The sequence below is a fragment of the Serpula lacrymans genome (genome assembly GCF_000218685.1).
Source record: "Serpula lacrymans var. lacrymans S7.9 unplaced genomic scaffold SERLAscaffold_6, whole genome shotgun sequence".
NCBI classification, from domain to species: domain Eukaryota; kingdom Fungi; phylum Basidiomycota; class Agaricomycetes; order Boletales; family Serpulaceae; genus Serpula; species Serpula lacrymans.
The window spans coordinates 2,562,309-2,794,633 of NW_006763295.1; the positions used below are offsets into that span (position 1 = coordinate 2,562,309).

Below are 232,325 nucleotides of genomic sequence, written 5' to 3' on the forward strand. Positions count from 1 at the left end.
TTTCAATCAATTGCTGACACTCCTCAACTGGTATCTTCTCCTACTCCACTTAAGTCCTTTCCCACAATTTATGAATCACATTGGGGGGTTTTCATACCCTGCATGTTACGATACACAATTTTTGGACCTCCAACCCCCATTCTCCTCTTTAACTTTCTTCTGTAGTTTTCACACAGAGTGCCATGCGGCACTTTCCATTTTGTTTCAACTCCACCTTCTCGCACTGCGCTGCCTTTTTCTATTTTAGCTACCAAGTCTCTCACGCAGTGGGGCTGATCACATGGGCTGTGCCCTATGATATCATCAGCCACTGCCTTCATCTACTATATAGTACATATGTACAAATAATCTGTAGTTGTTGTATAAATACCCCAATAAATCAAGGAGACTCCTCAGCGAGTCCTCCTGTTGTTTACCCATAACAAACTCGGTTCTACCCTAAGGGAGATTACCCTTTCTTTCAATCACCCTTCTTTGCCTGTCTTCACTGTGTGCCAGAGTATACAAACTTTGGTTGTTACAGCGAGTAGGTTCTTGTAAAGACCCTAGCTGTTATGCCGGTAACCTGAGCAGCGTAGGACTTGAATCACACAACAAGTGTTTGACAAGCAAGTATAAGAGTAAATCTACAACTGGGGTATGTACATGGATATTGTGCTAGTTATATAGAAGAAGGCATGAGGCTACGGTGAGGTATGACGTAGCGTATTGGTAAGTAACATGTGTAATGCGTGAGGCTGATTGGTAATGAGTATTACTAATGTGTCACGTGATTACTAGATAAGATAAGATCAAAGAGAGATTAGATTAGGTGAGATAATAGTCTCTATCTCGCGATTAGATAAAAAAGATGAGTCACATGGATACGATCGTGACATTACCCCCTCCTTAGGACTTTCGTCCCGAAAGTGAGAGTCTAGCTTTCCGGTTTCCCAGTTATATAAGGATTTTCGAATACGAGTTGGAATGGTGAGGTTTTCGAAAGGTTGGTAATTTAAAGTAAATTCTATCCTTCGGGGTGCACTGGGGTTTTTATCATGAAACTGTTTTACGAGTTTTGGTGAGTGTGTCAGGTTAGATTCGAGTTCCCATGTGCGATCCTCTTTTGGAAAGTCTTTCCAATGTACCAAATATTCTAGTTTCTCACGTTTCAATCGTGAGTCTAGAACCTCTTCTACTTTATATTCTTTGATTCCTTCCACTATCACCGGTGGTGCGGTTTTTGGTTTCTTTTGAGTTGCGAACTCTGGTTCTTTGAAGGGTGTGAGTAACTTTTCGTTAAAGACCGGGTGTATGTTCTTCCATCGTCCAGGAAGTTTTAATTTATAGGCTCCTTCGCCTATTTTCTTTTCAATGGGGAAAGGTCCGTGTCTTTTATCGTCAAGTTTCTTTGCGGGTCTATCGGTGGTTATATGTTCCGCTTCAACATATACTTTGTCTCCTTCTTTGTATGCAATAGCCTCTCTCTTTCCTTTGTCATATTGTTTTTTCATATTTTCTGCTGCTTTTACCAGCGATTTTTCTGCCTCCTTCCTTGTTTCCTCCATCCTCTTTACAAACTCCTCCGCACTCTCTGTCTTTACCGTACTTCTAATTCCTTTTGCGACTTTCGGATGTTGTCCTGAATTTAAAAAGAAAGGGCTATAGCCAGTTGCAGAGTGTGACTTATTGTAACAACCAAGAGTTAGTTACTCTGGCGCACACAAGAACACACTATAAGGAAGATGTTAAGGGAGTGGTTACCCCTTGAGCTGCAGAGAGTTTGTTGGTATACAACAGGAGGACTCGCTGAGGAGTCTCCTGGATCTATTGGGGTATATATACTACTACAGGTTGTTTGTACATGTGTACTATACAGTTGATGAAGGCAGTGGCTGATGATGTCATAGGGTCTAGCCCGTATGGCCAGCTCCACTGCGTGAGAGAGTTAAGTCTAAAAGTAAAAGAAAGGCAACGCGGCGCGAGAAAGGGAAATGCCGCGTGGCACTTAAAGTATAAAGTTAAAGCGGAGAATAAAAGGGACAGGAGATGTCCGGAAATTGTGTTATCGTAACACTACCCCCCTTCTAAGGCTCGACTTCCAGGCTCGACCAAATTCCGGAGGTAGTGGTAAAATTTTCGGGCATAGGTTGAAAGAGGGAATTAAAAAGGTTTGAATCCATGCCTCTAAGCTTCCTGGGAGCTGAGGGATTCCTAGAATAAAACTCGCGAACAGCGTCGCGGGAGTTTTCCAGATGGGATTCTGGTTCCCACGTTCTGTCCTCGTCTCCATAGCCCTTCCATAGGACCAGGAACTCTAATTTTCCACGCTTCAAGCGTGCATCTACCACCCGTTCGACTTCGAACTCTTCTTCACCTTCCTGGGTGACTACTACCGGACCGGGCCGGTCTACGCGCTGTCCCGGCAGCGGTCCTTTGTAGGGTTTCACACGGCTGATGTTAACCGTGGGTACCACCCTCATTCGTTTTGGGAGTTCCAGCTCCACCGCATTAGGTTTGACTTCCTTAATCCGGTAAGGGCCAATCCACTTTTCGGTCAGTTTTCTAGACTGCCGGTCTTTTAATTTCAAGTGGTCGGTGTCTAACCAGACCAGGTCGCCGACCTTGTAATCAGGGGCCTTAGAGCGTCTACGCTCTGCCCTGTCTTTCATCTGCTCCGCAGTTTTAAATAGCGCTTTGCGCGTTTCATCCAAGACAGACTTCATGTCTTTTGCCATGTTCCCAGCAGCCTCGTTTTTGCTTTTGCCAGGTTCTACACCCATTCTGGGGAGGTACGATCTAGTAACCTCGAATGGTGCCTTTCCTGTAGCCGACGACTGTTTAATATTATAAGAGAACTGGGCTATCTTTAGCCACTTGGCCCAATCTGTCTGTCTGTCGTTAATAAATATCTGGAGATACTGTTTCAACTCCTGGTTGAGTCTCTCCGTTTGTCCATCGGTTTGCGGATGGAACACCGTGGATAATTTAGGTTTGATGCCCAGCATCCGGCATAATTCTTTCGTAAATTCGCTAGCGAATTGCGGTCCTCTATCGGAGATTACCATTTCTGGTAACCCATGGATTGACCATACGAAATCCTTAAATAGGTCTGCCGTACCGGCGGCGGTGATGGTTTTGTTGGTGGGTATGAATACCACTTCTTTGGAGAAGCGGTCTACTACCACCATTACTGAATCGTACCCGTTTGACTCGGGCAGATCCGTCGTGAAGTCCACCGATATATCCCGCCAGGGGCCAGCTGGTATCGGGTTCGGCATGAGTTTACCCGCCGGCGGTTGATGGGAATTCTTGGCCATGGCGCATCTCAGACAGGATTTTACGTATTCCTGTATGTCTTTGACCATGCCCGGCCACATGTAGTTTCTGGAGATCAACTCCATTGTTCGTTGCCATCCAGGGTGCCCAGCCACTGGAGTGTCATGATGTCTATCCATTGCCTTGATCCTTGCGGACTCAGGCACATAGATTTTGTTTTTGAAATGAAAGAGCCCGTCTTTCCATGAATAATTTTCATTGCCGTCAAGGCGCGCCTTTTCCTCTGGGGAGATGTCTTTCCTGAAGACTTCCAGGAGAGCGGAATCTTGCCCGATTCTAACATTGGCAACCCTTGATTGATCTAACAGGGTGACACCTTTGTTGTCATCTTCAATGCCGTTGGCATGATCCTCTCTTCTAGATAAAGCATCCGCTTTCCCCATTGAGCTTCCTGGCTTATGAATTAATTTATAATTGAACCTTGACAAGTACACCGCGTAGCGGGCTTGTCTCCGGTTCAGGTCTCGGGCCGTCATGAAGTACTCTAGGTTTTTATGATCGGTCCAAATTTCGAATTGGTGCCTAGCACCTTCTAAGTAGTGCCGCCAGTGCTCTAAAGCTCTAATGATGGCCAGCATCTCTTTGTCGTATATTTGATAGTTGCGCTCTGTAGGCGACAAACTATGTGATAAATAGGCACAAGGCCTCCAAAGATCATCAGGGCTTTTGATTGATAGAACAGCCCCAGTGGCGAAGTCAGAAGAGTCGGTTTCTAGCCGGAACTCTTTGTCTAATTCAGGGAATGCCAATATGGGCGCTGTTGTAAATGCCTGTTTAAGCTTATCAAAAGCTTCCTGTTCTTTGGCGCCCCACTGCCAAACAAGGTCCTTTTTGGTGAGATCGTTCAACGGTCTCGTGATTTTTGCAAAGTTTTCAATAAACCTTCGGTAGAAATTACCTAAGCCTAGGAAAGCCCTAACTCCTTTGACGCGAGTAGGTTCTGGCCATTCCAAAATAGCTTGAACTTTCTCAGGGTTCATCCTGATTCCGTTCTGGCCTATGATCATACCGAGGAAGTCTACTTCCTTCACTTTAAAATTACATTTTTCGGGTTTAACGAATAGGTCCCGTTCCTGTAAGCGTCGAAGGACTTCTTGCACGATCCTGTCATGCTCAGCCTCATTGTCCCACTTCGTAAATATCAACAAATTGTCAATGTAAATGACAACACAGTTTCCCATATCCGCAAAGATCTCATTCATCATGCTCTGGAAGGTTGCCGGTGAATTGGTCAACCCAAAGAACATAACAAGGGGTTCAAAGGATCCTCGGTGGCACGTGAACACAGCCTTCCAAGCATCTTTTTCTTTGATTTGCACATTATTGTACCCCCATCTGAGATCCATCTTTGTCAAGATTTTGGCACCAGCCAACTTGTCTACTAGCTGACTGATCAAAGGCAGCAGATATGCATTTTTAACCGTCTACTCATTCAAGTAATGATAGCCCATAATCTTACACTTTTTACCATCCTTTTTAGGAATGAAGAACACCAGGGATGTCATAGGGCTTTTAGAAGGTCTGATGTAACCCTTTCTAAGCTGTTCATCTATGAAACTTGATAACTCATCTCTTTCTGGAGCAGAGAGTGGTATCATGTGTCCTTTTCTCGGTTTGAAGGTGTCCTTCAAATCTATAGCATGGTCCCAAGGCTTAGCCTCTGGGAAGCGCTCTGATTTGTGTTTCGAAAAGACTTTCCAGAAGTCGTGGTACTCGGGAGGTACCAGCCTCTTAATCTCTTCCTCAGGTTTTACCTCATCATCGTCATCGTCGATCTTTTCTAAAGATCTGAGCTCGTAAACGTGACTAGCGTTTAACTTTTCGAGACGCTCATTGTGACGGACATGATTTGGTTTACCCAAGTTTACACATTCCTGGGGACAACGTGACAATGTGACAACCCCTGTCTGCCAGTTGATCTCAGGATTGTGTTTGAATAGCCAGGTCCAGCCTAAGATTAAATTAATCTTCCCTAGTTGGGTAGCCTCGGCAGTGACTCGTTCTCTGTGTCCTTGGTATTCGACCACAAAAGAACATTTGTGTGTAATACAGCCACCTGCGTTAAGCGTACCGTCAACGTTATAGACGGGAATAGATGTTTCTAATTTTACAAGGGGGAGTCCAATTTGCTCCGCCCAGACCTGATCTATGAAGATCCCGTTAGCGCCTGAATCAAGCAGTGCGCTCGTTGAGTGTACATTGCCCCTGGCAAGGTTTTCCACGCCAACGTCTAAACGGATCTCCTTTTGGAATAAATACGTGCGCATCAACACACGCCTTGGGATTTCAGGAAAGGGTGGCTCCGAAGAAGAAGAAGAAGAAGAAGAAATTTTGAATGACACATGTTTTTCTATTTTTGTTTTACCAGAATCAAGCACCCTAGTGTTCGTCTCGCCGGGGCCACGCTCCAAGGGAGACGCTGGTGCAGCGGTAGTATCATAAATATTACAGTTACATTTCTTCATACAAGTACATACTTCTGATAACAAATTTAAAAATTTATTTACAAATTGGGGAGCCATCCCCGTCATTCCGTTATTGCTCGTGCAACACCCCGGAGCAGGGGCCACTTTGTTGTGGTTTACTTCATTTTTACCAGGAGCTAAGGCACCCAAGTGACCTAAGCCCCGAATTCTTTTCCCTGAGCCTTCATTTCGTTGACCTGTTGGTCATAGAAGAAGGCCCGGATTTCGTCGTAAGAACGACCGGCCAAAGAGTTGAGCCGATCGTCCGGCTTTTCGATTTCTAGTTGGCGCGCCTGGCGCCCTTGATTATTTTTTTGTTGGGCAGCCTGGGCCCCGTTTCTACAGTCTCGGGACATGTGTCCCTCTTGGCTGCAGTTGTAACAGTTGCCCTTGAATCTGCGCATTTGTCCGCCTTGGACCGCGCCGATATCCATAGGAGCACCCTGTCCTGGCTGCAGCCCGAACGGCTTGAACCCGTGAGAGTGATTATGATGTTGGTTTGATGACCCAGGGCGCCTCTGGGGTATGTTGTTTTGTTTGGTGGACCCGCCACCTTGGTGCATGGTGTAGAGCTCTATGGCTCTACCGACTCGTCGTACTTCCTCAGCCGCCAGGGCCAAGTTGTCACTTCGTGTATCCTGCAGATAGATCTGTTCTGCAATGCGAGGGTTCACATTGCGTTCTAGCAGTTCCACTGCGTGTTCATTGCCAAGACCCCCTTGGATTGAGAGGGCCAGGAACCGGGTTACGAAATCATCCGTCCTCATGTTTCCTTGTTTGAAGGAACGGATTTGCTGACGCGCCCAGTCACGCTCAGCTTGCGGTTTGAAATATTTTTCGATCTCTGTTTTGAGATCGTCCCAGGTGGGCCACACACCCGCGGTGTAGCATTCCTGGAGTCTTACTTGGGCGTATCGACCCGCCACAGGTCCTTTTAGGCGAGATAGCACCGCAGTGGCTACCTCAAAATCGTCGGCGAAAGTGTCCCAGTTCGCCTTGACCCAAATCTGGAGCTTGATCCACCATTCAGCAAATCGCGCTCTGTCTCCTTCGAAGGCGCCAGGGTCAGCGACGACTTCGACTTTTTTATTAAACTTTTTCTCTACCGAGGGGGTTGCTACAGGGGGGTTGGCCTGTATCTCGGCGAGCTGCGAGGTTAATTCAGCTATCTGCACACGCATTGCGTGCAGTAGCGCATTCATATCTTGGGGTTGCGACGATATGTCGACTTGTTCTCTTTGGGTAACGTAAAAATAGGTAACTGGGGGTCCCCGCTTGCTATCTGCGGATCAACCTCTTCCCAGCTGAGTATCGGATCTCAATCTCCGACTACCCACACTATAGTATTTGAAAATGTATATAAAATGTAAACGTAATAAACCCTGGTCCGAACGGTTGTCAGGGGGTGGTCCGCTTGTTAAGCTGTCAACCCTTCTCCAGACTGGCGGAGGCAAGTGCCCGGCCTGGTCAGAGGTATTCGAAAGTGAAAGTTTGTATTCTAAATCTAATCAACAGTGGTTCCACACCGACTGCTGAGCTAAGGTACTCCCCTTAACGCTGGGGGCCGCGTATCGAAGGTTTGCGTTCTTCTCCCGAAGCACTACAAGGCCGTCGCTAGGAGCGCACCTATCTGCTATGTGGGATATTCCTAACCGCTAACCAATCTCCTTCACCCTGGAGTCCGGGTGCCCAGTGGGACTTTTTGCACAAACGTGCGAGAGAGTAGAAAGAGCGAGTCCTAATGTAACAACCAAGAGTTAGTTACTCTGGCGCACACAAGAACACACTATAAGGAAGATGTTAAGGGAGTGGTTACCCCTTGAGCTGCAGAGAGTTTGTTGGTATACAACAGGAGGACTCGCTGAGGAGTCTCCTGGATCTATTGGGGTATATATACTACTACAGGTTGTTTGTACATGTGTACTATACAGTTGATGAAGGCAGTGGCTGATGATGTCATAGGGTCTAGCCCGTATGGCCAGCTCCACTGCGTGAGAGAGTTAAGTCTAAAAGTAAAAGAAAGGCAACGCGGCGCGAGAAAGGGAAATGCCGCGTGGCACTTAAAGTATAAAGTTAAAGCGGAGAATAAAAGGGACAGGAGATGTCCGGAAATTGTGTTATCGTAACACTTATTGTTATAAGAAAATTCCGCTAGTGGTAACCATTCGGCCCAGTCTGTTTGTTTGTGATTGACGAATATTCTGAGATACTGTTCTATCTCTTGGTTTATTCGTTCTGTCTGTCCGTCTGTCTGAGGATGATAAGCGGTCGAGGGATTTCCTTTTATCCCGAGGAGCTTATAGAGATCTTTCATGAAGTTAGAGACGTATTGCGGTCCTCTATCTGAAATGATCTTTTCTGGTATGCCGTGATTTCTAAAGATGTTGTCTCTAAATAATCTGGCTACTCCTTCTGACGTCACTTTATCATAAGTTGGCATGACTTTGATCATCTTCGAGAATCGATCTACTACCACGAGTATCATATTGTAACCGAGAGATTCCGGTAATGGTCCGATCAGGTCTGTGGTAATGATTTCCCATGGTCTGGTTGGGATTTCATTCGGGTGTAACGGTGCCGCTTTCTTTTGATGATTTATCTTTGTGCGTTGACACGTTTCACAGCCTTCTACGTACTTTCGGATGTCTCTGTCCATGTACGGCCACCAATACCATCTAGTTACCAATTCCTTGGTTTTATACTGTCCGGGGTGTCCTGCTACAGTGGAGTCATGGTTTTCTTTTATGATGTGTTCTCGTAATTTCCCGTCTTTGGGAATATAGATCCTTCCTTTGAATATCAACATCTCATCTTCCATCCATATGCCTTTTTCTCTGTCTTCCCCTTTCTCTATCATCTTTCGCGCTACTTCGTCTACGTTCATCATTCTTTTACAGATCCATTTGTATAATTCCACTGCATCGGCTGATTGCTCTGCCATGCGTTGTCTTTCTGTGTGTGAAATCATCATTCTGAAGTGTTCTGCTTTTAGAACGATTACGTCTTCATTGTCATCCACCCCCCTTTCATGATCTGCTCGTCTCGAGAGAAGGTCTGCTTTGATGTGTTTGGTACCTGGAATATGATGGAGCGTAAAGTGGTAATTGCTCAATTCCATGACCCATCTAGCTTGTCTTCTGTTGAGCTTTTGAGGTTGTTTGTAGTAGAGAAGATTCTGGTGGTCTGTCCAGATCTCAAACACCTCTTTAGCATCAACGAGATAATGCCTCCATTCTTCTAACGCAGTCATTATAGCGAGAAGTTCTTTATCGTAAATCTCATAATTGCGTTCTGTAGGGTTTAACGCTTTTGAGAGATATGCAATCGGTTTCCATTTCCCGTCTTGCATTTGTGAAAGAACTGCCCCCATAGCATAATCGCTGCTATCAGCTTCTATCTTAAATTGGCCGTCATCAGTTGGTAAGGCGAGTATGGGAGTTGATCCGACACGGGTTTTTAATCCGTTAAAAGCGTCGATCTGTTCCTGTCCCCACACAAACTCTACTTTCCTGGTCAATTTCGTTAATGGCTTGGCGATCAACCCAAAGCCTTCTATGAATCTTCTGTAGAAGTTCACGAAACCCAAGAATGCTTGTACTTCCTTTTTTGATTTGCATTCTGGCCATTCCATGATTCCTTTTACTTTTACCGGATCCATGCGGATTTCATTTTCTGAAATGATAAGACCTAAGTACTCTGTTGAGGTCTCTTCGAAATCACATTTTTCTGGTTTTAAGTAAAGATTGTTCTTCCTTAGAATATCTAACACTCTGCGCGTCATTGCGTGGTGTTCTTCAATTGTTTTTGTGAAAATCATGATGTCGTCGAGGTAAATTACGACTTTTCCGTCATCAATCAAATCTTTGAATAGCGCATTCATCATGGTTTGAAATGTGGCTGGTGAGTTCGTGAGTCCAAAGAACATCACTAATGGTTCAAAGAGCCCCCTATTCGTTCTGAAGGCTGCTTTGTGTTCGTCTCCGTCTTTGATTCGGATATTGTTGTATCCCCATCTGATATCTAACTTCGTAAAGTATTTCGCGCCCCTGAGCTTGTCTACAAGTTCATTTATCAAGGGTAGCGGATATCTATTTTTGATGGTGATATTGTTTAATCTCCGATAGTCTTGGACGGGTCTAAGTTTTCCATCTTTCTTTTTTATGAAGAAGAACGGGGATGCAAATTGAGATTTGGAAGGTCTGATTCTTCCTGATTCGAGATTTTCGTTTATGAATGCATCTAATTGTTCTTGTTCTCCTAAAGCCAGTGGATAACATTTGCAGTCCAGAGTATGGTCGCCTGGGATGAGTTCTATGGCGTGATCCCATTGGCGTCTCTCTGGCAGTGCATCAAATGACTCCTTATCGAATACGTCTTTGTAATCGTGGAGGTGTTTTGGAACTATCTTCTCGAATCCTCCTTCTTTCTGATCTTTACCAGCGGCTTCAGCAAGTTTCTGAGCTGTTGTGCCTTGTGCCCTAATATGGTAGTAGTGATCATCAATAGAAGTATCTTCGTAGTTCATTAGATTCACTTGGATCAGCTGATCCCCATCTGAGCGATCTACTTCCGAAAAGTATGTGTCAGGGTCTTCTTCCGGATCAAGGAAGTCAACCTGTCGTTTGCATTCTTTCGGGCATCTATCAAAGTTTAACTCCGACTTCTTCCAATCTATAGTGGGATTGTGCTTTGTTAACCACTCATGTCCAAGGAACATGCGACCACTCCCTAAGCTTGTTACGGCAAAGTGAATGTTCTCTTCGTGGTCTTCTATGCTCAATCGTAGTTCTATAAATTCTTTGATAGCACCATCTTTGTTAAGTGTGCCATCAGCGTTATAAACTGGAATGGGTCTCGGTATTTTCTTTGTCTCGTAACCTTGTTCTTTTACGAACGTTGAATCTATACAGCTCCCTGTGCATCCACTATCTAAGAGAGCTTCGATCGTCGTTGATCGGTTTGTGTCAAGAGTTGTGAGTTTGCAAGTAATGTTCATCTGATTTCCTTGCGTTCCCCTAATATATTTCTTTGGGGTGTGTAACTCTAATAGAGCGAGTTCAGCATCGTGTAGCGTCAATGCATTTAACTCTTGTATCGTCTCTATTGTGACTTCTTTGCTTCTCTTTTGGTGCGTCCAGATATTGAGAATACCAATGGATCTGTCTTCCTTTTGGTCTCGTAATCTTTCAGCAACCCATAGTGGCGTCCATGCCGCTGTCAGTTTCTTTCTTTCTTTGTGGTCTAGGTTTTTATTAGAGGTGTTCCTGACCTCTTTGGAACTGGTCGAACCATCAGTTACATCAGTGCTTCCCAATTGAGTCACTGCTTTCTGTGGTTCTGTTGTTTCCAATGAAGTGCTGCCCGATTGAGTCACTTCCTTCACAAATTCTTTTTTAGTTACTGCGCTTTTCTCTTTTGAGTGCGCCGTAATCTCTTTATCTGGGATCTTTCTAACCCGTTCCCTATTCAGGTTCACATCTTTTTTAGTTTCTTTTTCTTTTGATCTTAGATCTGCTGTGTCTTTGGCTAATGCAATTTCATTTTCATGATCGGTATCACATATAATAGACGGCAAACAGGAATCTTCGATCGACAAAGTAGAGAAACTATTATGGAAACTTTTGTCCTTAGGCGCAGCCGGTTGATGTGTTACCGCTGGCCTCTTCAAAAACCCTGAAGGATCTTTGCTCTTTCTTCTGCACTCATGTTTTGCAAGAACTCCCTAACATTGAATTGGGGTTTTGCGTGTGCCTCTTTTTTGCATTCGAAGGATCGGTGTCCTTTTTCTCCGCACCGGTAGCAGAGCCCTTTCTGTCGGTACTCCGCTTTATCGACCTTCATCGGGTCACCGGCTTGGGTATAAAGGTACCCGCTACCGTCCTTCTTTCTTTCAACCTTTGGTTCGGTCTTTCCTCCTCCGTCTTGCTTCTTTTTCTCCGTGCTTCTGAAGCTCTCCTTCTCTGCCTCTCTGTGGCGCCACAAGTAGTCAATGCGGATCAACTCCTTTTTCCACTCTTCGTAGTTGGCTGGCTCCCGGCCGCCGTATATCACCTGATTGACCAGGGGTTCATTCATGTTTCTACGTAAGAGCGAAATGAGGAAGTCCTCATTGGCTGCTTGGAGGTAGTTAGCCTCTCTTCTCAGTTCTTCGAAATGTTCGAAGTGCTTCTCTGCCGTGTTCTTCCCTTGGCGCAAGATCATAATGTCATTGCGGGCGGCGAGTTGCTCGTGAACATTCTTGAACCGAGTCTCCATTTTGTGGGCGAACCACTCAAAACTTTCGTAAGTGGATTTGAGGTTTTCTCCTCGCATCCTCTTTTCTATCTTCGTCTCCATCCACTCCGTTCTGAAGGCAGCTGCTGCTCCTCCTGTCATAAAAGAAAGCACATAGGCGATCTTTCTCTTGTCATCTGCGAAATACTCCTCATCATCCTCATAGTTTAGCATTAAGGCCTCGCGGAAAGCCTTGTACTTCTTTCGGTCTCCATCGAAGTTTTCAGGCTTCTGGAGTGCCGTTCTCGTTCTGTCTAAGCGTCTCGGCTGCGTGCTGGGTGGCGTTGGTGCGGATGCGGCGGGAGCGGACGTAGAAGAATTCGACGTAGCTAACCTCAGCTTGGCTAGCAATTCTTCTACTTCTTCTTTCGCCTCTTTCAGCTGTGTTTCGTAAAGGTCGTGGAGCCGTCTCTGCTCCTGTTCTATTCTGGTCTGAACGTACTGTTCCAGTCCAGCTTCCCTCGATGTTGGTGCTCGTGGTTCTACGGGTGGGAGTGCACCTGATAATTCTCCCATTCCTATCTCTGGTGTGTCCGGCTCTTCGCGCGGACCTCGCCACTCTCCGAATGCTTCTGTCGTCATGATCTGGGTAGGGGGTGTGGTATCGGGTTCGGATCGGTTCTATTTCTGGGAATGTGAAGTAAATTTCCCAAGCTATTCTGTTCTCGGAGTGAAAGTGTTCTTCTGCTAGCCACTCTTCGAATTTCCCAGGTTGCATACAAAAGAGTTTCCCGATGATAAGTCGGATCAACACTTTCTAATGTAAGATCAACCGGTCTATCTGTTTCCTTCTTTAGTCAAGCGGTTCCTCTTCTGTCCCGCACTGACTATGTACATAACTAATTCTACTCTGATATATCGGTGTTCTAAAGTATAGTAACTGAGGTCCAAACGGTTGTCTCAGTGATACCCAGCGAATAACCGCGTGCAGGTCTTTTCCAACTGGCGGACTCAAGTGAGCGGCCTGGTCAGAAGGGTAAAGAAGTTCTTCTAAACTAAGTAATACCTATCGGGCTCCACGCCGTCAAGGGTTCTAGCTAAAGGGTTGGAAGGGGGAGTGAGGGGGATATCGACAAACGACTCTGTGGGTGAGACGTTGGCAGGAAAAAATGAAACAATGGTAGATGGTCGGGTGATAGGTGTGATGATGGTTGGTTTGGTGATATAGACGTAGAGTTTGGCAATGCCAAAGAGTATGATTACAATGAGAGGGAATAGGGTGATGATTAGGATAGCTGTGCTTTTGCTCATCAACAGGTGTCGTTCCAAGTTGTAGATTATGTAAAGACCCTAGCTGTTATGCCGGTAACCCGAGCAGCGTAGGACTTGAATCACACAACAAGTGTTTGACAAGCAAGTATAAGAGTAAATCTACAACTGGGGTATGTACATGGATATTGTGCTAGTTATATAGAAGAAGGCATGAGGCTACGGTGAGGTATGACGTAGCGTATTGGTAAGTAACATGTGTAATGCGTGAGGCTGATTGGTAATGAGTATTACTAATGTGTCACGTGATTACTAGATAAGATAAGATCAAAGAGAGATTAGATTAGGTGAGATAATAGTCTCTATCTCGCGATTAGATAAAAAAGATGAGTCACATGGATACGATCGTGACAGTTCTGGCCAATCCAATATAGCTTGAACTTTCTCAGGGTCCATCCTGATTCCATTCTGGCCTATTATCATACCAAGGAAGTCTACTTCCTTCACTTTGAAATTACATTTTTCTGGTTTGACAAATAGGTCCCGTTCCTGTAAGTGTTGAAGGACTTCTTGCACGATCCTGTCATGCTCAGTCTCATTGTCCGACTTTGTAAATATTAATAAATTGTCAATGTAAATGATGACACAGTCCTCCATATCCACAAAGATCTCATTCATCATGCTTTGGAAGGTTGCCGGGGAATTGGTCAACCCAAAGAACATAATGAGGGGTTCAAAGAATCCTTGGTGGTATGTGAACATTGTTACAATTGACATACCAGCACCTACTTACACTTCACTTTTGTACTTCTACTTTTATTTTCCAAGTCACATGACCAGTCATGTGACATATCACCTGACCAGTGTCTAGACTCATCATGTGACCGGTCACATGCTAGACATCGGACTTTGAACTTTATTTACAACTGTACAGTACCTCATGTATTTTAGTATATATACAAGAGCAATACATGGGGAAGGACTCAGCGAGTCCTCCTGTTGTCTAGCACAACTAACTCACTGCAGCCTAAGGGGTAACCACTCCCCATTATCTTCCTTATAGTGTGTTCCTGTGTGCGCCAGAGTAAATAACTCTTGGTTGTTACAAATGCGGCTTTCCAAGCATCTTCTTCTTTGATTTGCACATTATTGTACCCCCATCTGAGATCCATCTTTGTCAAGATTTTGGCACCAGCCAACTTGTCTACTAGCTGACTGATCAAAGGCAGCGGATATGCATTTTTAACTGTCTACTCATTCAAGTAACGATAGTCCATAATCTTACACTTTTTACCATCCTTTTTAGGAATGAAGAACACCAGGGATGTCATAGGGCTTTTAGAAGGTCTGATGTAACCCTTCCTAAGCTGTTCATCTATGAAACTTGATACCTCATCTCTTTCTGTAGCAGAGAGTGGTATCATGTGTCCCTTTCTAGGTTTGAATGTGTCCTTCAAATCTATAGCATGGTCCCAAGGCTTAGCCTCTGGGAAGCGCTCTGATTTATGTTTAGAAAAGACTTTCCAGAAGTCATGGTACTCGGGAGGTACCAGCCTCTTAATGTCTTCCTCAGGTTTCACCTCGTCATCATCATTATCGATCTTTTCTAAAGATCTGAGCTCATAAACGTGACCATTGTTTATCTTTTCAAGACACTCGGTTTGACGGACGTGACTTGGTTTACCCAAGTTTTTACATTCCTGAGGACAACGTGACAATGTGACAACCCCTGTCTGCCAGTTGATCTCAGGATTGTGTTTAAATAGCCAGGTCCAGCCCAAGATTAAATTAATCTTCCCTAGTTGGGTAGCTTCGGTGGTGACTCATTCTCTGTGTCCTTGGTGCTCAACAACAAAAGAACATTTGTGCGTGATGCAGCCACCTGCATTATGTGTACCATCAACGTTATAGATGGGAATAGATACATCTAATTTTACAAGGGGGAGTCCAATTTGCTCCGCCCAGACCTGATCTATGAAGATTCCGTTAGTGCCTGAATCAAGCAGTGCGCTGGTTGGGTGTACTATGCCCCGGGCAAGGTTCTCCACACCAACATCTAAATGGATCTCCTTTTGGAATAAATATGTGCGCATCAACACATGCCTTGGGATTTCGGGGAAGGGTGGCTCCATAGAAGAAAAAGAATTATCAAAAGAAACATATTTCTCTACTTTAAGATTATCTATGTTTTTATTTTTATTTTTACCAGAATCAAGCACCCTAGTGTTTGTCTCGCTGGGGCCACACTCCGGGGGGGACGCTGGTGCGGCGGTGGTATTTTCAACAGCAGCTCCTTCATCATCATGTCCTCCTGAATCAGCGCTCAAAGCAGCTATATCGTCAGGAGGGTTTATGAATCCACAGTTACAGTTTTGCATATAAGTACATACTTCTGATAACAAATTTAAGAATCTATTTACAAATTGGGGAGCCATCCCCTTCTTTCCGTTATTGCTCATGCAACACCCTGGAGCAGGGGCCACCTTGTTGTGGTTTACTTCATTGTTCATAGGAGCGAAGGCACCCAAGTGACCTAAGCTCCGAACTCTTTTCCCTGGGTCTTCGTTTCAGCGACCTGCTGGTTATAAAAGAAGGCCCAGATCTTGTTGTACAAATGTCTGGCCAGAGTCCCCTGGGTCTTCATTTCAGCGACCTGCTGGTTGTAAAAGAAGGCCCGGATCTTGTCGTACGAATGTCCGGCCAGAGTCCGGAGCCAATCATCCGGTTTCTCAGTTTCTAGTTGGCGCGCCTGGTGCCCTTGGTTATTTTTTTGTTGAGCGGCCCACGCTCCATTTGTACAATCTTGGGCCATGTGCCCCTCTTGCCCACAGCTGAAGCAGGTGAATCTGCGCTTCTGTCCGCCCTGGACCACACCGATATCCATTGGAGCACCCCGTTCTGGTTGGAACCCGTGAGAATATTTTTGATGGTTTGATGACCCAGGGCTCCTCTGGGAAAAGTTGTTTTTGTTGGTGGACCCGCCACCTTGGTGCATTTTGTAGAGCTCTATGGCCCTACCAATTTTCTGAACCTCCTCCGCTGCTTGGGAGAGGTTGTTACTCCTCATATCCTGCAGATAGAGCTGTTCTGCAATGTGGGGGTTCACATTGCGTTCCAGCAGGTCCACTGCATGTTCATTTCCTAAGCCCCCTTGGATCAAGAGGGCCAGGAACTGGGTTACGGAATCATCCGTCCTCATGTTTCCTTGCTTGAAGGTACAGATCTGCTGACACGACCAGTCACGCTCAGCTTGGGGTTTGAAATATTTTTTGATCTCTATCTTGAGATTGTCCCAGGTGGGCCACACTCCCGCCGTGTAGCACTCCTGTAATCTAACTTGGGTGTATTGACCCGCCACAGGTCCTTTTAGCCGAGATAGCACCGCAGTGGCTACCTCAAAATTGTTGGCAAACACATCCCAGTTTGCCTTGACCCAAATCTGGAGCTTGATCCACCATTTGGCAAATCATGCTCTGTCTCCTTCAAAGGCGCTAGGGTCAGCGACAATTTCAACTCTCTTGTTGAATTTCTTCCCAACCGATGTCATGCACCAAAGTTGATTGGTAGCATGGACAGGTGTCAATAACGAAGTGAATATTCAAAAAGACTCGCCTTTGCGCCACACAGGCACAGTGCCACATGGAATAGTAATTAATATTGCCTTTTTCGAACTTGTGGCTGATCAGCATCACCTCTATTAGGCAATCCAGTTACGCTCACCTTTGCTTTTCCATTCGGTACTTTCCGCATTTCGGCATTTCGGCAAATTTTCACATCGCCACTGGCTACACATTGCATTGCGCCCTCGCTTTTGTCGTTTCCCTTACTCCCCTTCCTTTGCCTAGCCTCACCATGGGCCCCTTCATCTCTTTTTTATTCTCACCTGACGGTCGTTTCTGGATCCCCATTCTAATCCACTTTTTTGTCACCTCCACCCTCCTCCTCCTCATCTTATTTGCACCCCCACCATTTCTGATGTCACCACTTCCTATCCACTTCCGTCGCCAATCCGTTGACTACCACATGCCACTGCTGATATCAGCAAAGCCCCGGTGGCCGGTCCAAATAGGGCAACAGGTCCATCTTCATGACATTGATCTGCCATCATATACTATCAAAACATTGGTCGCTCGTCTTGCCTGGTTGGAGTGTGGGTGGGTAGTTTTTGAGCTGGAGAAGGTTCATCCCCTTGCGTTGCCCATGTTCATTGCTGTCCCATTCACTTGGGTACACTTATCTTTTGTCCATCGTCTTTGCTACAGCTACAGCTACCACACGCTGCCTGGGACTCACTTGTTCCAAATTGGGACTACTCCTCTCCCTCCCTCGTTTGACCAGGTGGTCCAACACAACCAGTCCATTGGTAAGGCCATGGAACTGTTGGATTTGGACTAGGTGGTGGACCGGTGGCTCCAGTTTCTTTTTCTTCAGCAGAACATTCATTTACAGTGCAATTATTTTTGATTTTTGAATCATTTTTATGGACACATATTTTTTAGAATGCCTGACTGACAATAAAGGAACTGTGTTGGTACTGATAGTGTTTTGCCTTGCCTTTTTTTTACTGCATCTTCCCATGACATTATGATTTTCCTGCTCTCTTTTTGCTATTGGACTTTACTTTATGGCTGCACAAACCTGTGACATTACTCACAGCATTGATTGTTCTATCCCTTTCTTTTCCTTTTTTTGACAATCTTATCCTGTACTACCTACGCAGGATTCATCAGCGTATATTCTTTCCTTCATGTTCTTTCTCATTCTTTTTGCACAGCTATACTGTGCATAGCCTACTTTTCTTTTACTATATAAACCCCTGTATTTTACCTTGTAAAAACAACAAGAACTCCAATCCAGACTTCTTCTCTAATCTCAAGTTCACTACTCTCTGCTACTTGTGATCCAGTGTGGTCACAACACTTCCCACTGCTACTACTGTTAACTGCTGTCATTGTCACTCGTCACTTCCAAAGTCATTATTATCCCTTTCGATTAGAGTCCTTCTGAGCACTACAGTCTGTGCGTCAGGAGCCTGCTATCACTGGGAACCTCGTCATCTTGTCATTCTCAAACCTACCTTGTGCTACAATTAGCAAGGTAGTGCTCATCTATACTCGCCACAAAGCCCCTATCTTTCTATATTCCAACTATTCCTCCTCCTCAAAACCCACACCCATACATCTCTGGGTTTTACTTTGAAGGATCCTCATACATACCACCCCACGAACAACCAGAGCACCCACTGTTCTAGGAGGCAAAGCCCATAAACAAGTTCCATGGAATCTGGGAGGATTGTGTGTTAGTTTGTTTTTGTGTGTGGTTTTCTAACAACAGTTCTCATCATCGACACCGAGGGGGCTGCTGCAGGGGGGTTTGCCTGGAGATTGGCGAGTTGCGTGATTAACATCACAATCTGTGCATGCATGCTGTGCAACAGAGTGTTGACGTCAGGAGTTTGCAATGACATGTTGACTTCTTCTCTTTGTAATGTAAAGTAAAAAAAAACGTAACTGAGGGTCCCCGCTTGCTATCTGCGGATCTACCTCTTCCCAGCTGAGTATCAGATCTCAATCTCCGACTACCCACACTATAGTATTTGAAAATGTATATAAAAAGTATTCGTAATAAACCCTGGTCCAAACGGTTGTCAGGGGGTGGCCTGCTTGTTAAGCTGTCAGCCCTTCTCCAGACTGGTGGAGGCAAATGCCCGGCCTGGTCAGAGGAAAGAGAAAGTGAAAATTGGTATGTAAATTCTAATCAACAATAGTTCCACACTATTGCTGAGCTAAAGTACTCCCCTTAACACTGGGGGCTGTGTATCAATAATTATTGTCTCTTCTCCCAAAGCACTACAAGGCCGTCGCTAGGAGCCGCACCTATCTGCTATGTGGGATATTCCCAAACAATAATTCTATCCCCTTAACCCTGGGGTCCAGGTTTGCACAACGTGCGAGAGAGTAAAAAGAGCAAGTCCTAATGTAACAACCAAGAGTTTGTTACTCTGGTGCACAACTCAGACAAGCTATAGAGAGGATGATAAGGGAGTGGTTACCCTTTAGGCTTCAACAAGTTAGTTGTGAGGATACAACAGGAGGACTCGCTGAGGAGTCTCCTTGATCTATTGGTCTATATATACTACTACAGGTTTGTTTGTACATGTGTACTGTACAGTTGATAGAGGCAGTGGCTGATAATGTCATGGGGCCTAGCCCATGTGACCAGCTCCACTGCGTGAGAGACTTGTAGCTAAAATAAGAAGAAGGGCAGCGCAGCACGAGAAAGAGGAGTTTGAACAAAAGGGAAAGTGCCGCATGGCACAATGTGAGAAAACTACAGTAAAAGGTTAAAGAGGAGAATGAAAGTTAAAGGTCCGAAAATGTGTTATTGTAACAATGACGCTAACCGTTTTGACCAGTTCAAAGTGGCGCTTAAATCCATGACGCTCTGAACCCTGACTTTGTTTTGCTGTAGCATGGTGTGAGTGCCAATATTTCCGATGTGACAGAGGGCTCTACACGGCCAGACCTGGCGACCAACCTAAGGTTGAAATTACCTTTTTATATTTTTGCGTCACACAAGAGGCAATAAGAGCTTAGTAGAAAAGAAAAGCGTAAAATATTTGTATAGATAACTGTCACCAATGAGAATAAACTTGATGGGAATTTACCTGTGTGACAACCAGGTTTGTAGTAGCGCTTAGCCACTGTTGAAGCCTCAGTTTGTCCTCAGGTTGTTTTCGGATACAACCTCAGTATAGTGTGGCTCTAGCCTTGAGCCTGTCCAGACCCCCCCACTTCCTGGGGTTGTTACATATTGCCACTGGTATGTATTAAGAAACCCCCCACATTGCTGATAACCATCATCCCATATTTACAGGTGAGGCGGACATAAAGCTTCAACTCATCAATCCTCCAGGTTTCATTGTTGTTCAACACCAGGATGACCAGCCAGCCGGTTTCTTTCCCATCTCCCCAAACTGCACAATGTAAGTACTTATATCTTACTCAAATTTTATCTAAGGACTTGATCTAAACTGGTGAGTTTTCTTAGTTCTAATTGATGTACTGACATATAAAATTTTCTAGGCATGTACAATTGATGTACTAATGCACCTACCTCGCTCTGTCTTCTCTCAGTGACAGTTAGATATCTTACTCTGGTTACTCAAAGTCAACAAAGTCCCTGATGTGCCATCTGTAAAAGTGATGAAGGATATGGACAAAAGACTGCAGACTATGTGCAGAATAAGGACAGTACCATATGATGGAGCGCTTGGTGATAAATACTATGTCAACCCAATGGCAGATATCATCGCACAGGTATGTTCTTATAACATATCTTTGGTGTGCGCTGACTTGTAACCTTAGGAAATGGCAAACCCTTGTGTAAGAGAACATCTTCGGTTTTACCCTGAAGATGCAGGAAAACAGGTCATTGAGTACTGGCAAGCTTCGGACTGGCATCGTGAAACAGAACCACTCAAGCTTATACCTATGGCAAATATAGGCAGCCAGCACTTCTTCATACACAAACCTTGCTTCCTGGCTGATGGACATGCCTGTGTGCCTTTTGGATGGTTCACTTGTGAACATAAGTTATTTGCTAGGGCCTGGCTGCTACAACCAGTTGTGGGTGAAGTGAGCAGCGGCTGGGTTGTTGAAGAATATAATGAGATTGATGTGTCAGAGGATATGTTTCTTGTATCATTTGGATTGTGGACATCAAGTTATTCCACACAAAGTTTACCAAATCCAACCAACATTCTTGGTACATTTCTTTTGTATGATTTTATGGTTGTTTTGTCTTAAAATATTCAGGTACACTATCTACTGTTGATGGTCCCATACAGCCATGGACACATACTGATGCACAACAGGGTAACCAGTGGAGGGCTCTTGCAAAAGGCCATCATGTATACTGCTTCCACATATGGTTTTATTGCAATGACACTTTGGGGAATACCTCAAAGAAGTGGAACAAGCACAATTCTCTCTTATTCACGCCAGCTGGCCTTCCACACACGCACGTCCACCAAGAACTCAATGTTCATTTTCTCTGCACTTTGAATCTGGCCCCACTATTGGAGATGTTAGATGGAATTGTTGATCAGCTAGAGTAGTCGCAATCATTGTCTGTTTATCATAATAACTAATGTTTTGTAGGGATTGTTGGAACACAGGAATATGGTCATGGGACTGCGTGCACAAAGAAGATGATTTGGTGATACAATCAGTTATTGCTTTACTTGAAGACAATCCAATGCAAAGCTAGCTGGCATGTCATATTGGCCTTGCAGGCAAATTTTTTTGTCGGGTGTGTCGTGTAAAAGGAACAGATAGTGCACCAACAAATGTAGCACTGTCGATGATGAGAACTGTTGTTAGAAAACCACACACAAAACAAACTAACACACAATCCTCCCAGATTCCACAGAACTTGTTTATGGGCTTTGCCTCCTAGAACAGTGGGTGCTCTGGTTGTTCATGGGGTGGTATGTATGAGGATCCTTCAAAGTAAAACCCAGAGATGTATGGGTGTGGGTTTTGAGAAGGAGGGATAGTTGAACTATAGAAGATAGGGGATTTTTGAGACGAATATAGGATGAGCACTACCTTGCTAATCTTAGCACAAGGTAGGTTTGAGAATGACAAGATAACGAGGTTCCCAGTGATGGCAGGCTCCTGACGCACAGACTGTAGTGCTCAGAAGGACTCTAATTGAAAGGGATGACAATCACTTTCAAAAGTGACGAGTCGTGATGACAGCAGTCAACAGTAGTAACAGTGGGAAGTGTTGTGACCACACTGGATCTGGATCACAAGTAGCAGAGTAGTGAACTTGAGATTTAGAGAAGAAGTCTGGATTGGATTTCTTGTTGTTGTTGTTTTTTACAAGGTAAAATACAGGGGTTTATATAGTAAAAGAAAGGGAGGCTATGCACAGTATAGCTGTGCAAAAGGAATGAGAAAGAACATGAAGGAAGGAATGTATGCTGACAAATCCTGTGTAGGTAGTACAGGACAAGATTGTCAAAAAAAGGAAAAGAAAGAGATAGAACAATAAATACTGTGTAAGTAATGTCACAGGTTTGTACAGCCATAAAATAAAGTCCAAAAAAAGAAAAAAAGCAAGAAAATCATAAAGTCATGGGAAAACGCAGTAAAAAGAGGATAAAGAAAAACAATATCAGTATCAGCACGGTAACTTTATTGTCAGTCAGGCATTCTAAAAAATATGTGTCCATAAAAATGATTCAAAAATCAAAAATAATTGCACTGTAAATGAATGTTCTGCTGAAGAAAAAGAAACTGGAGCCACCGGTCCACCACCTAGTCCAAATCCGGCAGTTCCATGGCCTTACCAATGGACTGGTTGTACTGGACCACCTGGTCAAACGAGGGAGGGAGGGGAGTAGTTCCAATTTGGAACAAGTGAGTCCCAGGCAGCGTGTGGTAGCTGTAGCTGTAGTGAAGACGATGGACAAAAGATAAGTGTACCCAAGTGAATGGGACAGCAATGAACATGGGCAACGCAAGGGGATGAACCTTCTCCAGCTCAAAAACTACCCACCCACACTCCAACCAGGCAAGATGAGCGACCGATGTTTTGATAGTATATGATGGTAGATCGACGTCATGAAGACGGACCTGTTGTCCTATATGGACCGGCCGCTGGGGCTTTGCTGATATCAGCAGCAGCACATGGTGGTTGACGGATTGGCGATGAAAACGGATAGAAAGTGGTGACATCAGATATGGTGGGGGAGCAAAGACGATGAGAAGGAGGAGGGTGGAGGTGACAAGGAGGTGAACCAGAATAGGGATCCAGAAGCAACCGTTGGGTGAGAATAAAAAAGAGAGTAAGGGTCCCATGGTGGGACTGAGTAAAGAAAAAAAGGTAAGGAAGGGCGACAAAAGCGAGGGCACAATGTGTAGCCAGTGGCGACGCAAAAATTTGCTGAAATGCTGAAATGCGGAAAGTACTGAAGGGAAAAGCAAAGGTGAACGCTACTGGATTGCCTAATAGAGGTGGTGCTGATCAGCCACAAATTTGAAAAAGGCAATATTAATTACTATTCCATGTGGCACTGTGCCTGTGTGGCACAAAGGCGAGTCTTTTTGAATATTCGCTTCGTTATTGACACCTGTCCATGCTACCAATCAACTTTGGTGCATGACAGCGATCTGCAGGTGATGGTCCTTTAGCTCTGGTAGAGCAGCCAAATATCATTACAGACTATCTTGGAATGAACACCATGAACACCTCGGGATATGGGACATGTACAACCAACAAAAACCCTCCACTGCTGTATTCTAATACACAAGCGGGCAAGATTTTTCCAAATGCGCTTAATGCGCAGTTGCAGACTTGTCCATTTAAAACAGCAAAATCTGTTATTTTGTGGAATGGAGATATGTGTACTGTTACAATTGACGTACCAGTACCTACTTACACTTCACTTTTTTGCACTTTTACTTTTACTTTACATTTTTGACTTTTCATAGTCACATGACCAAGTCATGTGACACATCACCTGACCAGTGTCTAGGCTCACCATGTGACTGGTCACATGCTAAACATCGGACTTTGAACTTTATTTACAACTGTTCAGTACCTCATGTATTTTAGTATATATACAGGAGCAATACATGGGGAAGGACTCAGCGAGTCCTCCTGTTGTCTACCAACAACTAACTTGTTAAATCCTAATGGGTAACCACTCCCACCTCTTCCTCTTCTTTTGAGTCTTGTTTTTATTGTGCTCCAGTGCCCCAAAACTGTGTCTTGTTGGTGTTGTCACATGTACCACCGGTAGCTGGGTTCTTATCTGAGGCCAACGCAATTCCCCACAGCTCGGTTGCATACAAGAAATCTTGCAGTGCGTTGCAAGCAATGAGGAACAGAATTCACGCCCTAGTGTGATCCTGTTACAGCATGGCACAATAAGTGATTTTGTAGAGCCATATCACATGCCAGGTGTTCTCATTGAGGATACATGGATGCTGGGAGGCAAGTATGTCCTTGTGGAGCACCTCGGAGTCCATAACAGAGATGGCTTGGAGTACTGGTTTGGCTAGGGACAAGGCCTGTAAGGACAAAACTAGTTGCTTGGTGGTGAAGACCAGTCAGAAGTTCTGTGGGTTGACCCTGGCGTAGTTGCTATCCCCCTTTTTGGGGTAGACGTCCCGTTGTCTAGTTAGGGCGTCTGGTTTAGTCCCAAGATGTCCTGGTTGGAAATGGATAATCATGTTGAACTGCAAGAGGAACTCCAACTAGCAGGCTTGTTGCTGGGTCAGGAGTTTTGTTGTTGAGAAGTATTCCAGGTTCTTGTGTCAGTAACAACACCGACCAGAGAAGCGGAACCTTTGAGGTAGTGTTGCCATGTTTTGAATGCTTCAAAAATTGCAAGCAGTTCCTTATTATGAGTGTCATAATTGAGCTCCGGGATGGTAAGGGTATGGGAGTGGAAAGCCACTGGATGGAGTTCTCCATCCAGAGTCAAGATTGAAACAATGGCAGCAATGGTGTAATCCAAAGCATTGGTCTCCACAATTAGTTGAGTGTCCAGAAACCAGTGCAGAGGACCAGAGTAGTTGTGAAGGCATTTTTCAGTGCTTCAAAGGATTTTTGACAATTGTTGGAAAAATTCAAGGGGTGTCTTTCCAAGTAAGGCGGGTGAGCAGAACAACAATACCAGAGTAGTTGTTGATGATACAACAGTAGAAGTTGGCAAACCCCAGAAAAGACTGCATGTACTTAATTTGGTGTGGTTTGGGCCAGTCCTGGATGGTTTAGACTTTGTGATCTGTTGGGGTATGCATATAATCTATTGGTGCAGAGCCATTAGAGCACCTCCTGGACATGTGCTACGTGCTGCCTGGGGTTGTTGGAGAATACCAGAACATTGTCAAGGTAGACAATGATGCAGACATCAAGAAGGTCAGCAAATATTGTATTGATAAACACTGGAAGGCTACAAGGGTGTTGGTGAGCCCAAAAGGCATCACCAGCCATTTCTAAGATCTGTAGCAGGTTTGGAAAGCGGTTTTCCACTCATCCCCATTAGCAATCCGGACTAGATGATAGGTGCATTGGAGGTTGAGCTTGGTATAGATTTTGGCACAACTCGGAGTATCTAGGAGGTCAGAGATATGGGGAAGTGGGTAGCAATTCTTCTTTGTGATCTTGTTCAGCCTTGGAAGTCTAGCAGAGCCTGAGGAAACCATCCTTTTTCCAAAAAAAGAGCACTGGGGCTCCATGTTTGGAGGAAAAGGGATGTATGATCCTGTTGGCCAGGTTTTCTTCCACAAAAGTTTGGAGAGTCTCCAGTTCTTTTTGTGATAAGGAGTAGATAGGAGAAAGCGGAGGAGAAGCTCCTTTGTCCAGGGCAATCTGAAGATTGAACAAATAATGAGGTGGAAGCTTGTCGGCTTTGGCCTTGCTGAAGGCGCTTTCAAAGTCATGAGATTTTGGAGGGGACAGAGGATAAGTCCACAGCTTCCAGAGTAGTGGAGGAGGCCCGGAGCTGGGACAATTGCATAGTGAACTGGGTGAATCCTCTGAGTTTTCAAGCCTGTTGAAAGGCAGCTGCATTTCAGAGGGACACAATTGGGGTCGGAGGGTCGGAGATTGGAGTTGACATTGGTTGGGCATTTAAGGTTTCCGGAGAACGGAATGAGATATTGTTCAGTACCCAGTCAATTGACAGATTGTAGCGGGTGAGCCAATTGTATCCCAGAACTGTGGAGCAGGATGACATAGAAGGTAGTGGGAGTGACTTTTCCACAAGGAAAATGGACAGGTAAGTCTACTGTCTTAGTGATAACGGAGTTTGATGTTCCGCCAAATAACTGGAGTTGGATTGGAGTAACAATATAGGGAGAAAGTTGACCAGTATTCACAAAGTTGGTGTTTACAAAACAATTTGACAATCCAGAGTCTACTAAAACTGTAAGGGAAGTGTTTGGAAAAGATTTAGAGGTAAGAGTTACGTAGAGAGAATTGGTATTGGAAAGAGCGGACACGTTAAGACATATCTCTGTTAGTGCACAGTCAGGATCAACATAGTCCTTAACCTGTGTGGAGTGCAGAGGACTGCTGAATATGTTTTTGCCTTGGCGGCATCTGGTTTGCTTTCTGAAACTGCTGCAGCAGCACGAGCTTTTGCAGCACTGGAGGACTTAGGACAGGACTTTGCATTATGCCCGGGTTGTCCACAGAACAGACAGAGATTGTTGTCACAACAATGCTTGCATCCTTCCAGAGTGAGTTTCCCATCCTTGCCCAGTTTATTGGTCAATTCCGGAGACTTTGGAGCATGTGAGTGGTGGGAGTGCGGATGGGAAGTAGAGTTTCCGCGGGTTGCAGACTTTGAGGTAGATGTAGAGGAGGACTGCTTGGAGGAAGATATGGTATTGGTGGTTGATGAGGATTTGGGCTGGGTAGTAGTCTCCCTGCTGATTTTGTTGTGTTGTTCCCAATAACAAGAGTCAATGGTCTGTGTCAGGCAACAAATATGAAGCTATATAACAAATAACAAATGTCTGGTCAAGTCCTTGAGGAAAGGCAGTGGATCATAGAATTGAGATCCGAAGAGTATCTGTATAGGCGTGAATCCAAACTGATATTAAACTATGGAATAATACATCAAATATCTACTCCTTATATAATGAATAGTAAGGGTCAGACCAAAAAGAGAGAGAATAAGGGAGTGGTCTGACCAAATGACCGGTCAATAGTAAAAAGGGAAAAAATGGTATGATCTACCATAATTACTAATAACGTGAGAAGGATCCTTAGTAAGAGATGTACAATTGGCTGGATCAGTGACCCCATGGGAGAGCGCTGAGTCACAGTCAATACTGCTGCTTAATATCTCACCAAAGTATTCCCGGACACAACTCTGGATCAGAGTTATGCCATTGGGATGTCTTCCTGGAAAGGAGAGAGGAGTCTCCTACATTGTAAGTATGATAGTATATGAGTGTGAAAGGGGAAAGGAAAATAAGAAGAAAAAAAATAAGGGTAAAAGAGTACCAGCCGTTACCTCTAATCTGATAGTGAGAAGAGTGACAGGGAAGAAGTTGGATAACCATGACATTATGGGAATGCAATGGGAAAATTTGATTCCTCACAGTCTAAGCAAGGGTCTGTAACTCCACGGGGGAGTCCAGTTTTCCAATGCAGGAGCTCTTATCTTTGATCCTTACAGGAAGTCCTTTGTAAAACTGATATCAGAGTGCACTTTTGCCCCAACCTTGGATTTGGTAGGCAAGATGATTGAATTTCACCATATACTTGTTCAGATGTTGATTCTTGTGCATCTGGAGGTGCTTGATCTGAGACTCCGCTTCTCCAGTGGGGTCAACAGGTACAAAATTTGAGTGGAGTTTGGAGAGAAATTTGAAGTAATTATCCATTCAAATGGGAATGGTGGCAAGATTGTCTGGGGTCAGGATATCCACTTCAAACTAATCTAGTGCCATTCCCTTAAGGAAAGAGATAGTATGTGACAACACCAACAAGACACAGTCTTGGGGCACTGGAGCGCAATAAAAACAACAACTCAATAGTAGGAAAGGAAGTGTACAACTCATCATCGAGAGGGAATATACTAAAATACCTGAGGTACTGTACAGTTGTAAATAAAGTTCAAAGTCCGGTGTCTTAGCATGTGACTGGACACATGATAAGTCTAGACACTGGTCAGATGATGTGTTATATGATTGGTCATGTGACTATGAAAAGTCCGAAGTGTAAAATAAAGTCAATGTCCACGTGATCAGTCATGTGACTTGGAAAATGAAAAGTAAAAGTATAAAGTGAAGTCTAAGTAGGTGCTGGTATGTCAATTGTAACATAGTGTAGTTGATTTTTGCTCGGTCAGTTCAGAATGTGCCTGGACGGTCATTGAAGTTCAGTTGGCACTGCACAATGAAGGAGCGGTGCTTCTTGGGATCAGAGCCATCAAAGGTGTCCGGCTCTCTAACCTTGGTGTGCGGAAGCGCTGTTGGGGTTACATCTGGACAATCTGGCAAGCAAGGTAATTGCCTGGGCCAGAGTGAGGTCTCTGGCATCTTCATTTTCTGGCTCCATTCAAGGTAGTTCCGCAAGAGTGGGGGTTAGTGTGCAAGGTGAGTTGGGAGGGATTGGGGAACCCCTGGGGGTAAAAGTAGAGGTTGGGCATTCTGGGGCCATGGAGATTGATCACGCCTCTAGGGGTTGACAAGCAGAAAAGCTGAGGAAATTGGTGTTGCCCTGAGAGATGTTACATACATGTTTGACCATGGAAGATATGGAGGGTCATCAGGAAAAACACTTTGGCTATATAGACTCTAATAGTACTATAGTTGCAAATATAGTTGTCATAGTGATCATAGCTGCAATAGAAACCCCAACATCTATTCAGGAACAATGTGCTCTTATAGTACTCTTATAGTTGGCTATAGCCTCTTATAGCACTTATAGCATATGGCTGACTATATGAGCTATGAGAGAGCTTGTGGCTGATTTAAAAAAATAATCACACAAAAGGTTTAAACTCTCAACCTGTTGGTCCACTTTTTGCTGACCAATCAATCTACAGCCACATACTACACATTTATCCACTACACCATAAAAGCTTACAAAATATACTATACATGTGTAATATATTGACCTTCCATGGACTTGTCATTTTTGTTACACATTGTCACAACTTATACTTGGATAAAGCATTGCTATAAATATGTACTATGGTCTTGACAGCTATATAGGCTATTATAGCTATAAGAGCCATTATAATGCCTTGGCTAGCTATATAATATTATACTGGTGCTATGTGTGCTCAAACTTACTGTATAGTACTATGAGAGCTATAATAGTATTGCCTCTGCTATATAGCCAAAGTGTTTTTTCTGATGCTATAGTATTATAAGAGCTATAGTAGCTTCTATAGTAATGCCTCTGCTGTATAGTACTATCAGAGCTATAATAGCATATATAGTATTGCCTCTGCTACATAGTACTATTAGAGCTATAATAGCATAAATAGTATTGCCTCTGCTATATAGCCATAGTGTTTTTCCTGATGGTCCGGGGCATGTCAGTTTAAATATACTGTCAGAACTGTGACCTTTTGGAGTGCAGAGATGGAGTGGAGGAGTAACGGAGTACGAGGTTGGGAATTGACTTAGCTTGTGCGCTAGGCCCTTCTGCGGACCTTGGTCCCTAACTCGTCGGAATGAACAGATGAGAGTAGAGGATGAAGAAAGGAGCAGAGTAAAGGCCCTTTGGAGAAGGACCAGAAAACTTAGAAAAGGACCTGTAAGAAAGGCAAGGGAAAAACATATGTGGGAGGAGTGTTCAATATGGTTTAAACTACAGAGTCCATAAGGAATATGAGAATGTGCAGAGGAAATGTATGGCGGACTAGAAGTCTGGTGCAAGAGTATTGGAGTGGATATCTGGAGTACCATGTGGGGGTGGGGTACAAGGCTATGCCAAGCAGCAGAGCATGAGGAGCGTAATTCCGAGAGTACCCCAGATTTGGGAGTTCAGGCTTGAGAGTCTCTGACTTTTCGGAAATCCGGAAACCATAGCCTATATGACAGTTATATATATGTATAAAGAGCCTCAGTAGTTGATGGAGTAAACAGCTTGGAATAACCAAACTTTAAGCCAGTTCTCTCAGGCTTAAACTGTTGGGGTGTTAGTGTCACACCAACATCACACTGAGTTGTACACATGCAAGAACACCCTTGGCAGCACTTTCAAGAGGCTCCCAGGTCTTACAGATGGGGTTTCTATGTTAGCGATAACCCATCTGAAAGACCACCCTCTCTGAAGAGGGTCCCCCTAACATCTCAATATATGTTTTGTCCTCAAATTGTTGTTTCAAGGGTTTACATAAATATATGTGGAGAGTATCTCCATAGTATTATGATCATTGCTATAATACACCAAAATGTTACCCTCTGTGGGAGCCTCCCCATCAATACATCAAAGGAATGTTCCAGAAGAATGTCCCAAATATGGATATAAATGATCCCTTTATGGTAAACTTCTGTGCTATCATAACCTCACTGTGAGCCTCTCCATCACTACATCAAAGAAGAGTCTCCCAAATAAGGATATGTACTGTCCTTTTATGGTCAGTTTCCACACTACCACCCAAAACATATCTGCTTTTGGATATGCTGATATAACCCCTATTCTAAAACAAATCTATTTACTGCCCTACTTGATATTTCTCAGGCTAATTTATGTAAAGCATGTGGAGCCAACAGACTAACTACTATTCTCATTGAATATAGGATCAATTCACATTGGGAATAGATTGTAAAATCCAATGTTATGTTTTTTTACAAATAAACATATGTTTGTTTTCCAATTTCTGGGGGAGAATAGCTCATGGAGGCTTGCTGTAGTGATGGAAATTGTTCCCAAGCATAAACAGGCTTGATTGGAAACCATGATCAGCAGGATATATCTGAGAGATCTCACAGTATGTTTGCAATTATGTATAAATTGACATCTGACCTAGAATTAGACATACAGATGCTCTGGGAGCCTTTGAAAGATATGCAGGCCTTCCCAGACAACACATAAGTGTGTCTGAACAATTATAACACCATAATTATGGGTAGGTATACCCTTATCATGTATCCTAAAACATATGAGGATATCACTGCAAAAATAACATAAAAAGTGAAATAATTCATGATATATGACACAACAGGAGCTTCTTACATGATGGAAATATGCAGGAGACTTATAAATTTGATTCTATAATGCTTGTAAAGTGTAGATTGCTGTATGTCAGCTCCAAGGTGAGCCAGGAGGGAATGGGCCCTAGTTATCAAGATTTCTCTGACTGATCGTCCTTTTAGGATCTGGTCAGGGATACACAAAACTAGTTGATCTTGTAGCTTGAGGTAGACAAGTCCATTATCTACCACAAAGTTATGAAATTCCTTGGGTGTGCTGATAATTTTGTTGTAGAAATTGTCGTTGTTGTACTTGTGCCAAATGGAGTTGACCAACCAGCTGATCTTCCACCTCCAGGCTGTGGGGAATCTGGATGTACAAGGGGTGGTCTGACAATCTCAATGATGGTGTAGTTGTTTCCGACTGCTTAATGTCTGCTTGGCTAACCCCCCTCTCCTTTTGTTCGTCTGTACTGAAGAGAATGAAACGACTTTTTACCTATTTAGCAAATTCAGCTGCTGTTTCTGGCCGCCCTGTTTCTGCTGGGGCAGGCCGACTATTAGCCCTGCAAGGGCGTCTGGGAGCAATATCTGAATCATGATGTTCAGGGGGGACATCCTGGGGTGCTAACACTTGATGCTGTGACCCTAATTGCTGGGAAGCTTCTGCATCTGCTCGGGCCCTTGTATGGGTCTGGGGTACAGCAGCAAGTGCCTCTAATCCCACCAGCACAGGGGCAATAATAGGTATACTCTGAACGTGAGCGCACAGTACCAGGGGCATCAAAGCTATACATCCGGGACAGTGCATCTGGCAATATGTTGTCCACCCCCCTGGGACATGACATACTTCAAAATTGAATTCACCCAGCTTGTCCATCCATCTAGCCTGTCCCCCGGATAGTCCTTTCTGACCTAGCAGATGCACCAGCCCTTTATGATCTGTTAGCCACACAAATTGTGCACCCTGCAGTATGTCCCTATACTGCAGCATGGTTTCAACTCCAGCTAACAAATTCTATTTCATGCACAGGATAATTCTGCTGTGCAGATGCGAGTTTTGCAGAGAAGAAAGCGGCTACACTGGAAGTCCGCCAGTCTGGTCCTTGTGCAACCACTCCAGAGATGCCTTTTAGGCATCCGTCTGTCATCAACCAGATGGTTGGTGCCTCCTTGCAATAGTCCAGGGGGATCCGGCAATGTTTCTGACATACTGCCACATATTGCTCAATAGTTTTGAACGCTCTTTGCTCAGTAAATGTCCACTTAAATGGTACAGTATCACCAGATATGGCTGACAACACACCCATAGGTATATGAACCTTGTATATGTCATCCGCCAAGTACGCCACTGATCCCAAGAAGCCCCTCAATAAGTCTCGGTTTGTTGGTACCTTCTAATTCAGTACACTGGTCACCTTGTCCGGATCCATACAGATTCCAACATCATCAACAATACGCCCTAGGATCTTCATTTCCTTGCGGAGGAAGTGGAGCTTGTGCCCGCTCAGGTAAAACTTCTGCTTATCAAGGATGGAAAATATCAGTTTGATGTGTTCTATGTGCTCATCAACAGTGTCTGAGTATATCACTACGTTGTCCAGGTATACATCCATAAAATGGCCTATGTAGGCCCCAAACAAGTGATTCATTAAGGCTTGGTAGGTAGCAGGTGCATTATAATTCCCAATTTGAATGACTTGGCTGACCATATTGCCATCCGGTGTAGTTACGGTTGAACGCTCGACATGCTCGGGGATAATACATATCTGCTCATATGTGTCCTGCCCATCAATCAGGGAATGGTATTTTTTCTGTGCTACCCGTCTTAGTATTCCCTCCATGCTGGGGAGGGGCGACAATAGTTTCTGAGTATTTTTATTCCGTTCCCAAAGGTCTATAACAGTTCTTAGCTTTCCTGTTCTGGGCTTTGAAATCAGGAGCATGGGAACAGTGTTCCCTGCACTTGTAACCTTCCATTGTCCTGAGGACAAGTATGCCTCCCATTTTTTGGTCCATTGCTCCCTTAATGCCTCAGGGCACCAAGATGGCCGCCAGGGATAGATCTTTGTCTCATCAATGAGTGGAATAGTATGGTTAATGTCTCATAGGGGAGGGAGACCAGTTTCACTTGCCTTCGCACAGAGGGGTTTGGCAAAGGATTTAAGGTTTTCTCTAACCTTTTCAAGGTGTTCATCAAGGACCTTTGTGGCCCTAGCTTCCAGCTGGGAGCACTCATCTCCGCGGTGTCGATGATGAGAACTGCTGTTAGAAAACCACACACAAAAACAAACTAACACACAATCCTCCCAGATTCCACGGAACTTGTTTATGGGCTTTGCTTCCTAGAACAGTGGAGTGGTCTGGTTGTTTGTGGGGTGGTACGTATAAAGATCCTTCAAAGTAAAACCCAGAGGTGTATGAGTGTGGGTTTTGAGGAGGAGGGATAGTTGAATTTATAGAAAGATAGGGGCTTTGTGGCGAGTATAGACGAGCACTACCTTGCTAATCGTAGCACAAGGTAAGTTTGAGAACAACGAGGATGATGAGGTGACGAGGTTCCCAGTGATAGCAGGCTCCTGACGCACAAACTGTAGTGCTCAGAAGGACTCTAATCGAAGGGGATGACAATCATTTTCAAAAAGTGACGAGTGACGATGACAGCAGTTAACAGTGGTAGAAGTGGGAAGTGTTGTGACCACACTGGATCACAAGTAGCAGAGTAGTGAACTTGAGAGTAGAGAAGAAGTCTGGATTGGATTTCTTGTTCCTTTTTTTACAAGGTAAAATACAGGGGTTTATATATGCTGACGGATCCTGCATAGGTAGTACAGGATAAGATTGTCAAAAAAAGGAAAAGAAAGGGATAGAACAATGAATGCTGTGAGTAATGTCACAGGTTTGTATAGCCATAAAGTAAAGTCCAATAGCAAAAAGAGAGCAGGAAAATCATGATGTCATGGGAAGATGCAGTAAAAAAAGGGCAAGGCAAAACACTATCAGTATCAACACAGTTCCTTTATTGTCAGTCAGGCATTCTAAAAAATATGTGTCCATAAAAATGATTCAAAAATCAAAAATAATTGCACTGTAAATGAATGTTCTGCTGAAGAAAAAGAAACTGGAGCCACCGGTCCACCACCTAGTCCAAATCCGGCAGTTCCATGGCCTTACCAATGGACTGGTTGTGTTGGACCACCTGATCAAACGAGGGAGGGAGAGGAGTAGTTCCAATTTGGAACAAGTGAGTCCCAGGCAGCGTGTGGTAGCTGTAGCTGTAGCAAAGACGATGGACAAAAGATAAGTGTACCCAAGTGAATGGGACAGCAATGAACATGGGCAACGCAAGGGGATGAACCTTCTCCAGCTCAAAAACTACCCACCCACACTCCAACCGGGCAAGACGAGCGACTGATATTTTGATAGTATATGATGGTAGATCGACGTCATAAAGATGGACCTGTTGCCCTATTTGAACCGGCCACCGGGGCTTTGCTGATATCAGCAGTGGCACGTGGTAGTCAACGGATCGGCAACGGAAGTGGATAGGAAGTGGTGACATCAGAAATGGTGGGGGTGCAAATAAGATGAGGAGGAGGAGGGTGGAGGTGACAAAAAAGTGGATTAGAATGGGGATCCAGAAACGACCGTCAGGTGAGAATAAAAAGGAGAGGAAGGGGCCCATAGTGGGGCTAGGCAAAGGAAGGGGAGTAAGGGAAACGACAAAAGCGAGGGCGCAATGCAATGTGTAGCCAGTGGCGATGTGAAAATTTGCCGAAATGCCGAAACGCAAAAAGTACCGGATGGAAAAGCAAAGGTGAGCGTGACTGGATTGCCTAATAGAGGTGATGCTGATCAGCCACAAGTTCGAAAAAGGCAATATTAATTACTATTCCACGTGGCACTGTGTCTGTGTGGCGCAAAGGCGAGTCTTTTTTGAATATTCGCTTCATTATTGACACCTGTCCATGCTACCAATCAACTTTGGTGCATGACAGCGGATGACAGTTGGGCTGTCACTATCTATAACTATCTTAGAGGAGTTAAAGCCTACCATCACCTGGTGCTGGTACAAGAACGGTGTCCCTAGAATCAGGTCATAATTCTGTAAGTTTATAATATCAAAGTATCGGTCTGCTTTTATCCCCTAATATTCGAATTTCACCCTAGTCCCAAATGTCACCTTGGACTGTGATCCTTGTACTGCCAGTTGAATAGGGAGGGGCTTAGCTAACTTGATTAGCGGGACATCAAACTGATCAGCCAGTGTCGAGGACATGAAATCTGCTAGGGATCCAGTGTCAATCAGTGCCCTTGCAGGGTGTGCATTAATCTGAATCATGACTACGATCGGACGAGGTAAGACCCGCTTGAGATCTCTAGTTACTGATGTGTGTCTCTCCAGTGCGGGGTACTTCCCTGGCGCAATCTGTTGTCTATTTAGCTCAATCAGGCAGAGCCACCCCTGGCAATCCTCAAATTATGTGGTAGGAATAAGAGTTGTGCCCTCCTTGTCAGTGTCTGCTATGGAGACGCCATGGCCACCCTCCTTGGGGTTGAATAGCAATCTCAGGTGGTTTATTTCCCACTCCATACTCTCTGGGCGAAGTCGAGAGTTGAGCTCCTGGAATGATTTTTCAAGTTGCCGTTCATACCAATGGATTAGGTTAAGTCTTTTATTACAAAAAAACTCTGCTGGAACATCCAGGTCAAACTGTAGTTCTTTGTCAATAACCTGGTAGTATTCCCGTCCTTCCATAACAGCGAGGTATGGTAAGCATACAAACTGTCCCTCAGTCTCTTCTGCCTCAAGGTTGGCATCACAGGAATATGGTTGTCCCATGTTCAAGATTTCCTCTACTCTGTCTCCTATGGCGTCCCCCATAGATAAGTATGAGTAGTATTCTTCACATTCATCTCGAGGGTATCCTGCCAACAATCCTTTCTGATCTGCATACCAGTCTGCTATGCAGAATTTGGTATCCATGAGGAAAGTGGTCAGGACTGTAATATCATCATCCAACCATCGGTAACTGTCGGTGATGACATGTTCACTTTCTGAAACTCGGTAAACCAAAATTCTTCCCAACTCATAGGCCTCACTATTGGTTAAGCTATCTCCTGGGAAAGGTGCCCCCTCTGTGAGTAGTCGCTTAGCCACTTCCCCCAGAGGGTCCCCCAATTGAAAGGTGTGGCGCAAGCTTGTAGGCTCCCCTTCCCAGCTATCCTCAGGCATTACTGGGACCAAGGACCCAAGGGTTACACTCTCAGTGGTTTCTGTCGCACCAGCCAGAGCATGGAGTTGTTCCACATCTACAACCTTGACCTTCTCCATCCCAACAGCATAACTAGGTATTCCTGTTACGATAACACAATTTTCGGACCTTTCCTTTAATTTTCATTCTCCACTTTAACCTTTTACTATAGTTCACACTCCGTGCCATACAGCACTTTCCTTTTTTGTTCTAACTCCACCTTCTCGCGCAGCGCAGCCTTTATTCTTCTTTTAGACTCAAACTCTCTCACGCAGCGGAGCTGGTCACACGGGCTGTGCCCTCTGACATCATCAGCCACTGCCTTTATCAACTGTACAGTACATAGGCACAAACACTCTGTATTAGTATAAATACCCCAATAGATCAAGGAGACTCCTCAGCGAGTCCTCCTGTTGTATACCAACAAACTCTCTGCAGCTTAAGGGGTAACCACTCCCTCATCACTACCTTTATAGTGTGTTCATGTGTGCGCCAGAGTAACTAACTCTTGGTTGTTACAATTCCTGGGGCTTGGTTGAGGTGAGCATATTCCGCTTTGGGCAGTTCCTACTGAAGTGTCCACTTTCATGGCAAATGAAACATCTCCCTTCGGCAATGTGCTTCTCCTTTTCTTCCAGGCTCAGTAAAGGAGGTTTCTTTTCTCTTTGATCTGATTTTGGCTCACTGGGCCACATTCGACTTGTGGGTCCCCGGTGGCCACCTGGGATAGGCCCCTTAGACTTATGGTATGCTTGTCTTTGAGCATCCTCATTGTAGTTTCGTCGTGGCAGGAAGGGTTGATTTGTGTGATCCACCTGCCGGGCTGGGTGTTTCTTACGTTCAGACAACCCACTAAATTTGGGCTGACTCGACTGTACTCATAGTGCTGCAGATTGGGCAATCTCTAGTAGTTCAGCCGCAGCTTGCACTTCCTCAAACCCAGAGACTTCTGGGTTGAGCTCCTTTATTCACAGCCCCTGTTGCAATTCAGCATTCAATCCAGTCCAGAATCAGATGACTCGTTGTCTCTCATCAACATCCCCAATAATGTTCCACAACTCGGTAAGTTCATATAAATATTCTTGCACAGATTTGCTGTCTTGAAAGCACCTATTTAGCTTGTCACACTGTTTCATTCAATAATCTACTGGGAAACAGTGATTAAATAATCCGATAAAGAAGTCCCTCAGTGTCCAACTAGAAGGATCAGGAGACACCTTGTACAAGAAAAAGTCATATGCAGTCCCTTTTTAAAAAGGTGAGAGATGATACACATGTCTTTTACGGGGTACTCTTCCTTCCTTCAGATAAGTCGTGGCTGCTACCATAAACTGATGGAATTCCTGAGAGTCAGGGCGGCCATCATATATCATGGGTTCTGTGGGCTTAATAATCTGTCTCCTTTTTGAGTGCTTTCGCTTTTTTTGTTGTGTGCCCCTTCTTTGCCCACAATGGTTCTGGAATTGTCTGGATCCTGATGATGATGTGTCAGAGTAGGGACTGGATGATGTACTGGAGCTGGAGCTTGAGTCGCTATCAGACCCATTGCTCAAGTCTGAAGGATCTGGGGGTTGTTTTCATCCACCAAATCGACCCAGAGTGTGGCCAATGTAGCTGGTCAGATCAACCTGGTTAGCTGGTGCCAGCACATGCTGGCCACGCTCCTGGGTATGATAGTCCCTCATAGGTTTCAAGGCTGTATCAACATGGGCTGTAATGGGGTCATCATACCCAGTCTTACGGGGGTCTTCTCCTGCACTAGGGTAGGTTTGTTTTTTATCTTGTCGAAGCTGATGCTTTCTTTCTCTTCAATATTTACTCTTAGATCTTTGACGAGATGTCCTCCAAGGGCTATTATCTTCGCCGGACAGTGGGTCTAGTTCACCTCTCTCAGGTTCACACTCTCTTCCCGCTCCTGAAGGTCCAGCCTGTGGTGGATAGTCCTGTTTAACCCAGTCCTGGGCTTCATTCCAGGCTAGGAGGGCTTCTCGTTGAGCGTCAGGCTCAAGATCTGCTTGTTCTAAGTCTAACCCGCCCCAATTCCGGGGGTCAGGCCCTTTGCCTTTTGCCGCAACCGGGGAGTTAAGGTTAGTCTCAGTTTCACTTGGTTGTGCAGAACATTCCAATTCACGCCTGCTGAGTATAGCTCTCAGTTGCTCGTCACTGAGTAATTTTTCAGTCTGCTGCACAAGGGCAGCTTGTTCATTATCAAGTAGGATTACTCCAGTTGGTTTCGGCATTCGCGGGTTCTCAGTTTGAGTCCTGGCATGGCAAGTCCTCGCACCGGTATGTACAGGTAAGCTATGGGTCCCTTTTACCATCTCACGAGCTTTTAGGTCGGAGAGGTTGGGTCCAGCTCTGACTATGTCACTGTAGGAGCGCGAAGCTCGTCAAAGGGACGTCCCTACCTGGCCACCAGGGCTCAGGTGAGGTGTGGGCTATAAAGGACTCTCAGGTAAGTTCAAGAGTGATGACTCACTATTAGCCCGTCTGTTACAATTTGACATACCAGCACCTACTTATGCTTCACTTCTGTGCTTCTACTTTTATTTTCCAAGTCACATGACCAGTCATGTGACCATTTACTTTACTTTACATTTTCGGACCTTTCCTTTAAATTTCATTCTCCGCTTTAACCTTGTACTGTAGTTTTCACACTGTGCCATGTGGCACTTCCCCTTTTAGTTCAAACTCCACCTTTCTCGCGCGGCGCTGCCTTTATTCTTATTTTAGATACAAAGTATCTCACACAGTGGGGCTGGTCACACAGGCTAGGCCCCATGACATCAGCAGCCACTGCCTCTAGCAACTGAACAGTACATATGTACAAGCAAACATGTATTCAGTATATATACAAGAGCAATACATGGGGAAGGACTCAGCGAGTCCTCCTGTTGTCTAGCACAACTAACTCACTGCATCTTAAGGGGTAATCACTCCCTCTTTATCTTCTCTATAGTGTGTTCCTGTGTGCGCCGGAGTAAATAACTCTTGGTTGTTACACTGTCTAAGTTTTCCTGATGTCTTAGTCCGAGTGCGCAGATTATAGTGAGGTGGTGAGAGCTGGTTTTGGGTAGCCATAGTGCCGGTCCAATTGTGGCCGGGTGATCAAATCCGGAGTTGTGGAGGGGAAGAATGTTTAGAGTAGAGTTAAGTGTATAGACTGTTGCAAGTTCAAAATATGTGATGTTTGCGTGGCGCTAACGCCCCACGGTTGAGTTGAACCTTGTCAAAGAACTAATGTAAGTCGTAAGGATACCTATCGCTATCGAGTACAGTGGTTTCTTATACTACTGCGGCGAACAGGTTCAGGCAAACAAACAACGGCTACGAAGTGACCATAAGGAACGAGGAGTTAAACGAAAGGCAAGGGTAGGTGTCCGCATGGTAAGGACAGTGCATGGACAGCGAGTGTCCAGTTGGGAGCAAACGGGTATCTGAATCGGGATAAGTCGGCACGTTACACACCACTAGGCGAGACACGTGGCATTCTGTACACGGACCAGAATGGTATATAAACCTCGCGTCCTGCATTGTTGATTCCTTAGAACATACTCAGCTAGGATCTATTTTATAGAAACTAACTCGAGTCTCGCATGTTTACACATGCCGCATCCCTCAAATCCAGTCGATGATACGAGCGCTCTCCCGTTCAACAGAGAACATGACCTTTTTTTTTAGAGGGTCTCGATGAAGTTTGGTTTTTCTTCGTTTGCAACTGTTTCAGTTGCTCGCGAGTCAAGCCAGCGGGTCGAACGTCTGTCTGATGGATCCCTTAGCCCTAAGAGTTCTTGGATGTTGGTTTTGGCTATGGGTAGATTTGTTCTTGTATGTCATGGGTAATAAAACAATATGAAGTGTTGAACTTATTCTACTGTGATAAGTGAATTATCGTCACTAGAATGGATGCGACAGTCCATTTGAGTAAGTAATGTTTGTCATGGAATTCCAATTAAATCTTCTTTGACAACAGTTGTGACAGATGTAGCTATCGATAAAAGTGGAATGTGTGTGTATGTGCAGGTGTAGTTCATTTTGTCGCTCATGCGAATCATGATGTTATCGTAATATTTTGGGGAGGTGTGTTCCTCTGCCGTTCCACCCTTGGCCCTAACCATTATGCCCCCTCCTTCCCCACCTTGGCTACGACTTTCTGAGAGCCCTGTCCAAGGTTTTGTACTCGGCTTAATCCTAGGGGCCTCTGTGACCGCCGCCGCCACCTCATTATGCGAGTACTTTGATAACCGAAAGCCACAACATGAGTTTCATCGTCGGAAGAGACGAAGTACTTGATAGTGTCACTAGCTCAATAGGCGCGTCAGTTTGCTTAGTGGCCACCGGCAAAGGCTCCGTCGCTGAAAGATAAGGTATGCATATAGGAAATACGCCCCTAGTAAGAATCAATTCCTTAAGTAATGCCTTGGGAGTTGAAATTCTCGGGAAAGCAGAGGTCAGTTGTGATAGCTTCTTAAGTCCAAATAACCATGCACGGCCTACGATGCTGCGTTTTTAGTACTTGAACCCTGGTGGAAGCGCGAAAGATCGCGTTGCTTTGCGAAGTGCGAGTCCTCGTTTCTGCTTTCGCTTTATGCCCCTCTCATTTCCTTCTCTATATGCTCAGCGATCCAAGATGCTGAAAAGCAGGGTTTACTCTATCCAAACACTGGTTCACGTATATTCGAGGGCACCGTAGGTTCAACGGGCATCTCAATAGCGACCATAGCAAAAGCAAGGTGAGCGCTCCAAGTTCCTGAGCGAGTCCAGGCTTCCGGGTTGCTCAAACACGATATATATACCATCAGAGGTTACAACACAAGTACGGTATCTCTTTATCTCAGGCAGGAGCACCTAGCTCAGTTATACGCCCGACTTCATTAGCTATCATCATGCCCGATGATGTTGCAGAAGAAAAGGTGAAAGCACTTCAGGCTCTCGGTGCCGACGTACAGCGCGTAGGTCCAGCTAGCATCGTCGACAGGAAACAGGTTCGTATCCGCAAATCTCGTCTTTTTACCTTGATTTCACTTGCTGATCTTGCAAAACTCGCCGGTCTTTTGGGCGAAATGCTAGTTTGTGGTGCGTGCCTCTCAACGGAACTTTCAATAGGAGCATTCAAGAAAACGGTACTTTTTGTGTATAGAACATGGCCCGTCAAGCAGCTCTCAGATTCCGTTCTTGTCCCAATTTCTTCGTAGGCACCCAAGAAACAAATATCCTCAACTATATCGAAGCGGCATCCCCAGAATTCGTCACGATTACCTCAGATCGCGTACAAGGGGTGGATTGTGCTGCTCAGGCCAACGGACCGCGAGACGAAGACCCAGTGACGAAACCATCAGTGACGGCACCAAGGGGATTTTTTGTAGACCAGTTCGAGGTCAGTTGTAGCACAAACGGGTCGCTCTCGTGGCGGCTTTTCTTCATATACAGACGTTGGGGTGTTTACCGCATATTTTTGCAGAACAGAAGCAACTTTAATGCGCACTACGATGGTACAGGCCCTGAAATATGGCGTCAGATCAACGGTCACATCGACGCATTCGTTTCTGGTGCAGGTCAGCGTTGGATCAAGTGAATCACAGCTTTTGATGAAACGAGTCTTCTATCTCCCCGTGTCGACGTTTTATACTAGGTACTGGGGGAACTATCGCAGGTGTCGGACGTTTTCTTAAATCGAAAAAGGAGGATATCAAGGTAGTGTTGGCCGATCCTGAAGGAAGTTGGATATATAACAAGGTACAATGTCGTGTTTAAAGAGCTTGTTCCAATTCACTTGATGGGTTTACCCCCTGAGCAGACAGACTGCTGACTACTTTCTGCAGGTCAAATTCGAGGTGATGTACGATCACGAAGAAGCGGAAGGAACGAAGAGGCGAGATCAAGTTGATACAGTAGTCGAGGGAATGTATGTCCATCGTATTCATTCAAATGGCGCTGGGCTCATCGACATGATTATAGCGGTATCAACAGCCCGAGGCTGTCGAGAAACCTCCAGCTTGGGCTGCCTATCATAGATGATGCATTTCGGTATGTGACGGTTGGGTCTTATCTGACGATATGACCGTCTCTGACCTCGTTGTGTCTCTCTGTTGCGTTAACGCATCGACAGTATTACCGATGCAGAAGCAGTAGCCATGTCTCGCTATCTCGTGCATCATGACGGCCTGTTCCTTGGATCAAGCAGCGCTTGCAATCTGGTAGCGTGTGTAAAGCTAGTTCGCGAATTGGGCTGGAAGGATAAGCAGGCTGTTGTCACCATCCTGTGAGTTGATTGCCCTTCCAACTGACATCATGCATCGCATGCTGACATCGTTTGTTATAAGATGTGATTCTGGAAGTAAGCATCATTCCAAGGTGAGTAGGGCACTTGTGATGCCTTTTGAATGACTGGCCTTGACTGTTTCGAACGTGCTTGCGAACATGTTTAGTTTTGGTAAGTACCATTATTGTATTTCAAGTCCATATCTAATAATTGTCCTTCAATCATAGGAACGACGACTATTTGCACGACGCAAACATCCCCATTGATATGAACATCATCGGAAACCTTCTGACAGAATCAGTCTAAAAACTAAAACACGACACATAAAAAAAGTATGCAATTATTTAACGAGTAAACAAACATATAAAAAGCGATGTGTGGGTGGTAAAATTACAAATGCGGTAATAGTAGGAGTTGTCGAGCGATGGATAGATGTAGCAAGGAGCAGCACTAGTAGCAGAGGGGGGCATTGTGTCTGGTGTCAACTTGGAGGCCAGGGTGTTGCGGGGAGAGGTGGGGCGACGAATGATGGTATAGACTTTGGCATGAAGCCGTTTTGTGTGGGTGGCGCAGACATAGTATGTGGCAAACCTGGTCTAGCCGTAATTTGAGGTTGGCCATCCTTGACGGGTGATACGTTGAGTGATGCGTGAGATGATGCACGGCTCGCACTACAATTTCACGACAACGACAGTAAGAACCTTTTAAGAAAGGCGCATACATAGGGGTGAAGAACTCACGCAGGGTCCTGGATAGCAACTGGTTGTGGGTCCGGCGTGATCTTGAGAAAGCCGGCTTGTACGAGGAAATCCCATACTCGACTTGTCTTATTGACGTCGATTTTGACAAGATCCCTCGCTTCTCGCCGACGCAGTTTACCTCCACGTCGTGCATACTCTCGCACAAGAGTTTCTTTGATGACGAGATATGGTTTGGGTAAGATACGGAGCTGTGAACAGAGTGTCTGTTCGGCTGGAGTGAGAAGGTGGAGGGAAGGGCTGTTGGCGAGGTTGAGGGGGGCAGCTGGAAAGTTCTGAGTGTTCGGAACAAGTTGCGCAATATTACATATTGCATACCTGGCTTGCGATTTGCAGGACCGGATGCTGAAGTACTCGCATTCGCTGCACCAAGCTTCGGTGTTATTTCCCGTTCATGACTTTTTCTGCCTTCCGATTCTCCTGCATAGCGTTAGACCGAAAAACAAATGTCTCACAACGATGATACTCACGACCAGTACCTGCTGCACGAAGTTGTGACAAGCGCTCTGATGAGTAATAGTCGCGGGAAAGGTTTGCTTTGGCTTGGGCCTGTATTGATGGGGTTATTGGAGGGCTGACAAACGACAATGTAACATTCAGATATACCGACCCGTTTGATACAATCCACTTCATACTTTTCGATATCAGCAGCAGTCGTCAAGCCCATCCGACGATAATGTTGCAGCTCTTGGATTCTCTTTCGGAGTATTGCTTCGTCTGAATTCAAAGATGGGTCGACTTGCCTCTTCACAGCACAGTGATACAAAACACTTACAAAGTATGTCGGCAGTGAAAACTTCGTAATCCTCTGCTGTTTGAAGCCTCGCGAAGGGGCGAAGTCGCTGGACAATATCCTTCTCGTCTTTCGGCCTCTTTTTCTCGGCAGCCTGCATCTAGAACGAAATGGCTCAGTTTGCTTTTTACGTCACTAGAAAAGGTCGTGCAGACCTTCTTGTATTCCAACAGTCCCCTATCAAACATGATAGCCTTGGCCTCATGCCGCTTGTCTACTCGCTGGTTATACATCTCCAACAAGGTCAGCTTGAAGGCCAGCGATTCCTTCGTTTCGTATGGTGGTGGCTGCGTTACCTCCTCTGCATTGGCATCGTCATCGCCAGCCCCATTCTCCGTATTAGTATCTTCCGATTTAGTCCGAGATTCTCGCTTTGGCAGGTCATTAACAGGGATATGATGTCCGTTTGTCGTCCCGTTCGTACCATTGACCAGAGTCTGAGTGCTACTTGTCGATTTTTTACCCGACTTTCTTTCCTCCACCCAACGTGCTCTTGCACGAACATCGAGATCGTTCTCATCCTCTATGATTTCATCGCCATTCCATTCGTTGCATATTCCGAATTCGAGATCTTTTACCAGATCCTCTGCATCGTTATCCAACTCATGCTCGAACTCCAGTCGGCCAGGGAGGAATGTAGCCACTTCGTGTATACCTGGACCGGAGGTCGGAGCTGTTTTGGGCGGTGGCGGCGGGGCTGTGTTCATGTGCGACATTCGTCGCCGCTTTCTCTCCTGAAATTCGTTTGGATCTATATTAAATTGAACATTCATATTCTAGGGAAGTCATTAAAACAAACTCTGCAAAATCTGATTCGATAAGCTCACAGGTAATGGCCAATTCGGAGAATCGACGTAGACGGTGTTATAATGCTTTTCTACTTCTTCCTTTGTGCGCGTCCCGACATGTTCCGCTATTGCCTGCCAGTTACCCATACCTTGAAGGGATATCCCTTCTAGTAAGAGCAATTCTCTGTGACCGATTGTTAGAAGCAGGTCACGTTGGAAAGATATCGATCGGAAGAGATTGCGACTTACTCGTCTGCACCCCAATCTTCCGAAAAGATCGGGTATGAGTGAAGTTCCTTTGCAATGATAGCGATCAGTTCACGAGGCTTAAGGTGACATCACGAGTGACTTACCACCATGCGATATGCATGCCCTCGCTTGTGTTTTCCAAATTCCTTTCCCTGGCAGAAACAAGCGGGACAGATGTCCACACCGTCGCCTGGTTCACATACTGGGTCTGCGCATTTGATACGGATGGAGTGTGTCAGATCACACATGCACGAGTCGCATTGAATCTGCAGCCCTGGTTCGTTCACCGCTGTATAGGTTTCCGGCGGGAGTGACGTAAGAAGAAAACGTGAGAAATAGTCCAATTTTCAAGAGAAAAGAGAGGAGACTGGCATGGCAAACCAGAGACAGAATAGGATATCAACGTACTTTGTATTTCATCCGGCTGATGCTGTCGCTTGCGATGTGAGACGGTCATTTAAGGCGTCCTGGTAAGCGGAAGAGTAGGGGCACGGTCCCAGTCTGGATCAAAGTGGCGGATACGGAAGGAGGAGCAATGTCGTATAAACGTGTTACCTATAGCTAGGCGAGATATTCGAAACTCGGAATGCAACAAATCCGTGCTGCAAGGGGGCCAAACGTGTAAGAGAACTGCAGGAATGTCGTTCGAGACGACGTCGTGTTCACAGGCTTCAAAGTCGGCAGCGACGACTGCAACAGCGGTCGATATTCGCGCCTGCGCTGTGGTCTTTTTGGGGCGTCGATGTCGTCTGCGGATGGTTGACGATGAAAAGGCTCGTCGCCGTCGTCGAGGATGAGGATGGGCTGTCGTCGTGACGGCGAAGGAGCGGCACAGCACGGCGCGGCTCGGGAGTCGGTGTATGCACGTGACTCGTAGGCAGCGAAAGTCACTGGGTGAATCTTGTCCACAAGCATCCGTTGCACGTCGGCCACGTCTGGTCACTTCTGTATTTTGGAGACAAAACATCAATTTGTTTTTCTTCGCTTTTCTATTCTGGTCTAGATTGTTGCCCGGGTCAACTTTCTCGTCCGTTCCACCGAATACAAGGCATCCACAATGGAAGAAGCCTCGTATACTCCAGGACGGTCTATCGACATCGAGCTGGGTGGACAAGAAGTCATCACCATTGATTTGGATAACCTCGATACAAATCCCGATGATGTTATAGAGCTTCTGAAGGACGGACAATGCAAAGTCTGGGTTTGGACAAAGTTGGCTGGTGAATACTGGCGCAGAGGCTACCTGGAAGCTGCTGAGAAGATTGCGCAATCTGCTATTGACTGTGTGTGTCCTTTTGAAAGTAAAGTAAAGGTTCTGAATATTCTCCTGCTCTAGGTTTTCACGTAAATGGGGCTATTGCCTCTTCGCCGCCCATTTATTCTTTGCTTGCTAATATCCAAATAGCCCGTGCACGAAAGGCACCCAAACTCATAATACCTAGTGCTCGTAAGCCCCGAATCTTCTCAAAATACGAAGGGCTACTTACCTCCTTTTAGGCGAGGATAGACTGTCTAATGAACGCCCGAAGGAAGAGTATTACAAAGAAGCTGCTCAGTACCTCAATTCTGGAGAAAGAGCTGCTGCGGAATCTGGAGAGGGTGTGGGTGGCACGTTGGCCTTTCTGACTCGAGGTATGCTCGCATTTTATTCTCAGGGCCGCCACTCACAGCAAATCTATCGCTGTATGAAGGTATACAACAATTGGCGACACGTTCTATGGATGATGCATTACGCTCATTCGAGGGTGTTTTGGCGGAAAAACCCACAAACTTGATCGCCCTATTGGGCAAGGTAAGCCTGAATTGGCATATGTTTTTAGAGATGTTATAACTGTAATATGAAGGCGCGTATACTCTACGCCAGACGGGGCTATCCTCAGGCTTTGAAATTATTCCAACAAGTTCTTCAACTCAGTCCGCAATGTCAACCAGATCCTCGTATTGGGATTGGTTTATGTCTTTGGGCTATGGACCACAAAGCCAAGGCTAAAGCAGCTTGGCAGCGGAGCTTAGAAGTTGTAAGTGCCCTGGATTCATATTCAGCCTTTGCGACATTAAAAACTTCTCGCCACAGAATCCCAGTGAATGGTCAGCGTTACTCTTGCTTGGGTTGGAATCCATCAATGCGAGCAAAGCTGAGAATCAAAGTGAAGAGGAGAAAGCACACCTATTCCTCACCGGGACCAAGATGATTGAAAGGGCGTTCAATGCTAATCAGAAAAGTGCCGCAGCCGCTAATGCTTTGTGTGAACTGTTCTTGCGGAAAGGAAATTATAAGAGGGTTGGTATTCCCAGTGACCTTTTCCAGCCATTTGCTTGATTGAATTTTGTTCCCTGTAGGCTCTAAAATTAGCCGAACGAACAGTGCAATTTGCTGACACGCTCACTGTCCTCACCGAAGGGTATCTTCGGGCAGCTCGTGTATTACATGCTGAAGGCTCCATATCAGAAGCAACCAAGTATTACACCTCTGCTACAGAAGGGCAGCCGAAACACGTGTTAGGAGCGATTGGGCTCGCACAGATGCAGATACAAAATGGTATGTTTTCTTAAAATAATAATCAATATACTATAATCTTAATTTGAACGATCGGTAGATGAGGCAGCTGCTGCGATTCATACTCTTGACACTCTCCTCCAACCACCAAATCCCCAGCGTTCACCTGAAGCTACTGTTATGCTCGCTTCATTACGCAGTCACCCAAGGCCGGGTATATCAACTGACGATATGGTTCAGGAGAAAATCAAAGCTCGGGAACTCTACGATCGTGTCATAAAAAGTCTCGAGGATGATAACCGGATACACGACCGTGCCAAAGAGCCCTCACGAACGTCTCGTCGCATCCTCGATGACATGGATATGCATGCCGAAATTGCTAAACTGTGGCAGGAGGAAAACTTGGATCGCACAGGAAAGTCATTACGAGAGGCATTGCGGATAAGTGAGGCGACTGGACAAACCGACCCACGGTTGCTGAATAATCTGGGCGCACTGCAACATTTGGATGGGGACTTGGATCAAGCGAGGACGATGTACGAAAGTGCACTCACAACAGCCTCTGCACTTGGGTCAGAACTCGGTGAGGGCATGTCGACGTCGATCCTGTACAATCTAGCAAGAGTGTACGAAGAAAAGGGAGACGATACGATGGCCAGCGAAGCTTATGATAAGCTTTTGACCAGACACCCAGAATATGCTGATGGTAAAGTCGTCCAGATTTGCAGCTCTAGATGTCACTGATTTGAGCCCTTCGCAGCAAAAATCCGACAAGCCCAGATGCTTGCCAACCTTAATCATCCCAACGAAGCCCACGAGCTGCTCAAACAAGCACTTTCATCTCAGAATTCAAACCTTAATCTACGCGCCTTTTACACCTACTTCCTCATTCAAAGTAATCTTCCTAAACCAGCCAAAGATTTCGTTTTCGCCACACTCAAAGACCACGACAAATATGATGTGTATTCGCTGTGTGCTGCCGGATGGATCATGTACCACCAGAGTCGTGAGAGTCGTGATGCGAGCCCCAAAGGTCTGGAAGAGCGCAGGCGTGGGTTCCAGCGTTCTGCTGAATTCTACGAAAAGGCATTGCAGTACGATCCCAATTGTGCCGTAGCCGCTCAAGGTCTTGCTATCGTCACTGCCGAAGATTCACTCGGTTCCTTCAGCGCTCCTTCGTCCTCATCTACAGATGAAGCACAGAAGCGATTCAAGAATGCTCGCGATGCACTTGACGTCTTTGCTAAAGTCAGAGAGTCCTTGAACGATGGTAGCGTCTATGTCAACATGGGCCACTGTTATTATGCTCGCGATGAATTTGATCGTGCGGTTGAGAGTGTAAGTGTTCTCATTTACTCGTTTAACTATTGACATTTACCATTATGCACGTAGTATGAAACTGCGTCGTCACGGTTTTATAGTGGTCACAACGTGTCTGTATTATTGTGTCTTTGCCGCTCATGGTATGCAAAGGCAAATAAAGACCAATCCTTCACATCCATGAACAAAGCTTTGAAATTTGCTGAGATGGTGAGCTTCATTCCGGTCCAACTCTGTGTCTGTCAGCTAAAAATACTTTTCGAGGCTCTTCATATACAACCTAATGATAAGGCCATCGTGTATAACATCGCGATGATCCAGCAGAAAGCTGCTGAGTTACTCTTTGGTATTACCCCAGCCAAACGTTCTTTGAAAGATCTAGAGCGAGCTATTGCTCAAGCAGGTCATGCACAAAGGTATTGGCCCTTTCATAGGAGATTGGAGATTGATGTTGACACAGTACCCAAAGGTTGTTTGCATCTTTGGCAGCAGATCCGGCTCCGGTCGTACCATACAGTCGCGAAATGGCTGATCACAGAAGAAAATATGGTGAAAGTATGCTTCGAAGGGGAGATGAGCATCTATCAGCTCAAAAACACTTTGAAGCTGAAGCCCATGCCAAGCTTGAGGCTGCAAGGCAGAAGAGACTGGAAGAAAAGCGACGACAAGAAGCCACGGAGGTAAGCGTTGAATCCTGTTTCAGTTTTTTCATGTGGTCTCATCTGTTTACGCATAGCTGGCGCGTGTCGAGGAGCTCCGCCAACAAGCAGAGAAACTTGCGGAAGAGAGACGAATAGCGAGAGAAACAGCTCTTGAGTGGTCGAGAGAAGTTCAAGTCGAGAGCGACGAAGAGCGCGAAAGGAAGTCTAAGAAGGCAGCAAGAAGACCCAAAATCGAGAATGGGAGTGGGGACGAGGGTTTGGAGCCAAAGAAGAAACGTCGTGGAAAACTAAAGAAAGTCAGTGAGCACAACGAGCCAGCAGAAGAGAACGAGCAGCTCTTCAGCGACGAGGAGGGAGGGGATAATAAGCCCGCGAAGAAGGTATGATATTGTGCTGCCTTTCAGTCGCTGATGCTAATCCACATTAGCGTGGAATCAAGAAACGAGTCGTCCGGGACGACGACGAGCCAGAGAATATCGGGGGACCCCGCAAAAAACAATTGTTAGTTGCTTTGGTGTCTGAACGGAACTCGCACTAATATTTCCTTCTTTTTCAGTAAAAGTAAAGAATATTTATCCGACACAGATGACGAAGAAGAAATGTCATGACCTGGTGGATACATTTTTGTATGTTGTCATTGTCTGTCTATATTGCTGTCCTGTATCGATCCATGTAATGAGTTATCACAATATGACTGTGTTCTTTATCTTACCATCAATAGCCATGGAAAGTATTCAATATGATAGGTTGTACACAAAAAGTTTGCTCGATAATCAAAAATGATCATGCAACGGTCTCTACGAGAGCGAGCAAGCTGTGTGTGCCTCCTTTCTCCTTTATGCACTCCCTCACGACATCTACCACCTCTCTTCCCCCTCCTCTATCCACAGGGCCCATTCTGGCTCCATTCAGCTCCCACACTCGTCCATGCACATCCACAAAGCAAACATAATGAAAAGGGGGCTCCCATACCCAATCCTCTGACACTGCTGTCTGTCCTTGCAGCGCAATTGGGATGTAGGCATCGTCGAGAGCCTTGCTCGTTTCCAGAATCTTCTTACGCTCTTCTACAGATCTCGCATTCAAGACAGCATCAAGCACAGATCCAGGTGCGATATGACTTCTCGCGGAAGGAATATTACAGACTGCGTGTAAGAGGGCGTAGAAGCCGCAGGCGTTGTGGATTGTCTGCTTTACCCACATTACGCCTTCGCCTGTTATCTTATCGGCTTCGCTCATTGATGCAATGCGCTGCGACTCCTCAAGCTGCAAAGTATCATCGTGCCCCTCTTTAGAAGAAGATATGAGAACGAATGCGACTATATGTCCCTGAATGAGGGCCAAGAGATCGGGGTCATCAAGAGAGAGTACGTCTTCAAAGTGAAGTGCAGACGAGGCGCCTAGTTTTTGAAGAAGAAGAGTAAAGAGCTGTGGATCGGATTCGAGAGGAGGAAATACTTTTTCATGTTTTGCTTTCGACATGAGGGCTACTGCAATGCTAAAGGATGAACTGGAATATGCTGGATAATAGTCAGAGGCAAGTCCGTGAATAATAAATACATCATAGTACATGTCACGGTCTCTATTACACTCTTTTGAGCCTGCACTACTTCTGCCGGTGGGTGAAATCTAAATCAATACAAAACTACAATAGACTTCAGGTCACTTTTGCCTCGAGTGACAGAGTAGCTGTTAGACTGGTATATCCTGAATGTCATTGACATTCGCTGGCTGATCCTACAGGGAAAACGAATAAATCAGAATATCCCTTTCAACGACGCTAGGTCCTTTCTAACTCACCACTAAGCTCGAGATTAATCCACGCGATCTATTAGCGTGTAACGAATGGAATACATTGAATTGAAGTTGCTGTCCACCACTCGTAAGCTGAAGAGATAACATCTCCTTGGCCTTCTCTTTTGCCCGAATACTTGAACGTTCGTTCAATCTAACATCGGAAACGATGCTCATCAGTAGAACATTCGAGAGTGACGAGTGACTTTTCGATACGAACAAGAGTACTGCAAATAATCCGTTATCGTCGAACTTCTTCAATGGTGACACACGAACACTCACGCATGGTATTAGTATAGATATTAGGTATGTTCATGTGGAAAGGTAGCCTTGGATTATCATCGTAATTAGTATATATAGGCCGTGTAAAATGATCTTCCTGTCGGGATAGGTACGCACCAGTACCAATGGGTCTCTCCTACGAGCCATAGAACCAAAAATGTGATTTGAGCTGCTAAGAGGAGCAATCCACGATTAAGGACCAGAAGTCGGATCGACATGATAGTACCCCTTGTCCTGCGATGTATTGCCAGTAGGACATGAGAGAACAAGAAAATAAGAGAAATAAATATTACCCACTTTGTCACCCCTTTAGCATCAAGAAAGTACCACATTGCAGCTGTCGCGATGAAATCGCAAACCATTGACACAATGATGGTGACATTCCCCACAATCTATGTGAATCTCAGTTAAAATATAGTACAACCGACGAGTGAATCGTATGACATACAACAACAACTTTAGTACCAGCATACTCCAAGGATGAATGTTCATCTAAGAGTCTGGCAAGGGCTAAATTGGTACGAAGCCGTTTTACAGCCTGATATGCACATGCAACCATGAGTGCGACCTACCGATGCTGAAACCTGACAGAGAATTAAGCAGCCATGTTTTGTCCTTACACTACTCAATATCAATGCTCACCTAAACTGCAGAGTGCGAAGAATACCTATAATTGACGTAAGCACGCGTTCAACCACCATAATAGAAATACACTAGCTATAACTAAGGCCACTGCCCAACTTTTTCTATTGACTTCATGAGAATATAAAGCGATTCCTTCACACCGGAAACAGAAAACGGACAGACCTAGAAAAATCTGACGGGCAAAAGATAATTGCGCACTGCATGGCTATCAGCTACACGATAAATGATACAGTTGATGGGCAGTTTACAAGACTTCCACTATAGCCGAAGTTACAACACCGGCGCTGTACTCCCTGTGTTATCCTTTAGATTAGTGTCGTGCCTTTTGAGGTAGGGTTCGTACCATGGCAAAATGGTAAGAGCAGATGGATTGTCATAATTTTCAGCCTTATAAAGGGACAATTAGGGGGCGAAGCTGCAGGGGGGTGTTGAAGATTTACCAGGTAGAAGAAAAAGAGTTTAGCTAGAAATATCCAGTTCACAGTGTTGGCTGTACTATGGTAAAGTCTAAATGAGTAGAATCAATATTTCTTCCAAATGTTTTTTTTTACATTATGAGGGATACCTGGAGCACTGTGATGAGAACATGAAGAGATATAATGGAGTTGATGCTTACAAATATCTTTATGGGCCATCCATCGCGATATTTTTGAAAGTAAAAATAGCTTTGCATGAACGTGCATCCAAAACATCTAGGTGTATATCGGCATATTAAAGTGCAAAGACAATTTACTAATGAACGAACAGCGTTGCAATAAGAATGCCTATAACAGACAAGTTAGGTCATAAGTTAAGCAAGCGCATATATCAAGATAAATCCATACCCCAATAGCTAAATTCTAGATATCTGTTTTGTGATGGTAATAAAGATGTCATTCAGATACCAGCCAGGGAGAGAAACAGAGCACTTGTCGATGTCATCTGATGACTGTATTTAAATGAGAATATATTAATAGAGATACGTCAAATATAGGCCAACTTGAAGGCATCGCACCAAACTGAGCACAGGTTGAGCTGGGCTGATTGTGATTGACAGATGCTTCTAGGCAGGCTGAACGCTGAAACATGACACTGGCAATCTCCAACCATAAGATGATCAATGAACACAGGTACCTCAGCAAAGCAGTGTGACTATGGCCTCAGATCTTGTTGCAACCTGTAGCAAACAAAGTTGGCAGTGCTTGATAAAGTATACTCACAGAATCAACTCAATATTTTGCAGCAATGCCGACGCACATTAGAAACAAAAACGGAAGAGGGGGACTGTCGCTTAACTCGGCAACGCTCACGTGTTTCTCGCTTATGCTCGCGTGGTTTCCCGTGTGGGATCCCTGAGCTGAGTGCAAAACAGATGTGGAGTGGCTGCCAATGGCCAAAAGAGACAGGGGTGCTGCAGGCACTCTAGAGAGTGGTGTAGGAAGGGGAGGTACCAAAGATGCATGACACTGGAGGTGCCACAGGTATCCTAGAGAGTATACAAGGAATTACAAAGAGGGAAGGTGCTGTGGACTCCCAAGAGAGTAGTGCAGAGCGGGGGGAGGTTACAAAGATGCATGACCAATATGGATTGGGGGTGCCACAGGCATCCTAGAAATTATTACAATGAAATGTAAAGAGGGAGGGTGCCATAGGTGCTCTAAAGAGTGGTATAGTGAAATACAGGGAGGGAGGGTGCCTTTGGCACCTTAGAGAGTGGTTATGCGGAGGGGAAGTGTTACAACCAAAGTTTTTATACTCTGGCATACAAGTGAGAACAAGCAGAGAGGGGTGATTGAGATAGTGGATAAAATCCGTGTAACAACCAAAGTTTGTATACTCTGGCGCACAGTGAAGACAGGCAAAGAGGGATGAATGAAGGTGTCAGAACTGTGACCTTACAAAGTGTCAGAGTTACAGAATATGGGGATGGAGTATGTCAGGCAACAAATACAAAGCTATATAACAAAATTCAATGCCTGGTCAAGTTCTTGCTGAAAGGCGGTGAAGCAGGGTATGAGGGTTGAAGAGTATTGATATGGGCGCAAATCCAAACTAATATTGAACTAAAGAATAATACATTGAGTATGTACTTCCTTATATAGTGAACAACAATGGTCAGACCGAGAAAGGGAAGGGTTAAGAAAGTGGTCTGACCAATTAACTAACCAATAAGAAAAGAAAGAGAAAGTGGTCCAATCTATCGTATTTACTAATTGTATGAGAGAAAATATTGGTAAGAGATATACAATTGGCTGTATCAGTAAGCCCATGAGAAGGCGCTGACTCATAGCCTTCCTCGCTTATCAATATCCCCTCCAAATTATTCCCAGGCATAGCATTGGATTGTTGCTATGTCATTTGAATATCTTCTCAAGGGTCTACAACAGTTTTCCTTTGTTGTAAGTACAATAGGACGTGAGTATGAATGGAGAATAAGAAGAAAAAGGATAAAAGTAATAGAATGCCAGCTGTAATCTCTAGTCCAAGAGCGAGAGGAGTGACAGGGAATGAATCAGATAACCACGACATGATGGGAATGCAATAAGAAAAATCGATTCCTCACATTAGCTCCCCTTTTATAAAACTCGTGTCCTCATGAGTCCGGAAGCGGCACTCTGGAACTTGTTGGTAATCCAATCAAAAAGCATCGGAGATTTAGAAGTCGCGGTGTAGTTTTTGTAAGGACAGAAGTGAAGAGAAGCGGTGATGATGCAAGGGGCGGCAGGATGCGTTTTGTGGAAAGTGGCGAGCAAATCAGAGACGTGTGTAAGATTGGTGTCGGGTTCCCAAGTACGTTCTGAGACCGGATAACCATGCCAGTGGACCAAGTAGTCGAGTTTAATGCCTTTCAGTTTGGTTGGTCTGGATACACATCAGGAAAAAGCCTTTTGCTATATAGCAGAGGGGTTTGTACATATGTGCAAATAAAGCCTATTATAGCACCTATAGCACTTATAGCACTATAAAAGCAACTATAGTACGATCAAAGTCCCTATAGTACTTTAAGAGCAACTATAGTATGATCATAGTGACCATAGTGTTATACAAGCAATAAGAGCAACAGGAGCAACAAAAGCAATAATAGTATTATAGACACAAAATTTAAAATGCTATATATGACTACCATAATGTTTGATATGCATATTTGCTACTAAAGTTATTAAGATAAAATTTGTGACAAACATCCAGAACATTACTATGAGTCCAATGATGAGGACATGTATTGTGGAAACCACCAAAAGCAGGGATAAGTTGACAAACCTGTCTAATACTGGATAAAGATATGATTTGTCCTGGAGGAAAACCTTCAGTGTTTAGAGATATCTTGTTAACAGTGTACATTAAGTGGTCTTTTTCAGCTGTGGATTTGAGGTTGCTATACCACTCTACATATGCTAAATGATATTTTGGCTGATTATTGGAGGATGGGTGGAAACGGTATAGTGTTTCAGGTAGTTTAAATATTACTCTCAATCTCCCAATTCTTGTTCCTTGAATACAGTCATTAGTATTAGACATGCTTGTGGCCATAGGGTAAGAGAAATATTACCTTTTATTCCTGTAGCCTCACAATCAGGAGAATTCATCACAACCACTGTGTCAAACTGTGATAATGGATTGTTTTTTCCACTTGGCCTGGCTTTGACAGAATCTACCTGGTCATTCTCCAGGTCGACATCATTGCCTAGGCTATCTAAACAGAATTTGAAGCCATGGAAAATATCAAGGTTTTGAAATGGAAGAGGTAGTAATCTGGTTTCACCATGTGTATTTGGGTGAGTTAGTTTACTGTTAAGGAAGACCTTGAGTGCTGATTCAAATCCAGGACACTGTTGCTTCTCTATGACGTCCAAAATGCTTTGCTGACATTTATTAGGATACTTGGCGACAACATGTCTTTGGTCTTGTAATTTGGAGTGAGGGAATTCGTCTTCTTCATTATCCATGGTCATTTTGAGGTAGCTTTGGAAAGTGACCACCTTTTCACAACGCAGAAGCCATGTCACCATTTGTGGTGCTTCATTTCTTTTATTAGAAGCCCTCCAACCTTCTTTTGCAAAGTCAATATGGAAGCGCTCAAACATCTCCATGTTGTAATTGTTGGTGGTTCCAAACCATATGATGAACTGGCAGTAGTGGAGGAGAGAGTGGAATTTAGGGATGTTCAGGTGTTCTCTTATGTTGAGTTGTACCAATATATCTTTGTGTTTGTGGAAAGTGTCCAAAGCATCTGAAAGGTAGCCCAGAGTGGTGTTGTCATGAGTGGGATACTGTGCTATCTAGATGAAGTCCAAGAGGGATTGGTATGCAAGTATTGCACTCCTGGGGATTTTTCCAATCAAACATCCTAGAAATATGCGGGCCATATCCTTTCTCTCTTTTCCTCTAATCTGGCCTAATGCAGAGATTCCATTTTTGAAATAACGAACACCATAACAAGCAGGAAGGGAGGAAATGCGCTGGTCAAGCTCCTTGGGATCCATAAGGTCCTTGCACCAGTTCACCATATGCTTAAAGACGCCTTGGTATAGTTGATGGAGAATGTTGGGGGAAACAGATAAATGAATGTTGCAATGAGGGAAGTTAAGCCAGAATGGCTCGTAAACACCACCAGAGACCTCTTTTTCCTTGCACCTGTCCTGAAATTGAATGAAGGAGTTTGCATTGACTTTAGCATCATGAATGACTTCCTCAGTCCAGGTTTGTGTACATGGCTCTCCAGGAGTAGATTCTGAGAGCTCAGAAGCAGGTCTTTTGCATTTGGGACATATGCAGTACTTTGTACATGTCACAAGACATTGTTCTGGATAATCTGCAACGTAGCAAGCCAAGATAGGATGGACTCTCCTTATAGCACTATCCCCCCCAGTGACATTAATTCCTTCGATACCAGCTCTCTTCAAAGGCTCTAGTATAATCCGCATTGACTCATGAAAAAGGCGCTGAACCCTTGAAAACTTCTCCTTTGCAGTAAGCTAAGATCCTGTGGCTTTGTTGACGGACAGATATCCTATAAGTATGCAAGCATGTTGGCTTGGCTTACGATGTATAGCTCTGGGTATGTTGCCAAGTGTGAGATAGACAGGGTAGGCTGATTTAGAAGTAGAGAATTGCGTGAGCTGGGTTTTGTCCATTGCAATAATAACAGGAGCCAAGGCTGCCCCAGATGGTAGACGAGCCTATTCCGAAGATTCTGTAAGTCATTGTAAGTGGGAGATACATAACCATGCTCACCTGAATAGCATGCCACCATTTTTCCGTCCACATTTCATGATAAATCCTTGATTCTTTCCTCGCATTGGTGAAAACCTTTTTTGGGCGATAGACTATATGTTTGGCATGTGCAGGGTTCTCAAGGAGAGCCCTGATGGCTGAAAGTACATCTCTATACTGGATAAGGTGTGTATCATTCGGAGTATCAGGAAAAGATATCATAGTTAATTTCCATTCAGCCCTAGACGGTATGCTGTAGTCAACAATGTTGTGTAATCCACGTATATTATGGTAAGAAAGCCCCAGCTTCTCCCTGACCTGGCAATTGTATAAGCAAGATTCGTAAAAATCATGAAATCACTGACACCTGGGATACTGAATAGCCGATTGTTACAGTCATAAGTGCCCGAGTACGTGCCCTAGTTGTCCCCATAACATTTGATGAAGTTGATTTGGAAGGTTTGACTGATGCAGAATACCTGGGTATGCTCCCCCCACTACTCGTCCCTGAAATGTGCGTGACCACAAGCGGAGCATAGAATTTGAATCTATCATCACTTGAGCGCCAGAGATCCAAGTGCAGTATAAATCCCTCTGGCCTTGTTAATGGCTGTCTCAGGTGCGTCAATTTCTTCCTGCTAGTTTGTATAACGTTGAGAGCATCATGAAAGATCTGCAAAATGGAGTCGTGGGTGGTGGGCGTCAACACCAGGAAGGGGGCGGGGCCAAGTTTGATGAACCTCTCAGGGATGAACATCGCACAATCAAAAATTGTGCTATGCAACCGTTCAAAGTAGGGGATCATAAATTCAAAGTAGGTTGAAATACATCAGGAAAAATGGGGGTAGCTATATAGAGCTTTATAGCACTATAAGTACTCATAAAGCTGTTATAGTGGTCAAACCTGTTATAAAACCTCTGCCATCTATAAAGCCTCATATAGCTCTATAAATGCACTTATAGATGTTGTGTGGCTGATAAAAAAAAATTAACACAGACAGGATTTGAACTCTCAACCTCCTAGTCAGCTTTTGGGTGACTAAGCAATATAGCCAAACATCACATTTATCCACTACAAGCTTATAAAATATATTATACAGATGTTTATATTGACCTTTCATGGACTTAGATTATTTTTCTACTCATTGTCACCACTTATATATTTAGATAAATCATTATTTTTATTTTATAAATATCAAAAATACAAACTACTATTTCACTAATACAGGCTACATAATTAATTAATACTGTAGAATTTATTAGCCCTTTTAAGCACCTTGAACTATATTATAACTATGACCTTTATAGCTATAGGAGCTATGTAGGCTGCTATAGGCTATAAGAGCACTTAAAGTATCTTGCCTATATTAATATACTTGACTCCAAACACTTCTGGCCTCTTTCTATTATTGAACAAATTTATCAGATTAATGCAGAATTTGAGGGAATTATAGATACTTCTCCCCTTGGTTAAAATTTTGCCCATTACTTTGCTATAAGAGCTATAAGAGCTATGATTGCACTGATAGTACTATAGTTTCTATGAATGCATTTATATATATAAGTGGTGGCTATATAGCGCTATATAGCAAAAGGGTTTTTCCTGATGTATGTCCGTCAAGGAAACTATGGAGGTTATCAGCCTTGCCAAATGTTGTGAATTTGTGATGCGCTGCATCTGCATGGGTAAACTTGGTGTCAAATTCAGGATTGAGCCATTTCCTGATTACCTCCCGCTCCATAAACACCTTGTCCTTGAATTGGTAGGGCTGCTCCAGTAGAACGCACATAGCTAAAATAATGTAGTAGAAGGACTCAAGATCATGATGTGCTGCGTGCTGAATGGGCTCTCCAGGTTGTGTATTCTGTATTTCTACAGCCATGAAGGGCTCTGTACCCTGAGCAAATAAAGAGAATCAGTTAGTACAGGCAGTAGCTTCAAAAAAAGAAAACTTACTGTGCGTTCAAGGACATGGTTTCCGTTATCCACAGCCCACCCCTGGCCTGCCAAGAGCTCAAAGGTCTCATGAGCAGTACCTCCAGTGACCTCCATTTCCCACCCTGGAACATTATGGCCATGTATTGAAGTGTTGGCAAAGGAACCTTGGGCCTGCTGGATTACACTGTGTTGCTGTGCGACCCTTTTCAGCATGGCATCCAACATCTTGGCCTTGCAATCATGGTGGGCAGGATCCTCCTCTTCAGAGGAAGCTTCAGATGACCCCTCATCAAATACGGCATCTTCTTTATCAAACTGAGATAGATTCAACTGAGAAAATTCCTCCTTTATCTTTGGTATTGCAGCCGCAAACCCCCAATCTGCAAGCAATCCACAACAGATACACTCATGAGGAGGCATACAACCTGCTTTGACCTGCAAGGGAGGCCAATCTGAGTTTTTTTGGTCAACAATGAGTGAATTACTTGTAGAATCATCTCGGTACAAGGTCCTGACTGGAAATGTGTTGCCCACAGGGGAAGAATAGTTGATAGAGCTATATGCCATCTTGTGGCCTTGTTTGCCCATTAGCAACAAGGTATATTTAAAATATTCAAATTGTTGATGCACTTGTGATATGGTCAATTGTAACAACAAGAAGCTCCTCCAAACAGTTGAAGTCTGTTATAAGAGTGCCAGCTGGAGTTGTAGTAGAACGTATGTGTGCACGAAGCTGATACGGCTGACAGGGATCTGCAAGAGCCATGTTTCTCTCTTTGGCATTGATCTCAATGGTTTCAATAGAGTCTCGTATGTTGCTTGTACAATTGTACTGCGGAAGTGGGTGGCTATCTACTCCCTCTCCCTACTGCTTTGAAACTGGGACCTTCTCCTTGCCAATCAAACAAGGTACTCCTTTTACACCCTTGGCCTCAAGTAAATACAAGATTGCACCCTCTGTTAAAAGTCAACGGACATCATGCCAGGTATCTTTGACGATGATATTGACGCCTAGTAAGGCAGAAAACTGAGGGGAATCAAAGTCGGCAAAGGCAGGGACTTGGGCACAACGGACAACCGTACCACGTCCATGAATACTGTCCATAATAAAGAGAATGCAATGCACTTTGAGTTTACCGAGCACTGATGTCTTGATATGCGTGGGGCTAGCCATGGCATCATACCCCATGCAAATGTCTGTGCTGTGAGCAAAACACAAGACAACATGTAAGAATAACAGTGGCTGCTGATGGACGTCGATTTCAGATGTTACAATGGAACCACCTTGATCTATGTAAAAGAGAGTGAATGATGCTCCACATAAAGCAAAGCCTGAGATATGGAGCTGGCGATCTTGTGCAGCTCTGAGAAATAATGCACGTCCCATCAGCTGAAAAATCTGCTCGTGGAGGGGCACTGAGTTTTTCTCCCTGTCCTTGAGCTCAGCCAGTGCGTGGACACTTCTCCAATTTGCTGGTGGAAGAGCTTTGGGATTTGTGGGGTTGTCAGAGCTAGCACCCATCAAGACTAGGTCGGGACGCCGTCTTCCACCGCCGTCTTCTACTGAACGAACTGAGTTGGCAGTGGTCCACCATCTCAAGGAGGCAGTTGCCATGCTGGGTAATGCAGAGTAGACCTTCAGTACAATGTTGTTAAGGAATGCTGCACACTCATCCTCTGAACCTGGACTCCAAGGTTTTGTAAAGTCTGGACAGCCACTCATTGTTGTCCAGGATCTATCCTCGTTGCTGTAATAACCTGCATCACGTAACAAAACCAGCATGTTGTATAGCATGGCTTTTGTCCCATATTGACCTGTGAAAATGTGAGATAAAGGGAAAATTACTGGGAGGAAATCCTCCAGTGTGCAGTACACTTTAAGGGGTGCAGCCTCTTTCTTCAAAAGAGGGTCTATAAACCTATGAAAATATTGCATTGGGCCTTTGATAGCGAACCCACTGAACTAAATAGCAAAAAGGCAAAGGCTAGGGAGTCAGCGTGGGGCAGCAAAGTCAAGTGAAGTACACATTACCTTTGGATGTGTGAAAGGCGTGGTGCAGCGGAGCAGTGGCGGCTATTGGAGTAGTTCATAAGCTACCCAGGCGCAATGTGATCAAAAAAGAGACTTATTGAAGCATTTAGAGATGGGGTGATGACAGATGTTGATCCAGTAGTAGACATCTCAGGGATGAAGCTGTTTCAGAAGGGCGGGTGAAAGCTAGTAAAAAAGGAAGAAGACTCCTCTACTACCAGCATATTCACTATTCTGCCTTTTCCATCCCCAGAGGGAGTTCCGCATTGAGCTTAAATTAACCCGGACATTTCCCATGTCTGTGGGAGAACGATTGGCAGTGTATTCATAGAGCTTTGGCTTTGGCAGTACATCCTAGAAAGGGAAGTGCTCGAGTGCACGAGCACTTCCCATATGTAGTAGTGGAGAGTTTTTGGCAGTATGTCCCAGAAAGGAAATATTTTGATTAGATTAGATTCTGGGTGTTTCCGCTATACAAGCAAAGCAAAGTCGGGCGCAAAAGCAGCAGGAAAAAGGTCATAATGGTCAACCAAAGCCCAATCCTCCTCCTCAGTAAAAGGCTAGCGCTTCTTGCTATGTGTTTTCTCAAATATAGAGTGCCTATCTGGGAGGGTGGATCGAACTTTGCTGGAAAGGTGTGTCTTGGCATTAGGATGTGCTTCTTGTATGTGTCAGGGAAGTATGTTCACTTACATCCTATTTCTTGCCCATGTCCTGCAATTTCTTATCGTCTTCTTGCAATATGGGAATCATTCCGTGAAATTGAGCACCTTTACCAGCATATGCTGCTTGCAATTGGTGCTCGTGCAGTATATCCCAGAAAGGAAAGTGCTTGAGCACTCGAGCACTTTCCTTTCTGGGACATACTGTCAACTGCCAACTACCAAAGACATGAAATTGTCCGTATCCGATACTGAGGTATTGCTCCGTATCCTTGACATGCATACCCATGACTTGGAGCTTCTACTTCAACTGCTCAACAACAGCCCAAACCTACCACCAAACCTTGTGAATTTCTGCTCAAACTTATCTGTACTGGTCACTTATGGATCATCATTGTGTTCTGTGTTATCCATTGGTCAAGGTGAACACACCAACAATCCTATCCCTCAACAGGAACTTTCTTCCTGGGCGGCAAGCCAGAATACTACCTATTCCAGCAGTGTGGACAATTTAAATGTGACAAATCTATGGGATGAGCTCCTGCCCTGGCAGTCTTCACCACAGACATCGAACTGGAACCGCTCTCTTCCTGCTACAATCAATGCACCTATCAATGTCTCCCTTTCCACACCTCATTCTTCCATATCCTTGCTACCATCACCTCTCATTGCTACCTCTTCACAATGTCCCATTTCCGACTTCTCACTTCCACAGGTTGATATGGGATCACCGCCTTCCCAGTGCGTACCAAGGACTCAGATGGCTACTGGTCAACATGAAATAGATAAAGCAAATTTGAACGCTACAGCACCAGTATCAGCATCAGCAACGCGCCACCATCACTTGAAAAAAAAACAGAGTCACCGCTGCAAAACTGGGGGAGAATCTTATGATGCTGCCAAGTCCCAAGCTCAATTGGCATGTCCAAGGGGGGGTGTTGCATTTGCCCTATCACGGAGAGATGGCAGAAGTGTCTGGAGAAGACAAACAACTGCTTGGCTCAATTCTAGCGACAATATTAACGCAATTGTTGCAACTCTGGCATTTGCACACTGGGACTCAGGCTTTCATAACCCCAGTGTTTGGATTGACAGTGTGAAATTGGCAATGGAGGGGAATGGATATGTGGATGAGAGCTTGGGGTCAGTGGTGCAAAGATGCAGAGATATCAGCGGCAAGGATATCTGTGTCAATTTTCTGTTGATAATAAATTACATGCAATTGGTAACAAAGTGCCAGAGGTGAGGGCCCTTGTTATTCTTATTCCACTAACATCTGATTTACCATTTCTTCTCTAGCATCAAATTGTGTACCCAACAGTCTCTCAATGCTATCTACAATACAAAAGTTGCGCATCTCCCAGGAAAACCTAGCAAACGAACCTTTCAAGGTTGGCATTCAATTGGCAGTAAATTTGCTGCAATTGCTGGAGGGGGGTCAGTCTATATACTGATCCTGGTTGCGGGACTTGGACTTAGGGTATTCATCGGTGGAATGGAGGGCTCCTTGCTTTGGGACTTGGCTAACCTCCTACAATCTCCTATCCCGGGTAAGTATGATTTGTGACAATAAAAATTGGTTGAATAACTTGTCATTCAGGATCTGTGGAGGGCGATTTAATCATAAATCGTATTATACCAACTATCAGTTGCATGTGTCATCTATTCCCAATTAGTATGGCATCCATGTTCTCCCCATCAACACTTTCAGAGCACCAAGTTTCTGGCGAGTTTGATTGCACTGATATTGCATCTTCTGATAGATTTTTTGACTTGGTCGTCTTCAAGTGAGCATCACTCATTCATCACTATAATCCTTCATTTTTCTTACATGGCACAGCAATTTTACGTTACACAATTGCAATACTCAACACTGGGCATCATGTTACAATACTACCATTGACATTAACACTAATCCTCCTATCCCCCTCCATCAGCTTGGCTATAAGCTGCTTGCACCAATGTTGTCTTTCCTGCCCAGACCATATAGCCCTCCTCTATCAGACTCACAAGACTTTTTGGATGTTGAAGATGACCCAGACCCACCCCCCGCTACCCAACCGAAAGGTATAGGGATGGAGAAAACAATCATATGCACAACTTATGACCAATTTCTGCCTCAAAACAAGTGTTTTCGAGCTAAGTGTGATCGTCAAACTAATAATGTATGGACAGAGCGCGAACGTGAACGTGCAGAGAAGGGTGCCCGAGTTAGAAACATAAAAGATTTGCAATCACAGGTATGTAATCAGTGTTCTACACCATTGTCCCCTAATTGTTTATTTGCGTTGCCAGCTCAATGTGCACTACAAGGAAGGAATGAAGGTATCAGATGACACCTACATATGTATTCCTATGGATGCTATTCCCAAGTAAGTTTTCCGTAACTTTCTAATCACCGATTGCTCACTCACCTATCTGAAGTTCCTTGGTGGATATACAGAATTCTGATGAGACACTCATGGCATTCATATGTACCAATCTTCCAGCAAAAATTTGTAATTTTCTCACAAGTAACCTACTATCTGTGTTTGGGAAACCTGACCTATTGGCAGAGAGGAACACTCGAGTAGATGCTGACTCTACATTTGAAGCACTTCACTTGTCATGGTACAACCGTCACTGTACCAAGGTAAAGTAATTCCTTACCATATGTTCACTTAATGCTGATCCTTTACAGGGTCACAAAGCCCCATCTGATGTGCCACCATCTATGCTTGACAAAGTGGGCTACAAATGTACCAATCACAGCCAGATAATCCCCTATATATCCAAGGACATCAATAATAACCGGGAATTATTTCAGTCCTTCAAAGTTGTCTTTGAAGAACTGTTTAACTGAATACATTGTATTGTAAGTGGTACTCCCTTTTTATTCACAGCTATCTCATCATCATATCAGATGCAAACCCACCTGCCTGTAGAGTGTCAGATGCTCGAGCAAGTTGCATCTATCTTACCAGGAAACCATTGCTCCCCAGCCGCCCCCTTCCTGTCAATTGTCATCAACATCAACATGCAAACAAAGGCTCACCATGATAGCAAGGATCAGGAGCTTTGTCTTGTTCTCCCCATTGGAACATTTAAGGGGGCTGCTCTTGCCATGGTTGAGACAGGCCTTGTTATTGAGCTGAACCATGGGGACTTTGCAATTTTCAGGTCATCTGATATCACTCATCTCAACCTTCATTATGAAGGTAAATGTGCATCCATAGTGCTCCATACTGACCATGAATTTGTTTCTTGGGCTGCTGATAGAAATGGCTGGATGGAAAATGAAGCCATGAGGACCTTTGTATAAGTACATTGTTTGATATATTGTTTTACTGTACACGTTGTTTTTCAGCCAAATCTCAGTGGCACTTGTCAGGTATAATTGTAATTGGCCTAGAAGGCTTGCCCTAAACTCTGCAGAAAAATGGCCACTTCTCATTTGCGCTCCATTCTCTTTTCACTTATTTCTCACAGTCTAATTTTTTAATGGCAGGCAAAAGAAATTCCAAGGGTAAATCTAAAGCTCCTGGCTCCAAGGCTAAAAATGATACAGTTACTCTGAGTACTGAGGAGTATCAGCGTATTGTGGATGCTATGAATTCTGGTGTGCAATCTACCCAAGCAGCTCAAAAAGAGGCATTGGAAGCCAAACATCAAGGTAACATATATATTCTGGTTTGGTAAAAGTATATTGATCTCCCCTCTCAGAGACAAGAAAAAGGGCAGCTGTTGTAATGGAAGAAGAGGATATTTATGACTATGATGATGACCCAGTTACGCCACTAAACCCTGCTAGAAAAAGACAAGCCATGGACTCAGACCATGATTCCGATGAGGATAATTTTCAAGGGATCCTAACTCAGAAAGCACCTACAGGGGATAATGATGAGTATTATGAGGATGAGGAAGCTAGAGCTGAAAGTAAGCAATCATTATTTCTAAACAAAAATACTAATGTTAAATTGTTACTCAAGATTTTGATGACGGGGGAAAAGATGGACCAATTCTGGATGAGCAAGTACGTCTTTAAATTAGTATCTCTTACATCCATAGAGCTAACAGCTTATATTAGCCCAATTTCAGACCCATTGTTGGGCAGGAAAAGGATAAATCATTGGTGTACTCCTCTTCTTCTAGTTTTTCCAGAAAATCTTCCACGCCTTCATCCAGGATGTCTTCAACTTCTACTTCTATCTCAACACCTACGGTTGTCTCTTTACTGTCAAAATTGGCAAAAGACATAGAATCACCCTGGATATGTTTCCTAGTTCTCTTGTGGACCTTGCTACAGTTGGGCATGCTACAATGAGATTATATATTGCGACTCAAGAGGGTTTTCCTCCCCCACATCACGCTACAAGTTTACTTGGAACAGACTTATCAATGCCTCCCAAGGTTGCAGAGAATTACAAACCAAGCTTTTAGAGGTTCAAAGTAATGAAGAAATGAAAACCATATTGATTGACTATGTACGTATTTCCACCTCCAATAATGTTATACTGATCAAGTATCTTGTTGCTAGGTTTGGTCTGCTGTTGCCCATGTCCGAGGAGAAATTGTTGCCAAAGCACGCATCATAATCAATGGTGCTTATCAAATTCCTGGTGATATGGCCCCAGTTCAAATCAAGCGGGCTGTAACATGGCTTTTAGAAACTGGTGCATTTGCTGATGGTGATCTTGATATCAAAGTGAGCTATCATTCTCCCATATTTACGCTAAATTGAACTATATCTTTAAGGCCAGGACATTCAACAAGCAAAAGCCATTTTGTCGTCAGATTTTCAAGGACTTGATTCATAATCAATGGTATGGGCGTAAGGGTGAGGGAGTACGCTATCCTGAACATTCCAAAGGCATTCCTTTAGCTCTACTTGCAATTACCACAGCAGCTATATGTCCACAATCTGTGGTCTGTGTTATTTGTTTATTCCATTTTCTTTTCAGATTGAATGTTCCCTCAGGGGATATGTGAATGGTAATAAAGCTACCCAAGAATTCTCAGAGAGTGTTTTCAAAACCAGGTACAATATCATTTATTTATGTCAAACTTGGTTTTTATTTTATTTAAAGGTGGGAGTACTATTTCAAAAAGCTGTCAGTGCTTCAGAAGAAAAGCCCTGTGTGGATGAAGCAAATGAGAGATGGTCTGTACCAGGATATTCTGTAAATACCAGTATTTTGGCTGCTACCACCATCACTAATTTTACTATAACAGAAATCTGGCCAATCTCCATTATCTAGGGATTGATGAAGACCAGATGAAGGACGAGGATTTTGGTATTGATTTTGAAGCTCTAGAGGATACTATCATTGCACAAGCTGCTTGATAGTATTTGTAGTCACTCTCCTATTTACTGTTGCATATAGTACAATTGCTAGTACAAAATATGACTGCGCTGTTTTCATTTCATTATTTGGTAATTGAATGCAATATGTGCTATGAGTGCTATAGGTACTATGGATGTTCTCATTGAAATAAGTGCTATGGCTACTCCAAATTCCATTCTAGTATTAGCATTACTATGTGTGTGCTATAAGTGCTATAAGTGCTATAATTGCCATAGGTGCTATGGGCCCTATGTCTACTCCAAATGCCATCATAGTATAGACATTACTATAGGAGCTTCTTGGAACTATAGCCAACTATGAGATCACTATAAAAGCACATTGTGCCTAAATAGATGATAGGGTTTCTCTTACAGCTATAATCACTATGACAGCTATTTTTGCAATTATAGTACTATAAGAGCCTATATAGCCAAAGTGTTTTTCCTGATGCAATTATACTTTCTACTTCGTATTCGTCCACTCCTTCAACGATTTTGGGCGGTGGTTGTGAGGAATTTGGTTGGTTAGGGAATTTGGGAGCGTGGTACAGTGATAGAATGGCTTTTTTGAATACTGGATGAATGGACTTCCAGCTTTTCAGGATGTTGAGTTGGTAGGCGGAAGGCCCAACTTTTTGGGTGATTTTAAAAGGCCCAAAGTGTTTGTCGTCCAATTTCTTCATTGGTCTATCTGTTGTGATGTTGTGTCCTTTTAACCAGACCTTATTGCCAGTTTGATATTCTCGGGGTGGGGATCTCTTACAGTTGTAGTATCGTCTAAGATTGTTGTTTGCTAACAGAAGGGAAGATTTTGTGAGGTCATGGAGTTGTTTCATCTGTTCACCAAACTCGGCCGGCGATGCAGATCAAGGGGACAATGCAATGGTGGTATTCATTCGTGGGTGTAGTCCATAGTTCAAAAAGAAAAGTGTTTGATTTGTCGCAGTGTGGAGATGATTGTTGTATGTGAACTTGGCGATGGAAAGCCAATCTGCCCAATCATCTTGTCGGTGATTTACGAAAACACGGAGGTAGTGCTCGAGATCCTGGTTGATCTGTTTGGACTGTCCGTCCGTTTGAGGGTGATAACCTGTAGAAAGGCCCGGTGTTATCCCCATCAAATCGTAAAAGTCTTTAGTAAACCGAGACATAAATCGAGGACCTCAATCAGAGATGATCTTCTCAGGAATTCTGTGGAGTCGTATCACATTGTCTCTGAGCTGACGTGCGTAACCAGCAGAGTCAAGGGTGACAAAAGTGGGGACAAAATAGGTCATCTTGCTAAATTGGTCTACAAAGACCTGAACGGCGGTGTAGCCCTTAGACTCCGGTAGTGCGCCTATGAGGTCGGTGGTGATAACTTGCCAAGGTCAATCGGGTATCGGATTTGGATGTAGAGGGGCGTTAGGCTTTGTCTGGTGTGCCTTGGTTAATTGACAAGTCTCGCATCCTTGTACATATCGTCTGATATCTGTGCAAAGACTCGGCCACCAGAGTTCTCGATTTACTTGTTCAAACATTGTTCTCTCTCCTGGGTGTGCAGCAAGGGCTCCGTCATGATGATCCTTCAGTATTTGTGCACGTAGTTCATGGTTTTGAGGGACATAGATGCGGTCAGTTGATGGGATTGGGTAGGAACTCGTTGCGGACTCTCTTTTGATCCAGACGGACGATCCTATCTTTCACTTCCCAGGTCTCCGGCTTCTCTTTCAAGTTCCTTCTTACTACATTGTCTTGTCTCTGGAAGCCTCTGCGTATATCTGGTAGGTATCCTTTGTTGGTGTCAAGTACTTCAAAATGTACATCTGGGAGGAGTGTTTGGTTTGCATTATCACTCATGCCTCTAGGGTGGTCAGCTCGTCTGCTTAACAGGTCAGCTTTAGTGTTCTGATCTCCTTTGACGTGCTCCATTTTGAAGTTGTAGTCTGCAAGCTGAGAAGACCACCGCGCTTAACGTCGGTTGTACTTCTGAGGTTGGCAGAAATAAAGGAGATTCTGATGATCTGTGAAGATTGTGAAAGGGTATTTTGATCCTACGAGGTGATGTTGCCATTCATCTAGCGCAGTCATGACTGCAAGCATTTCTTTGTTGTAGATTTCATAATTTTGTCCGGCTGGGGTGAGAGCTTTCGAAAGGAATGCGATTGGTCTGAACTTGTCATTCTGTTTTTGGGACAGGACGGCTCCTACAGCAAAGTCAGAGGCGTCTGTTTCTAATTTAAATGGATCATTGTCATCGGGTATAGCAAGGGTGGGGGCAGTGGTGAGCATTCTTTTTAATGTTTCAAAAAATGTCTCTTGTTTGTTTTTCCAGGTCCAATCAACCTTTCCAGTGAGCGTAGTGAGTGGCTTCGCAATTTTTCCATAGTCTTTGATGAATCATCAATAGAAGTTGGAGAATCCTAGGAATGATTGGAGTTCTCTTTTGTTCTTTGGCGTTGGCCAGTCAGCGACTGCTGCGACTTTTACTTTGGGCGGATCCATACGGGTAGTGTCTTTGGAAATGATCAGGCCTAGATACTCTACTTCCTGTTTTTCAAATTCACATTTTTCTGGTTTGAGATATAGTTGATTTTGCTGTAGAATGAGAAGGACTCTGGTGACTATTTGACAATGTTCCTTGAGGGTTTCTGTGAAGATCATGATATTGTCCAGGTATATGATAACCTTTCCTTCTGTGATCAGTTCCCTAAGGAGGTGGTCCATCATTGTTTGGAAGGTTGCCGGTAAATTGGTAAGTCCGAAGAACATGACAAGGGGTTCAAACAGGCCGCAATTGGTCCTGAAGGCGGCTTTGTGTTTGTCTCCTTTTTTGATTCGGACATTGTTGTATCCCCATCATACGTCTAGCTTTGTGAAGTAGTTGGCATTCTTGAGTTTATCAATGAGTTTGGATATGAGAGGGAGGGTGTAGTGATTCTTTATGGTAAGCTCATTCAGCTTGCAATAGTCTTGGACAGGGCGTAGCGAACCATCTTTCTTTTTGATAAAGAAGAATGGGGATGCATAGGGTGATTTGGACACTCGGATTTGTCCACTTTTCAGGTTTTTGTCAAGGAATTCATCTAAATGGTGTTGTTTGTCCCGGCTAAGAGGGTATATTTGTCAATCAAGCTGTGGTCAATAACTGAGTTGGTGCAACCAGAGTCAATAAGGGTAGGTACAGTGAACATTTGTCTGTCGTCTGTGGTAGTAACTTGAGAAATAACATGGAGGCTGCGTTTTGGCATGGGTCTGTGTGGCGAGGTATAAGCATAGATGTGTTCCACAATATTCTCTTCATTGTGATTCTTCAGCATCTGTATCGCTTGCAGGGTGATATGCTTGTAGTGGTCTTTATGTGCCCAGTTTCATAGTAGAGCCCTTGCTCTTTCCGGTTTCTGGTCTTTGATTCGTTTGGCCAACCATTCCGGTGAATGTGGCTTTGTGTAGTTTTCAGTTACAGCATGTGTAACAACCAAGAGTTAGTTACTCTGGCGCACACTGGAACACACTATAGAGAATAGAGAAGAAGGGATCACCCCTCAGGTTTCAGTGAGTTAGTTGTGCTAGACAACAGGAGGACTCGCTGAGTCCTTCCCCATGTATTGCTCTTGTATATATACTAAAATACATGAGGTACTGTACAGTTGTAAATAAAGTTCAAAGTCCAATGTCTAGCATGTGACCGGTCACATGATGAGTCTAGACACTGGTCAGGTAATGTGTCACATGACTGGTCATGTGACTATGAAAAAGTCGAAAATGTAAAGTAAAGTAAATGGTCACATGACTGGTCATGTGACTTGGAAAATAAAAGTAGAAGTACAAAAGTGAAGCGTAAGTAGGTGCTGGTATGTCAATTGTAACAGCATGTAGATGTTGATCAACTCGTTTTATTGCAGTCATTGGTAGTGTACAAGAGTTAGATACAACATTACGGGTCAGAGAGTCTGTGCTTACTCCTGACCATTCTGAAAATCCTTCAGAGGTGCTTCAATTTCTTTTAATGATGACGTAGTGGGAGTGTCTTTGGTTTTCTCCGTTTCCATATAATGTATTGCCATCTTTCCATGTGGGCAATTTCTAGCAATGTGGCCTTGCTCACCACAATTGTAACAAATAATGTTCGGGTTGGGCCGACATTGTCTCTGTGTGTTTGAACTTCCAATCTCCATAGGTATGCCTGATCCTCCAAATGTTCCTGCTGTGTTTGGATGGATTGCATTCTGGGGCGGCGGCCTCTGTGGTGGAGTGGAGTATAATATGATCGTTGTTGGATATACTGTGGTCTTTGCATCTCTGTACACGGTACTATTTGTTGATGCTGTGGCGGTAGGTAGTTCCAATTCTGTTGATAATGCGGTTGATATTGTTGGTATCGAGGTGGCAGCAGTCTCTGTTGTGGGGGTCTATCTCTCCTCCTTTCCAGATTAAGTTCTTCATTTTGCTGCTCCCATTTCCTGGCTGCTACCTTCTGTAACAACCAAGATTTACTCTGGCGCACACAGGAACACACTATAAGGAAGATGATGAGGGAGTGGTTACCCCTTAGAATTCAGAGAGTTAGTTGGTATACAACAGGAGGACTTGCTAAGGAGTCTCCTGAATCTATTGGGGTATATATACTACTACAGGGTTATTTGTACATGTGTACTATACAGTTGATAGCGACAGTGGCTGATGATGTCATGGGGCCTAGCCCGCATGGCCAGCTCCACTGTGAGAGAGAGTTGAGTCTATAATAAGAAGAAAGGCAACGCGGCGCAAGAAGAGGAGTTTAGACAAAAGGGGAAGTGCCGCGTGGCACCATGTGTGAAAGCTAAAGTACAAGGTTTAAAGCGGAGAAATAAAAGTAAAAGGAAGGTCCAAAAATTGTGTTATTGTAACACCTTCCATTCTGAGTACATGGTGGGTAGGTTTTCCTGTTGCGAGATACAATCACGAAGGAATTGAGAGAGGTTGCAGCGAAGGATACTGTGAATGAAAGGATAACTTTTGTGTGTGTCTGGCGGTAATCCCGCCTCCATGAGTTTGGATTCAAGTCCTCCGGAGTATGCATCAACTGTCATCTCTTTCTGCTCATAGCTATGAAGTGCTATTTCCGCTTTCAACTTCAGGTGGGGGTCCAGGAATTTGTTATCCAATTCCTTGATAAACTCCAAGATAGTTCCCCAATTTCGCCGTGCAAATAAGTCTCCTAGCACTGCAGTTTTGTTGTTGAAATTTGCCTTCTAAGTGTGGCAGGCATCATTGGCTTTATCGGACGAGATTTGGGATAATGCAAAGAGGATTTTGGAGGAGTCAGTTTGGAAACTTTTGGGATAAGCGAAAAAGTAGTTTGCTAATGCGTTCTTCCAGTTAACGTACATTTCCTTTTTGCCAATGAATGAATTCAAATGGAGGAGAGGCAAGGACAGCCTTGCTGCTTTGACTGGGTTCATCGGTCATTCTTGCTGCTAGATCGGGTTCAAGGTCCAGAGACTCTTGATCAAACCAATTGTCAGGTTGGTTTTCAGGTTGTGGATTCCAAGGTGGGGGGCTTCAGCAGCAGCTCCTAGAGATTGTGGGGGGGGGGGTGTTTTGGGAGTGACAAGAGGATGAGGTTCTCGATAAGGCTCCAGCTTTAACAAGTTAGATAACAAGTCTTAGATAACAAGTCCTAGATAATGAGTCTTTTAATTAAAGTCCGGGTCAAACACAAAGTTACTAGGAAAATCTCCTCCTTCTGCTTCCTGAGGTCTCCAGTACTCTATGCCTTCAGTAGACTCTTTGCTTTCCGACTCAGTCCCTTTGTCTGATTCTCCTCCAACTATATCTACCAAAGAACTTCCTGTTTCTAATTTGATTCTTTCCGCGCAAGGTGCAAAGTTGCTCAACTGACGGAATGAGCAATGCTTCTCCTCTTCGACCTTGGTAGGTGTACGAGTATTGCGAGTAGATACGAGTTCGTGGGCTATGATTAACAATGGCCCAAAAGTCGCTTTGGATAACAGTTACAATGAAGTGTTCGGGGTAATCTGATTGCTGATTAACAACGAATGGTGTAAAAATTTCTAAGACCCAGTAATACTTCTCGACGTATTCTGAGATGTATACACAATTTCCGGGCCTTTAATTTTCATTCTCCTCTTTAACTTTCTACTGTAGTTTTCACACACTGTGCCATGTGGCACTTTCCATTTTTGTTCAAACTCCACCTTCTCACGCTGCGCTACCTTTCTTCTTATTTTAGCCACAAGTCTCTCACACAGTGGAGCTGGTCACATGGGCTGTGCCCTCTGACACCATCAGCCACTGCTTTCATCAACTGTACAGTACATAAGTACAAACACGCTGTATTAGTATATAAACCTCAATAGATCCATGAGACTCCTCAGCAAGTCCTCCTGTTGTATACCCACAGCTAACTCGGTCCTACCTAGAGGGGAAAATCCCTCCTTTTTATTACTCCTTTGCTTGTCTGAAGTTGTGCACCAGAGTAACTAACTCTTGGTTGTTACATTAGGACTTGCTCTTACTACTCTCTCGCACTTTGTGCAAACCCGGTCCCCAGGGTTAAGGGGTTATTGTTTGGGGATATCCCATATAGCAGAAGGGTGCGCTCCTAGCGGCAGCCCCGTAGTGCTCTGGGAGAAGAGACAATTATCTATACACGGCCCCCAGTGTCAAGGGGAGTACTTAGCTCAGCAGTTGGTGTGGAACCACTGTTGATTAGAATTTACATACAAAACTTCTTCTTCAAATACCTCTGACCAGGCCGGGCACTTGCCTCTGCCAGTCTGGAGAAGGGTTGGCAGCTTAACAAGCGGACCACCCCCTGACAACCGTTTGGACCAGGGTTTCTTATGTTTATCTTTTTATATACATCTTCAAATACTATAGTGTGGGTAGTCGGAGATTGAGATCCGATACTCAGCTGGGAAGAGGTAGATCTGCAGATAGCAAGCGGGGACCCCCAGTTACGTTTTTTTATTTACTTTACAAAGAGAACAAGTTGACATGTCGTTGCAAAACCAACCTGACATCAACACTCTGCTGCACAACATGCGTGCACAGATTTTGACATTGACTATGCAGCTTGCTGAGCTTCAGGCTACCCCAGCAGCTGCACCCTCGGTTGAGAAAAAATTCAACAAAAAAGTCGAAATTGTCGCTGACCCTGGTGCTTCCGAAGGAGACAGAGCGCGATTCGCCGAATGGTGGATCAAACTACAAATCTGGGTCAAGGCAAATTGGGACGTGTTTGCCAACAATTTTGAGGTAGCAACTGCTGTACTATCTTGACTAAAAGGACCTGTGGCGGGTCAATACGCCCAAGTTAGACTACAGGAGTGCTACACATCGGGAGTGTGGCCCACCTGGGACGATCTCAAGATAGAGATCAAAAAATATTTCAAATCCCAAGCTGAGCGTGACTGGGCGCGCCAGCAAATCTGTACCTTCAAGCAAGGAAACATGAGGACAGATGACTTTGTTACCCGGTTCCTGGCCCTCTCTATCCAAGGGGGTCTAGGTAATGAACATGCAGTAGAGCTGCTAGAACGCAATGTGAACCCCCACATTGCAGAACAGCTCTATATACAGGATATGAGGAGCAAGAACCTCTCTCAAGCAGCAGAGGGAGTTTGAAAAATAGGTAGGGCCATAGAGCTCTACAAAATGCAATTTGGTGGCGGGCCCACCACCAAAAATAACTTCCCCCAGAGGTGCCCTGGGTTATCAAACCAAAACCATAATCACTCTCACGGGTTCAAGCCATTCAGGCTGCAGCCAGGGCAGGGTGCCCCTATGGATATCGGTGTGGTCCAAGGCGGACAGATGCGCAGATAGAAGGGCAACTGCTACACCTGTGGCCAAGAGGGACACATGTCCCAAGACTGTCCAAATAGGGCGCAGGCCGCCCAACAAAAAAATCACCAAGGGCGCCAGGCGCATTAATTAAAAGCTGAAAAGCCGGACAATTGGCTCAACACTCTGGCCGGATGTTCGTACGACGAGATCCGGGCCTTCTTTTACGACCAACAGGTTGCTGAAATAAAGGCTCAGGGAAAAGAGTTCAGAGCTTAGGTCACTTGGGTACCTTCGCTCCTCTTAACAATGAAGTAAACCACAACAAGGTGGCCCCTGCTCCGGGGTGTTGCATGAGCAACAAAGGAAAGACAGGGTGGCTCCCCAGTTTGTAAATAGATTTTTAAATTTGTTATCTGAAGTATGTACTTGTATGAAGCATTGCAGATGTAATATTTATGATACTACCGCTGCACCAGCGTCTCCCTTGGAGTGTGGCCCTGGCAAGACAAACACTAGGGTGCTTGATTCTGGTGAAAATAAAAATAAAAATATAGAAAATCTTAAAGTAGAAAAATATGTATCTTTTGATATTTCTTCTTCTTCTTCTCCAGAGCCACTTTCCACAGAAATCCCAAGGTGCGTGTTGATGCGCACATATGTATTCCAAAAGGAGATGTTGGTGTGGAAAACCTTGCCCGGGGCATAGTACACCCAACCCGCGCACTGCTTGATTCAGGCGCTAATGGAATCTTCATAGACCAGGTCTGGGCAGAGCAAGTCGGACTCCCCCTTGTAAAATTAGATGTATCTATTCCGGTCTATAATGTTGATGGTACGCTTAATGTGGGTGGCTGCATTACGCACAAATGTTCTTTTGTTGTCAAGTACCAAGGACACAGAGAACGAGTCACAGCCAAAGCTACCCAACTAGGGAAGATTAATTTAATCTTAGGCTAGACCTGGCTATTTAAACACAATCCTGAGATTGACTGGCAGACAGGGGTGGTGTTACGATAACACAATTTTTGGACCTTTAAATTTCATTCTCCTCTTTAACTTTCTTCTATAGTTTTCACACACTGTGCCATGTGGCACTTTCCTTTGTTCAAACTCCCCTTTTCTCGTGCTGCGCTGCTTTTCCTTATTTATAGCTACAAATCTCTCACACAGTGGGGCTGGTCACACGGGCTGTGCCCCATGACATCATCAGCAACTGCTTCCATCAACTGTATAGTACACATGTACAAATAGCCTGTAGTAATATATATACCCAATAGATCCAGGAGACTCCTCAGTGAGTCCTCCTGTTGTTTACCCACAACAAACCCGGTCCTATCTAAAGGGTAACCACTCCCCTCACTTCTTTATAGCTTTGTCTGAGTTGTGCGCCAGAGTATGCAAACTCTTGGTTGTTACAGGTGGTCACACTGTCACATTGTCCTCAGGAGTGTAATGACTTAGGTAAACCAAGTCGTGTCCGTTGAACCGAGCGACTTGAGAAGATAAATGCTGGTCACGTTTATGCTCAGCTCAGATCCTTAGAAAAGATTGACGATGATGATGACAAAGTAAAACCTGAGGAAGAGATTAAGAGGCTGGTACCTCCCGAGTACTATGACTTCTGGAAAGTCTTTTCTAAACATAAATTGAAGCGCTTCCCAGAGGCTAAGCCTTGGGACCATGCTATAGATTTGAAGGACACCTTCAAACCGAGAAAAGGACACATGATACCACTCTCTGCTCCAGAAAGAGATGAGTTATCAAGTTTCATAGATGAACAGCTTAGAAAGGGTTACATCAGACCTTCTAAAAGCCCTATGACATCCCTGGTGTTCTTCATTCCTAAAAAGGATGGTAAAAAGTGTAAGATTATGGGCTATCATTACTTGAATGAGTAGACGGTTAAAAATGCATATCTGCTGCCTTTGATCAGTCAGCTAGTAGACAAGTTGGCTGGTGCCAAAATCTTGACAAAGATGGATCTCAGATGGGGGTACAATAATGTGCAAATCAAAGAAAAAGATGCTTGGAAGGCTGTGTTCACGTGCCACCGAGGATCCTTTGAACCCCTTGTTATGTTCTTTGGGTTGACCAATTCACCGGCAACCTTCCAGAGCATGATGAATGAGATCTTTGCGGATATGGGAAACTGTGTTGTCATTTACATTGACAATTTGTTGATATTTACGAAGTGGGACAATGAGGCTGAGCATGACAGGATCGTGCAAGAAGTCCTTCGCCGCTTACAGGAACGGGACCTATTCGTCAAACCCAAAAAATGTAATTTTATAGTGAAGGAAGTAGACTTCCTCAGTATGATCATAGGCCAGAACGGAATCAGGATGGATTCTGAGAAAGTTCAAGCCATATTGGACTGGCCAGAACCTACTCGCGTAAAAGGAGTTAGGGCCTTCCTTGGCTTAGGCAATTTCTACCGAAGATTTGTCAAAAACTTCACAAAGATAACAAGATTGTTGAATAATCTCACTAAAAAGGACATTGTTTGGCACTGGGGCGCCAAAGAACAAGAAGCTTTTGATAAGCTTAAACAGGTGTTTACAACAGCGCCCATATTAGCATTTCCAGAATTAGACAAAGAGTTCTGGCTAGAAACTGACTCTTCTGATTTTGTTACTGGGGCTGTTTTATTTTATCAATTAAATGCCCTGACAATCTTTGGAGGCCTTGTGCCTATTTATCGCATAGTTTGTTGCCTACAAAGCGCAACTATCAAATTTATGATAAGGAGATGCTGGCTATCATTAGAGCTTTAGAGCACTGGTGGCACTACTTAGAAGGTGTTAGGCACCAATTTGAAATTTGGACTGATCATAGAAATCTGGAGTATTTTATGACGGCTTGAGACTTGAACTGGAGACAGGCCTGCTATGCGGTGTACTTGTCTAGGTTTAATTACAAATTAATTTATAAGCCAGGAAGTTCTATGGGGAAAGTGGATGCTTTGTCCAGAAGAGAGGATCATGCCAACGGCATAGAAGATGACAACAAAGGTATCACCCTGATAGACCAATCAAGGGTTGCCAATATTAGAATTGGACAAGATTCCGATCTTCTGGAAGTCTTCAAGAAAGACATCTCCTCAGAAGAGAAGGCACACCTTGATGGCAACGAAAATTATTTATGGGAAGACGGGCTCTTCCATTTTAAAGACAAAATCTATGTGCCTAAGTCCGCAAGGATCAAAGCAATAGACAGACATCATGACACTCCAGTGGCTAGGCACCCTGGGTGGCAACGAACAATGGAGTTGATCTCCAGAAACTACATGTGGCCTGGCATGGTCAAAGACGTACAGGAATACGTAAAATCCTGTCTGAGATGTGCCATGGCAAAGAACTCACATCAACTGCCGGCCAGTAAACTTATGCCAAATCCGATACCAACTGGTCCTTGGCAGGATATATTGGTTGATTTCACAACAGATCTACCCGAACCGAATGGGTATGATTCAGTAATGGTGGTAGTAGATTGCTTCTCTAAAGAAGTGGTGTTCATTTCCACCAACAAAACTATTACTGCCGCTGGTACCGCAGATCTATTTAAAGACTTTGTATGGTCTACCCGTTACGCTTGGAATGTACAAGCCTGGTTATAAGAGGGGGTTCTGGCAATGAAGTGGTTTCTGATAAGCCCATAGGTAATGGGTTTGAGACGTATTCTGATGATGAGGATTTTACTGATGAATACCAAGTTGCACTGTTGAAGCGTACAATCATATTGGAGATGTTTACTACAATACAAGTGTCTATATATACTGTCCTACTTTAGGGTAGGTGTATGTGTTGAACAAACAATGACAGGTGAGAAACCGTAACAGGTAACTAGTGTGGGAATAAGAATGAGTAGCGGTACGTGGCTACTCAGAGAAGAAAATAAAGTCCATAAGAAACATAGTTTGTAACACTACCCATGGATTACCAGAAACAGTTATCTCCGATAGGGGACCGCAATTTGCTAGCAAATTTACAAAAGATTTATGCCGGATGCTGGGCATCAAACCTAAATTATCAATGGTGTTCCATCAGCAAACTGATGGACAAACGGAGAGGCTCAATCAGGAATTGAAGCAATATCTCCGAATATTTATTAATGACAGACAGACGGATTGGGCCAAGTGGCTAAAGATAGCCCAGTTCTCATACAATATCAAACAGTCGTCAGCTACAAGAATCAACCCATCCATCCCCTCAAAACACTTTAAAAAGATAGCCAGCACACTACCCCAAAAAAATGCATCCATACTATTCCAGCTTTGATCCAACCACACTATGCTCAACAAACACCTGCATCAAATCAAGGGTAAAGCTGATGAACTGTTGTTGCCACTATGTGCCAGCTGCAATGCATGCAAAGAAACAATACACCACCTCCTACTTGCCTGCCCCACCTACATTAGTCAACACAATACCCTCCTCTAAGCTATCCCCCGGAAAAAACACGATATCCTTGTGCTTCTGAACAACCCAAAGTGCCTGAAGGCTCTGTTTAAATATATTACAAGCACAAAACAGTTCAAACAAACATACAGAGACACTACATTGCCAATGACAAGATAACCACAATGCTCACAATAGACCGGCCTCCCTCATAACCCACGCACACCATACCTTACCTCTCACCCCCCCTCCCCTCCTCCAAGGACAATACAACAACCCACCCAGCTGTAAGGGATCAATTTTCTTATTGCATTCCCATCATGTTGTGGCCATCCAACCCATTCCCTGTTACTCCTCTCGCCATTGGATTAGAAATTACAGCTGGTAATCTATTACTGTTATCCTTCTTCTTCTTGTTTTCCCTTCACACTCACATCGAGACTCCTCTCCAATCCTTGAGAAGATGTCCCAATGACATAGCATTGATCAAAGGCTGTGTCTGGGGATAATTGGATGTCATATCCATACTGGAAGACAGAACTCTGGCATTTCCGAAGGAGTTATTCTCCAGGCCCCAAACCCCCAAACTATTGGTATACTCGGGATTACATTTCTCGTGGTCTGCCGGTTGGCATAACTCTACGCTCTATTCCCATATGGTACTCCGGTTGTCCGCTCTAATACTCCTGCACCAGACTTCTAAGTCTGCCATACATTTCTCATCACACATTCTAGTATTCCTCATGGACTCTGTAGTTAGACCTTATGATACACTCCTTGCATATATATTCTCCTCTTGCTAGATATTGTCCACATGGCACTCCATACCTACATTACGGGTTACTCCTTACAAGCTCCTGCTCCCCCAATAGTATATAAGCTGTAACTCCTGTACTCTATTCCTGTAGTTCGTATATCAACTAGATTCCCTTGCTTTCTTACCAGTCCTTTTCTAAAGACCTTTCTGATCCTTGTCTGAAAGATCTTTACTCTGCTCCCTGTCATCCTCTGCTTCTCCTCCATCCACTTCCAACAAGTTAGGGACCAAGGTCTGTGGAAGGGTCTAGCGCACGAGCTAAGCCAATTCCCCATCTCATCCCCCGTACTCTGCAACTCTGTTACTCCAAAGAGGCCACAGTTCTGACATTCAGCAAGATATTAATTAGCAATATGGGCTGTGACTCAGTACCTTCTCTTGGGTTTACTGATTCAGCCAATTGCACACCTCTTACTAAGGATTTCTCTCACACAATTAGTGTTTATGATAAATCATACCATTCTCTCCCTTTTTCTTATTGGCTCCTTGTTGGTCAGACTATTCTTGATTTTGTTATTCCTTTCAGACTTATTTTTGCAATTCATTATATAAGGAGTATGTACTCAATGTATCATTCCTTAGTTTAATATTAGTTTGGATTTGTGCCTATACCAATACTCTTCATCTCAATACTCTGGTTCACCGCCTTTTCTCAAGGACTTGGCCAGACATTTGCTTTGTTACATAGCTTTCACTGCAGGCTTTGGCTTATTTAAGCCCACAGTGTTTGTTTTCATTGCCTGACACCGGCTGGTGCGCCATCCCAGTACACCTGATGTTAGAACTACAACAATCATACCTAGTATTAGATTACAGTATCTCTTGTTATGAACTATGTTCTCTACAGACTTCATTTCCTTTCTAAAAGTAGCTATACACTGCTATTTACTTTTACCTTCCCACATATTGTTACCTATTATAGTTTCACCTGTCACTGTTTGTTGAACACAAACACTTACCCTAAAGTAGACAAGTCTATATATACACCTGTATTGTAGTTACCATCTCCAATACAATCATACACTTCAACAGTGTAACTTGGTATTCATCGGTTTGAACCTCATTATCAGAATACGTCTCAAACCCGTTTACAAACAGGCTTATCAGAAACTACTTTCACATCCAGAAACCTCTGTGTTACCAGGCTTGCACATTCCAAGTGTAACATCTCCAACCCCACGATTACTAATACCACAGCCACAGCTTTGCTACATTCATTGCATCACAGCTCTGACTACCTTAGCTTTCTGAGGCAGCCAAAACTGTGAGTATAGTTATTATGTTCAGATATCTCACTATATCTTACGTACTTAATACAGCTCTCTGAGGCAGTCAGAACTATATCTCACTATATCTTAGATTGCCAGCTCACAGGTTATGAGCCATGCAAACACTGCTGATCAAGTGTTCCCACCAGCATCCTCAGGTATCTATGCTGTCCCAAAATTATCCGAGGATGCATCAAACTGGATTTCATGGAAGTCCAGGACAGTCATGGCCCTGTCAGCCAAAGGCCTACTTTGGCAATTGCATGGATGTGTCAAAATCCCAAAGGCTTACCCCATGTTATCTGATGGCACTCACACACTCCTACACAACGGCACAACACAGGCATCTGATGCCGATATAGAGAAAAACGAAAACAAGATAGACGCATACCTTCAAAATGAAGCTATGATGCTACAACAATTGTATGCAACTGTCAGCAACAGTGTAAACTATTCAAAGTCTCCCCACTGCTGCAGCCACATGGGACAAAATCTGTTGAATCCATGAAGGAAAGAGTGAGATTGTCCAAATTGATACAAGGCAAAAACTCCAAGAGCTTTGCTGCAAAAATGACAAAAGTGATAAAACACATCTGTCAGAAATGATCAAACTGAAGAATGCCCTCTACTATCATCCATTACTGCAGCTGCACAAGTGCCAAACAACTCTCTATTGTCTCAGCAAATTATCTTTCACATTACCGAAGAAGCTGACTATTGATCTACCACAAAAAGATCAGTCAAATCAGCTCTTAATACCCAAAACAAAAACAAAAAGTTTTAACACACCAAAATGAAGAAATAATGCTCAAACTGTGACAGAGAAGGACACACAGACGAAGGGTGCTGGAATAAGGGTGGTGGAAATGAAGGACAAGGTCCAAATCAGCGAAAGAAGAAGGACCATGCAAACACAGCTTGTGAACTCACCACTGAAGAGAACTATGCATTCACCACCTTCAAAACGTCCAATACTGCATCACAATCTAGCCAACAACAAAATTCGGACATCATTGTAGACTCCGGTGCTACATCCCATTTCTGCCCAGACAAGACAAAATTCAAATCTTTCATGTTGATACAGCCTCATCCAATCAGCATAGCTGATGGAAGTGACCTACAAGCAATTGGAAAGGGCAATGTTGAGGTATATCTACCCAACAAAAATCAGCGCATCAAGATAATCTTGAAAGATACATTATATGTACCAAGAATGGCCATAACACTCATTGCAGCCAGCTGCATTGATAAAGCAGGAATGTCCATAATATTAGCCAACAAAACCTGCAAAATCATATCAGCCAATAAAAACACTGTAGCCACCATTTCACTAGTAAACGGACTGCATTGCATATCTGTCAAAGATCAAGCGTCAGTGGCAAACACAGGACCCAGGGTGGTATCAATGAACTACCTACACAAGTGCATGGGGCACATAGCCCCATCTGCCATAAGGACAATGCTGTCTAAAGAAACGGTCTAAGGAATCAAGCTGAACAAATTGTCTAACAACAATTTCTGTGAATCCTGCGTTAAAGCAAAGATGACAAGGCTGCCAGTACCAAAGGAATCAAATACTATGGAGAATGTATTCATACAAATGTATGGGGACCTGCCCAAGTCAAATCAATCAGAAACAAACAATACTACATATCATTTACCAATGATTTCTCTCGTGAAACCACCATATACTTCATGGAAAAGGCAAAGCCCTCACATCATTCCGTGACTTTGTGAAACAATTAAACACTCAAAACAATGGCACTAAAATCAAAAGAATGATATCAGATGGCAGCGGCAAATATACAAGCAAAGATTTCAAGTCCTACCTTTCAAAGCTCAGCATTCATCATGAACAAATGATTCATGACACACTCAAGCAGAATGGAGTCGCTGAACAACTAAAGTGCACGCTAGTTGAAAACGCGCGTGCCATGTTAATTGAGGCAAAAAAAAAAGCTAATTATTATGGTTCAAATTCAGATATTAGATATACTACTGAACTTAAAGGTCAATTTTTCTTAAATCCTTTATTAAATATAAGTTTAAGTATATGTCTTTTCTCTATGGCTGCCTAGGAATCTATGGACAGAAGCTGTAAATCATGCTGTATGGTTAAAGAATAGGACACCAACAAAAGCATTACCTGGAAAAACACCATACAAGATGCGGAACGACTCAAAACCAAACCTATCCAAAATACATGAGTTTGGATGTCCTGTCCTTGTGAAAAGAAAGCACTCACCCAAACTCAAGTCAAAGGCCGGAGAGGCAATATTTGTTGGATACAACAACAACAGCAAGGGATACTGCATCTATTGGCCAAGCAAAAACTGTGTGTCAGTCGAGCAAGAAATCTGCTTTAAGCCTGAAAACAAAAACTCTCCTAGTACTGTTGTGCTCAAAGGGGAGATGCCTAAAACCTACCGCAACAGTCCTACAAAAGAAATCAAAACAGAAACAAAAGAAGAAAATGACTCACCAGACGAAGCAGCTACATCCAATCTCATGAAACACATCCAACCACCAAACACTAATCAAGACCCTCCCGCTGAATGATCAAGTTGTCCTCAACCTCCTCCAGGATTCTACTCAGCCTTGAATTGCGGCGAAAGAGCAACATCAGCATGGACAAACAATGTTGATGGCGATCTGATGCAAAACGGCAACAACTACCAATCAGAGTTTGCTCTAATCATTCATCAAGTGCTTGTGTCACATGACGCGGACTCACCATCAGTAACCCAAGCCCTCACAGGTCCAAACACTGACAAATGGTGCAAGGCAATGGACAACGAGATAAACACGATAGAGAAACTACGCACCTGGGATATTGTGGTTCCGCCACCAAATGCCAACATAATCAAGTCGCATTTCGTCCTCAAAACCAAATGAGATGAAAATGGCCAAATATCCCGCTATAAGGCAAGGTTAGTCGCAAACAGATATGCACAACAACAAGGCATCAACAAAACAAAATGTTTGCCGCTGTTGCCAAATTACCATCTGTAAGCGCAGTACTAGCTAATGCAGTAAGCCAGAAATGGCACATCCACCAAGCTGACCTGACATAGTGTTTGCTACAAACATGGTAGCACAATTCAATCAAAATCCTGGTAAATGCTACTGGACGCAAAAGGATCATGCGCTACCTGAAGGGCACTCAAGAACTCTGTTTGATATCAAATTCAGATGGCAACACTATCCTATCATACACAGATTCTGACCATGCATCTCAGAGTCACCGACACTCCATATCTGGACATGCCTCATTCTATGCTGGCTTACTTGTTATCTGGGGTGCAAAGAAACAACCTATCATAGCCCTTTCAAGCACAGAATCTGAGTACATAGCCACTACCCATGCCATCAAGGAGATATTCTGGCTCCAGAACCTTGTTGGAAAATTAAGGTCACCCATAAATGGACCCACCACACTATATTGTGACATCCAAGGAGCTATAGTGTTAAACAAGAACAACATGTTCCACCCCAGAATAAAACATATAGATATCTGGTATCACTTCATCCGTGAGGCAGTCAAAAACGATCGGATCACACTATATTGTGACATCCAAGGAGCTATAGTGTTAAACAAGAACAACATGTTCCACCCCAGAATAAAACATATAGATATCTGGTATCACTTCATCCGTGAGGCAGTCAAAAACGATCGGATCACACTTTCCTACTGTCCCACCAATGATATGATTGCAGATATTTTGACCAAGTCTCTTCCAAAGATTAAACATACAGTATCTCCAACTTCGCAATTACTAATACCACAGCCACAGCTTTGCTACATTTGTCACATCACAGCTCTGACTACCTTAGCTCTCTGAGACAGTCAGGACTGTGAGTATAGTTATTATGTTCCTGCATCACCTACAATACTGATCCTTCTGTAGATATCTCACTATATCTTAGATTGCCAGCTCACACCCGGCACTCTCAATGGCTTCACATGCTCCAATCCTTACAGAAAGGAACCATTGCAAAGATGACACATGGTCAATTAACTACAATAACATAGGTACATACACTGTATGTATTGCCTAACATAGGGCAACACCCCAAAAGACATTAATCAAGGAGGGAAAAAAAAAAAAAACAATGACTCCTTGATAAAAATTCAGAGATTGGGTGACTTTCCATAAGGTTTTGGCAATAGAAATGATGTATAAACCAATAAAACTATGTGAAACTCAGCTGCTGCCCAAGAGGCTATAGAAACGACTGAGGTATTTCTATACTAAACCCCCTACTACTTATAGCCGGAGGTGCTACTTGCTATAGTATAATGACTCCTAGGAGAACAATGGTGACTCCATGGAGTGGTGGCTATGCTCCATGGAGAACAATGGCTGCTTCGGCAGAGACCGGGTTTATCCTGTTTTGTCATAAACATGATATCCGAACTAGCCAAAGTGCTGCCCATGATATTTTATTGACTTGAATAAACCACAAGAGCCTATCAGATAAATCTAATTAAAGTCAAATATCTGCAGTCTATGTTCGGATTAAGGACTGATTGAGCACTGAGATCAGGCTTACAAAGTCATCATGGACTTGAGTGAAGTACTACAAGCCAATTTGACAAAGAACAGTCTGACAATAAACTCGTTGAACCCACTTGAACAAGCACTGGCACTTCTGGCTGCTATATATCACATACATTGGAGCAAAAAAAGCACTTTTTCTTTGGGCTTTTATATCACAAAAACAGTACTAATGTAGTAGTGAGAAACTGTGCATTGAGAGCACAATTCATGCTGTTGTGCTTGATTGAATAGCAGCCTTGAGCAACTCTTGATGTGGGTTGACAGAGTCAGACCATTGACCACTCGGTGTCATGCACCAAAATTGATTGGTAGCATGGACAGGTGTCAAAAATGAAGCAAATATTCAAAAAGACTTGCCTTTGCACCACACAGGCACAGTTCCACGTGGAATAGTAATTAATATTGTCTTTTTCAAACTTGTGGCTGATCAGCACCACCTCTATTAGGCAATTCAGTCACGCTCACCTTTGCTTTTCCATTCAGTACTTTCTGTGTTTTGGCAGTTCAGCAAATTTTTGCATCGCCACTGGCTACACATTGCGTCCTCGCTTTTGTCGTTCTCCCTTACTTTTTTCTTTACTCAGCCTTACCATGGGACCCTTGCTCTCTTTTTTATTCTCACCTGATGGTTGCTTCTGGATCCCCATTTTAGTTCACCTCCTCGTCACCTCCACCCTCCTCCTCCTCCTCCTCATCTTCTTTGCTCCCCCACCATATCTGATGTCACCACTCTCTATCCACTTCCATTGCTGATCCGTCGACCATCACGTGCCACTGCTGATATCAGCAAAGCCCCTGCGGCCAGTCCAAGTTGGGCAACTGGTCCATCTTCATGATGTCAATCTTCCATTGTATGCCATCAAAACATTGGTCACTCGTCTCGCCTGGTTGGAGCATGGGTGGGTAATTTTTGAGCTGGAGAAGGTTCATCCCCTTGTGTTGCCTATGTACATTGCTGTCCCATTCACTTGCGTACACTTATCTTTCGTCCATTGTCTTTGCTACAGCTACACCTACCACACGCTGCCTGGGACTCACTTGTTCCAAATTGGAATGACTCCCCTCCCTCCCTTGTTTGACCAGGTGGTCCAATATAACCAGTCCATTGGTAAGGCCATGGTACCGTCGGATTTGGACTAGGTGGTGGACCAGTGGCTCCAGTTCCTTTTTTTTCAGCAGAACATTCATTTACAGTGCGATTATTTTTGATTTTTGAATCATTTTTATGGACACATATTTTTTAGAATGCCTGACTGACAATAAAGAAGCTGTGTTGATACTGATATTTTTTTGCTTTATCCTTTTTTTACTGCATCTTCTCATGACATCACAATTTTCTTGCTCTCTTTCTGTTATTGGACTTTATTTTATGGCTGTACAAACCTGTGACATTACTTACACAGCATTGATTGTTCTATCTCTTTCTTTTCCTTATTTTGACAATCTTATCCTGTACTACCTACGCAGGATTTGTCAGCATACATTCCTTCCTTCATGTTCTTTCTCATTCTTTTTGCACAGCTATACTGTGCATAGCCTACCTTTCTTTTACTATATAAACCCCTGTATTTTACCTTGTAAAAGAACAACAAGAAATCCAATCAAGACTTCTTCTCTAATCTCAAGTTCACTACTCTCTGCTACTTGTGATCCAGTGTGGTCACAACACTTCCCACTGCTACCACTGTTAACTGCTGTCATTGTCACTTATCACTTTTGAAAGTCATTATCATCCCTTTCAATTAGAGTCTTTCTGAGCACTACAGTTTGTGCGTCAGGAGCCTGCTATCACTGGGAACCTCATTGTTCTTAAACCTACCTTGTGCTATAATTAGCAAGGTAGTGCTTGTCTATACTCATCATAAAGCCCCTATCTTCTATATTTCATCTATCCCTCCTCCTCAAAACCCACACCCATACATCTCTGAGTTTTACTTTGAAGGATTGTCATACATACCACCCCACGAACAACCAGAGTGTTACGCACAAAGTGCTTAACAAAGTCTGAGGGTTCGTTGAGGTTTATAAAGAGACTTATCCGAAGACAAGTTTGAGAACGTAGTTGTGAGTGGAGGTCTTCCAACGAGAGTTGGTCTTCTTCTGAGTAGAAGTCTGATCTTAGGAGTCTAACTTTGTAAGCGTAAACTGCGTAGAATTGTATTGGAGAATACTACTGCTGTTACATGGTATTTATAATGGAGAGGAATTGGTGATAGGAGTTAGGTCCTATCTAGGGCAGGTCCATCTGTTGAGGACTAAGTACTATAATAGGTACTGTGAATGCGAGAGGAACGGAAGTGTATGTGAAGGAAATGAGTCATCGGTCCGATGGTATAACCGATGAGTAAAAAGAAATGAGTAGTCCTTAAATGTCCAATAGAGATCGTAACACAGAGCACCCACTGTTCTAGGGGGCAAAATCCATAAACAAGTTATGTGGAATCTGGGAGGATTGTGTGTTAGTTTGTTTTGTGTGGTTTTCTAACAACAGTTCTCATCATCAACAACGGCCGGGGCATATCTTGTTTGGTGAACTACTAACCATCTCTCCTCTCAATGCAGCAAACATCTTCAGCATATTTGGATCTGCATGGGCGTTTGTAAGGTGTGTGTGCAGAAAATTGCGCTCAATTGTCTTGTAAGTGTTTCTATAAACTTGGTCTAATATGGACTCTAATAATATCCAATTTACAGCGTAGTTTGAGCCTTCACCACTGTTTTGAACTTTTGTGAAGAGATTGTACAGTTCAACGCACCAGTCGGCTCCTCAAAATTTACCTGTGTTTCCTGTAGGATTGACAAGGATATTGTACTGAACAGCACATCTGTTTTGATTGAGTAAGTGTTACCCATCTTTTGTGTAGTTGTAGAACACTTACTTGAGGCCGGCAGGATAATTATAATGAACATTCAATAGGAAGTTCAATATATGAGAAGCATATTTATGCTTGCCAGTTGCTTTAAAGATTGGAATCCAGGACACAAGGCAGGCCTTAATGCGTCCAATGTCCCCAAAGTTTATGGTGTAGGAAATCTCTTCATAAAGTAAAGCATATTTGTTAAATAACAGTCCATTTTTGCGTTGCTGATCCCGAACTGACCCTGGACGCTGCCTCATATGTCTGACTTTGTAGCCTCCAACATAATTTTCTGCAAGCCTAACTGCCATTTTTTGCAGGGTTTTGAATGATGGTTCACTGACAGCAAACAACTCTAGAGTTGTTTGCTGGCTGTTTTGCTTCTCATCTTTGATTCACCAGCAATCCAGACATCAACAAATGCCAGCATGACCAAAATTTTCATGTGTCCAACGGAAACCAGGTTTTGAGCAAAAAATCCCAGTTTCCTTTGGGCAGAGCCTTGCCACATCACACATCAAGCTTGTCTCATCTTCCCTGGCAGCCACAGGCTGTATGAAAACTCGCCAAAGTTCATCTGCCGCCGCCATTTTGAGGTGGAACAACTTAGGCACAAAAATCACATGTTGAAACTGGTCCCAAGGTGTTTCCTCGATCGCTCGACGTTGTTGGACGGCCTGGAGACGTTCTCATGCCAAGATCCCCATGAAACAATACTACATAGTCCTCAAGATCATTCTCTTCAGGTTCGCTTTCATTGCCGACATCAAACCCATCCTGTGCCAGTAAGTCCACTACAGCATGTATATTTCCTGAAATAGTGGAGTTATTGATGTCCATGGCTCGAGCAGCGATTATAGGAGGTTTGACCACCAGTATCTGTTTAATAACTGGTGGTCCTTTGAGCTGAGACTTGAAACGAGAGAAATAGGACGGGCCATAGTGGCACAGGTCGTGTAAGAACTTCCAGGTGTTGTAGCTTTGGTGGATGTCTTCTTCACCATTGCGAGAGATGACAGCTAACAGATCTTTGTAAGTTTGTTTCTGCCTTGGATTCACTGCTGTGATAGTGGGGTTTAATGATGATTTAATCCATAGCTTTTGCGAGCATCTTAGACCCTGTGGAGTGATGTCGTGCTGGAGTGGAAAGAGCAAGCCTGAGGTCAGATGTTTTTAATGACTCGGCTGAATTCTCCACAGTAGGAATGCACAATTTAAGCTCTACATAAAAATTATCATAGGCATATGCTGCCAGAAGTGTTTGCCCTAGCTTACAAAGGGCATTTTCACTCTGGATAGATAGCGATCAATTGGCGGCATGTATTGTGGTCACTGAAATGGAGATGCCCATGTGTGCGAGAGTATTGATGACTTTTTCTGGAGTATGCACAGACTGAAGGAAAAATGCCTATGATACTCTGCAAGGATTTCGTATATTGCTTTGCATATTTATACTGACTATAACAACTTTTTTCTAGCCCCATACCGTATAAATGCAATATTGGAGAGGGAGGACAACACTTTACTTACTACTACAATAGCTGCTTTTTGACGCTCTCTTGTTTTGGAAGCACGAGACTCTTTGTCTTGGAACAAAACCTTGGCCATTCCCTCTAGATCCATCTCGTCTACTGTGCCCAATAAGCATCCTCTGCTTCAACTTTGTTGTTGTTGTGTTCACTCATAGTAGTGTCTGGGCCATCAATCGATCTGTCCAGGTCCCCATCAAGTAGAGTGTCCAGTATGTCCCACAGTACCGGTGCATCACTTTTATACTTTGCTGCCATTTCTTTCATGCAAAACTTTTCAAGTTGGTCGGTTGTAGCCTTTCTGGCATTAAAGTGCCAACCGGTATTTTTGCGGACCAGAACTCGTATCTCCTGGATGCACTGCTTCTCAAGAATATGTTTGGCCCATTTCAGAACGACTTCTTTCATTTGGATTGTGAGGGAGAGGTGGTTGAAAAAAACAGCGAGGATAGCTGGGAACAGTGTTAAGAGATCTTGAATGATTAGGTGGTGGTTGTAGTGAGGGTCTTGCAGGATCAAGAGGAGGAACTGGGAAGGCTGGGTGTTAGTTTGAGTAAAAAATTCAATGATGGATTCAAGATGGTTGTCGAACATGGTGATGGACTGATCGCTGATGTTCAGCCTCGTGTCCTCACATCAGCCTATTCTACCTCTATCTTTCTTACTAAGAATGGAAACAGGTCGTGTGGAATAGTTATTTTATTTTTGAAAAAATTGTAATTTTTTGGTGTTCAATTTTTGGTCTCAGGTGTCACAAGTCACTGTGGCGACCATTGTTTACTGATGTCAAACTCCAGCCGCTGTGGAGAGAGAGCGAGGACCGTTATGCTGACTTTGAATTTTTTATCTTATCATTATCTAATCATATCTTATCGCAAGTCATATTATTTTTGCTCCAGGATTAAGTCCTCCTCTCTCGCAACGGTGGATGGGGAGGAGCCTGCTGTATAAATCCTTATGGAAAGACATCCATTGATCAGAACGATTAATTAATTCTAGTACTTTGTACATCAGTGATCAGTGTTAACGCTGAATATAGTGATGGTGGTTTCAGTGATGCGGTCTGGGCTTAGATCAGTCAGTGGTGAACTAGCAGGCTTTCAGTGACCTTACTTCCCACAGTGTTATAGTACTTGTATCAAATACCTGCTCTGAGTGTTCAAACCATCTGAGTAAAGTTATCTTGGCCTGTTCCTCCTACCTGGTCTTCAGAATATTTCTGAAGATACCCAATCTGTGTTTGTTATTTTTTTTGTGTTGCCTGATGCGTCTAAAATTGTTTTTTTCCCTGTTCTGATCAGTTTCTATTCATGGACCTGTCAGACGATCAGATGGGACAAGAGATGATGAACTCAGGATTCCTTCAGAAGTTCGTCATTTCTGATCCATTTCTCCGACATATGCAAATTTCCGGCATTCACCTGTGAGATGTGCCTACTAGTAAGAAGACCACCTCCCTGATTTCCTAATGTCAGTGATGCAGTGGCTCTGACGATTAATTTGCTCCAGATAATTGTTGTGTTTCATTTGAATCCCCTAATCAGTACGTATCAATCTGACGATTAATTTACTTCCAGATAATCGTTGTGTTTCATTTGAATCCAGCTACTTATGTTACCTGTACGGTCCGAATGGAGTCAGACACGGCGAGCAAAGTGCTAGCCAGTTGAAGTAAGTAAGGCATTCATGCACTCCAGTGAGTTGTCCGATTAACGTCTCTCCTATCATGATAGTGATATGGTGCATAGAAAGATGGTCAGCCTCATCGTGCTCATCTGATATTCTGATGGGGGAAGATAAAATTTCGAATACAACACCACCAGAATTCAGCATGGGCTTAACTGAGCTAGCGTTCATAACATTTGATTTAGAGCCTTACCAATATAAACGCGTCCCCCTCATATCATCCTCAATAACTTCCCCATAATGACTGGCGCGTCCCTGCACTTGGAGACGTCTCATGGACTGCTGCATATTTTCGTGGCTTTCTGGAGAAAGGTTGCATATCATTTGAAAACCGCATTCTTGTTCACAAAGTCAGATGTTATGACTACTTTAATTCCGATCGTGAGCCGCTAGGTCTTACTATTGCTAAACATTGACAATAGCTATGAACATTTATAGACAATATTTGCAGCCGTTGCTGCTCCTTTGTGCTCTGTGTGGCGCATAGTTCATGTCATGTGTTGGATATGGGTCCATCTTTTGCAGTTTGATGTCTCGAACCAAACAGTCTTCCCAGAGGAAGACCGGAGAAACAAAGCTACTCGACCTTTGCCTGCTGGGCGCATTTTGATGCGAAACGCTGTGTATCTGCGGTGGTTTCTCGTGCCGGTGTGCTTCATGATCTCATCAGCATATGGTATATATGCCTTTTACGCTAGCATATTGCTGGTGGCATTGACCGTCTGCCACAATGAGTTGCAAGGGCATCGTCACTGGATGTCTAAAAGCTTGCTCACCGCAGCCGGTTTGGTATCATTTGAGCTGGGTGGCACCTTGGTGGCAGGTTTGTCATCACTATTGCAGCTACAAGCCACGAAGATGACGAAGTATCACAGGTTGTTGTCATTCAGAAGTCGATAACGTAGGGGTTCTGGCAATTATTCTTAGTGCTATGATTCTTGCCACGACTATCCATTCGCAGGATTTTAAAGACGAAGAAGGTGATCGTCTTATTGGAAGGCAGACTCTTGCCATTGCATCTCCAGTTGTGGGTCGATCAATTATCTTGGTGCTCTTACCTATATGGTCTATCTCTCTTTGCAAAATCTGGCATGTGGACTTCGCTTGCAGCTTGGCCTTCCTAGCACTTTCCCTGATAGTGGGTACAAGGTTTATGCTGGCTACCACAGTCCAAGCAGATAAGATGGCTTACTTGTTATATAATGTCAGTTAAGCCATCTTGCAGATCAAAATTTGACTAACAACTATATTACTTCAGATATGGCTATCAATTGCACATCTTCTTCCAGGTTATTGGAGGTATCTTCACGGTGTTTAATATATTGCAGACTCATAACGCAGAATTTCACGAGGGGAAAGACTATGTGTCTGTTTCTTGATGTGATTGGCAGGCCTAAGTCCCGTTGCTCGGTGCTTTGTATATTATAGCTGTTAGACTGGTACATTCTGAATGTCATTAACGTTCGCTGGCTGCTCCTGCAGGGAAAAAAGAATAAATCAGAATATCCCTTTCAACGACGCTAGGTCCTTTCTAACTCACCACTAAGCTCGAGATTAGTCCATGCGATCTAATAGCGTGTAACGAATGGAATACATTGAATTGAAGTTGCCGTCCACCACCCGTAAGCTGAAGCGATAACATCTCCTTGGCGTTCTCTTTTGCCCGAATACTTGCACGTTCGTTCAATCTAGCATTGAAAACGATGTTCATCAGTAAAAAAGTTGGGTTTGACGAGTGACGAGTGACGAGTGACGTTATGGTACGAACAAGAGTACTGCAAAATAACACATCATCATCAACTCCTTCACTAGTGGCACACGAGTACTCACACATGGTATTAGTATAGATGTTTGGTATATTCATGTGGAAAGGTAGCCTTGGATTATCACCATGGTTCGTGAATATATGTCGTGTAAGATGGTTGTCATATAGGTACGCACCAGTACCAATAGGTCTCTCCTATGAGCCATAGAACTAAATATGTGATTTGAGCTGCTATGAGGAGCATTCCACGATTGAGGACCAAAAGTCGGATTGACTTGATGGTACTTCTTGTCCTGTGAGGTATCGCCAGTAGAGCATGAGAGAAGTAAAGGATTAACAATGAGAATAAATATATAAATATTACCCACTTTGTCACCCCTATCGAATCAAGATAGTACCACATTGCAGCTGTCGCGATGAAATCGCACACAATCGGCACAACGATGCTGACGTTACCCACAATCTATGTGAATCTCAGTTAATAAATAGTACGATTGACGAGAATATCGTATGACATACAACAAAAACTTTACTATCAGCAGACTCCAAGGATGAATACTCACTCAAGAGCGTTGTAAGGGCTAAAATGATATGAAACTGCTTTATAGCTTAATATGCACGTGCAATCATGGATGCGACTTACCGATACCGAAAGCTGACAGAGAATTAAGCATTTCTTGTCCTCGCACTAATTTAAATCAAAACTCACCTAAACTGCAGAGTGCGAAGAATACCTATAATTGACATGAGCACGCGTTCAATCACCATAATAGAAATGTACTAGCTATAATCAAGGCCACTGCCCAGCTTTTTCTATTGACTGCGTGAGGAGTGTCAAGTGATTCCTTCACACTGGAAACAGAAAACGGACAGACCTAGGTAAATCTGACGGGAAAAAAATAGTTGTGCACTGCATGACTGTCAGCTACTAATGAACAATCAAGTGAACAGCTGATGGGCAACTTACAGGACTTGCACTATAGCAGATGCTAACACACTGGCACTGTACTCCCTATGCTATCCATTAGATAGCGTTGTGACTTTTGAAGTAGGCTTTCGTACCATGGCAGAAGGGTAAGAGCAGAGGGATTGTCATAATTCTCAGCCTTCAATAGGATGATTAGAAGGCGAAGTTGTAGGAAAAGCTCGCAGATTTACCAGGTAGAAGAAAAATAATTTAGCTAAAAATATCCAGTTCACGGTGTTGGCTATACTATGATAGAATTTGAGTGAGTAGAATAAAATAATTTCCGGAATTTATTTTCTACATTATGAAGGACACCTGGCGGACTGTAGTGGGAACATGAAAACGTGTAATAGAGTTAATACTTACAAATATCTTTGTGGGCCACCCATCGCGATATTTCTGAAAGTAGAAATAGCTTTGCATGAACGTGCATCCAAAACATCTAGGTGTATATTAGCATATTAAGATGTGAGGACAAGTAGCCAACAAACGAACAGTGTTGTAATCAGAATGCCTATGATAAATAAGTTGGGTTAGGTCAATGCGGAGTAGACACATGTATCGAGAATAAAGCCATACCCCAATAACTAAATTCCACATATCTGTTTTGTGATTGTGATAGAGACGACATTCAGATATCAGCCCGGGAAAGAAACAGACCACCCGTCGACGACGTCTGATGACTGTATTTAAATGGGATGCATGATGATGAATGTCAAATATGGACCAAGACATCCCACAAGGCTGAGCACAGGTTGAGCTGGGCTGATTGTGATTGATAGATGCTCCTAGTCATGCTGAACGCTGAGCGCTGAACGTTGAACCGTCACGATCACCGGTCCTAAGATGATCAATGAACAGGTGATATGAAATTACCACGAACCTACGAATCAAGGCGGGTTATGCTTCCGCGGAGTTTCTAACATTATCCTAATTAAGACATGACAATGTACGCCGCGGCGCATTCTTCAATTTCTCTTCTATTATGCCACCTCGTCGTGCACCTTGTCAGATCTGCAATAGCAACGAGTCAAAGTATACTTGCGCTTCCTGCAGCTTATTGTAGTGAGTATCATCTCATCTTACGATTGGTATGTATCGACTGGAAAGTCCTCAACTATCTCACCAAGTTGTTCTGTATCATGCTACAAGCAACACAAAGGTTCGTGCATAGAACTTTCCTTGAAGTAATATCATACTCATTTTCATTCAATATGCTTTTCCAGAGGTACTCTGTGGGAAGGATGAAGTAACACCAATATCGGACTTTAGGGAGAGTATTCCCGATGTCTCGAATGTATGTTAGTGCAGAATTTCTCCATAAAGATGAATGCAGTACTAAGGCTTTTCCGTAGCCCCTAGTTTGTCTACTAGTAGACCTGGTATACATCCAACGCAAAGAGCACTGGAAGACTCAAAGCCACTCCGACCCCTGAGCTCGTTAAATTGGCCATATGTCCCAGAACAATCTGCATATCCCGATCCTCTAAAGCGCGATGATCCGAAACCACTACAATTGCATCAATACGAGGCAATAGGTACACTATTCTTAGCTCTTTTGTTGTCAGATCACTAATGTAATTCCCAGCTACTTCGCCTGTGATTCGTAACATCCTGGCAAAGAACCCACGCTTGATCACGCTTCTCACATCTCTGGACAGCCTCCAAGGTGCTGGAAGGGAAGATGCACTGCAAGGAGCACTCGGAGTTCATAGATCCCAAACGGGGGCCCACCAACACCAAAAGGCGGCGGAATCAGATGAGGATGTGCTTGCTCTAAGAACATTGACCGAGGCCATTGAAGCAGCAGTGAGAGGGGAAAAAGAAGGAACTTTGGACCTTGATTGGGGAGAATAGGAATAGTTATGTTTTGGACTGGGGATATGATGCTGGAGGAGCGAACTGATGCGGTAGATCGAGTATCACATCACACTGGTAGGTAGACAGCATTACCGACTAAGAGAAGCTAAAGAAGTGGGATCACATATAGAATAAACAGAAACTCGTGTCCCAACCCTTATGACGAAACCCGTAGCGTTCGAACCAGCCTACTTGATCCCAAGGAACAATAGACCCCTCTTGGCTTTTTCCACCTCTTCTTCTAATTCTCTGCCATCGCTGCTAGTCCACCACAATTCCCTGTCTATGTCCTCCGCGGTCTTCCCACTTCTGATCGCACTCTCAAAAGCCGATTTTCTTGCATTGAGAGCTGCCATCTTTCTAGGGTCTGAATGTCCTGTGAAAAGTACTACGGCGGTGCGTGGAGGAAGCGAGGTGTACAGCGTGATCAGATGATTGTTGAGGTTAGCAAGGGCAGAGGAGAGAATTTCTGGAGATGGTTCTGCCAGGTTGGTTGTGGCTAACATCTGAGATAATGTATCCCCGGTTGCTTTTTGTGTGAGCCCTAGGGAGAATAAAATGATAAATGAAATAATGATCTATAGAGGATTTATTTCTCCAAAAGCTTAAAGTTAAGACTTACAGCCTAGGGCATCCGCGACGCCTGTAAATCTGCCAAAGGCAAACTCGTGACCAGGAACACTTTGCAATAACCCCTCCAGAACTTCAGCATCATTAGTGCATGGGATGACTGTGTTTGCTTTTGAACCATGCATCGCAGAAGGATTACCGTGGTCAACTACTGCACTACGAATCGTGCCTGGGCCGCCGCGTCCAACGGCTCGTGCCATCCGCTCGAAGATGGACTCGTAGTCTGTCCTAAACTCACCAAACCCAGCGCCTACAGAATACAGAAACACCACTCATCAGAATAACTTACTAATTGTACCAGGCGAGAAGTCTCACCATTCTGCACTTTAAGTTTGAGGAGGTCTAGACAAGCTCTGGCATCCTCCTCCGGGTCGTGACCGCCATCACCGCGAGTCTGTATCTCTCTTCCACACCATTTCTTAGTCAGCCACGCTAGTCCTGGTTTCAAAGGACGACCACGGGGGTGATGGTAGATTATTGCTGTATCGATACAGCGAGGGTGGCATATCTTGAGTGCTTTGAGGTCAGATTCCAGCGAGTGGCCTACAAGAATGGACGTTGGACCAGAAGAAGGGCCTAAGATGGTAAGAAGATGCTTTTGAACCTGAGTAAGAGTGGTTGTGACTGGAGCGAGAGCTTCTTCCGTGATACCAGACCACCTACAATACAAGAAATGTTGAATCTGGAAGACAATTGTGATAGATAGTGGATAAGGAAACATACCTTGTCAAATAGTCTGTAATAGGCTTTGCAGGTTTGACGAGCTGGTCGTATATAGTGATTCCCGAAGTATAGTCAATCAGACATACTCTAGTCAGCTCCTTACCATCCTCCGTCAAACACTGAAATTGTGTCCTGTCAGAAGTGTATGGGACTACAAAGATAACTAAAGGCAAACCATTTCGCAATCGATTGCGTAGACTCGTGATTGCTGTTGATCGGTAGGAAGCAAAAGTATTGACTCCATAGAAGGTTCTGTGGTTTCTAACCAACCGGGAGGTTTCTGGAATATATCGGCCATATAAGATGGTATGGGGTAGTCGTTCTCAACCATCTGTTCCAACGTCAGGAGGTACCTCACAGGGTCTTTATCAAGCGCACGCTCTACTGCACATGATAAAAGTAAGCCATTTCCATGAACTCAAAAACGAGATACAAGACCATACAGGCTACCCTCTGCAACAGTCTTTTTTTCTTCTCTTCTCCACTTACAGGCCCTTGAAAGAAGCTACTCAGGACCGAGTACATTCTAGTTTGATCGCCTGGAGCTCTGGTTGGGCAAGCAAAACTAAAAGTAGAAGCGATAAATGGTATTTCGGTGCTGGAGTCCGTTGGTAGGGGGATAGATAGAGGCAAGTTGGGATTAGCTGTAGCAGACGTTGGAAGAGGAGGAAGAGCTAGGAACGATGGCAATAGTCCAGGGATCAAGAGAGCGACCACTTTTCTTATTGAACGATGATTCTGTATAATTGGTAGTCAATTTGCTGCAACCGAATAGCTTAGAATTTTTGGAACCATACTTCAACTTTCAACCAGCCTGGGGGCGGCGCATCTGCTATTAAGTGCAAGATCATATCTCTTACATCCTTGTAAAAACTTTACTGGATGCTTTGGATCGCAAGAATGTCCAGTCACTCACATCTATCCCGACGGCTTCTCTCCTCTTCACGATTTCGCCATTGACATACATGAATCGAGGCACGGTCGCCTGTGATTAAATTTATGACTTCATTAAGGACATACCCATGTATATAGAGCTCTGACACACATCCTGCTTAGCTTCTTGTTTTTTTACTTTTTTCGCCTTACGCTTTTCGACCTTTGTCCAATCGCCTTCATGATCGTCTGCAGAATCCTCTTGGACTATACCTTGATTCTGGGTAACTTTAACTTTTTTGTGCTTTGGAGAGAATGATAGCTGTGGCGAAGATGGTGAGAATTCCTGAGAACGTTTCATGGTTCATGTCATGAGGACCTCCAGACCAAAATTACCCCAACACGCTCGAATATGGGATTGGAGAGCGAGTTTCAGTATGGGAAACGCGGTATGCTTAGTGCCCTGTATAAGGTTAGGGTTTATCGCGTGACTTGCGTGTGACTTGCACCTCTGGGGTAACTGCGCACAGTCATTATAAACGTGAACTTGTCAGGAAATTCTCATTCTTGCCGTCAAGTGCAAGTCCGCAAGCTGCAACGTTAGGGTATATAAAGACCCTACAGCTTTGCTTCCTAGAAAGATATGGTCTTCCTTTCTCTCGTGGTTGCCACTATCCTTGTGGATGTCGTACTCTCGGACCCGTTGCACATTCCGATCGTTAAACGTACGAAAGTCAAGACAGTAGAAAGCTATGCCAACGCCGCAGAAAAATTACGCTATAAATATGGATTCAAATCCAATTCCTCGAGAAAACGGGGAAATACATCCCCTGTTGCTATCACAGACGAGGTTTGTCAGCTTCGTGACTTTCTACACGGCGTAGTAACATGCTTTTGTAGCAAAATGATTCGAGTTATTCCGGTGTAGTTGGCATAGGCACACCGTAAGTTTTTGATCTCTAATGATAGTTCTCGTATGTTTATGATTCTCTTTCAGTGCTCAGATTTTCAGTGTCGTCCTTGATACCGGGTCTTCTGATCTTTGGGTTGGGTCGACATCCTGCCTAACATGTTCTGTAAATGCTCCTGCATTTGATCCATCACAGTCATCCACTCTCAAACTTGCCAGCGGCGGAAGTTCACAAGTGCATATCATATACGGCTCTGGTACTGTACAAGGTGGTCTTGCCACAGACACCGTTTCCTTGGGTGGCTTCAGTGTCGCACCACAAACTTTCCGTACGTCAAGAATATGTTTGAATAATCGTTCGAAATAACGCTCGATAATATTTCAATCACAGTCGTTGTTGATGAAACCTCAGCGAATTTATTTACTGACGGTGTTTCTGGCATAATGGGCCTCGGATTCGAGAGTCTTGCTGCAACTAAGGCACTACCTTTCTGGGAGTCTCTGGCCAACAATAACCAGTTCTCATCCCCTGAAATGTCATTTTACCTCGCCCGGCTTGTCGATCAAGCACAGACTGAGGAGGCTCCTGGTGGCGTATTGATCCTTGGTGGCACCAACTCTAGCCTGTACCAGGGCCAGATTGATTTCGTTAACATGCCCGATGGAGTATCGCCCAGCTATTGGTGGCAACAGGTCAACAGTACGAATAGATCTTCAACTTTCGCTGAACATGGTATTCATCGTAACTCTAGAGGTCACCGTCCAAGGTAATACTGTCGGCATCAGTACAGGAACCACCTCATATGCGGCAATCGATACCGGTACTACTCTAGTTGGTGGTCCTTCCACTGATGTGAAAAGCATCTGGGCTGAGATTACGGGCTCGCAAGCTCTGTCTCCGACAGGACAGTACGCGGGAATGTACAGTTACCGTTCGTGTCCTCGTTTTACTTGTTGTCGAGTCGGTCTGGCAGTCTTACAAATCCGTTCGTACTAGCTTGTTCGATCGATGTCCAAGTGACAATATCGTTCGGAAGCAACTCGTGGCCAATTAATACAGCTGACATGAACTTGGGCGAGCTCGGGAATGGGCAGTGCTTGGGTGGTATTTTTGACCTCACTGCTGGCTCCGACGCCGGTACAGGTCAAGGTAACCCTGGCTGGGTTGTTGGAGACACTTTTCTGGTATGTTAGACCAAGTACCCTACGTTGACATCGATTGACTCAGATTCCCTTTCGCGCAGAAAAATGTGTACTCTGTTTTCCGTTCGAACCCGCCTTCAGTAGGCTTCGCTCAGTTAGCAGATGGATTAAGCGCTTCTTCAGGTGAGCCTCGCCTCGCCTTTCTTTTCGACAGTATAATTATTGCCCTACCTTCATTGCTTACGTTCACCTGTATTCAAATACTGACGTCACCCCATTACAGGTACCTCTGGTTCGAATCCCGCGCAGATAACGCAAACTAGCGATCCTCTGCCCTCTGTCTGTGAGTTGCATCCTTGTACCTTCATAGTACTTCTGCTGAATGTTCCTTTCTTACACAGCTGGAAGTTCGGGGAGCAATGCCAGCTCGGCTCCTCCGACGGTGAACGCCATGAGCAGTTTATATCTTACCCTCTTTGCAACCCTCGTTTTGGCACTTTCATTGTTGCGCTAGTATGGAAAGAACACACTACACATCATTAACAACACCATAATGGAAGCTTTGACGTATGGACTGACGCACCCTTACTAATACATGGAGCATTGTGGATTTTCACTCTAAAGCTAGAGGAGGCATGTTGATCTGTAGGAATAAGTTCGTGCTTTGAGGAACTTCGATCGATATTTGTTGCCCCAGTGGCTATTTAGTTCTAGTATGGCACTGTTACCTTGTGTCATCTTTTGCATACATTGTCCTCGTAGCTTTTGTCTTCGCAGCTGGTGGGATTGACATATTATAATTTTGGAACATTCGAATCCGATCACCAAGGAAAGAAGATGCAATGTAGGTTGGCAATCTGGAAATCGAAGGAATGACCATACGAGACGCAGCTATGATCCCGGGAGGTCGGGATCTGCTCGGATGTTCGTATGCACCGACGTTCTTTACGACTTCATGGTTTCATGATGCGTGTGGGGGATGTTTGAGACGACTTGCCAGGGGGTGAATCGCACAGCGTCAGTTCTTTGAAGCCCGACGAACTGATAAGCGGCAATCACACGTCGAGTGAAATCAGCGTTGATCAAGGTACGGTACTGAGGAATGCCTGGAGTTGAGATATTCCTGGATTTGGGAGGATGCGTACCTGTGAACAAGGGCATGAACGAGTATTTACCTAGTAGCACATCGGGTGAGAGGTGAGAACATAGGCCGGGACCGAATGACCATGGCGGTGTTTTTGAATTGTAAAGTAGAAGTTGAGGAACTTCAACTGGTATCAGGGGGGCAACGACATATTTAACTTTGACATTTTGTTGACATGCGGAACCGCGACGGAACACTCGATCGTGGGTGCAAACACCGTGCAGATTAAGTCAATTCTGCGCTCGAGAAGAAATGTGCCTATGCGTAAAATAAACAACAGAAGCTTTATTCTCGTCAACTAGGAACCTGATTGCACTAATTCCTGTTCAACGAAGCCAATTACACACCAGGAGAACCACTTGGCAGGAGTTGCATGTGCAGGATTATAATCGGTGGACAGGATTTGGCAGATTTTGGACACAGCTGTACATACAATTAGCCGGTGTGAGTGCCCTAGAATGCCTAAGCTAGGAACAGCCTTTTTAGAAGAAAGGTGAATTTCTTTCATGGAAGGTCAAAGCACTGTTGCTGATGAAAATTGACACGAAGTGCACGTCGTTGTCGTGGTAGCAAAGAGCTTTGCTTCTAGTTGATGTGAGATTTGACAGATTTCGATGGGCGGCTCCGACCGAGCAAAAGATAGGGAGGCAGTGTACGGATAAAGACTTCGTAGAGGGCAATACTGGTAGGATCGTGACTCAGCGCGCATAGTAAAAAGAGGGATTGATAATACGAACAAATCACTTTGTCAGGATGACTTAGACCCTCTTAGACCATAACCCAGCTATTGATGACCGCTGTAAATCCAAGGCACTATACTAGGCAGAGAAGTTATTCGATCTATAGTCGACACAGTGAATGGAACATACGGTAATTAGGTTCACATGTACATGTGCTATTACTTCTCAGAAGACGACACCGTTGTCCGAGGACCAGAGTTAACTCAGGTCACCACAATAGAGTTCTCAAAGGCAGAAAGATCAACAACTCACGGGATCAATGTGGATTAAAGTCAATATTCCGGTCGGTAAGAATGAGCGTTGCACTAGTAGTATCACTTTATCAGTGCATGTGATGGACCTTGATGAACTATACTTTGAAATCAATGATCCTGCTGCCATTCAAAAAAAGGAAAGCGTAATAGGCGGTGTATTCCACGATCGAGCTCAATTCAAATTTGAATGATGGAGACTATCAACACTGCATGACGAAAGTTTTGGCTTTCCGTTTATTTTCTTGCAACTTGAATGTACTGCCATCAGAATTTTTTGTGGCCGGTGAATTAGCAAGACAACGGACCTGGTAGGACTCGTAATCAATTTCTTACTAAAGCACACGATGCGCTCGGCGCCCTTGTGAGATTGAACGCAGATAGGAAGAATACGATCGCGAGATAGAAACATATCATTGCAACGCACTGAAAGCACAGCAAATAATCATGAAGAGACTCTCCGGAGGTCTCCGTGTGTACGGTGCCGACTGGGAAGGTGTTTTCAAGCGAAGCGGAAGTCATGACGATTAAGCGATTCAAACACGAAAGACTCGATGCTGCCTCAGTAACGGATAATAGTGCCCGTGGCGAAGATACACAGAAGTCCGGGTGCATGAACGAAATTTGTTATCAAATATGAGACGCATGGTATCTGAAGTTTCTGAAGACCCATGGGGTGCACATTCATTAATGAACCGTTGAAGATGGAATGAACGAGAATGAACTCGTGATGCGTCAGTGGTACTAGAGGGCTCTGACGTGGTCTGAGTCAACGACAATGCCCCGCTCTAGCATCTTGACCGCTCTTTCAACCTCATCAACCTCGTGGTTCATTCGGTGCTGATGGAACACCGAGTCTACGTTAAGTCAGCTCAGCCACGGGAAAGTGCACCTTGTGGTCCATAGCGCTAGATGCAGCAGATGACGAAATCATTGTCGAAGAAGAGGCCCAAACGCTACAGACCGCTCGGCATGAGGTAAAAAGATCTGTTAATCGTATTGATAATATGAATTGGATCTTGTGACGGAAAGACACGAGCCGAAGCCTTCCGCCAGATTTTACCTACAGTGAAGTCATCCAAGGGCATCTTGGCCCGTGAAGAAACGCTATCAGACAGTTTGTTTCTTTACACAACGCATTACGAACCAGAGGAACTTTGATAAACGGACCGTCTAACGTTAACTTGCGGGGATGTGTGCATACATTAATCTCCTATACGCTTCTAAACGTAATAGCACGTACAGGAAACTTGATATCGCGCGGCGAGTAGTATTTCCTGAGGATTTGGCCGGTGGTGATGCGCCTGAGCACTCTGTTCTGTACGTCGTAGAGATCGATGCCAAGAGAATTATGAAGGAATCTCAGGTTTTGATGAATTAGTTTACTTGTTCTATTTGACTGATGGGGTAGAGATAGGGTAGCAAAATAACGGGAACCTGCTGAAGATGATGTGATGACAGGGAATTGATGCGCAAAGCCTGGGGGTCAGCCATTCAATCGGAACAGGCACAGAGGGTTAATATGAAAGGGTTTGACTCTTCTTGTTATGGTATATGGGAAACATATGCAGGCACAGAACTTACACTCCTTTTCTTCACTATCGATAGTGTTGGGTGGGATAATGCGTCTCGTCCGTTCTCTGACGGTGTACAGCCCACAGGGCCGATTGCACCTGGGGTACCCCAGAACAAAAATAACAAGTGTAGCATAGGAGGGTTTCAAAAGACTAATGTGAAGGTATCTGATGCACAGAGATTCCAAACTCCGCGAACACTCACCGAATCGGCAAATGTGTGGCGGACGTACTACTGGCACAGCAATAGAAGAACATCGCGAAACACTGTTGTGCTCATTTTTGGGTGGCTTTTGTACGAATATACGTATCGTTCGGATGATCCCTTGATGGCAATCTAGCAGCACTGCGTTACCGCCGGTGGTTATCTAAGTCGAAGAGAGATTGTATCATGTGAAAGGGCGGATGGTGGAGAGAGAACACTGCCCAGGCTACAGCTGGGCAGGATCAAGTCGTGCATCGAGTGCAGACTTGTAATGCAGCAGCACAGGACAACATTGTTACATTGACATTGTTGAGGACCATGTCCCGAGACAGTTGTGACTTGGGCGGTCCGGCGACCGGGACAGCAAAGAGCGGGGAATGTGAACGGCAAGACAAGGCCGCTGTGAGAGCTGATGGACAGGTGATGTGCGATCTTTTGTCGTCGACAAGACGATTCATATGAAACTTATGAAATCCGCCAATGGACTGGATTTGTGGCAGGCCAGTCGAGCAGCTGCAGGAACACATAGCGAGCGATATGCGACCAACGGATTTACGCTCCAGCCAATTGTGTGTTGTACGGGCGCTTGAGGGATTCCCGGTGACAGGAACCCAACCCAAATAGGAACTGCCGCGTGGTCCACGATCTCTAATTGATCTAACACATTAACCCGTGCTGTACGGCACAAGCACGGCTGGCAAAAGTATTTGAGCACACACGTCCATGTTCTCTATTTTTTTATTTCTCATATAGTGCGCTCGTCACTGCAGGTCTTGTCCGTGTTCCTCGTTCATCGGTCACTTTCATGCCTATCGGTGTCGTCGTCGTCGTCGTCGTTCACTGGTCTCTTTAGCCTTCACTCGGTACCAGCATTTCTCGTACGACCATCATTTCTCCCTATCTCTTACTCACGCAGTCTGATCTTTCGCCTTAGCTTCACTTTCCTTCGTGTATATTTAGTATCTGTTCCAATAATGGCCAATAAATCTCCTGCCGACACGCCCCCGCCTACATTGCAGCGAGGCAAGGCCTGCTTGCGTTGCAGGTATTTTCGTTCTCATCCTCATTCCTTTCTTTCCGTTCTGATCTATGCCAAAACACCCTCTTTCCAGGAAGCGTAAGATGGTGAGTTATCCATCGTTCTATCGCGGGATCATCGGATCTTTACTCTTTCCCCACAGCGGTGCGATGGTGTCAAGCCTGCGTGTCAACAATGTGTCCGTGCAAAGAAGCCAGAGTGCTGTCAGTACGATGACGGGCGAGGAAAAACAAGAACACAACTCCTACGTGAAAACATCGAACGCTTGGAGCAGCGCATACGGGAACTCGAGGATCCCGAATACACCTCGCCATCAGTCACATTGTACGATCCTCACTTGCATCAGCGCTCAGGAAGTTCTTCTTCGTCTATAGCGGGATCGCCTGGAAGCCCAGGGTTTTCCGCTGTCCACTCGCCCTTTCCTTCAGGTGATCATATTCTTCAATGTGTTAAACAACTCACTAAACTCCCATGAAGCTACCAATTCTCCCCACGGTTCTTGGATACAAGGTGTTCCCTCACCATCCCCGACGCCATTCAGTGACCCATGGCATGAAGAACAGCAACCAACTGTCGAACTTGCTCAGATGCTGTCAGTTGTTCCATTACAAATTCACATTGCTCTTTCTCACTCTACATGCTCTAGTGTGGACATTTTCTCGCCTCATCGACACCAGTGCCTCCTTGGCATACATGTGGGTCGATTGCGCGAGTCATTTTCCCGAACATCGCGGGAGCAGCGACATCCTGTTCTAGCCAACGCCATCTTCCTCTGGGCATGCTACATCTCCCGGCCAGGACCATTAAGCCAACACGAAGCCCATTATCTTGACCGCGCCCTAGAAGCACTCAACAATGCTATCCGCTCACCCAACAATCTGCTCGATGTAATACAGGCATCGTGCCTAATCTCAATGTATTTCCTCTCGAATGGGCGGGCCTTAGAAGGCAGCTATCACGCCAATGCAGCAGCTACTCTAGCTGTCCAGTGCGGCCTACATGGAGGTATAGTAGGCGGATCAGCGTTCGGAGCCTCCGGCGCAAATGCGTCCTTTAAACTGGACCCTCCCAAAGACGCCATCGAGCAAGGTGAACGCTTGTTGACGTTTTGGCAGGTTTTCAACCTGGATAGGTGTTGGTCTGTGGTATTACACAAACCTGTTGCCATCCAGGATGGACCAGATCCTTATACCTCTATCCTCGTGCCATGGCCGCAAGATATGAAAGAGTATGAATCTGTAAGTTTGGTCCTGCAAATTCTCGATTGCGTTTATTAATGTTTCAAAAGGGCCAAGTCAATGAGATTCATGATCAGACCATCCGTAGCTTCTTCAGTGGTCAGGTGTCTAATCTCGACGGGGGATTCTCAACTCTTGCATTGCGTGTAAAGGCCTCAGCCATCTTTGAACGTGCTCATCGACTAGCGGCGAATTGGGACAAGCGTGAGAAAACCACTTGTACATACTAACTGTGAAGTTTCGTTTCTCACAAGTTTTTTGTTTCCAGGATTGTCCCTTTCAAGTGCATTCACCGACGACTTCCAAACACTGGAACACACGATTACACGTTTTATTCCGAATTTGATCCCAGTACATCAACTGGATGCTACCATGCCTGACGACAAGCATGCTTTCCTTGTGATACATACCCTTGCTCACGCTGCAATGATCCACCTCTACTATTCTTTCGGCCACGATGATCCAGTTTCCTATGGTAAATGTCTTCAGGCTGCGCGGTCTTGCGTCTCCGTTATCAAGCACATTGCCGAACCGGATTATGAATTCCTGGATCCTATCATGGGCGTAAGTGGATTCCTTTTTCTGTAATTTGATAGTGACTCATATTTCTTCCTTTAGCCGTGCTGGACATGTGCTGTTGACACGCTGATCCGAGAAGCCAGCATTATGGAATCTTCGTGGCCTCCCGTCGACTGTACGGACATCCAGTGCGAAATAGGTACTCTTCTGTACGCCATGACTAAGCTCAGCGCAAGATTTCCGCTATTGAGTGAGTATCTACTTCTGATAGTTGAGCGCTTCATTGCTCATGCTTGCTTAATTAGGCTACTCAGTGGCTAAAACGCAGAAGAGACTATCAGGACTCAGATAGGTCTAGATGGCCTGCATTATACTAATGGAGGATGGATCCACTGCATCGAACGTTTGTATCCCATTGGACGGACTTTCTCGCCACCAAACTACACGGACTTGAACGTTTATGGACTTTTTGGACACTTTTGGACTTTGTACTATTGGACTTTGTGAACTTTATTCGGACAAACTTCTTGCATATATCGCCCTTCACGCTCATTACGACCTTACGCCTCCTAGGACACTAGCCTGGACATTTTTCCCGCTCGTTTTGGAGCCACTAGTACGGACTTCATTATACGAGACACTATGGACTGTATAGTTTTGGACACTTAGAACACTATGGACCTTCAGTGCCATACTCTAGTTTTATATATCTTACTCCAGTAATGTTACGATAGCCGATATATCTCTCCTACATATTTACAGGCCTACTTTTCTCCATCGTGACATCTTCCCCGTCGTTGCTTATGGACACTGACCTTGACCTGGACAGACTTTCTTCTCGGATTAGGATCGCTCTTTCGCTTCCTGGATTCGTACTCTATTGATCTATTCTGCAATATTCGTCTTTCGCTTTCATTTGCATGTTATTTTGCTGTACTCTTACTTACGTAGTGCTTGTAATCTGAAAGAGAAAGGAAATTGTGTTCTCGCCGCTCACTATCGTGGCCGTGTTGTGTCTGAGAGGCGAACTTCTTGACGACTCAGCTGGTTCCCAGACCATGGAATCCCAACTTGCCTGCAAAGTTACCTGAACACTGGCAGTCTCTTTCCCATTCCTACGGAAAGGTTCCGAATTCGCTTGCGTGTTCTTTTTTGGAGTGCGCGTCGCCGCATCGTAACAGTACAGCTCTTCTCAGGTTGCTTATGTTTGCGGACAACTCTTCTCAGGGTTGCTTATGTTTGCGGACAGCAACTCGCTCGTCCAAGGCTACTGGAGCAGAGTTTCAAATGCGGTACGGTATCAATGATCATATGCATCGTGGTGTGTTGATTTCCCATGAATCCTGTTACATGAGAATTTATCTCCTGTCAAATATACTGGCAGTGTGAAGCTGTGCCCTATATTACTGCCAGTGTTCATGTAACAAAACCCTGGCTCGTTACTCGATGGGCTGCATACAATCCACGAGAGAAAGCGATGAAGTTCGCCAAGCCCAAGCTCGTTAGTAGTGATTTACCGATGCTGTTTCGCCGACCACGACGACGAAGAAGTTAATTGACATGCTATCTACAGGACATGACAAGATCGAGAGCATGATCAAAAGCAACCGCCAGGCGATCAGAAACGAAATGAAGATACTTGTCCTTGACACTGAGGAGCCTCGTGGTGTCAGTTTTCGTTGGCTGTAAACACAGCAAATGCTGATAATTTGTCGTCCCAGTCTACACTGCACTGGCTGAAGAGCACAGAAGTCCTCTTTCGGGGTGGTTATAGCAATGCAGAAAGGAATTCGTTTAAGCAGATAGTCATTTCCAAAACTATTCGATGTATGCGGTATGTCTCATCATTTGGGTCATGTGGATATGTCAGTATGAAACCTCATTCCTGTCACAGTAACATTGTGGAGGCAATGCCTCAGCTTGACATCCCCCTGTCTCGTCGAAACGACCCTTTCCGTTCTGTAATTCTGAATCTTCCTCCTGGGCTCAGAGGCGATGAGTTCCCTCAAGGTGTCGTGCATGCACTGTTATCTCTCTGGCGTGATCCCGGCGTGAAAGAGGCAGCTCGGCGGTCAGAGGAGTTTCAGTTGAGCGATCACGCTGCCTACTTCTTAAATGCTATCGACCGCATTTCCGCCCCGGGGTATATGCCCACGGACCAGGATATCCTGAGGGCCGGATCCAAAGATACTGGCGTCGATGAGGTGGTCATGCAGGTTGGAGAGCTGGTTTATAAGTTCGTCCAGGTCAACGTACCAGCCGAAGACAGGAAGAAATGGATTAGTTGTTTCTCCGAAGTCAAAGTCTTGATTTATGTGGTCGATCTGAGCCAATACGATCGTATGTCACTTGCAGATGAAAATATGGTATCTTCATTCTTGTTGCCTATGTCGTACACTCCGACCTAAAAGTGCTGCAGACCTACATCCAACATACTCTGGAGACGTTTGAATCGATTTGCAATGCACAATGGTTTAGACAGACGCCGATTGTATGTTTATTTGCGTTGTGTTTTCCGCCCTTGATGAAGTATTGAAAGCCTGACCTTTAGGTCTTATTGATGGATAAAATCGATGTTTTTTCTGAGAAGCTGGAGCAACTACCACTGAACCAATACTTTCCGGGTTATACGGGATGCAATTATGATACTGCATGCGAATTCATGCTTCGACTCTTTGTGTCTCTCAACCGTAATCCATCCAGGCAGGTTTATTCACACTTTGTTTCAACCACCGACATGCAACAGATGAAATGTGGGAACTCTCCTTTGGTTGCTCCATGTTGTGTTGACATTTATTCTGTATATACAGTTATATTGAGCGCCATACAAGATATTTCCTTAAATGCAATTCACAGAAGGGGGTCCTACTAGTCCAAAAATGTACGAATTTCTAACTTTCCTAGTTTGTCTATCTTTCTCTTAGTAATGCACTCATCTGATAGGAGTTAGTGGGACTTCAAGAGGATACATTACTACTGAAATGTTGACGTGTGCACGTTGTACACCACTAGGCACACATCTTCACCTTCATCTCAAAGACGCTTCGATATCCGAAAACATCGCTATATCATTCAACTTGCAGCATTCGTCCGGTATGCTCCTTTCCAGTGGAATGTCATCGACTCGTCTCAGGGCAACCCATCTCTTTTTGATCGCACCTTGTTCCAGAATGTATATTGGAGAGAAAGGATCGATCAAATCGTGTCTTCGATTCAGCCCATATTCCAAATTTCACGGACCGGAAAGGCTGATTTTGGAAATGGAGGTTCACGTTCAGGAGTTACGAACTGTTGTATATTCCGCAACTGGCAATATCGTGTTACTTCTTCGAAACAATCATCTCAGTGATTGATTTGAATCGAATGGTCGGATTCAAAAGTCTAAGTATATGTGGGTCATTGTTGATGCAGTCCTGAATATGAGAGGCACAATGCTGTTTCAAGTTCCTTCAGTCGAAAAAGTCGAGTGAGATTCTAAGTGTTGCACTGTAAGTAACTGTAATATTGCTACTAGTCATGTAGTACGTAATAAAACACCATGAGGGGACATGGCATTCTATTTGGTTCCGTTACATACGCGTGATGGGCTGCCCATTGAGCGCTACAGCGGCGTCATGAATTCGACAACCCTGCGACCGTGATTGCGGTATTATTATTTGTCTTGCCATCCACCAGGTTAGTCCACGCACACACCATTCTTTGTACTCCTGGATGTACATACCTGATCTCTTTTATTTAGGTTTATCATGAGCAAATCTGCTAAACCATCATGCCACATACGCATTTCACCAACAAATGCGTCCAACACGGAAAATGGACCATCACTTAGTGATACGCCGTTTGTTGGTTCTCCTGAGCAGATAGTAGGTTCTAGCGACATGGCTCGATTACGGCCCATGCCTTCTTTTGACGGTCATTTTCCGAGTCCAACGATATCGATAATGCATCGGCCAACTCTTGAATACCGGAACCATACCAGTCCTGTGGAACAGAGAAGATTAAATCAGACCCGCTCGCAGCGCCTTTCAGGGATGACAGGTCCACTCACAAGTCAAACACCTCATGACCACGAGTGGTCCTTATTCGAACAGCTAATGGAGAATGAGGGGCAGCTACGGAGTCCCGGGACGCGAAAGCTCAGACGGAGACCTTCTGGAATCCTCACCACTCCTTCTGAGGCTTCGAGGCCTGGAGCGCAGGCATCTACTGGTGATGGTGATGAAGTGCAGTCTCCTCTGACTGAGCGTTTTGCGCCAAGCGTGCCGCCAAGTGTCCTCCAGTTTCCTCTCAGTAGTCATTCTGAAGCACCGACGGAATATGATTCTGACGCTGACTCTGATTCAGAAGATGCATCCAGCGTGCCCTCGAGAGACTCTCCAGCTATTACATCATCCCCATGGTCGTTGGTTTCGCATCTGCCTGTGTTTCCACCACTATACCGCAACGTCTTGAAGTGTTCTATAGCCTATTTTCTAGCCTCACTGTTCACGTTTTCACCATATCTTTCTTCATTCATCAGCGATATCACTTCCCAAGGTCCAGGACAGCGAGGTCCCTCTCCTTCTGGACATATGGTAGCAACCATGTAACTATATGCGCTCTCTCTTGTGGAAGTTAAGCTCATCCGCGCCTTTCCAGTGCTGTCTACTACAATCCCGCAAAAACAATGGGCGGCATGGCTGAAGCAGACATGTATTGTTTCATGGCTTTGCTATATTCTGCATTCGTTTGCCTAGGTAGCATGTCTATGTTTTGGTGGCTCGAAGTCAAACCTGGTTGGGAATGGTTAGCTGATGTTCTAGTCATACTTTGGGTAGGATTGAGCATGTCAGGTGTTGCATGGATGAAGGTTTGGATGGCAAAACCCACATTCAACACAGGTGAGCTATGGTCCGTGGTTATAAACGTATCTTCACGTTCTCACATTCATCCGCGTTATAGCATGTAGCATGACCGCCATTATCTTATTTATCGTGTGAGTCGACTTGGCTCTCAAACATGTGCTTTCAATTTGAGACTGAAATATGTGACTAGCATTATCAAAGAAGGTGGTTGGGAGACACTTCTGCAAGTAGCTTTTATCGTCTTTGTTGGTGCCGTCGTCTCCAATGTCGTGTGCCTCTTACTCTGGCCGCAAAGCGCTACCGATAATCTGCAAGCAAATATGACCAAAACCTTGGATTCTTTTTCGACACTCCTCGAAATGATCACAAGTAGTTTCCTCTTAGAGGAGCCTCTCCATCAGCCCAGTTATAAAAAGTTGCAAAGTGCAGTAGAGAACCACCAGTCGAGTTTTACGAGTTTGAAGAAGAACCTTGGGGAGGCTCACTCGGAGTGGTTCAATGGTTTGAGTGGGCGAGGGAGCAAAGATTCCAGAAGGGCTTACGAAGATGCCGTCGACAGCCTTAACAGACTGGCCCAGCATCTGAACGGGTTGCGGGGTGGGACAAGGCTACAGTACGAGCTCACGAAAGCCCAGGGTGTAGGTAAGGTGGTGTTGAAGAGCCCGAGAGCAGCCGGAAAGAAGCATCAGAGTATCAGTAGTAATGGCAAGATGACTGATGGGGTTAGACCTATTGGCGACGATTCTGATGAAGCACTCCTACAAGCCGCCGCCGCCATGTTCGGAGATCTTGTTGATGATTTGGGCCCTCCACTTAAAGCTCTCTCGGTAAAGTTTACCACATATCTTACTTATGATACACGTTTCTCACACATCAAACTTCTTTTTCTCTTTCTCTAGACAGCATGCACGTTGTCTCTGAAAAGGTTACGGGATGCCTTCGCAGATATCCAACATGCCAGACAGGAGCATGTCATACAGCCCAATGATTTTCACGAAATTATTGATGGGATTGAGCGGGCCCTCTTTACCTTCGAAAGCACATCGAACCATGCTGTTTTGCGCCTTTACAGGAGAAGTGACTTCTCTGCACCGACATCAAGAGCATCTGTGGCCTCGAATGCTGAAGATAATAGTGCACTTACTAACAGCGAAAATGAGAACGTCTTTTTGGTGTACTTGTAAGCCTTGCAGTCCGCTATTCAATGTCGGTAATACTGATGTACCGTAGCTTTATCTTTACGTTGCAAGAGTTTGCACGAGAACTGGCATCACTTGTGGATGCCATGCGGAGAATATATGGGACCGAGCAAGACAGAATGGTTCGCGGAACGTGGTGGCAGCGACATGTTGTACATAGTGCGAAGTTACTCCAATCATATTTCAAGTCGCTTAGACCTCCGGAAAAGTCCCATCGGCCTGGCTTGCAGCATCGCATCTGTAAGTTAAGTTGGAACCTGCAGCTTCCATACGTATGCTAATGTGGTAACTTAGCTGCTTACATCAATTCCTCTCATCGCCATAGGAAAGTCTGGTTTCCCAAGGTGCAACCACATGCCCCGAACACCATCCAAACCCCTCATCCTTCCAACTTGACCGTCATTGGTCGTGTGGAGCGTTCTTTGTGGGAACTCGGTGCTCGACTAAAAGAGCATGATCTCAAATACGCATTCAAAGCGGGAATGGCGACGGCGATGTTAGCCGCTCCGGCGTTTTTCGATTCTACTCGACCTGTGTTCATGGAGTACCGAGGAGAATGGGCATTAATATCCGTAAGTGCGGCCATATCCGATGTTCAAATTTTTTTAACTGTTATTTTTTTTTGATTTCAGTTCTTTGTAGTAATATCTCCAACAATTGGGGCGGTATGTTCTCGGACTCTGCCATGATCGACATCTTGAGATGACCTTTGATTCACCAGACTAATCACCTTAGTGTTCACCGTGTTCTGGGAACCCTGTGAGCGGCAATATATATCCGTTGTGATTATCATTCCTAAAAAAAATTAGGTTCGGTGCAGGAGTAGCTGCTGGTATCTACACCGCCTTCCCTGAGAATGCGATTGTGCTTTCCATCTTTGGGTTCTTCTTTTCTCTACCCTGTTTCTATTATATCGTCGCCAAACCACAGTATGCCACAACAGGGCGATTTGTGCTTTTGACATACAATTTGACCTGCCTTTACTCGTGAGTTTTCGCATCGGTCTTGAAAAGTGAAGCTGTACTGAATACTTGGGTAGCTATAATCTACGTCGAAAGGATGTACATCCGCTCGAAATTGCATTCCACCGTTCTGTTGCTGTGACCGCTGGCGTGATATGGGCTGCCTTTGTTTCCAGATTTTGGTGGCCTGCAGAGGCTAGACGGGAACTAAGCAAAGCCTTGGGCGAGTAAGTCAATTTCGTGTCGTCCATTCCTGCCCATTCATGTATTTCTTAGATTTTGTTTGAACATTGGATGGTTGTACACCCGCTTAGTTGCGTCGAATTCCGGTATGACAGATATACTAGACGAACCAGAAGATAATAGTGGTGGACGGTCACCACCGAATGAAGGGACCTCGCTCCTTTCAAAGCCTGCAAGGGCACGGCTCAGTGATTCTATCCTAGAATTTATGGCAATGTCTGTGATAATTCTTTTCTTACTGTTATATTCTAAAATATCTTCTATTTTCAGGGAGCTTCACCTTCAGATCAAACTAATTGAGCTCCAGGGACTACTGGCTCAGACACAGCATGAACCTCGTCTGAAGGGACCATTTCCCGTATTGCTCTACCGCTCCATTCTCACCAGCTTGCAAACCATACTTGACAAGCTGCATAGCATGCGATGCGTTACCACGCGCGAGGAATGGTGGGTGCGTCTCAATTTTTCGATATCATAACCTGACGCATCACTTGGATCATTGTTTAGGTTCACAGTGAGTCCCTTGAATGGCGGGAGACTAAAACACTTATTAACACGACGTTTAGTCTGTTCGCAGAGAGTTCATCTTGCCCGTGAACAAAGAACGGCATGAAATGGTTGGAAACATTATCTTGTTCTTTTCTACCCTCTCTGCAGCTTTCAGGCTGAAAGCACCACTGCCTCCATACCTCCCGCCTGCTGAGAAGTCACGACAGCGTTTGGTATGTAATTTTTAGGTCTTCTAATGACATTTTTCAATCTTATGTATTCCAGGTTGATGCCATAAGAAAGTTGGACGTTGTCAAGAATCGAGATGTAAAAGGATCAAGACAGCTACTTTTCTTTGCTTACGCCCTTACGATGGGAGGCGTCACTCAGGAGCTTGATTATTTGGGACGCACATTACAAACTGCATTTGGGGTAATTGGGCAAACACCAGAGGAGTTTGAAGCACTTTTCGCAGTGGTTGCCAACAGTAGGCCACAGGTCGAACAAAATGTCTGAGAAGGTTGATGGTTTTGCTAACAGTATCACTACAAAATTAGCATGATATTGGATGACACGATCTCTCTGGTGTGATGCTATTTGTACCTGCCAGAGTATGTTGAATATATTGTATTGTACTGCTCCAGACAAACCGCAACATATGCAAGTGTGCAAGATAAGACCTTCATAGGGTCTTTGTCCGGGAATGTTTCCTTTTTAGGTAAGGTCCAGCTCGGACCTCGGGGTGCACTTTTGTGTCTTGGTGCCCTTCGTCGTGCGATATCCCTGCAGTGGCGGCTTGTTCTTTCTTTCTCTGATTTTGACATTCGTCGATGCAAAAATGGCTCAGAGTCTAGCTGAGCAAGAAAAGGAGATCAAGGATATTGTCGGACGAGCAGAGAAGCATCCAGACAGAACCGGAACTACGGTGAGAGGACACTAGTGCATGGTGTTACAGGGTATTCATAATACACATATTCGACATAGCGGCGTGAAGCGTTTGAAAGATTGATAGACCTTACGCACTCATCCTATGCTCCTCTAAAAAGCTATGCTGCAGGGAATATCCGACTTTTTTTCAGGGACTTTCCTGATCTTGAAGAGGATGCCATCAACGCAGTTTATGATCTTTGTGAAGACCAGGATTCAAAAGTATGATGTTATGACATCCCCTTTTAGCTCAGGGTCTGACTCCAGACATAGGTTCGTGTAGATGGCTACGGTGCCATTGTGCAAGTCTCGAAAGAAGAAAAGAGATGGGTAAAAAGGAATGCCGACGTGCTTGTGCAGTTGCTTCAGAGTGGTAGGTCACATTTTCTCCTTAGGGTCGCATCATTTAGGGGAATTAATCTCCTCAACTCTTGTTATACTTCTTCAATGCTAATTCGCTCATGCTACCATGTCATTTCTTATCCATAGATGAAGCAGAAGAGGTCACTTTTGTCAAGAAGGCTCTTCTAGAGCACCTTGACATGGATCCTCGTATTACTCTGGGTGTTCTATGCGATCAGATTATGCCTTCACAAGAGCCACTGGACGAAGAGGAACAACGCATCAGGGAGCGTCTGCGATCACTTGTCATAACCTTTTTGGCTAGAGAAGCCAAAATGGCCATTGTCGAGAGATATACCAATCCTCCGGGGGGCGAGCCAGAGAATGTCCTCGTCGGAGGGCTTCTCTCAGTGAGTATACACCTCCACATACAAAATTTTGCCAGCTTACTGTTATCCCTGAGGCAATGACTAGACTGAACAATTCTGAAGTCGAGATGGCTGTAAAGGACCTTCTTCTATCTCTTCCATGTTATCAGTCTTACTCATCGCGCGGAGACGAGTTACTCGGGGTGTTCCTTGACAAAGCAAGATCATCTCTACGGGACCGATCAAGTGATCCAGCATCAATGGAAACTATTGACTTTTGCCTCTCACTAGCGGACTTGATTGTCTTTCAAAAACGCATATCTTCTCCTGCTCTCTTGTTACAATTTTTTTGTACCTCTCTAACGGGGAAGCTAGTGCTTCAGAGATTTTCTCGGGACCATCGGTTTATGGTAGTTGGTCGAATAGCGGATACATTTGATGCCTGCGAGTCGGAAAGTCGACACAATGCTCGTGGATGTAGCCCTGAGAAGCTATCACACCTTCGAAAACAAGTTGTTGATGCATCTCCTATCCTTTTGGAGGCATGTACAAAAGTATCACTTGCCGAAATTTGCTGACGCACTCAAGATTAGGTTCTTCTAGAAGATAAAACCCTCTCATCCAGAATGTGGCAAATACTAAAAGTATTGCTGAAAGCTTGTATCGTTGTACGTTCTTTCTCCACCTTCAGCGACAAACCTCACTGTTGCTCTTCAGCGAGCACAACGAGACAACTGGCCCATCCCTGCACATCTCCTCAATATGGCACACAAATTCCAAAGCCTGGTCGACAGTCAAGCTCAAGATAATGATTTAATACGAGATGTGCAAAACCTCATTAGGGTTCGCAGTGGGCCGCTTCTCGTTTCGTTCGTTGACAGCCGACCTTGCTCTTCTTCTTTTATTTGAGCAGTTACTGATCAAGCGTCGTGATACGACACCTCCTCAAGTACCCGCCACAAGTGCTACCAGTTCAAAGGTTCCGGTAAAGGTCGAGTCAAATGCATTTGACTCGTCTCGACGGTCTAGGAACAAAGTAGAGACTTCTGACCGCCCCAGTAATGGCCGCCCGAATGATCAACGTCTGGCCATTGCCTCGCATGATGGTAATATTACTGGAAATGAACTGCCTTCAACGTCGTTATCTACCACCGAAGATGCTCAAGCCAAGAAGACTGGGGCCATCTCAAAACCGAAACGTACCATTACGGGTGATGAAAATACACGATCAAAGAGAGCTAAAACTAGTATGAAAGGACAAGATGATCATTCGCGCTCGTTGCTAAGCCGTATGACATCGGCAAATACTGATGTTCTACCTGGTCCTGCCCCAAGGCGTACCAGCGCTCAAAATAAGAAACGAGCATCCAAATCAAAATCACCTGAATTTGATAAAGTTCCAACAGTCGGATATAGCATAAAGGGTGCTGCGAGTGCTCGGCGGAATGAGGGCAGTGGTGCAAGTGTTCCAACGAACCCCTCATTGTTGGACAGGTTGCACAGTCGTTGACGCGCTAATGGGTTGAGATCGACAGTCGAGATGCAGTGACGGCTGGTGTAGGAGATATTTTGGGCAAGGCTTCATAGAGTTTTATCCGCAGAACCGGAAGTGCTGATTACTTTGGTATGCAGTATAAATTTAAATACTATGACGTGGAAATCCAGAGTTTGGCTCTATGATCGAGATTTATACCCACTATTGGCTGGCACGAATCACTATCACAGTTCGTATCGAGACTCAGAGCTGAGAAGATTCATTTAAATCTTGCTAAATTTTCACCCTTGCGGCCGTACAAAGTCTTCATTGACCGTCGTGTTACTGTTATTCTCCAAAAATTTAATTCACACCCCTAATTCCACTGTCATATCGCTATCACCCTAAGCAATCTCAACGATTTAGCTTTTATATCCAGTATCTTGGTACTGCCATCTACTTGCATTGGTCTTGTGCTCAATAGGTATATATGTGTGCGTCCTTTGGGATTTCAGGTCATACAGCTGACTTCTCTGTCAATAGATGACCGCTAGATATTTCCCTGACGGAGCGACGCTCGCTGATAACATGGAATGCGGAGACGTCAGTATTTGCTCTATAATCTCATATGGCACTGTTCTTATTGTGAGTTCCATACAGACCATATGCATCTCCCCGGTTTCTTTTGCGTCATCGAACACAGGGCCACTAACCTCTCCACAAAAAATGCTCGTTGCCCATGGCATTCTGACCGTGTTGGGATACCTCCTTTTCATGCCTATTGGTATTTTGGTGGGAAGATATTTCAGAACTGTTAGCCCTGCTTGGCGTACAGGACATATAATCGTACAAGTCGCAATTGGTATGTACCCTTTCCTTGGCATTGAAAATTTCCTCACCGTTGTTGTTTCAGCCGGTCCTATGATTATCGCTGGAGTCGCGTTAGGTATTGCAGGTTCTGGAGAGGCTCACCTCAGAGACCTCCATAAAGTGAGTCTGTATACTCGTTTCTTTGAGTGAGCCAAATTAGAGTTGTGTGTCCATATCAGAAGTGGGGCGTAGCACTGTTCGTGCTGTACTTTGTGCAGTGTGCTCTCGGCGCCATCATTACCCTGTTCCACCCAAGAGGAAGAGCCAGGCGCCCGATTCAAAACTATTTCCATGTGTTGCTTGGACTATTCATCGTCGGCGCTTCCTTCTATCAAGTCAGGACTGGATTCAAGTATGAATGGCTCTACCACGCGCACCATGGAAGAATTTCCAACGCCGCACAGATCGTGTGGTACGTCTGGGTCGTGGTAAGTCCGAGGTGGCCTTGCGGTTTATCTGCGTACTGAAGATGGTGCTATGCTGTTGACAGCTGCTTCCAGTTCTGTACCTAGCGGGCCTCTCGCTCCTACCCAAACAGTTCTCGCAAGAGAGAGCCAAGAGGGAAAAAATGCTTCAGAAATCATGACGCAGTGAGCAGTACCGACGAAAGCAACCGTCGTGTCTCTGTATCCCATGAGGCTGTCATTATTCATTCTTATCTTGCCAAATGTCACCCCGGGTTGCTCATCATACACGGCAGTAGCTTGTTGTGGAATGGTTCAATAATCTCGCATTGCTATTTTCAATTGCCTTCACCGTCACTCCAGCGGTCGATCGATCGGAAAACGTTATTCAAAAAATTCATACGAAATATAAATGCCATACTTGAAAGACGTCACACACGTTAATGACGGGATCGCTAGAGCAGTGATGACGAGCCCTTTTTCCGATCTTGTGGGTCCCGCGGTTGCGTTAGGCTTTTTTATGTTCTACCCTATTGATCGAACTCGTTGCCGCCAATCTCATAAAATATAACTGATTAGAATGTGGGGCCTCCACATAAACGTCACCACTGTATAGTCCATTAATCTACGTTTGAATTGCAAAGTAGAATGTTATTTGTGTATCACGTAGAGCAATGCTTATAGATAATTGTTTCAAACGATAATGATATTCATTAATCTGTTTTTGAAATGTTCATTCTAAGATTCTGATCAGGTGACTTGACTGGAATATGGTTAAATGTCATTTCGAAATTCAAATTCTGTTGCAGCTTCCTGGTCTATGTTGAAACTTCATCATAATTTTGTCATACATAAAACAGTAAAGAGGTATAGCCTTTGCATTGCCTCCCATGTCGTTTGGTAGTCTATACAGTGACCAATCCGTGAATGTCTTGGATGGAGGATTGGTCAGTGATTCATTGTAACAACAGGGGGTCATCGATTGACCATGTGAGTAATCCACCTTTTTATTGCGACAGGGAACTACTCTAGAGGACATCTTTCACGAGGATATCGCACATACTCCCCTGTGGTCTGCTAAATCAATTGACGAAAATTCGGAGACTCTTATCCAAGTCCACCTCTCATTCCTTGGCGCTGGTGCCAGGACTATCCTCACATCGACGTAAGCCTGGCACGTACTTACATGGAGTGTTGTAGTGAGCTAAGCAATGTAAATACACAAAATGCGTTGGGTAGGTACCAATGTGCTTTCACAACGTTCGAACGAGCGGGCTACTCTCGTGAGGATGCTACGCGGATCATGCGTAAATCTGTCGAGGTGGCTCGGGAAGCAAAGAGGAGGTTCTGCGACCAGAATAGGAACGTTTTACCAGGAGACATACGCATTGCGCTGTCGTTAGGCCCATTTGGAGCAACCTTGTACCCAGCGCAGGAATTCGACGGGTTCTACCCTCCCCCATACGGACCAAAAGCATTCTCATCCTCAGGGCAGAACGAGAACGTTTTTGGAGACGATGTGGCGCAAAGAGAAAGTTCTATCGATGCTCTCGCTCATTTCCACAGTGAGAGATTGCAAGTATTCACAAGTGATCGAGAATGTTGGGATGCTGTCGACTGTATTGCTTTTGAAACTGTGCCTTTGGCGAGGGAGGTAAAGGCGATTAGGAGGGCGATGGGGATGTTGGGCGGTGCAGTGGCTGATAATGGGGAGTGGAAGCCGTGGTGGATCAGTACTGTTTTCCCAGGTGGGCACTACCCAGAGCGAAAGACTCCGGGAGGCGAGTATCTATCTGCTTCGGAAGTCTTGAATGCGGTCCTGGGGGAAGAAAACGATGGACGAATAGGTGAGGTCGTCAGACAGCCGTTGACACTCCCAAGTGGCATTGGGATAAACTGTACAGGAATCGAATTCCTGCCAGATTTGCTGTCAGATTTTGAGAGGGCGCTGAACAATGCTGAGGAGAAAGCGCGACTCGGAGGAAGGCCATGGCTCGTATTGTATCCGAATGGAGGGGACGTTTACGATCCTGTCTCGAGGACATGGAGAGGATCGAATGAGACGCAAAAGGGACGGGTATGGGGTGAACAACTAGGTCAGATCGTCGACTCGGCACGTGGAAATGGAACGTGGGGTGGCATCCTTGTGGGAGGGTGCTGCAGGACTGGGCCCGCAGAAATACGGGCGTTAGTGGATGCGCTGAGACTGCCTTCAGCGGGTGAGTACGCTGTACCAATCAAAGCGAGCGATATCATACTCACTGATTCTGGATGCTTCCGAAGAGCTGTGTCCATGAGCGAGAGCGATATTTTGAGAACTTGGTGCTGGGTCTTCTTGCGATATTTTTGAATAGAAACCTCTTTCGATCATGGCCAGCATCTTTCGATTCTAGAATCTTAGATATTCTAGGACTCGAATGAAAGTTCTTGCGTTAGTCCGAGAGACCGAAGGAATACATAGACTTGGCCACCGACTCGCCAACGTTACCATTGTGAGACAATTGTGAAATATTCATGTTCCCGAGTGGTATGGGTTGTTTGATTCCATGTTATGGTGGTGAATAATGTGGTGGGGGTTACAATGCCGCTGGTTACGGTTAAAGCGGGTGGACAAGCAATGCCTGGTTAAAAGCGAGCGGGCACGTTCTTAGTTACCATATTGGGACGGCCCTGGTCAGCACGTGGCTGGGATATTGTCCCAGTCAAAGGGAACATAAGCCAGAACCGCAGAAACCACAGAAACCGGTTATCGTCGACGGCCAAAGCACCAGATACGCTAAAAGCACACATCCAACAATTGGTTTTTGATTCGAGATTGTCTTTTTGAAAGCAGATCCGGTCAAAGTGTGTCTGGTCCACTTAGATTTGCCACGCGCGGGCCCACAAAAGGAAGCTTGGCCATTTGTACGCTTTTTCTCAGCTTGAGCTTTGTCGTTGTGGGCGACCAGAGCAGGTCAAAGCTACTCCAGCGTCAAAGCGCGTCTTCCAATCTCAGTTTCGTATAAAGAACCCACGAATTACACGAATATCTCTCCATTCCCAATCTCAACACGTCAGTCAAGCCCCAAGCTCCCGTAACTCCTACGCAGCACATTTAAACTTTTTTTTACCTCATTTACTCCCCATTTCACAACTCTCATAAACCCGCCCTCGAGTCTACACATCTATCTCACATCCGTCCATCTTCTCTGTTACACATAGTCTCAAAACTCCTTGTTTCGTCTCAAAAATGATGCAACCACCCGCCCAACTCCCCCAGGACGAATCGATCATGGAGGATGGCACAGACGGACAAGCCACCCAGTCTACTCAAGCCGCCTCCCAGCCCACCAACAGCAATGATATCAACGCTCACCTTTGGGGATTCCTCCAACCTTGCAGCAGCTCCCTCAGGCGCATCGACTTCTGGAAGCTTTCGCCCACTGTCACCCTCGGGCGCGGCCCCGATAACGATGTCGTGTTCCCAGGAGCCAAAGTCAGTGAGTATATGTTTCGTATTTAACCCCTCTACGCGTCTCGTGACGCGTTCCGGAACTCTATCGTGTGTGGATGCTCATGTCACATTTCTTCATCCAGGCAACAAGCATTGCAGGCTCATGTGGGATGGTAAAGAGGATAAACAGTCCTCTGTCACGATCCTTGACACCTCCAGCAATGGTACATATGTGCGTCGTCTTTTCAACTCCCATCCTCATATATGTTATTCACGCCACGTTCCTCTCAGATTAACGGAGTCAAGATCGGTAGGGAGAAGACCGGAATTCTCAAAGAAGGAAATGAAATCGCTTTTGGTTCTCCTCAACCCCAGACCGACCCTCTGGAAGACTATCGTGAGTATCTGTCCTATTACATTTGTCTTTACGCGACTGAAGCCCGATTTTGTATGATAGGCTTTATTTATAGGCATACCGCCGCTGGTCCTCCTGCTGGTGGTCTTCATGCCTTTTATGACATTGGCCATGAGCTCGGCAAAGGCTCTTTCGCCACAGTCATGAAGGCTGTGTCGCGTTCCACTGGCCAATGGTACGCAATCAAGATGATCCAAGAGAACAAGATCAGGCGTGCCACAGCTGGAGATCCCAATGCGAGCAACGTCCAGCGAGCATCTGCTTTCGCTAGGGAAATCAGTATCCTAGAAAAACTTAACCACCAGAACATTTGCCAGCTGAAAGAAGTGTTCTTCGAAGACGCCAACATCAGTAAGTCGATTATGTTGACTCATGGAAGCGTAGATCTGATATCTGTTAACATAGATCTCGTGTTGGAATTTGTTGATGGAGGCGATCTTCTTGATTATATTCTTAAAAATAATGGACTTAGTGAGCTTTTCGTAACTCTTTCCGTCAAATTCGCCTTCTGACCCCCTGTCCTATTGTAGACGAGCCGATGTCCCGTCACATTACTTATCAGATCGCTGATGCCCTTGCAGTAAGTACCTGATCCGTCACACTAGAAGCGACATCAACTGAAATTCATTCTCCTCGTAGTACATTCATAGCAAGGGTATTGCCCATCGCGACCTCAAGCCCGAGGTGAGTGATGGATTTTGCATATTGACATGTCCAGTTTTGTTCATGAAGATCTTCATTGAATTCATAGAATGTCCTCCTGACCTCTCATGACCCTCCCATCGTCAAGGTGGCAGACTTCGGTCTCGCCAAGGTCGTCGACAGTTTGACCTTCCTAAAGGTAAATATATGGCCTCGTTATCTCCTTGTCATGGCCTTACGTCTTCTTATTTGTAGACCATGTGTGGTACACCTAGTTATCTTGCGCCCGAGGTGGTCACGCAACAGAACCAAGAGGGTTACGATCATCTTGTTGACAGCTGGAGTGTCGGTGTCATCGTCTTTTCAATGTGGGTTTATGCTGCTTTCTGTGATCTTGCGGGGGTCTAATGTAGATCCATGAATAGGTTGACAACCTCTAGCCCATTCCTCGAAGATGAGAGGCAACAAGACATCAAAATCCGAATTGCAGAGCGTACCATCGATTGGAACACACTGAACCAATGTGGAATAAGCGCACAAGGTTCGTCATTCTCATCTCCCCACCTTTAATGACACCCCGCCCTAACTATCGATCAGCGCAAGATTTCATCAGGTGTCTCCTAGACTACAACCCGCGCACACGCATGTCGCTCTCCGACGCTCGCAAACATCCCTGGTTGAAAGACGTGCATCATGCGTTGCCTGTCGATCAGGCTCGAGACATCCAGCAAATGCCTTCGGTTTGCTCTCTCCCTGGCGACGAGTCCTCGATCCTGTCGTCCGTCCCAGACGATTTCGAAGATGAAGTCATGGCGCAAGACAAACCTGTCTCACTCGTCCAAGCCGTCGTCAACCAGAACTTTGAGCATCTCCAGCTCAGCCAGGAAGGCGGGCGTGGGAGGCTGCAGCGACGCAGCCACGTCATGTCCCAAGCAGCTGAGAACGAGAATGGCAACGGCAACGGCAGTGGACCCGTCATCGCAGAGCCTTCGTGGCAGATGATTGCCTCCCAGGAGGCGGCGGACCAGAACGGGGCTGGCCCGAGCACGGTGGCGGGTAACAAGCGAAAGCATATGACCAACTCTGACGCCCTCACTCCCGACGGTGAAGTGCGCTCTTCGCCTTTGAACGATGGGTCGAACACGGCTCGCAAGAAGGGGAAGAACAGCTCTGACTCTGATTCGTCACCCAAGACTCGCGGGGCAGCCAAGGCTAATCGTGGACGAGGAGTTGCTGCTCCTGCTCCTGCTGGTGCCACACGTGGACGCGCACGCTTGCGGGATGCTGCGGCTGGGATGAAAGTGCAAGAAGAACATTACAGCGATGAAGAAGAAGCAGCCCCCGCGCAGAAACCCAGGAGGTCGACTCGCAACAATTCCCCGCAAAAGGCCGCGCGAAAGTGAAGTGGGATGAATGATGTATCTATAGGACCCTCCCCCTCATCGGTGGAAACTTCTTCATGAAGTGATTTCTTGTTTCATATTTTTTCATGATATTCTTTTTTGGCTTACACTTGTACTCGGTTATTGTCGCACGACACACGGTCCTTACCCTGTTTCCATTCCCATACACCACCTCTCAAACTCGCCACGCTCCTTAATGAACTTGAATGATGTTTCTTTATTACCTCTATATCACATTGCATAATAATTTTCTTGGATAACGTCACACAACCCCTGTTCTCTTATAACACGCATGCAATACAATATGCTTTTCATAAAATTCCTCGTGTGATACCAAGTGCGAGTGATCGCGTCGTGCTCACTATCATCATCCACTTTCTCAACGCACACAAAGCTGTAGGAAACCTATCCCATTAACTTCTAGTAAGACAACATAGGACATGTTGGCATTTGCATGATGCAAGGACATACTGTAAAACGTGACGACATAGCAATTTAAAAGACAAAAACGACAGCACAGGACACTGTGAATCGGCACAACCGAAAAAGTGACCCAATCACAAAAGAAGGATAAGAACAAGGTACGGATGATGTCAGCTCAAATATAACAATGGAAAAGTGAGCACCAAATAAGACGAAGGTATAAAATGTAAATGTACGAAAAAATGAAAAAGGTATGGGAGTGACGAAATAAAGGGAGGAAGAAAGAAAAAAGTGCGACGAGTTATGAGATAATGCTAAATACAGATATATTTCACAGCCAGCCCAGACAATGGGACAGCCAATACACCGGCCGCCCACGCCCCAGCACCCTCGTGGATGAAATGATAACATTTTTTTTCTCTAAAAAAACACACGAGGTTACCTGACAGGCCCTGCCTGTAAGCTCACCGCTTTCGGCTAGCCTTAACCGTGACCTTCGGACCGTCGACGTTCACGTTCGCAGGAGTGCTGCAAGGAGGTGTCGAGGCTGACGCCTTTCGCTTACGCATCCCACGTCTCGATTCGAGAGGGTACTCGCACTTTAGGTGACGCCTAGCGCACTGACTAGAAAGGAAAGAAAAACCCTAGGTCAGCCCTGAATTTTCTCGAGTAGCGGTTGAAAGACGTGAGAGGGAAGATGATCGATATCGATGATATGATAGAGCGCAAACATCCGGGATAAATCCCACCTCGAAGGGCCACATGACCCCCTCATAGGCGGACAGATCCCGAACTACGCTATATAAGGAATGACGAGAGGCAGGGTTGGATAAAATCGTCGTCGTCGACCCTCCTTACCCCGCTTCCCTATCATAGGAATGGTGCGATGACAGCTGAATGAAACTTACTTGCAGGTTTTGTCCTTGCTTCCCGGTACAGGCGGGCCGCATGCGATTTTACGCCCTCTGCAGAAAAGGCAAGCGAGTGCTGGTTTTTTCTCTAGGAGCCGCTTACTTGAGGGCAGAGGGCTTAACCTCATCGTGGCAGCAAAACGGGGCGATGGCGAGCGCGTACGACGTGGAGAGCCCCCTCGGCGCCGATGTGCAGCAGAGTGGCTATGACCGGTATGCGAGTGACCATGATGGGGATCCGACTCCTCGGTGAGCGAGATGGAACGTGCGGGCACTGGCTCAGCGTATGATTGGCTCGGCACTGTCAGTGGCTGAGGTGGCTGAGTGGGGACATATTCAGGCCCCCATGAGGCCATCGGGCGACTATCATTCTCGGTCTTTAGGGGGAGCTGGTGAGGTGGTGGATAAGGCAGATGGTCCATAGGTGGATGATCTTCGTATGCATATGACGCTGGCAGGGACTGTGACTGAGCCGCGTAATCGGCAAGAGATTGCTGTGAAGGCACGATGAGGTGAGGTGGTACCTCGACCTCTTCGTGCTCAATCTTCATGTTGAATGGCGGTGTGAGTGAGGGTGTGTGCGATAGCTGGGGAGACGAATAGGGGAGTTCGTGCTGAGATGCAGACGTCAGTATGGTGTGTGCAGAACAGAAGGAGGGGGGGCACTTACCGCGACTGGGACTGGCTGACCATAGTCTGCCGAACCAGCGGGGTCATGCCCGCTGCTTCTCTGCTTTGCCCACTCGTAGTGAAGGTGCATATCAGAGGCAGCGGTAGAGTCGTAGGATACCTGTGTGGGAGCGGTGGCATCGAGGACATCGCCTTGATGATAGTGGTGCGCAGATGGAATAGACGCCGGGAGGTCCATGCAGTGAGATAAGGTATACGAGACGGACGAAGTCGGGTACGAGTTGGGATAGCACGAATCCATATTGTCATCCTGAGGGAATGTTGTATTTCTGTCGCATATAGCCCATTCGCCGTACGAGTCCGGGTCGTTGCTATATGGAATAAAGACAGGCTGGCCGTACATGCGGAAAAACTTGAGCTCCTCCTCGTCCAAGTTGTCAAAGAACGTCTCGGACTGAATTTCCTCGAAAGTATACCCGCGCTTTGGCTTGAGCTGGAGACGGTCAGACAAAGGACAGCGGCGATTGTGGATACACACCTGGACGCCATAGTCTATGGGCTCCTCGTTGTAGGTCTGAGAGGCATAGGCCATCATCTCGTGGTGTGTTCTGGAGAAGGAGGTGCCTGAGCAGTCGAATGCGGACATGTCGTCGTCGTCGTGGTCGTCGTGGTGGTGTCTGTACTGGTGGGCGTTCCACTGGGAGGACGACGGGTGATTCATTGTGGCGGAGGCAGAAGAGGGCGCGGAAGCAAAGGAGGAAGCGGAAGCAAAAGTGGATGAGCACGTCGAGGGAAAAGGAAAAGATGGAAGTGGGTTTATAAGAGAAAGACAGGCACTTGTATGTTCTGTGTAAAAATAACAAGGTGTGCCCTGTAAATACGCGCTAGGCTGAGTCAGGGCTCAGAGAGTATAGTATGGCCCTTTGTAATGGGTCATGAGTGCATTCGAGACATTTCCGGTAAAGAGCCATTCTGCCGTCACCTGGACCTACACTTATCCCTTCCTCACCCGTGGCTGCCATTCTCTTTTCGTTTCAAGAACAAGACTAGAAACTAGCATTCTGGGCTTATTATCTCGCATGCTTTACCAATACAGCCTTCCCTTTTCCATATCAACCTCCAATCAATGAAATCATTCAGCACCGTCCGCATGGCTGGGCCCATTCAAGTCTTATTGATCGCACAGCTCCAATTCGCTGCACTCTTTCTCAACAGCTCCTAGGGTGCTAGTCTCTTTCCACCTTACCCGCCGCTGCACCCGCTTCCAACGAAGCACCTCCTCCGCACCTCTGAAATTTTCAACACCCTGAAGCTTGGCGAATTCGAAGAATCCCAGATCACCAAGATCATGTGTGCTTGCAACCACTTTTCATCCTGGCGAGCACAACGCATTCGTCACATCAGCCGAATTTCACCAGCAAATCGGGGGTCTCTCCGGATAAGCCCAGCGACTGATGGATGCGTTTCTGAATGGACTAGAGTCGGTCTCTGTCTACGAACATTGGCGCTCAGCAAAGAAGATAACAATCTCAGATTGACGAGATAACGTCTTCCCCACACACACCGCCTTCACCAAACTGGTGCTTTCGTCACCAAGTCTTCCGTGGAATGGATGTCTCTTCCTGTCCCATTTCATGATCCTCTTGACGCCACACACATATCTCGCTTACTATTACCCTCCTCGATGACACCCTTGCCACATAATGAATCATCCCTCCTCCTCCCCCCACACCTTACAGTGGGAATATTCATCCCCCAGTGTAGTAACTGCGGACCGTCATCGGTCTATTACAAAATATGATTCTCTCAATTGCTGCCGGCACTAGAAAGAAGTTGCGCAAAAGCACCCATCTGGAGATACGTTATCATGGACCTTTTAGAACTTGCGTGCCTTTTAGGCGAAAAAATCGCAGAACGCCTGATCTGGCAGCCTCGTGAAATGATGGAACGTCGCTGTGCCCAAAAGCTGAGGTAAGGGCGTCAACAATCACAGCGGTCCTTCTCCCAGCGCATGTTAGGTGGGTTGTGTCTTCATGATGGGCGATCTCTGGTCCAAGTGTCCTACGAAACCTGAGCCTGAATCGATCAGTTCTATCGACGCAGAATCAACGCATCAATGACGCGGAGCTGAGACGAGAACTGAACTGTTTTCATCGTCGTCGTCCTCACGTATGCTTACAATATGACAACAGCTATAGTCGTGGGAGACGTTTTACACACGCCAGTGAAGTTTGAGGGGCTTTTGAATAGTCAAAATGATATACACATGGACCCATAGTTCTGGTTACAACGTGCACAAACTAGTTTCTGAGGATACGACCTGGGATAAGTAAAGAATATCAAAACTCAAAACCCAACCCTTCAATATCTATAAACGACGACTTATGTAACAATTCTTGCAGAAAGTCCGCGGTGTACGTCTCAGTGCCGCGAGTGTTGCTCCGCCAACTAGCAAGAATACTGTCCTGTCGCATGTGATGTTGTCATGAGACAGACTCCTGCGCTAGAGGGAATGCAACAGGCTCCAACGTCCGTGCCGCTTCTCCGTAGGTGAGCACACCGACATAGGGCATCACGTTATATTTGAGAGAGTAGTGAGCGGGGGGCACTTGTCTGAAACAAGGTATCCATCAGTCAATAATGAAAATAAAGCCAGCGAGATATTCTCTCCGCTGGATCGGGGTGAAATACGAGAACAGGGGGCCGAGATAACCGCACATATTGAGTAGCAATAAAATAAGGGACACGACTTACTTGAACGTCGATGACAGTTCACGGAACATGTATTTATTCTTGCCTACGACATTGAGAACAGCATCTTCTTTGCGTCTTACGATGCGATCCCAGACGACGACATCATTCTTGACCTATAAGCAAAGGAAAATGGAAGAAAACGAGTAAGCATAGAGTCGCAAAACTATCAATGAAATAAGAATTCGGGAACGTCGGGCGCAATACACCGGAGGCCGGGATCTGCTGACGAGCAATTAAGGAGTAGAAGAATTGAGGATTGACTTACTCCTTTTGCGTTGGTATATTCTGCCTCGAGGTAGAGAAAAAGTTGCTTGGTGTTCCAGTTGAATAAAGGCGTCAAATCTGCATAGCAAAATCGGGATAGTCGGTGGTAAGTCGCGCAGGGATGGGGATGCAGGGTCAAGCATACGATTATTTTACGCCAATGAATAGACAAAAGTTCAAACTACACGTCAGTAAGGGCGCCCGACGTGTTCGCGATAAACTCTAGCACGTGCCTGCGCTAACGTTGAAGTTCACAAAGGCAAACTCCTGTTGCTTGTTAGGATATCGTCTAGCTTTTGCTGGGTACCTGTGAACGCGCAAGAAGAGGTAAGACATATTCTTGGATTGAATAGAAAATGTGATTAGAGTAATCGGTACTCCACATATTTCGAAAACCAGCCGAGGGAACCAAGTGCGAGAGAAAGGACGACTTACACTTTCACCGATGCAATGGCGAGGTCGCCTTTCGGATCGGCGGTGAATACGAACGTCGAGAGGGCGATCGCTGCCAGTAAAGCCATTATGCAGGAAGAAAATAACGCTGAAAGGCCATTGACGCGAGAGTAGATACTATGCATGGAGACAAGTAGAATCCGGACGTAGATTAAGGTGTAATAAAAGGTTCCTTGAATATGGTATTATCCAGCCAATTATCTGCCAGCCTCGTATTCGATTTCTTCTGATTTTGCTGTTTGTTGTCGTGGAAGATGACGAGGAACGGTGACACGACACTCGCTCACGTGCGGTGCTGTACTACGCTTTCCATTTTGGGAATTGTGGCTGGAGCTAGACCCGGTGATGCCGGTCCCAGGAAAACAAAATCTTTCAATTACTATTACTAGCTCCAATGACAGTCTTCAATTCGAATGTCGTTACTATACGGCAAAAATATCCTTCTACTCGAAGAGGACGATGCCTTGTACATATAGCGTTCGCCAGCACCCTGTCAAGTTGAACGGTGATCAGGACCTCATGATGACCATGCCAACGATTTTTCTATCACAGAAGATCTGCACCGCATTATGTTTTATATCTCGTCAACCAAGGTGGGTCCCTAGTACCCCGCTAGTCAACTGCTGATCATTTTTTAGATGCTCCCCGTTTCTTGGTACGGTGCTTGCCAGGATACTGACGGAACCATAAAACTTCCACTTCCTTGGCAAGATAGCTACGCGTGTGTGGTTCAGGCCTGGCTACGTGTCCTTCGCACTCTCAGAATAAGTGACATACGCTAACGTTGTGCTGCTCCTTTTGGACACGGCGCTGGTACTATGGTTGCGGGCTATCGGTACCTGCTCTCAGCTCTCCGTTGCACGCTTCTCATTTTTGGCAGTTCAGCGCTCACCTGGCTCCACACCTCGCCGACACGTCGAGAATGAAGAGTATTCCTAAATTTTTATCTATCACGGTCAGAATTATACCAGATTAAATTTATCATTGTACTATCTAATCCTGTCATTTTTTCTTTTTCTACAGATCTCACGGTCGATTCATCCCGGATAATCAGTTCAACGACGACGGACACGCCTCAACTTCACGCTCAATCTAAGCTACAATGTTGCATTCACGCCTCTTTGCCTATCATTACCGCTATGAGTATTCCTTTCTTCGAGTTCCAGAAACTTTGAAAGATCTTCGATTGGCAGAACTGCTGCCTCAGACGCTCCAAGTCCTGCAAGCTCTCAGCTCTACCTTCGAATTCTAAACCTTATTACCACTGGGAGGAAGCATGGCCGCTTGCTCAACTATAAGCCGGAACACCAAATGTAGTCTGGCCAACCTTCTCCCAGCACATGTAGCTAACTGGGGTGATGGTGGGTCGACCTATCAATGACAGGAAGTGCGGCCTGAGCGCGATGAATATGTCACCGAGAGCTCGTGGATGGCCCAACACCCAGACTTCTTCATAAAAGCGGAACATGTCTATCTCATATTCGCATCCACAATGAGTGGATTTCAAAAAGTTGAAGATTCATCGTTCTGGTTTGGTCTTATTCTGCTGCGGTGCTCTGTTTTTACGAGCCATCATGAATGTGGGTAACCAGACTTCCGGATCTATCGATAGTGCTAAGTTTGGACAAAGCATATTGTATCTGCCCTTAATATCCAGCGATGCGGTCGTATCTAACGTGCTGTCTGTTACACCCCCTTTGTTGTCCGCTTTATCTCTCTTGAGGCCTTTGTTCCTTGTGCTATGCGTCAATTCTGCTTATCACCGATACACCCAAAACGGCTTTGATACAGCGTTAACGTTTCCCTTCTAACGCACATATCGAGCGTTTTCAGCTTAGTCTTAATGAGGTTGCAGCAACGTTGACGTGCTGGAAACGCGACACAAAGTATCATCGATACAGCATTCATAGGAACTGTCCACATGTGATTAACGTGCAATATATCCAAAGTTAGCGTAGGCATCAAGAAATCGCGTATCAAATACTGTATGAAATTCCATCCAATAGGCAAGGTTCCATTAAACCCCAGTCACGGAAAGGGTCATCACTCGTGTTGGCCGGAAGGGATCCAGACGATGTCGTCGTCTTTGTCCCCCACATCACTATCCTCGTTAGGGGTCCCTTCTTCTTCCCCTTCGCTGCTCAAAGCAGCCCAATCGCCCTCGATATGCTCTTGCAATGAGGCAATCTTAGCCCCTTTGCGTCGCAAGAAAGCAGTCACCTCTTTCGCACTCCTCCACCCCTCTGGTGTCTCTGAGCCATCAGTGGCATCTGTCCACCCATATATCTTGGCTAAGTGGAGGGATGCTTTAACACGCTTGGTATCGGGAGTGGATTCCAGCTGACTCAAAAAGCTCAATAGTGCTTTGACGGCTTCTCCACGAGCCCTGAGTACATGCTTCATAATTCTCCTCGACGAGGGGCGGCGCCTGGGGCGAACCTTAGCCGGAGGCTCTTGATCCGGGGAGGGCGCGGTGATGCTCTTCTTTTTATCGATCCAAGGATTTTCAGGAGGTATCTGTGGGGTTGTGTATTGTGATAGGGCATTCACAGGCATTTCCCATCGCTTCGGTGCCCAGACTCCAACCAGAACTTGCCACGCAGCGGCCACACGTTTCAAGCTTTGCAGAAGGTCAGTACATTTTTATTGTTACCAAAATGTGATACGTACTGTTGGTAATTATCTTGATAGCGCAATCGATGTACCACATGTAATATAACAAAAAAAATTAGGGAACTGTAGAGCTGAAATGATGGAATATACTGACCGTTGATAAGCTTGTTGTGGTAGAATGCAAACAACCAGACAGTTGCCGCAGAAATCAGAGCGCCGGTGCTCGTATACCAAAAGAGAGCCCATAACAACCAGAATGCAGCTGGGTAGATCATTAAGAGAAATAGGAGCCCAAACACGACCTTATTTTGTGCTTGAGTTTCTTCCTCATCTTCGACTAGTCGAGCACCAAGCCGCCCCATAATGTAAACAGGAGTGTGCACTATGAAAGGAAACAGAAAAAAGGGTAGGCGGATCACGATAGCGAGCGTATCGCGGACTAGAATGGAGAGCGTGAGAAGTCGGCTTGGAATGGGAGTAGGATTGTGCGGATCAAGCGTCCTCGGAAGAGGTAGTGAAGACAGCACCGAATTTGTCAAGTTCATAGATTGAAGGAGGGAATAATATTCCAAGAGTCGGTTCCTCACTGAAATGAAATTTGGTGTAACATCTGTCGTCGCAAATAAATCTACCAAACTGGAGGCAATAGGGTAATACACATGTCAGCGGAACCCAAAAGAAAAAAAATGTCTCACGTACGTTTGCGAGATTGGGACAAAGTCATCCAAATTGATAGACCTATCGTCTTGCCAGAGGAGATCTCTAGCCATTCGAGCGGCGTATAACGTGTCCCTGCCATTCAAGATTTTACAATTGCAACTGATTTGATGATGGCAGGCCTCACCAGTCAGGAGCGTTTATTGTGGCTTCCACCAATTCTGATTCAATGGCGCTAGTGAGGCGTTTCACCGCCGCGCGAGGAGCACCCTCTATATCAGAGAGGAATTGTTCTTTGTAAAGATCCATCGTGATGGGCTGACCAAATCTACATTTGGATAGGGAATGTAATGAGTTACATTGGACGACTAGGAATGATTTGCTTACTCCATGATGACATCGCTTCTATACTTGGATTTGTTAGTGTAGACGATTGAAGCCGGGACAATAACAATAGGGGCTTGCGGCGATCCTGAAATACCATTCTCTTGAATCCACTTTGTATATTCTAGTGCGGCCCAGGCAGCACCGTCCTTCACTTGCATAATGCGAGGCTCTGTATAGCTTGTGCCTTCTGGGAACAGTGCGACAGCGTAACCTTTTCCAAGAGCATCAAAAGTCCCCTTGAACAATATTTGTCGGTCTTTGCTCTTCCTATCAACGGGAATATTGCCTGAGCTGTAAAGAATGTACTTCAAGACCGGGTTTGCAAATAGGGTAGCTGAAAATAGAAAAGTATATGATTTAAAAAATGCAAAAACAGATATACCCTGGAATATGCACCTTTGCTCCAGTAGTGGAGAATGCGCCTATGTGGAAACGCCGATGCTAAAGAAAACAATGAGTGCGGGCATGGTTGTTACTCAGAATAATCTTACAAAGAATAGCAGGATCCAGCATCATGTTATGATGCGTCGCTGTACTGGAAGAAGCTCAAGGTAAACGAGTGATAATGATGAAGTCAAGTACGTGGAGACATGATAAGTCCGACCACGGTTCGCAATTTCACTGAAACACCTTTACACGTAACAGCGATATGAGCAAGACAAAGTCTCTGACTCTAAGACCCAAATCGCGAAAGAAAAGTGAAAAGAAAGGAGAGATTGAGACCCACACTATGATAGGACCCTCCACAGGAACGTTTTCTCCACCTATTACATGCACCTCCGTAAAGAAAGACCATACTGCCCAGCCAGCAAGGCGACGTATGACTCTGTGCAACACCTTCACGTCCGACATCGATACGAGAGATCTTCAAGAAATTGAGGAATGTTACTAGTACAAATTCCAGTATGGTTGACTGTTGTTGGCGGCTAAATGAAAAAGGCCCTGCATACTGGTGCTTAAAATCACGTGACCCTTTTACTTGGGGACCCCAAGAAACATAAATCTGTCGTCTTGTGGATTGGAAGCACTTCACTACGATACGAAAAAGTGATCAAAGCAATACGGTAGCGAAAATGATGTATTATGAAGTCGCATCCTAGAACAATAAAACAAAACTGCCCTTCGACTTTCAGTGAGACCCCTCAGAGTTCAATTTGTGGTCGTGATCGTGATCGTCACTCGGAATGGGTGATAACAAAAAGTCTACAGACAGACTGTTGGATCCAGTGATATGGCTACGAAAGGGTAAAATATCAAGCTCAACTATAGCGTTCTTTCAGATTAGTCGAAGTGTTACCTTGACCGAAATAAACCATATGAGGAATGTTAATTCCGGTGGTTGCTGGCCGGAAAATTGGTTATGAAGGCAATGGAAAAGGGGTATCAAAGGAATTTTAGACTCACGGACAGACGCACTTCCATCTGGATCTTCTCCCCCTGAGCATTGTTTGACATTTTTTGGAGATGCTATATGATTACCGAGATTAATTGATAGTATTAGATGCACTTGTGTTGCACATACGTGGTTCTATAAATTGCCAGTATTCGGTGGCACTAGAAGAAATACATCAGAGAGCGAAAGCCATGTTTAAGGGTAATCGATAATCACTGGTGGACATAACCTAGTTGTGGGGAAAGCATGGTAGGGACGCCGTCTGAAATGATATCATATGTGAATATGCGCATTGTATACTCTGTGAACACAACTCTGACCAAAAGTATGCACGGCTAAATCGAAAACCGATTGGAAAAATTAAAGGAGAGGCAACAACAGGCACACCTCGAAAAATATTGGAAGGAGAGAGTATATGTTCTACTAAAGTAGCAAAAGCTCCATTGCCTGTTCTAGGTTGGCCTGAAATAGCTTCATCAACGAGTGCATGATCAGCAGAGTGTGTAGCCATTACCAAAAGTGAACAGTTTGACATGAGCGTTGGGAAAGTTAGACTTCATTGATATAGCCCCTATGGAAGCCAACGAGCCGCCCAATGAGTGGCCTATGCTCCCGCGTGATGTAAGCAGACCCTTCATAGAACTTTACTGCGTCGGTTGGAACATACCTGTAGATATCAGAGAGTAGGCGGGGTGGGCATTGAATTGAACTTTAACTGTATTTAACACCGTGGACGCTACCGAATTGAAGGCAAAGAGAAAACCACTGTGAACTCGAGCATCATCTGCTTGAGAAAGACCGGGAATATTTAGGGGTGACATGAGAATCTGGCTATCTGGAATTATAGGGATGGTTAAACAGTACTTCAAGCATCTATTATATGGCATACCGAGAAGAACATGAGATATATTTTGGCTACCTCTGAAAGCAACAATAATCTCTTTTCTCTTATCGTCCCGAACCACAAAACCTTGTGTGCTAGTTAGGACATCGGTGAACTTTGAAATTTGAGTTTAGATGACAGTGATTCAAAGGGGTTGGCACACCTGCAGCACCAGCGTGTTACCCATCGGCCTTGGACAGAGGATCTGATAGGCGCCCGAGGAATACTTCGTGTATCGAACAAGATCATCGTACACGGATTGCGATATGCCCGGCGGATTGGCCATTTATTTCGGACAAAGGAAGTCCAACGGTGAAAATATGTCAAAGGGGTTTGATCAGCTCCGTATACAGAGGGCGAAGTTGAAGCACTCGAAAGTTTACGCGTTTACGACTCGGACCTGCAACCCATTTGAAAACGAAAGGTCACCGGATATGTATGGAAGTATTGGCTAGTAAGCCGAACTTAAACAAGCGCTTCGGAAGACCCCTAGTACGTGAACAATGCTGTTTACCACAAATTCGAATCAGTATGAATATGAATTATTTGATGAACCTCTGTGTTCAGACCTAAGAAGAAAGGAACAGGTGTTCTTATAATTAGGAACAACGAAACAAGGCGATCAAAACTGAGGACATTCTATTACTCACGTTTCTGATAGGCCTATCAGACCGAGCAAATATCAGTAGTAACGTTAACGTAAGTAACACAACTGACAGTGCGCAGCGTTAAGGTTAAGTCAGAGTCGAGGTTCCAACCTATAGCCACGAGAAATAGTAAATACCAGGAACCAGTATGCCAAGGTGCCATGGTAGCTCGGGCGACATACGATGAGATATAGTAAAGCAATGATAACCTGATGGCCTTTACTGTACATTCAATTCAACCGAGCATCTGAAAACATCTTTGGGAAGAAACCCATCTAAATCAATCATGACACACGACACTCCCTATAGCGAACGCAGGAGGGATGCGAGTACTACTGGCGCTGCACAAGTCTTCTGGAACAAGCAGGTCACTTCGAGGGCGATACGAAGGGGCGACTTGCTTGAAAAGAGTCAACGGTGTCTCTGCTAGTCCCGCCAGTCAGAAGCCTCCCTAAAATACACAAATTCACCCCTTGAAATCAGCTTATGACCGCGGAGCATTAATCTCCACGACATGGATGAATAGATTTCGACCGGCCATCAGAAATACTTCCAGAGAGGAAGGTCTATAAACGTTGCTCGGAGAAGCAGCATTCGGCGGAGCGGCGATACGCAAACAGAGGGTTATTAAATGCCGAAAGACCAGCATGCATTTGTCGCTATGAATGATGTAACTGACAGGTCTAGGGTGAAAAGACTAAAAAGAGTCTGAACACATTCTGCGGTGTGGAAGGTATAATAAGGTACTAACTTGAACGTCATGCATACGTTAGGAGACTCGACAACGCGTACATGACGGCAATGCACTGGAAGCTACAGTCGGAGCGATGTTTGGTTCCATTAGCCTACAAGGAAAACTGATTAGCCTTGAGTATACAAAGTGTATTGGCAGTCTGAGTAAGGGTTCTTTATTTATTGGCCGCAGTAGTTATGGACTGCATTATCTTAAGTATGCATTGTCTCAAAGAGTGCTTATCCTCAGAATATGGTAGCAAAATGCTCCCCTGTCTCCCGTGCATAGCTGCTAAAAATCTGATAGCCATGGTGTCATATTGCGCATGTCAAGGGAAGCGATAGACAAAATGAAGGCATTAAGAAGTGACGGCTTAGCATGACATGACATCCATAGTTTAATCCCAACCACTTGGAGCGGCGGCCTCTGCCCCCCATCCACCAGCAGCGCCCGACGGTTCTGCAGACCAGTCGGTAGTACCAGGAGCAGCGTCAGCAGACCAGTCGAGTGCTCCTGTATTACAGTTTACCATAAGTGATTATTTTCCCATAATACTAAAAATATACATACCGCCATCTTGAGCGACCAAAGCAGGGTTAATAGAACCAGCCTGAGGAGCCGAAGTAACATCCCACTCGGACAATCCAGGAGCCTCAGGTTCTGCTGCAGCAAGCTTAGCTTGTGCCTCTTCTTGCTGCTGTCTCTCGACTTCATCAGGGTCACGGTAGAAGAACATATCCACCATGACGTTCCAGCCATCGGGAGTGCGGGGGATGGTGCCACGGAGGCGGAGAACCTCACGCGCCAACAACCACCAGATCAAACCAATCGAATGGCGGGTCTTGTTGTTTGTGGGGATTGCAACATCGACGAATTTAAGAGGAGCATCTGTGTCACACAAAGCGATAACTGGAATGTTGACGTAAGAAGCTTCTCGTATGGCCTGGTGGTCAACACGGGGATCGGTGACAATGATGAGACGAGGCTCTTTGAAGGAACGGGTGATGTAATTGGTGAAGCTACCGGGAGTGAAACGGCCAGCGATAGCTTGAGCACCAGTGTTTGCAGCGAACTTCAAGACTGCACGGTGGCCGTAAGGGCGTGCGGAGATTACACAAATGTCGTTAGGGTTTTCGACAGCAGCGATGATACGAGCGGCGAGGACAAGCTTCTCCCAGGTCTTTCCAATGTTGAGGATGTGGATACCTGCCACGATGGACAAGTCAAGACTTCCGTATTAGTTAACTGCTTAGTGTTTGAGGTCACTAACCATCCACCCTCCGTTTCCAGACGTAAGGCTCCATCTGCTTGTCGCAGTTTTTTGTGCCAATGTGGCATTGAGCAGCCAGCAAAAGCTGGATTTCCTCATCGGTAGCGCTGAGGATAGAAGGAAGTTTTGACGACATGTTGGATCTGTAAAAAGGTAGTCAGCATCCAAGGCCTCATGATGACATCCATTTCAACAAGACGATCAAAAATTGTCGTTCTTTCCGCAGAAACACAGTATAGACATCAGCAAGACATACCGTTGGCGTGTTTTGAGCTCTGCGTCGACTTGCAACGACGTTCGCAGACTTTTCCGGGATCTTTCACTCCTTCTGTTAGTTCAGAGTTCTCGGGAGGCCACATTGTCCACAGTCCGCTCGGCAGGTTCCGTCGCCTTCCCACGGCCCATGTAGAGAAGTAATTTGCTTTCAGCAGGTCACCCTTGGCTTTGTACTTGTACTGCGATATCCAGTACTGGCGTGCTAGTCACGACCACACAGTACTTCATTGTTTTCCGCCATTGATCTGGCTTTTCCTGAGTTCCGGGCTATGACTCATATTCATAGGAATATCTTGGTATTTCCTAATATCAAAGTTCAACGAATAGATGCAGTGTTGTATACAGTCTCAGGGCCACGACAACTCGTCAAATCAGATATTCTCAGCTTGAATTATCTCTGTATGCATGTTACCCCTGGTGTTTGAAAGCTGGCGCTCCGAAAATCTTATGGTTTTCGTTGGAGTTATCTTTACTTCCAGTTTAGAGGCCTATTCTTCCAGGACGACCTTCAAGAGTACTGTCGCTCACTTTTATGGTCGACCATTCGAACTATTATACCACGGCGGATGTCTCTAATGCGTATATGTCTTGTCGTGGCCTTTGAATTATCAGGCACATGTCTTTCCTTACTAATTTGCTCCGTCCAGTTTATCATTGTCCTCTCATCTGGCTTGTGAAAGTTTCTAATCGATGTTCTGAATTTATACACAGATGACCGCGAGAGTTCTGGCAGCAGAAACAGTTAGCTCATCCGACAGATTGATGTAGGTCATGTATGTCTTTCGTATACTGGTTGCTAATCATGACACGGTCACTTACCCTTCCCAAATACACTTTCTGACTTAGAAAACCCAGAATTTCGGTGCGGAATAGCCAACCTGTATTATGGTTATCAAGAGGCAGGCAGGCTATTTCAGCATTTCAGACCATGTGAAACCACTGTCACTATTTGAGGCTGCGCTCGCCGACTGTCAGTGCGAAATATTGTAAGTAGTATTTCATATCTTGGTCTTTCCCTAAATCTGCGAAACTGGTCATTACGGTCCTGCCATAACTCTTCAAGGTCTCATCGTTCTCAACATAAATCTCAGTCTTCAAAAAACCATCCATGTACTCACACTCTGGCGGCTAGGATTGCCGGTTTTCTAGTCTCCGCTTAAAAACGCGTTGACTGCAATTGACGCGTATTCACGTGATTCGTTAGCATCTTGTCTGTTTACCACCATCTTGTCCCGTCATGGACGCGATACTACCTCCCTCAGAGCTTCCTCTCAAATTCCGCAGGAAAAGCTCCTCCGCTTCAAGTACAGGATCACACTTGGAATTTCGTTTTAAATACGCCGAATATCGTGATTCGACACCCCCGTTTTCACCATTTCCGTCTTCCTCCCCATTTGACACACCCTGCTCATCCTCTTCCCCACCTTTTTTCCCGAAGGATTTGGCAGACGATGCGCGCACAAGAAGCACAATAACGGATGACTTTGACACTTGTGAAGATGATGTAGCTCCCTCTTGGAGGTATCGCCGTCAGCACGTGTGTAATCCAAAATCACCGCAGATGCAAGAACCAAGCCCTCTGCTGTTTAACAAGCATGGTCTTTACTTGCCCAGTGATGATGAACCGTCGATGTCCGCAAGCTTTAGCGCCGGCACTCTTTCGGATCATTCGCGGCGGAGCCAGCTATTTTCCTCTGACCGTAATTCCGAGAGTGCAGATGAAGGAGAATACGGATTTGAAACCTTGGATACACGAATCCGAAGGACTTATTTTGCTGTTTCTGAGGAACGGGGACGTTGGCAGAGCAGTCCTATTCCTATGCGCACACATATTCGTGAAACGTTTCCCCCACATCCCATTCGCCGTCATTCGAATCATGGTGCGACGTCTTTTGAACATAACAATCCGTTAGAATGTGCGGCTGGACAATCTTGTTCAGAATTTTCAGAAAAAGTGGAAGCCAGTGACACAAATATGCTGCCTTTTTCGTCTCCAATATCATCCCCCCCTCCAAATTATGCTTCGAGTCCTGGCCCTACTTGTGATCAACATAGGCTACAAGTGATAGAATGTGTCAGTGGTGGAACCGCTACGCCCACCACGGATTTTATTCACAATGCCGAAATCAAGAAATTTGGAGTGGCTAGTACGTTGATTGCACCACAGGACGAACACGATGACGGAAGCGTGTTCCGGTTTTCGTCCCCTTTACCTCCTTCATCACTTCCGGCGTCTCCCATGTCTATCGGGCCGTCTGGCGAGGATAGTCCCAGAGTAGATCCCATGATACTAAATGAAGGTGATTCAGCGGTTAGTGTGAGTGGCAAGAGTCTCATTATCTTGTATGTTCTGGATTCTCATCAACTCATAGTTCGAAACCCTATGTTCATGCGAAAGTAATACTTCGAAAAGCGCAGATGGCACTCCCTTATATGTGTCACGTGATTCGCCCTTTAACACTGATCAAACAACTGATAATCCATCGCCATCTACTATGACCTCTGAACGCCAACCCTCACTCCCTCCGATTATATCACCTCAGTTCAAGGAAGAGGTCACTACAGCCCAAGGCGGCCCACAACTTTCGGTACCTCGGCTTTCACCACCTCAGCTTTCACTTACCAGTCAGGTAAACATACCTAGTGGCTCGAAGTTATCTTCGCAGCATGTGTTTTCCAAAGCTCCCCTTGCAAACAAAAAAAATGAACCACATCCTGGTCAGGATCGGGAGAAAGTAGACTCATTAGCCCTGGGGTTAGATTTTGATGTTGGAGCAACGGCCAATGTAATGTCGGTCTTACCCTCTCGGACAGAGACGCCGACGGGGATATCGCTATCAACGCAACCGCCTCTGGCGAATAACGAGGGGATGGACGCCTCTACACACGTTCCCAAAGGAAGAAAGAAAAGCAAGCACAGAGTGAAACGCGAAGACCATGAAGCAAGTCTCGCCGATAGCCAAGAAGGGTGTTCTCGTAAAAGGCGTAAAGTTGAAAAGGGCGAAGCTCCTGACCCTAGTCCTGTGCCTGCATGTAAGAATCGTGGCAGCAACGGAAGTAAGAAGTCAGATCGAACTGGACGAAGAGCAGGAACCTCGAGGTCGCGGTCGCGCATTAGATCAGACAAAGCAAGTGGGGATGAAGCTTCTCGAATATGCGATGCTCCTTCATCCTCGTTGCCTCTATCCTCGGAGGAACTTCCCCCACGTCCTGGTTCGCCTTCGTTAGATCCACATATTGTTTCCCCACCATCAACAGAGCCGAATGCACAGGCACGTGTCGAGTTAACTGGAATGCTCGTTGAATGTTTAGGAACATCTCGAGCGTCGTCAATGGCCCCTTCCGCTTTATACACCACGCTCATCCGTAGTCATCCTGCTCTTAAAACAGTAGAGCGAACTAAGCGGGAGTGGATCACACTGATCTCATCGGTTTTGGAAGAAGTAGGTGAGCGTTGCGGAATGTTCGGGCGGGTGGAGAGTAGTGGGAAGGACGAGAAGGATAGGCCACTAGAGGCAAGGTGGTTCTATGTCCCAGAGAAGGATGAGGATCAGGAGAGAGCTGTAGTGATCACTTCACTGATGCCCCGTCCCGCAAAGAGAAGTGAAACCAAGAAGTACAAACAATACTATTATCGCCCACTGGACAAGATATCGAGATGGGATCCAGAAGATGCCATATGACGATGCTCTCGCATGAGCTTGAGGCCAGCTAATGCACAACACACTCCTCCTTCGCTTTACTGTGCACACAGAAGATTTCTAGCTGGGGCTTTTTACTTTCTTGTACTCCAGCTTATTATGTGCCATTTCAGTTTCGACTACCTTTATTTGCTTTACGTTGGCTGTTAGTCTTCGACAGTATTCGTTTTCGTTGCCTTTTGGGGTTTCAAAATTTTCAACACTTGTTATTTTCTCGTGCAATGATACATTTCATGCCGATTTGGACTGAATACATCCCCGTTTACAATTTAAATGTATAATCAGATAAGAGTCTTGTTCCAAAGGGAACCATAGCCTTCCATGGACAAACCCGTTCGAAGAAAGACAGTCGAACTACCAAAATATCCCGTCTCCTACCCACCCTCTATTTCGAGATAGGAGGGATTTATCCTAGTGGTTTGATGAAATAAAAAATAAATTACATGACATGACTGGAACATCTACAAGGGGAGCGTGTAAGATATATTATCAACCTTGCAGATGGGCCGAAACAGATAGTTCAAGTACAGTACCTGCACTACTGTTTGTAACATACATTTCTAAGATTAAGATTTGTATAAAATTCAGTAATTACAACCCATTGCCATTGAGTGTCATTTATGAGAATCAAGGACGAGACTGATCAACCCGACCAATCCAAGTGCACTTCCTGACGTTACCACCAGCGCTACCGTCCACATTATCCGCACTTGGTCAAGCTCCCGTGGAAGATACTCCATAATTACATCTGCCTTATTCCCTAGGCCCAGCTTGGCGGATTCACAGTAGCATTCGTTATAGAGAGTGCTGAGCTGAAATAAACATACAACAATTATCCATATAGTGTTGCGTGTTGCAATCATTTTCCCAAGCCGATATTGAATTTCTGATGTGGTTCTAGCAGCATGTGCGGCGCGAGCAGGTCGACTTGTAAATGATTTATCGTAAGAGTTGGAATAATGCGAAAGGACGCTAGACACAATTAGCATCATCCACACGATATTGGATAATGCGCCGGATAGACATCCTAGAGCCTAAACAACATTCAGTAAGAACTGCTGGGCATCTACAAATTGATACTAATACTGACTTTCGGTGGCGAGTACCAGGCATTGAGCGCAGCCACTCCGATTGTTCCCCATTGCAATGCAGACGCCATTAAAGAAGCGAACAACATGCGAGTAAAGATACCAGAGGGCCAATGGCTACGATAAGCAGGTTGTCGCGGCCTGCGATAGGCGTCTACCGCATCTCGGTCCCCTGAACGATGATCAGGGTGTATACCACCATTTTCACTCTCATGCCATTTCCGCAGAAGGACTGACAGGCCGCCGAGCCCATGCGTATTCCGAAGCCAATAGAAACGTAGCAAAAATCTCCTCTACAGCTTTTGCCCATGGCAGTGCTCTTGCATAATTGAATATCGGTGGACTTCGGCCTTCATCAGAGGAGTCAAGCTTTTCATCCCCGTGGACAGCTATGGATATAGCCCTTTCATTTGATAGGAAAGAATGACGTACAGCCCCTTGGTGGCTTGCAACGTACGACATGGCGCTTGCACGATCGAGTACACTTTTTAAGCGGCCAAAATCGCATTTTGGAGACAACTGCAGCCATCCGACGACTACGGCCGGTAGCCACAGCCAGGCTGAATCTACAACTTAACTTGTCCATTAATCCACATACTAGTGCTTGAGTTGTCCGCCAGGGAATCGACAAAAGTAAGAATATAGGCCACGATGACCCATATGATGGATGTAGCTGCAGAAATTGACCAGGTGTGGGTGTATTTGAGAAAGTCGGCGAGATCATACCACCAGGCATCGTTCTGTGGTAGCACGACAAGAGAAGAGAGTAATGATTTTTGGGTCGCCACTCTTAGGGGTGCTTGATGCAAAAAAGTAAGAACGCGAACAGCATAGACGGTGTTCGGGTAAGCCAGAGCCTCAAAACGACGAGCGATCCAGCGATTATCGAGGACTGTTAAGATCAAGGTGTATCCCGCGAGCATGGTTGACCCAATGGTCAGGAAAACAGAAGTGAAGTTGTCCAAACGGTGTCTCGCGCCAAACGGCAGCTGTGAAATGAGAGAGAGATAGGGAAGTAACCACATGCTGAACTGCTGCGAAAAAAAAAAAAAGACCGCGAGAATGATGGTGGTTCACCTTCGCAAGCTGACACGCAAAGGTCGTAGGTGATCGCAGTTGCGTAGGAGATATTCACCGGATTGCACTTGAAGTCAAGTCCGCCGACTTGTGAGGAGTTACGCTTTAGCTCAGCTAAGCAGGTAGTATAAGTTCACGGCATGTGCATGGGAAGCCACATTGCTAATATAGCATAGATTTCTAGCAAACTAATCAGCATACTGCCAGAACGAGAAAAACGAACGGACCGAGGAACCTCTGTGGTTGGCGACACATGAAATAAAGCGAACGTGTGCACGTTGAGTTCCAGTTCACCGAGCGAGATAATTTGTTTAGTGTATTATATGTTATTCCTTTTCAAACAATAAGACATGTTTCCAGTGAAATGTCTTTCCGTAAGTAGATAGGAAATGTACCCCAGAGGCTCGCCCGGCGGAGAGGTGTGTAGAAGCAGCGAAAGCCCGGAATAATTGCAGTCGTACTTATGAAGCGACCGGAGCCTCTGTCACTCTTGACCAATAACACGAGGCATAGATGAGAAAGTTGACAGCAATTCAGGGACCCGATGATTGATTTTTGAGACTATCAGATTAGCTGCCCGGTGATTACTCAACAGCATTGTCTTTCAACGGGCTCAAAATGAAGATTGTGACGACATTTGAATCTCACCAACACCGAAGGTCACCGTGATAAGAAGATCCGTAATATAAATTTAAAAAAGAGTACTTTTTTTTGACCTGATGAGCGTGAAGACCATCCCGCACAACGCCGCTGTCACGATCACGAAGAGTTGGACTGTCTTGGACATGGAGCAGATCTCGGGCGGCCGAGGATTCACAGCATGAGTTGTGTTGTCATGAGCAAGAGGTGTCTACTCGGTACCGATCCTGTTGTAGCTTTACCGAGCGACGCGCAAGTGCGAGTTAGCCTATCTCGGTGGTTTGCAGAAGACCGGCTAGCCTGAGTTTAGGAGGAGGAGCGTCTTTTAAGTTCACTGGGTTGTATGTATTGTTTGTTTTCGAGGCTCTTGCCAAACAAACGTCTTATATAGACCTTCCTCGCAGATCATAGTGGCCGCGATTTGCAAGCTTTGTTCATGCAACGCTCATGGTCGGATAGCGATAGCTCCTGCGTCATCCGAAAACTACAGAATATTGATGACCTACGTCAAAAGAAATGAACCCTATAGTCCTTGCGAACAGCTCGGAATGCTGACCTGAGAAATGCGACCGTAAGTTACGGGGTATGAGATAGCTGTCAGCGTTAAAAGAATTTAATTTCAAAAAATAAAAGATAATTGTGTATAATTAACTGATTACTTCGAAACACTGGACAGATTCAGATTCAGAACACAGAGTAATTTGCAACTGCTGACGCAACAGTGCCCAACTTGAAGCTTAAAGTCTCATCAGTGTCAGAACTACCGCCTCATGCCTGTGCAATTCTACCTTCAAGCATCCATGTTTTCTTTATCTCGAGTCCCACGACGTGCTGCGTATTCAGAAGTTTACTTCGACGGAGGAAAAAAAGTCTTCCTAAACGACAGCTAAGTGAGCGACGAGGTGGAGCTCGGACTATCGTTTTATGATCCCGCAGCAGCTTCCCGCTCCAACCCTTTACTCCACTGGGAATATCACCAAAGCGATACATATTATCGCCAGGATTTGGGGTTCTCGAACTTGTAACACTTTTAGAGGGTACCTGCCGTATACGTATATCGAGGGATATCTCACTCCACAACGGCTGATGCAACTGAGACCAGCTCTGACAGTCTCGTCGCCGATCTAGACTGCTACGTTACATTGACCCTTTAAGTGCTTGAAAAGTTAGTGCACTGAAATGGCTGCTTCATAAGATATTCCTCACCGGACACTGTGGGTGTCATTGTCGCGGTCTGGTGGGGAGTACCAGCGGGTGGGTGAGCTAAAGGAGGACGTGTAGGCGTGGGAACGTGACGTCATGTCGCTTTCATTCTTGGCATGTAGTAGACACCCTGGAAGTTGGATGGAGCACAACTACACGACCAATCCAAAGGTAAATGCGGTTGCAAGATACCCGCGCACGTGGGCTTTCATGTATAAAGCAACACCTGCTGCGCAATGTCCATTCCCGCCCATATACCACCGTCACACATACTACTCATCTCATTCTTTTTTCAGATTTCCTCCTTTCAACATCTTCATCAAACCATGGCATTATATTCCCGTCATCCACGTTTCACGATAGCTTTACTTGTCTTAATTTTCATTTTCGTTCTTTTATTTGCCAACTCGGGATCGCCAGACATGTTGGAGCGCCCATATCCCGTGGCTTTGAGCAAGACAACATCTCTACCGCCAGGCTTCTTTGTTCAGGAACAACTGAAGTTAAATGAGGCGCACTATCAGGACATGCTTGAACAACGGCAAGGTCTGATCGCAAAGTGGGGGCCGACAGCAGAAAAGGTCGATCCGTGAGTCTACTTTGCTGTCGCACCTGTTACCATATTCCTGTATCTCACCTACTTTTGTCATCCAGTTTCCCATCGAACGGCGAATTCTACACACTTTGTATGTCGTTTCGCGCGGCTATCTTTCTACCAGATTTTTAAACGTTCGCAGGGGATTTCTTCCTACCGTCTTTCAGATGTCCACACAAAGTTGAACGTGTTGGTATCATGGGTGACGGGGGCAAATGGACTTGCGGATTGGAACGTGTCATTCCAAAGAAGAACTGTGTCATGTATTCTTTTGGTACGCCGCCCTGAATCATCTTCGCCAAGATGGGGGTCTGATGTCCAGATATAGGCATTAATGGCGAATCATCTTATGAAGCTGAAATTATGGAGCGGGCCAAAGGATGCCAGCTCTATGGATATGATTTCAGTGTATACAGCGTACGTATTTTGCTCTTGGAGCATGCGTTACTTCAACAGTAACCTTGACTATTTCAGTTTGGGCCTGAGATTGAACACGTTCCCTCCATCAAAGCCCGCTCGCATTTCTACTCGTATGCACTAGGGCCTAAAGATGCCTATGCAACCGAAGACTTCCCAAAGACTTACAGCCTCCGCACACTCATGGAGAAAAATGGTCACGACTTTATCGACATTCTCAAAGTCGATATCGAAGGCGGAGAATTCGAATCTCTCGATACTTTCATCGACAGCTTCGACGGAGAGCCATTACCCTTTGGCCAGTTACAACTGGAAGTACATGCCTTCCGAAGCGAGACTGTCACAGATTTCGCCAAGTTCTTGAAATGGTGGGAGAAGCTTGAAAGAGCGGGATTGAGACCGTTCTTTTCCGAGCCGAACTTGGTCTATGTGAATCTGGTCAGGGGCGTTCGACCAGATCTGATAGAAGTGAGTGGTATTCTTACCGTCACGTCGATAGATCGGAACTCATGACATCCCCCTAGTATTCTTTCATTAACATCAGGGGTAACCACGAGTTGGTATCCGACGGATTCCTTCATCACCAAAAGTAATGACAAATATTGTATAATACATATACATTTTACATAGGACACTACGCATTTTCTACTGTACCCAATACAATCCTATCACATTTGAACCACCTGTAACTTGAATTGACAGATAGCAGCCCACATTATCATCATTCATCAAGTATACTCGCAGACCTAATTTACTGAGGCGCCGATAGCATTCATAGGCTTTCATGTTCTGTCAAATGTTCCTTCGTCCCATATGGGGTGTGCCTTGTACTTAAGTCACCACCATCAACATCTCAAGTTATAGAACTCTAGCCCTTGCTATCCAATGACCACAGCTGTATTGACAGTGAGTATCATGCGTTCCACCTTTACGTGAGAAGGCATTCCGACGTCCTTCCCGCCCAGTTCTCGTTCCGCCTCCAGGATAAATTTGAACAACCTCACCTGCCATAAATAGACCCTGACGTCTCCACTTAGTCATCCGATTCCCTGGTCTGCTGACCTGCGATGAACACTATCAAACGGTTTCTCCTCAACAGCTTCAGACCCAAGCGCTCTCCCCAGCTTCCTTCTTCCCCCCGACGCAGTCTCACCACTAAACCACCTGTCAGGATGCCTCGCACTGCTGAGACCGCTAGTTACAAGGTGAGAGCTTCCCCTATCATATCCAAGGCCCCAAGTTCTCAGCGTTTCTGATTCATGTTTTTGAATTTAATCGCACGCAGTTCAATCACACGATGATTCGTGTCAAGGACCCCAAGTTGTCGCTCAAGTTCTACTGCGACGTATGTCTTTTCTTTTTTTTGTGTAGGCTTATGATGTCATTTGTAATTATCTGATCTTTATCGTTCAGGTACTCGGCATGGATGTTATCTCTGGTGAGTACCTACCGCATATATCTCGACCCCCCTATACTTCCTCACGAATGAATCCGACAGAAAAAAACATGGGCGATTTTACGCTGTACTTCCTCGGATACGACCATGACAACAGCATGGAGCTGTTACCTGAAGAAAGGGAAAAGAAGCGATTCAACCGCGAAGGTGAGAATCCCATACCCTCCTATCATTTCTATACACCAGCCTGTGTATCAACCAAACCTGATCTAAAAACTCACCGTGCTTCCTGTCTTTCTTCCACGCAGGGATCTTGGAACTCACACACAACCACGGAACCGAGTCCGATGCCAGCTTCCAAGGCTACTCCAGCGGCAATTCTGACCCCGGCAGAGGTTTCGGCCATATCGCCATAACCGTGGACAACATCGAAGAGGCTTGCGCGAGGCTTGAGAGCCTCGGTGTTCCTTTCAAGAAACGGCTCACCGATGGCAAGATGAAGAACATTGCATTCATCCTCGACCCTGATGGGTAAGCTATCTTTTCTTGTCTGCCTTTCGTACCGTGGCTGACAAGTTGATTTTAGCTACTGGGTCGAGATCGTTCCTGGCGCTATCAAGTTGTAAGCCCATTTTAGCTGTGTTTTGGAAGACGTGGAGTTGAGAAGTGAAAAAGGAGTCAATTGTAAGCTGTACGAGTAACTGAATGCCATAGTAGTCTTGTAAAGCTGTGTACCTCGAATGAACTGGATTGTGCTGTAAGATCTATGACATCAGTCGTTATCGTGTTGTAAAGATGGGACTCCTGTTTGATGACGATTTTATAACGGACGGACGAGATAGTTTCTGCTAAAAGAGATGTGCTCACTGCGGTACCAGACCTAGGATAGAGATCTTGTCATCACTAGCTTGACGTCATTTGTTGCTCCTCGTATCTATCTTAATTAGTTTAGGCACCAGTATTCGAACATCCTGAAATATCGTTCAGACGTACGCACAGGAAAGTGGAAACCGTGTTGCAGGATGATGTAAAAATGAACAAACACCGCCCTTTGCTCGTAAAAAAAACTCTCATACATACAAGTCCTCTAAGTGAAACGATCTGCATGAACAAGATGGCTTACTTTAGAACTGGCCTGGGCCGCTGTCTGAGCGCACATATAGCTCCTGGAACAACGCGCCAACTCGGTTGATGCGGCTGATGAGCTGAAGAATGGATGATGACATCTGGGCGCGGAAGAAATGATCTCCGGCGATCCCTAGTCCACATTCACTCACCACCATTCGCGATCTCCACCCGATGGCCGTGGGGCGTAAAAATAATGTCCATGCTCTGCGCGTCCGAGGAGATTGGCGGTATGTATATCATCAGGTCAGGAAAACTGTCAATGTCAGAAATGTTAAATATTGTCGTGGCGTTATTCTTGCCTTGACGCTAAATCCGTTTCACTGTCATCAACGTTATAATGTACCTGAATAGCGTAAGAGTGCATAGACCCTTGTTAAGTATCAGGACAGGATGCAGAATTGAAACGCGATCTCGCCAGCTTGCTTAAGTTGTCGCAGGAGATTTGTGCAGTATTCAATGCGATGAGATACATTGGACATAATGCCGTCACCGTTTCGGAGAAATGTGCATGAGGCAAAAAAGCCGTTCGGAGAAACTGGGCATTGACGAAGGACAGAAGGAGCACTCGTGAGCGTTTGAATTCCGAGTGTCAAGCTAGACGCTCTGGCCGATGGGTCAATAAAAGGAAGGATGACGATATTTTTCTCCGGCCGAGAAACGGACCTCAACCTCCGGCTACTCGTATCATGCCCGGACTCACCGAGTCCGCATCACCAGTATATGCGAAGTGCAGATGAATACATTCGCGCTAGATGTACACATATAATATAATGTTAAGTATCGCAACTATGAAGCTAGCTTACGTCGCTTAGCTTCTGGCTGAGAGTCTCTACTACCCTCGTCTGACCGCCTCGAACCAGCATCCTTAGTACTTGTCGATTGTGATGGTGAATTTGAAGACTCGGTCGGCGTGACTTTTGCCTTCTTCTTGACTAGTACGCCTTTCAGCAGTTTCTTCGTGTCTTTCTTCGTGGATGGTGCTGGAACGCTTTTGCTTTTGCTAGTAGTTGCAGGTAGACTGGGAGATTGTTCAGAGCTTGGTGTAGTAACTGGTTGAGGCTTGTTCATCGCATTTTCTCGTGCAACGACAGCTCTGAAGAACATGTTAGCGACTTCTTAGCTTGCAATATATTTGAATTACTTTTTGAAATCCATTAGTTCTTCGCCATCTTGCTGCTTCCTCAACCGTTCTTCCTCATTCTGCTTTTCTCGAAGGGAGTCTAGGAACATGATTTCGTCCTCCTCCAACGCACGAAACTGGTTAGCTTTAAAGTGCGAGGTCAATAAGATAAGGGAAATTGCAAGTCTAAGCCTTACCTAGCTTCGTCTTTTCCTCCCATTCCTCTTGTTTTGCAGCCTACCGAATGTAAGTACATGTTAGTAAAAGGGGAATACATTGCAATGCACCCTGTTCGCAGCCAGTTTCTAAGTAAAGATAGATTAATATACTGCATATCAATAGCTATAGTCAACTTACCTCAGCTAAGCTCCTGCCATCGTACGAGTCCTCGTTTACCGGCAATTTTGGAGGCTCCTGGCCAAGTCTGCAGGCATTTGGCTTAGTCTATACTACCGAGTACATGTATAACGGTTGAAAGCTCACCTGGCATATGCCGCCTTCCACTGTTCTTCACGACGTGATTTGGCTGCTTCGATATCAGTCGACGAAACGAAACGCGAGCCGACAACTCCTTCGGAAAGTGATGGTACTGCTTCCTCCATTTATTTTAGATTGTACTGTGTATTGAAAGGTGCTAGCTGAGTCGTCCTGTAAATGGCATAGTGAAGGCCAACAGGTGAATGGTGAACTGACTCAAAACGCTTCCTTTAAAGTAAAGCAGTAGTGCTGAAGTCTGAAGCCTTACCTTGAGTGTATGCGAGTTTATGTTGTAATATCACAACGCAGCCAAATCAGTCTTGAAAGTTTGAGTGTGAGCTGGATATGCAGCGAAAGAGACAACAACGCTGGCTCTTACCGTTGTATATGCAGAGTGGATGGTAGTGGAACTTGAATGAGAGGGGACGTCTCGCCGGTGGGCGTTCGGCCAAGTCCGGCGATTGATCACCGGGGCAGCCGGCGAGAATGATTTACCATGGGCTCATTCACAATGATTCTTGGGAATATTAGGCCATCTATTTACCAAAGTCTTACGCTATTACGGGTTGCCGACTCAGCTCGACACGGTCACCTGGTCTGAGAGCACGGTCATGGGTCCAGATGACAATTTCTGGTGCAACATCATTTCATCCTTAATCCCGTTCCATATATATATATTGACTACAGACATAATGTGTTCTTCACGTCGCATTGTTTCCTTCCTTCAGGACTATCAGTGGTAGACGATGTTGCGGACGCTTGCAGCGCTCGTCGCGTGCCTTCCAGTGCTAGCGTTGGGTCAGGTCTTCGACCTTTCTGACTTGCAATGGACACTCAAGAACCAGAATGGCTCTATTGTCGTCCCTGGTGCTGTGCCTTCACAAGCTCATCTCGACCTGTACAGAGCAGGAATTATCAACAACCCATTGCTCGGTATCAATGGTAAGCATATTAATCGTGTTTGACAGCGATCATTCTCAGGGATTCGCAGAATATACGGAAAGATGGATCGTGAATGACAACTGGACATATACGGCAGACTTGTCTCCATTCACACAAAATTATAAGACTAGCTCTTCTGACAAAACTCTCTTGGTATTCTACGGGATTGACACCATCGCCAATATCGTTCGTAGTTTTCATTTCTATCCGTATCACGTATATCTCAAGCACTCTTTAGACTTTCGCTGGTCAACCTCTAGCCTGGGTCAACAATCAATTCCGGCAGTATATTTACGATGTCTCTGATTTACTGGGCTCCCCTGCTTCAGGAGACAGTAATTTAACGCTTGCTTTTGAGTCTGCGTGGTACTACGGAATGAATGTCTCAACTTTGCCTGATGCTGAATATTTCCCGGACACGGATACCGTAACTACGGTTGATCAGGTCAGTCAATTCATCGTATATCACCACTTGTGTTGACACGTTTTCTAGTTCGAGTATCCCTCAGTCCGTGAATGGATTCGCAAAATTCAGGATGACTTTGGATGGGATTGGGTGCGTTTCAACTTGTCAAGCAAATTATCAGTTCACTCCCTAACGCTGATATTAGGGCCCAGCATTTGTACCAAGTGGCATATTCAAACCGGCGTACCTCATTACATTGTCTGAATCAACGCAAGCTGGAAATATGACTTTGGCCGCTCCTGCTCCGTCTCCACAGACCTATGGAAACGCGGTATTCATCGAAGAGTCCGCCATCGACATCTATAAGTATGGCCAGAACTTCTCTGTAGCTCCCAACCAGACAGCAGATTGGGTCGTCAACGTAACTCTCGGTCTCCGCTCGGCAGCATCTTACGAGAGCCCATCGATCACTCTGTCAATTCCTGAACTGAATCTCAAATCAGATTCATTGCCAATTGATGCTATTGAATCATCGGTAGACGAGTCGACATTTGCGAGCGTTCAGTGGACGATTCCTGACGGCGTACCGGAGCGGTGGTACCCGATCGATCTTGGAACGCCCAAATTATATAACTTGACAGTGAGTCTCGATTTGGGTAATCAAGCAGGGGCAGAGCCTATCTCCTTCACGACGGCCACTGGATTCCGTACCATCGAGCTCTTGCAAACGCCATATTCGCAACAGGAAGTCGAAGAGCGTGGCATAACTCCGGGTGACCAATGGCATTTCGCGATCAACGGCGAAGCTTTCTTCAGCAAAGGCACGAATATCATTCCATTCGACCCCTTCTATGCGCGCATCAACCCTGAAGCAGTGAGGTGGGTACTTCAGAGTGCTATATTGAGTGGACAAAACATGGTAGGTTGATATCAAGAGCAAAGAAGGCACTTCATACTCACGATACTTACATTCAATCCCTATTTAGTTACGTGTCTGGGGTGGAGGGATATATCAGCCTTCGGATACGGCGACTGCTGGAGGGTTGTATGACTTCTATGCACTGTGCGACGAACTCGGTATCTTGGCCTGGTCGGAGTTGATATTCTCGGACTCTCTGTACCCCATAAACGACTTCCTTCTCGAGTCTGTAGAACCTGAGGTGAGACAGAATGTGAGGAGAGTGACGAGACACCCGAGTAACGCACAATGGGCTGGTGGAAACGAGATTGAAGGCATGGTTATGAGCGTTAATACCTCTTTGGCTAATGGAACGCATTATTTGGACGAGGTTGGTTTTCATCTGATATATCTGGATGTCATCTGATCGTGTATCTTGCCTCTTCTAGTTTGTTACTCTATTCCAAGACTATTTATATGGCATTGTAACCTCTGAAACCAAATCGGTGAGTTGGTATAAAGATACGCCATGTACCCACCGAATAACCAGTGATACAGGTTCCGTACACCGATTGTTCGACGACTCATGGTGTTCTGAGTCTCGACCCTTACGTGCTAAGGTTTGCGAATGGTACTCCAGGTTACATTTACGGAAACAGCGGTATGCATCTGCGCAATATTATGCTAGACAATGTTGACGAAAATCTTGTTTCCCAGAGCGTTACAACTATGATGCTACTCAAGCATTCAATTTGAGCACTTATCCTGTCTCTCGGTATGCCCTCAAATGTAAAGCTCTATCTCAGCTAACGCCGTGCTCCCTTTGATTATAGATTCGTGAACGAGTTCGGGTATGTCTAGTAATTTTTCGCTTTGGGGTATAACTGATATCGCTCGTTAGATTCCACTCCATGCCTTCCTTCTACAGCTGGGAAGAAGTGCTGGAAAACGCTGAAGATTTCAATTTCAACTCTACCGTCGTGATGTCTCGAGATCACCACCCTCCAGCCGGTAACTTGTCCTGGCCCAACCCCAATGCACCTCAAGGTCAATACCAGATGTCAAGCGCAGTCGAACTCTGGCTGCCTACTCCCGGAACGTCCGACTCGAATCAAACCTTCGCTCAGTGGTGCTGGTCCACACAGCTCTTCCAATCGATGAACATGGTGGCCGAAATCGCTTGGTACAGACGCGGAGCCGGTTTGGGCGAGAACAACCTTGGCAGCTTGGTCTGGCAGCTCAACGACATATGGCAAGGTGTCAGCTGGGCGGCTATCGAGTATTCTGGGAGGTGGAAGGTGCTTCAGTACGGAATGGCCAGCATATATTCGCCGGTGGTCGTCAACCCGTTCTGGATGCCTGAGAACGACACTTTGACGATTCTCGCCACGTCCGATCGGTGGGAGACTGTTGAAGGATCGGCCCAGCTTACGTGGTACGACTGGAGTGGGAACGTGTTGAACTCTAGCACGCAGAGTTTCGCCATCCCCACTTTGAATAACTCTCTACTTTTCGAAGCTACCGGTCTGCAGAACATCCTCCCATCAGGCGCGAATGCCAATGACGTCTTCCTTTTGCTCAACCTGACGGCACAAGTTGGCAATAAGACCGTTACGAACGAGAACTATGTACGTCTTCCTAGCCTGCCTTCGGCATTGCGTATAGCTGACTCCTATCACCCGATCTAGTTCACACCCGTATCTCTCGCGAATGCTACTCTGGTCGACCCTCAGATTGAGGTTACTTCTGGAGAGAATTACACGTTTACGCTTTCTGCCAAGGGTGGTGTGGGAGCGTGGACTTGGCTTGACCACCCCTCAGGTACCGTTGGATACTTCATCGACACATCGAGTGGTCTGCCCTCGAACGGATACTACCTCATCCCAGGCATAGATCGTACAGGTGAGTGCCATGCATCGCGAATTTGACGTCTGCTGACACAATGTTCGTCCAGTCCAATTCGTAATGAACGATGCCACCTCTACAGTCCTCAGCCCTGATCCAGCAGACTTTGTCCTGAGATCCCTGTGGAACAATACAAATATATAAGATCCCGCTTTTGAGATGTTAAAAAAATGGACAATGGGGCAAATGTAACGTAGTGTGCTCGGTGCGGATATACATTTTCTTGCTGGTTCACTTCTCGCTGTTTTGGCCTATTACATCCAAGGCAGCTCAAAAAATTCTCTGGCTACAGTGAGTACTAAGTAGTACATACAACAGACAAGATAGCAATATAAACAACAAAACTAATGACTGATAACTATTATCATAAGTTACTTCAACAACGTAAAAACCAGATAAAGACTACACGGGGGGGAAAAAGTCAAAAATAAAAACAACAAAAGATTAGCATGAGAGCGAAGACAACAGTAACTGCAACGTCCGTTCATCCAACCCTCCTCGTCCCAACGCCGATACGATCGAGTCCGAGTGACATGCCAAACGCTTCAAAGTTAAGGACGCGATGGCATTCTCTATCCGAATGGACAAGGAATCCAGATGCATTAAAATTTCAAGATCAGACGTTTTCTCGTCCAGTGGAGGCAACAAGAGTCTCAGATCACCCTGCATGACAGACGAGTCCAGCCGTTCCTCGCCCAACCGCTCGTTCTGCTCTCGAGGCCGGAACACCCGACAGGACGCCAACGCCTCCAAACGCAGGCACAGGATGGCAAGATCTCGCACGTGGGAGATCTTGGGATGAACTTTGGAGGATGTGACCATCGGCTGCGGTGGCCCTAATGGCTGCGGCGGTAGTATGGGCTGCATCATAGCCATCGGGTGTGGTGTGTACTTTTCGGGACTCTGTCGTCCTATCAACTCAAGGGGATAGACTAACGACAGCATCTCCGGAACTTCCAGCCCCTTTAGTTTCACCTCGCCCACAGGCACAACGACAATTTTCATACTGCGAATGGCGTCAATCGCTTGGGGAGGTTGCACATCTGAATATTCGGTATCAGGACCACTCTCGAATATCTTCGCATTGATTTCCCGGACAACGTCTGCGCTGCACATTATTTGTCCACCGGCAGCGCTTCCCGTGATACGAGCAGAACGGTTCACCATCGGACCAAAGTAATCCATCCGGTTAGTGATGGGATCTGGCTCACACACAGGCATCCCACAATGTATACCCATGCGAACAGACAAGCCTCGAGCAACAAGATTCCCCTGAGTATCGTAAAACTCTCTGCCATCATCGCATTCCAGAATTTCAGAAGGCCAAGGCTGATTAAGAAGCTCTACTTGAACCGCAAGACACCATCGAAGTGCGGAAAGTGTAGTCGGGAAAGAACACATGAAGGCGTCGCCCTCTGTCTTCACCACATAGCCGCCACACAGGCGCAATTGGCGTCGCAACAATTGATTGTGCAAACGCATGGCTGTTGGCATACCCGCGTTGGCCTCCCACAGATGCGTGGAGTTTCGGATATCAGTGAAAGCCAAGGCGAGATGTCCCACAGGAGCCGACACTTCACCATCCAATCGAGAAATCTGGCGATCAGCAATATCAGCCTTCTTGCCACCACGCCGTTTCAGAGAGGTATAAGAGTTAGGATCCAGAAGGTCAGGGCTATGAAAGAGATCGGCAACAGAAATGACCATGATCATAGTACTTCCGTCGGCACCATAGCTGATAGCGAAATCTCTCAACTTTTGCGACGCAATCATGGGATCACCCCTCTCAGAGCGTGCAATATCGACAGCAGTTTGGTACCCGACGTAATCCCATAAACCACGATTACCAATAATGACGAACTCGTCAAGCTCGGTCAAAGGGCGAACGCAGATATCAGGACGTGAATTCACGACGGGGAAGTCGTGGTAGAAACCGAAGGAACGTGAAGTATCAGTTTCATCATGGATGAGACCTTTGGGAGATATCCAGCCTTCAGCCGCTCGTATTCGAGCCGTTTCAGATCGATTGAATGGGACATGTTCCGTGGAGATGAGCTCAGCGGAACCTTGCCTAGATATCACGGCAAGCGCTTGACCGACGTTGGCAACATACAGTAGTTTATCCACGAAGTACAGCACGATTCCTGAAGCACCACTTCGAATATAAGAGACATCATAGCCTACAGTACCTGCTGTTGATACGCTGGCTTGCGACATCTTGCGGGAGGAAGTATTGGAGTAAAGTTCGTCATGCAGGGTTTTGTTGAGCCTAAGGAAGGTACGCCGCAACGCATCCGGGACATGCTCGTCTTTAGATCGATCGAGAGAAGATAGCTGAGATGAGAAGATGGGAATAAATTTATCGTGCAGGAACCGTGACAGTCGATTATTGTTAGTGACGGCTTGAAAGCGACCAAACATAGCAAAGACAGCTTCGTTTTTCCTTTCTCGGAACTCTGGCTGCACGAGATCAAGCATTTGTAGATGGCCGTTTTTGCCTATGTTATCTGCGATACCATATGACATTCCATTGACAACGGAAAGTGACGTCCGTACACGACGATCGTCGCCTTCGTCAGGTATGTTTGGCAGAAATGTCGTCGTCACATCCATCATGCCCAACACACGCAACTGAGTAAGTTCAGTGAATCCAGCGAGCAATACTCGGTCGCCTTCCTCGTTCTCTGACTGGGATTTACTCTTCTCTGGTTTGATCTCTAACCGCTTGTTGCCAGATAGATTAAGGTACTTCAGGTTCTTGTTGAAATTCCTAAACATGAAAGATATAAAATCAAACCAATAGCAATAAACCTCAAACAACATTTACCAATTCCAGTCAAACTCCCAATTGTTGATGTTGTATTTGAGGAGGTTACTGCCTACATCGATGACAGAGAGATTCTTGATTTTCACCAGTTCACGAGGAAGTGTCTGCAATTGATTGCCATTGAGGAACAGAACAGTGAGGTTTTGCAATCGGTGCAGGTCCTCGATTGGGATACTCGTCAAGTTGTTGCCACTCAGATAAAGTTCCTCCAGCTTGACGAGATTCTTCAAGAATGATGGGGGTACCTGTTTAATCTCGTTAAAGGATAGATTCAGAACACGAAGCTCTTTCAATATTGTCAGAGGTGGCAGCGCTTCGTCGGTGAGTCTATTTTCACCAACGTATAATCGCTCCAAGGAGTGTGCAAGGGAGGGAAGGGGCGATGTCGTAGAGCTCGTAATCGACGCTGCAGACGACATCTTTCTTTCTTGATATGATGGCCGACTCGGTGAAACAGCCTCCAGGTTCACACCGACAGAAGGCGTAACAGAAACAGATGGTGGGTCGTGCCAGGTCTCCAATAGATTGGATGTCACATTGATGAGCGTCAACGAAGCACAATTCCAGAGCGTTTCAGGAAGTTCCTTCAGACTATTGTTATGGGCTTCAAGCGTTTCGAGTCGCTGTAGTTGTCCTATGCTAGATGGCAGTGCGTCGAGCTGGTTGTTGGAACAGCAAAGGGTGATTAAGCGACTAAGTTCGCCAAGAGAATCGGGTATCGACCTGAATGAATTATTATCAATCTTCAAATGCTGGAGCGAGGATAACTGCGAGAGGTCCAGATCGCTGAATGACGACAATTTTGCATGAGATATATCAAGAGACGTAAGAGGATAAGGAACCTGGCATGCGGGATTTGGTAAGAGGGTCAATCGTGTGATATCACTATGGGACACGTCTAGCGTCGTTAGAAGGGGTAATTGAGACAAGTCTAGAGCATGGAGTGCATTGTGGTCTGCTAGAAGTGTATCTAGCCTTGAGAGTTGACACACTGGTGAGAGGTCCGATATACCGTTCCTCCTACAGTCCAGAACACGAAGGCTGACCAAGGCTGCACACTCGTCTGGTAGTTTCGAGACCTGGTTTCCTAGAATAACTAGCCGCTCAAGTTTCTTGAGCAGACCTATCTTGTCTGGAAGCTCCGTGATCGTATTAAACGAAACATCAAGGTCCACTAGACTTGGCATCTCACAGATAACCGATGGAAAGTGGGAAAACATGTTATTTGAAATGTTAAGATATTTGAGGCTGCGCATTCCAGGGAAATATGAGGCGAGCTTTTCGATTCGGTTGTTTTGTAGTTTAAGGTTTGTGAGCTCTGGAATGCGGTCGAGTCCGGCGTCGTCCAGATCCATGATTCGATTACACGATAGGTCTAAGCGATGAAGGCTGGCCGTATGCCGTACACTCGAGGGTACCTTCTTCATAGCCATGTTACATAGACGCAGTTCACGCAGCGTAGTACAAGCCTGTAAGAAGTCGAGCGGAATTTCTACCATGGGATTGCGCGAAAGATTTAGATATATAATCGAGCTCGCATTCTGGTGTAGGACGATAGGAATTGCCGGAATTGCTCGGCCTGTAAGATCGACGTATTCAAACTCGTCAAACGTAAGATCCTCTGCCTGTACAAGCGATCAGAGAGCATATCCGTGTTGCAGAAATCAATACTATTACCGTTGGACCCAAGAGATGAGTCTTGTAAATAAACTTCATCAAAAACGTCATGTCTTCGCCTCCTAAAAAATCCAAGCTGTCTGCTTGGTCGTAGCCGGCGTGCTCCAATCTTCTTCGAACGATTTCAGCGGGTTTTTCTGTAGGGAGCAACAACCGCTCTTGAAGGATTATTAGCGACCGTAATAGTGCATTTGTTTGGCAGCATAGCAGAACCTACCCCGACCCCGCTCCTTCAAGTACAGTCGATGACTTTCAGCGTTTTCATCCGTAAGTTTCATGTCCAATAGTGGTGTCAGCTCTGCTACAGTCGATAGAAGGGAGATGGTAGCAACATGGTAAGTGTTATCGGCCCGATAGATCCGTACTCTATATGTCTTGCCATCGTGGACAGGAGGCATGAGTGTCTTATTCGTTTTGCGTCGCATCTTAGGTTTATTCGTCCCTCCGCCATTAACACTTAGATTCGACGCTGGCAACTTTGCTCCCACCACAGCCAAGCTTTCTTCTGAACTGGCTTCCTCTGGCCCCAAGTTACCTTCTCTCCTCTTGTGGACCGCCCAACTTTCCGGAGCAATCCAGACTGGGTCCATTTCCTGGTCATCTCTGTCATCGCCTTCAGGTGCCTCTCCATCCATAGGAAATATGGTCTTCGGGGAAACCTTTCTCTGGTCGTGTACTAGGTGAGCCTTACCTTTCGCCACAATTGATGGAAGGAATGGGTTGATGAAGAAAGAGCCTGTAGGTGACGAAGAAGCATGATGAATGCTGGCATCTGAGAAGCTTAGCGCGCTTGATTGCTGGCTTTCGATACCGCTCCCAGGCGAACTGGTAGACTCCATGTTCTGATTCGGTAATGCTGTCAGCTTGATGATTCCTTCCATATGGTCGATATCGGTATCTAGCTTGTATACGCCATCCTTTGGAGGGAGAGGTGGAGGTCTGTTCTGAGCCTTTCTCCTTGGTCGCACCAGTTTGTCTTTCTTCGGGAGTGGGGGAGGAGGTGGGGGCGGGGGTTCTGGTATGGACAGAGATGTCATGAAGGTGTCCGTGAACGTCTGAGAAGGACGGTTTGGAGGGGAGTGAGAACGTGAGAGCAGTCCGAGTCGATCCGAGTCACTTGCGAGTCTGCTCCTGCTACGAGACTTCTTGATAATGTTGAAGATGCTCATAGAGGATTTTCCCTTGCGGCTCTCCGGTGAGCTTGAGACGAGGGTAGCCTCGGACTGTATGGAGCTGGTGTAGGACTCGGCTATGCTGTGTGATTCGCTGTTACGAGTGCGACTGAGGAGGCTTGCTGTGCTGCCTTGACGAGGAAGAGAGAAGGAGGAAAAGGAGGCCTTTTGAGGGAGTCCAAAGGACCGCTTTCCTGGTGCGGCAGACTGTGCGCGCGAGAAGAGTGAGTTAGCTGAAAGAGAAATAAGGGATGATCCCTGTCCCCGTGATGCGAGTGTCGTTACACTCGCGCCAGGGCAGTGATCATGATGGGGTGAAAGAACTCACTGATTCGTCGAGCCATGGGGCGATAACGGTGTTCTCCTCATCGTTGGGGGCATGGGGCACGAGAATGTGTGGCGGGAGTAAATCTTCCTTTTGGAGGACGGGGAGAGAGGCAGCTGCTGAGGAAAGCTGCTCTGGTATCCTTGGGAAGTTGTTGTGTCTGTGGGGGGATTCTGTGCAGGACATTCAGGCGTTCATAGGACTGGCGTGTAGAGGGAGAAAAGAGAGTGACAAGGATACGACAATTCAGTTCAAAGGGAAAGGAAGCAACGGCCTATCATTTCACTCGTCAATCTATGGTTATCCTTTACCACGCTATTTCCCACTTGGACCTAATTTCCTTTTTTATCCATTCCATCGTACCAAATTCCTCCTCTTTTCGCCCAAAATCCTCTCCTGTCACTGATCCATGATGGATTTCCAGTGTCATTCTGACATTCAATCATGCCTGTCCTTTATCCAGAAAGCCCGTATCAGCAGGACAAAAGCTGCAAGCTATGTGTCTCTTTATTGCGACATGATCATCTCCGCTGACAGTAGACCATTGATTGATTGGTCGAATCACGCATCTCTGCAAACTCACATCCTGACATCGACCTCAAACGCCGAGCAAGCCTGCGCTCCAGTACATCATTATGGCACCCCCCGAAAGCGTGGTCTCATTCATCCGTGTCTGTCAGTTGCTTGCGTGGACGATGGTGGGTGACCCATCACATCATCTTTTACAGTCAGACGCCATCTCCGATTCACCAAATGCTGCAAGTTGGGGGCTATCCAAGGATTGCCCTCCGCAGTCCAATCCAAAGATAGAACGCACATCAAATTTGCGATGTCGATTTTCAACTTTATGCCTTGATGCTGAGACATTCAGTCTATACCTTTCGTCGTATCTTCTAGCAAGATATCTTGAATTCCATGATAGTAACACAAAATTCCAACGTGCGAACAATTCCTTTGCCCAATTTTCAGTGGCTACCGCACGTGATACGAGCTACAACGAGTTTCGAAAAAAAGAACTCGGCGTAAGCCATTTGAATTTTAAGTGAGCCGGCCGGCCCCGGCCTTCCGTCCGAGCGACGCCGGTTTTCAGTAATTCAGCGTAGTGTCATCGGCGCCCGGCGCTGTTCTGGCTTTGTTCTTGTGCGTCCTTGGCTGTGGTTTCCGTAAGTTGGCCGGCCAGAGTCCGCCTCACCGCTCTTGTCAGTCCCGATTGTAACAGCCTTCAGAAAGGGCAACGCAGCAGACACACCACTTTTACTCACTCACGACCAGCTACGATCATGTCCTCGTTAACAACGCCAACGGCGTCGGGGACACCTTCAGCGACTACCTCTTCAGCAAGCAGCTCCGTTCAGGCTCCAGCTAACCTCAAGGTAATTCAAACCTTCCAAATATCACCGTTATATCATCATACTGAACATTCTTGCAGGTTATCGGGATTATCCTCGCCATCGCGAGTGGTCTTCTCATTGGGACCAGTTTTGTCTTCAAAAAGAAAGGATTGCTGCGCTCGCAGGCCGGGCATGCTGCGGGTGAGGGTGTCGCATATCTTAAATCAGTAAGCATATGACAATTTTGTGGGGTTGTCTTCGGTGTCTCTAACAGTAATACGAAGCCACTATGGTGGTTAGGCATGACAAGTAGGTTTCTATTTCCCCTGTCCTTTTTGTCAAGCCGCTAACCTTCCTCAGTGATGATTCTCGGAGAGCTCTGTAATTTTGCTGGTGCGTTAGCCTTGATTGCAAACATGTCTCAGCATTGCCACTTATCTTAAACTATTAGCCTATGCATTTGTCGAGGCACTGGTTGTTGTACGTTAAACACTCTCATCTGCGGTCTTTTCCACTTATTTGTCGGTTCCAGACACCTCTTGGTGCTTTATCTGTTGTAATATCTGCAATACTTTCGTCAATCTTTCTCAACGAGAAACTCACTTTTTTCGGCTGGCTTGGCTGTGGGCTTTGTATCGTAAGTCTATTCACTCAGACTTTCTTCTGTGTACTGAATAGCTGTCTAGATTGGATCTGTCATCATCGCTTTAAATGGTCCTGATTTGTGTTTCTGGCTGAGACTACTTCTGACGCACTTGTATTTATCCAGGACCACAAGAAAAAACAGTCAGCCAAATCGTAGAATTCGAAAAGCTCTTTATTGCCCCAGGGTTTTTAGCGTATGCTAGTACTATGATCGCCATTTCGCTTTCTATAGTATTTTATTTTGGGCCGAAGTTAGTCATTTGTCTTATGCATGTTTACTGTGCTGACCGCATCGTATATCGGCAGGTACGGGAAAAAGAGTATGTTATGGTATATTACGGTATGCAGTACTATTGGTGGCATCAGCGTTAGTGTCACCACAGGCCTTGGTTCGGCTATCGTGGCGACTGCAATGGGAGATAATCAGGTATGGTACATAGAAATCGTGTGTGTATGCACCATCTTACTATCTTCTCTGTGTAGTTCAACCACTGGTTCATATATTTCTTGTTTGCGTTCGTAGCTGTAACTCTATGTTCGCCCGTTTTCCTGGTCTGGTAATTCGTAACTGACAGTAGTTGTATAGTGACAGAAGTGTATTATTTGAATGTAGCCCTTGCATTATTCAATACCGGTAAGTGCGAAATCATCCTCTGACGGGAATATAACTGATTATGTTTGCAAAAAAAATAGCCATGGGTATAGTCAATTTCTTTCTAATAATTTATCACTCAATAAATAACACACTCTACAGTTACTCCCACTTACTACGTTATCTGTGAGTCCCCCTCTATGTTTTTGGCCTCGTTCACTTTCTGATAAAGATTCGATGCTAGTCACATTCTGTTCCATGGTCACAACTATAGTGCGATCAAATAGGTTTCCTTTCATAATGTAGTTGCTGATGTTTATCCATAGGTTCTTTTCCAAGGGTTGAGCGCCTCTGTTAGCCAAATTATAACAGTAGTCCTCGGCTTCCTAACAATCTGTGTGGGCATCACCATCCTACAAATGTCCAAAGTCGACCCCACTCAGCTTTCCAAGCTCGACCGACGGTCAACGATTCTACTACAAGCCTCTCGCCAGAACACCGAAGCGGAAGAGAAATCTATAGCTGGCACAGAGGAGCCGGGTATCGATGCACTTCGCGGTTCGTTTGGCACGGTGGGCAGTATTATACGTGCGAGGACTGCGAGGAGATTGAGTCAGTCGACGCGCGGTACCAGCTCCCTTCGTTCCCGTTCTGGCGTGCTGTATAGACCAGCTGGTGATATGGAGCAAGGACAGTGGTCGCCCGGGCACCACCCTGACCCTTCCCTGGACGGGATGAAGCGGCATCAGCTGTATGACGCGCCCGTACCGAGAGACCCCGAAGTAGAACGGGTGTCTTCCTTCTCCTCAGCCTCCACCCCCCAACCATACAGCCCTCGCCAAACCACCATCAAATTTGGAGCTGAAGATCTCGTACATTCATATCATATTCCCGGTACGGGAGATGACAGCGCGACCCACGAGCGCCGAACTACAGTCCGTGAAAGCCCCTCGCACACAGATATCAAATCGCCATCCCCGCTATCTTACCCTCCGACGGGTCCGGTTGTCGCGCCTGCGACGCCGACGAACCCGTTCTCGCAGTCAGTGCCTATACCTCCGCGCATGAACGATGAGCCCATAGCGCCTAGATTGAACACCACTTTCGCGAGCACGAAACCCAGCGATCCCTTCCGGTCACCATCCTCACCCATCATGTCTGCTGAATCCTCGACGACTGAGTCGTTGGGAGGCGCTCCGCGGTGGTATGGAAGTGACGAAGAGACTAATAATTCCTCGCGACACTCTGGCCGCGGTGCAAGGAAATACCCTCGTGGCGAGGATGATAGAGAGGAGAGCATGAGTCTGTGGCGGGCTCCGTCTATAGACGAGGATGAAGATGTTCATCAAAACCAGGGTGGAATCAGGCTCGTGAAACCTAGCTCGAGTACGAGATTCTGATAAAGTGATACCTATTTCCACTGGCGTATCGAACGGACATGAGAACTGCGGGTCAGGATGGTTCAATACAAACCTTTGCTTGGAATCGGGTGTTGTTAGTTTTTCTGGACAGTCGCGGTACATGTAAAGTAATTATGGGTGGCATATAGGTATTTAATGCGAGACCTTTGTTTTTCACGCGTTATCTCTTGTACTGCGTCTACGACTTTTTCTTTTTCTTTCTTTCTTCCCTACGAGACATTCGGAATGGACGCGTTTCGTTGCTTCGAAATCAGTCCAAAAGTCAAAAGCATGTGACTTGCACGCGGAATGCATGTGACCGTGTTTGTTCATTTGTGGCCACCATCCCAAATTCTCATCTGAACCAACCGCACGTTCAACTTTGTCTCGTTCCCGTCTGCTCTCACTTGCCAACGATGCTGAGCTCGCGCCCCGTATCGGTGAGACTTGACTCGGATGCTTACAGTATGGCGAGAACTCCTGCAAAGGCACTCCTCAAGTCCCGCGGTGCTCTTCAAGAAAATGCGGTCCACCACGCATCCGCCACCGTCAACGGCAAAGGCAAAAAAGCGCTGCAGCAGACACCACATCATCCCAATACCATCCGTAAGTGCCTCCTGCTGCCACATATCAGGAAAACCCGCCTGAGCTTCGCGCCGCAGAGCCCGAGCGTCTTTTCAAAGACCCGGGCCACAAGCAGCCAGGCCTGTCCAAACTAGCCATCGCCGCGACGCAGGCGCCATCCCGCCCTCTCGGCGACAAGACGCCCTTCCCCAACCGCATCGCCAACCACGCCACACCCCTCCCCGCGACCGCCAAAATAGCCAAGCCCCTGCTTGACGTCGCCCCCAGCCTAACGCCCACCCTCCGTCCGAGCTCGACTAGAAAGCATATCCGCGCGCCTCGGAGTGCTGTGAAGAACTTTGAAACGCCTGTGACGGGAGGCCAGCATTGGGACGTTAGTGATATCAGTATCGCGAACCCTGATGTCGCATCCAATGCAAACCAGTCGGTTGACGAGGAAGACTATGATGAGATTGAGTACATGCCGCCCACTGCAGTCGGTGCGTCTCACTTTGTTCTCTGACGAGTCTGCTTATCAATCGTTCTGTCATACTCAGAACTTCCTTATGAGCCGCCTTTTGAGTTGCCGGATTACAAGGAAGTTGGCAGAACCATTTTGACACTATCTCAATCCTATATCATTGAAGACTTGCCCGAATTTGATAACGAATTTGAGCTTGGTCCGTCGGATATGGCCAATTTTTTCGCGCAGGAGGATCTATTATTGCCAGACTTGAGTACGTCCATTTGACATAATCCTGTAAATGTGGTGAGGCTGAATCCTAACTATCTCTATCACAGAAGACGATAGTCCTTTCCAGCAGAACGCCTCTAAAAAGACTAAACCATCCGATCAACGCGTCGTTGGCCAACGGGAGATCACAAAAGCGAAAGTGGACCCCAGGCCTATTAGTCGACCCGCAAAGCCTATAACGTCTCAGACATCTTCCACAGTAACCAAACGCCCACCCATCGTCTCCAGTCGAGCGGCTTCCACTACCGTAAAAACAGCATCAAGTCAAAGGACGGTGCCCAGTTCGCTTTCTCGTCCTGGCACTGTTGCTTCTGTGAGCAGAGTGACTCGTCCGGCTACCAGTGTGGGTGTCATAAGGCCTGTACGCGAGCGTGCGGACACGGTTTCTCGTCTTGGGACAGCTAGGCCAAGAGATGGTCCAACAGCTATCCCGCGTCCTGCAAGCACCGGAATGAATTATAGGACCACAGCGACTAGAACGACTAGCCTGGCGACAGCCAGGCCAGGTCCTACGAATAATAAACCAGTTCCAACCGCAGGACGATTAGGTGGCATTGCGACGAAGGCTTCCTTGAAAACACCCGCCCTCGTACCTGCGACGCACCGCAAAGCCAAAACGGAGAGTAGCCTGTTGGAGACTAACATGTTCACCGTCGTAGAAGATGACTGGATGGCTGAAGACGACTTCAAGTTTGCGATCTGAAGCTCCCAAGCGTGCATTGCATTGCTACACTCTGTCTATCGCAATGGGAGGAGACGTGTAATATAGATGCCCCGGAGCAAAAGCTATTATGGAGATAAGTTATCTAATCGCTTTGTAACTTGTAACACATTCCACCATCACCACATCCACTTTGTTAGAACGACCTCCTGCAACGTTAGCCGTGAGACTGCTCCATCTATCCTGGCCTATAGATACGTCACCTTGGGCTTGCCCAGGTCCGAGTCCTTGGTGACCTGTCTCGTGGTGACATCGGGGATAAACCGCCACCACCACTGTGACTGCAATCATGGCTGGGATTCAAAGATTCAAAGGGGTGTGTGCCATGATGTATGATGACCGCTCGTGTAGCCATCAGCGGGACTACGACGGTTTGAAGATTCTGATGTGATTGTTGGCCGCTCATAATTAAATTGCTAATGGCGAGTCCGTCTGATTGCAATTTATCCAAATTGCGAAGAGGAATGACACGCCGCAGTAAGACGGTGGATGCGTTGTATGTACATGGACAAGGAGTCCACATGTTGGCTTTAACGTCGTGACATGAGTAATGATTACTCTACGCATTTCGTGTTGATATGGCCCTTCATCATCGTACGAAATGCGGTTGGAATGTCGGTGACTACAGCCAGTAGGGGCAAGCCTAACTCCGAGGTGCGGACTTTGCACCCAGAAAAAGCAGTCTGACGGCAGCAACGAAAATCAAGATTGCCAGGGCAAGAATGAACAAGGCCAAGGCGCTCATGACAGTCTCCCGGGTTCCTAGAACCTTGGTGATATCTGAGGACTGTAGAGAAAGTTCGCTTTCGGGATGTGCAGAAGCCAGCTCGAGCTTCAGGATGTTGTCGATGAGTTCAGCCCAGCTATCGTCGTTGAGCACCACTGGCACGTATCCCCGATCGCCAAAGCCGCGGGTATCAAAGAATAGGGCGAACAGTCTGCATTGAGTCGTCTTTCCTTGAGCGTTGGTTATTTTGAGAACGCCAGGCGGTGTGTTCCCTACATCTACCAGCTCTGTCGAGAGATCGAATTGCTCGAGGATGCTGATCAGGACATTCTGAATATGAAAGTGACGAATTGTAGCAAATTCTTATCATATGGCAAGAGAGGACATACTGAGTAGCCCATATCTTTGATCGCTTTCCTCCCATAAGCTCTCCTTCGACCTTTATATGCGACGATGATGTGAGGGGGAGGGAAACCATGATCGGCTGAGACGTATCGTGTTTGTGAGTTATCCAGACATGGAGAGTTCACTGATGATCGTTGTTCCATTGTGCGATACGGTGGTTGTTCTGCAGAGTTGTGAATGCTCTGAACCGTGGTCGAACGTGAGTACTTTCGGGAATAACAGTACTTAAAGCCGACTACACATAAATAGCGAATCAATGTGTTTGTATTCTTTTACGCCGACTCCTTATCACCCTTCACTGCCTTGTTTTCTGATACTGGGAAGGGACATTTTTTGTTCGGCGTAGAGGAAAACAAAGCTTCGCCTTCGCTAGCAGCACTATGCTTCCTGTCTTTGGCAGGGAGCTATGATGGACTTCTAGATAGTAGTGAAAGCTACAAATATGTCTGTTCACTTGTCTGGTAACGAGAAAAAAATAATTCAGCCTGTCAATCAGCCGGTCAGCCAGCATCATATCATCTTTCCAGTTGTCATAGACATGGTCATTTTTGAAACGAGAAGTTGACAATGAGAATATTGCTATACATGTACCATACGAGTACAACATTCGATAATCGTGATCAGATGGACTGCCCAACCGTAAGAAAAAAGAAGTACTGTACATTAAGGGCATCGATGTGTCTAAACGAGGACGAAGCAACAACACAGCTTGGAGATCATTAGCATTGGAGAGATGACCATCGTTGTAGCGGAGGAGCGAAGGGAACAAAGTGTTGCTCTTTGATGCTTATGGATCTTCTAGTTCGACGATTGTCTGTCCCATCAGATCATCGTTATCATTAACATGATGATCATGATAAAATCAAATGCAGAATCAGCACTCACGTAGTCACGGTGAACTTGAGAGATGTGAAGATTATATTTAACTTTACAGCATTGCCAACAAGCTCTGGCCAGCCACGCTCATCTAACAAAACCAGTCCCTCATCTTCTTCTCCGTGGGTCCGATAAAACATGGCGTATATGGATACCTCGGGCTTATACCTAAACTCAGATATCCACCAGTCATCTTTGGTAGCAAATCTGTTGATGAACAACTCCACAGCTTTCTGATGAAGAGTGTATGTACTGGTCAGCCGTGACCAACCAGAAGAGGGAGAACAAGTGGCTTACTCTGTAGCTCATGGTCTGCAGTGCATTTCTACCAAATGCACGCTTCTCGCCACGGCACGTTGCGATGACCTGGGGAGGCAGCGCAAGAGAGCTGGATACATAGTCGTGTAAAGTGGTTAGAGCCGCGACGACGTCCTGTGGGATGGTAGCTGCTTGGGACGATTGCCGTCCTGATTCAGTCATTGGACTCATCGTTGAAGAGACGAAGCATGAGAATGGTGGCCGCTCCTCCGTTAGAACGTGTTAAGGCGTCAGACGACATCGTGATGAACACGCCCACACCGGCTGGAAGTTCTCGCAGCAATAGAGTCGCACGTCTATATTCTGCATCGCAATTACTCGTATCGTGGATTTGGCTATGGCAACTCCAAATGTGCACTCTCTCAACGGTCTGATGGCGTAGTTGGTTATCGCATCTGTCTAACACACAGAAGGTCTCCTGTTCGAGCCAGGGTCAGATCACTATTTTTTCTCATAATCCTAGTTGACCAGGAAGGCACCAACTTGAACGGAGAACTTGGAGCCTATCCAAAGACCTTTTTCAAGGGGCTAGCTACCTTTGGCTATTTGTATTTATGTCTCGTATTTGCAAATAACACAATACACTAGAAGTCGAAGTGAGAAACGTGTAACAAGGATGTTATCAGTCTTGCGATCTGTGGCCTAGGCTACGCTTATTATAATAGTATGCTCTTGATTATCCGGGTCCGGATAGGTGACTACTGAGGTCGTCGAATGGGCGGCGAGGTTGGCTGCATACAACGAGTCTCCATAAAGCAGCTTGTCCTTGCTACAGCAGTATAATGTGCGCTGCGATTAAGGGCCAGGTACTATATACTCATTAGGTCAAACTCAAAGGCGCTGTAAGCTGCTACAGGCACTGTTTGATGATGGATGATCATGACTTGTGACTACCATGGGTAAGTCAAAAGGCAGGATATATCCAATCTGTGACTTTCCTCTTGTACTCCCTGTCAGATGCTGTTAGGCCACTTATCACCAGGGGCTAATACCTCGGTTCGTTGTAAGTACCTGCTATTATAGTACGTACGAAATGCTCGAGTTATAGTATGAGTCTGCCGAGGCGCTAGTATCCCGGTTCCGGCAGTGCCACTGTGCCTGGTATGAAGACACGATATCCTCAAGCAAGCTCGACAAATAACGGAAAGGCTATGTAAGTGCTGCATCAGACGCACGACGTTGTCATTGTCACTGTCGAATACTGGAAGCGATTTGAGATGGATACCACTAGGATCGCTGTCTCCATGGTGTCTCGAAGATAGAGTTCTCCAAGGAATTTGCTTCCAAAAAGTTTCGGGCATTTTGGTAACAAAAAAAAAAAAAAGCCGGCGGCCAAATTGTATGGAGTAAAAGATGATCGATCCTTGTTTTGTCCGAACAAAATGGTCCGAGCCCAAGAGGGTGCTTCGCTGTACATACGTGGGATGTTCTTAACGTGAAGGGAAGTACTGGAGATGAACCCGTTCTGCATCATTCGCTCTTCATCCAGCAGTCAACCATGGCTGGAAGGAAAGGTCATGCTCACTCAGCCTCTGAGCCTATAATGCTCCAGCCTCTCGACAAGACTCAGAAAAAGAACCAGTACTACGACGAAGATGCTACACGGGTCAGCAATAGGATCGACGAGGAAATCAGGGCAAGTATCCATCCTTGTTGCTTCAGTTCTGCAAAGTGACACAGCGAAAATGACACTTTTAGAGAGAGTCCGCTAGAAGGAAGGAGTCACAGAAGAGAGAAGTAAAGGGTACGGACAACCCTCTCGCTTCTATAATCGTCCAAAAACTCGCCACTGACTTTGGAATGATTACCGGATGTCCAGTCATGCTTCTTGGACAGGCAGAGTCAGGCAAGTCCACGCTGCAGAAGCAGTTCCAGCTGTATTACGCCTACCAGACACTCGACCGCGAGCGGCCTTCATGGCGTCCTGTCGTATACTTCAACGTTATCAAGGCCGTTCGCATGATCCTCGATGAAGTAGACTACGAGCTTGCATCAGCAGCCAACGAGGATGCAACCACCGAACTTCCAATAGCCCATGCCCTCGCTCCTCTCGGAAATATTGTCGGAGAAATAGCGCAACTTCGTAGCAAATTGCTTCCTCTTGTTGCGATCGAGGACTCGCTAGCATCTGAACTTAGTGGCGGGATATCTCTTTCTGGAGGGAAAACTGGTGCTTTTGTCCGCGCGGGATGGCAAGGTCTTGTTCTACCAAGTCGTAGTCGGTCATATACCGACTCGCGAAACGCCTCTGATCCCAAGGCTGCCGCCAACTCTGCTCATGTCACGAACCTAGCTTCCAGGACGCTTGCGACTGCACACGATGATATAGACGAGCTATGGAAGCATCCTGCTGTGAGAGTTCTCTTGAACAATCGCAAGTTGCGACTAGACGAATCTGCCTCTTTGTGAGTCCAGAATCCTCAGAGGCCTTTTCGTCAAAATCCTTATTTCCATCTTATATCATAGCTTCTTGGACAACGTCCACCGTGTTTCGGAACCAGACTATTTACCTTCTACCGGTACATACATTTACACGAGCATTCATGCATCACCGTTCACTGACATCTTGACAGACGACATTCTGAACGTTCGCCTGCAGACTCTGGGAGTGTCGGAACATGCCTTTGATATAAGTCTTTATGGTGCACGGTACCTCTGGCTTATGTATGACGTCGGTGGTGCAGTAAGTCCTCCCACCACCCTTCCCTCATTTGCGTGTCTCATTGTTCCCAGAGAGGACAGGCGAGTCTGCGGACATGACTCTCCCACCACTAGTATGCTAACGATATATTGACATGCTTTGATATAGAGGCACACGTGGGTACCATACTTTGATGATGGTAAGTGATACTCCGGATCTTTGATGATCATCATGAGAGCTCGCCGTTGCTGTGTGCGACATTGCTCTGGTGCGCCTTTGTCAGGTTGTCAACTCTTTGCATATTCATCATTACATCCTGTGGTCATGCATCTGACATATTGATCCTTTTTATGTAGCTACTGCTATTATCTTCCTTGCGCCCATCAGCGCTTTCGACCAGGTGAGCGTCCCTCCGATCAATCCCCCCGGCAGCTCCCGTGATCACCTTGTTGACTTCCTTCTGTTCCCAAATCCACTCATTGTCCTCCTTATTCGCTCATCAGTACCTGGAGGAAGACACTCGAACAAATAGGATCGACGACTCTTTGCAGTTGTTTACAGCTATATGTTCCAATAAGCTGCTCAAGAATTCCCACTTGGTGCTGCTCCTGAACAAGGTTTGATACCATCCCATTTATGTACGACCCAATCATTTGTCTGATGAATGTTGTTTCGTTTCATTGTCATAGGCTGACTTATTAAAGAAGAAGCTTCAAGATGGCGTCCATGTTCGAAAATAGTGAGTACTCTCTGTACAGGATATATGATGTGCGGCCACTGATCGCATGACGACTTAGCATTACCTCTTACGGAGATAGGCCAAACACATACGAGGAAGTGTCGGAATATTTCAGAGCACACTTTATTCAGGTCCACAAAAGAAACGACATCTCCCATCGCTCTCTATACATTGTTCGTACTACCTTCTCACTTGCTTATCATATCATATATTCACGTGTTATTCCCCTCAGCACTTCACTTCAATGCTGGTGAGTTTCCCCGGCTGTCTTTGGTGAGGTCTTCTTTTACTTACTTTCCGACGATATCAGGATATCAGAGCTACTCAAAATATTATTGTTAACGGTATGTTAGTCGCATCTTCTTTCGCGTTAACCATCCTGACTTCACTATACAGTGGGAGAGGCTGTTATCCGTTCTCATGTAGCTAAAACTGGACTCGTTTGATCATTTCCTCTTGTTTCTGGTAGCTTCCTTCATACTCCTAACGATCTTTTTAGACAGTTCACTTTGGTTTGGTAGTGATTATTTAATGCCCATTTACATAGGTTTACTCTTACATTATCTCCCCTTATCCGATTTACGATTGCATGCATTACTACGATATATACTGGATCGCTATCGCACAATCCAGTAGTTTCTTGACTTCTCCCCCCGTCTTCCCCTAAGCTTTGCTATGAGGTGCACGTGCCCTACTAACTGTGGGAAAATTGCAAAAAGTCCATGCCAAAATTTAGATAGTATTGGCAGCAAGCTGAGATCGCCTCGTTTTTTCCTCAAGGCTCAATACGCTTTTTTTTGCCTTTGATCTACCAGGATGTCGACGAGCGGATTGAAGGCGATTGCGCCGGTGCCCACAGCGGCTGACTTTCTGGACATCGTGCTGTCCAAGACACAGCGAAAAACACCAACGGTATGTGAACCAGGTCTATATACCGAGGTCCAACTGATACTATCGTTCTTTTCACTGTAGGTTATCCATAAGAACTTCAAGATCAGCCGGATACGAAATTTCTATATGCGCAAGGTCAAGTTTACGCAAGACTCATTCGATGAAAAACTCTCTGCTATACTCAGCGAATTCCCTATGCTCGACGTACGTTCACCATCGTTTTGCAGCCTTCATAAGGACTTATCGTTTTCGCCTATAGGACCTGCACCCCTTTCTCTCTTCCTTGATGAATGTACTCTATGACAAAAATCACTACAAGCTCGCCTTGGGCCAACTTCGCACTGCACAACATCTGATTGATCAAGTAGGGAAGGATTATGTACGACTACTAAAATTTGGTGATAGTTTGTATCGCTGCAAGCAGCTTAAGAAGGCTGCTCTCGGACGGTCAGTCGAGATTCAGCACTGTCCTAACGTCATCTCACGATCGAGCATAGCATGGCCACGGTCATGCGCCGCCAAAAAGATCCTCTTGCGTATCTGGAGCAAGTTCGGCAACACATATCTCGTTTACCAGCGATAGACCCCAACACCCGTACCCTCCTCATTTGCGGATATCCGAACGTCGGCAAGTCGTCGTTCATCAACAAAGTCACGCGTGCAGATGTGGACGTCCAACCCTACGCCTTCACCACAAAATCTCTGTTTGTCGGACATTTGGACTACAAATATTTAAGATGGCAAGTCATCGACACGCCCGGAATTCTCGATCACCCTCTGGAGGACATGAACACGATCGAGATGCAGAGTATAACAGCCCTTGCGCATCTGAAGAGTTGTGTATTGTATTTCATGGATCTAAGCGAGCAATGTGGTTATACCGTAGAAGCCCAGGTACGTTCCGTTTGATTTACCGTAAACAAGCTCACGCCGACATGGACACGATGATTAGTGTAAACTTTTCCATTCTATCAAACCTCTTTTTGGCGGGAAGCCGACATTGTTGGTCATCAATAAAATCGATGTTACTCGGCTGGAGGACTTGCATGCCGACAACAGGGCCCTGGTTCAAGAGATCATCGATGCGGAAGATGTACAATGCGTACAGGTATCGTGCTACTCGGAGGAAGGAGTAATGGACGTGAAGAACAAGGCCTGTGACGCTCTACTAGCCCATCGGGTTGACCACAAACTCAAGGGGACGAAGATCAACTCCATCATCAACCGTATACATGTGGCCCAACCGAAAGCGCGAGACGACGTGGTTCGCGCACCCTTTATCCCTGAAAGCATCAAGGAGCGGAAGAAATACGATAAGAATGATCCAGACAGGAAGAGGTTGTTGAGGGACATCGAGCTGGAGGAAGGTGGTGCCGGTGTGTTTAATATTAACATGAAAGGTATGTTCGTTATGATATGTCTATGTGTTCTCCACCTTACTGATCGATTAACAGAGGATTATCTCCTTGCGGACCCGTCCTGGAAAATGGATATCATGCCTGAAATTATGGATGGTAAGAACGTAGCGGACTTCATAGATCCCGATATTGCGGATAAATTGGAGGCTCTGGAGCGAGAGGAAGAGAAGCTGCAAGCTGAAGGGTTCTACGAGAGTGAAGAAGACTTGGTATGGTCCATATTGTTCCTCACTGATTATCTTCTGACGCCAATTTTCACCGGCGTAGTTTGATTCCGAAGACGAACGGGAGGCAACCGAAGCGCAGAAAGCACTGGCGCATAAAATACACTCGCAGAGCATCAAGAAGTCGAAGAAAAACCAATCTCGCATGCCTCGGACGGCTGGTCTACGGACGCTCAGCGAGCTCACTACGGAGCTGACAAAGGCTGGCTACAATCCAAGCAAAATCGAGGATCGGGCTGTAATGCTGGCTAAGGTGCAGGGCGCGAAGAGGAAGCGGGCAGATGGGGAAATGGATGTGGACATGGAGGACGGCGATGGCGAGGAGGGTGACTGGATGGACGTCGATGGCGAAGAACAGACGCCAAATAAACGCGTCAAGGATAATACCGGCGCTATTATTGCAAAGAACAGGAGAAATCCTCGCACAAATCGCCAACTCGCTGGTATGCGAGACGAAACAGTACGTCTCAACGGCTTCTTATTCTTCCAAAATTCTGTTAATGATTTGTTTTACAGCAAGCATCAAAGGCTATCAAATTGCGTAACCTTGGGCAAAGAGAGCGCAACATGCACGCCAAAGCCGGCGAGAGTGACAGAGCCATTAGAGTTAAAATGGTCAGTTTATCTTCAACTACTAAATTCACCCCTTTGACAAATCGTTTCAGCCCAAACATCTGTATGCTGGTAAACGGAAAGGTGGCAAAACCGACAGAAGATGATTATATCACTGATCATCGATTTTTTCTACATATTGTTTGCTTTCACGTCTTCTGGTGTATATCACATCTATATTCCACTATACAGTACATATACATCCCAGCCATCAAGACAGAGCATATATATGTTGCTGACCACGAAAAGTAAGTACAAAAAAGGTGCACAATCGTGCAGAGAAGTCAATAATAACGTCAAAATCGTCTCTCGTCATATGGTATCATGGATAAGGAACGCCCTACGACAGTTCCTTGGTTAGCCGTGAATCGTAATATATCTGGTGTGATAGGTGGGGGGTTTCGCAAAAATATTCCCAAGTAAGCTGAACTGGCGAAGGACTAATCCCAGTCAATAGAAATGCCGCCAGGTCCTGGACCGACGATACCGATACCACGACTGGCCTCTCGTTTCAGCCAGTTCCAAGCGCGCTTGTCGTCCTTCAGATATGGTTCTAATCTGTCACGGCATTTCTGATTATGATCCTACAAACACGCAACTATAGTCAAGGCGGTGATAACAAATCGATACGAAAGGCGCTTACTTTAAGCCACTGTTTCTCCTCCTTGGTGAGCATGTTGTCTTTCACCATTCTTGTCTGAATGGGAACACACGTCAAACGTTCAAAGCCTAGCCAGATGTCACCGTTGAATTCTCCTTTGGTCTAACACAAATGAATGAGCATTTAGTGTCTTCCGATCAACCTTGGAAATACGTACCTTGACACGCCTAACGGCGAGAGCGGATTCAATGCGCATTCCCCACTTCCCTTCAAGGTCTACAGAGTTTCCGACAATAAGCGGAAGTTAAAAGGTTTACAAAGAGATGTGACTTACAAAAGCCGGGTTCATTAGTAATAACGTGGCCTGGGACAAGAGGCACGCTGCTAGAGAACCCGTGAGGACCCTCATGGACGTTCAAGAACGAGCCGAAACCATGTCCTGTCCCATGCTGCGCATCGATTGTGAGTAAGGAAAAGTTGCGATAGTAAGCAGCCTTCGTAACGTACGAGGTAATTCAATCCATCCTTCCATAGTGCACGACGAGCCAATACATCTAGCTGAGCCCCAGTGGTTCCTTCGGGGAAAGTTGCACTATCTATAGCAATCTGGGGTGATTATTAGTCAAACGTCACTAAGCACTGATATAAAAGGTATGTTGACGTACATGCCCCTGTAAAACTCGTGTGTATGCTTCGCACTGGTCTTGTGATGGTCGTCCAAAATGAACTGTGCGTGTAGTGTCGCATGTCCCATCGCGGTATTGACCACCAGAATCGCTGATGGAAGTAGTTAATGAATTGAACGACATCCGTAGGATTGTGAGATGTGACTTACTTTAAATATGGGGTGTCACGATCGATCATCCGAGCAGTTGACTTCGAGGGTGAGTAATGGGGTAGAGCTTTTGGAGATGTGTCAACCGTTTGGAGGAGTCAATAGTAGATGGAAGCACCAACCCGCGTTAGGCCCACTAGCAGATATATTCTCATAGGCAAGTCCCCAATAGTGCTTGTTCTGTCTCCTGTATTCAGTCAGGCGCCAAGCAGCCTCATATTCGGTAATGTCATATCCTTGCTGGATTTTGTGCTCCAACCAGGCGAGCCATCGAACCTGAAGGAAACTTGGTTATTGTGAATGTATGACGTAGATAGCAATATACTCACGTAGGCAGCACCATCACGTATATAAGCTCGCCTCATGCCCTCGAGTTCGATTTCGTTCTTGACTGCTTTCATGCCATCAACCATAGATGGAGCAACAGTGTATCGAAAGTGCGTGAGCATCAACGAGATTGCGTAAGATGTTTCTGGGGAGATGAGTAGTTTGCCTTCGCCCCATTCTCTGCGACGGAGGAATGTCCATAAATCGTTGTATTCTTTCCTCTCGACCCCAAGAGCATTGAGATAGTCTTCAGTTTCATCCGTGACTTTAGAAGAATCGAGGAAGAGCACTACTTTCTTCATAGAAACAAAGAGGTACGAGCAAAAAAGAGGATTGAAAGGTATATCGGAGCCACGAAGGTTGAGCAAGTAGGCTACGAGTGGGCGTTAATTCATCCCATCCAACCATTTGTCGACGATAACACGTACCAATAGAAGACAAGGAGCTTATCAGTGTACCAACATGCATTTGCGCAGCGGTAGGCGGGTTCTTGGAATAAGATGGCACAGCGGCAGGCTGGGTCTGGATCCAATCACGTAGGGCAGTCACCTTTGCAGCAGCTTCACAGCCTACCCACGGAGATCATGATTTATGTACGGAATGAAATATAGGCATTCGAGCTTACCGGTGAATTCAAGAGATTGAATGAATACAGGGTCCTTGGATCGTAGGGGCTTATCTTTCCAGACGAGATCCATAAAATTCTGAGGTGGATAAGCCAGTTTCGAATTCTTGCGATTAAGCTGCGAGCTCAGCCGCGTTGCTGTCTCATGCGATATCATGCGGGCATCTATTCCGATCTTCGAGTCTTTTACGCGGTCCTGTTACAAAGAAAGTTTATAAAGTGACGGTGAATGATTATTGAGAAGAACATACAACGAGCCATTCAACCCAGTCCTTGGGACCATCAGGGGCTCCCGCAGGGATCAAATGCCAGTTGGAGTCGAGTTCTTCCCGAGCTTGTAGCCAGTATCGTGAATCGGTGACCAGATAGGCCTGAGTCTTTGATATGATTGCTTGCCCGGCACTGCCTGTAAACCTACAGCGACTGTCTGAACATCGTATAGCTTTTTTAACCCGGTCGACTTACCCAGAAATCCATTCCCTACGTTTATCACTAGCAGCTACATACTCAGATTGATGGGCGTCCTCACTAGGCACAACACTATGCACAAAGGATATATTAGGAAAAAGGTATAAGCTATGACAGGACTCACTAGTAATCAAGATCAGCTTTTAGCATCAGTTTTCTAACTTCCTCTAGCCTGGGGCTGGTGTTGACACGTTCTTTGATGGACTCGACATCGTTGATCTTACGGTCGAGGGCGGAACCGACCAACGTACTTGCAGAATCGTTGGCGTAAAAAGGAGGGCGTCTACTCGCACTAGACTTGGAAGAGTTACGAGAAAAGGACTGATAGAGTGGAGGCCGTGTTTCTGAATTCAATGACTCTGCTCTATCCATCATCTCGAGCTGCCTCTCTTTGGCTTTCCCCAGTCCCCAACCGTAGCCCCATTTCGATGACTTCTTCGACTCGCTGCGCTCTAAGCTTGGCGGAGTAATATTTTGTGGTGCAATCTTTGAACGACTTTGGTTGGGTAGGGAGGGTACATCGTATACTTCAGAGTCAGAGTCAAAGGTCAGTTTCTCTGCATCGGAAGCCAGTGTCTGTGTGGGAGAGTAAGATCCGGTGCGCACGAGCTTTGCAGAACGATGAGAGTGCGAAGATCGAGCATCAGAACGTGGAGAGTTAGCATCCGAGAGTTGAGAGTTAGTTCCGGAGCGTTGGGAACGGGATTGTGAGCGCTGAGAAGATGAGTCTGACTTTTCAGAGTATGAACGGTAGATGGGCTCTGCCTGCTTTCGCGACGACTTGGAGAAAGGAAAGCACAGCGGTGGAGGGGGTGGAGGGGGAGGAGGCGGCGGAGGGGGAGGCATGATCGTTAGAGATGGCGGAAGGCAAGAGCTAGCAGTCCTTCGCTGGCTGCCTTTGATGTCAAGTTTAGAGCCGACTCACACGAGGCAAAACGGTGACCTGGCCTGCTGTATATGCAACGAAAAGATTTCGCATCCGTGTCGCCTGACATGCCTAATTGCGGAAATCGTGAGAATCAATTATGTAAGCCCATAGCACTCCTGCGAGTTTCAAAACACCCGGGCACACCATCCTGAAGGTCATCGTTTTAGATAGCCGGTCGGCCCTCGGTCCTGACGGTCTATTAGAAGACGTGGAGAAACCTTTTACCAACTGATTGCATTCGGTTGGAAGGCTGACTGTGGACTTGCACATGCCACTAATGTACTGCGACGTGTCCTTTGGGCTGCCCTAGACACCAACAGGCCTAAAATTACACACAATGAAATCAGCTGCAAGTTCTAGCTAAGCGGTCGAACTACTTAACTCGTCTCGACATTCCGCAATCCGAAGGGAATCTTCATAACCCCACAAGTCCGTGTAATGCGGGTCAACATTTGGTCCATTAGGACTGGGGTAAGTTCCCTCGACTCTGGTGTTAAGTAGGATTTTGTGAATAAGTATCTGACAGTCCTGTCAATCTGCAGGGTTCATCAAACTAGCCGGACCGCGAAGCTACATATCCTATACCAACATGGCTGTTGAAGTACCACAATCAAAGGACCCACTCATGAGAAGATCCGATATGAAAGACACGCTGAAGGAAGAAGATTATTATTACGCTGGAAGATAAATAAAGCAGTGTTTACATTGGGTTTGTCGTGGAGTTCCATTTTATGCAGACCCAATATAGTGAACTGCGGCCAGCTTCGGAATGAAAAACCCTTGGCTGTTGTATAGGGAGCTCCGAGAGTAACCGATACTCACAGGTCATAAGATGAGAGTGAAATTGAAAGTAGTCTTAGGTGGAGGTGACGGCAGAGATATTACGAGGCCAGCCAGAATTATCAAAACGTCATGCGACTGGAAACCTATATACTGCCAGTGGATAGACATAATCGCCTTGCAATCTAGCATCATATATGCGCATATTCTGCTCGAGGGGGCCGAATTTCATGACAGGTCGAGATGTATCCGCGTTGTTAGTGAGGCTTCTTGATTAAGTGACATAGAAAAGTTTTTGACAATGCGTAAGTTATTCTGAAATGCCAACGCTGTACAGATGGAGTACATTTACCTGTTAAGAACGATTCCAAGGAAACAACGAGGCATCGTACTATTCCCATGGGTGTTCATACTGTTATACGCCACCTATATATGGGCTGTCCTTGGAATCCAAGGATATGAACTGCAGAGAACATATCTACCCTCCACCTTGACCTTGGCACCACCATGTACAGCCCACATCACCCCCGATACGGCTGAAATAACAGTCTACTCAGTGGGTACAAGCTGACAATATGCCCGTACTGCATGGGTTACGGGGTTATTGTCTGTTCAAGTCGAACTGCATTTGAGTTATCAGATTGGGCTTTGAATATAGATAGAACAATAACAAGGGAAAGCTCAACAGTTGTGACTCACGAGTGCCAGTGTAAGCATACAGATGTTTAAAGGAATATCATGATGAGGGCAGACGGAACAAGCGTGGTCGGCTCAGCAGCTATGTTGCAGTCTGTTTCACCGACATTCAAGGTCATGAATGACGGCCGATTGAGGACAACATAACCCCTAACCTAGGCGCACAATGCTCCCGAGCCTGTACCTGAATGGTATCGTTTCTTGTGGTGCGGCCAGAAGTTGAACATCTATGCTTTCCGAGTCCTCGAGACGATACGAGAACGTTTGATACCCCAGATGGGGCCCCAGTTACACAAGAACATTCGTTTTTGGATCACGAAGTGGGGTAATATGGGGAACTTGCTTCTCTACCTTGAAAAAACCGCATGTGAAGTGTGGTAGGGCATTCCCAGTTATTCCTGGACCAAAGTAACGCAGGAAAGGCATCAAGGCAATCAGCGCTGGTCGATGTGAGTGGAAAGTAATGGCCTGTTTCAGTGTTCACCGAGCCTTGCTTATCGTAATCTCTCCGAGGAGTCCAATCCCGACTGGCCATAATTCAGTTCTAAGATGGCCTCTGAACTCAAGAGGAGAAAATCCGGAGAAAATACACGCCCTGCGAACTTTCCATTCTTACGCCACCAACCAGCGGTCACTATACTAAGCCACTTAAGCGACTTAGTACTAAGTTCGAAAAAAATAGCCTCTTCGTCCGAGTCAAATGATCAACCTTCTTCTCCAACAACTTGGATTTCACACAGATAAACACTCGCCTGCGTGTTACAGATAATCTTGCGAGTAGCTTGAATACCGTCACCATGCAGCGCAACCTCGCATTCATGATGGCGGCCATTCCGTGCATTGTGGATACGTTCGGTAAGATAGCCTGGGTAATTTCGGTGCAGTAAAGATGGTTCTTCTTCTTCTTAGCACTGGCTGAATAGTTCCGGAATGGTTCGGTATATCTTCGTTGCAACTGGGCTGGATCTATTCGGCCCGTCTGTTGCCTCTCCGAGAAGAAAAAATCATCCTGGTTTCTCATGTTTCAACTAATTCTTGTCCTGGTACCGCTATCCTTTCTTTTCGTACCTTATTCTCATCAGAATGGGTAAACCTCTCTGCAGAATTGCGCTCCACGATATCCCGAAAAGATTCGGGTTCAGTGTCGGGTCTTAAAGCAGTCCTTCACTATTTATCATTCTCTATTCGACGCCCTCATCCACCTTTCAACGAAAACATGGGTGCTGGACCCGCTGTAGTTTCGAGTGGCACTACTGCCTATACTCATCTTCTCGACCCGAAACCATGGTTCAAGAATACGCGTATGTGATCTCAACACTTTGCCATACGCCATTTTTTTACGGGCCCTCCCATCTTTCAGGTGTTCTCATATTGAACTTTTGGATCGTGCTAATGCAAGTAGTCTTGACGAAAACAAACAAATTCATTTAATGTTGCAATGTTGCAGGTTGATAACGTCTACGACTAACGGTTATGATGGTGAGTCATGACGAGTAACCGTCAGGTTGTAACTTAACTTTGAATAGGTAGTATGATGAGTGCGTAAGATCCCAGGTGTGCTTTACTACCGTCTGATCCTGTGACAGATGGTTTGCAGTCATTAACACAATGGAATGTTGCATTTGGCTATCCTAACGGAAGCAAAGTACGTGATAAACTCGTCGTAGTCTTCCCTCAGCTAATAATCCTTAACAGTTGGGATTACTGAACGCAATACAAGTAGGCAATTTGATAATTCTACCACAGTTTTGGTTAAATTTTTGCCTTGGTCTAGAACATCGGTTCTCTGTGTGGTTATCCATTTGCACCATACATGGCTGATGTCATGGGGCGAAGATACTCAATAATATTTGGCGCGAGCTTGATGATTGCTGCCACTGTCATTCAAACTGCCAGCCAGTCAGTGCAGATGTTTATTGGCGCACGGTAATAACCTTGTCAGGTTATACGCCATTATTACTTACATATTGTCAGTTGGCTGATTGGATTTGGGTTGACGTTTGCTGCAACTGCTGCTCCTTTGCTTGTGACTGAGGTTGCGTATCCCTCCCACCGTGGTCAGGCGACATCCATGTACAATACGCTTTGGTAAGTCAACTGTGGTTGCTTTTAATGAAATTCATCGACTGATATCAAGTTCAAACTTAGGTATCTTGGTAGTATCGTGTAAGTCCCAGAAAAACTTCCACCTGTCTTTACTTCTAAACCAGTGGCCGATAAAACAGCGCGGCTTGGACTGTGAGTGTTTACAAAGCATTTCAAAGGTTTCACTGATATCCTTGATATAGACATATGGAACTTTCACCGTTCCTAACAGTTGGGCTTGGAGAATCCCATCTGCACTCCAAGGTTTGCCCTCGGTCATCCAGGTCTGCTTGATCTGGTTCGTTCCCGAATCTCCTCGTTGGCTCGTTAGCAAGGGAAAGTGAGTTTTCACGCGAAATAGCGGCTGATATAATCACTGAACTTGTTCGGGAAAGGGAGGACAAGGCACTCCAGACTTTGGCATATTATCACGCCAATGGCAATGAGTGAGTCTGATCGTAGATCGTCCACATTGTAAGGAGCTGACTCTCCATTCAGGAAAGACCCTTTGGTCGAGTATGAATTTGAAGAGATTAAAGCAGCTATTCGTTTCGATCGTGAAGTCGCTGCTAATGTTGGTTGGATGAGTTTGATCAAGAACCCTGGAAACAGGAAACGTATGCGTATCATCATCGCTTTGGCTGTTTTCTCGCAGTGGTCTGGCAATGGCTTGGTGTGAGTACTGTGGCTGTCTGAAACTCTTATTCTTTACTGATAATATCGATCATGTAGGTCTTACTGTATGCTTGGTTCATGTTTTAAATTTTACGTGTACTCATTAAGCTTTCTCCCGCTCCCCTAGACCTCAACAAGGTGTTCACGGATATTGGAAGTGAGTCAGGTTGTGAAATCTACCCTTGGAAGTCGGACTGATAATCCTTCTGTCTAGTCACTGATCCTACCACTCAATTGTTAATTGTAAGCATTTAAAAAATCGGTGTACTAATTCCGAATATAACGCGTAACATAGAACGGTCTTTTGAACATCTTCAACTTCATCGTCGCCATTGGAGCAGGTTTTTGCTGTGACAGAGCTGGAAGACGACCGCTGTTCTTGGCATCATGCATTGGTAAGTGACATCACCCCTTTTCCCCAGGGTATCTGCTAAGCCGTATATAAGGTATGATCGTGTTTTGGACTTGCCAAACCATCTGCTTCTCTATCGACCAGCAGACTGGCAGTTTAGTTGCGGGTCATGCGGTCATTGTATTCATTTGTAAGCCATAAGAACAATACTTCACTGGACTCACATTAATCATCATGTATGCAGTCCTGTTTTATGGGTTTTGTAAGTTTACTACCGTTCTCAGTTTCATCTTTGACTGACAAGTAACTTTGACAGACGATGTTCGTAGGGTATTCGTTCATTCAAGCAAATTGTATTAATTTGATTATGTTCTAGCTTGCCTTCACTCCCCTGATTGTATCGTACGTATCTGAATCTCTTGAAGGAGAGACATTGGCTGACGAGACACTGCATAGTTACACGGTTGAAATTCTGCCCTTCGCCTTACGTGCGAAAGGATTCATTGTGTTCAACTTCATCTTGTCGTTGTCACTTATTTTCAACCAGTCAGTCACTGTTTTACTGTGTTAAAGGGTATTTCTCTTATGGTTTTTGCCCCAGATACGTGAACCCTATCGCTCTTGAGGCGTGAGTACCTTTGTATCATTATTAGAGCTACGCTAAATGACATGAATTACTTAGCTTGCAATGGAAATACTATGTAAGTTTGGCATGACATGGGGTATTTTCCTCGGCACTAAACGTCTTTAGCTGGTTTACCTTTTCTGGCAATGTTTCGAGCTCGTCTTTGTCTACATCTACATTGTGGAGACCAAGAATGTAAGCTTCCGAAGCACTTCACAGCTGAAAGAAACATACTAATGCGACAACAGCGAACTTTGGAAGAAACGGCCGCGTGAGTATATTTCATTTACTTATGCTTTTCCTCCTCATGGTTTCCTCTTACGTTCTACAGTCTTTTCGATGGCGACGATGGCTTAGCCCAGATTTCCGAGAGAGCTGCAGTGAATGCCGGCATCGCCCATCACGCGGATGAACGTATGGAGGAGAAGGAAAGCAAATCGGAGTCCATCGAAGTTGTTTCCAACTGATTGACCCACCTGATATGGCTGTGGACTAAGAGATATATGGACATATTTTAGTTGCGTTCTATTCCTCTAAGTGTATATGAATGAATTATCGATGAACAAGTATTAGAGGGAAAATATAATGCTCAGAGTGTGTGGCACCTGCAAAGTTCAAACGATGTGATTTTCTAGATATTCGTTGGGAATTTTGAATACCTTTTATTCTGACAAATTACTTAGAACCAGCAGTGGCGATGAATGCGTAAGTTGCCGAATACTTCATGGCGTTTTTATTTATTTACATAATCTAGTTTTTGTTATTTTTTGTTCTCCGTCTTTTCCGTTCTCCGTCTTTTCGTCAATCAGTAAGCACTGACCATGATCATCGCGGTGATACGAAGTTGGTACCAGTATGGATGTTCGGTACTAGTAGCGTTCATGCACTGGCACAGGCCCGATCATTTCACTATAAAAATCTACTACCTTTTCGACACCGGCTCACCTATCCGGACAATGATCTCCTCGGTCTACACCTTCTGCTATGCTAAGAAGTTTGTCAAAACCCCAACATGAATGGATCACATGTTTAGTCGCGGTTCAGGGGAAGACTATCTTTATCGTCCACAATATGTACCGACACCTGTGCAGGTCATCTGTTACTGACGTTCGTACCTTGGGTGCTCGGTGTGCCATAGATCGCTTTCTGGAGACCCGCTCTCCCCGCTGCTGCCTGTCTCTTCAGCCAAGAGCGTCCTAAGGTGGAAGGCGAATAGGATGTTTATGCTTATTTTGAAGACGCCTTCAGTTAGCCTGCATCCTTTAGGCTATTTATTCTATCATGTATCATCTTGCTCAACTTTTGGATCTTCATGCTGTGCGGTTTTGATAGATCTAGAATAACAGCGCCGACTGCTTTCTCACATTTATCTTTTAGGTTGATAACTTTAACTTCCTCTACGAATGGATACTAGTATGATGGTCAGTGTTTCATTTCCTGTGACTTGGTTGTTGACCTGGCAATCAAAGGAAGCATGATGAGTAATTCAACAGGTCAAATGATAGTCTGGTCGCGATTGGCAGACGGATTACAATATTTGGCTCGATGAAAGTCGCATTTAATCACCCGACGGGCGGAAAAGTGAGTCAAGATAACCGACCTCAACCTCAACCTCGACCTCATATATCTCTTGAAAGTTGGGGTTACTTAACGCTATACAAGTAAGGTTCTATTGACACATTGTGTTAATCAATCACATGCATGAGTAAGTAGCACGTCCTTCAGCAAGTCGTGGGTGATTAAAACCTGATAAATCAAGACCCACAAGTCGATTATCAATTTTTGGGAATTAAGGCTGCTTTCGATCGCGAAGTCACAGATAATGTTGGTTGGACAGGCCTCTTCAGAATTCCTGGAGTTAGAAACGTATGTGGATCATTATCGGTTTTTAGCTTCACTGTATCGATAGAAATTACTCAATTTTAATCAGTGAGTAAGAGGAAACGCAGACAGGAGTGCCTGCTCAACTAACGTAATCAGGTATTTCAACCCAATTGCTCTCACAGTGTGAGTACCCAGTACAAATTGTTCATTAACAAATCTCGTTAGTACTCGATACGGTTTTGGATGGAAGTACGTGAGTCAGGAAATTTCATCAGTTAAGGCAACAAATCTGGAGACAAAAATGTGAGACCTGTTTTAATCTTACAAATGTTGTCTCAGCGTAATCATTATCAGCGTATATGTGAAACAACAGTGAGCCCACATCCTGCATGGGTAGTCTATCATATAGGATATTTGATGGCGACGACTGTTGCCCAGATTACTGAGAAGGCCGTGGTGAACGCGGGTATGGGTACGGCGATTCAAGCCGACGAAGAGAAGGAACTCGAAAGGAACTCCAAAGAATGAGAGCATTCCCAGAGTTTCCGCTTGAGACTTTTGATACTAAAAATCAATTTCTTTCATTGCGTATGCTCATATAGCATTTTACAGTTTCGCCGTGTACTAAATGTATCGATGCTATGGATGACTCGTCCCGATCAGAAGTACACTCCTTCTGCTGAAATGTAGATCCAGGAAGATGGCTGCCGGGGGTGAAGTATCATATATGGGTTGCGATGAAAAATTGTCAACACTGGATTGGCTTGACTCGGATGGCGGTTTTTTCTCTTCAAGTTACACCGGCGTCGGTTGCATGCGATGCTAAGGGCACAGGTTGATCGATGGCGATATCTTTATATCCCCGGGACATGTCATTAGACATTCCATTTTATGTTAGATATAATACCCTCTTTACAGATATTCAGCCTACATTTACCTGCAAAAGCCAACACAGTCCACTGCGCTGGTCCATTCTTTCCTACATGTCCTGATTAGGTAATACCGCCAGCGCTCCTCGTCTCCGCGACGATAGCATATCAGCCACATTTTTCACTTGAACTCCGTTGAAATGGGTCATGCTTGTCTTTCTACGCTCCTGAAATGTCAGCGCTTCTTCATTTGAGGCTATCACGTCCTCCTCGATTTATTCTTTTTCTTATCTAGGAGAAATGAGAAAGGGCGATATTCTTATATCCAATGGTCACCTGTTATTTTCGGGAACACTCTTGTTTTTGTCGGCGTATCTGACCCTCGTGACCTGACGATATATACACCACCGTCTACGAACCCGAGGCATCAGTTTAGATATGGTCCAATATGACCTGATACTTCTTTGCTCGTGACTATCATTTGGCCAGACTGGTATGGATACGGATTCCCGGTCAGGAAGACTGCTCACTGCTCGCTTTCCATAGGCACAACTAATCACCGTCTCCAAACTTACGAAATGGAACCTTTCACACAACTTAGCGGTAAAACTCTTTTCAGGCAGCTCCTCATGGGGTAGCCAATTTCGCCGACGACAGTGGTAGTTCATGGCACTATAAACAAGGCCCCATTGCATCGAAGACACCTTTGGCTGCACCCTCCCCATTTTTTCTCGAAAATGGGTACTGGAAACTCTCCGACATCATCATCTCCTTCAGCTCCCGCTTTCTCGCATCTCATTGACAAGTCGAGACCATGGTGGAAAAACAAGAGTGAGTAACAGAAGACCCAAAGCTCGTTCATAACCCGCTGACTTCTCCATCACATCAGGAATTGTCCTCCTGAACTTTTGGATCGTTGTTCTGTAAATTCGTTCTACCGCATATTAAACCCTTTGCTTATCGACTTGAAGGCTAATCACATCCTCGACCAATGGCTTTGACGGTCAGTAAATGCCTATCTTGGCCACGATTCGTTCTATTGATAGTTTGAATTTGACAAGGGAGCATGATGAGTGCATACATGCGTTTTTCATTAAACGTTAAGGACATTTTTAAAAGTCGACAGATGGCTTACAGTCTCTGACCCAATGGGAGACCGCTTTCGACCATCCTTCAGGGGGAAAGGTGTGTATCTATGATGTTCAGACCGAATCTCTCTTTGAATTCTCTGGTTGATTATAGTTGGGCTTACTCAACGCAATCCAAGTAAGGTCCAGCTTACCAGATAAATGGGGGGGTTTATAATACTTTACAGAATATTGGATCACTATCTGCCTACCCTTTTTCTCCATACATGACTGATGGTCTTGGAAGACGGTTCGCAGTGCTTTTTGGTGCATGCATCATGATTGCCGCAACAGTCGTTCAGACCGCCAGTCAGTCAGTTGGGATGTTCATTGCCGCCCGGTAAAGCGTGTTTTGTACCGAGTTCAAGTTATAACGCTAGATTGACGCCTGCTTTCGTCAAAGATTCATGATTGGTTTCGGTTTGACCTTTGCCGCCAGCTCTGCTCCTCTCCTTATCACCGAAATAGCATATCCGTCGCAGCGTGGACAACTCACGTCTGTCTACAACTGTCTCTGGTATGTCGTGAATTTAACCTGGGAAACATATCCTAATAGTATGGATCAGGCTCTTTGGGAGTATCATGTAAGCTTCGTCAACTTAATCCCAAAGCTGATCATTATTTATTGCTTTTGTTGATAACCGCTGCGCAGCGCCGCTTGGACGGTGAGCGTTGTTCTATATCACAATTGTATATATTCCATAGCAGTGTTTCGCCTCTAGACATACGGGACATTCAACATTCCATCAAGTTGGGCTTGGAGAATTCCATCTGCCATACAGGGGTTTCCATCTGTCATTCAAATCTGTTTAATATGGTTTGTCCCCGAATCTCCTCGTTGGCTAATTAGTAAGGGAAGGTATGTAGTACTCTGAATTATAGACTGTCCACTAAATATAGATTGACGAACTCTTCGATTAAAGAGAGGCCCAGGCTCTGAAAACTCTAGCATACTACCATGCGAATGGCAACGAGTGAGGAACATCACATAACAATCGATATTATGGTGATCTCACACTCTATTCTAGGCAAGATCCACTCGTCGAGTATGAATTCGAGGAGATCAAAGCTGCCATCAAATTCGATCGAGAAGTAGCCTCGAATGTCGGTTGGATGAGCTTGATCAAGACACCGGGAAACAGAAAACGCATGAGAATCATCACTGCGCTCGCCTTCTTTTCACAGTGGTCGGGCAATGGTTTGATGTACGTTATTAAACGGATCAGACTTTCCAACATTAATGATGATAATTTCCTGTAGATCGTATTGTACGATCCGTATTTTTTTCTTGTTCAATATCCTGATGTTGGTGTCCATGGTCTCTTTTAGACATCAACAAAGTGCTGGACGCAATTGGAGGTATGTTCTTTCACCCCTGAAAGGAAAATGTTATCTTGAGATTACTTCAGTTACCGACCCGAACACTCAGTTGTTGATTGCAAGTCTCATTGCTTACCTGTTTCTGGGCTTGTGCTCACAGTGTGCTCCTATAGAATGGATGCCTTAGTATATGGAGCTTCATTTGCGGCATGACGGGAGGTTTATTGTGTGACAAAGCTGGTAGACGGCTGCTCTTCCTGACTTCAAGTCTGGGTAAGCTCTTATCTATCATGGTTACCACAGAGTATAAATGGATGACTATTTCGAAATCATCAAGGTATGCTCCTCTTCTGGACACTACAAACAATATGCTTCGCTGTCGACAACGAAGATGGTGATCTCAATGCAGGCTATGGGTATATAGCCATGATTTGTGAGATGATCACAATAACACGGGGTACACAAACTAACGTGTCGGCTTCCAGTTTTGTTTACTACCTTCTGTGAGTAAAAGTATCTTTTGATAGATCACAGCCTGTGCTGAACCTATACTCTTCGCAGACACTGTTCGTGGTGCCAATACCGGCGAGATTGTAGTACTGATGTGTTCTTTATCCAGATGGCGTTCAGTCCTCTGATCGTCTCGTGAGTATGTTAATCAATGCTACGCAACTGAAGAGCTAACGGCGTGTCCTGCAGCTATACCGTTGAGATTCTCCCATATAACTTACGTGCTAAGGGTTTCGTGTGGTTCAACTTTACGGTATCGTTATCTGTTATTTTCAATCAGTACGATCAGCTTCTCTTTCTTTGCGGACTAGCTGATGATGCAACGTCAGATATGTAAACCCTATTGCCCTTTCCGCGTGAGTTCATCCTTTTATATCCGAAATTGTCGCTGTCTCATTCAAAATTCTGCAATCGACAGGCTCGGATGGAAATACTACGTGAGTATGAGCCGCCTCTAGCTGTCCGCAAAAGGCTCATAACAATTGCTAGCTTGTTTACGTTTTCTGGATTGCTTTTGAAGTTGTCTTCCTATGGTTCTTCGTCGTCGAAACGCGAAATGTGAGTTTATAAGGTTGATCCAGTTCTCCATGAGCTCACCCGTTCTTGACAGAGAACTTTAGAGGAAACAGCCGCGTGAGTTCGGATTGTTTTGTATACTCACCTAGCTATAAGTGTCGCAAAAATCTCATGCTACAGACTATTCGATGGCGACGAGACCGTGGCGCAAATCGCTGAAAAGGCTGCTGTGAGCGCAGGCCTTCCTGTGGATCAAGCCAACGACGACAACGAGAAGAAGTCGCGTAGTGAGGAGAGGATTGAGGACATGAAGTATTGATTGACCTATTCGAGAACATCACACCTTCAGACAACTCTCGATGTAAAGAATGTCATTAAAAGAAGTGGAGGGCTTGTGACCGCAGTCCGATAATTAGCGATAGTTATGAACATTTCGGATGATTTTGCTTATGTGTTGTGTACTTCTATCATGCACTCTTTTCATGGTGACCTTGTCATCCTTATACGAATTGACTGACGATGGTCCACATCAACGTTTGATCCGACTTGAACGCTCAGCGCTTGAAGTCACTGAATCGGCATGTTCAGTGTCGTCGGCAGACACGTCTGCTACCGTGACATTTCTCTGGCATCTAAATTGTGAGAAAACAACACACAACATCACTCTACAATCTGCTCGATGTCCTGGTACGGGCACAGCATCCTGGCACAGACGAGAATCCACGAAAGCGACGTAACCGCGAGAATGTCCAGAGAAGTTGATGAGGTCCACGAAAATAGCTGAGTATGTGTAAACATAAACCCGACACTACATTATCCCATAAGTAAAGGTGCTCCAGACGGACGTCTCGTCTACCTCGATGGTTTCTATGAATACGTACTCGGTATCAACAAACATGCCAGAGTGGTCGGACTGTTCATTCCAACTGTGGGTTTTTCGGGTCTCCTGCCAGTGATTGGAACGACTGCGCGGGCACCACACTCTAGTTAGTGATCCCCTTCAAGTTTATCCTACCGTAACGCTCGCAATTGCATTCTATACAGGTACATTTGCTGCCACGCGTTATTGCTGCCCTGGACCGAAACTTCGAGGGATCTAGATAGGGCAGTGTCGTACATCCGGGGTTATCTCCGTCTTCTATGGGTTCACGGGCATATATGTACCTGGAAATTCCATATGCTGGGGCCTCTTAGGCATATGAAAGCTTCGGTCCTTTCTCGAGAGCTCGAAGAGCGTGAATATGGTGGTTTTCAGATGCTTTCTTGCGGACCGGGTTCGATGAGTTGGGCTATCTGAATATCTGCTTATATACTTCCGGCATATTGAAAGAGAGCCGTCACTGCCTTGACCGGTGGAGGGAAGGAAATGAATTTTTATCCATGTGATCCTTGGACCCTATGCTCTTTATCCGCGTCCATACAAGTGAGTGCACAGGGAAACGTTATCTTTTGAACACAGCCCAGGAAACGGTTCTATTATTGATTATTTGTTGAACTTTTCGACTGTGGTGCGTTGACTGTGAGCGCAATGCCACAAAGATATGTGTTTCCAGAGCCCGTTTGTTGTTCCGGTGTATGTAGGCAACGGTAGTTACTTTCGATAATGGTCTGATCCACTTACTGGCATCGGTAACGGGATAGTAATTGTCCGGGCAACAGTGTCAACTGTGCCAGAAATAAAAATGATGATATTACTGAATCTATATTATAACATTATAAGCGCTAGAGTACCTGACCTTCTACCGCTCAGCTGTTGTCAGCGTTTTCTGCCTTCGTTCTGTATTTTCTTGATCTCTGTCCCACATATGTGATGGTCGTCCTGTCGTCAACGGTGAGGCGCCATACTTGGCCTGAGCTACAAGTGCGTCCCATTTCATTCATTTTGCACCCAGACAAACAGATACTAATGATGTACCGCTGTATAGACCTCCGTGGTGCGTGAACTGAGCGTATCATCAGTTTTTCCTCACGTATATAGCGTTTTTCAGCAGGATCGTCGTGATTCCAGTGGTTCAAACAGCACATGTGAAGAGCCCAATTGTCCGTGGAGTCCTATCCAAACGGCCACTCCCATTATTGTGGGCGTAGGCTGTCTCCTCCTTTTTTTCCTCTTTTGCATCTGGAGGCACAGTCGCAAACACCCACACGACTTCCAAGCCTCTCTATCGCAGAGTTGGTTGGCAAAGAAAATCAGGAAACTTTTCTTTTACAAACGCATCCGCCGTGTCAGGGTTCGTCCAGATAGCCAACCTGGGACGATCGACACTTTTGGTGATGGCTCCCGCTCTGAATCAACCACACCACTCGATGAGCGCCGTATGCATCACGACAGCTTCCCATCCCCTAAGACCGACAACGATGCTCGTCGCTCCTGGTGGAACTTCATTTGGAAGAAGCCAACGAGAGTGGTGTCGGGAGTACCTGGAAATGGCTTTTACATCGAATCAGACATGGGCAGCCAAGCATCCCACGGGTATGCTTCCACTGAGGGTCATGGGTCAAGCCAGGAAACATCGAGCTGGACGATGATTAGCAGTAATCACAATTATGATCAAGATAAGGATGCAGGGACGGAGGATGATCCGAGGGTGCTGTTGATAGGACAGGACTTTTCGACTGTCGAGTCGAGTCCTGTGAGTGAAAGACAAGATGGTGATGTAAGGGCCGTAGACACACCTGCTTCACGCTCGACTACACCCACACCCGCCCATCTTGGCTTGCGTACACAGAATACTACACCAGTGAGTGTTTCCGTTTCTTTATATATCACCGCTCACCTGCTTTCTCATCGTTTACAGAAGCCTGTTACTCCTCCCACGCCGCCCAGCTCTCCGCCAATGTACAGTCATAGTATGCTTCGCCCAGCATTCCACAGCGGCAATGCATCTTCAGAGACCATTATTCACCCTTCACGATCGGATCCCACGATGCTATTCCCAGCTGCCGTGCGTGCTGCAGGCTATCCCAATCAGCAGGTGTATCAGCAGCACCACCGACAGCCGTCGACGGATAGCATGCTTGCTATGTCGTCCCCAATGACACCCTCCAGCGGTATTTACTAGTTGTAACACATTACGCGTTTCTTTCCACACAACATTCAAACACCCTGGTGGGCTCTGGGGCGACTATCACGGAACGGTTCGGCTAGTACATATTGTGCAGTCAATCCCGCCAAGAAGCAGCTCACCCAACCCTTTAGACACAGCACGCCATCCTCTCTTTTTGTTCAAGTTCCATCCTTTTCTCCTCGGTCGGAGGACTGTCTATCTACTCTCGACCTCGCGACTTTATTCTAATTGTCTTGATAGTCGATTTGTGCCACCACAGAAGATCTAACAAATATGTCCCGAAGATGAATGTTTCATAAGCGGCGTTTCTCTTCGCTCTGGTTGTTTCAAGTTAGTGTACTGGATGTCCTTCGCAGTGTATGACGACAGCTCCTCCACCACGTCCTACTTCTTTGTTATTTCACCCGATTTCGCTCATATCGTTCTCTTTTCTTTATTTTTATCATTTTGGAATATGCTGCACATACGTTAACATACTTCGTGTTGTTTTTCTCCCCTACTGTACGTTATAGCACTGCGCAAATGGACGCTGCACCCTGCGACTAGGCACGAAAGAAATCTGACGGCCGGTGGGAATACAAGGTTCGAGAGAACAAACTTTTATTACATTCAGCGAAATATGGAACATCGAGAAGGAAGTCCTGCTACTATATCTGAAGAATATAACGGAGATGGCCTGGAAGATCGGACGGCTCCCGTTAGTTAAGAGATGCTTGTCATGTGCTTTTCTGATGCCTACTCAGACGCAGCCTCTACGTTTGCGAACAGAACAGTAAAGCTCGGAGAAGACGGTCAGGGGCACTGGCGCTCCGAGGAGTATGCAGCATCAACACTGGAGTCAAGAAGAGACATGCAAGACATTTTAGAACATTCTCAAATATTATCAAAGAGTCAGCTGCAGTATCTGGACGTTTTGGGACGAGGACTAACTCACTTCAGTTTAGATTACTTCCCGAGGCAGTCCAGTGACCTTATGCTACTTCCTAACTGGATAATTCGGAGATACTGTGACCTAAAAATGTCTGCCGCGTGAGTTGCAATGTTTATGCTAGCTTCGACGATTCTAGCAAATTAAAGTAACACTGTAGATAATTGGGCTAAGTTCAAGTCCTGTGATTTCATATTGTCGTGCTCTGCTCACCTCGGTTCCGTAACATACGCGGGAGTCATCATGACCGATATCATTATCCTCGCGTTGTTCAGATAGAGACAAGTATAGGACCTTGCAAATCTGCCATACCACGAGAACCTGTACGCTTTTTTCTCACCCAGTCACTTGGACATGATGGCAGAGTAATCCATCACGATCATTACCTGTCAGCCTGGCGCCGCGGTCACGGTATCTTCCTAGTTGACTAACATCGCCACAAACTTCGTTGTTTGGCTGAACGAACGCGGGGGCGGTTGAAAAAGCTACGTGCTTGATGCGGAGAAGCTATCCGTATGCAAAACATGGACAACGGCTTTAAACTTGAAACTCGAACCATTTGCAAAGATATCACCGCCTGCATTGTGTGGAAAAGAACAACGTGACAACGCCAGAATGGCAATAGCAGATACGCCCTAAGCATCTAGTCGTGATCGTGGTATCGGCAGCCACATGTGACAGTCAGTTGCCAATCCATCTGTGATGAAGAATCGAAACCTTGTTTCGATACGGGAAGTCATAGCTCAGGCGATGCACCACGATCACATCCAAGACACACTGTTCATATAACAATAAGACGATGAGGGCGTCGATGGTCAACGTCCGGGGTACTAGAGGATGACCGTGTTAGCTCTAACTAAAGTAAAGACATCTTTAAAAAGCGGTATCCTCACCGAGGGATAGGACGTGGAGTTCGGTGGTGACGAGATCAGTTATAAATCTCTCGGTCTTCGGAGTAGGTAACTGTCTGCTACACCGACAGCCTTCCTCCAGACGAAACAGCTATCTAGGATGGGGAAATGAGAGTATGATCCTGGTGCCGGACATCATACTGCTGATCAATAAGAGCTTTCTAAGGATCGAAATATGCCATGGTCGTCGATATAAAGATATATTCAGATGATAATTGAAGTAGCTCTGCGCAGATTACTTGCAGCACCGAACCACCGTTGTGATTGCGCAGGTTGCTTCTATGTGATTGTGATGAAGATTGCTGTACTCTGGAAAATGCAAGATGAAGCTCTTGTAGGTATGTATCGAGACTTCATGCAACTTGAAACAGCCCAGTGGATCGTGACAAATGCCTGTCCAAGCGGACTTCCAATATTTTATATCTGTGTCCGTTGTTCCAGTCTGATACTGGCAATATACTAGTATATGTCCTTACAGTAACTGTTGCTCAAGTCCTTCTGGTTAAATCATAATAATCTCTTAACTCGCTGATTGTTTTACGTTCTCAGCTAGCAACCTTAATGTCCTAGCTTGAATATAATGAGACCACCGCGAACCATGATTTGAGTGCTAGGAATTCAAAGTACTAGTAAGATCTCCTTTCAAGTTTAGCGGGACGTCAATCTAACCAGCGTCGTCTCCTGAAACGAGGGTCAGCATACAAAATTAGAAGAAAGAAGTCCGAGTTTTTGTATGCACTGTGGTGTCTTCCAGCTGTCTGCTAGAAAGTCCGTTGCCTGAAGTTTTTGTACGTTCATTCTCGTGGTATTTCATATTCAGTTCCTTACTTACACTAATGTCTCCTCCATTCGCTAGCGATCCTCCGCAATAACAATCTGAATACTTAGGCTGGAAGATGCTGAGATGTTTAAATACAATCAATCAGGTTTACTTCACGTATCCCGAGTCACCATATACTCAATTACTCTTCTCTCGGAGTGCTCGGAAGGTATTCCCCTGTGTACTCGCAACTCTCTAGATATTGGGAGTATAACCCCCTTATTTTACACTATAAAACCTCCACTACCTTACTTGGTCGTCCTAGTCCTCAACATTCATTCTCCCCTTTATTCTAGTGACTATTTTCTATGCCTCCCGTCCACCCAACAGTAGATCGTGGTTATGCCGACTCGCACTCTGCGCATGAGATTATCTGTGCATCACTGTTAGGCCCCAAGGCTGAGAACCATCAGCATCTCAGGAATTGTCTCACAGACATTATAGATTCTGTCGTAGCCACTCGTCAGAAATTTTCTGGAAATGATTCTGTATGCGTCTCTCCTTACCACCTTCACACCGTTTCTCATATTCCGTAACAGACATTCATCGATGGAGACATCATGAAGTCGTAAGCTTGTATCTCCCAGATGACCTGTCTCCAGAAGAGGCTCAAATATCTATCTGATCACTTGTCCGCTCACTCAATCCCTTGGTTCTCTCCTCGCTATAACGGCCACACGAACTCGGATACTACTCTTGCTGCCACTCTCGGCTATATTCTTACGATGCTGTGGAACCAAAATAATGCATCCCCAGAGGGAGGTCCCATGAGTTCCATAATTGAGTACATAGTTGGACAGCAGTTTTGCAAATTAGTTGGATATGGCTATGACGCTGACGCTCTCAGCAACAAGGCTGTTGGCGAAGATACAGATATCCCCGATAACAATGATCACTCAGTGACTGGATGGGGTCATATCACTTGTGATGGTACAGTCGCCAACCTGGAGTCCTTATGGTAAGTCATCGATATTCTGTAACCGCTGAAATAGACTCGGTGCTGATGCTGTATTCACAGGTTTGGCAAGTAATTCACTGATTTCTCAGAAGCGACATGCTGATGGTGCTTGTGCAGCTCGTAACCTCAAATTTTACCCTCTTTCCTTTTACTTGGCCATTACAGAAGGAAATCTGCAGACTATAGCCTCAGAGTTCACTGTGAGGCTCTGTGATGGTACAACGAAGTTACTCGAGGACTGTTACAACGAAGCAGACACATTAGGGTGCCCGCCATGGGAATTGCTTAATCTTGAAGTAGACGTGATCCTCGAGCTTGCTAGTCGTGTTACAAAGGAATTTGGGATCTCGCCAGAATACGCCGAAAATGCTGTGCACCCTTACCTTGTTCAGCAGATTGGAGAGAACGAACTTGAGGCGAAAGTCAAGATGTCCAAGTCCCCTGTTGTCTTGTTAAGGGCCACAAACCTTCCTTCTTGGCAAATATCATGCTGCGAGTCGCTTCGTTCCTGGTACCCGCGTGATCATATTTTTAGACTCACCTCTACTGCGTCCCCAGATGTCACCGGTATCGACATGAATGATCATCTCCGTAAAATCAAGGTCGACGATGACGCTCGCTTGGACACCAGTGATCTCAAAGCGAAGTTGGATCAATGTCAGAGAGATTGTCAATCTGTATATGCCGTGATAACTATTGTGGGCACGGCTGAGCATGGAGCCGTCGACCCACTAGGCGACATTATTGACACTCGCAAAATGTATCAAGCAAACGGCCTGTATTTCTATGTCCATGCCGATGCAGGTTGGCTACGTTTCCTTTTTCCTTTCCCCTTGCCTTGCGATGAACTGCATTTTTTATAGGGAGGGTACTTTGCAACGCTACTGGTAAGTAGTAGAATCCCGTGTATCATAGCGCACTGATTAAAATGCATATATCGAAACAGCGCCAGCCCAGTGGTTCAGTTTCTAAGGCTGCTCCTGGATTGCAAGTTCCTTCTGAGAATTCGCCTGCAAGTGATATGGTTCTCCAACAACCACTGTCTGACTATATGCAGAAGCACATCGCCGCCATGTCTAGTGCCGACTCGGTCACTATCGATCCGCACCTGGCGGGCTTCGTACCTTATCCTGCGGGAGGGCTCTGTTTTCGAAACCAGCAAGCACGATTTATGCTCACCACCTCAGCCCCATACGTAAACGCAGATAGCCCTCACGAAAATATGGGTGTGTATGGCCTGGAAGGAAGGTGAGGATGATATTCATGTCAGTGCATCTCGGCTTTCTACAATCAGTTTTTTTCCTGCCACAGTAAACCAGGCGCAGCCCCTGTAGCCGTTTACCTTTCGCACTCTGTCATCGGTTTGCATAGCCAAGGTTACGGAGCTCTTCTTGGAGAGGCTGCTTTTACTGCTGTGAAGGTGTGTGAAATCAAGGATTTGCTTTAGTGATCCCTCGATCTCACTTGGCTCAAGATGTATTGCAATTGGGCAACGATGTCGCTTAATGATCCCGACCTGATTGTAACTCCCTTCACTAGGCTACTGGCAGAAAGGAACGGCGGCGACGTTCAATATATCCTGGACAATATCGTACATAAGACTAACAGCGAGATCTTGGACAATCCAGATGCTAGCAAGTTGATCAAAGAGCTAGGCTCGGACCTTGTCATCAATCTTTTCGCATGTCACTTCAATGTGGCCCCCAGCACTCCAAATACGGATGTTCAACAAGCCAACCTCCTGGACTACGCTATGTACGAAGCGCTGTCCCTTCTCAAACATACGGACGATGCAATGTCAAAGAAGATCATTATAGGATCCACAGTACTCAAAAGTGCAAAATTTGGGTCTGCTCTGGTTAACTATAAGAAGCGTTTAGGGCTTGGGGGTGATGGTGACCTCAGGGTCATCAGTGCTACTTCTACGTCGCCCCTCCCCATCTCTCACAATTTCGTCAACGAAGTGGCCAACTTCTCCAGAGACACTGCAAAAGGATTTATCATGGTTGGTGCCAATCACTAGACGAATGGTCCGTGCTGTTACTGATACGCCCCCAGACTCCTAAACCATTCGATGGTGGGTGTTCAAGCTCTCCTAGTGCAGCCACTTTTTGTATAATACTATTTTTCCAAAAATATACCGAAACTTTAACGCATTGTTGAACACACCACCACTGACTGGCATAATATGCTGTGGCAACTATTGTGCCCTATTTGTACTCACCGGAAATCACTCAGCCTTTGCACCGCATCAAGGCCATTCTGGACATTCTTGCCGGCCGGATCTGAAAATAAACAAAATGATACCTTTCTTTCTCGCTTGCCTTTCGGTTCGAAAGCTACCTCTGAGATGTCCATGCTATGTTGTTCCTGTAATAATCCACAGTGGACTCAGAGAGTACAGAAAAGCAAATCGGATCAGCCGGGGATTGTACCCAGGACCTCCTGCCTATATATGGCGGTGCTCTAACCAACTGAGCTACCAGCCCTTGGATATCAACACTAAATTGCACAATGTTGTCTAACAAGGCCCAGGCTTTGACCTTGACAATAACAACAGTTCCTACACTGGGAGAGATGCAAACCTCTGAGATGTCCATGCTCAACTATGTTGTTCCTACACTGGGAGAGATGCAAAACATTGTAGAAGGTATATTTGGCTACACACCATGTATCTGGCAGTTAAAATCAGCTCAAGCTCAGCTTTGAAAGCAAGATGTCTTTACCTTGTCAGCAATCAGTTCTGGAAAGACACTATGCTTCTGGATTCCTCTTTTGTTCAATGACAACGGCATTATTGTTCTTGTGATACCACTTAATATTCTTGGAGATAAGAACATTGAGGAACTGAATGCAATTGGTATACCAGGTATCAATCTGACTGCAACTACAGCTATGGACAAAATCTTTCAGGTACTAAGTACTTGCACAAGTTATTTATTATCACTGAACTTATACAACAAAATATGGCTGCAAGAAAATTCCGTGCTATAATTGTTAGCCCAGAACAAGTGTGGAATGACCCTCATTTCAAGAATCTGTGGGATAATCTTAAATCCGTTCAAAGGCTATTTAATGTGACACTAGATGAGGCCCATTGCGCCAGTGACATGATTTTGCTGTAAGGAATCAATGATGATGTATATGCTCATGGCTGCTAGTAGTGTCTCCCGAAATATTCAATGTTATACAAATTCCCTCACATTTGCAGCATGTTTTTGTTTGTACACACTGGTCACTGAGTTCAATTATATATTATATTTTATATCTATGTTTGGTTGGAATGGCCTTGATGCGGTGCAAAGGCTGAGTGATTTCCAGTGAGTACAAATAGGGCACAATAGTTGCCACAGCATATTATGCTAGTTGGTGGTGGGTGTTCAACAATGTGTTAAAGTTTCGGTATATTTTTGGAAAAATAGTATTATACAAAAAGTGGCTGCACTAGGAGAGCTTGAACACCCACCATCAAATGGTTTAGGAGTCTGATACGCCCCTAGACATCATGTCTCCCTCACATCCGTGATGACCCTACTTGCCATGAGTTCATCGTGCATGGCACAGAAGATACCTTATATCTCTCATATATGCCTATGTTCACGATGAAAAGTCATCAGCAGCAGCTCATAGTTACAGGCACACTACCAAAGGCTGCTATGGAGACATACCTAGAAGCCCGCAAAAAAAGTGATCTTCCTTTTGTTCTTTTCACAGAGGCTGTAAGGATAAGCAAGTTTTTGGTGAAGAAGAAATGTACAGTGTCAATTTCCATGGGGCTGCCCATAGTGATACAGTGCGTTGCTCGTCTTTTTTATTAGAAATAAATTAATAATCTGACCACCTGATTTTTGAAGTGGCACTCCCTGAAACATTATTGACAGTGTTGAGCTCACTGTCACCAATGTCATCAAGAATTGGTCCCTTGCACCTGGGTATCTAGAGAACACATACCCCAAAGCGATGCAGTTCTATCTCTATGGTACAGCCAACCAGTAGCATATTGACCATATGTTACTTTATGCTCTCAACATTCAGCTGACTTCTAGTCAGGTCAAGCTGACAAATGTCAATATTTCCAAATTGACAAGTGGCTTGGCAAAGGGTTTGATTGCTGTTGTGGACGCAAAATTTTTACCTGAAGATATGATGCAGCTGTTCAGCAGCGACAACAGCCCTAATTTCTTTCAACGTGGGAAATCCTTCCATGTCAGCATCTACAACGCTCCTCATCTTCCTGATGTGAATGGTCCTCATTTGCTTGACAATCTGGGGCCCATTCTTGCCATGGCAACTGTGACACTGGAGAATGATATCTATATGGATTATGCAAACATTCCAGTCAACCTGTTATTGTTGACGATGTCGGGAAAGCAATTTCCAGAGCTGTCTTGTCTCAGATGAACCAAAGGGCCAAATATCACATTGTGTCCAGAGTTGGTCAGGGAGATGATGTTGTTGGCATTATCAGTCGCTTTGTGGTCAAGGCTCCCATCAATGAGCATAGCCGCCTAGAAATTTGCAAAGGTTGGACAAATGACTTCTATGGAGGAATGACCAAGCGAGAGTTGATTAATTGGATGATCACTTGGCAACTGCAATGAAGTTCATACAAATGTTCTTGTACAGATAGTGTAGTGAACTGTATTCCTAGTCCAAAATAAATTGTTCATGATCTGACCATGTGCATCAAGCACAGAGACTCTGGTGAGATAACTGCCGTGTTACTGGAAAGAAAGCCTGGGCCTTCCCTATGCAGTCTCCTTTTTCTGCACTCCAGTCCCTCAAAGTACGACTGGAACGCAGCAGGAGGTGAGGAAGGCACCAAGGCATCACGACAATCCTCCTTGCTATTCAAGGAGACAAATGGAATACCACATGTAAGAACGGGGAGGAGAGAGGAGATCAATATGATGCTTGTGGCACTGGAGACAGGAGTTAGAAGATTCTCTGACTTTGAAACTGGTCTCTGAAGATAGGAAGAGAAAGGATGGGGTTGGGGTTAAGACAAGTCCAATGACACTTTGATGTTAACAAGCGAAGCAGCATTATTGATGGGATCTGGTAGATCAGAAACACAGATTAAAACACCCAAGGTTTCAATATATGTAGTCACATTGGGCAAGGACAATAAAGAAACAAGAGAGATTAGGTCGTGCACAAACCAAAATAACCCCACAGCAAAGCAACATAGAGAAATAAAATATTGTCAGTCTCCTACCCACCCTCTATTTTGAGAGAGGAGGGATTTATCCTAGTGCTTTGATGTTGGGATGATATACAAAAATAAAATAGAAATAAAACACATCACATGACTCAAAAATTTGAACATCCCTTGCTCTCTCTCCATAATGGCTGGAACATAACATCAGTAAACAACGGTTTGCCACAGTGACAGTGACGGGGATGATGACAGTGGACTCCCAATAAAATACCTTTTCTTAAGTAATACAGATTAATATTTGAATATAATGTTTATTCTATTTCAGGAAACTAGGTTGAGTGACTCAACAACCAATTTTGATTGAGGAGTTCTGTGTTCGGGACATGGCATCCAAATTTCAAGGCCTTGCACCAAGGTTATGGTCTCAAGTCAGTGACTTGCTCAGTTCAAATCCAAGACGTAGCTCAAGGGGACTGAACAGGATGAGGATGTCACAATGGCTGAAGTCAATGTTGAGGAGGAGGAGGAATACTGGGCGCAAATGGAGGGGTTATATTTGGAGGGCATTGTGAACAATATAGTGAGCAGTCCTTCACTACGCGGTCAAAAATTCAAGGAACAATATAAACCTAGTTGGCTCTGTGTGGTCATCAAATGTCCAACCTTGAGGTGTACTTATGTGTCCGAATGTAGTAGATGATGATATAATCAATCCTTTTTTTATATTCATATTTTATTGTGAGTCTGCTGTCATCATCCCGGTCACTGTCACTGTGGCAAACCATGACAAAACCGGATAAACCCGGTCTCTGCCGAAGCAGCCATTGTTCTCCATGGAGCATAGCCACCACTCCATGGAGTAACCATTGTTCTCCTAGGAGTCATTATACTGTAGCGAGTAGCACCTCCGACTATAAGTAGTAGGGGGTTTAGTATAGAAATACCTCAGTCATTTCTATAGCCTCTTGGGCAGCGGCTGAGTTTCACATAGTTTTATTAGGTTATGAGCCCTGGTACGCAAAAGCTACGCAGGAAATAATTATCATTTGAAACGGCAACCTCGGAACCATGACCACAGCACGCGATACATCCGCATGTCCAGTTCTCACTGGACCCAATAATTTTCAGATATGGAAACTCCGGATCATCTCAAAGCTATGTCGGGAAAAAGTTCTCCGGGTTGTTACTGGAGAGGAGCTTAAGCCCTCACCAGGAAAACCTACCTCCTTGGAGGATCCTGAGATCACCTGGATACTTAAGGATGAGAAGGCACATGGAATCATCCAGGACCACATCTCTGATGCCCTCCTAATGAGGACTGGAGACCTCACCAGCTCCAAGGAGTTATTTGATAAACTTGTCTCACTCCATCAAACGTCCAACATTGCCTCGGCCTTCTATTCATTCCAGCAACTCACCAAATTGTCCTGGGATGGGACATCACCTATTCTGGACCACATTGCAAAAATCCGGACAATTGATTCACACCTCTCCGGAATGAAACTAGGAGTTGATACCAAACTCATGGCTTTTGCTCTTCTCCAATCTCTCCCATGCACTCCTGAATGGCAAATATTTCAGTCATCAGTAATCAACACGATTGAAGAAAATAAACTTACCTTTGATGCAGTTGAGATCCGGATCACTGCAGAAGTTGCACAACAGTCAGGGAAGGCCCCTGGAGGTTCCAAATCAGCACTTAAATCCGAGGAGAAGTGGTGTAACTTCCACAAAGCCAAATCACACAACACCTCGGAGTGTCGAACACTTCAGTCAGCTGAAAAAGGTCAAAGGAAGAAGGAAAAGGCAAATACAGCGGAGCAATCATCCGGATCTGACTCCGAGGAGGAACAGAGTCATATTGCATTGGAACATGTACATATTTCCAAGCCCCTTGCTAAACACATTCAAGCTTACCTTGTGTCGGAACCCAATAAGACCAAAACAACAATTATTATTGACTCCGGAGCAACATCCCACATGGTCCCTCACCGCTCCTGGTTTGAGCCAGGAACATACCATGTTCTGCATCCTCCGAGGACAATCAGTTTTGGGGATGAATCCTCTGTAAATGCCATTGGCATTGGAACAGTAATCCTACAAGCAACTGTTGGCAAAAAGGACTACAATATTGCACTGTCAAATGTCTTACTTGTGCCAAACTTCACGTTAGCACCCGTCTCTGTCCACAAATTGTCCAAAACCGGGTTATCGACACTTTTTCCAGCAGGGTCAAATGCTTGTGAAGTTTGGAAAAAGGAGGAACTTATCCTCACTGCGTTACACAAGCGAGGACTTTATCACATCCAAGCAAAACCCGAAATCAACCCAGAGTCAGCTTTTGCAGCAGTAGATGTAAATTTATTGCACAGGAGAATGGGACACATTGGAATGGACCGCTTGCAACAAATGGTTACAAAAAGACAGCTCCAGGACATAGACACCCTTACCGGAACCCCGGAGTTTTGTGAACCTTGTGTTTTAGGAAAGATGAAGAAATTACCTTTCAAGTCCACTGGAGGAAACCGAGCCAAGCGCCCCATACAAATTGTGCACACAGATGTTGGAGGACCAATCAAACCAACCTCCAAGGAGGGTTTTTGGTACTGGATTATCATTGTAGATGATTTCTCCAAATTTCCATGGATATATTTCCTAAAACATAAAAGTGAAGCACTGGAACGATACAAGCAATGGAAAGAAGATGTCCAAACATTCTTCCGGACTCATTTGGGAGAAGAAAACTTCACTCCACTATACACAGAATTCCTCCAGAGCGATGGGGGAGGAGAATATACTGGCAATGCATTCAAAAATCAACTCCGAGGAGATGGTGTCATCCAAGAAACTACAGCTGCAGATATTCCGGAACAAAATGGCATTGCAGAACGCATGAATCAGACATTGGCTACATTAGCAACCACTATGCTCCATGATTCCAAGCTCCCAAAGTTATTTTGGGTAGATGCCATGCAAACAGCTGCATATATCACAGCACGCAGCCCAGCATCAGGACTCCATGGAAAGACCCCATATGAAATACTGTTTAAAAGGAGAGTTGATCCAACTTTGTTTCGCCCTTTTGGATGCCAAGCATATGCCTTGATTCTGAAAGACAAAAGGCAAGGGAAGTTTTACTCCAAGGGGCGCAAAGCCATAATGATTGGCTACACACATGGAAAGCAAGCCTACAAACTCCTAGACACTGAAAAACGGACTGTGTTTTCCAGTTGGCATGTCATATTCAATGAATCCGGAAAGGTACAAAAGGATGACACTGCTCCCTGGAACACAGACACTAGCACAGATCAGTGGGAGGGACTCATTCCAGAGAATGCTCACTATCCAGACCAAAAAACATTGGAGGAGGATGATCCTGACCCTCGGATCCGAGATCCAAATGAATTGCAAATGGAACCACATCTCCAAGGAGATGTTCCACAAGCAATGGAACCATATCAGCATGAAGATGTTCCGAGAGCAGTGGGGAAATACCTTTGTGGAGACGTTCCGAGAGCAGTGGGAGCACCTGATCAGCTAAGACACCCTCCACAACAGTCTCTACAACCAAGACCTGAACACTGGCCATCTTCAGAACGGAAAGCCAAAGTAGAGTTACAGTCAGTGGGAGGACAGCCCCTCAACATACAGCCAGCTGATGTGGAAAAAGTCCAAATACAGCTAGACGGCCTGTCCATTGGATCAGCTTCTGGAAGGCATACAACACCTCCAAGGAGTCATCCAACGCCTCCGAGGAGTGATTCAACACCTTCAGGAGTGAGTGGGGCAACAAATACACAAATGCGTCTACTCCCTGGAGTACCTGCACAAGTTCCTAAAAGAGCAGTCATGCCTGCTAAAGTCCTAGGAGTACGCAGAAGCAGTCGCCAGACCCGTCCTGCAGACAAAAACCGAGATTATCAAAGGACTCTAGATGAGGAACAGTCTCAAAAAGAGCAGCATGACAACTCCATGGAGAAACCTAACACTCCTGAGGTTCATGAAGAAACATCTGATACAGAGGAGACATTCTTTGCTGGAATAGCAAGTACCGGTCCATCTAACACAGACCTTCCAAGGACACTAAAGGAAGCCTTATCACGTCGAGATGGAGAATTATGGAAGTCTGCCTTGGAGGAGGAACTCCTAAGTCTCAATACTAATGCAGTATATGACACTGTTCCACTTCTGAAGGGAGTAAAACCCATCACATCAAAACCTGTGTTCCAGATCAAGTTTGATCAAAACGGAAACATTGAGAGATACAAACTCCGGATTGTTGCACGAGGTTTTACTCAAAGGGAGGGGATTGATTACCAGGAGGTTTTTGCTCCGGTTGCAAACTTAGAGTCAATCCGAATTATTCTAGCCCTGGCAGCAAGGTACGACCTAGAACTTGATCAAATGGACATATCCACAGCTTATCTCAATGGAGAACTTGAAGAAGAACTGTACATGCTTCCTCCAGGGGGTGTTCCTATCCAACCTGGATACTGCTGGAGATTGAAGAAATCCATCTACGGGTTAAAACAAGCTGGTCGTACATGGAACAAAACTTTTGATTGTAAGCTCCAGGAGCTCGGTTTCACAAGACTAAATGCAGAAACATGTCTCTATGTATTCCGGGACAACAAACAAATATGCTTTGTTGTTGTCTATGTAGATGACCTCCTCCTAGGAGCTTCATCCCGAAAATTCATGGATATCACAAAAGCCAAACTCGAATCCATATTCAAAATGCGGGACCTTGGAGAAGCAAAATACATCCTCAGAATAGAAATCCAACGTGATCGTTCAAACAAAACAATATCCCTATTGCAACGCCAATACATTGACACAGTCCTGGAGCGTACTGGAATGAAGAACTGCAAACCAGTATGCACACCAATGGCCCATGGATCAAAACTCCTTGCAAATGCTCCAGGGGAAGATATTGTGCAACACGAGATGCATATTGAAGGGTGTCAAGTGTCATACCTCTCAATTGTAGGCTCCCTCATGTATGCCATGCTTGGAACCCGCCCAGACATTGCCTACGTCGTTGGAATACTAAGCAGGCATAGCTCAGCTCCAAGGAGCCATCACTGGGAAGCTGCAAAATGTGTCCTCCGATATCTGAAAGCAACTAGGGGGTTTAGTATAGGAATACCTCAGTCATTTCTATAGCCTCTCGGGCAGCGGCTGAGTTTCACATAGTTTTATTAAACCATTGCTTACTGATGTTATGTTCCAGCCGTTATGGAGAGAAAGCAAGGGACGTTCAAATTTTTGAGTCATGTGATGTGTTTTATTTTTATTTTATTTTTGTATATCATCTCAAATTCAAAGCACTAGGATAAATCCATCCTCTCTTGAAATAGAGGGTGGGTAGGAGACTGAAATATTGTATGGTGTATGGTGGGGTCCGAGGCGGGGTCATCTGGTGCTTTGAATGCATATGGAGGGGAGTTGCTTGTACTCTCTTCTTCCCAGTTGGAAACATGAGGCTAGGGAAAAATTGGAAATCAGAGACCAGAAAGGAGAATTTAGCAGCCAAAAGCTCATCTATAGCCAGGCACTAGATATCAGTAAACATGACAAATCTTACAACCCCAGTCAGCAACTGAGCAACATGATGCGAGTAGGTGAGATATGACTGCAGAGCGGAATTCAAGTTGGAATGTCTGATTGGACTGCAAACTTGAAAATAATATTAGGCATGGGTGGAGGGGGGATGCAAGCATGGATTAATTGGTATCATCAATGGACACCGACATGTACTGACGTGCCAAACAACAACCGCTGATATTCATATGCATCGTTTCCAGTGAAAAGGGGAGATCCTTACAGAACGGGATGAGTGTTGTGTTATCATCTTCTGACCAGAATATCTTCGTTTGTGATGCTGAGTGGCAATTAACGGAAACATCTGAATTGTGTTTTGCTTCTGACTCTCTGAGTGCTGAACCAAGGTTTAGACAGAGGTAAGGATGGAAAGGACCATGACTAACAACCAAAGAACTAGGGTGCACAATACCCATACAAGCCTTATCTGAGTGGTGAAACGAGCAGCTACAAAATAAAGAGCCTTGGACTTCAGGGTGTTACGCACAAAGTGCTTAACAAAGTCTGAGGGTTCGTCGAGGTTTGTAAAGAGACTTATCCAAAGACAAGTTCGAGAACGTAGTTCTGAGTGGAGGTTTTCCAACAGGAGTTGGTCTTCTTCTGAATAGAAGTCTGATCTTAGGAGTCTAGCTTTGTAAGCGTAAACTGCGTAGAATTGTATTAGAGAATACTACTGCTGTTACATGGTATTTATAATGGAAAGGAATTGGTGATAGGAGTTAGGTCCTATCTAGGGCAGGTCCGTCTGTTGAGGACTAAGTACTATAATAGGTACTGTGAATGCGAGAGGAACGGAAGTGTACGTGAAGGAAATGAGTTATTGGTCCGATGGTATAACCGATGAGTAAAAAGAAATGAGTAGTCCTTAAATGTCCAATAGAGATTGTAACATTACCCCCTTACTTGCTCCGAGTTTCACCGAAATTCGGTACCTTCGCCGTCCATATTGTAACTGTCATCGTAGCTGACATCTCCATGTAATCCTTCCATCAGAATACTATCCTCGTCTTCCCTGCGGATGGGACACCAATTGAAACAATGTCCCGGTGCACAACGGTCACAGTCGGGGCAATAGTAGGCTTCGCAATAGTATGTGCGATGATCGCTCCAACCGCAGTTTTGGCAGTATGGAGCGTTGTTACGAACACCTTCATGGTATCTTCGTCGGGTGTTGGATGAGGTGTCGGATTGGGGAGTGGTTGGATCGTCATCTCCCAGGTCGTACGTTCCTGCGTACAACTGATCAATCATGGCTGCGTCGTCATCTATGTTGATTGGGTTAGAGGGAGAGCCAGTCTCAGGCCTGTGCATTGCGCCAGGCGGACTGTCTTTCTGTCCCTTCGACATACGAGACTGCCGTTTCGATGGAGTTCTGGCGGCGGGGATCTGGAGTATCACCTCTTGCCGGCCGCGTCGGGCTCCTCGTCGGTTCGTCAGTCGACGGGTTTGGGCGTTTGGCACTGGTCGAGGTGGAGATGATGGGGGAGACGGTGGTTTTGGGTTCGACCCAATGGAACGGGGACTGGAGTGGCTCGACTCTTGTGAGATCGGGCTGGTTGGGACGGTGGAAATATATTTTTCCTCCGACGGGATGGGCATAGGTCAACGGGTGATGATGTGGTAAGTGCGCTCCGGGGTAACACTGGTCTGGTCTGGGTGCGACAGGGACCGGAGAGACAAACCGGGTGGAGGAGTACTCGTACAACCGTCTCGCTCTATCCGCGTGCGAGCTTCGTTTAGCAATGTCCTCCCGCCTGATTCCAAATATTCCTTTGCCGAGTCCATCTGCCCATTCGAGGAGCTCATCCTCAAGCGTCGTTCCAAAGATTCCAAAACTAACTTTTCCATCTGGAGTGCCCAACAGATACTCAAGTCCTGACTGTTGAGCCGCAAATGCTCGCTTTCCAACGAATGTATTGAGTCTATGGATTAATTCTATGGCGTCAGTGACGTCGGCTTGGTTGTGTCGTTGCCCACGGGCAAAAGACACTTGTTCGTCGGCTAGCAAGTTGGCATCACCGGGTATCGAGTAGGTGGTGATAGGGAAGCCGGTGGAGTTAGAAGTAGACATGTTTTGTGTTGAGAGACAGAGGATTGTTGGTAGTGGGGTGATTGTCTCTTCAACGCAGCTTGTGGTCCTTCTTATAGGCTTCCAATATCTCCGCAGCATTGGTTAAATGTTCTTCCGGTTCCCATGAGTTTTCGGAATGAGGGTAATGGCGCCATTTAATCAGGTAGCGGTGCCCGCGTTTCCAGGGTTTGTGTCTAAGAACACTTTCTACTTTGTATTCCTCTTCTTCGTTGACCAGGTCAGGTGGTGGTCGGATAAAGTTCGGGCCGTGAGTGTTGGTTTCCGTATACGGCGTGAGAAGGGATGCATGGAAAACATTGTGTATCCTCCAATGGGGAGGCAGGGATAGTCGGTAGTTCACCGGGGAAATCTTTTCTTGGATGCGGAAAGGTCCGATGCTTTTCATGTTGAACTTCTTGTATTCGGTGGCTTTTTCTCGCAGGTTGGTGTTCTCTAACCACACCTTTTGTCCTTCGGAGAATCGCGTGAACTTTCCGTTGTTTCGTTTCATCATCTTGCTTCTCGCGAGTTCGTGTGCTTTTAGGGTGTTTTCCCTTGCCCTAAGCAGTTCGGATAATTGTTTTTCCACTGATGGGATATTTGTGGATCTGTGTTTAGTCGGGATTCCTCGGGATTCCTCGGGGTTCATATCCCATGAGGAGGTAGAATGGTGATTGGTTGTTTGTGGAGTGTGGTCTTTGGTTGTGACAGAATTCGGCGGTAGTAAGGTATTTTGCCCAGCTGTGTGGTTGGTTCTGGCAAAATATGCGGAGGTAGATCTCCAGTTCTTGATTGGATCGTTCTGTTTGTCCGTCTGTCTGGGGATGATACGCAGAGGAGAGTGCGGTTTCAATGTTCAGGAGTTTGTGGAGTTCTTTGGATACTTCAGGGGCAAACTGTGGTCCCCTGTCGGATATGAGTTTATCGTGCAATCCGAATCGTTTGAAGATGGAATCGTGGAAGATTCGTGCGGTTTCGAGTGCGTCGATGGTTTTATGACAAGGTGAGAGGATTACCCCCTTACTAAGTCCTTGGTCTACCACGACCATTATACTGTCGTATCCTGAAGATTCTGGTAAATCAGTTATGAAGTCTACGGATAGGTACTTCATTGGTTCTGCGGTTTTTGGGGTCTGGTTTGGGATTAATGGTACAGTGGTGGGATGCGTGTTTACTTTCGCTTGTTGACAAGTTGCGCATCCTTTCACGTATTCTTCCACTTGTTTCATCATTCCTGGCCACCAATAGGCCTTTTTGATCAACTGGTAGGTTTTGAGCCTTCCTGGGTGTCCTGCGGACAGGGAATCGTGGTGATCTTTGATGATCGTCTTTTGTTCTTCTACTTCGTCAATCAGTAATTTATTCTGATAAAAAAACTGTCCTTCTTCTTTTCTCCAATCGTCTTTCTTCGTTCTTCCTGGATAATTATTGTTTGTGAGCATGGCTTGCTCGATTGTGTTTTTAATTGTTCGTGTGTGATACAGGAATGCTGAGGCGGGTATCATTGGTGTGTCATCGTCGTCTCCTTCTGTTTCGACGTATAAATCAGGTCTTCTTGAGAGTGCGTCGGGTACCACCATGTGGGTTCCTGGTATGTGCTCCAAGGTGTAATTGTATTGTGACAGTTCCAGCTGCCATCTTCTTTGTCGTGGTGTCAGTTTCCTGGCTTCTTGCCAGTACGTCAGGTTCTTGTGATCTGTCAGGATTTGGATCGTGTGGGGGCTTCCCAAAAGTAAGTGTTTCCACTCTTTTAAAGCTCTCATTACCGCTAATAACTCTTTGTCGTAGATCTGGTAGTTTTTTTCAGCGGGGGATAGTGTTTTGGAGAAAAATGCACATGGGTGCCATTGTCCTTGGTCATCGGGTTGCATTAATACAGCTCCTGTGGCGTGTTTGCTGGCATCTGCAGCAATCCTTGACGGTTTCAAGGAGTCGGGAATTTGTGTTACGGGGGATTCGAGGAATTTTTGTTTCATCAATTTGAAAGCGTCGTCTTCAGTTTGGGTCCAGTTCCAGTTCCTATCCTTTTCTAGTAAGGCATTCAAGGGTCTGGCAAGGTCAGAGTAATAACCGATAAACTTCCTGTAGAAGTTCCCATAACCTAAAAACTTCCTTACGCCTTTGGTGTCTTTTGGGATTGGCCAATCGCGGATCCCAGCGAGTTTGGCTGGATCCATTGATACCTGATTGTGGGAAACAATCATCCCTAAGTATTCAATGGTTTCTGCTTCGAAGGTGCATTTTTCTAGTTTTAGGAATAGGTTGTTATCGCGTAGTCTTTGTAGAACCTGTCTCGTTTGGATTCGGAGTCTTTCGATGTTGGTGTCAAAGATGAGGATGTCATCCATGTATATGATCATCCAACCTTCATCGATGTAGTCTTTGAATTTGTCGTTCATCAGCCTTTGGAATGTTGCCGGTGAATTGCACATGCCGAAGAGCATGACCGTTGGTTCAAACACTCCCTTGCTGGTTTTAAACGCAGCTTTCCATATGTCTCCTTCTTTTATCCTTACGTTGTTGTATCCCCAACGTAGATCTAGTTTTGTAAAGATGGTGGCTCCTTTCAATTTTTCGATGAGGTCGGGTATCAGGGGTAGTGGATAGGGGCCTTTCACGGTATATGCGTTCAGTTTTCTGTAATCTTGGCACGGTCGGAGTGATCCATCCTTCTTGCCGATGAAGAAGAAAGGGGACACCTGTGGCGACTTGCTCGGCCTGATGTATCCCTTTCTGTAGTTTTCCATTAAGAACTCCGTTAATGCTTTGTCTTCCTTTGTGCCAATGGGTATAACTTGCAATCTGTTGGTACGAATTCTGGTTTCATGTTGATTGCATGATCATATTCCCGTCGCTTGGGGAGTCTTTCCGACTTCTTTTTGTCAAAGACGTCCGAATACCCTTTATATTCATTTGGGAGGTTATGCTCCTTCTTTTCTCCGTGTATTTGCACGTGTTCCATTGCCGAGTTGACCTTTAATTGAATCGTGGTTCGAGGATAGGGTGTTTGGTCGGATACGTATCTATGAATGGTTTCATACACATCTTCGTTTACTGCGGTTGTCCTGATTTTTGTTTCTGTGGTTGTTTGGTTCATCCTGATGGAGTGTTTGTCCGAGTTTGGTAATTCCTTGTCTTTCCAGTTAATGACAGGATTGACTTTTTGTAACCAGGGAAATCCCAGTAGTACGTCTTCTCCGTCTAGTCCGGTCAATAGGAACTTTGTGAACCTGTTTTGTCTTCCTGCATCTATCCTCTGATAGGTGCAATGCGTAATTTTTCCGTTTTTGTTCGTGGTTCCGTCAACATTTTTACATGTTATAGGAGTTGGAAGTTTTTGGAGGGGGAGTCGGTGTCTGATGGCAAATTTGGTGTCCATGAAGTCGTCTGTAGCTCCTGAATCTATCAGGGCTTTGGTTCCAATGGTTTTCTGTTTCAACGAGCAATCGATTCGTAAAGAGTTGGCATTGATTGTTGCTATTTTTACAGTTGCCATTTTCGACGGTACTAACATCGGGGTAGTCCGTCGTTTTAAAAACCCTTGTCTTCCAATTCTTTCATCGCCTCTGTTCTTTGATCTTCTCCTAACTCCCTCCACATCCTCATGATGTTTTGGACCCTGTCTTCTTCTACCACTGTTTTGGTATCATCTTCTGTTTCGGTTTGACGTACCTTTCTTTCGGGAGTTTTTCCTTTGTTCCTACAATTCCTTCCTATGTGTCCTTTCTCGTTACATATGAAGCATCTTCCCTCTTTCCTCCTTGATTCTTCTTTGTCTTTGGTTAATCTTCTGGTGCTAGTGGATGGTCCACTTTTGCAATTTCTGTCGTTCTGTCTTTCTTTGTTTCTGGCGCCCCACGCTCCTTCCGAGATAGCGTTGGCACTGATCCAGTTAGCGTCTAGGTTCGCTACTGTGCTCATCCAGTCTTCGATGGTGAGTAGTTCCTTTCCGGTGAGTGCCCTGCGAAGGAGGGGTGGCCGGATAGCCTTTTGATAAACCATGATCATGGCTTCATTGTTGATGCCGCTTTTCCCAGCATCTAGCATGAACCTTGAGTTAAACGCTACTGCATTTTCTCCTTGTTCCATCTTCATTTTCATCAAGGCGGCCGAGGCCGTTCCTTTGACGTTTGCCGTTCTGAAACTGGCTGTGAAGGTTTTCATGAAGTCTGCCCATGTGGGGTAGGCATTCTTCTCTTTGTATTCGGTCATCTTGGCTTCGCTCCATGAGGCGGCGTTGCCGTCCTTCATGTAGCTGAGGGCCACATATACCTTTTTCTTGTCGGAGTTGTAGATGGTGTCGTTGATATCAAAGTGTAGATCGGTGGACGATATCCACCTTTGGGCTTTATCTGGGGTTCCATCGAAGTCATCGATTTTCCTGATCATCGTGGGTTTGGGGGCTGCAGCATTAGACATGGTGTGTGGTGGTGGGATGTGGGATGGAGCAGGTGCGGCAGGGAGTATCTGTGGAGTGGGAGATGGTATCGGGTCGCCGCCTGCTGCAGACTCTTCAAAGTCGTTCTCGTCGTAGAGGTTTTCTACGGTTACTGGGGGATTGTGTTGTGTTGTGGGCAGTAGCTGTGGGTGGCTTCCTGCGTAGTACTGTAGCCAACGTGTTTTGGCTTCATAGAAAGTGTCTGCTTGTTCTCTGGTGTGGAGTCGGGTTACGTCTGGTTGGGGAAAGGGAGGTGGTGCTGCTATCCTTTTTTGTGGGATGACGTCAGTGGGGTTGCTGTCTGTGGGTTGTCTGAGCTTCCTCTTGCTCTCTGGGATCTGGTTGTTGGTCGTTGCGACATCTTGTCGACTTTTTCTTCCCAAACCTAAATAGGTGGGACTTCTGGTTAGAATACAATTCTTTTGTTACGCACAAAGTGCTTAACAAAGTCTGAGGGTTCGTCGAGGTTTGTAAAGAGACTTATCCAAAGACAAGTTCGAGAACATAGTTCTGAGTGGAGGTTTTCCAACAGGAGTTGGTCTTCTTCTGAATAGAAGTCTGATCTTAGGAGTCTAGCTTTATAAGTGTAAACTGCGTAGAATTGTATTAGAGAATACTACTGCTGTTACATGGTATTTATAATGGAAAGGAATTGGTGATAGGAGTTAGGTCCTATCTAGGGCAGGTCCGTCTGTTGAGGACTAAGTACTATAATAGGTACTGTGAATGCGAGAGGAACGGAAGTGTACGTGAAGGAAATGAGTCATTGGTCCGATGGTATAACCGATGAGTAAAAAGAAATGAGTAGTCCTTAAATGTCCAATAGAGATCGTAACACAGGGAGGGTAAGTGGTAGTGCAAGTCTTTCAGTGTTCTATCTGCTTGTACTGACAATAGGAACTTGGTACAGTCACGGTTATCCTAGAAAGCCTATAGCGTAACAAAACATATACAAGGGAACATCTTCAGTCTTACTCAGACCTCCAATCTCAGAGTTTTAGGTGCACGCGCGAACCTGGTAGTCCCTTTCTTGCTTTCCTCCAGCATTCTCTTCACGGTCAACCATCATTTCTCTGGCTATGTGATGGCGACAAGGCCTGATAGATTTGTGATTGTCTCATGTACATGCCTGTCAACAATTGGTCCAATGTCAACTCTTGGCTGTTGGATATCATATAGCGTCAAGCGCCGATATTTGGAGGATCCTTCCAAGTAGAATTTGCGAATAAAGAGTGATTAAATGGCTTCCTATACACCATTGTGCCGTCGTATAACCTATATTCATCTTCCATTGCTTTATCTAGTGAGTTTGGGGTTGACAAACATGAGTTCTGCGAACACCAATGTCATCTATTCCCCAACAATGACATCGAATTCTGAGCACACATTGACAACAGAGCCCCTATAACCTTGGCGCAACTTCATTCACAGAGCTGCGAACAGCAAACCCTCTTCACCTGATAGTGTTCTTATGCCAGGGTCTTGATGGATCTGACCTAGGCGTTAGTCACATTGTCATCATTACACTTTATGGCTTGGCTTTGAGCGCCTATTTGTGCCGTCATACTTATAGCAAACATTTATCGATATGCATGGAGCATCTGGCATGAGGATTCAACATACATCAAGACATGAGGCCACGCAGATGAGTGTTAATTGATACACTACTTGTGCTACTTGTGCTACCCACAGTTCTCTCCCCCCTTCATCCGTCTCCTTCTCTCAGATTCAATGTCCACTCCCAATTGACCTGGTAAGTCTTATCAACATGGGACACAGGAACAACCTCCTATGACAGTGAAGGTTCTAACAATCTCAACGGTCATACCTCTCTAGCTCCCACTATTGGCCAGACTATGTTTGGTGGGGCCAACAACACCAACATCCCATATGGCACATTTATTGATAATTCTGGTGACAAAACCGGATAAACCCAGTCTCTGCAAAAGCAGCCATTGTTCTCCATGGAGCATAGCCACCACTCCATGGAGTCACCATTGTTCTCCTAGGAGTCATTATACTGTAGGAAGTAGCACCTCTGACTATAAGTAGTAGGGGGTTTAGTATAGGAATACCTCAGTCATTTCTATAGCCTCTCGGGCAGTGGCTGAGGTATGTTACATTACATTTATTAGAGATCACCTTAAACTAACATCTATTGTAGTTTCACTTAGATTTATTATCTGGAACATCTGGACTGAGACTCAATATCAACAACAATAATGTAGCTTCTGGCGGTCCGTAGTGTTTCTCTATCTTTGACTATGAACTCAATCATTCGTAGTTAGCTCCGCAAACCTTATACAACCTGCTACAGCCGGTTCAGGCTTCATACAAGGATCACTTGTTGCAATTGACATACCAGCACCTACTTACGTCTCACTTTTTGTACTTTTACTTTTCATTTTCCAAGTCACATGACTGATCATGTGACCATTTACTTTACTTTACATTTTCGGACTTTTCATAGTCACATGACCATCATGTGACACATCACCTGACCAGTGTCTAGACTCATCATGCGACCAGTCACATGCTAGACATTGGACTTTAAACTTTATTTACAACTGTACAGTACCTCATGTATTTTAGTATATATACAGGAGCAATACATGGGGAAGGACTCAACGAGTCCTCCTGTTGTCTAACACAACAAACTTGTTGAAACCTGAGGGGTGATCCCTCCTTTCTCTCTTCTCTTTTGCTTGTCCAAGTTGTGCGCCAGAGTAAGAAACTCTGGGTCGTTACATCGCTCAGGGAAACTCACTTGATGCTTGGAGGGTACTCGGGAGAAGGTCCTAGACGAGATCAAAACATGGGTAGATGATACTATCCCAATTCACTGGCTTAATGGCTCAGCTGGGTCTGGAAAATCCACCATAGTGCAGACCGTAGCAGAATGGTGTGCTGATGAAGAGAGAGTTGCTGCCAGTTTTTTCTTTTTTTGGGGATCAGGATATTGAGACAAAATTTCCCATCTAATTCCTACACTGGCTTTTCAACTCTTAGCTACAATTGAAAGCACAGAACTGTTGATCAAGGATGCCCTTGAAAGAGAACCTTTCCTTACCAAGCAGCATACTTCACTCGGCTATCAACTTGAAAAACTAATCATGGCTCCCATGCTCTCTCATACTTGCTCCACGTCCACACAGAATGATGCCATACAAAGATGCATGGTGATAGTTATCGACACCATTGATGAATGCAAAGTTGGGGACGGAGAAACAATGGATGAGTTCTTTGATGCTGTAGTTTCCGCGTGCAAGTCCAAGCACCACGGGCAGGACCGGACAATGGACAAGCTTGCTGGAGCACAATTCACACAAAAACACTAAAATTCCAGCCACTGAGGTGACCTGGCTGGATTACTTCAGATATTATTAAATTACAATTTGTGATAGCTTGATGTTACAATAACACAATTTTCGGACCTTTCCTTTAATTTTCATTCTTCGCCTTAACCTTTTACTATAGTTCACACTCCGTGCCATGTGGCACTTTCCTTTTTTGTTCTAACTCCACTTTCTCGCGCGACACTGCCTTTATTCTTCTTTTAGACACAAAGTCTCTCATACAGTGGAGCTGATCACACAGGCTGCGCCCTCTGACATCATCAGCCACTGCTTTTATCAACTGTACAGTACATAGGTACAAACACTCTGTATTAGTATAAATACCCCAATAGATCAAGGAGACTCCTCAGTGAGTCCTCCTGTTGTATACCAACAAACTCTCTGCAGCTTAAGGGGTAACCACTCCCTCATCACCACCTTTATAGTGTGTTCCTGTGTGTGCCAGAGTAACTAACTCTTGGTTGTTACACTTGACTAATTTGTTTACTATTTTTTGAGTAATGGCTGAGATGATTTGGTCCCAGCTCAGGGCTTCACATGACTGGTTTTTTAAAAAAATCAGCAGTACACACATAGTTTTCAAAGAACCAGTAAAGAACCAGTTGCATACAGCCCCATATTAGAACCAAATCATCTCAGCCATTACTCAAAAAATAGTAAACAAATTAGTCGAGCTATCACAAATTGTAATTTAATAATATCTGAAGTAATCCAGCCAGGTCACCTCAGTGGCTAGAATTTTAGTGTTTTTATGTGAATTGTGCTCCAGCAAGCTTGTCCATTGTCCGGTCCTGCCCGTGGTTCAAGGGAGGCGAGGTCCCATTTCGCTTATTCATCACAAGCAGAGTCAAAGAACATCTTTATACAAAACTTGAAACTACAGAAGCCAAGCAAGTCTCGCTTCAGCTCAAGCTAGAGCAATACGAGGCTACTCAAGACATTTACATATTCTTCAAGACCAAATTCAGCAAAATATATACAACCAATTGTTAATGCATGATTGCGGACGGTGTATTGGAGCCTTGGACTTCATCAGAGGTCCTCAGCACCCTGGTTTATAAAGCCAATAATTCCTATATCCATGCATTGACATTCGTCAAATTTGTTGAACAACTGGGGGCATGGCGCACCTCCAACTACTAGATGCCTTGAAGGCACATGGCCTAGATCTTTTGTATAAGCAGGTTTTCTCCAAGGCTTTATCTTTGAAAGTTGCACCTGGAATTGTGGTTGACCTCATGTGGGCAATGGGAATTCTGTTACATCTTGAAGAACCACTGTCCATCCGAGAGCTCGCTCTCCTGATGGATGTGCCAACTCAAAACCTTGTCAGGTCTTTCCTTGGGATTCAATCTATTCTCCTTATTCCTGAAGCCAACAATAATCCGGTGCACCTAGTTCATACATTGCTCCGAGATTTTCCCTATTTGTCACGCTTCCATCACGATATGTTGCCTGAATATGATGCAAAGAAACAAGGGCCTCTTTTGGTTTACAAAGGGGCTCTTGCAGTATGCATTTACAAATTGCTTCCGTCATCTCCAATGAGCTCTTAATGGTTGGGAGGATTGTCATACAGAGTCACCTCTATCTGTTTCACTGAGCAGCTCTCTAACAAACTTCACCACTAACAGCAGTATATTTAGCTCTTTGGTAAATACCGTCATCCGAGATGGACTACCTAAAGGATCCTCAGAAATAAAGACATGGATAAGGGTAAGCTAGAACAATTATGCAAAACACATCTGACACAAAGTTGGTACAGAAATTGCCGCAATGTTTGAAAGATCTACATTCGGCATTAAGTAGGCTCAATAGCATGATAGAGCAAGCAAAAGTATGAAGTTATCTCTGATTCACAATGGCGAAACATTCTGAATCTTTGTCCCAAAAACAACATTTTAGCAAGTGCGTGTATTCCTTGTTACTTACCCTAGATGGTGTTTATATTTCACTGGTTTGAATCGGACATATGACAGGATGTGTGTGGCAATATCTCGTGATAAATGATTATTGACCTACATTGTAATCGGTGCATTGGCTTGACATAGATGGTAAGTTAATTCAAAACAATGAAATTGAGCTAATGTACCTCCACTATACACAGAATGTACGTCGTTTCAATATACGCACGCATACTACTACACTTGAAGGAGTTGACTGTGCACAAATGTACAGGACGTAAGTAGTGTAGTATTTACATAATGAGCATCTCAAAGATGGAAGGCTGACAAGTCTGCTGAACTAGTTTGTGCGTAATCCACTCATCTGATCATGCTACCTGCTGATTTGCTTTTTTCAAATCAATATTCCAGCTGGTGCGCTTATCAAGGCTTCTTCCTGTAAGGATTAATAATTATATTTTGATATGATTGTGATTCTTTAGAAGGTAATAAGTGCTATATCCCTTGCTGGATTTACTGATCATTATATTGTCTTCCGACCAGTTTCACAGTCTTGTATGTGCTCTCTATTACACTGGAAATACTTCAGATAGCTCACCATTGCTGCCCTACCATATGTTATCTTTAGCCTGTACGTAGTCATGTTCCCGTTCGTGCAAGGGTTGCTACTGATATTGTGATGCTCTTCAATAAACTCACAATCCTACATAACCCTACAAAACCGCCCGCTAACCACCCCATAATTCCATGTTGTGGCCTTCTCACTGGCAGCATGTACGTTGCCCTCGATCTTTTTTTGGCCAGATTTTGAGCTGACTATCTTGCCCTTCCTGACTTCCTCAGGACGTACGTCGCTCTGGATCTTGTTAGCCAGATTTGGGGCTGACTTCTCATGCTCTCCTTGACATTTTCAGAAAGTATGTTGCCTTCAAATCCTCTGTAGTCAGATTTGGCACTGACTGCCATGCCTTTCTTGACGTTTTCAGATTGTATGTTGCTCTGAATCTTTGTTTAGCCACATTGGGGGCTGACTGTCATGCCCTTTTTCATGTTTCCAGTTTGTACGTTGCTCTCAATCTTTTTAGCCAGTTTTGGGACTGATTGTCATGCCCTTCCTCATGTTTTCAGATTGTATGTCATTCTCAATCTTTTTTAGCCAGATTGGAGCTGACTGCCACGCCCTTCTTCACATTCTCAGGACGTACGTTGCTCTCAATCTTTAGCCAGATTTGAAGCTGACTGTCATGCCCTTGTTGACGTTCTCAGGACGTACATCGCTCTTGTAATTTTTAGCCAGTTTGGGGCTGACTGTCATGCCCTTTTTGACTTTCACAGCCAGTACGTCGCTCCAGATTTTTTTTTATTAAAAAAAAGCCAGATTTGGGGCTGAATGACATTCTCAGGAAGTACGTCTCCTCTCAATATTTTTAGCCAGATTTGGGGCTGACTTCCATGCCCTTCTTCACATTCTTAGCCTGTACGCTGCTCTCTATGTCAGTTTTTGGGCTGACTATCATGCTGTTCTTGATGTTCCCAGCTTGTATGTGACTCTCGACCTTTTTTAGCCAGATTTATGCTGATTGTCATGCCCCCCGTCACGTTCTCAGCCTGTACGTTGCTTCGCTTTTGATATTTTTTAGCTAGCCCGCATCCTCATCACTGATGTTGTTTTTGTCGTTAGGATTTCCGCAAGATGTGTGATCTTAGACTTTTAATGTAAGTCCGTAGTTTTCTTCTTTACAAATTTGTTTTGTTACCGCGTTTCCCCTCTTACACACAGCATTTGCGTGGTACAGTCACATACTGAATATGTGTGAACCTGAACCTGAAGATGGGTAGAGCATACCTACCTTGCAGTCTGCAAAAGCACTTTACTAACTTTCTCGCACTGCAGATCGTATGTTCTGTTATTTCTTGTTGCTTTCTGCCAAATTTTACAAACATATCCATTTTGCGGACTGTCACCTGAAATATTAGATGGTACGAAGCTTGCTTTACACACTTTGTACACATAGCGCTAACATATCTGGTATTCTTGGTATTCTTTGCAGAAAGTATATAAGCGATGCTGAGATCTACTTTTGGATTGCTGATCCTTTAATTCACTTTTAGTGGGTGTGTCGTCCGTTTCATCTTGAGTTAATAGACATTGGTTCAATGTTGTGCATGTGATGCGCTCCATCAATAGCGAGTATGTGAACTGTGTTCTTATTTTTCACATTTCCATTGTTCACAATGTCCCTTATAATTGCTACTACTACAGCGAATATGTCAGGAGGAAGCTTCATGTAGCCTTTTGAGGTTAGTCCCAACATCAGCCTGAGCTATGTTGCAACATAGTTAATCCTTGTATACCACCTTTTTCATGCAGGAGGTTTGCTGCAAAGCTCAAAAGATCATGGTTGGGGGATTCCGGAAGGGCACTTCAAGGTATTTACTCGTTGTGGGTTGGCTAGCAGGATGTGGATTATGATGCCTCAGGCTGTGCACATTTTCAGATTTTTAGGTACCACGATCTGGCGGTTGGAGGCGGCGATCTAGCCCAGTCTTTTTTGAGATTTCTGTAGGATGGATTGTGGCTGGTGACGTTGGATGAGGGTGAGAGGCTTGAGAAAAGAGAGGGAAGGGACAGATGGAAAAAAGGGGTGAGGGCGAGAGTAAGGCTGTAGTTAAGGCGTGTTTTCTTCAAATTTTTTCTTTCTTTTGTAATATATTATTGTGTCAGATTGTCTGTATGTTGACTGCTGCATTTGTATTCTGGATCGTTTGACCTTGATGGTCATTCATGATTTAAACAGATTGTGAGTTTTAAGAATGTGTTCACAACAAAACACTGAGTAGGCACAGTCACTATAGGTATTTGCAAGACACTTGAGACCTTGATATTGTGCAGGGGCACACCAGGCGATAGGTAAAAAAAACATTTATTTTCAATTATAGACAATATTCAACCTTACTGGTGGCGAACACGCAAGATCTACCTTCTGGTGAGTATGTTCATGGTCCTTTGGCCTCTCATTTTGAATCGGTAGTTACTAATACCTAGAACTGAGATCCTGTTTTTCTCGGAGTGTTGGAGCTGTGCTAGGTTAGACAGTATAATCAGTGAATACAATACGCAACAGTCAGCCAGTCAGAAAGCACTCACTCTTTGTGGACAGTGTGTTGATAATAATGTGTCAATTCATGCTGTCATGCACCAAAGTGGATTGGTAGCATGGACAGGTGTCAATAACGAAGCGAATATTCAAAAAGACTCGCCTTTGCGCCACACAGGCACAGTGCCACGTGGAATAGTAATTAATATTGCCTTTTTCGAACTTGTGGCTGATCAGCACCACCTCTATTAGGCAATCCAGTCACGCTCACCTTTGCTTTTCCATTTGGTACTTTCCGCATTTCGGCATTTCGGCAAATATTCGCGTCGCCACTGGCTACACATTGCATTGCGCCCTCGCTTTTGTCATTTCCCTTACTCCCCTTCCTTTGCCTAGCCCCACCATGGGCCCCTTCCTCTCCTTTTTATTCTCACCTGACGGTCGTTTCTGGATCCCCATTCTAATCCACTTTTTCATCACCTCCACCCTCCTCCTCCTCATCTTATTTGCACCCCCACCATTTCTGATGTCACCACTTCCTATCCGCTTCCGTCGCCGATCCGTTGACTACCATGTGCCACTGCTGATATCAGCAAAGCCCCAGCGGCCGGTCCAAATTGGGCAACAGGTCCATCTTCATGACATTGATCTGCCATCATATACTATCAAAACATCGGTCGCTTGTCTTGCCTGGTTGGAGCGTGGGTGGGTAGTTTTTGAGCTGGAGAAGGTTCATCCCCTTGTGTCGCCCATGTTCATTGCTGTCCCATTCACTTGGGTACACTTATCTTTTGTCCATCATCTTTGCTACAGCTACACCTACCACACCCTGCCTGGGACTCACTTGTTCCAAATTGGAACTACTCCTCTCCCTCCCTCGTTTGATCAGGTGGTCCAACACAACCAGTCCATTGGTAAGGCTATGGAACTGTCGGATTTGGACTAGGTGGTGGACCAGTGGCTCCAGTTTCTTTTTCTTCAGCAGAACATTCATTTACAGTGCAATTATTTTTGATTTTTGAATCATTTTTATGGACACATATTTTTTAGAATGCCTGACTGACAATAAAGGAACTGTGTTGATACTGATAGTGTTTTGCCTTGCCCTTTTTTTACTGCATCTTCCCATGACATCATGATTTTCCTGCTCTCTTTTTGCTATTGGACTTTACTTTATGGCTGTACAAACCTGTGACATTACTCACAGCATTCATTGTTCTATCCCTTTCTTTTCCTTTTTTGACAATCTTATCCTGTACTACCTACGCAGGATTTGTCAGCGTACATTCCTTCCTTCATGTTCTTTCTCATTCTTTTTGCACAGCTATACTGTGCATAGCCTACTTTTTTTTTACTATATAAACCCCTGTATTTTACCTTGTAAAAAAAACAAAGGAACTCCATTCCAGACTTCTTCTCTAAATTCAAGTTCACTACTCTGCTGCTTGTGATCCAGTGTGGTCACAACACTTCCCACTGCTACCACTGTCAACTGCTGTCATCGTCACTTCCCACTTTTGAAGTCATTGTCATCCCTTTCGATTAGAGTCCTTCTGAGCACTACAGTTTGTGCGTCAGGAGCCTGCTATCACTGGGAACCTCGTCATATTGTCGTTCTCAAACCTACCTTGTGCTACGATTAGCAAGGTAGTGCTCGTCTATACTTGTCACTAAGCCCCTATCTTCTATAAATTCAACTATCCATCCTCCTCAAAACCCACACTTATACACCTCTGTGTTTTACTTTGAAGGATCTTTATACGTACCACCCCACGAACAACCAGACCACTCCACTGTTCTAGGAGGCAAAGCCCATAAACAAGTTCCGTGGAATCTGGGAGGATTGTGTGTTAGTTTGTTTTTGTGTGTGGTTTTCTAACAACATTTCTCATCATCGACACTGCTACGCGGTATACTTGTCAAGGTTTAATTATAAATTAATTCATAAGCCTGGAAGCTCTATGGGGAAAGCGGACACTTTGTCCGGAAGAGAGGATCATGCCAACGGCATCGAAGATGACAACAAAGGTGTTACCTTGATAGACCAATCAAGGGTTGCCAATGTTAGAATCGGGCAGGATTCTGATCTTCTGGAAGTCTTCAAGAAAGACATCTCCTCAGAAGAGAAGGCACGCCTTGACGGCAATGAGAACTATTTATGGGAAGACGGGCTCTTCCATTTTAAAGACAAGATCTACGTGCCTGAGTCCGCAAGGATCAAGGCAATAGACAGACATCACGACACTCCAGTGGCTGGGCACTCTGGGTGGCAACGAACAATGGAGCTGATCTCCAGAAACTACATGTGGCCTGGCATGGTCAAAGATGTACAGGAATATGTAAAATCCTGTCTGAGATGTGCCATAGCAAAGAATTCTCATCAACCGCCGGCCGGTAAACTTATGCCAAATCCAATACCAGCTGATCCCTGGCAGGATATATCGGTTGATTTCACAACAGATCTACCCGAGTCAAATGGGTATGATTCAGTAATGGTGGTAGTGGATCGCTTCTCCAAAGAAGTAGTATTCATACCTACCAATAAAACCATTACCGCCACGGGTCCGGCAGATTTATTTAAAGATTTTGTATGGTCTATCCATGGGTTACCAGAAACGGTTGTCTCCGATAGAGGGCCACAATTTGCTAGCGAATTTACGAAAGAATTATGCCAGATGCTGGGCATCAAACCTAAATTATCAACGGCATTCCATCCGCAGACCAATGGACAAACGGAGAGACTCAACCAGGAGTTGAAACAATATCTCCGGATATTTATTAATGACAGACAGACGGATTGGGCCAAGTGGCTAAAAATAGCCCAGTTCTCTTATAATATCAAACAGTTGTCAGCTACAGGAAAGGCACCATTCGAGGTTACTAGATTGTACCTCCCCAGAATGGGTGTAGAACCTGGCAAAAGCAAAAACAAGGCTGCTGGGAACATGGCAAAAAACATGAAGTCTGTCTTGGATGAAACGCGCAAGGCGCTATTTAAAACTGCAGAGCAGATGAAAGACAGGGCAGAGCGTAGACACTCTAAGGCCCCTGACTACAAGGTCGGCAACCTAGTCTGGTTAGATACTGACCACTTAAAATTAAAAGATCGGCAGTCTAGAAAACTGACCGAAAAGTGGATTGGCCCTTACCGGATTAAGGAAGTCAAACCCAACGCGGTGGAGCTGAAACTCCCAAAACGAATGAGGGTAGTACCCACGGTCAATATAAGCCGTGTGAAACCCTACAAAGGGCCGCTGCCGGGACAGCGTGTAGACCGGCCCGGACCGGTTGTAGTCACCCAAGAAGGTGAAGAAGAGTTCAAAGTCGAACAAGTAGTGGATGCACACTTGAAGCGTGGTAAATTAGAGTTCCTAGTCCTATGGAAGGGCTATGGAGACGAGGACAGAATGTGGGAACCAGAAACCCATCTGCACAATTCCCGCGACACTGTTCACAAATTTTATTCTAAGAATCCCTCAGCTCCTAGGAAGCTTAGAGGCATGGATTCAAATCTTTTTAATTCTCTTTTTCAACCTATGCCCAAAAATTTTACCACTACCTCCGGTATTTGGTCTTGCCTGGAAGTCGAGCCTTAGAAGGGGGGTAGTGTTACAATAACACAATTTTTGGACCTTCCCTTTACTTTTATTCTCCGCTTTAACCTTGTACTTTAGCTTTCACACATGGTGCCACGCGGCATTTCCCCTTTTGTCCAAACTCCTCTTTCTCGTGCCGCGTTGCCTTTCTTCTTATTATAGACACAACTCTCTCACACAGTGAAGCTGGCTATGCGGGCTAGGCCCCATGACATCATCAGCCACTGTTGCTATCAACTGTATAGTACATATGTACAAATAACCCTGTAGTAGTATATATACCCCAATAGATCCAGGAGACTCCTCAGCGAGTCCTCCTGTTGTATACCAACTAACTCTCTGCATTCTAAGGGGTAACTACTCCCTCTTCATCTTCTCTATAGTGTGCGCCGGAGTAACTAACTCTTGGTTGTTACAGTCCTCCTGTTGTTTACCCACAACTAACTTGGTCCTACCTAAGGGGTAACCACTCCCACTCACTTCCTCTCAAACACTTGTCTGAGTTGTGCACCAGAGTAACTAAACTCTTGGTTGTTTCACCCATAACAAACTTGGTTCCACTATAAGGGAGATTATCCTCTCCTCCACTCACCCCTCTCTGCTTATCTTGTTGTGTGCCAGAGTATACAAACTTTGGTTGTTACAAGCTGAAGATATACATATGGATCAAAGCTATGCTGTAACGACCAAGAGTTTCTTACTCTGGCGCACAACTTGGAGAAGCAAAAAGAAGAGAGAAGAGAGAAGGGATCACCCCTGAGGTTTCAACAAGTTTGTTGTGCTAGACAACAGGAGGACTCACTCAGTCCTTCCCCAAGATCTATTGGGGTTTATATACTAAAACACTGGATTCTGGCATACCAGTTGAAATTCTCTGCTGAATCTACAAGATGGTCCAAGTAGAGGCATCAAATGAAGGTACTATAGGGTTACATGACACATCTCAAGAAGATAATCAGGGGCAAAATGTTGAGAAAGGTGGCGATTACCACACTGGAAACCACACCAGAGCCAACAGAACCTTCTTTACTGAGAATGACAGACCACTTAATTAGGATGCCACCAAGAGAGACAGAGATGAGCATGAGTAATTTGCATCAATAGAGGCTGGTCAGACTGAGAATTCTGATGAAGTGAAGAAGAAAAAGAATGATGACTGGTGCCAGTTTCAGTGTTCCGGAAAATACTGGAATTTTGTTGATTATCATCTGCAGAATATGGAAGTCAAGGCAAGGAAAAATGCAAAGACCCAGACCAAATATCAGTTTGCATGGAAACAGTAAGTGCTACAATATTGCACTGACTTAGTGGTGTATTTATTAACCATGAATTCAAATGTAGGTGCAGTGGGACCTCACCGGATATCCTGGCCCAAAGAAAGTCATCAAAGCTTGCACAGATGTCAGCTCTGGAATGGCAGAACACAATTTATGCTACCTGGTTTGGTGAATGAAATATCTTTTTAGCTGCTCATAGTCTACTTCTTGTAATTGCAAAGCTTTATATCACAATATAATCACAGTGTTTTGATTTTTTTGTGTTTTGTTAGGAAGCTATGGTGAAACTATTTTCAAAGGCTTTAGGAATGATATCCACACAGGTTCAATGTATAGATCACACCGTACATCAACACACATGCTTATAAAACCTCAGTCTTACATTTTGCAAAGATTTGTATTAATTGTCTGGAGTATATTGAAAACAGAGATGCATCACATAAACAAACTTCAAGGTCATCAATAGGATTGATTCATGGACATGTAGAGTAGGCTGTAGCTATATGGATTGTATGTAGTTTTTCAAAGCTCTCTGACATAAATAGCACCAGTATATCAGATACCTTGTCGGATACATTGCTCAAAAAATGTCCAACTAATATTCTCATAGGTATGATACTGGTGTGCCAGTTTCAAAGCTCTTGCATATATACAGCCTTACTGACAGTGTAGAAATTGCAGGCTTGAAAAATAGAAATCCCTGAAAGATCAAAAGACAGTACCTTAAGTCTGGTTGACGTAGCTGTGGCACCTCATGGCTTCCCTGTGGTGGGCAGACTCTGAGATTAGTCTTTCAAGTCCAAAAAAATGTACCTCCCACTCATTCTGCTTCAACTCCGAGTGCACATTTTTCACACTGGAATGTCTACAGCTAAATTCAAATCGATAAACCACCATGTGAGAGCACACATACAGGAAGACAAAACGGAGTGCGAATAGTTTTAAGTGCCTGCCACCTGCATGTGACTCTGTCAGAGTCTAACCACATCATTTTAGCTTTTTTTTTAAGATTTAGTCTAATATTCCAACTCAATTCAACTCAATGGAAAGTCAGTCAAACTCCTATGCATGTGATTTTCAAAATATTGGTCTATCAATATGAATTTAGCTGTAACAATCTGCAACTAGCCATATTTATATGTCTCCTTGCTACAAATTTGTACTTTGTACCGCTAATTATGTGCTTGTAATAATATAGAAAAAAGTTGTTATTTTGAGTATCATGATGCAGAGTGCAAATCAAAAGTCCAATGCACTGCAGAGCATGATAGGTATCTTCTTGCAATCATCACATTCCCCAGAGAAGGTTATCGACGCAATGGCCTGCATGGGCGTCTCAATCTCACCGAGTGCAATCCACAGTGCCATTTGGTTATTATCAGCTGACTCTCACTGTAACATCTGTGCACTAGGGCAAGCAATACTAGCCTCATATGCATATGACAATTTTGACGTGGACTTGAAGTCCCACCAACCTGTGGCTGAAAAATCATCAGATACATTAAAGCATCTCACTTTGGACTGCTATTTCCCTTGCAGCATGGTGTTACTCTCAGAGACCTCAAGTGCTCTCAGGAACTCTGGGAAAACTCCACTTTCAATCCAGATATCATTCTGTCTGATGGTCTCACTAGGGAAACATTAGAACAGCTACTCAGCATACATCCTGATGTCCCCAACACCTCAGGACTTAGCCGTCAATAGCAATTCAATATGTGGAAGTTCATGCATGATCTCTGTCATCAAGGACCTGCTTACTTTGCGAGTTTCAAGTCTCAGATTGAACCTCCACCACCAATTGAGCCAATTTCTGTCGTCAAAACATTTATTATAGCTGCCAGGCCCTTGGACATCAATAATTTGACAGTGTCAGGAAACATACAAGCTGTTGTAGAGTTGCTGGCACAGGGTGGAATAACAGAGCCATCTGCAGAT

At 45.2% G+C, this 232,325-nt stretch overlaps 56 protein-coding genes across 56 annotated transcripts; 30 read left to right on the forward strand and 26 right to left on the reverse strand.

Annotated features, from left to right (window-relative positions):
* Positions 1 to 20,204: 20,204 nt before the first annotated feature.
* Positions 20,205 to 21,384, forward strand: SERLADRAFT_408145 (uncharacterized protein; the record flags this gene model as incomplete). The annotated part of the gene is made up of 4 exons (XM_007318013.1): positions 20,205 to 20,250; positions 20,436 to 20,584; positions 20,633 to 21,032; positions 21,083 to 21,384. The coding sequence occupies 4 exons, from the start codon at positions 20,205 to 20,207 to the stop codon at positions 21,382 to 21,384; spliced, it is 897 nt and encodes a 298-aa protein (XP_007318075.1).
* Positions 21,385 to 35,432: 14,048 nt separating this feature from the next.
* Positions 35,433 to 36,188, reverse strand: SERLADRAFT_408147 (uncharacterized protein; the record flags this gene model as incomplete). The annotated part of the gene is made up of 1 exon (XM_007318014.1): positions 35,433 to 36,188. One exon carries the CDS (start codon positions 36,186 to 36,188, stop codon positions 35,433 to 35,435), a length of 756 nt encoding a protein of 251 aa, XP_007318076.1.
* Positions 36,189 to 37,784: 1,596 nt separating this feature from the next.
* Positions 37,785 to 38,447, reverse strand: SERLADRAFT_437680 (uncharacterized protein; the record flags this gene model as incomplete). The annotated part of the gene is made up of 2 exons (XM_007318015.1): positions 37,785 to 37,960; positions 38,027 to 38,447. 2 exons carry the CDS (start codon positions 38,445 to 38,447, stop codon positions 37,785 to 37,787), a joined length of 597 nt encoding a protein of 198 aa, XP_007318077.1.
* Positions 38,448 to 40,576: 2,129 nt separating this feature from the next.
* On the forward strand, positions 40,577 to 43,103 carry SERLADRAFT_361323 (uncharacterized protein; the record flags this gene model as incomplete). The annotated part of the gene is made up of 13 exons (XM_007318016.1): positions 40,577 to 40,657; positions 40,721 to 40,766; positions 40,829 to 40,940; positions 41,060 to 41,196; positions 41,364 to 41,584; positions 41,669 to 41,762; positions 41,840 to 41,943; positions 42,030 to 42,112; positions 42,166 to 42,234; positions 42,317 to 42,469; positions 42,531 to 42,561; positions 42,636 to 42,640; positions 42,697 to 43,103. 13 exons carry the CDS (start codon positions 40,577 to 40,579, stop codon positions 42,773 to 42,775), a joined length of 1,215 nt encoding a protein of 404 aa, XP_007318078.1.
* Positions 43,104 to 43,205: 102 nt separating this feature from the next.
* Positions 43,206 to 45,514, reverse strand: SERLADRAFT_369310 (uncharacterized protein; the record flags this gene model as incomplete). Its single annotated transcript, XM_007318017.1, has 10 exons — positions 43,206 to 43,492; positions 43,546 to 43,647; positions 43,698 to 43,776; positions 43,856 to 43,944; positions 44,003 to 44,120; positions 44,176 to 44,796; positions 44,848 to 44,992; positions 45,058 to 45,104; positions 45,162 to 45,346; positions 45,466 to 45,514. The coding sequence occupies 10 exons, from the start codon at positions 45,512 to 45,514 to the stop codon at positions 43,206 to 43,208; spliced, it is 1,722 nt and encodes a 573-aa protein (XP_007318079.1).
* Positions 45,515 to 45,618: 104 nt separating this feature from the next.
* Positions 45,619 to 45,972, reverse strand: SERLADRAFT_437683 (uncharacterized protein; the record flags this gene model as incomplete). The annotated part of the gene is made up of 1 exon (XM_007318018.1): positions 45,619 to 45,972. The coding sequence occupies one exon, from the start codon at positions 45,970 to 45,972 to the stop codon at positions 45,619 to 45,621; it is 354 nt and encodes a 117-aa protein (XP_007318080.1).
* A 142-nt stretch (positions 45,973 to 46,114) lies between these two features.
* On the forward strand, positions 46,115 to 50,144 carry SERLADRAFT_369311 (uncharacterized protein; the record flags this gene model as incomplete). The annotated part of the gene is made up of 15 exons (XM_007318019.1): positions 46,115 to 46,340; positions 46,394 to 46,504; positions 46,555 to 46,689; positions 46,749 to 46,849; positions 46,902 to 47,075; positions 47,132 to 47,338; positions 47,398 to 47,596; positions 47,655 to 48,260; positions 48,315 to 48,892; positions 48,947 to 49,084; positions 49,139 to 49,290; positions 49,344 to 49,554; positions 49,611 to 49,916; positions 49,964 to 50,037; positions 50,093 to 50,144. The coding sequence occupies 15 exons, from the start codon at positions 46,115 to 46,117 to the stop codon at positions 50,142 to 50,144; spliced, it is 3,270 nt and encodes a 1,089-aa protein (XP_007318081.1).
* Positions 50,145 to 50,319: 175 nt separating this feature from the next.
* On the reverse strand, positions 50,320 to 52,171 carry SERLADRAFT_408152 (uncharacterized protein; the record flags this gene model as incomplete). Its single annotated transcript, XM_007318020.1, has 6 exons — positions 50,320 to 51,056; positions 51,259 to 51,273; positions 51,337 to 51,364; positions 51,726 to 51,846; positions 51,910 to 52,004; positions 52,061 to 52,171. The coding sequence occupies 6 exons, from the start codon at positions 52,169 to 52,171 to the stop codon at positions 50,320 to 50,322; spliced, it is 1,107 nt and encodes a 368-aa protein (XP_007318082.1).
* Positions 52,172 to 54,812: 2,641 nt separating this feature from the next.
* Positions 54,813 to 58,207, reverse strand: SERLADRAFT_437687 (uncharacterized protein; the record flags this gene model as incomplete). The annotated part of the gene is made up of 6 exons (XM_007318021.1): positions 54,813 to 55,098; positions 56,119 to 56,512; positions 56,582 to 56,968; positions 57,281 to 57,416; positions 57,472 to 57,768; positions 57,818 to 58,207. 6 exons carry the CDS (start codon positions 58,205 to 58,207, stop codon positions 54,813 to 54,815), a joined length of 1,890 nt encoding a protein of 629 aa, XP_007318083.1.
* An 814-nt stretch (positions 58,208 to 59,021) lies between these two features.
* On the reverse strand, positions 59,022 to 60,155 carry SERLADRAFT_437688 (uncharacterized protein; the record flags this gene model as incomplete). The annotated part of the gene is made up of 3 exons (XM_007318022.1): positions 59,022 to 59,348; positions 59,408 to 59,964; positions 60,020 to 60,155. 3 exons carry the CDS (start codon positions 60,153 to 60,155, stop codon positions 59,022 to 59,024), a joined length of 1,020 nt encoding a protein of 339 aa, XP_007318084.1.
* A 201-nt stretch (positions 60,156 to 60,356) lies between these two features.
* SERLADRAFT_437689 (uncharacterized protein) lies at positions 60,357 to 61,112 on the reverse strand (the record flags this gene model as incomplete). The annotated part of the gene is made up of 1 exon (XM_007318023.1): positions 60,357 to 61,112. The coding sequence occupies one exon, from the start codon at positions 61,110 to 61,112 to the stop codon at positions 60,357 to 60,359; it is 756 nt and encodes a 251-aa protein (XP_007318085.1).
* Positions 61,113 to 74,387: 13,275 nt separating this feature from the next.
* SERLADRAFT_437695 (uncharacterized protein) lies at positions 74,388 to 75,218 on the forward strand (the record flags this gene model as incomplete). The annotated part of the gene is made up of 3 exons (XM_007318024.1): positions 74,388 to 74,660; positions 74,718 to 75,011; positions 75,093 to 75,218. 3 exons carry the CDS (start codon positions 74,388 to 74,390, stop codon positions 75,216 to 75,218), a joined length of 693 nt encoding a protein of 230 aa, XP_007318086.1.
* A 14,469-nt stretch (positions 75,219 to 89,687) lies between these two features.
* On the reverse strand, positions 89,688 to 91,204 carry SERLADRAFT_437699 (uncharacterized protein; the record flags this gene model as incomplete). The annotated part of the gene is made up of 3 exons (XM_007318025.1): positions 89,688 to 90,218; positions 90,612 to 90,709; positions 90,763 to 91,204. The coding sequence occupies 3 exons, from the start codon at positions 91,202 to 91,204 to the stop codon at positions 89,688 to 89,690; spliced, it is 1,071 nt and encodes a 356-aa protein (XP_007318087.1).
* A 1,332-nt stretch (positions 91,205 to 92,536) lies between these two features.
* On the forward strand, positions 92,537 to 93,509 carry SERLADRAFT_348417 (uncharacterized protein; the record flags this gene model as incomplete). The annotated part of the gene is made up of 3 exons (XM_007318026.1): positions 92,537 to 92,677; positions 92,735 to 93,119; positions 93,172 to 93,509. The coding sequence occupies 3 exons, from the start codon at positions 92,537 to 92,539 to the stop codon at positions 93,507 to 93,509; spliced, it is 864 nt and encodes a 287-aa protein (XP_007318088.1).
* On the reverse strand, positions 93,506 to 93,970 carry SERLADRAFT_448859 (uncharacterized protein; the record flags this gene model as incomplete). The annotated part of the gene is made up of 2 exons (XM_007318027.1): positions 93,506 to 93,772; positions 93,837 to 93,970. The coding sequence occupies one exon, from the start codon at positions 93,751 to 93,753 to the stop codon at positions 93,541 to 93,543; it is 213 nt and encodes a 70-aa protein (XP_007318089.1).
* A 2,344-nt stretch (positions 93,971 to 96,314) lies between these two features.
* SERLADRAFT_437702 (uncharacterized protein) lies at positions 96,315 to 96,885 on the forward strand (the record flags this gene model as incomplete). Its single annotated transcript, XM_007318028.1, has 3 exons — positions 96,315 to 96,325; positions 96,391 to 96,566; positions 96,617 to 96,885. The coding sequence occupies 3 exons, from the start codon at positions 96,315 to 96,317 to the stop codon at positions 96,883 to 96,885; spliced, it is 456 nt and encodes a 151-aa protein (XP_007318090.1).
* Positions 96,886 to 97,076: 191 nt separating this feature from the next.
* On the reverse strand, positions 97,077 to 99,092 carry SERLADRAFT_369315 (uncharacterized protein; the record flags this gene model as incomplete). The annotated part of the gene is made up of 7 exons (XM_007318029.1): positions 97,077 to 97,394; positions 97,530 to 97,768; positions 97,834 to 98,177; positions 98,242 to 98,360; positions 98,417 to 98,604; positions 98,685 to 98,979; positions 99,039 to 99,092. 7 exons carry the CDS (start codon positions 99,090 to 99,092, stop codon positions 97,077 to 97,079), a joined length of 1,557 nt encoding a protein of 518 aa, XP_007318091.1.
* Positions 99,093 to 99,667: 575 nt separating this feature from the next.
* SERLADRAFT_466841 (uncharacterized protein) lies at positions 99,668 to 102,101 on the forward strand (the record flags this gene model as incomplete). The annotated part of the gene is made up of 9 exons (XM_007318030.1): positions 99,668 to 99,964; positions 100,015 to 100,058; positions 100,112 to 100,353; positions 100,416 to 100,724; positions 100,777 to 100,956; positions 101,022 to 101,209; positions 101,269 to 101,350; positions 101,451 to 101,510; positions 101,569 to 102,101. 9 exons carry the CDS (start codon positions 99,758 to 99,760, stop codon positions 101,679 to 101,681), a joined length of 1,425 nt encoding a protein of 474 aa, XP_007318092.1.
* A 3,954-nt stretch (positions 102,102 to 106,055) lies between these two features.
* Positions 106,056 to 108,229, forward strand: SERLADRAFT_437705 (uncharacterized protein; the record flags this gene model as incomplete). Its single annotated transcript, XM_007318031.1, has 9 exons — positions 106,056 to 106,126; positions 106,194 to 106,206; positions 106,263 to 106,548; positions 106,598 to 106,712; positions 106,767 to 107,358; positions 107,409 to 107,562; positions 107,627 to 107,922; positions 107,977 to 108,127; positions 108,183 to 108,229. 9 exons carry the CDS (start codon positions 106,056 to 106,058, stop codon positions 108,227 to 108,229), a joined length of 1,725 nt encoding a protein of 574 aa, XP_007318093.1.
* Positions 108,230 to 108,337: 108 nt separating this feature from the next.
* SERLADRAFT_388718 (uncharacterized protein) lies at positions 108,338 to 108,532 on the forward strand (the record flags this gene model as incomplete). Its single annotated transcript, XM_007318032.1, has 1 exon — positions 108,338 to 108,532. One exon carries the CDS (start codon positions 108,338 to 108,340, stop codon positions 108,530 to 108,532), a length of 195 nt encoding a protein of 64 aa, XP_007318094.1.
* A 905-nt stretch (positions 108,533 to 109,437) lies between these two features.
* On the forward strand, positions 109,438 to 111,433 carry SERLADRAFT_361331 (uncharacterized protein; the record flags this gene model as incomplete). The annotated part of the gene is made up of 7 exons (XM_007318033.1): positions 109,438 to 109,545; positions 109,599 to 109,711; positions 109,772 to 110,243; positions 110,297 to 110,368; positions 110,429 to 110,630; positions 110,688 to 110,758; positions 110,821 to 111,433. 6 exons carry the CDS (start codon positions 109,438 to 109,440, stop codon positions 110,747 to 110,749), a joined length of 1,029 nt encoding a protein of 342 aa, XP_007318095.1.
* Positions 111,434 to 111,908: 475 nt separating this feature from the next.
* Positions 111,909 to 116,130, forward strand: SERLADRAFT_369318 (uncharacterized protein; the record flags this gene model as incomplete). Its single annotated transcript, XM_007318034.1, has 14 exons — positions 111,909 to 112,462; positions 112,516 to 112,757; positions 112,819 to 112,852; positions 112,912 to 113,548; positions 113,621 to 113,901; positions 113,952 to 114,079; positions 114,215 to 114,492; positions 114,642 to 114,679; positions 114,730 to 114,906; positions 114,960 to 115,109; positions 115,159 to 115,341; positions 115,396 to 115,576; positions 115,692 to 115,847; positions 115,900 to 116,130. 14 exons carry the CDS (start codon positions 111,909 to 111,911, stop codon positions 116,128 to 116,130), a joined length of 3,270 nt encoding a protein of 1,089 aa, XP_007318096.1.
* Positions 116,131 to 116,373: 243 nt separating this feature from the next.
* Positions 116,374 to 118,952, forward strand: SERLADRAFT_466853 (uncharacterized protein; the record flags this gene model as incomplete). The annotated part of the gene is made up of 8 exons (XM_007318035.1): positions 116,374 to 116,539; positions 116,599 to 116,763; positions 116,815 to 116,914; positions 117,031 to 117,293; positions 117,347 to 117,793; positions 117,845 to 117,919; positions 117,969 to 118,094; positions 118,165 to 118,952. The coding sequence occupies 8 exons, from the start codon at positions 116,453 to 116,455 to the stop codon at positions 118,759 to 118,761; spliced, it is 1,860 nt and encodes a 619-aa protein (XP_007318097.1).
* A 193-nt stretch (positions 118,953 to 119,145) lies between these two features.
* Positions 119,146 to 120,343, forward strand: SERLADRAFT_415319 (uncharacterized protein; the record flags this gene model as incomplete). Its single annotated transcript, XM_007318036.1, has 6 exons — positions 119,146 to 119,209; positions 119,269 to 119,328; positions 119,386 to 119,587; positions 119,639 to 119,715; positions 119,775 to 120,023; positions 120,086 to 120,343. The coding sequence occupies 5 exons, from the start codon at positions 119,269 to 119,271 to the stop codon at positions 120,179 to 120,181; spliced, it is 684 nt and encodes a 227-aa protein (XP_007318098.1).
* Positions 120,344 to 120,864: 521 nt separating this feature from the next.
* On the forward strand, positions 120,865 to 122,439 carry SERLADRAFT_466856 (uncharacterized protein; the record flags this gene model as incomplete). The annotated part of the gene is made up of 4 exons (XM_007318037.1): positions 120,865 to 120,946; positions 121,019 to 121,164; positions 121,239 to 122,218; positions 122,283 to 122,439. The coding sequence occupies 4 exons, from the start codon at positions 120,890 to 120,892 to the stop codon at positions 122,294 to 122,296; spliced, it is 1,197 nt and encodes a 398-aa protein (XP_007318099.1).
* Positions 122,440 to 122,922: 483 nt separating this feature from the next.
* On the forward strand, positions 122,923 to 126,207 carry SERLADRAFT_415321 (uncharacterized protein; the record flags this gene model as incomplete). The annotated part of the gene is made up of 11 exons (XM_007318038.1): positions 122,923 to 123,478; positions 123,576 to 123,664; positions 123,724 to 123,829; positions 123,890 to 124,198; positions 124,253 to 124,318; positions 124,378 to 124,427; positions 124,487 to 124,531; positions 124,599 to 124,688; positions 124,745 to 124,857; positions 124,915 to 125,030; positions 125,087 to 126,207. 11 exons carry the CDS (start codon positions 123,229 to 123,231, stop codon positions 125,890 to 125,892), a joined length of 2,040 nt encoding a protein of 679 aa, XP_007318100.1.
* Positions 126,208 to 126,284: 77 nt separating this feature from the next.
* SERLADRAFT_448869 (uncharacterized protein) lies at positions 126,285 to 127,603 on the reverse strand (the record flags this gene model as incomplete). The annotated part of the gene is made up of 2 exons (XM_007318039.1): positions 126,285 to 126,939; positions 127,224 to 127,603. The coding sequence occupies 2 exons, from the start codon at positions 127,580 to 127,582 to the stop codon at positions 126,780 to 126,782; spliced, it is 519 nt and encodes a 172-aa protein (XP_007318101.1).
* Positions 127,604 to 128,996: 1,393 nt separating this feature from the next.
* Positions 128,997 to 129,248, reverse strand: SERLADRAFT_466863 (uncharacterized protein; the record flags this gene model as incomplete). Its single annotated transcript, XM_007318040.1, has 2 exons — positions 128,997 to 129,135; positions 129,162 to 129,248. 2 exons carry the CDS (start codon positions 129,246 to 129,248, stop codon positions 129,028 to 129,030), a joined length of 195 nt encoding a protein of 64 aa, XP_007318102.1.
* Positions 129,249 to 130,086: 838 nt separating this feature from the next.
* Positions 130,087 to 131,596, reverse strand: SERLADRAFT_388739 (uncharacterized protein; the record flags this gene model as incomplete). The annotated part of the gene is made up of 5 exons (XM_007318041.1): positions 130,087 to 130,469; positions 130,611 to 130,723; positions 130,876 to 130,952; positions 131,108 to 131,181; positions 131,310 to 131,596. The coding sequence occupies 5 exons, from the start codon at positions 131,393 to 131,395 to the stop codon at positions 130,340 to 130,342; spliced, it is 480 nt and encodes a 159-aa protein (XP_007318103.1).
* Positions 131,597 to 132,792: 1,196 nt separating this feature from the next.
* Positions 132,793 to 135,889, reverse strand: SERLADRAFT_466873 (uncharacterized protein; the record flags this gene model as incomplete). Its single annotated transcript, XM_007318042.1, has 9 exons — positions 132,793 to 133,947; positions 133,998 to 134,010; positions 134,095 to 134,576; positions 134,640 to 134,732; positions 134,785 to 134,925; positions 134,985 to 135,318; positions 135,381 to 135,425; positions 135,476 to 135,519; positions 135,712 to 135,889. 9 exons carry the CDS (start codon positions 135,834 to 135,836, stop codon positions 133,371 to 133,373), a joined length of 1,854 nt encoding a protein of 617 aa, XP_007318104.1.
* Positions 135,890 to 135,979: 90 nt separating this feature from the next.
* On the reverse strand, positions 135,980 to 137,658 carry SERLADRAFT_388749 (uncharacterized protein; the record flags this gene model as incomplete). Its single annotated transcript, XM_007318043.1, has 11 exons — positions 135,980 to 136,219; positions 136,282 to 136,326; positions 136,389 to 136,451; positions 136,507 to 136,538; positions 136,594 to 136,639; positions 136,698 to 136,712; positions 136,765 to 136,839; positions 136,892 to 136,981; positions 137,045 to 137,212; positions 137,267 to 137,375; positions 137,424 to 137,658. The coding sequence occupies 11 exons, from the start codon at positions 137,544 to 137,546 to the stop codon at positions 136,188 to 136,190; spliced, it is 798 nt and encodes a 265-aa protein (XP_007318105.1).
* Positions 137,659 to 138,604: 946 nt separating this feature from the next.
* On the reverse strand, positions 138,605 to 140,248 carry SERLADRAFT_466878 (uncharacterized protein; the record flags this gene model as incomplete). Its single annotated transcript, XM_007318044.1, has 4 exons — positions 138,605 to 139,153; positions 139,211 to 139,846; positions 139,911 to 140,053; positions 140,167 to 140,248. 3 exons carry the CDS (start codon positions 140,044 to 140,046, stop codon positions 139,038 to 139,040), a joined length of 888 nt encoding a protein of 295 aa, XP_007318106.1.
* A 2,034-nt stretch (positions 140,249 to 142,282) lies between these two features.
* On the forward strand, positions 142,283 to 144,158 carry SERLADRAFT_415326 (uncharacterized protein; the record flags this gene model as incomplete). The annotated part of the gene is made up of 2 exons (XM_007318045.1): positions 142,283 to 142,503; positions 142,559 to 144,158. 2 exons carry the CDS (start codon positions 142,426 to 142,428, stop codon positions 143,867 to 143,869), a joined length of 1,389 nt encoding a protein of 462 aa, XP_007318107.1.
* Positions 144,159 to 144,407: 249 nt separating this feature from the next.
* SERLADRAFT_448876 (uncharacterized protein) lies at positions 144,408 to 146,839 on the reverse strand (the record flags this gene model as incomplete). Its single annotated transcript, XM_007318046.1, has 6 exons — positions 144,408 to 144,921; positions 144,978 to 145,184; positions 145,213 to 145,541; positions 145,574 to 146,001; positions 146,031 to 146,139; positions 146,758 to 146,839. 6 exons carry the CDS (start codon positions 146,837 to 146,839, stop codon positions 144,502 to 144,504), a joined length of 1,575 nt encoding a protein of 524 aa, XP_007318108.1.
* Positions 146,840 to 147,319: 480 nt separating this feature from the next.
* Positions 147,320 to 147,927, reverse strand: SERLADRAFT_466885 (uncharacterized protein; the record flags this gene model as incomplete). Its single annotated transcript, XM_007318047.1, has 3 exons — positions 147,320 to 147,427; positions 147,480 to 147,848; positions 147,898 to 147,927. 2 exons carry the CDS (start codon positions 147,679 to 147,681, stop codon positions 147,339 to 147,341), a joined length of 291 nt encoding a protein of 96 aa, XP_007318109.1.
* A 152-nt stretch (positions 147,928 to 148,079) lies between these two features.
* SERLADRAFT_388764 (uncharacterized protein) lies at positions 148,080 to 149,589 on the forward strand (the record flags this gene model as incomplete). Its single annotated transcript, XM_007318048.1, has 6 exons — positions 148,080 to 148,483; positions 148,549 to 148,580; positions 148,632 to 148,763; positions 148,818 to 148,906; positions 148,964 to 149,374; positions 149,431 to 149,589. The coding sequence occupies 6 exons, from the start codon at positions 148,221 to 148,223 to the stop codon at positions 149,497 to 149,499; spliced, it is 996 nt and encodes a 331-aa protein (XP_007318110.1).
* Positions 149,590 to 149,989: 400 nt separating this feature from the next.
* Positions 149,990 to 151,060, forward strand: SERLADRAFT_388771 (uncharacterized protein; the record flags this gene model as incomplete). The annotated part of the gene is made up of 6 exons (XM_007318049.1): positions 149,990 to 150,111; positions 150,192 to 150,251; positions 150,320 to 150,344; positions 150,405 to 150,509; positions 150,611 to 150,833; positions 150,889 to 151,060. 6 exons carry the CDS (start codon positions 150,079 to 150,081, stop codon positions 150,926 to 150,928), a joined length of 486 nt encoding a protein of 161 aa, XP_007318111.1.
* Positions 151,061 to 152,118: 1,058 nt separating this feature from the next.
* Positions 152,119 to 153,444, reverse strand: SERLADRAFT_466897 (uncharacterized protein; the record flags this gene model as incomplete). The annotated part of the gene is made up of 7 exons (XM_007318050.1): positions 152,119 to 152,523; positions 152,572 to 152,695; positions 152,748 to 152,787; positions 152,838 to 152,855; positions 152,908 to 152,974; positions 153,034 to 153,346; positions 153,407 to 153,444. The coding sequence occupies 6 exons, from the start codon at positions 153,150 to 153,152 to the stop codon at positions 152,217 to 152,219; spliced, it is 675 nt and encodes a 224-aa protein (XP_007318112.1).
* Positions 153,445 to 153,773: 329 nt separating this feature from the next.
* On the forward strand, positions 153,774 to 157,419 carry SERLADRAFT_361341 (glycoside hydrolase family 2 protein; the record flags this gene model as incomplete). The annotated part of the gene is made up of 13 exons (XM_007318051.1): positions 153,774 to 153,969; positions 154,019 to 154,155; positions 154,208 to 154,396; positions 154,463 to 154,525; positions 154,581 to 155,294; positions 155,362 to 155,664; positions 155,723 to 155,779; positions 155,832 to 155,934; positions 155,991 to 156,048; positions 156,107 to 156,124; positions 156,175 to 156,901; positions 156,962 to 157,175; positions 157,228 to 157,419. 13 exons carry the CDS (start codon positions 153,774 to 153,776, stop codon positions 157,320 to 157,322), a joined length of 2,874 nt encoding a protein of 957 aa, XP_007318113.1.
* Positions 157,374 to 163,609, reverse strand: SERLADRAFT_415332 (uncharacterized protein; the record flags this gene model as incomplete). Its single annotated transcript, XM_007318052.1, has 6 exons — positions 157,374 to 159,948; positions 160,006 to 161,630; positions 161,683 to 161,819; positions 161,900 to 163,061; positions 163,183 to 163,352; positions 163,543 to 163,609. The coding sequence occupies 6 exons, from the start codon at positions 163,607 to 163,609 to the stop codon at positions 157,623 to 157,625; spliced, it is 5,487 nt and encodes a 1,828-aa protein (XP_007318114.1).
* An 806-nt stretch (positions 163,610 to 164,415) lies between these two features.
* SERLADRAFT_466907 (uncharacterized protein) lies at positions 164,416 to 167,414 on the forward strand (the record flags this gene model as incomplete). The annotated part of the gene is made up of 15 exons (XM_007318053.1): positions 164,416 to 164,552; positions 164,609 to 164,737; positions 164,795 to 164,819; positions 164,871 to 164,903; positions 164,962 to 164,990; positions 165,043 to 165,147; positions 165,197 to 165,224; positions 165,280 to 165,406; positions 165,462 to 165,582; positions 165,639 to 165,690; positions 165,742 to 165,789; positions 165,849 to 165,854; positions 165,910 to 165,933; positions 165,992 to 166,020; positions 166,074 to 167,414. 15 exons carry the CDS (start codon positions 164,460 to 164,462, stop codon positions 167,145 to 167,147), a joined length of 1,923 nt encoding a protein of 640 aa, XP_007318115.1.
* Positions 167,415 to 167,563: 149 nt separating this feature from the next.
* SERLADRAFT_437723 (uncharacterized protein) lies at positions 167,564 to 169,168 on the forward strand (the record flags this gene model as incomplete). Its single annotated transcript, XM_007318054.1, has 4 exons — positions 167,564 to 167,753; positions 167,810 to 168,211; positions 168,269 to 168,448; positions 168,513 to 169,168. The coding sequence occupies 4 exons, from the start codon at positions 167,564 to 167,566 to the stop codon at positions 169,166 to 169,168; spliced, it is 1,428 nt and encodes a 475-aa protein (XP_007318116.1).
* A 101-nt stretch (positions 169,169 to 169,269) lies between these two features.
* Positions 169,270 to 170,518, reverse strand: SERLADRAFT_388791 (uncharacterized protein; the record flags this gene model as incomplete). Its single annotated transcript, XM_007318055.1, has 2 exons — positions 169,270 to 170,243; positions 170,303 to 170,518. The coding sequence occupies 2 exons, from the start codon at positions 170,459 to 170,461 to the stop codon at positions 169,830 to 169,832; spliced, it is 573 nt and encodes a 190-aa protein (XP_007318117.1).
* Positions 170,519 to 171,199: 681 nt separating this feature from the next.
* Positions 171,200 to 171,683, reverse strand: SERLADRAFT_437725 (uncharacterized protein; the record flags this gene model as incomplete). Its single annotated transcript, XM_007318056.1, has 2 exons — positions 171,200 to 171,427; positions 171,492 to 171,683. The coding sequence occupies 2 exons, from the start codon at positions 171,681 to 171,683 to the stop codon at positions 171,200 to 171,202; spliced, it is 420 nt and encodes a 139-aa protein (XP_007318118.1).
* A 1,177-nt stretch (positions 171,684 to 172,860) lies between these two features.
* On the forward strand, positions 172,861 to 175,543 carry SERLADRAFT_466917 (uncharacterized protein; the record flags this gene model as incomplete). The annotated part of the gene is given in 15 exon segments (XM_007318057.1): positions 172,861 to 173,148; positions 173,211 to 173,256; positions 173,332 to 173,520; positions 173,536 to 173,917; positions 173,979 to 174,031; positions 174,086 to 174,195; positions 174,246 to 174,254; positions 174,322 to 174,352; positions 174,510 to 174,553; positions 174,657 to 174,770; positions 174,843 to 174,892; positions 174,951 to 175,065; positions 175,125 to 175,142; positions 175,203 to 175,236; positions 175,289 to 175,543. The coding sequence occupies 15 exon segments, from the start codon at positions 173,011 to 173,013 to the stop codon at positions 175,336 to 175,338; spliced, it is 1,383 nt and encodes a 460-aa protein (XP_007318119.1).
* A 104-nt stretch (positions 175,544 to 175,647) lies between these two features.
* Positions 175,648 to 178,261, forward strand: SERLADRAFT_355921 (uncharacterized protein; the record flags this gene model as incomplete). The annotated part of the gene is made up of 9 exons (XM_007318058.1): positions 175,648 to 175,804; positions 175,865 to 175,987; positions 176,043 to 176,230; positions 176,281 to 176,677; positions 176,736 to 177,183; positions 177,238 to 177,410; positions 177,469 to 177,885; positions 177,942 to 178,040; positions 178,091 to 178,261. 9 exons carry the CDS (start codon positions 175,709 to 175,711, stop codon positions 178,142 to 178,144), a joined length of 1,995 nt encoding a protein of 664 aa, XP_007318120.1.
* Positions 178,194 to 181,178, reverse strand: SERLADRAFT_355923 (uncharacterized protein; the record flags this gene model as incomplete). The annotated part of the gene is made up of 14 exons (XM_007318059.1): positions 178,194 to 178,621; positions 178,681 to 178,800; positions 178,856 to 178,914; positions 178,973 to 179,087; positions 179,146 to 179,244; positions 179,304 to 179,415; positions 179,474 to 179,540; positions 179,596 to 179,749; positions 179,803 to 180,173; positions 180,229 to 180,369; positions 180,426 to 180,621; positions 180,677 to 180,839; positions 180,891 to 180,965; positions 181,018 to 181,178. The coding sequence occupies 14 exons, from the start codon at positions 181,041 to 181,043 to the stop codon at positions 178,478 to 178,480; spliced, it is 1,842 nt and encodes a 613-aa protein (XP_007318121.1).
* Positions 181,179 to 182,536: 1,358 nt separating this feature from the next.
* Positions 182,537 to 183,172, forward strand: SERLADRAFT_466920 (uncharacterized protein; the record flags this gene model as incomplete). Its single annotated transcript, XM_007318060.1, has 2 exons — positions 182,537 to 182,838; positions 182,962 to 183,172. 2 exons carry the CDS (start codon positions 182,654 to 182,656, stop codon positions 183,170 to 183,172), a joined length of 396 nt encoding a protein of 131 aa, XP_007318122.1.
* A 1,242-nt stretch (positions 183,173 to 184,414) lies between these two features.
* Positions 184,415 to 187,624, forward strand: SERLADRAFT_355924 (uncharacterized protein; the record flags this gene model as incomplete). The annotated part of the gene is made up of 27 exons (XM_007318061.1): positions 184,415 to 184,598; positions 184,658 to 184,691; positions 184,745 to 184,776; positions 184,824 to 184,835; positions 184,884 to 184,942; positions 184,993 to 185,016; positions 185,072 to 185,223; positions 185,272 to 185,385; positions 185,446 to 185,463; positions 185,523 to 185,535; positions 185,586 to 185,722; positions 185,778 to 185,828; positions 185,881 to 186,057; positions 186,115 to 186,122; positions 186,185 to 186,214; positions 186,272 to 186,300; positions 186,353 to 186,452; positions 186,504 to 186,599; positions 186,654 to 186,685; positions 186,786 to 186,811; positions 186,866 to 186,955; positions 187,011 to 187,037; positions 187,092 to 187,110; positions 187,161 to 187,229; positions 187,283 to 187,305; positions 187,366 to 187,551; positions 187,608 to 187,624. 26 exons carry the CDS (start codon positions 184,514 to 184,516, stop codon positions 187,499 to 187,501), a joined length of 1,593 nt encoding a protein of 530 aa, XP_007318123.1.
* A 2,840-nt stretch (positions 187,625 to 190,464) lies between these two features.
* SERLADRAFT_361349 (uncharacterized protein) lies at positions 190,465 to 194,399 on the forward strand (the record flags this gene model as incomplete). Its single annotated transcript, XM_007318062.1, has 26 exons — positions 190,465 to 190,558; positions 190,617 to 190,650; positions 190,699 to 190,734; positions 190,793 to 190,800; positions 190,854 to 190,912; positions 190,970 to 190,993; positions 191,043 to 191,194; positions 191,258 to 191,378; positions 191,577 to 191,713; positions 191,778 to 191,828; positions 191,883 to 192,059; positions 192,115 to 192,122; positions 192,184 to 192,213; positions 192,264 to 192,292; positions 192,348 to 192,447; positions 192,512 to 192,607; positions 192,660 to 192,677; positions 192,736 to 192,740; positions 192,794 to 192,819; positions 192,874 to 192,963; positions 193,014 to 193,040; positions 193,103 to 193,121; positions 193,174 to 193,242; positions 193,295 to 193,317; positions 193,381 to 194,186; positions 194,245 to 194,399. 25 exons carry the CDS (start codon positions 190,465 to 190,467, stop codon positions 193,517 to 193,519), a joined length of 1,572 nt encoding a protein of 523 aa, XP_007318124.1.
* Positions 194,400 to 196,912: 2,513 nt separating this feature from the next.
* On the forward strand, positions 196,913 to 197,710 carry SERLADRAFT_388802 (uncharacterized protein; the record flags this gene model as incomplete). The annotated part of the gene is made up of 3 exons (XM_007318063.1): positions 196,913 to 197,140; positions 197,203 to 197,350; positions 197,410 to 197,710. The coding sequence occupies 2 exons, from the start codon at positions 196,987 to 196,989 to the stop codon at positions 197,235 to 197,237; spliced, it is 189 nt and encodes a 62-aa protein (XP_007318125.1).
* A 1,804-nt stretch (positions 197,711 to 199,514) lies between these two features.
* On the forward strand, positions 199,515 to 203,374 carry SERLADRAFT_448895 (uncharacterized protein; the record flags this gene model as incomplete). Its single annotated transcript, XM_007318064.1, has 10 exons — positions 199,515 to 199,773; positions 199,828 to 199,862; positions 199,975 to 200,377; positions 200,444 to 200,689; positions 200,753 to 200,772; positions 200,832 to 200,909; positions 200,946 to 201,133; positions 201,197 to 201,305; positions 201,360 to 201,780; positions 203,283 to 203,374. 10 exons carry the CDS (start codon positions 199,515 to 199,517, stop codon positions 203,372 to 203,374), a joined length of 1,851 nt encoding a protein of 616 aa, XP_007318126.1.
* An 8,488-nt stretch (positions 203,375 to 211,862) lies between these two features.
* Positions 211,863 to 212,159, forward strand: SERLADRAFT_388804 (uncharacterized protein; the record flags this gene model as incomplete). Its single annotated transcript, XM_007318065.1, has 1 exon — positions 211,863 to 212,159. A coding segment is annotated over one exon (230 nt), but the record flags the coding sequence as incomplete, so codon positions are not given.
* A 3,725-nt stretch (positions 212,160 to 215,884) lies between these two features.
* On the reverse strand, positions 215,885 to 216,151 carry SERLADRAFT_340631 (uncharacterized protein; the record flags this gene model as incomplete). The annotated part of the gene is made up of 1 exon (XM_007318066.1): positions 215,885 to 216,151. A coding segment is annotated over one exon (267 nt), but the record flags the coding sequence as incomplete, so codon positions are not given.
* Positions 216,152 to 216,252: 101 nt separating this feature from the next.
* On the reverse strand, positions 216,253 to 217,665 carry SERLADRAFT_437737 (uncharacterized protein; the record flags this gene model as incomplete). Its single annotated transcript, XM_007318067.1, has 2 exons — positions 216,253 to 217,544; positions 217,605 to 217,665. 2 exons carry the CDS (start codon positions 217,663 to 217,665, stop codon positions 216,253 to 216,255), a joined length of 1,353 nt encoding a protein of 450 aa, XP_007318129.1.
* Positions 217,666 to 221,636: 3,971 nt separating this feature from the next.
* On the forward strand, positions 221,637 to 222,071 carry SERLADRAFT_437738 (uncharacterized protein; the record flags this gene model as incomplete). The annotated part of the gene is made up of 1 exon (XM_007318068.1): positions 221,637 to 222,071. One exon carries the CDS (start codon positions 221,637 to 221,639, stop codon positions 222,069 to 222,071), a length of 435 nt encoding a protein of 144 aa, XP_007318130.1.
* Between the last annotated feature and the right edge of the window lie 10,254 nt (positions 222,072 to 232,325).